The sequence below is a fragment of the Salvelinus alpinus genome, chromosome 16, assembly GCF_045679555.1.
Source record: "Salvelinus alpinus chromosome 16, SLU_Salpinus.1, whole genome shotgun sequence".
NCBI classification, from domain to species: Eukaryota; Metazoa; Chordata; class Actinopteri; order Salmoniformes; family Salmonidae; genus Salvelinus; species Salvelinus alpinus.
Window position 1 is genome coordinate 19,598,322 of NC_092101.1, and position 238,620 is coordinate 19,836,941.

General features: G+C 44.9%; 3 protein-coding genes across 13 annotated transcripts; 2 read left to right on the forward strand and 1 right to left on the reverse strand.

The window, feature by feature from the left end:
* Positions 1-41,395: 41,395 nt before the first annotated feature.
* Positions 41,396-182,727, reverse strand: sema6bb (sema domain, transmembrane domain (TM), and cytoplasmic domain, (semaphorin) 6Bb). Of its 4 annotated transcripts, none has more exons than XM_071345263.1 (17): positions 181,744-182,727; positions 114,480-114,606; positions 113,242-113,356; positions 109,555-109,615; positions 109,396-109,458; positions 96,325-96,423; positions 94,086-94,176; positions 93,623-93,742; positions 93,104-93,192; positions 91,954-92,165; positions 86,234-86,365; positions 85,038-85,187; positions 84,027-84,206; positions 81,426-81,566; positions 80,105-80,182; positions 77,358-77,416; positions 41,396-46,808 (listed from the first exon to the last, which is right to left on the reverse strand). In XM_071345263.1, the coding sequence occupies exons 2-17, from the start codon at positions 114,583-114,585 to the stop codon at positions 45,940-45,942; spliced, it is 2,565 nt and encodes an 854-aa protein (XP_071201364.1). In that variant the 5' UTR covers positions 114,586-114,606; positions 181,744-182,727; the 3' UTR covers positions 41,396-45,939. The 4 variants fall into 4 exon arrangements, with proteins under 4 accessions (XP_071201364.1, XP_071201363.1, XP_071201362.1 ...); XM_071345262.1 differs by having other exon boundaries at positions 91,954-92,171; XM_071345261.1 differs by having other exon boundaries at positions 93,089-93,192.
* Positions 182,728-204,340: 21,613 nt separating this feature from the next.
* plin3 (perilipin 3) lies at positions 204,341-215,209 on the forward strand. Of its 6 annotated transcripts, XM_071345267.1 has the most exons (9): positions 205,208-205,319; positions 205,823-205,896; positions 210,497-210,598; positions 210,895-211,090; positions 211,197-211,276; positions 211,415-211,691; positions 213,540-213,886; positions 214,003-214,221; positions 214,407-215,209. In XM_071345267.1, exons 3-9 carry the CDS (start codon positions 210,533-210,535, stop codon positions 214,530-214,532), a joined length of 1,311 nt encoding a protein of 436 aa, XP_071201368.1. In that variant the 5' UTR covers positions 205,208-205,319; positions 205,823-205,896; positions 210,497-210,532; the 3' UTR covers positions 214,533-215,209. The 6 variants fall into 6 exon arrangements, 5 of the variants coding, with proteins under 5 accessions (XP_071201366.1, XP_071201367.1, XP_071201365.1 ...); XM_071345265.1 differs by lacking the exons at positions 205,208-205,319; positions 205,823-205,896 and adding an exon at positions 204,341-204,557; XM_071345266.1 differs by lacking the exons at positions 205,208-205,319; positions 205,823-205,896 and adding an exon at positions 204,401-204,635.
* A 294-nt stretch (positions 215,210-215,503) lies between these two features.
* On the forward strand, positions 215,504-226,143 carry LOC139541071 (AN1-type zinc finger protein 5-like). 3 transcript variants are annotated; one of them, XM_071345270.1, is made up of 6 exons: positions 215,504-215,662; positions 221,100-221,301; positions 221,495-221,609; positions 221,819-221,937; positions 222,126-222,230; positions 224,894-226,143. In XM_071345270.1, the coding sequence occupies exons 2-6, from the start codon at positions 221,142-221,144 to the stop codon at positions 225,040-225,042; spliced, it is 648 nt and encodes a 215-aa protein (XP_071201371.1). In that variant the 5' UTR covers positions 215,504-215,662; positions 221,100-221,141; the 3' UTR covers positions 225,043-226,143. The 3 variants fall into 3 exon arrangements, with proteins under 3 accessions (XP_071201371.1, XP_071201372.1, XP_071201373.1); XM_071345271.1 differs by having other exon boundaries at positions 215,547-215,662; positions 221,100-221,292; XM_071345272.1 differs by lacking the exon at positions 222,126-222,230 and having other exon boundaries at positions 215,547-215,662; positions 224,894-225,905.
* Positions 226,144-238,620: the final 12,477 nt, after the last annotated feature.

The window sequence follows — 238,620 nt, forward strand, 5'->3', positions numbered from 1 at the left end:
GTATCAACCCCTACAAAAATGTTCATTAATTATAATCCACATAATAATTCACATTTCCTGTTCCTGGAGAATTCTTTTCTTAAACTGGCTCAAATTAAGATCGTACATCTGTACAAGGAATACATGCACTCTTTGTAACGCCACCCTGGAACACACTCTATTGTATGACACCAGGGTCATTCAGCTCACATATGTTATGGTGAGAAGGGGATGATTGCTTCTAATTCAACACCTTTACAACTTGAGTCATGTTCATTTGTACAAGTCCCAGAAAAGGGGCCAGGCTAGCATCATTCTGACTTCTAGTGATCACCTTAAACGAACACAGTGGATCATGAGCAGGCATTCCCACCCCTCTGACCTTGAGAGTAGCTTTTAATGAAATGACAGCTACAGTGCTACAGTAGGCCAGCTCATAACACTACCTTGGAGGAGAGCCAAGGCTAGTCGCCCCGTCTTCAGCAGCATGTGGGTAGAATGACCCTGATTCACACCTCAACAAGATGGGAGCGTTAACCTGCTGGCTGGCTGCCATCCCATTCTGCTGACTCTCCACCGGTGGTCTTCAATCATTCATGATGTTTCTCTCCACAGGCCAGACTGAACGTATGGTGTAGGGGAGCCCAGCCCCAGAAGTGACTCTTCTTATCAACTGTATGCAAGAATTTGCTTTGTGTTGTCTTAGGAATTCAACATTCTCCGTGTTGGTCTTGTCAACCCCCATTGTCACACCTCTGAGAAGCAGAGGTTACATCATGGAGGTCTGATAACTGATTGGAGGTTAACTTTACAGTGATACTATTGGTCAACAACTCAGGTTTTGAATCCAAACAACTCAGGTGCTTATAAAAGGGTCTAAGATGCATTGTTCTTTCTCTTATTTGTTCCTGACCTGCTGTGCTGAGATACTCTTTCTTTCTCTCTCCACCCCAACTTTTGGGGCATGGCCTTTCAGGCTATGGTTTCTCTCTCTCTCTCTGACCATGCTTAGAATAATGCCTTGTAATACTTGTTAATGCTTTGTACCTTAATTTGTGCCTTGTATGTGAATCCATTAATTTTACGAAGTAACTATATACAGACACGCTCAGACATTTCTCCATTGCCTATTACTCTAACTCAACCATAGTCTCCTTGCATATTCCTATAAATCCTGTGGATAAAATTAATTCATTGAATCAGCTAATTGTTTCGTCTTAATACAAGTCACATGTGAGGTATTTCTACTTGCAACACGACTTTGACACCAATGACTCGTGACTTGACCTGGACTTGAGCCTTTTGACTCGACCTGACTTGATACCCTCCCCGAGCCCAAATGTTAAAAATGATGCAATAAAAAAATGTGTGCAGCGCATCAACTCTTCATTTAACGGATTACAATTTGAATCGGACAGCAGCCAATCAAATTGTGCCAGCTGAGAAAAAGTTGTGCGTGGCAGTGCAGAAGAACGTTGGCGGGTGAATTCAGATGGAGCCCTTGGAAAGATGATACCCAAAATTATTATTTTCGGATATAAAGATGATGCTGTATCAACACATTTTTTTTTATTACTTTACTTTACTTTAAAATTTTTATTACTTTACTAGTGTATCATGTAGGCTAACGTAACGTTAAATCAATGAGCCTCCACACAGTCAGTCAGTGCGGGAACGTGATCCTTACACCAGTTGGTAGCCTAAATCCTGGCGGATGTTACTGTTGTTCCAAAACCCATTGACATACTTTAGCCTACTGTAACCACAGGGAGAGAGAGAGAGAGAGAGAGAGAGAGTGTATGTGTGTGTGTGTGTGTGTGTGTGTGTGTGTGTGTGTGTGTGTGTGTGTGTGTGTGTGTGTGTGTGTGTGTGTGTGTGTGTGTGTGTGTGTGTGTGTGTGTGTGTGTGTTAAGGTTGGGCGATTGTGTACAAGCCTACATTGCGCCCCATAGAGATCCTCGATAGTCGATCACTATTGGGGGGGTCTTTCTCATGGCTACCCATGTATTTCCATGGAAATATAAAGTTTATTTGTTAAGTAATAAATATATAGATATTTTTAAAAGCATTCATAATTTGTGTAAATGTAATTTACTAACTATTACTCTTGTTAAAAATATGAAATGGTATTACATTTGGTGAAGAGCACATTATGACTTGTTTCGGACTTGAAACTCAAAGTTGACTTGAGACTTGACTCGGACTTGCCTGTCTTGACTTGGGACTTGAGTGCTAAGACTTGAGACTTACTTGTGACTTGTAAAACAATGACTTGGTCCCCCCTCTGGTATTTAGAGTACACTGTGTTTTTGAACCATTATAAAGAATTGCTTGAAGTACATTGAAAAACATTTTATTCATATTTAACTCATACTTACTAAACTGCATGATTTTTGGTTCAACTTCTAGCAGTTGTCTAAGAGAGTGGCTCATCGGCTCAACAGTACATGAACATTGATCATGCTAAGTGCTTGTCAGTGAGACAGGGTAGGGCTGTGGTTGTGTGTTGTTGTGGTATTATCTATCCAAGTGGAGCACTGGCAGGGGGATTCATTCCCTTTTCTCGTTGGGGTTTCTTGTGTCACCTCATCACGGTAAATGTCAACAAGAAAACCTAGAGGCAGAAACCCAGTTTCCTGTTCTATTTTATGTCTAAATGTCAGACAGGACATAAGAAAAACAATCACTTTTATTTCTCAACGAAAAGATGCTTTACAACAGCAGACACCAGATCAACAGGACGTTGAGTTCTGAGAAAAAAAGGATGAAGTGTTTCTCAAGATAGGTTTTCCCCACTCAAACTCTGTGGCCTCTGAATGTTCTTTCCTGCGTCCTATGTTGAGACGGAGGAAAGGTGCACCACATCTCATGATCCCTGATGAATCAGAGGGGATTGCTTTTCAATTACTCTAACCCTCATTAGATTACAACGCAACAGCACTCAGTGCTAATCAGCAAGCCAAGCCTTGACACACATTTACAGCAGCCTCAACAACACTGCTCTTTAATTAACTATATTGTGAGTGAGAGAGTCGTTATATGGTGTGTCTGTGTGTGTGTGTGTGTGTGTGTGTGTGTGTGTGTGTGTGTGTGTGTGTCTGCTCATTCATTGTACTTCTCTTTAACTGCCATTTCCCAAAAGTCAAACTCTTCCCACATGCCAACAAGGACCTGCATTCACCAAATTTTATGTGGTTATCCTTAGATGAATAACCATGTCTTTCATAGATAATTTGTAAAAATCCAAATAACTTCACAGATCTTCATTGTAAAGGTTTAAAACACTGTTTCCCATGCTTGTTCAATGAACCATAAGCAATTAATGAACATGAACCTGTGGAACAGTCGTTAAGACACTAACAGCTTACAGACGGTAGGTAATTAAGGTCACAGTTATGAAAACTTAGGACACTAAAGAGGCCTTTCTACTGACTCTGAAAAAACACCAAAAGAAAGATGCCGAGGGTCCCTGCTCATCTGTGTGAACGTGCTTAGGCATGCTGCAAGGAGGCAGGAGGACTGCAGATGTGGCCAGGGCAATAAATTGCAATGTCCGTACTGAGACGCCTAAGACAGCGCTACAGGGAGACAGGACGGACATCTGATCGTCCTCGCAGTGGCAGACCACGTGTAACAACACCTGCACAGGATCGGTACATCCGAACATCCACCTGAGGGACAGGCACAGGATGGCAACAACAACTGCCCGAGTTACACCAGGAACGCACAATCCCTCCATCAGTGCTCAGACTGTCCGCAATAGGCTGAGAGAGGCTGGACTGAGGGCTTGTAGGCCTGTTGTAAGGCAGGTCCTCACCAGACATCACCGGCAACAACATCGCCTATGGGCACAAACCCACTGTCGCTGGACCAGACAGGACTGGCAAAAGGTGCTCTTCACTGACGAGTCGCGGTTTTGTCTCACCAGGGGTGATGGTCGGATTCGCGTTTATCATCGAAGGAATGAGCATTACACCGAGGCCTGTACAATGGAGCGGGATCGATTTGGAGGTGGAGGGTTCGTCATGGTCTGGAACGGTGTGTCAAATCAAATTTTATTGGTCACATACACATGGTTAGCAGATGTTAATGCGAGTGTAGCGAAATGCTTGTGCTTCTAGTTCCGACTGTGCAGTAATATCTAACAAGTAATCTAACAATTTCACAACAACTACCTTATGCAAGTGTAAAGGTATGAATAAGAATATGTACATATAAATATATGGATGAGCGATGGCCGAACGGCATAGGCAAGATGCAGTAGATGGTATACAGTACAGTATATACATATGAGATGAGTAATGTAGGGTATGTAAACATTATATAAAGTGACATTGTTTAAAGTGACGAGTGATACATTTATTACATCCAATTTGTAATTATTAAAGGGGCTAGAGATTGAGTCAGTATGTTGGCAGCAGCCACTCAATGTTAGTGATGTCTGTTTAACAGTCTGATGGCATTGAGATAGAAGCTGTTTTTCAGTTTCTCGGTCCCAGCTTTGATGCACCTGTACTGACCTCGCCTTCTGGATGATAGCGGAGTGAACAGGCAGTGGCTCGGGTGGTTGTTGTCCTTGATCTTTTTGGCTTTCCTGTGACATCGGGTGGTGTAGGTGTCCTGGAGGGCAGGTAGTTTGCCCCCGGTGATGTGTTGTGCAGACTTCACTACCCTCTGGAGAGCCTTACAGTTGTGAGCGGAGCAGTTGCTGTACCAGGCGGGGGTACAGCCCTACAGGATGCTCTCGATTGTGCATCTGTAAAAGTTTGTGAATGTTTTTGGTGACAAGCCAAATTTCTTCAGCCTCCTGAGGTTGAAGAGGCGCTGTTGCACCTTCTTCACCACGCTGTCTGTGTGGGTGGACCATTTCAGTTTGTCCATGATGTGTACACCACAGCATCATCGGACTGAGCTTGGATCTCAATATCATTGAGCACGCCTGGGACCTGTTGGATCGGAGGGTGAGGGCTAGGGCCATCCCCCCCAGAAATGTCCGGGAACTTGCAGGTGCCTTGGTGGAAGAGTGGGGTAACATCTCACAGCAAGAACTGGCAAATCTGGTGCAGTCCATGAGGAGGATATGCACAGCAGTACTTAATGCAGCTGGTGGCCACACCAGATACTGACTGTTACTTTTGATTTTGACCTCCCTTTTGTTCAGGGACACATTATTCCATTTCTGTTTAGTCACATGTCTGTGGAACTTGTTCAGTTTATGTCTCAGTTGTTGAATCTTATGTTCATACAAATATTTACACATGTTAAGTTTGCTGAAAATAAACGCAGTTGACAGTGAGAGGACGTTTCCTTTTTTGCTGAGTTTATATTGTCCAGACTTGTATGGAGGGAATTGTTGATATGTTGTCAAATGTTGATTCTGGATAACATTTTGTTTGGAAATATATGCCCAAAATGCTGTTTACATACATGTCTTTAGTATTTAGAGATAGAAAGATGAAAATCTCCTCTATACAAGTCCGGTCCTGAAGTGTTTTAATAAAACTAAACCAAAATATTTAGCTGACCTTTTCCATTGTCCAGAAAAATTGATTTGCTGTTGTCACGTTCCTGACCTGTTTTCTGTTAGTTTTTGTATGTGTTAGTTGGTTCAGGACGTGAGTTTGGGTGGGCAGTCTATGTTTTCTGTTTCTATGTTGGTTTATGGGTACCTAATATGGTTCTCAATTAGAGGCAGGTGGTTTTCATCTCCTCTGATTGAGAATCATATTGTAATGACCTGACTAGATCATAAATGAACAATTGTCCAGACAGAGGCTTGAGTTTGCGAATTGACGGTTTATTAAACCAACTTTACACAGGCTACTGTTTGGGCCGTAGCACACGCCAAAGAGATGACAGATAACCCACAAGCCAATCGTGACCTTCTCTTGTGAAGCCCAGACGTAAGAGAGAGAGAACAAAGGCTGAACCTGGTCTTAACTTCCAATGCTCCACCCCCCTGCCCAACCCCCCTCCACGCCACTCCGCCAACCACCAGGATGCCCGGCATCAGAACATTCCAGGCATTCCCGTGATTGGCAGATAGCAGGTTGATTGACATGTCGGACCCCGCGAACACCGGGTACTGGTCAGTACAACACAACCACCTCCTAGCCTAACACATAACACACAGCTGTCTGTGCGGGTCGCTACACAGCCCCCCCACCACAAAGTCCCTCGTCCCCGAGGGAACAAACAAAGTCTCTGAAGCGACCCGGAGGTCTCCTTTGCCTGCGTGGCCGTGATGGTCGCAGAGTGCCCCTCTGGGAACCAGGGGATGAAGGCAGGGATATGGGGGACAAGGAAGCGGGAACGGGTAATACAGTCCGTGGCTCTGGGGAACCACGCGGTGACACAGGGGGGGAGACAGGGGGAGTGGGCTGTCTGGAGCCTTGTCTGCGGCACCTGAGGGTGGGTGCCTGGAGAATGTCATTGCCAGAGAGGGGAATTGTGGGGGTTCCTGGGGTTTGGGGAGAAGAGGCCCCTCTGTATGGGGCTAACCTGTCCCGGTGCAGTGCCACCTTTCTCCCCCTGGGAGGAAGCTGCACCCGGTACACAACCTCCCCTACCCTCTCCAGGACACTGCAGGGTCCCACCCAGTGACTGTCCAACTTGGGGCATCTGCCTTTTTTCCTTAGGGGGCTGTAGACCCAGACCAGCTCCCCAGCCACAAAGTGCCTTCCCCGGGTGTGCACGTCATAGTTCCTTTTCTGCCTCACACCTGCATTCACCAGCTGCTCTCTGGCGAAGGTGTGGGCTGTCTCCAGGCGGTCCTGGAGTCTCCGGGCATACTCCGGCCCCGGAGGAACATGAGGGCTATCCAGGGGCCGACCAAACGCCATCTCCGCAGGGGTGCGGATCTCTCTCCCCAGCATGAGGAGGGCAGGCGTGCAGGAGGTGGAGTCTTGGACAGCGGAGCGGCATGCCATGAGGACCATAGGCAGGTGCTTGTCCCAGTCACGCTGGTGTTTGGAAGAGACGATGGCCAGCTGCTGTCCAAGCGTTTTGTTGAAGCGCTCCACAAGGCCATCACTTTGAGGATGGAGAGGAGTAGTGCGGGTCTTGTGCATACCCAGCCTCTCACACATGGTGGCGAACACACGGGACTCAAAGTTTCTGCCTTGGTCGCTGTGGATGGACTCTGCAGCTCCAAACCTGCTGAACATCCCCGCTGTCAGGGCGTCGACGATGGTCTCTGCCTCCTGGTCAGGCAGAGCATAGGCCTCGGGCCATTTTGTGAAATAGTCCATGGCCGTGAGCACCCAGCGGTTTCCACTGTCTGTGGTGGGGAACGGCCCAACTACATCCACTCCCACCCTCTCCATGGGAGCCCCCACTGGGAACTGTTGGAGCTGAGCATGAGAGCGGCCTGGGGGGCCCTTTCTCGCTGTGCAGTTGTCACAGCGGCGACAAAAGTCCTCCACATCCCTCTTGTGCTGCCCCCAGTAGAAGCCCTGACGGAGACGGCGCAGTGTTTTTGTGACCCCAAAGTGTCCAGTCCCCACCCCCCCATGAGTACTCTGGAGCACAGCCTCCCGCAATGCTTTTGGGACCACCACCTGCCACCTCTCCTCTCCCGTAGCTGACTCCTTCCATGCCCGCTGTAGCACGCCATCAGCCAGCCGCAGTCTCTCAAACTTCGACCACAACCCTTTGGTCGCGAGTGAGAGCGCTGTCACCTCTTCCCATGGTGGCCTCACCTGCGCCTCTACCCACTGTAGCACTGGCTGTAGGTCTGTGTCCCGTCCCTGCTGCTGCCGCCATTCAGCCACGTCGACAGTCTGCAGCTCACAGCAGACAGGCCCGCTCGCCCGACACACTGTGGCACAGACACCCTCCTCTGCCCGCAGCTCTCTCTCCCGTCCCTCTCTCCGTTCACAGTGGCGGCAGCCGTCTGCAGTACAGGGCCGACGGGACATGGCGTCGGCGTTGGAGTGGCGTGCCCCTGCCCTGTGCACCACCGTGAAGTCATACGGCTGAAGCTCCTCCAACCAGCGTGCCACCTGCCCCTCTGGCTCTCTGAAAGACATGAGCCACTGGAGAGCAGAGTGGTCAGTCCTTACAGTAAAGGGCAGACCACCCAGGTAGTACTTGAAGTGTTTGACGGAAGCCACAACAGCCAAGAGCTCCCGCCGGGTGACACAGTAGCGGCGCTCATGTTTGTCAAATGTTTTGCTGAAGTACGCCACCACTCTCTCCCCCTCTGGCCCCACCTGGGCCAGCACCCCACCCATGCCCACATTGCTCGCGTCTGTGTCCAGGATAAAGGGCAAGGTGAGGTCAGGGGGGGCGAGCACGGGGGCCTCGATCAGTGCACGTTTGAGGGTGTTGAACGCCTCCTCACACTCCACTGTCCAAGTGAAAGCCTTGTCCTTCGGCAGCAGGCGGTTCAGTGGAGCAGCAACGCTTGAGAAGCCCCGTACAAACCTCCTGTAGTACGAGGCCAGGCCCAGGAAGCTCTTCAGCTGACGCTGGTCGGTGGGGGTGGGCCAGTCTCTGACAGCCCCTACCTTGTCCTCCATGGTGCTGATCCCCTCCTTCCCCACTCGGTGGCCCAAGAAGGACACCTCTCTCCTCATGAAGTGGCACTTCTCGGGGTGGAGCTTCAGACCTGCGGCAGCCACCCTCTCCAGCACACGCCGTAGCGCCCCCAGGGCTGACTGGAAGGAGCTGCCATGGGCCAGGATGTCATCGAGGTATACCAGACACTGCTGTCGGGGGATGCCATCCAGCACCCTGTCCATCAAACGCTCAAAAGTAGCTGGAGCGTTGCACAGGCCAAAGCACAGGACCTTGAACTGCCAGTGTCCTCTGTTAGTGGAGAACGCAGTTTTGGCTCTGGCCTCTGGGGAGAGGGGCACCTGCCAGTAGCCACTGCGGAGGTCTAGTGAGGAGAACCAGGAGGACCCCCTAATCAGGTCCAGCGACTCATCGATACGTGGTATGGGGTATGAGTCCTTCCTGGTTACCTCATTCAGCCGCCTGTAGTCCGCACAGAACCTCAGCTTGCCCCCCTTCTTTGGAACCATGACGACTGGCGCCGCCCAGGGGCTGTCTGAGGGCTCAATGAAGTCTGCCCGCTGCATCTCCAACACAGCCTTGTCTGCCGCCTCCTGGCGTGCCAGCGGGATACGGCGGGGACGCATCTTGATGGGTCGAGCATCACCTGTGTCGATCTCATGCTGCACCAGATGAGTCTGACCCACCTCTTCCTCACTCAACGCAAAGCTGTCTCTGAATTCAAACAGCAACTGCCACAACCGTTCCTGCTGCTCGGGGTCAAGACCAACACAGTTCCTCCCCCATATCTCCCTCACTGCAGACAGTGTCCTCTCCTCTCCCATCTGGGGTAGCTGGGCTGGGGGGGTGCGGCCCGGGCTCACAGAGGGCTGTGTCATGGAGGTAGCTGGGGGAATGTAACACACCGCCGTAGGTGACAGGGGGACTGGGGAAAAGTCACACACAGCTGTGGGGGAGGGGGCGCAGCCATGAGTCTCTGCTGCTTTAACTGTTGGAGTAAAGGGTTTGTTGGGTTGAGTGAATGTGACATTAGGGGGGGCCATGGTGACTTCCGTCCCTCCCTGGAAGCTCAGTGTGCCCCTATTTAGGTCTAACTGGCAGCCTGTGCTCCTAAGAAAGTCCAACCCCAGGATACAAGGGTCCTGCACAGCCGCCACCCACACAGGATGACGCACAGTCCTGCCCCCTACTGTCAGAGTCATTATTCCCTTCCCTTTCATGGGTGCCAGCTCACCTGTGACTGTGCGGAGCTGCACAGTTGTAGGCTCACACTGAGTCCAACCTGGCACAATATCTGGCCTCACCAGGGTTACTGTGGACCCAGTGTCCACCAGGGCGGAGCAGGGCACCCCCTCCACAGTGACAGGGACATGACAAAAGTCCCCAACACAGGTCCGGCCCACCACAACAACAGGCTCCATCCGCTTGCCCTCGTCTGCTTCTGGGGGAAGTGGAGCCTTGCTTCCCCGTCTGTGCCGGTGGGCTCCTCCTGAAGATGATGGTGGTTGGGATAGAAAGCCAGGGGTCCGCACTACCCGGTCTATGCGGACCCCGAGCCGTTTCCCTGAGCTCTGGGGGACATGGGGCAATCTCGGCGCAGATGGCCTGGCTGGCCACAACCCCAGCAGACCCTGGGACCAGGGCGTGTGTTTCGTGCCGCCTGTAGCGACACAGCACGAATGAGTTTTGTCATTTCGGCCACCCAAGCAGGCTTTTCCGGCTCCGGGCTGCTCTGCCCCCCAGCTCGCACAGAGGGTGTGTCTCCCTGCACCCCCACCAAAGCCCCAGCTGAAGCCCCAGCCCACACCAGCTCCCTCTCCAAAGCCATCTCCAAGGCTGTCTGCAATGACTCAGGATGAGCCAGCTGGGTCTGTATGCGCAGCTCCGTAGGAGAGAGCGCCTGTATGAACTGGTCCCGTGCTAGCTCGCTCTGCACGGAAGGGGGCATGTGAGCATATGCCCGCCGAGAGAGGCTCTCAATGTCATTAGCTAGCACCCGTAGAGGCTCTCCAGGCTGCCTGCGTCTATTACTCAGTTCGGAGCGCAGTAGCGCCTCCTCAGTGCTCCCACTAAAGCACCATAATCATGCCTGTCCTCGGGGCTAATCAATATCAAACAGGCCAGAGCTTCATCCGTGAGGCATAAAGCCAACTGCAGTGCCCTTTCTTCATCCGACCACCCCCTAAAATGAGCTAACAGTTCAAACTGAGCATGAAAAGCTTCCCAATCCGCCTTACCGGAATACTTCGGGGTCTTAACAGATACGGACGCAGCCGGGAACTGGGCGCCGCCATGTTTGTTTACATCCTGAGCCCCAGATTCCTTGTCACGCCGCATCGACGTCACCACTTCGGTCCGCCCACCAGAATCCGCGCGAAATACAGTCGACGAAGCACTCATGCCCGCTTCAGCCGCCATCGCTCTAACGTCCTCCCTCAAGCGGCCTCTGCGCTCCGACGCCCTGGCGATCTCCTCAGACAGAACCCCCGACGTCCATTCACACGCACCTCCTTGGCCATAATCGTCCCCTACCTCCACCTTCACTTTCGGATTCCCTCGAAGCATTTTCAATCCCCGTTCTCACCTACGGTAGCTAGCCACATAAGTCAGCTAGCTAGCTGGCTAACTTGTATCAACGTTTTTACTTCTGACACCAATGTAATGACCTGACTAGATCATAAATGAACAATTGTCCAGACAGAGGCTTGAGTTTGCGAATTGACGGTTTATTAAACCAACTTTACACAGGCTACTGTTTGGGCCGTAGCACACGCCAAAGAGATGACAGATAACCCACAAGCCAATCGTGACCTTCTCTTGTGAAGCCCAGACGTAAGAGAGAGAGAACAAAGGCTGAACCTGGTCTTAACTTCCAATGCTCCACCCCCCTGCCCAACCCCCCTCCACGCCACTCCGCCAACCACCAGGATGCCCGGCATCAGAACATTCCAGGCATTCCCGTGATTGGCAGATAGCAGGTTGATTGACATGTCGGACCCCGCGAACACCGGGTACTGGTCAGTACAACACAACCACCTCCTAGCCTAACACATAACACACAGCTGTCTGTGCGGGTCGCTACAATATTAAGGTAGGTAGTTTCACAGTGTTTGTTTGTGGGTGGTTGTCTTCCATGTCTGTGTTTGTTTGCACCATACGGGACTGTTTCGTTCGTTCATCGTTTTATGTAGTCATTTTTCCTGTTCGTGCGTTCTTCGTGTTATATGTAAGTTCGTATGTTCAGGTTTGTCTACATTCGTTTTGTTGTTTTGTAAGTATTCAAGTGAAGTTAGTGTTTTTCGTCTACACTTAAATAAATTCATTATGTCTAAATACAACGCTGCAGTTTGGTTCAATCCCTGCTCCTCTTCGGATGAAGAGGAGGAGGAACGCCGTTACAGCTGTACATGCAAATATGTGCATATTTAATGACACACCGCCTAATTTGCATATTTTTATACATTAATTCAGAAAAGTTGCAACACAAAAAAGTATTATATTGGTGTGTATTTTCAACTGGTAAAAAAAGTTTGTGATATGATTAATGGGGGAAAAATACCCTATTAGGGTGTGGTGCCTGGGCCCAAGAACACTAAGGCAGTCCCTCTCAAATAGTGAGGGGCGCGCGTGACCCCGGGGAACATGCTTTTTTTTGCCGCAGGGAGTAGGTTTTTTTTGCACCGAACAAGAGCACACAGCACAGAGCAGGAGATATGAAGTGCAGATAACAAACCCTTAAGAGACACCATGGAAAAATATTTAACAGGGATGAAAAGAAAGGCGGAGAGAGACGGGGATAATGAGACAAACGTAAGTCTCCCGAAAGCTAAGACGAGGAAATATGACGACGCGTATGTAGCGCTTGGCTTCCATGTGACTACGGTGGGAGACGAGGAAAGACCGGTATGTTTACTGTGTCTAAACATGTTGGCAGCGGACAGCATTAAGCCAAATAAATTAAGGCGTCACTTAAAGACATTACACCCCAATCACGCTGATAAGCCGCTTGAGTTTTTTCAGCGAAAACGTGCCGAATATTGCCAACAATCAACCCGCTTTGTGAATGCTACTTCAGTAAACCAGCGAGCACTGTTAGCATCATATAAGGTGGCGTACCAAATTGCTCAGTGCAAAAAAAAACACTCCATAGCAGAGGAGCTGATACTGCCTGCAGCAGTAGACATGGTCTCTGTCATGCTGGATGACGCAAGTACTGCAAAAATAAAAACTATCTCTCTGTCCAATGACACTGTCGCCAGACGTATAAATGACATTGCTAACGATCTTAATAAAGAACAGCTGGTAGATAAACTCAAAGACAAACGTTTTGCCTTACAGTTCGATGAAGCAACTGACAGCAACAAAGACTGTTTGTTTATCGCTTATGTACGTTTTGACATGACAAACTCCCTGTGTGAGGATCTACTTTTTTGTAAATATGTCAGAGACAGAGCCACAGCTGAAGAGCTATTCAAAATGCTGGACTGCTTCCTGACTGAGAATGGGCTAAAGTGGGAGAACTGAATTGGTGTTTGCAGTGATGGTGCACAGACCATGGCAGGGATGAGAAAAGGACTTCGGGCACTCATCAAGAAGGCCTCACCTAATGCTGAGTGGACACACTGTGCTATACACAGAGAAGCACTGGCATCAAGGCACCTTTCCTCTGAATTAAGTGAGGTTATGACTGACATTGTAGGTGTAGTCAATTTTATAAAGACCAGACCACTAAAAACAAGAGTCTTCTCTGCTAACTGTGAGGAGATGGGAGCTGAACATCAAGCTGTGCTGTTTCACAGTGAAGCAAGGTGGCTGTCATGAGGAAAAGTCTTGTCCTGAGTTTTTGAGCTCAGAGAGCAGATAAGAATGTTTTCGGAGCAGGAGCACAAGTATGATCTCGCAGAAAAATTTAGTGATGAGAACTTCCTGGCAAAACTGGCCTACCTGAGTATCATATTTGGAAAGCTAAATTAACTAAATCTACAGCTTCAAGGGAAAGATAAACACCTCCCTCAGGTCACAGGCAAGATCAGCTCTTTCACTCGAAAGCTTGCAATGTGGGGCAGGCGACTTGATGAAGGAAATACTGATTCATTCGAGAACCTGCATGAATTTGTTGACACTACTGACTATGATGCCACCTCAGTGATTCCATATATTAAGGAGCATATTTCATCATTGATGGGATTCTTTAAAAAGTACTTCCCTGAAAACAGTTCCCAATATGACTGGGTGAGAGATCCTTTCAATGCACCAGCTCCAACTGGTTTCAGCTCTGCAGAGGAGGACCAGTTCATTGATATGACGTCTGACTCCACATTGAGACTGAGGTTCACATCACAGGCACTGAGTGAATTCTGGCTGAGTGTAGAGAGGCAGTATCCACTCTTAGGGCAGAGGGCCATGGGCATTCTTCCTTTTGCAACATCTTATCTTTGTGAGACTGGCTTCTCTGCTGTTGCTGCACTGAAGACCAAGTACAGGTCCCAGCTAAACATTGAGCAGGAGCTGAGAGTTGCAGTATCATGCTTCAAACCCCGCTTCGAAAAGCTGTGCTCTGCAAAACGTGCTCATTGTAGCCATTAATCCTGACTTCCTCATTTTGATAAAAAAAAATCAGGACAAATTGTTTTATTAATTTTTGTTTTATAGGTCAAAGTGTTTCATATATTGTGCTCCTGAGTTAATGTTGCTGATCAATTGGAATTTATTATTATTTATTGATTATATTTAATTTTATTTTTCATTATCAAATGGTCAAAAGAAATTTACAGTTTAAATAAGACTTGATTTTTTTTTAAATTTCAGGCAAATTGATGCACTTTAAGTCTTTTCTGTTACAGACTAAAAAACAATGTTAATAAAGTTATTCTTTGTTGTAAGTTGATCTATATTTAAAAAAAAAAAAATTGTTGTTGTTTTCTTTAATGTTAATAAGGATACAATGTTATGCAGAGGTGTACTTATAACAATTTTATAGACAAATGATACTATTTACAGTCGCGGTGGAGAGTTGGGGGACGCGAAATGTTTACTTCTTCCTAGGGGGGGCGTAACAGAAAATAATTGAGAAGCACTGCACTAAGGTAACCTGCCTAAATGACTACAGACCCGTAGTACTCACGTCTGTAGCCATTAAGTGCTTTGAAAGGCTAGTCATGGCTCACATCAACACCATTATCTCAGAAACCCTAGACCCACTCCAATTTCCATACCGCCCCAACAGATCCACAGATGATGCAATCTCTATTGCACTCCACCCTGCCCTTTCCCACCTGGACAAAAGTAACACCTATGTGAGAATGCTATTCATTGACTACAGCTCACCGTTCAACACCATAGTGCCCTCAAAGCTCATCAATAAGCTAAGGACCCTGGGACTAAACATCCTCCCCTGCAACTGGATCCTGGACTTCCTGACGGGTTGCCCCAGGTGGTAAGGGTAGGTAACAACACATCTGCCACGCTGATCCTCAACACAGGAGCCCCTCAAGAGTGCGTGCTCAGTCCCCTCCTGTGCTCCCTGTTCACTCATGACTGCACGGCCAGCCACGACTCCAACACCATCATTAAGTTTGCCAATGACACAACAGTGGTAGGCTTGATCACCGACAACAATGAGACAGCCTATAGGGAGGAGGTCAAAGACCTGGCCGTGTGGTCCCAGGACAACAACCTCTCCCTCATCATGATCAAGACAAAGGAGATGATTGTGGACTACAGGAAAAGGAGGGCCGAGCATGCCCCCATTCTCATCGGAAGGGCTGTAGTGGAGCAGGTTGAGACCTTCAATTTCCTTGGTGTCCACATCAACAACAAACTATCATGGTCCAAACACACCAAGATAGTTGTGAAGAGGGCACGACAAAGCCTATTCCCCCTCATGAGACTGAAAAGATTTGGCATGGGTCCTGTTGTGGGAATTCAGTACTGAGAGAGATTTGGTCATTTCTTCAAACAATCATCTTTATTTAATATCGATTAATTATTGCAATAATGAGACTGGTCGACCCCCCACCCTTGAGTGTTGGACCGAGTAACCTAACCTTTACACAAATGCAGAGTACTATACATAGCTGACACTAACAATGCTCAGTCATGGTTGGTTCAACCCCCCTCATGCAGACCAAGGAGCATCATAAGCCACTCTGGCTTCATCCTGTTGTTATCTGCACGTGGGTTGTTGTCTTAACCCCACCCTGACTTAGTTTCCCAGATGCAAGGATGATTTTGAGACAAGGAGGGATTGTTCTACTCCTAAGCTATCTCTAGTAAAACACATTCTTGTCTATGTAATACAGTCTTTAACTCATTTGTCAGCTCAAGTCATCTCCAGGGACCATACGCCCAGATTAGCTGCAGGGACATGATGATGCAGGACAGAAATGTCTCACTATTAGTTAAATATTAATTGTTAACCATTAATATCAAATAAACCAGGTAAATATGTCATTTTTCTATCACAGTTATCAGATCCTCAAAAAGTTCTACAGCTGCATCATCGAGAGCATCCTGACTGGTTGTATCACTGCCTGGTATGGCAATTGCTCGGCCTCCGACTGCAAGGCACTACAGAGGTCACTGGGGCCAAACTTCCTGCCATCCAGGACCTCTATACCAGGCGGTGTCAGAGGAAGGCCCTAAAAATTGTCAAAGACTTCAGCCACCCTAGTCATAGACTGTTCTCTCTGCTACCGCACGGCAAGCGGTAACGGAGCGCCAAGACTAGGTCCAAAAGACTTCTTAACAGCTTCTACTCCCAAGCCATAAGACTCCTGACCAGCTAATCAAATGACTACCCAGTCTATTTGCATTGCCCCCCCACCCTCTTTTACACTGCTGCTACTCTCTGTTTATTATCTATGCATAGTCACTTTAACTATACCTACATGTACATATTACCTCAATTAGCCCGACTAACCGGTGCCTCCGCACATTGACTCTGTACCAGTACCCCCTGTATATAGCCTCACTATTGTTATTTTACTGCTGCTCTTTAATGATTTGTTTTTTGTTTATTTTACTTAACACTTATTTTTCTCAAAACTGCATTGTTGATTAATGGCTTGTAAGTAAGCATTTCACTGTAAGGTCTACACCTGTTGTATTCGGTACATGTGACAAATAACATTTGATTTGATTTGACTTAACCAACAGTGCAGTTCAAGAAAATGTATTGTGTATGTGTGCCATTCAGAGGGTGAATGGGCAAGACAAAAGATTTTAGTGCCTTTGAACAGGGTATAGTAGTAGGTGCCAGGCGCACCGGTTTCTGTCAAGAACTGCAATGCTGCTGGGTGTTTCACGCTCAACATCTTCCTGTGTGTGTGTCAAACTGAATCAAAGAATCAAACTGTTGGGGAAGCTACTCTGAAAATATACGGAGTTCACCAAGCTACCAGTTACTTCACACTGGAAGAAGTTATAAACTTAAACTAAAGCTTAGAAAATATATATAGTTTACTTAACTGAGCTTACTTTGAAAAATGTTACTTCACACTTTTTTCCCCAAAATAAAATAAAATATGTCTGAAATAGGCAATACTTTACTTTCTTTTTCGGTATCAGACCTGCCTAATTCTCACTAGATTTAATGGCGAGAAGGCAGAAAAAAAGGGGACAATATGCGTACTTTCTTATTGAAACACACTTTTCCACCACCATGCTAAAGTGGCTAATGCCTAGAAACGCTAGTCTCGGATGTTGCGTATTGCGTTCAGACAATCAGGTTGCAGCAGTCTGTTGTTTACCCCTGGCTGAACGCAGGGCCCAACATCAGGAAGTAGCAACTAGCAAGCTGGTGGAAAATGGTGTTTCATAAAGGAAGTATGCATATCTTGCCTGTTTTTTTCCACCTTCTCGCCATTAAATCTAGTTAAGGAGGAAATCCAATGCAGTCTGAATGGAGAATGTTTTAGGTACGAACCTGTCCACGGGTGTCACGACTTCCGCCGAAGTTGGTGCCTCTCCTTGTTCGGGCGGCATTCGGCGGTCGTCGTCACCGGCTTTCTAGCTGCCACCGATCTACATTTCTTTTTCCATTTGTTTTGTCTTGATTGTACACACCTGGTTCCCATTATGTTATATTATTTTCCCTATTTAACTCTCTGGTTCCCATGATGTTTTGTGCGTGATTGTTTCTTGTTTAGTGTTAGTCTTCTGTGTTATGGTGTGTTTTCCCTGCGTGGAATTTATGGTTGTTTATTTTTTGAGTAAAGTATGTTATTTTACTCAGTTCTGTGTCCTGCGCCTGACTCCGTCCTCACCTCTGCACACTGACACTTGATAACGGGGGATATGAGTGTATTGCCGGCTGCCATCAATACCAGATCAATATCATCATCTGCCAACCTTTGGTCTAGGGCTAATGGTAACTACTTCTAAACTTCCAAAGATCTAATCAACCATGGATGAATGATAGTATACCTAGCTAAAGTTGAAATTATGGTGTCCTTTGTTGGGCAAATCAGATGTCAATGTAACCTTCATAAACCCAACCTCCAGTGGCGACCCATTTTGAGCCCCACATTTTTAGCAAAATATTTGGCTTAGGTAGGAGGGCTTTCCTGTTTTGCATGTTATTTTGGTATTCATTCGTGCCACATATCAGTTTGCAAACAATGCAAACAATATATCATTGAGTTAATAAAGCCGCATACAAACATAGTCTCTTTTATATTTTCTTGAGTAAGGAAGCTCCCAAATGCGGGTGTTTCAGCCTAGCTCAGTGCTTTCTGTGGTGGTGGGGCAAGCCAACAGAAAATACGAAGCGTTGCGCTGTGTTTGGCTCAGTATTTTGTCACTCATGGGGACACTAAGTCACCTCCAAGTCTAAGGGTAGAGCTAGAAAATTCAAGCCCCTTGGATGCTGCCATAGAGTTACATTAGAAGTGCCCATCCAAGAATGCTCAAGGTCAATGGCCACAAATAAAATGATCTACAGCAGCTTTGATTGGACTGATCATGTCAACATCATACTTTCAAATCTTAGATAGCATCATCAAATCAAATGTATTTATATAGCCTTTCGTACATCAGCTGATATCTCAAAGTGCTGTACAGAAACCCAGCCTAAAACCCCAAACAGCAAGCAATACAGGTGGAGAAGCACGGTGGCTAGGAAAAACTCCCTAGAAAGGCCAAAACCTAGGAAGAAACCTAGAGAGGAACCAGGCTATGAGGGGTGGCCAGTCCTCTTCTGGCTGTGCCGGGTGGAGATTATAACAGAACATGGCCAAGATGTTCAAATGTTCATAAATGACCAGCATGGTCAAATAATAATAATCACAGTAGTTATCGAGGGTGCAGCAAGTCAGCACCTCAGGAGTAAATGTCAGTTGGCTTTTTTAGCGCGTCCGGTGAACAGGTCAGGGTTCCATAGCCGCAGGCAGAACAGTTGAAACTGGAGCAGCAGCAAGGCCAGGTGGACTGGGGACAGCAAGGAGTCATCATGCCAGGTAGTCCTGACGCATGGTCCTAGGGCCCAGGTCCTCCGAGAGAGAGAAAGAAAGAGAGAAGGAGAAAATTAGAGAGAGCATACTTAAATTCACACAGGACACCGGATAAGACAGGAGAAGTCCTCCAGATATAACAAACTGACCCTAGCCCCCCGACACATTAACTACTGCAGCATAAATACTGGAGGGTGAGACAGGAGGGGTCAGGAGACACTGTGGCCCCATCCGACGATACCCCCGGACAGGGCCAAACAGGAAGGATATAACCCCACCCTTTGCCAAAGCACAGCCACCACACCACTAGAGGGAAATCTTCAACCACCAACTTACCATCCTGAGACAAGGCCGAGTATAGCCCACAAAGATCTCCGCCACGGCACAAACCAAGGGGGGGCACCAACCCAGACAGGAAAATCACGTCAGTGACTCAACCCACTCAAGTGACGCACCCCTCCTAGGGACGGCATGAAAGAGCACCAGTAAGCCAGTGACTCAGCCCCTGTAATAGGGTTAGAGGCAGAGAATCCCAGTGGAGAGAGGGGAACCGGCCAGGCAGAGACAGCAAGGGCGGTTCGTTGCTCCAGAGCCTTTCCGTTCACCTTCACGCTCCAGAGCCTTTCCGTTCACCTTCACACTCCTGGGCCAGACTACACTCAATCATATGACCTACTGAAGAGATAAGTCTTCAGTAAAGACTTAAAGGTTGAGACCGAGTCTGCGTCTCTCACATGGGTAGGCAGACCATTCCATAAAAATGGAGATCTATAGGAGAAAGCCCTGCCTCCAGCTGTTTGCTTAGAAATTCTAGGGACAATTAGGAGGCCTGCGTCTTGTGACCGTAGCGTACGTGTAGGTATGTACGGCAGGACCAACTCGGAAAGATAGGTAGGAGCAAGCCCATGTAACGCTTTGTAGGTTAACAGTAAAACCTTGAAATCAGCCCTTGCCTTAACAGGAAGCCAGTGTAGGGATGCTAGCACGGGAGTAATATGATCAATTTTTTGGGTTCTAGTCAGGATTCTAGCAGCCGTATTTAGCACTAACTGAAGTTTATTTAGTGCTTTATCCAGGTAGCCGGAAAGTAGAGCATTGCAGTAGTCTAACCTAGAAGTAACAAAAGCATGGATTAATTTTTCTGCATAATTTTTGGACAGAAGATTTCTGATTTTTGCAATGTTACGTAGATGGAAAAAAGCTGTCCTTGAAACAGTCTTGATATGTTCGTCAAAAGAGAGATCAGGGTCCAGAGTAACGCCGAGGTCCTTCACAGTTTTATTTGAGACGACTTTACTGTCACGTTTCTGACCTTATTTCCTTTGTTTAGTCTTTATTTAGTTGGTCAGGACGTGAGCTGGGTGGGTATTATCTATGTTGTCTGTTTCTATGTGGGGTTTCTTGTTTGGCCTGATATGGTTCTCAATCAGAGGCAGGTGTTAGTCATTGTCTCTGATTGGGAACCATATTTAGGTAGCCTGTTTTTGTAGTGTGTTTTGTGGGTGATTGTTCCTGTTCGTGTGTTCATCTGGTCTGTGTTCACTAGTTCGGGACTGTAGCGTCTTCGGTTCTTTCTGTCAGTTTGTTGTTTTTGTTCGTTGTTTAAGTAGCCTATTAAAATATGGATTATCATCATGCTGCAGTTTGGTCCTCCTCTCTTTCACCCGAAGACAGCCGTTACAGAATCACCCACCAAAACCGGACCAAGCAGCGTGGTAACGGACAGCGGCAGCAGCAGCAGCAGCAGCAGCGATGTCAGGAATGGACATGGGAGGACGAGTTGGACGGTAAAGGACCCTGGGCAGAGCCAGGGGAATTCGCCGCCCCAAAGCTGAGCTGGAGGCAGCGAAAGCGGAGAGGCGGCGTTATGAGGAGGCTGCACGAAAGCGTGATCTGGACTGTGTTAATACTTGGGAAGAGATAGACAGGTGGGCGGTCGACCCAGGGAGAGTGCCGGAGCCCGCCTGGGATTCTATGGAGCAATGTCAGGAGGGATACCGGCGAATGGAGGCAGCACGGCGACGCGGTAGGAAGCCCGAGAGACAGCCCCAAAAATTTCTTGGGGGGGTGGCACACGGGGAGTGTAGCTGGGTCAAGTAGGAGACTTGAGCCAGCTCCCCGTGCTTACCGTGAGGAGCGAGGATGGAACCGGAGCCAGTCGGGGTGGAGTTGGAGGTGAGCAGGGTGAGTGAAGCAGAGACTGTGAAGGATTTAATGGGGAAATTGGAGGAGAGAGAAATTAGGGATTTGCTGGTTTGGTGCATGAGGCACGACATCCGCACGACGGAGCGTGTCGGGGATTTGATGTCACCTGAGTCAGCTCTCCATACTCGTCCTGAGGTGCGTGCTAGCCGTCTGGTGAAGACTGTGCCAGCCCCACGCACCAGGCCTCCTGTGCGCCTCCCTAGCCCTGCACGTCCTGTGCCAGCTCAGCGCACCAGCTCTCCTGTGGCAGCCCCACGTACTAGCTCTCCTGTGGCAGCCCCACGCACCAGCTCTCCGGTGCCGGCGTCATGTACCAGGCCTCCTGTTCCTCCTTCCCGCACTCGCCCAGTGGTGCGTGTCCCCAGTCCGGTACCACCAGTTCCGGCACCACGCACCAAGCCTCCTGTGCATCTCCAGAGCCCTGTACGCCCTGTTCCTGCTCCCCGCACTCGCCCAGTGGTGCGTGTCCCCAGTCCGGTACCACCAGTTCCGGCACCACGCACCAGGCCTACTGTGCGCCTCCAGGGTCCAGTATGCCCTGTTCCTGCTCCCCGCACTAGCCTTGAGGTGCGTGTCCCCAGCCCGGTACCACCAGTTCCGGCACCACGCACCAGGCCTACTGTGCGCCTCCAGGGTCCAGTATGTCCTGTTCCTGCTCCCCGCACTAGCCTTGAGGTGCGTGTCCCCAGCCCGGTACCACCAGTTCCGGCACCACGCACCAGGCCTACAGTGCGCCTCAGCAAGCCTGAGCTGCCCGTCTGTCCAGCGCCGCCTGAGCCGCCTGTCTGTCCAGCGCCGCCTGAGCCGCCCGTCTGTCCAGCGCCGCCTGAGCCGCCCGTCTGTCCTGAGCCGTCAGAGCCGCCCGTCTGTCCTGAGTCGCTAGAGCCGCCCGTCAGTCAGGAGCCGCCAGAGCCGTCCGCCAGTCAGGAGCCGCCAAAGCCGCCCGCCAGTCAGGAGCCGCCAGAGCCGCCCGCCAGTCAGGAGCCGCCAGAGCCGCCCGCCAGTCATGAGCTGCCCTTCAGTCATGAGCTGCCCTTCAGTCATGAGCTGCCCTTCGGTCATGAGCTACCTCTCAGTCATGAGCTGCCCTTCAGTCATGAGCTGCCCTTCAGTCATGAGCTACCCCTCAGTCCGGAGCTGCCCCTCAGTCCGGAGCTGCCCCTCAGTCCGGAGCTGCCCCTCAGTCCGGAGCTGCCCCTCAGTCCGGAGCTGCCCCTCAGTCCAGAGGCGCCCCTCAGTCCAGTGGGGTCATTTAGGATGGTCGCCGTTCCGAGGAGGCCACGGAAGCGGGGATTAACTATGGTGGAGTAGGGGCCACGTCCAGCGCCAGAGCCGCCATCGTGGACAGATGCCCACCCAGACCCTCCCCTATAGGTTCAGGTTTTGCGGCCGTTGTTTAAGTAGCCTATTAAAATATGGATTATCATCTCGGTTTGGTCCTCCTCTCTTTCACCCGAAGACAGCCGTTACATTTACAACCATCAAGATTAATTGTCAGATTCAACAGAAGATCTCTTTGTTTCTTGGGACCTCGAACAAGCATCTCTGTTTTGTCCGAGTTTAAAAGTAGAACGTTTTCAGCCATCCACTTCCTTATGTCTGAAACACAGGCTTCTAGCGAGGGCAATTTTGGGGCTTCACCATGTTTCATTGAAATTTACAGCTGTGTGTCATCCGCATAGCAGTGAAAGTTAACATTATGTTTTCGAATGACATCCCCAAGAGGTAAAATATATAGTGAAAACAATAGTGGTCCTAAAACGGAACCTTGAGGAACACCGAAATGTACAGTTGATTTGTCAGAAGACAAACCATTCACAGAGACAAACTGATATCTTTCCAACAGATAAGATCTAAACCAGACCAGAACTTGTCCGTGTAGACCAATTTGGGTTTCCAATCTCTCCAAAAGAATGTGGTGATCGATGGTATCAAAGGCAGCACTAAGGTCTAGTAGCACGAGGACAGATGCAGAGCCTCGGTCTGACGCCATTAAAAGGTCATTTACCACCTTCACAAGTGCAGTCTCAGTGCTATGATGGGGTCTAAAACCAGACTGAAGCATTTTGTATACATTGTTTGTCTTCAGGAAGGCAGTGAGTTGCTGCGCAACAGCTTTTTCTAAAAATTTTGAGAGGAATGGAAGATTCGATATAGGCCGATAGTTTTTTATATTTTCTGGGTCAAGGTTTGGCTTTTTCAAGAGAGGCTTTATTACTGCCACTTTTAGTGAGTTTGGTACACATCTGGTGGATAGAGATCCGTTTATTATGTTCAACATAGGAGGGCCGAGCACAGGAAGCAGCTCTTTCAGTAGTTTAGTTGGAATAGGGTCCAGTATGCAGCTTGAAGGTTTAGAGGCCATGATTATTTTCATCATTGTGTCAAGAGATATAGTACTAAAACACTTAAGTGTCTCTCTTGATCCTAGGTCCTGGCAGAGTTGTGCAGACTCAGGACAGCTGAGCTTTGGAGGAATATGCAGATTTAAAGAGGAGTCCATAATTTGCTTTCTAAAGATCATGATCTTTTCCTCAAAGAAGTTCATGAATTTATTACTGCTGAAGTGAAAGCCATCCTCACTTGGGGAATGTTGCTTTTTAGTTAGCTTTGCGACAGTATCAAAAATACATTTTGGATTGTTCTTATTTTCCTCAATTAAGTTGGAAAAATAGGATGATCGAGCAGCAGTGAGGGCTCTACGATACTGCACGGTACTGTCTCTCCAAGCTAGTCGGAAGACTTCCATTTCCGTTCCAATTTTCTGGAAGCTTGCTTCAGAGCTCGGGTATTTTCTGTATACCAGGGAGCTAGTTTCTTATGACAAATATTTTTTGTTTTTATGGGTGCGACTGCATCTAGGGTATTGCGCAAGGTTAAATTGGGTTCCTCAGTTAGGTGGTTAACTGATTTTTGTCCTCTGACGTCCTTGGGTAGGCAGAAGGAGTCTGGAAGGGCATCAAGGAATCTTTGTGTTGTCTGAGAATTTATAGCATGACTTTTGATGCTCCTTGGTTGGGGTCTGAGCAGATTATTTGTTGCGATTGCAAACGTAATAAAATGGTGGTCCGATAGTCCAGGATTATGAGGAAAAACATTAAGATCTACAACATTTATTCCATGGGACAAAACTAGGTCCAGAGTATGATTGTGGCAGTGAGTAGGTCCAGAGACATGTTGGACAAAACTCACTGAGTCGATGATGGCTCCGGAAGCCTTTTGGAGTGGGTCTGTGGACTTTTCCATGTGAATATTGAAATCACCAAAAATTAGAATATTATCTGCTATGACTACAAGGTCCGATAAGAATTCAGGGAACTCAGTGAGGAACGCTGTATATGGCCCAGGAGGCCTGTAAACAGTAGCTATAAAAAGTAATTGAGTAGGCTGCATAGATTTCATGACTAGAAGCTCAAAAGACGAAAATGTCATTTTTTTTTTTGTAAATTGAAATTTGCTATCGTAAATGTTAGCAACACCTCCGCCTTTGCGGGATGCACGGGGGATATGGTCACTAGTGTAACCAGGAGGTGAGGCCTCATTTAACACAGTAAATTCATCAGGCTTAAGCCATGTTTCAGTCAGGCCAATCACATCAAGATTATGATCAGTGATTAGTTAATTGACTATAACTGCCTTTGAAGTGAGGGATCTAACATTAAGTATCCCTATTTTGAGATGTGAGGTATCACGATCTCTTTCAATAATGGCAGGAATGGAGGAGGTCTTTATCCTAGTGAGATTGCTAAGGCGAACACCGCCATGTTTAGTTTTGCCCAACCTAGTTCGAGGCACAGACACAGTCTCAATGGGGATAGCTGAGCTGACTACACTGACTATGCTAGAGGCAGACTCCACTAAGCTGGCAGGCTGGCTAACAGCCTGCTGCCTGGCCTGCACCCTATTTCATTGTGGAGCTAGAGGAGTTAGAGCCCTGTCTATGTTGGTAGATAAGATGAGAGCACCCCTCATCATGAATCAAGTCGACAATCTACTGGCAAATCCTTTTTAATCCTTGTCATAGGATGAGAAATAATGAAGAGATATTATAGATAAAACGTATTGGTGCTCATCAACCATTGGACATAAACATAAGTTGGAAATTCAACAATGAGTGGTTTGGAAGGAATCAGTGGCTAACTGCAAGCATTGGAAAGCAATAATTAGCCTACGATACAGTGGAGTGGTGGTGTGATCTCAAGTCTAAGATTAAGGGTCTCTTTTCCTGGTTTAAAATTATAAAAATTCAACATTGGACATGCTGTCAATGAAGCATGACATGTGCCGCACTCAAAACAACTGTTAACTCTGAACTGCAAAATCTGACTTTAGTGAGTTCAAGACAACTGGGAACTCTGGAAAAACGAGCCAAGACTGGGAAAATACGTTTTGAACTTTCATCCAACTCGGAATTGTACATTTGGAACTCGGGCCTCTTTCTAGAGTTACGACCTGAAGATCACTGACGTCATCATGATTCAACCTTTTTTCCCCCAGAGTTCCCAGTTTTCTTGAAAGCACCATAAATCCAGAGAATGCCAGACTTTGATGACAAAGTTTGATGACAAAAGTTGCCCACAAAGGACCGCTGCGCCACCTTCCTGTTCAAGTGAGTACAACACAACAAGGTGAGTCCAAAAATGTATTGTATGCTGCTGCATAAATGATGTAATATGCCAGGGAGATATGTACACTGTAGCTAAGAAAGTAATACTAAGTGTGTGTTGTGTAGTAAGCTGTTAGTAGCCCATGTGCCTCACCCTAATAATTTAGCCTATTTTCACCTCTTAATTTCACCTCCTGTTCTGACTTGGTGGTGCACATGTAGCCTGTAATCTGTTTTTGAGAAATGTAATCATCGAATATTGTACGAGTTTTCATTGTCTGCTTATATGCCCTCTTTATCCTATGCTTCTGTCACGTATGCTCCCTCTCCAGGCCTCTAGGTCACCAGGCTGCTCGTTATGGCGCACACCTGTCACCATCATTACACGCGTAATGTGTCATCAGACTCACCTGGACTCCATTACTTCCCTGATTACCTTCCCTATACATGTCAATCCCTTTGGTTCCTTTCCCAGGCGTTATTGTTTCTGTTTCTGTTTCTTGTCTGTGTGCTGTTAGTGTTTCTTGTTTTTTATTTTTTATTATGTTCTATTAAAACACTCACTCCTTGAACTTGCTTCCCGACTCCCAGCGCACATCGTTGCAGCTTCTGACTTGGTGTACAGGGAGAATACTGTAAGAACGGCCCATGTTCTGAATTCTGTCGCTGTACATTTCAAAAGTGCAGAACAAATAGTTATATTGACTACGTCCGTCCTAGCTCGCTCATGAATGTCTTAATCGAAATTACGGATTGCCTCTTATCTGCTTGTCGTCCCCTTATGCCATAGTTTGTACATCTCAATTGTCAGTAGAAACCACATTTGTTTAAGCAAGTCTTCCATATCAGCTATGTTTTTTAAAAGGCAGTAAACAGTATGAACTGTTTCGCTGCCAGACAAGGCTCCACTGATAGCCAGGAGTAGCAGTGGTAAGGTGCTGGGACTGCTGTTGGGACAGCTTTCTGTAGGCCCTAACAGTTTGTGGGCACCGTTTGTCACCGTTATAGTGCAATTAATGTATTCTTAAGTGTTGTGTTGTGTAGTGGCTTTGCTGGCATGCATCCCACATCTTATTTTTTTTGCCCCACAAGGATTTACATGCTAAAATCGTCACTGCCAACCTCACTCCGAATTTACTTTTACATACAGCTTGTGTAAGTTAGAGGAGTTACTTTCAACTATTCAATGCTAAATAGCATTTAGGTTGTCTATGGAAATGAGTATGGAAGCTGATCAATATCTACATTTTGTATTTATTTAACCTTTAATTAACAACGCAAGTCAGTTAAGAACAAATTCTTATTTAAAATGACGGCCTACCAAAAGACAAAAGGCCTCCTAGGGGGACAGGGGCCTGGGTTTAAAAAATTAAAAAATACAATATAAATGCCTTGACATGATAGCTCAGCTGAAACGAACACAACTCGTTTCCAAAATAAGCAGCGTACATAGAGGCAATGGCGCAGGAGAAGAAGGCTGACGTCTTACGTGTCCCAGACCGATTGTGGTTTTATGGTCGTTTATTTGCGTTTTTTGTAACTTATTTTTTTACTTATTTTGTACAGTCATGGCCAAAAGTTCTGAGAATGACACTAATATTAATTTTCACAAAGTTTGCTGCCTCAGTTTGTATGATGGCAATTTGCATATACTCCAGAATGTTATGAAGAGTGATCAGATGAATTGCAATTAATTGCAAAGTCCCTCTTTGCCATGCAAATGAACTGAATCCCCAAAAAACCTTTCCACTGCATTTCAGCCCTGCCACAAAAGGACCAGCTGACATCATGTCAGGGATTCTCTCGTTAACACAGGTGTAAGTGTTGACGAGGACAAGGCTGGAGATCACTCTGTCATGCTGATTGAGTTTGAATAACAGACTGGAAGCTTCAAAAGGAGGCTGGTTTTGTTCTTCCTCTGTCAGCCATGGTTACCTGCAAGGAAACACGTACCGTCATCATTGCTTTGCACAAAAAGTGCTTCACAGGCAAGGATATTGCTGCCAGTAAGATTGCACCTAAATCAACCATTTATCGGATCATCAAGAACTTCAAGGAGTGCGGTTCAATTGTTGTGAAGAAGGCTTCAGGGCGCCCAAGAAAGTCCAGCAAGCGCCAGGACCGTCTCCTAAAGTTGATTCAGCTGCAGGATCGGGGCACCACCAGTACAGAGCTTGCTCAGGAATGGCAGCAGGCAGGTGTGAGTGCATCTGCACACAGTGAGGCGAATACTTTTGGAGGATGGCCTGGTGTCAAGAAGGGCAGCAAAGAAGCCACTTCTCTCCAGGAAAAACATCAGGGACAGACTGATATTCTGCAAAAGGTACAGGGATTGGACTGCTGAGGACTGGGGTGAAGTCATTTTCTCTGATGAATCCCCTTTCCGATTGTTTGAGGCATCCGGAAAAAAGCTTGTCCGGAGAAGACAAGGTGAGCACTACCATCAGTTCTGTGTCATGCCAACAGTAAAGCATCCTGAGACCATTCACGTGTGGGGTGAATCAGCCAAGGGAGTGGGCTCACTCACAATTTTGCCTAAGAACACAGCCATGAATAAAGAATGGTACCAACACATCCTCCGAGAGCAACTTCTCCCAACCATCCAGGAACAGTTTGGTGACGAACAATGCCTTTTCCAGCATGATGACGCACCTTGCCATAAGGCAAAAGTGATAACTAAGTGGCTCGGGGAACAAAGCATCAATATTTTGGGTCCATGGCCAGGAAACTCCCCAGACCTTAATCCCATTGAGAACTTGTGGTCAACCCTCAAGAGGCAGGTGGACAAACAAAATCCCACAAATTCTGACAAACTCCAAGCATTGATTATGCAAGAATGGGCTGCCATCAGTCAGGATGTGGCCCAGAATTAATTGACAGCATGCCAGGGCAGATTGCAGAGGTCTTGAAAAAGAAGGGTCAACACTGCAAATATTGACTCTTTGCATCAACTTCATGTAATCGTCAATAAAATCCTTTGACACTTATGAAATGCTTGTAATTATACTTCAGTATTCCATAGTAACATCTGACAAAAATATCTAAAGACACTGAGGCAGCAGACTTTGTGAAAATTAATATTTGTGTCATTCTCAAAACTTTTGGCCACGACTGTACATAATGTTGCCGCTACCATCTCTTATGACCGAAAATAACTTCTGGACATCAGGACTGCGATTACTCCCCACGGGCTGGCAGAATCCTTTTTGTCCTTTAATGAGTCTGACACAAATGATATACTGCTTTCTCGGGAACAGTCCCAGATCCCCGTGATATGCGTGAAGAGGAGGCGGAGATAACGGGGCCAGACGGCGGGCTGCCTTCTGAGAATTCGTAGGCGATCGAATAAACGGCCACTTCCTTCCATTCTTCGAGCAAATGTACAATCTTTGGAGAAAAAAATCGATGACCTATGCAGAAGATTAAACTGTCAATGGGACATTCAAAACTGTAATATCTTATGCTTCACGGAGTCGTGGCTGAACGACGACACTATCAACATACAGCTGGCTGGTTATACGCTGTACCGGCAGGATAGAACAGCAGCGTCTGGTAAGACAAGGGGCGGTAAATAACAGCTGGTGCACAATATCTAAGGAAGTCGAGTATCTCATGAAGCTGTAGACCACACTATCTACCAAGATAGTTTTCATCTGTATTTTTCGTAGTACATACCACCACAGACTGAGGCTGGCACAAAGACAGCATTGAATAAGCTGTATTCCGCCATAAGCTAACAAGAAAACGCTCACCCAGAGGCGGTGCTCCAAGTAGCCGGGAACTTTAATGCAGGGAAACTTAAATCCGTTTTACCTAATTTCTATCAGCATGTTAAATGTGCAACCAGAGGGGGAAAAACTCTGGACCACCTTTACTCCACACACAGAGACGCATACAAAGCTCTCTCTTGCTCTCCATTTGGAAAATCTGACCATAATTCTATCCTCCTGATTCCTGTTCACAAGCAAAAAGCACCAGTGACTAGATCAATTAAAAAGTGGTCAGATGAAGCAGATGCTAAGCTACAGGACTGTTTTCCTTGCACAGACTGGAATATGTTCCGAGATTCGTCCGATGGCAATGATTGATGAAGTCATTGGCTTCATCAATAAGTGCATCGATGATGTCGTCCTCACAGTGATCGTACATACATACCCCAACCAGAAGCCATGGATTACAGGCAACATCTGCACTGAGCTAAAGGCTAGAGCTGACGCTTTCAAGGAGCGGGACTCTAACCCGGAAGCTTACAATAAATCCCGCTATGCCCTCTGATGAAACATCAAACAGGCAAAGCTTCAATACAGGACTAAGATCGAATCGTACTACACCGGCTCTGACGCTAGTCGGATGTGGCAGGGCTTGCAAACCATTACAGACTACAAAGGGAAGCACAGCCGAGAGCTGCCCAGTGACACGAGCCTACCAGACGGGTCTATGCTCGTTTCTTAGGCAAATAGCACTGAAACATGCATGAGAGCACCAGCTGTTCCAGAAGACTGTGTGATCACGCTCTCCGCAGCCAATGTGAGTAAGACCTTTAAACAGGTCAACATTCACAAGGCTGCAGGGCCATATGGATTACCAGGATGTGTACTTTACTATATATTTGACCTCTTGGGGATGTCATTCAATATTCACTGCTATGCGGACAACACACAGCTGTACATTTCCATGAAACATGGTGAAGCCCCAGAATTTCCCTCCCTGAAAGCCTGTGTTTCAGACATAAGAAAGTGGATGGCGGCAAATGTTCTACTGTTGATGGCGGCAAATGTTCTAGCCCTAGGACCATGCCTCAGGACTACCTGGCCTGATGAGTCCTTGCTGTCCCCAGTCCACCTGGTCGTGCTGCTGCTCCAGTTTCAACTGTTCTGCCTGTGGCTATGGAACCCTGACCTGTTCACCGGACATGCTACCTGTCCCAGACCTGCTTTTTTCAACTCTCTAGAGACAGCAGGAGAAGTAGAGATACTCTGAATGATCGGCTATGAAAAGCCAACTGACATTTACTCCTGGGTTGTTGACCTGTTGCACCCTCTACAACCACTGTGATTATTATTATTTGACCCTGCTGGTCATCTGTGAACATTTGAACATCTTGGCCATGTTCTATTATAATCTCCACCCGGCACAGCCAGAAGAGGACTGGCCACCCCTCATAGCCTGGTTCCTATCTAGGTTTCTTCCTAGGTTCTGGCCTTTCTAGGGAGTTTTTCCTAGCCACCGTGCTTCTACACCTGCATTGCTTGCTGTTTGAGGTTTTAGGCTGGTTTTCTGTATAGCACTTTGTGACATCAGCTGATGTAAGAAGGGCTTTATAAATAAATGTGATTGATTGATTGATTGTACTGCAAGCATGCGCTGACCAACTGGCAAGTGTCTTCACTGACATTTTCAACCTCTCCCTGTCCGAGTCTGTAACACCAACGTGTTTTAAGCAGATCACCATAGTACCTGTGCCCAAGAACACTAAGGTAACCTGCCTAAATGACTACCGCCCCGTAGCACTCACATCTGTAGCCATGAAGTGCTTTGAAAGGTTGGTCATGCTCACATCAACACCATTATCGCAGAAACCCTAGACCTACTCCAATTTGCATACCACCCCAACAGATCCACAAATGATGTAATCTCTATTGCACTCCACACTACCTTTTCCCACCTGGACAAAAGGGACACCTTTGTGAGAATGCTATTCATTGACTACAACTCAGCGTTCAACACCATAGCTTCAAGTTCTTTGGTGTCCACATCACTAACAAACTAACATGGTCCAAACACACCAAGACAGTCGTGAACAGGGCACGACAAAACCTATTCTCCCTCAGGAGACTAAAAAGATTTGGCAAGGGTCCTCAGATCCTCAAAAGGTTCTACAGCTGCACCATTGAGAGCATCCTAACTGGTTGCATCACTGCCTGGTATGGCAACTGCTCGGCCTCCAACCGCAAGGCACTACAGAGGGTAGTGCGAACGGCCCAGTACATCACTGGGGCCAAGCTTCCTGCCATCTAGGACCTCTATAGCAGGCGGTGTCAGAGAAAGGCCCTAAAATTTTTCAAAGTCTCCAGCCACCCTAGTCATAGACTGTTCTCTCTGCTACCGCACAACAAGCGGTACCGGAGCGCCAAGTCTAGGTCCAAGAGGCTTCTAAACAGCTTCTACCCGCAAGCCATAAGACTCCTTCCTGAACACCTAATCAAATGGGTTCCCAGACTATTTGCATTGCCCCCCCCACCCTCTCCCCCTCTTTTACACCGCTGCTACTCTGTTGTTATCATCGATGCATAGTCACTTTAATAACTCTACCTTCATGTACATATTACCTCAACTAACCGGTGCCCCCGCACATTGACTCTGTACCGATACCCCCTGTATATAGTCTCGTTATTGTTATTTTACTGCTGCTCTTTAATTACTTGTTACTTTTATTTCTTATTCTTATCCGTATTTTTTAAAACTACATTGTTGGTTAGGGGCTCGTAAGTAAGCATTTCACTGTAAGGTCTACACCTGTTGTATTCGGCACATGTGACTAATAACATTTGATTTGATTTAGTCATGCCTGGCCATGCAGTCATGAGTGAACAGGAAGTACAGGAGGGGACTGAGCACACACCCTTGAGGGCCCCCTGTGTTGAGGATCAGTGTGGCAGATGTGTTGTTACCTACCCTTACCACTAGCTTAGTGATGAGCTTTGAGGGCACTATGGTGTCGAACGCTGAGCTGTAGTCAATGAGATTGCATCATCTGTGGATCTGTTGGGGCGATATGCTAATTGAAATTGGTCTTTGGTTTCTGCGATAATGGTGTTGATGTGAGCCATGACCAGCCTTTCAAAGCACTTCCTGGCTACAGACATGAGTGCTACGGGTCAGTAGTCATTTTGGCAGGTTACCTTAGTGTTCTTGGGCACAGGGACTATGGTGGTCTGCTTGAAACATGTTGGTATTACAGACTCAGTCAAGGACAGGTTGAAAATGTCAGTGAAGACACTTGCCAGTTGGTCAGCGCATGCTCGGAGTACACGGCCTGGTAATCCGTATGGCCCTGTGGCCTTGTGAATGTTGACCTTTTTAAAGGTCTTGCTCACATCGGCTATGGAGATCGTGATCACACAGTCATCTGGAACAGCTGATCCTCTCATGCATGTTTCAGTGTTACTTGCCTCGAAGCAAGCATAGAAGTAATTTAGCTCGTCTGATAGGCTCGTGTCGCTGGGCAGCTCGCTGCTGTGCTTCCCTTTGTAGTCCGTAATAGTTTGCAAGCCCTGCCACATCCGACGAGCGGTCTTAGTCCTGTATTGACGCTTTGCCTGTTTGATGGTTCGTCGGAAGGCATATCGGGATTTATTATAAGCTTCCGGGTTAGAGTCCCGCACCTTGAAAACGGCAGCTCTACCCTTTAGCTCAGTGCGGATGTTGCCTGTAATCCATGGCTTCTGGTTGGGGTATGTATGTACAGTCACTGTGGGGAGGACGTCATCGATGCACTTATTGATGAAGCCAGTGACTGATGTGGTGTACTCCTCATTGGAACATATTACAGTCTGTGCTAACAAAACAGTCTTGTAGCTTAGCATCTGCTTCATCTGACCACTTTTTTATTGACAGAGTCACTGGTGCTCCCTGCTTTAGTTTTTGCTTGTAAGCAGGAATCAGGAGGATATAATTATGGTCAGATTTGCCAAATGGAGGGCGAGGGAAAGCTTTGTATGCGTCTCTGTGTGTGGAGTGAAGGTGGTCTAGAGTTTTCTTCCCCCTCTGGTTGCACATTTAACATGCTGGTAGAAATTAGGTAAAACAGTTTTAAGTTTCTAGGGCAGTAAAGTACCTGGCCACTTGGAGCGACGCCTCTGGATGAGCGTTTTCTTGTTTACTGATGGCCGTATACAGCTCATTGAGTGCGGTCTTAGTGCCAGCATCTGTTTGCGGTGGTAAATAGACAGCTACGAAGAATATAGATGAAAACTCTCTTGATAAATAGTGTGGTCTACAGCTTATCATGAGATACTCTATCTCAGTCGAGCAAAACCTCGACGCTTCCTTAAATTTCGTGCACCAGCTGTTGTTTACCAATATACATAGACCGCCACCCCTTGTCTTACCAGAGGCTGCTGTTCTATGCTGCCGAAAAAGCATAAAACCCACCAGCTGTATGTTATTCATGTTATCATTCAGCCACGACTTGGTGAAACAAGTTATTACAGTTTTTAATGTCCCGTTTGTAGTATATACGTGCTCGTACTTCGTCTATTTTATTATCCAATGATTGTACGTTGGCTAATAGGACCGATGGTGAAGGTAGATTACCCACTCGCCGTCAGATCCTTACAAGGCACCCAGACCTACATCCCCGATATCTCAGTCTCTTTCTCCTGCCAATGACGGGGATAAGGGTCTTGTTGGGTGTCTGGAGTAAATCCTTTGCGTTCGACTCGTTAAAGAAAAAATCTTCTTCCAGTACAAGGTGAGTAATCGCTGTCCTGATATCTAGAATCTCTTTTCAGTCATAAGAGACAGTGGCAGAAACATTATGTACAAAATAAGTTACAAATAACGTGAAAAAACACACACAATAGCACAATTGCTTAAGGGACCGTAAAACGGCAGCCATCTCCTCCGGCGCCATCTCTTGTAAGTAAGTATTTCATGGTAAGGTCTCCACCTGTTGTATTTGGTGTATGTGACAAATAAAATGAATGTCAAAATGTGTTGACATGATAGCTCAGCTGAATCGAACACAGTTTGTTTGCTAAGCAACATGTAGGTAGGCATCTGGATGGTATACTTGTTCTCACTGAAGTGCATTATCCCTCATATACCAGTCGGAGTCACTGTTCAGTAAGGAATTGTTGGACTGCGGCTTCACATGTTATTTAAATGTTTCTCTTTATTTAGATTGATGGCATGACGTTAAAACGATGTTGATTCAAACATACCAGGTAGTAGTTAATAACTTTTTTTCCATGTAGTGGTGTACCTAACTACTGGAACTACACATTACTCTTTTTTTATATAAAATAAAATATGGGTGAAATAGGCAATGCTTTCCTTTCTTTTTCGGCATCAGACCTGCCTAATTCTCACTTGAAACATAGTTTTTGTGTTTAATAGGTTAAATTACACATTCTGTTAACATACGACCCCAAAGTGATCTGCTCTTGCAATTTATCGCCTATGACATTTCAGATTTACACATGATAATTTTTCACGAAGTTGTTTTCATGTAGTGAATAACTTTTTCAAAGTAACTTTAGTTAAGAAACCTATATATTTTCTTCAGGGTAGCTTTAGTGTAGCTTAACTTCTTCCAGTGTAAAGTAATTGGTAGCTTGGTAAACTATATTTTCAGAGTAGCTTCCCCAACACCGGATTTTAGAACGTGTAAATAGACATGTACATGCATAATGTAGCATATACTGTATTTATAAATCATGGACCACAGTTGTTTTGGAAACACGTTTTTCTCCAGTTGACTTCGATAGATCATGCATCTTGTCATGTGTCTTTGAACATTCAACATTCAACACAAACAAAAATACATTAGAAGTGAATCTCCAAACCACGATGAGACACAAATATTACAGTCTAAATTTCCCAAACATTTACACTACAGACCATATAAAGGAAATAACATTGTCTTGAAGTAAAAAGTACTTCTCATATTGTGACTGTGTATAGTGAGGAGGTAATATAAAACAGAAAAATATCAAGGCAATTTCAGAGCTTTTGGCTCTTTCCTTATTGTTGAAATATTCTTAGGCTTTAATGTATTTCTGTCAAATTGTTCATCTCTGGTGATAGTATACCTACGCAGTTCTATACTTTGAAATGCAAATAGACTGCAGTCTATCAAACGCAACTTCCTTTTTCTGTTGTCAAGGGGAAACTGCTTGAAAGAAACGTCTATCTTCTCACACAGCTTCAAGAAGGAGACAGTAAAAGTGGACTCTTAACTTACAGGTGAAAAACATCTGTATGCTTGGTGGCTGTCAATCACATTAAAAAACTGCCTTTGTCAGAGTTCCTCTCATTTTAAGGTAGGACATTTATTAACAGTCAGAACCAACAGAAAGAATGATGTGTTTTTAATTGAAGTGGGAGGTACAGACCAAGTGAGAACTGTTATAGTAGTGTATGTCACGATTCTTAACCTCTGAACCATAAAACAGCAGTCAGCTCACTGATGTTGATTGCAACTTTGACTTTTAGTAATACACGCTTGAAATAGTAACACATTACTAACTTCATAAGAATGTAAAGACCACAATTTTAGCCTTCATCAGTAAAACATCATAATGTCATCCTAACTGACCATGCTCTTCACCATAGTGAGAATGATGTCCAACCATTCATATGGACCACACCTCTGTAAGACCAACATGTTGGAGGAGGTGAGGCTGTTCCAGAGGGTAGTGTACAGCCCTGTGTTTCTGCTGGGTCTGGCCCTGAACCTCTCTGCTCTGAGGGTGTTCTACCGTAAGAGAGCCAGCTTTACAGACACACACATCTACATGTTCAACCTGGCTGTGGCCGACTGTGCCCTCATCACCTTCCTGCCCTTCAGGATCTACCACACCTTATTCAGCATTACCTCTCCTGGCCTCTGTGCTGTTCTGGTTCTCATTCATTTCACCTACATGTACGCTAGTATTTTCACTGTTACGGCTATTAGTGTTTAGAGATTCATCGCCATTCAGTTTCCCTTCCACTCCAGGAGAATGGGCTCCAAGAAACAAGTGGCTGTTGTAGTGTGTGTGATGATATGGGTGACTATTGTGTTCCTATGTGTGATATTCAGGGAGCACAATAGACCTGAGCACAATCTGGCCTGCTTTGAGAAGGAATTCCATTTGTTTCCACTGGGCTACATTCTGACTCTGGAGATACTGGGATATGTAGTTCCTCTTCTCACAATGCTGCTTTGTTCATGTCAGACGATCTGCACTCTGCTGGCCTACAAGGACATGCACTCATATAAGGACAAGAGGAAAAGTATTAGAATAATATCAGCCAATTTGGTAGTCTTTTTCATCTGTTACACTCCTATCCATATAGCATTTTTCATGAAATTCTATGTTGCCTACAAAGTCCCAACTGACTGCCAACAGTATAATTTGATGCATAACTTTTATCATGTCTCAGAAGGGATTGCCACAACAAACTGCTGTTTAGATGCTATTGAATATTTCTTCTTGGTAAAGGAGTTCCGCAAGGAACTGATCCCAGGGAAGTCAGTGCAAAGAGAGAACCGAGACTCTCCAGAGAGAATTGCTCTCTCTAGAACCGGATAGGAATTGAGAGGGATTATCAGCTACTGTATATTCTGTTTTGGCCTAGTGAATGCTGTAACTTGAAAAATCATAAAAAATCTGATAGTTATACCAATATATTAATTATATACATATTTTCCAGCTGTGTCGTCTTTTTTGAACAACTGAAGGGTAGCTTATGTTAAAAACTGTTCTGTTTTTCTGGACTTAACTTTTGGCAGGCTATTGTCTCCCCCCTTGTGTTCAGGCTGGTCATCACACACTGCTTTATGCTAAAATACATTCACATTTATATTGAACGATAGATATTTACATGGTTTATATTGAATAATCAATATTGACATTGTTTATATTGGATAATGGATATTGACATGGCTTCTAAAATCTGAAAAAAATTGTTGAGGCAATATAAGTGAGAATTGTACAAATTATATACAGTTGAAGTCAGAAGTTTACATACACTTAGGTTGGAGTCATTAAAACTCGTTTTTCAACCAAACTATAGTTTTTGCAAGTCGGTTAGGACATCTACTTTGTGCATGACACAAAGCTTGGAAACAGTTTGGAGAATTCCAGAAAATGATGTTGTGGCTTTAGAAGCTTCTATAAATAACTGACATAATTTGAGTCAATTGGAGGTGTACCTGTGAATGTATTTCAAGGCCTACCTTCAAACTCACTGCCTCTTTGCTTGACATCAGGAATGGGCTAAAATTTACCCAACTTATTGTGGGAAGCTTGTGGAGGGCTACCTGAAACGTTTGACCCAAGTTAAACAATTTAAAGGCAATGCTACCAAATACTAATTGAGTGTATGTAAACTTCTGACCCACTGGGAATGTGATGAAAGAAATAAAAGCTGAAATAAATCATTCTCTCTACTATTATTCTGACATTTCATATTCTTAAAATGAAGTTGTGATCCTAACTGACCTAAGACAGGAATGTCAGGAATTGTGAAAAACTGAGTTTAAATGTATTTGGCTAAGGTGTATGTAAACTTCCGACTTCAACTGTACACTCAACATTGAGAGTCATGTACACTGAGTGTACAAAATGTTAATAACGCCTTCCTAATATTGAGTTGCACTGCCGAAAGCGCTCCACAGGGATGCTGGCCCATGTTAATTCTAATGCTTCCCACAGTTGTGTCAAGTTGGCTGGATGGACCATTTTTGATACACACAGGAAACTGTTGAGTGTGAAAAACCCAGTGAAAAACCCAGCAGCGTTGCAGTTCTTGACACAAACCGGTGCGCCTGGCTAGGGCGTCACGAAATGTCGTCAGCCAGTGATTGTCAAGTAAATACCTGTCCGTCTCACGGTAATTGACCGTTAATTAACAAACATATTTAGCAGCTCCTGGCTTCCACACATGACGTTAGCCTACAAGCCACTGATGCAGACCTTTGGAACATTTACATTTTAAAAAGTCTAATAAATCTATGTAATATAGCCTGCACCTTCACAATAAATCCATTATTTATTTTAGACAGGTCTAATGACACATGATATGAAGAAAATGTTGTCTATTTCTGAAGAACAGAATAGCATACTCTGAGTTGTCCTTATGTCAGGTCCTGATCTGGCTATACCATATGGCTGTGGGCTACACTAGTTCATTAAGCAGACAAGATTTGTTTAGAATTCCATGGCATTAAAAAAAATATATATATATATATATATATATACTGTATTATTTTATAGTATGAAGAACACAATTGAACAAAGCTGAATAAAATAGAAAGGATATTTTCTCCAAACGATTTGAGGGAGAGCGCACATGCGGCTATTCTGTGTTGAGTGGTTAACAAAGAAATAGGAACTCCTATATGCTAAATTTAGATTTATTAATGTAACTTTAGTTGTTCTACGTTGGGCAAATGTTGGGCTATATGTTTTGATTTTTAATACATTGTAAGGCTGCATGATGCGACTCTAATGATGATTTGAAAAAGGTTGCTTGAAAGACATGAGCTCTGCTTTGTTTTTTTGCGCAGGCTGTACACACTTCATCAGTCTCTCACTCACAATTTGACAAGCACTTGATAATGCCTCGAATTTCCTGGCGGCATCCCCTTTGTGTGGCCATGATGCACCCTAAAGAAATCCATGCCTTTTGCAGCCAGTGGCCGTTGTGCCCATCTCCCTGAGTGCTGCGTACTCCGAAGCACCTCTCACTCACATGGCTCTCCATCAGGTGATCGGGTCTTTCTCACAGGCTACAAGTGAAGACAGACACTTCAGGGATGCAACTCGGCACGTCCTTATCCAATTCTGAGGTGCATATTGAAGATATTGGAAGAACTGTCCGCATTTACTTTTCATCAGCCAACAAGATGAGTAGGCCTAACAAAAGCACTAGCCTCTATCAATCTACTATCCCTCATAGTACAAAAGTGGACCTATTCTATTCACCTATTCTATTCTGTGCGAGAAATAAATATTCCAACAAGTAGTCTGGGACAGTTGTGGGATGCAATAGATCCCAAATTAATACAACAACTAGCTTAAAAAAAAACGTTTTTACGCATTGAGGCTGAAGCAACAGATCAGAACATTTAGTTTAAAATGTTGATCAACTATTTGGCTATTTCTTCACATTATAAGCGCAGCAATGCGCACACTGCAGTAGGCTATAAGCACAAATGTTCCATCACGGGGAAAACACTATTAACAAAAGTGACCACAAATGAGATTATGTATGTAATGCTTTTATTATAAAGGTGCATTTTTTGGTGAAAATTATCTTCCCCAAACTTGAAACTCACCCGCTGCTTGTATGCCAGTTAGGCTCTACACCCCTTGTAGAGCGAATTGTGCTTAATTTTAATAATTTATTTGGCATGTAGACCAATGTCCACACTTATATTGATTGTGTAATTCTATAGTCCTTTACTGGATGTGTTGTTGTCAAGCTTACTGTACATCTGTCCGGCCCTCTGTGCTTGATTGTCTGTGTTGGTGCCTGAAAGCAAACAGATAGAGCATTAAACAGAATGACCTTTTCCTTCTCTCTCTCAGAGGTGCCTGATAAATATGTCAGATAAATGGGCCTCAAATTACACACTGTGTCTTGTATCATGTTCATGATGTTAACACCATTCAGCCCTGTAATGAATGCAAAAAGACAAGGTGTGGCTGGAATCTGAATACACAGAACAGGGCTGTGAAGCTGTGAGTTAGCCTGCAGTGAGCTCAGCTGTGGGTCAACCTGACAGTGTCTGCTGGGCTGGCATTGGTCCAATCCATTAATGAATCAGATTCATCACATGAATGTGCCCCTGGCTCAGCTGATTGATTTTGAGATTTATGATTACGTGATGGCCAGCAAGGGCTGCGGTGGCGGAGGGAGGGAGGACTGCGGGGCAGGCAGGGCTCCAGCTCCATACTGCAGCACCAGGGGCTGAGGACCCATAAAGCAGCACCAGGGAATGGGTGGCTCTGACAGGCCTCACAGCCCCTTTACTTGTCAACAGATGTGTTACTGTCTCATACACTCCCCTGAGAGAGAGGTGTGCTCATATCATTAATACTGACAAAGCTATTTGAGTTCATTTCTATTATTCATTCTGATGCTTTTCGATGGTAATCCTCAGAATTGTCAACAGTGGTATTACTCATGTTGGCAAAGTGGAGGACCACACTGGACTGCCATGGCATACGAAGAGGCATGGTTCAGGTCTTATTTTATGGCTGTCAAAGGCCGTTGATGGACCAACAGCACCATCTGCTGGACAGTGGGGGTATTTTCAAACTACGCCATAGCTACAAAGAGAAGTGTACTAATGTATTTGACACAAGTGATAGCAAAGTATTCATTTTTGTGTTTTATTTAACCTTAATTTAACTAGGCAAGTCAGTTAAGAACTCATTCTTATTTACAATGGCGGCCTACCCCGGCCAAACCCTAACCTGGACGACGCTGGGACAATTGTGCGTCGTCTTATGGCCAGTTATGATACAGCCTGGAATCTAACCAGTGTCTGTAGTGACACCTCTAGCACTAATATGCAGTGCCTTAGTCCGCTGCTCCACTTGGGAGTTAAGAGAATGCCAAGAGTGTGCAAAGCTGTAATCAACGCAAAGGATGGCTACTTTGAAGAATCTGAAATCTGAAGTATATTTAGATTTGTTTAACAGTTTTTGGTTACTACATGATTCAATATGTGTTATTTCATAGTTTTGATGTCTTCAGTATTATTCTACAATGTAGAAAATAGTAAAAATAAAGAAAAAACCCTTGAATGAGTCGGTGTCCAAACTTTTGACGGGTACTGTATATATACATATATCCTTGAGGAGGAGAATAAATAGTCAAAATAACTGGAGTAAAAGAAGATACAAGAAGATAGTTAATGTCTGAGTGGTTTATTAGAATAAGAAAGTTGACAGAGAGCAAAGTCTCCATGCTAAGTGACAGGCAGAGCTGAGGACAATGTTGAAATGGTGTTCAACTGCTGAAGGGTGTGTGTGTGTGTGTGTGTGTGTGTGTGTGTGTGTGTGTGTGTGTGTGTGTGTGTGTGTGTGTGTGTGTGTGTGTGTGTGTGTGTGTGTGTGTGTGTGTGTGTGTGTGTGTGTGTGTGCAGTTGTTTGAGGGTGCATGCATGTGTTTGTGTGATGGACAGATTTGCAGACACAAGCACACACACTTGCATGTACTGTATAAATTCACACGTTGCTACTTCTGTACACACAGAGGCTGTGTCATGCAGCTACTGCACTTAAATTACATTTAAGCATTGAGATTATGTACACACAGGGACACGTTGTGTCATTTAATGACAGTGTCCCTGGTCACAGGCAGGGACAGACAGCCTCTGGTGAGAGCCACAGGACTGCAGGAGTCTGTCACTGTAGCAGGAGACTCGACTCTGGAGGAGTGGAAAAGTGGGAAAGTTCTCTTTGTTGTGATTCCAGTCTGTATCCCCTCCTCCTCTCCTCCTCTCCTCTCCTCCTCTCCTCTCCTCCTCCCAGACACAACTCAGACACAGCACAGGCATCAGAGTGGGAGCAAATACTGAGATGCTGTTCACAGTACAGAATCTTCATCATCATCTTCGTCAACTTCATCATCAAACTCACACACCAAAGAGGAAATAGAAAATCCAATACAACAAATCCCAAAAACTCAAACCAAATATTACCACAGAAACAAACAAAAAAAACATGACAAGAATGATCAGTGCGGACTAAATAGAATGCTCTCTACAACTTTACAAAAATGCTAACATTTTTTTGTGCTTATCTTTCGATGATAAATATGTCTGCTGCCCGTGTTTATTCCTTAACAGATTCGGTTACATGTCTTCTTATTTGGTTTGGGTCTTTCTAGGGCATCCCATCCTGGCATTGGCAGTTTCTGGCTGGGGGGCATTAGCTAAATCACTGGGTTACTCAGGAAAACAAGCCAACAACAAACAATGGCATGGTCTCAGGGACACACACAGTCCATGATATTTATACACACAGATCAGGTCATGTGGGTTGGGGGTGGGTGGTGGGGGTGGGGGGAGAGAGAGGAACACTCTGTGAGCTACATATCATGTCCAGCAGAAAGTAATGGCTGCCAAAGAAAGCAATTTACTGCATCAGCGGATTGCAAATGTAGATAAAGGGTTAAAACATTTAAAAACTGATTTCAAAAGAACAAAGATTTTTGAGCGCTTCACAGTAAATTACCCAGATTTCTCATTCTGGTGTTGACACATTTAAAACTACCTCTGTTTGATTGTAGCTGCTAATACAACATATAGAGAGGGAAAGGCTGATTGTGTGTATGTGTCTGTTTGTCTGTCTGTGTGTAAACCTGAAGGGTTGTATTATGGGGAACCACAGATTCCTTAACTGTTTAGTCATGGTGGACTAAGATAATCATGTGTGTCTCTTCCAACGAGCAAATCCCTGGGTCTGAGCCACAAGTTTGGCCTCCCTCCTCCCTGGCCTGGGGATAACAGCGGATCGTAATTCAATTGCATCCTGAATTTGATTAGGGAGCAGTGTGTGTGTCTGAGTGTATGTATGTTTATGTGTGTTTAACTGTGTGATTGTGTGTGTATGGGGGGATAGCTGCAGAGGAGAGTGGGTGCTCGTCACCCTCTTGATGTGTCTGTGCTAATCTTCTCAGGGGCTCATCACGCCATTAGGGGCTGGGATGTACTTTGCCTAATCAAGCATGTTTAGTGAAACAGTGTAAGAGAGGGAGCTGGAGCACGCCTGGCTGGGCAGGCAGAGTAGGCCTCATTCACTCACTGCACTTAGGGGACACCACTGGCTGGGAGAAAGAGAGGAGACAAGAGGGGGCACCAGGGGGCCACTACTGCTTCAAGGCCCCATGTTCTCAACCAATACTCCTCTCAGGGCTATAATGGAGATAGGAGGAGGAGGACGACGACAACGTGGAGGAGTGGTTTTGTCTACTACAGTATGGAATGTGCTATTTCAATATACTCCCCAACCCACCCGACTACTTTACTCATTCATGGCAACACTCACTACTAATATACTTCAAGTACACAAAAACCAACACACTCACATGAACGCACACATGCATACACACTCATTCAGTTGTTGCTTTGTCTCCCTGGACTCAGCCATGAGTGGGCATTTTTACCCAGCTAGATCATGTGTTTACACTCCATGAATCTCTTTTAGTATTCTACCTCAGTGGTTTAGCCCTTTACACATTAAGACAAACAAATCCACCGTCCAACCTGGCTCCTCTCCTCAGCCCACCACACAGCTGGCTTTCTATACAAGGCCAGGCCTCCCCTCTATCTGCTCCCCCTGTTTCAGAGCAGCTCTGAATGTAGCCATAGCTTTGTATTGAAGCCCTGCTAAGATTTATGTTTGTGCTCTCTGGCTCTGTTGTGTGTTTCTCTAACACCACTCTCTGCCAGTCCTACCCAGATCAGCCCAGCCTCTGCTCCTCCCATGCCCCTCCAGCTCCATCCCTCTCTAGCTCTCCTTCTCTGCTCCTCCCAGCCCACAGACCCACTAATGAAGCCAGTCTATGCGCTCCCATGCGTGTTGCCGACGAGCGCTCAGGGTGAGGGTGCAGTTAACACTGATTTGTGAATGTTGGGGGATTGCGGCAGAAATCACTCAGATAATGGCTACCAGGCCAGAGAACTAGAGGGAGAACAAGGAGATTATGGACAACTTCCGCTGTAGCCTGAAACAGAGCAGCATCCACACACACAAGTCATGACACGGATGAAAAAACACGAGCCACCGGATCTACAGACAGGGGAGTGAGCAGAGAGGCGGACAAAAGGAGAACATCAAACAGAGAGAGAGAGAGTGGAGGGAGACAATCCACGCCCAAACAGTTCTACTTTGCTTTGTTGAGCCAGTGTCCCTTGTGTATAGATGCTGAAAGGCAGGGATATAGAAGTGATAGCAGTCTGAATGATGCCAGTCTCCTAGCCCCAGCCCTATCGGCCCATCCCTGGCCTACCACCCTGACTGGTCCCAGCCCCAGTCCCAAACGGTGCCAGTGTCTGTGAGGGGGGCCGGAGGGATGGGCAGGGGGGCACTGCTGTCCTCATTGATATTCCGCTGGGCTGGGGCACTGGGTTCGCCCCCCCGGCCCTGACTCTTAACGGCTATTTGTTGCAGCCATCTCCTCCTGCTCCGGGGCACAAAGAGGCTCAGTGTCAGGGAGAGGAGCCTGAATGGAGCTCCCCAGTGGCAGGGCCCTGGGCCCGCTAACTCCCACAGCCAGGCTCACATTCCCCTAAATGGGCTATGTGCTCTTCTCTCCTGTCCGCTGGCCTGCCGGGTAGCCCAGGCCTCAGGTCAGGTCACATAGATCCAGGGAGAGACAGACAGAGAAGGAGGAAGGGAGTGGGAGGGACAAGGTTGTCTTATACCACTGTGCCCTCTGACTGTCTTTCGCTGTTCCCTCAACTTCTCCAAGGAAACACAGAGATATTAAGGTACCATCCTCTCTTATCTCCTCCCTGCTGGTTTTTGTCCCCTCCACCTTAACATGTTCAAGTCCAGTGCTGTTGTTGCTAGGTCTGGGCTGCAGACAGGGGGAGGAAACCGTTACAAGGTCTGATTATAAACACATAATAGAGCTTTAGAAACACACTAGAAATGTGTGGTTTTTCCATGATTGTTAACACAATGGGATGGATCGTTGACATCATTATCAAGCATATTCCAATAAAGATCCAGTGTGTTGTATGCCCACATTAAGACAGGAACCCTTTCCCATACTGCATGATCCAGTGCCACCTGGCATTGCTAATATCTATCAAACACAAGCTGACTGATAGAGCTGACTGATAGAGCTCACTGATAGAGCTGACTGATAGAGGTGGCCAGAAAAAAAACAAGGAAAAGCACATGGTTGTCTGCTGGATGCTGGCACAAAAGCAAAGCAGAAATAAAAATGTCACACCCAAAGACTTGCAGAGCACAAGATAGTAGAATGAGACCTTTCACAACTGGAACTGAACTAAATTATCAGTGAAGCGGTTCTCATTTCTTTTTGTTTTTCCTTTTTCACAAAATGTCCTTTCCCTTGCACCCCTTCCTAGTCCTTGAGGTTGGTTTTATGGTGTCCAGTCCATGCTCTGTGGGTTAAACCACGTACGGAGCAGAGGGGTGCACCTCTCAGGGTGATAGCAGAGCTGCAGCCATGAGGAGAATAACCTCATCTCTTTAACTCTCTCTCTCTCTTTCTCTCTCTAAACTGCTGGCTTCTGGAGACCCAGTCTCTTCAGTCAGTTAGTCAGTCAGGCTTCACGCCGGGGGATGTCAGAACATTGAATGACAGTGAGAGAGGACAGACAGGGCAGGATTCGGGAAGGGAGAGTGAGTCTGAGGGGTATTCCAGTTGCTGAGGGGAAATGGGTTTCAGAGAGGGGGGTTCATTGCGCTCTTCTCCTCACTGGCCACTAGGGGTGGGCTCGCCCACGCTCTTTCCCATTAGGTGACTGAAGTCGGCAAGGCCGTGGTGGTTGGCCCGGATCAGGCCAGGGCGCTGGGAGGGGTAGGGCGCTCCGTTATTGCTGTTATAGTTGAGTCCCTCGTGAGTCCAGCGGGGAGGCTCCCCAAAGTCCATCTGGGTGCTGGGGGCTGAGACCACCCTCCTGCGGTCTGGGGAGTCCTGTGGCGTGGCTGGGTAGTTGTATTCACCTGCAGAGTTCCTCAGGGTGGTCCTGGGTTGTCCCCCATGGGGCTCCCGGTTGCTGGCCAGGACCAGGTAACGTGTTCGCTCCGTGTTGGGGGGCCCCACATCCCCTGGGCCCTCGTGCCTGCCACCTCTCTCCTGCAGGAACTTGGAGCTCAGGTAGATGACGGAGTTGGCTGGGCAGGGCATGCCCACTGAAGTGAGGAAGGTCTGACTCTGGTCCCAGTCTACATCTCTCATGCTGGGTGGAGGCCGTTTCTGCTGCAGGGGGGTCTGTTCTGGAGTAGGTAGGCCTGGATCCATCTCTCCTTTAGGCCAGCCGTTGGGCATTACAAACGGGTTGTCTGCCTGAGAATGTGACCGGGGTCTCTCGCTGCCGCTGGTACGTGTCACGCTCATCACTGAGCCGCTCCGGCCCTGACCCAGCATGTTCTGCTCCTTGTCCCCTTTACGGCTCCTGTTGGCTCCTGCCCCTCGTGTGCGGTGGCGATGACTCATGATCCAGCAGACAGCCAAGCCCGACAGCACCGCCCCCGTGGCGAAAGCTGAAACTGCAGACACAACCAGCAGGTTGACTGACACCAGACCATCTGGCTCGTCAATGAAAGACTCCTGCAGGAGACCTACAGACAAAGAGAAAGACAGACAGATGAACAGAAAAGGCTGTCAATGAGTCAGTGGATACGGTGGATATGTGAAAGAGGGTTCAGACACTCCTGGGGAACAATGATGTTGAAGAGAAAAATACATTATAAAACAACAATACATTTCTGCATTTAGCCTTCATCAGGGTTCTAAAGTCTGTAGACAGAGCACAGTTAACATCATCTCAGCTCTGGCCTTAGTAAAGTGGGAGATTACAGCTTGAGAAAGTGGCCTATTTCCCTGTGCCTCAGTGGGTGGGGAGGAATGCTCTTCTGCGAAGATATGCTATTGGTGTAACGGCTAATTGTGTTCATTACCTAAAGTGGATGGTGATTTTAATGGCTGTAATAACTGTCTTCCTGATTGAGAATATCTCCCAACCCCGAAGCGTTGCAGAACATTTACTTTGCAGCGGAAGATGCCTGTACATTCCGGAATTAAAGGGATAGTCCTGGACTCTGAGAAGTGGATAAAGGGCTTCATTGAACCATCCCTTTAATAGTGAGTAATTTTTTATTTTATTTATTTTTTATTTCACCTTTATTTAACCAGGTAGGCTAGTTGAGAACAAGTTCTCATTTACGACTGCGACCTGGCCAAGATAAAGCATAGCAGTGTGAACAGACAACAACACAGAGTTACATATGGAGTAAACAATAAACAAGTCAATAACACAGTAGGAAAAAAATCTAAATAAAAAATGAGTCTATATACATTGTGTGCAAAAGGCATGAGGAGGTAGGCAATAAATAGGCCATAGGAGCGAATAATTACAATTTAGCAGATTAACACTGGAGTGATAAATCATCAGATGATCATGTGCAAGTAGAGATACTGGTGTATAAAAGAGCAGAAAAGTAAATAAATAAAAACAGTAAGGGGATGAGGTAGGTAAATTGGGTGGGCTGTTTACAGATGGACTATGTACAGCTGCAGCGACCGGTTAGAGTGAGAATTGATTTAAGTTGCATACTGTATTAACACATGAACTTCACAAAGTTATTTTCTTCTAACGGCATGAGAAATGGTTTTAAAAAATACAATCACATCTGAAAGAGGACTACGACAATATGCTTATTTTCCCTGCAAAGAACTTGAGAGAAGCTCCTCTGGAGAACAGAATATATGAATTACTAAAGCAGTGGAAAAACAGCAGAGCACAAAGCTGCTGCCATGGATCAATTAAGAAAATGTCAGGAGAAAACTTGTTCTTTGCAGTGCAAGCACCAGGGACAATACCAATAGAAAACAAAGAGCTTACTCCCAGCCAGAGGAGGAAATGAGGGAAAAACTATGAAAGCGTGAGCGAGAGAAAGACAGAGAGGGAGAGCAAGAGAGACAGAGTGAGAGTGAGTGAGTGAGTGAGTGAGTGAGTGAGTGAGAGAGAGAGAGAGAGAGAGAGAGAGAGAGAGAGAGAGAGTGGAAGAGTGAGAAAGACAGAGGGAGAGAGAGAGAGACAGAGAGGAAGAACAAGAGCGAGAGAGAGGGAGAGGGATAGAGAGAGAGGAGAGAGGGATGAAGAAAGAGAAAAGAGGCCTTCAGCAAACTACTGCAATAGAGGCCCCAGACAAACAGTAAATGTTTCTTAAATTACTAGAACAGCAAAGGGATGGTGATGGGTGTGTCAGGGAGATAAGATAAGGCCCCACAGGAAATAGATGGATGTCATTAATGGATGTTGGGAGCCACTTATTCACCCCGCAAAGAAAGCAGAGAAAGAACATGCCAGAATGCAGGGAGCAGAGGTCTGCTTTAAACAAACATACCTTTATCATCTGATACATTTATTGTAATGGAGACAAATGGCAATAATTAGGAGCAGGTAGGAGAAACTAGCTAGTAGCTAATTAGTGGGTTTTGGGGCTTGGCGAGACACAGTATTGTTCTCCATGCGTTGACAGGCAGAGAATGGGGACGGCCTACATTAAAAACCATAACAATAGAAGGTGCGAATTGAAAGGCCACAGTGAAAAGGATTTAGTGCTAATCAAGTTGCCATCTTGGTCAATCTAGGTCCTTTTATACTCTTATTAGTGTTTGATCACTTATTTAATAGACCTCGGAAATACATGGCGGATCGCTGGGTACCATAGTTACAGTGAGTGAAATATGTGTTGTGTGTCTATTGCATCTTCAACTATAGAGTGGATATCCACAAAGTACCTGTATGGGTTTTTGGTTTCATATTAACGTGACTGATTTTCCCTTTTCTTTCTTTCCCTTTTACTTCCCTCTATCTGTCACATAGAGAGCTCATCATTCTGCTGGCTAAGCATAGTCCTTCTCATTGTGCTTGTGTTTTCTGCTAAACACTCATTTATCTCTCTCTCTCTCTAAACATATCCCTGATCCATCATCACCAGGCCAGCCTAAAAATATCCCTGATTCATACACTATTTATTTTCTCTTTTCGGACCAATATTCAACTTGGATTCACTGCCAGTATCTATTACATTACTCTGGAAAGTACTGTGCTCCTAAATGATGATGTTCAGTGGCAGCCAGGCAGCAGAGAGCGACAGTGGAAATAATGACAGGATATGGCACTGCTGTCATATTTATTTACTGCGGCCTGTTTTATTCCTAAACCAATGAGGTAATGAATTGGTTCATGGGTTTGGTAATTCCTAAAAACCACAAGCCTTGATGGCTCTCTAACAACTTTGGACCATAATTTCATCCACATCTGGAAATGTTCATACTTCACTTACACTGAGGAGTTCCCATTCCCTTTTCCCTTTCACATTTCTCCCTGAAAATGCACGTCCGGGGTTCACTATGGAACATCAGATTCAATTCTGTACGGTGCAATAATACGCTGTCGTTTCGGTGTGGGGAGAGGTTGTGATGAGCGTCTGTGTTCCCACACCTCAACTAGAGAATACGGCGAGGAGGGTTGCCCTTTCCTGGTAATGATACTGAACCACCATTGAAATGCATCCGCCCTATCTGGAGCAGCATCATTCTCCTCCCATTCAGACCCAATGTGTCTCCTTTTTTCCCCTCACAGTGAGACGATGCACATCGCACTCTGAAAGGCCTAGGCCATTAGTGATTGTCGCCTTTGGAGCCACTCTGCTTTGTGTCAATGGCTGGGGGAGACAAAGCAGCTGGAGCAGGGAGGGGTGAAGAGGGAGGAGAGGGGAGGGGGACAGGTCTCTCTCTCTGTCCCACCGGGCTGACAGCAACCCTCTCCTCGCCGACTCACTTATTAAACCTTAATGGAAGCCGCCCTGACTGTCAGCCTGACGAACACTGAGCACGTCTTGGGCTTGCAGCTCCAATTACAGGAGAACAACACTGAGGCAGGAGCAGCCTAGTTAGTGGAGGAGATGGGGAGGAATGGGCCAGGCGGAGGGATATGGCACTATGAAGGCAGACTAACTAACTGCCATGTGTTTGTGTTTCTTTCAGGGGGTAGTCACCAAGCTACGGAGCTCACACTCTTTCACAGTCTTTCATTTCTATGTTGCGGTTAATCTTCCCCATCTCTCTTTCCATTTGTCTGCAGCCACCGTCTTCTGTTCCCTCGCTTCCCTGATCTTCTCCTCCTCTCTCCTCCATTCCAGTGGCATGTCCTTTAATCTTCTTCTCTCTCTCTCGCTCCATCTCCAGGGATATCCCTCTGATTCCTTCCCTCCATTCCTCCACCCTCCATCTCAACCTCAGCCCTCCTGCCCTCTCTCCCTCTCCTTCTCCCCCATGGACCCTGGCTCGGAGTAGCCCAGCCTAATGAAAAGCCACAGTGGCCCTGGCTCTTGGTTAAGATTCCCTTCATTAAAACACTGGCAGCGTATGGATTTGCTCTGCCCATGCTTGCAAATTGTCTGGCCTTTTAGCGGTGGGGTTATTGATTTTCAAACCCAACATGGTGTCAGTGAGGCCGGGTATGTTGTGACTGGAAACATGCAGTTATTAACTGTGATGCTGCCTGCTGCAGTGTAGGGGGATAGAAACTACTGTACCAGCAAGTGGGTTGGCTCACACAATGAAACACATCCTGCTTTCAAACTACAGCACAAAAGCAGCAACACACTCCCGATGGACATGCATATGACACAAACTGACCGAATACAAACAGTGTAGCTATTCCCTCCGCAAGGCAATCAAACAAGCTAAGCGTCAGTATAGAGACAAAGTAGAGTTGCAATTCAACGGCTCAGACACAAGAGGTATGTGGCAGGGTCTACAGTCAATCACAGACTACAAAAAGAAAACCAGCCCCGTCACGGACTAGGATGTCTTGCTCCCAGACAGACTAAATAACTTCTTTGCTCGCTTTGAGGACAATACAGTGCCACTGACACAGCCCGCTACCAAAACCTGCGGACTCTCCTTCACTGCAGCCGACATGAGTAAAACATTTAAACGTGTTAACCCTCACAAGGCTGCAGGCCCAGACGGCATCCCCAGCCGCGTCCTCAGAGCATGTGCAGACCAGCTGGCTGGTGTGTTTACGGACATATTCAATCAATCCTTATCCCAGTCTGCTGTTCCCACATGCTTCAAGAGGGCCACCATTGTTCCTGTTCCCAAGAAAGCTAACGTAACTGAGCTAAACGACTACCGCCCCGTAGCACTCACTTCCGTCATCATGAAGTGCTTTGAGAGACTAGTCAAGGACCATATCACCTCCACCCTACCTGACACCCTAGACCCACTCCAATTTGCTTACCGCCCCAATAGGTCCACAGACGACGCAATCGCAACCACACTGCCCTAACCCATCTGGACAAGAGGAATGCCTATGTGAGAATGCTGTTCATCGACTACAGCTCAGCATTTAACACCATAGTACCCTCCAAACTCGTCATCAAGCTCGAGAACCTGGGTCTCGACCCCGCCCTGTGCAACTGGGTACTGGACTTCCTGACGGGCCACCCCCCAGGTGGTGAGGGTAGGTAACAACATCTCCACCCCGCTGATCCTCAACACTGGGGCCCCACAAGGGTGCGTTCTGAGCCCTCTCCTGTACTCCCTGTTCACCCACGACTGCGTGGCCATGCACGCCTCCAACTCAATCATCAAGTTTGCGGACGACACAACAGTGGTAGGCTTGATTACCAACAACGACGAGACGGCCTACAGGGAGGAGGTGAGGGCCCTCGGAGTGTGGTGTCAGGAAAATAACCTCACACTCAACGTCAACAAAACAAAGGAGATGATTGTGGAAAGTTTTAAGTTCCTCGGCGTACACATCACGGACAAACTGAATTGGTCCACCCACACAGACAGCGTTGTGAAGAAGGCGCAGCAGCGCCTCTTCAACCTCAGTAGGCTGAAGAAATTCGGCTTGTCACCAAAAGCACTCACAAACTTCTACAGATGCACAATCGAGAGCATCCTGTCGGGCTGTATCACCGCCTGGTACGGCAACTGCTCCGCCCACAACCGTAAGGCTCTCCAGAGGGTAGTGAGGTCTGCACAACGCATCACTGGGGGCAAACTACCTGCCCTCCAGGACACCTACACCACCCGATGTCACAGGAAGGCCAAAAATATCATCAAGGACAACAACCACCCGAGCCACTGCCTGTTCACTCCGCTATCATCCAGAAGGCGAGGTCAGTACAGGTGCATCAAAGCTGGGACCGAGAGACTGAAAAACAGCTTCTATCTCAAGGCCATCAGACTGTTAAACAGCCACCACTAACATTGAGTGGCTGCTGCCAACATACTGACTCAACTCCAGCCCACTTTAATAATGGAAATTGATGGAAATTTATCAAAAATGTATCACTAGCCACTTTAAACAATGCCACTTAATATAATGTATATGCATATACTGTACTCTATATCATCTACTGCATCTTGCCATCTTTATGTAATACATGTATCACTAGCCACTTTAAACTATGCCACTTTTATGTTTATATACCCTACATTACTCATCTCATATGTATATACTGTACTCGATACCATCTACTGCATCTTGCCTATGCCGTTCTGTACCATCACTCATTCATATATCTTTATGTACATATTCTTTATCCCTTTACACTTGTGTGTATAAGGTAGTAGTTGTGGAATTGATAGGTTAGATTACTCGTTGGTTATTACTGCATTGTCGGAACTAGAAGCACAAGCATTTCGCTACACTGGCATTAACATCTGCTAACCATGTGTATGTGACAAATAAAATTTGAACATATCGGAGGTTGAGTGGGACTGACATTATCGGTGTTATAGAATGATCTGAGGGACTTTGATCTAGGAACCTACTGTTTCTCTGCATGGCAACGTATTTTATATGTACCCTGTGCATGCACGTGTCAGTGCATGTGTGTACTGTATATATGGACGTGATTGTGTGTGTGTGTGTGTGTGTGTGTGTGTGTGTGTGTGTGTGTGTGTGTGTGTGTGTGTAATAGATGAGAATAAGGGACTGCACTCATGGTTCAGTGATTTAGCTCATTATCCTCTCTCTCTTTATCTTGCTACCATTCTTTCTCTCTCTGTTAAAAGACAGACTGCAGGCTCTATCTTGCTACTTTCTCTCGTTGTCTCTATTTTTCTTTCTCTGTCTTTCTCTCGCTCCCTCTTACTCTGTTGGAAGTCTGCAGGCTCTTTCTGGGCCGCTCTCTCTCCCTCTTAACCTCTTCCTCTCTCGCTCTCCTGCTGTAATCTGGGTCCCCCTCCTCCACTGCTCTTCGGTCAGACAAATTGGAGTTTCAGAGTCTAAGCCTTGCTACACCATAAACACTGTGTTTACTCATAGGGCTGGTGGTCATGGCATTTATAGTTCCTCTGACTACATTACCAAGGTAGAGTAGTGACTGAGTGAGATTTCTGGAGGTTGTGTAGAACCTTATAAGGTCTGGTCTGAGGTGCCTTTACTGATCAATATAGTAAAACATTTATGAACCCCAGCATGTGTTTTCAATTAAAATTCCATAGCATTTCCACAAAAATCTGCTATTGGAATCAGGCTTTCACATTTCTATTAGACATATTAAAGTTTTACTTAAGGTAGCTAATTCTGTTCTAATTGCATCCACTCAGTAGTCCACTGTGCAGCTACAATGCCCGCTCTGCTGCTTGGGGTAAATGATAGAGTACAGTTGATTTAAATAAGGGTGTGTTAAATTCATATCCATTGCAGGAAGTTAGCGCCCTCCCATGCTGTGGACAATTTGTTGAGCGGGAAACCGTCAGTCAGTTAAGTGGTTCGTTTGTGATATACAAAGCATGATTTTTTTTATTTTAATACATTCTAACCTTGCTTTTCATATCATGCCAGCCTTTTGCAACAACTTAACAAGGCGGATGCTGTTAGCACTTTCAGCTGTATTCAATCCAAATAAAACAGCTGGGCTGTGGATTGTTTTTCAGAAAAGTGTGTCTCGGAGGGATACCGTTTTCAATAACACCCTGTAGCCTACAGTTATGGTTTTGGCTGGCGTTGGGTAGTAATTTATATCCTCAATTTAGGTGTAAAGGAAAAGAACACCGTGTAAACTATTAATAAATATTCAGGAGATACGTCACAGGCAATAAATTATAAACTTGGGCCGTGTTATTAGTCTAACGATCCACCGGGAGTTTCAATCTCTCATTCCCCAATCACGTACATCGCAATTTCAACTTAATCTTTCTCACATGCTAAAGACATACATCTAGTGTGCCATGGCTGTATGCACCATGATATATGACCGCAGGGGAAAACACACTACTATTTGTTGAGGTTAACACCTCAGTGTTGAAGTGTTGGATTTGTTCCCATCAACATTGCTGAAGGTTTATTAGGTGGATGATTAAACCATCCAGCCTTGGTTGAGACTCCAGCCCATCTGGTTGACTGATTTAATCTTTTCCTCTGCCCTGCTCCTCTGATTTAAGACACACGTTTTATAAAATGTCTCCTGCACCATACCTCCTACGCTGATCCTCAAAATGGGGGTCCCCCAGGGGTGTGTGCTCAGCCCCTTCCTGTACTTCCTGTTCATCCATGACTGAGTGGCCACGCACGACTCCAAATCAATCATCAAGTTGTAGAGGCGCAACAGCACCTCTACAACTTCAGGTGGCTAAAGAAATTTGTCATGGCCCCTAAGACCCTCTATTACCAGGCCATCAACCTGTTTAACAGCCATCACTAGCGGTCTACTAGGTGATGCACACTCTCTCACACAAAACACACAAGCTAGCACACACACCTCATACTCACAAACAATGTTTCCTCTAATATTTTTCAGGCACTGAGCAAATTTCAAGTCTGCTGAGCACAAATTTGAACATTGTGAAAATGCTGTGCAACTTCCAGCGTGCGTTTACTGTGAACACTGAGGTTGTGTTTAAGTTACAGTTTTAACAGTGGCCATGTAGGCTACCGTGGCTATTTGATCATAATGTAGGTCTACCAGAGTTGCCTACCATCAAAAACAATGGAGCTAATGTATCCCATTACATTTTAACACGGAAATAGCTGTTCTTTCATTCAATCTACAGTAGCAGCCAATGTGTGGTGTTCAATGTAGGCCTACATTACATAAGGGGCGGCAGGTAGCCTAGTGGTTGGAGCGTTGGGCCAGACACCGAAAGGTTGCTAGCTCGAATCCCCGAGCTGACAAGGTAAAAATCTGTCATTCTACCCCTGAACAATGCAGTTAGCCCACTGTTCCTAGGCCGTTATTGTAAATAAGGATTTGTTCTTAACTGACTTGCCTAGTTAAATAAAAAATAAAAACATGCAAGGCTTGACATTAACCTGTTTATCCACTTGTCCTTCAGACAAGGAGGTGACTGAAAATGTTGTGTTGTCTGATGCAAGAAACCCCTTTACAAAATAAAATGCATTATTATTCCTATACCATTATTACAGAAAATCTGACAAATTATGCTATCCTCTGCCTTTTGGCTAATTAGTTTCTTCAAAATACAACACTGCCCCTTAATTTTTTTTTAACCTGACTGGCTTTTCAAAGATGTCTAAAAATGTACCCATTTTGTGCTCTTGTAGGAAGCAATCACTCCCCTATTGCTGACTACAAATTATCTATAACTGTGCTAATAATTTAATTTGCTAGTTAGTGAGTTAACAAAATATGCACACGTGGCTACATGCAGCTCTCGCTTTGATCTCAAAACGAGCGCATCTACTCATAAAATGGCACAGATCCATACAGTATGTGGCAATGGTCTATTTGCATGTAGGCCTACTGCAGCTCTGATTGTTTATGCCACACTGGTCTGTGTAGAGTACTGGCTGAGTGGTGCATGTCAATGCAATACAACCCTACTCCGATAATTTCTGCCTACAAAAAAATCTCTTGCATAGTTAGTTTTGCATACTAAGTCTTGCATAGTTCATTTTGTTTCGGTATGTTGCATTGGAAGTGGCTAGTATTGCGTTGATTCGATTAAAATTCCCACAGTAAAGGGAAACGTTAATAGTGTTAACAGGGAAAACTCTAGAAAATTGAGTGAAGTTCAATCTCGTGCTTCTCTGTGGGTTGATACTATATTTCTTCTGCGGGGCAGTCGCACATACACTTACACACACTCCCAGCCAACGCTGCTATCCCATGTTATAGAGACATTGAACCACTGGTCAATTCCTGTTTCACACTGTGTATTTAAATACTGTATCCCCGACATAGCTTATTCTAATATTTATTCTACTGTACAATGTATTTTAGTTACACTGTTTATACACATCGGATATTTATTTATATACTGGATTCTTGACATAGCTCACTCTATATTCTATGTACTGCTGTACATTCTTGACATTCGACTGCATGCTTAGGAGGAAGCAACATAAGCATTTCGCTACACCGCTATAACACCTGCTAAACACGACCAATAAACTTTGATTTGATTTGTTACCTGCGAACAGAGTGCTGGATTAGGGACAGTGCTAATCCCATGGGTCTCAAAAGGATGTCACTCTGTGGGGGTTAAGAATGAGGCATTATGGGGGCTCTGGGACCCAACCAACTGCTGTTAAGAACACTATTTCTCAGCCATGCAGCATAAAGATGTCGGATCTTAACTTGATCACTCTTTTGCCGGGACTCATGAGTCCCTGAAAAAGAGCAGTTCTCTTTCTCTCCATGTGGGGGCAGTCGAGTCATTGGGATCAGGGCTTGCGATCAAAATCATTTTCTCTCAATGTGTAATTACATGAGTCTGACATGCACAAATTTGGTATATTTGGATTAAGCCATCTGGGAGATTATGAGGAAATGATCAGAAGATAGATAATAGTTACATAGTTCAGAATACACAAGATCAAGCACACACAAAATCACCGTTTAACATTTTTCATTGACAAGCTATAAGTGAATTATTGATGGCTGGAGCTGGAAACATATCAGATGGCTTCCACAACATGTGAACAATATCAGAAAAAAATGGGATTGATAGACCTAACAACTAGAAATGGGCATATGTGTTAATAAGTGGTGTCAGGTGTGGTCACGGGACGTTTCCAAGTGTCCTTAAACCTCTCCAAAGTGGCATATGTCTGTAAATTAGATAATTCCAGCGCTATTACATATTTGCAATCCCTAAATGCCATTTGTTCAGTATAAAAACACAATTTCTACCATATCAACCTCACTCAAACATTGTGGTGTTATGGGGTATCCAGGATACATTCAAGTGTCCTCTCAACCTCTCCAAAGTGTCCGAATGTGGTAATTGCACTGTTTTTACACACTGGATGTGCCTAAAAGGGACACTTTACTATAAAAACTAAATTTCTACAACACCAACCTCTCTCAAACATTGTGGTGGTGTTGGGGGACATACAGGGGATATGGATACCTACAGCGCGTAAGCAGGCAACATCATATTTTTGATGCACAAAGATAGTCACTCGGTGGACATTCAATGTTGCAATTAAGTCATACATCCCTACCAACCTAAAGATGAATTTGATACCCCCCATGTAGCTAGAGCTCAAACACAGAACGTATCAAAGCTTACCTTGAATGTTTGCTGATCAATAACAGTAGGTCACAGGCAGACAAATAAGATATCCTCATGATCTGTGGCGTCTTGGCTTTCGGTGTGTATCAACGGATTCTGTGTTTATTTCGTTTATGCTTCACAACACTGACCGGAATGTAGATAGCAGCCATCTTGAAATGAGGTCATCGGCTCGGCCTGCCCTTATAAATGTGTTTGCCCATATATGGTAGTAAGTCATTCCAAAGATTTGAAGGTACCGATCAATAACCAATATACTCAGCTTTCCACAGACACCCTGCTTTTGCAGATAGGGGCTACCGTTCTCATACCAGACTGAATAAAAAAATAAAAAAATAAAATAGGGTCCCCAAATATGGGGACTTTACATTTAAGAACATAACATTAATAGGAAAATAATAAAATAATAACAAATAGGCTACACCAACATTAGTTTCCATTCATACAGTAGATTTGACATGGTAAACGTTGAAATACTTTATTTCTATTGTAAATCGCCCTTAGTCTGTTTGAAAAAGTTGTTCCAATACCAACTAGAGGGTGAATGTACAGTACCAGTCATAAGTTTGGACACATCTACTCATTCATGGGTTTTTCTTTATTGTTTACTATTTTCTACATTGTAGAATAATAGTGAATACATAAAAAATATGAAGTAACCAAAAAAGTGTGAAATGTCTTTCCTTCTTAATGCGTTTGAGCCAATCAGTTGTGTTGTGACAAGGTAGGTGTTGTATACAGAAGATAGCCCTATTTGGTAAAGACAAAGTCCATATGGCAAGAACAGCTCAAATAAGCAAAGAGAAACGACAGTCCATCATTACATTAAGACATCAAGGTCAGTCAATCTGGAACATTTCAAGAACTTTGAAAGTTTCTTCAAGTACAGTTGCGAAAACCACCAAGCACTATGCAGTGGTGTAAAGTACTTAAGTAAAAATACTTTAAAGTACTACTTATGTCGTTTTTTGGGGATATCTGTACTTTACTTTACTATTTCTATTTTTGAAAACTTTTACTTTTACTCCACTACATTCCTAAAGAAAATAATGTACTTTTTACTCTTTACATTTTCCCTGACACCCAAAGGTACTTGTTACATTTTGAATGCTTAGCAGGACAGGAAAATTGTCTAACTCACGCACTTATAATAACCTCCCTGGTTATCCCTACTGCCTCTGATCTGGCAGACTCACTCAACACAAATGCTTGGTTTGTAAATTACATCTGACTGTTGAAGTGTGCCCCTGGCTTTCCGTAAATGTTTTTTTTTTTAAGTGCCGTCTGGGTTGCTTAATATAAGGAATTTGAAATGATTTATACTTTTACTTTTGATACTTAATTATATTTAAAGCCAAATACTTTTAGACTTTTACTCAAGTAGTATTTTACTGGGTGACTTTCACTTTTACTTGAGTATTTTTTTTTAAAGGTATCTTTACTTTTACTCAAGTATGACAATTGGGTACTTTTCCACCACTGGCGCAATGATGAAACTGGCTCTCATGAGGACTGCCACAGGAAAGGAAGACCCAGAGCATTAGAATTACCAGCATCAGAAATTGCAGCCCAAATAAATGCTTCACAGAGTTCAAGTAACAGACACATCTCAACATCAACTGTTCAGAGGAGATTGCGTGAATCAGGCCTTCAGGGTCGAATTGCTGCAAAGAAACCACTACTAAATGACACCAATAATAAGAAGAGACTTGCTTGGGCCAAGAAACATGAGCAATGGACATTAGACCGGTGGAAATCTGTCCTTAGGTCTGATGAGTCCAAATTTTAGATTTTTGGTTCCAACCTCGGTGTCTTTGTGAGACGCAGAGTAGGTGAACGGATTATCTCCGCATGTGTGGTTCCCACCGTGAAGCATGGAGGAGGTGTGGTGGTGCTTTGCTTGTGACACTGTCAGTGATTTATTTAGAATTCAAGGCACACTCAAGGCAGCATGGCTACCACAGCATTCTGCAACAATACGCTATCCCATCTGGTTTGCGCTTAGTGGGACTATCATTTCTTTTTTCATCAGGACAATGACCCAACACACCTCCAGGCTGTGTAAGGGCTATTTGACTAAGAAGGAGAGTGATGGAGTGCTGCATCAGATGACCTGGCCGCCACAATCACCCAACCTCAACCCAATTGAGATGGTTTGGGATGAGTTGGACCGCAGAGTGAAGGAAAAGCACCCAACAAGTCCTCAGCATATGTGGGAACTCCTTCAAGACTGTTGGGAAAGCATTCCAGGTGAAGCTGGTTGAGAGAATGCCAAGAGTGTGCAAAGCTGTCATCAAGGCAAAGGGTGGCTAGAATAATCTAAAATCTAAAATATATTTTGATTTGTTTAACACTTTTTTAGTTACTAAATTATTCCATATGTGTTATTTCATAGTTTTGAGGTCTTCACTATTATTCTACAATGTAGAAAATAGTAAAAATAAAGAAAAATCCTTGAATGAGTAGGTGTGTCCAAACTTTCGACTGGTATTGTATCTTGAAAGACTTTGTTTGCAAGCAGGACTAATGTAACACTGACATCATCTTTTAGGGAGCGGTAATGGTGACCAATAATGGTTGCAATTGAGATCAGCTGTGCGGGTGAATTTAGCGTGTATTGATGGTTTAACGAGACATCAGCTTGTGATAATCTTAGTGCGATCGATGGTTGCAATAGGCCCCTTGTTATTTGGTTTATTTTCCATTAGGCTACATTCTGTAGGCTAACCGTTAGCCTACCCATTGTTACACAATGAAAGGTGTGAAAACTAATAATAGGCTGCTATGTTTCCCTGGCTGAGTTGATGAGCTGATTTGGGCCATCAGTTGATTGACAGATGTAGGCCTACTGTAGAACGATACATTTTCCTCCAGTGTGGATGCTCATCCACGTTTTATAGTTAGGCAGCAGGCTATGTATAATGTATCAATATAGTTCTGGTCTTTGGTGTAGATTGAAAGCCTGTATTGTGTGGCTTTAATATTTCATTTCATAAAGCTGTCAAGTTGTTTATGCATTTGAGTCTATCCAAAGACAATTTTGGTGAGCTGAGACACTTTATTTAAATATTTTTAAGAAGTAAAATGAATAGTCTGATCATTTACACATCAAAGAAACCACAATTAACTTTTTTTTCATCTATGAGTCAAAGGGCAGTAGGCCGGATTCAAACCCATGTTGACTCTGGCATATGTGTGCCGGGTCAGTGGCTGTAACCGCTGGAACACACAGGCATTGTGGAAAACCAATAATTGACTCTGCCTATTGCTTGCCTTCAACATATAATAAAACAATCGATCTAAAACAATTGCTTTTCCCTAACATAAAATACATCTACCCCCTACAAATATGTCCATTTATTATAATCCACATTAGAATTCACACGAGATGCACTGTAGCCTGCATGTACCCTAAATAAGGTATAATGGAGGTATGGTGGGCATTGTATATACAAACCCCGCTTCCAGCTGCCCCCTGGCAGGGGTTATAAATATTTCTTCAGCTATTCAAATCTTCCTGCTGCAGGATTATTTTCCTCCTGCACAAAAGGGATCAAATTAAGATCTGACATCTGTAGAACGCAGTTAACCATCACCAGATCAGCACTCTGCAGTTCGACATGAATGTGTATCGTTGGGGTTCTTTATTTCCTGTTGACATGCAGCAGCCCAATGGTGGTGTGTTAGCCAGCGGTAGGGCCCCTCACGACCACTGTTTGCTCTCTCTGATACCAGCTGACGGATAAGAGCTGCTAGCCTATCAGTTTTCACCCTGCTATCTGGTCTCTCTCTGCTCTCCCTGCTCTCTCTCTCCTGCAGGTGGCTGACACACGACTACCCATCTCTCCTGCCTCTCTCTCCTCACCACACTCCTCACAGGAGAGACCCACGTGAAAGAGCAGAAGCCATCCAGGAGTCCTCACATCTCTCCAGATATTCAGGATTGATGCTGCACTCTTTGAAACGAACTGCACCCACCCCCTTCCCACCACCCGCTCATCCTCTGCAGAGGAACGTAGGCCCTCACATTTCACAAACCCGCACCTCTTGTGTAGCGATGGGCGTCAGTCAGAGCTGCAGTTCAAGCATCTCAGATCTTTGCTCCATGGCTGAGATGTGTGTGAGTGCAATGGTAGGCTGGCGTCTGCTGTGTGTGGGTCGCGTCACCCTCCCTCTCGTTGTGTGAGGAGCGGAGCGAAGACAGCCAAGCAGGGATGACTTCCGCGTAGTCCAGGTCACCAAACCCTCCCATAGCAGACTTCTGCAGTGTCTCAGCCGGGTTCAGCGTCAGGGAACACATTTGTCATCTGGAGGTTTAAATGCTGTACTTACTACTCCCACAATGTAAATATAAAGCACTAATCTTTATCCCGATGTAAATATATAGCACTAGTCTTTACTGGCTCCTTTCAGGCCTCAAAGAGGAACACTCCCTAACCCACACCAACCCGCACCAATTAGAATGACCCGATGTCGTAAATTTGCCAACTAATTTTCTCTCCCTCCCGCTTCCACTCCCCCGGAGTCCTTGCTCTGCAGTTGTCACCCGCTAACATCACGCAACTGCTTCGGTTCACTCATGCTCTCGCTTCATTGATGTGCTGTGGACCTCAATTAAACTGATTGCAACCCGCTGTTCTCCAAGTCAAAACACCGGCTTACTTCGGAAAATATTTTCACAGTGCCATAATTGCTTCCATCTGTAACTGCTCGGCTCGCTGGTGAAGGCATGTCATTATGCCTGAGTGCTTTCACGGCGGCGGGGAAGGAGCGAGTGGCGAGAGAGTGACAAAGGAGCGTAAGAGTTGACTATTGCCTTTTGTCTTTGTTCACACCAGTAGTGGTACGTGGGTAAAATCGCTGGGGAAGCCAAGCCAGAAAATAATCCATATTACAACCTATGTGTTGTGATAAGTGTGTTGTTTGCTCTGTAACCTGTTAGTTCATATGCCTTGACACCGTGATATACAGTATAGGCCTAAGGCCGAGACAATAAGAAGACACAGTGGCAGAATAAATTCAACCACACATTTGTTTCATTAAAAAACTGGAGAGCAACCTTTGTCCGGTGAAGTCCACAAAGCATATTGCATGTAACAAACAGTTACATCATCTACAGCATGGTCAAGCAAGTTGATGTTTCTGACATTTTTTGACTACTAAACAACTATTAATTTAGAACGACGTAGAGTTACCGCAAGTCGCAAAGAAAACAGAAGCTGCCTCCACTATTCCAGCACCATTTCAACATCATCAAATAATCTATGCTTAGTCTAATAAAGTGACAAGTCAAAGATACCAAAAACTATTTAGTCCAATAAACGAAGCGAAATATGATGCTGCTGTCCATGGATCTGATTTCTGTGTGTGTGTGTCTGTGCAAGTAGAAAAAGGTTGACTCCCCCAACTTGTAGAGAAACGCCAGTGCCATACTTCTCTCTTTCATGTTGACGAAACGGTCTATCACTCTGCCATACAGTACACAAATTTATTTGTTGTTGTCCTGCTACCTGGCTGAAATGCTTTCTCGCTAGCCTAACTTAATTTGATGGACAACGTTAGCTAGTTAATATTAGCATTCTACATCTATCCACATAATGAACTTCCATCCTCTCAAGCCAGGGGCACAACAATGTATGAATTAATGGTTAGATCAGAATCACAAGTTATAATCATTGGCCAGTATGGAGAATTAAGTAAAACCACAAGTCCAAATCCCTATCTCCATCAAATAAAATCGCATTCTCACATAGGTGTTCCTCTTGTCCAGGTGGGAAAGGGTAGTGTGGAGTGCAATAGAGATTGCATCGTCTGTGGATCTGTTGGGGCGGTATGCAAATTAGGGGGTCTAGGGTTTCTGGGATAATGGTGTTGATGTGAGCAATGACCAGCCTTTCAAAGCACTTCATGGCTACAGACGTGAGTGCTACAGGTCGGTAGTCATTTAGGCAGATTACCTTAATGTTCTTGCGCACAGGCACTATGGTGCTCTGCCTAAAACATGTTGGTATTACAGACTTGGACAGGGAGAGGTTGAAAATGTCAGTGAAGACATGCTCGCAGTACACGTCCCGGTAATCCGTCTGGCCCTGCGGCCTTGGGAATGTTGACCTGTTTAAAGGTCTTACTCAAATTGGCTGCGGAGAGCGTGATCACACAGTCTTCCGGAACAGCTGGTGCTCTCATGCATGTTTCAGTGTTATTTGCCTCAAAGAGAGCATAGAAGTAGTTTAGCTCGTCTGGTAGGCTCGTGTCACTGGGCAGCTCTCGGCTGTGCTTCCCTTTGTAGTCTGTATTTGTATTTGTATTTTGTATTTATTATGGATCCCCATTAGCTGCTGCCAAAGCATCAGCTACTCTTCCTGGGGTCCAGCAAAATTAAGGCAGCTTATACAATTTTAAAACATTACAATACATTCACAGATTTCACAACACACTGTGTGCCCTCAGGCCCCTACTCCACCACTACCACCTATCTACAATACTAAATCCATGTGTATGTATAGTGCGTTTGTTATTGTGTGTGTATGTGTATGTGTATGTGTGTGTGTGTGTGTGCCAATGTTTGTGTTGCTTCACAGTCCCCGCTGTTCCATAAGCAGTTTTTTTATCTGTTTTTTAAATGTAATTTTACTGTTTGCATCAGTTACTTGATGTGGAATAGAGTTCCATGTAGTCATGGCTCTATGTAGTACTGTGTGCCTCCCATAGTCTGTTCTGGACTTGGAGACTGTGAGGAGACCTCTTGTGGCATGTTTTGTGGGGTATGCATGGGTGTCCGAGCTGTGTGCCAGTAGTTTAGACAGAAATAAAAGTAGTGATGAAGTCAATCTCTCCTCCACTTTCAGCCAGGAGAGATTGACATGCATATTATTAATATTAGCTCTCTGTGTACATCCAAGGTCCAGCCGTGCTGCCCTGTTCTGAGCAAATTGCAATCTTCCACTTTTTTGTGGCACCGGACCACACGACTGAACAGTAGTCAAGGTGGGGCCTGTAGGTCCTGCCTTGTTGATTGTGTTGTTAAGAAGGCAGAGCATCGCTTTGTTATAGACAGACTTCTCCCCATCTTAGCTACTACTCCATCAATATGTTTTGACCATGACAGTTTAAATTCTAGTGTTACTCCAAGCAGTTTAGTCATCTCAACTTGCTCAATTTCCACATTATTACAAGATTTAGTTGAGGTTTAGGGTTTAGTGAGTGTTTTGTTCCAAATACAATGCTTTTAGTTGTAGAAATATTTAGGGCTAACTTAATCCTTGCCACCCACTCTGAAACTGTAGTAGCTGGCTTGTATAGTGTTGAGTCATCCGCATACATAAAAACTCTGGCTTTACTCAAAGTCAGTGGCATGTCGTTAGTAAAAATTGAAAATAGCAAGGGGCCTAAACATCTACCCTGGGGAATTCCTGATTCTAACTGGATTATATTTGATAGGCTTCCCTTAAAGATCACCCTCTGTGTTCTGTTAGACAAGTAACTCTTTATCCACATTATAGCAGGGGGTGTAAAGCCATAACATATCAGTTTCTCCAGCAGCAGACTATGATCAATAATGCCAAAAGCTGCACTGAGGTCTAACAAGACAGCCCCCACAATAATTTTATCATCAATTTCTCTCAGCCATCAGTCATTTGTGTAAGTGCTGTGCTTGTTGAGTGTCTTTCCCTATAAGCATGCTGAAATTCTGTTGTTGATTTGTTTACTGTAAAATAGCATTGTATCTGGTCAAACATTTTTTTCCCCCAGAAGTTTACTAAGGGTTGGTAACAGGCTGATTGGTCAGCTATTTGAGCCGGGGGCTTTACTATTCTTGGGTAGCGAAATGACTTTAGCTCCTTCCAGGCCTGAGGGCACACGCTCTCCAGTAGGCTTACATTGAAGATGTGGCAAATAGGACTGGCAATATCATCTGCTATTATCCTCAGTAATCCAGATTGTCAGACCCCGGTGGCTTGTCATTTTTGACAGACAACAATAATTTTTTCACCTCTTCCACACTGACTTTACGGAATTGAAACGTACAATTCTTGTCTTTCATAATTTGGTCTGATATACTTGGATGTATAGTGTCAACGTTTGTTGCTGGCATGTCATCCCTAAGTTTGCTTATCTTGCCAATGAAAAAGTCATTATAGTAGTTTGCAATATCAGTGGGCTTTGTGATTCAATGAATGAAGGAGCTGGCTTTTTTCCCAAAAATTTCATTTAAGGTTTTTACTATCATTCTTTATTTAATTTATCTTTGTTTCATAGTGTAGTTGATTTTTATTTAGTTTAGTCACATGATTTCTTATTTTGCAGTACGTTTGCCAATTATTTGGGCTTCCAGACTTAATGCCATACCTTTTGCCTCATCCCTCTCAACCATACAACCATTTCAATTCATCATCAATCCAAGGGGATTTAACAGTTTTTACAGTAATTTTCTTAATGAGTGCGTGCTTATTAGTAACTGGAATAAGTAGTTTCATAAATGCATCAAGTGCAGCGCCTGGTTGCTCCTCATTACACACCGCAGACCAGCAAACATTCTTTACATCATCAACATATGTCTGTAATAGTTTGCAAGCCCTGCCACATCCGACGAGCATCAGAGTCGGTGTAGTACGATATGATCTTAGTCCTGTATTGACGCTTTGCCTGTTTGATGGTTTGTCGGAGGGCATAGCGGGATTTCTTAAAAGCTTCTGGGTTAGAGTCCCACTCCTTGAAAGCGGCAGCTCTAGCCTTTAGCTCAGTGCGGATGTTGCTTGTAATCCATGGCTTCTGGTTGTGGTATGTACGTACGGTCACTGTGGGGATGATGTCATCAATGCACTTATTGATGAAGCCAATCACTGATGTGGTGTACTTCTCAATGCTATCGGAGGCATCCCGGAAAATATTCCAGTCTGTGCTAGCAAAACAGTCCTGTAGCTTAGCATCTGCTTCATCTGACCACTTTTTTATTGATCTAGTCACTGGTGCTTCCCCGCTTTAATTTTTGTTTGTAAGCAGGAATCAGGAGGATAGAATTATGGTTAGATTTGCCAAATGGAGGATGAGCGAGAACTTTGTATGTGTCTCTGTGTGTGAAGTAAAGATGGTCCAGTGTTTTTTTCCCTCTGGTTGCACATTTAACATGCTGATAGAAATTTGGTAAAACGGATTTAAGTTTCCCTGCATTAAAGTCCCCGGCAACTAGGAGCGGCGCCTCTGGGTGAGCGTTTTCTTGTTTGCTTATGGTGAAATACAGCTCATTCAATGCTGTCTTAGTGCCAGCTTTTGACTGTGGTGGTATGTAAACAGCTACGAAAAATACAGATGAAAACTCTCTAGGTAGATAGTGTGGTCTACAGCTTATCATGAGATACTCTACATCTGGTGAGCAATAGCTCGAAACTTCCTTAGATATTGTGCACCAGCTGTTATTAACAAAAATACATAGTCCGCCGCCCCTTGTCTTACCAGATGCCGCTGTTCTATCCTGCCGGTACAGCGTATAACCAGCCAGCTGTATGTTAATAGTGTCGTCGTTCGTCGTTCAAGTATTACAGTTTTAAAAGTCCCGTTGGCAGTTTAATCTTCCGCGTAAATCATCGATTTTATTCTCCAAAGATTGCATGTTTGCTAACAGAATGGAAGGAAGTGAGGGTGGATTCGATCGCCTACAAATTCTCAGAAGGCAGCCCGCCGTCTGGCCCCTTATTCTCTGCCTCCTCTTCACGCAAATCACGGGGATCTGGGCCTGTTCCCGAGAAAGCAGTATATCCTTTGCGTCGGGCTCGTCGGACTCGTGAAAGGAAAAAAAGGATTCTGCTGGTCCATGGTGAGTAATCGCAGTCCTGATGTCTAGAAGTTATTTTCGGTTATAAGAGATGGTAGCGGCAACATTATGTACAAAATAAGTAAAAAAAATTTTTTTTACAAACAACGCAAATAAACGAACAAGAAACAATAGATTGGGGACGTCTGCCTTCCTCTCCGGAGCCATTTTACAGCTAGCTCCATTTGACAGCTCCATCCATGTATAATTTAGGAAAAGGACAGTTTTAGCTAGCTAGCTAGCCACTGGAGGGCAGAAACACAAAGAGATGCAACAATTCAAGTTGTTTCTGTCAATGACGTATGCTCTCGATGCGATGTGATTGGAGAGAAGCCAAATCCAAACTGGCTTCCCTTGACACTTTTTTTTGGTGCACCAGCACCATTCACAGTTGAGGTGACAACAATGTCATACTCTTTTGCACCAGACAGCATCAGATAGATGGTCTACACATACAGAGACAGAGGGGCACTGTTTTGCTCGCTCGGATGCTTTCTCCGGTGAGATACATTCAGCCTCTTGTGAATTGAAGGAAAATTATGAAACACAGAGAGCCAAAAGAAAAATAATTGTATATGTTTCTTTTTGTTCTTTTTTTGTAATTTTGAATACATGCCACTGGTTCACACAGACGGAAACACACTCGGCTTCCCGGTGTCGTCTTTCTGTAAAAAGGCAGATTTGAAATGTGCTGACTTGGAACAACAAGGGATTGTGCCAGTGGGACTCGGTGTTAATTGCGTCTATGAAAATACTGACAAAAATATTTGTCAAACTGTAACAAGTGCGCTGACAGTCGGAAAGCAAGTTCAGGGAGTGAGTGTTTTAATAAATAAAAGAAACAATGACCACGAAACACAAACAACGCAAAGATATGAAAACAGAGTCAATAACACCTCAGGAAAGAACCAAGGGGAGTGACAGATATAGGGAAGATAATCAAGGAGGTGATGGAGTCCAGGTGAGTGTCATGAGGTGCAGGTGTGCGAGACGATGGTGACAGGTGTGCAGGATAATTAGCAGCATGACGACCTAGAGGCCGGAGAGGGAGTATATGTGACACAAACACCTATTTCTCAGTGGCAACTGACGAGACAATAACTGACTAAATAGACTCAGAACAAACTATAACTAAAATAATTGTTCATTTCAGTAGACAAAAACGAGACAAGACAAAATCATCTCTGTGACTAAACTATGACTAGTAAGTGGACTGGACAAGAGTTTTTGGAGCGATTGAGAGCTTTTCAGTGTTATTTGTTTGGTCTAATCAAAAGCGTGCATGACATTAGCAGAATTGTAAGGCTTCTCATTGCAATGTTGCAATTCTGTTATTATTGGAAAACAAATATCATGACCAGGTAATTCACAAGTCACCTCTCTGCCCGGCAACCGTACTCCAATCTGGCAGCAAAAAATCATTGATGCAAATAATGCACACGCCATAGCTACTCTCCCGGTGGTACAAGCTCCACGTAGAAAAGTGGAGCCACTTTACTTATCGAGCCAATTCAAACAAGATCGAATGCAACATTTCTACACCCAGAGGGTTGACTCAAGAGACATCTGAAAGTACATCATTCCAATATATAAACTCAGGTAGTAACCGATTGATAATTCTAGCTAGTTAGTTTGTTGCAACCTATCAGACCACTACTTATGACAGAACTTTGATTACAATATATCTACAGTATAACTAAATGGTCAAGACTGCGACCATTTAGTCACATTTTGCAACCCTTTGACTTGGCTGTGCGAGTAAAACATTTAATTAGTCGCATCAGTGCGAGCTGAACATTCATTACAAGGTCACCTCAATCAAATGTCTCAAAACGTTGTTTTTTTTGGCGGATAAAACCATTATTTGGTCCAACAGTAAAGTGCATTATCCTCATTATTCCTGTAATGAAAGTGTCAGCTCAGCCCCTAGGGCCTGTTTCCCTAGGGCCTGTTTCCCTAGGGCCTGTTTCACTAGGGCCTGTTTCCCTAGGGAATGTTTCCATAGGGCCTGTTTCCATAGGGCCTGCTGCTGTGATGAGTGAGCCTCTCCCTCTCCCCCGACAATCACTGGATGATGTTGCACATCAAAATATCTTGTATCATGGATTCCTGCTTAGACATGTTAGATGAAATGACGTACTTATTGAATAGCCATCGCAGTAGTCTATTACACAGTCTAAAGCACTGAATGACTTTATAAGGTGATTACAAAATTTTTCGACAACATTCATGTGTCCAGTTTTCTGAGGGTGAGGAGAATATTTCATCAATGTCCCACCAAACATACATGGTTCCCACGTTCTCAGAACATAAGATAATGTTCTAGCCATGTTTCATGGGAACGTTGCAAGAACATTCGTGTCCAATATATTTTTTTAAATCATTACACAACATGTCTTGTTACTGTTGCCAAGCCAATCAAGGCCCTGATTGGTGAACTATTGATCCATTCATAGCTCTTTGTCTGTTGGCAAGGTTAGGGATACTCAGATACACAGTGCTTTTAAGATACTGTGTTTTCAATGTATATATTTGACATTAATGATTACATTGTGCATGTTCAATTAATCTCCATCATCTTCTTGAAATCCACATCACATACTATGTACAGTGGGGAGAACAAGTATTTGATACACTGCCGATTTTGCAGGTTTTCCTACTTACAAAGCATTTAGAGGTCTGTAATTTTTATCATAGGTACACTTCAACTGTGAGAGACATAATCTAAAACAAAAATCCAGAAAATCACATTGTATGATTTTTAAGTAATTAATTTGCATTTTATTGCATGACATAAGTATTCGATACATCAGAAAAGCAGAACTTAATATTTGGTACAGAAACCTTTGTTTGCAATTACAGAGATCATATGTTTCCTGTAGTTCTTGACCAGGTTTGCACACACTGCAGCAGGGATTTTGGCCCACTCCTCCATACAGACCTTCTCCAGATCCTTCAGGTTTCGGGGCTGTCGCTGGGCAATACGGACTTTCAGCTCCCTTCAAATATTTTCTATTGGGTTCAGGTCTGGAGACTGGCTAGGCCACTCCAGGACCTTGAGATGCTTCTTAAGGAGCCACTCCTTAGTTGCCCTGGCTGTGTGTTTCGGGTCGTTGTCATGCTGGAAGACCCAGCCACGACCCATCTTCAATGCTCTTACTGAGGGAAGGAGGTTGTTGGCCAAGATCTCGCGATACATGGCCCCATCCATCCTCCCCTCAATACGGTGCAGTCGTCCTGTCCCCTTTGCAGAAAAGCATCCCCAAAGAATAATGTTTCCACCTCCATGCTTGGGATGGTGTTCTTGGGGTTGTACTCATGCTTCTTCTTCCTCCAAACACGGCGAGTGGAGTTTAGACCAAAAAGCTCTATTTTTGTTTCATCAGACCACATGACCTTCTCCCATTCCTCCTCTGGATCATCCAGATGGTCATTGGCAAACTTCAGACAGGCCTGGACATGCGCTGGCTTGAGCAGGGGGACCTTGCGTGCGCTGCAGGATTTTAATCCATGACGGAGTAGTGTGTTACTAATGGTTTTCTTTGAGACTGTGGTCCCAGCTCTCTTCAGGTCATTGACCAGGTCCTGCCGTGTAGTTCTGGGCTGATCCCTCACATTCCTCATGATCATTGATGCCCCACGAGGTGAGATATTGCATGGAGCCCCAGACCGAGGGTGATTGACCGTCATCTTGAACTTCTTCCATTTTCTAATAATTGCGCCAACAGTTGTTGCCTTCTTACCAAGCTGCTTGCCTATTGTCCTGTAGCCCATCCCAGCCTTGTGCAGGTCTACAATTTTATCCCTGATGTCCTTACACAGCTCTCTGGTCTTGGCCATGGAGAGGTTGGAGTCTGTTTGATTGAGTGTGTGGACAGGTGTCTTTTATACAGGTAACGAGTTCAAACAGGTGCAGTTAATACAGGTAATGAGTAGAGAACAGGAGGGCTTCTTAAAGAAAAACTAACAGGTCTGTGAGAGACGGAATTCTTACTGGTTGGTAGGTGATCAAATACTTATGTCATGCAATAAAATGCTAATTAATTACTTAAAAATCATACAATGTGATTTTCTGGACTTTACAGACCTCTACATGCTTTGTAAGTAGGAAAACCTGCAAAATCGGCAGTGTATCAAATACTTGTTCTCCCCACTGTATATCATAAATTGAAAAGTAACAAAAATGGATGTAGCATGGATGTTTATACTTGGTGGGATGTTGATGGAATATTCTCCCGAACGTCAGAAAACTGAACACAGGAATGTTCTTGCAACGTTCTCATAAAACATGTCTAGAACATTAATATCTTATATTCTGAGAACATGGTAATCATGTTCTGTGTATTTGTGGTGGAACATTGATGGAATATTCTCATAACATAATGCTCACATTGTATATAGACTTATTTTTCTACTGTATTATTGACTGTATGTTTGTTTTACTCCATGTGTAACTCTGTGTTGTTGTATGTGTCGAACTACTTTGCTTTATCTTGGCCAGGTCGCAATTGTAAATGAGAACTTGTTCTCAACTTGCCTACCTGGTTAAATAAAGGTGAAATAAAATATATAAAAATAACCTTCAGAGAACTTGACACATGAATGTTCTTGCAACGTCTCATGAAACGAGTCATCAATACTGTATATTCTGAGAACATTAACCACATTCTAGATGAGTTCTGTTTGACATTAAGGGAATGTTCTCCTAACTTTAACACGAAAACATGCTTAAAATGTTCTCAGAAGGTTTTTGCTGACATACAGTTGAAGTCGGAAGTTTACATACACTTAGGTTGGAGTCATTAAAACTTGTTTTTCAACCACTCCACAAATTTCTTGTTAAAACAAACTATAGTTTTGGCAAGTCGGTTAGGACATCTACTTTGTGCAAGACAAGTAATTTTTCCAACAATTGTTTACAGACAGATTATTTCACTTATAATTCACTGTATCACAATTCCAGTGGGTCAGAAGTTTACATGAAGTTGACTGTGCCTTTAAACAGCTTGTTAAATTCCCCAAAATTATGTCATGGCTTTAGAAGCTTCTGATAGGCTAATTGACATCATTTGAGTCAATTGGAGGTGTACCTGTGGATGTATTTCAAGGCCTACCTTCAAACTCAGTGCCTCTTTGCTTGACATCATGGGAAATAAAAATAAAAATCAGTCAAGACCTCAGAAAATAATTGTAGACCTCCACAAGTCTGGTTCATCGTTGGGAGCAATTTCCAACGCATGAAGGACCACGTTCATCTGTACAAACAATAGTACGCAAGTATAAACACCATGGGACCACGCAGCCATCATACCGCTCAGGAAGGACACGCGTTCTGTCTCCTAGAGATTAACGTACTTGGGTGCAAATCAATTCCAGAACAACAGCAAAGGACCTTGTGAAGATGCTGGAGGAAACAGGTACAAAAGTATCTATATCCACAGTAAAACGAGTCCTATATCGACATAACCTGAAAGGCTGCTCAGCAAGGAAGAAGCCACTGCTCCAAAACCACCATAAATAAGCCAGACTACGGTTTGCAACTGCACATGGGGACAAAGATCGTACTTCTTGGAGAAATGTCCTCTAGCCTGATGAAACAATAATAGAACTGTTTGGCCATAATGATCATCGTTATGTTTGGAGGAAAAAGGGGGAGACTTGCAAGCCGAAGAACACCATCCCAACCGTGAAGCACGCAGCATCATGTTGTGGGGTTGCTTTGCTGCAGGAGGGACTGGTGCACTTCACAAAATAGATGGCATCATGAGGCAAGAAAATTATGTGGATATATTGAAGCAACATCTCAAGACATCAGTCAGGAAGTTAAAGCTTGGTCGCAAATGGGTCTTCCAAATGGACAATGACCCCAAGCATACTTCCAAAGTTCTGGCAAAATGGCGTAAGGACAACTAAGTCAAGGTATTGGAGTGGCCATCACAAAGCCCTGACCTCAATCCTATAAGAACATTTGTGGGCAGAACTGAAAAAGCGTGTGCAAGCAAGGAGGTTTACAAACCTGACTCAGTTACACCAGCTCTTTTAGGAGGAATGGGCCAAAAGTCACCCAACTTATTGTGGGAAGCTTGTGGTAGACTACCCGAAACGTTTGACCCAAGTTAAACAATTTAAAAGCAATGCTACCAAATACTAATTCAGTATATGTAAACTTCTGACCCACTGGGAATGTGATGAAAGAAATAAAAGCTGAAATAAATCATTTTCTCAACTATTATTCTGACATTTCACATTCTTAAAATAAAGTGGTGATCCTAACTGACCTAAGACAGGGAATTTTTACTAGGATTAAATGTCAGGAAAAGTGAAAGACTGAGTTTAAATGTATTTGGCTAAGGTGTATGTAAACTTCCGACTTCAACTGTAGATAGAATGTTCCCATAACTAACGGAAAACTGGACACTCAAACATTAGGGATTACATTACAAAAACATTCTCTCTCCCTTGAATTGTTAGCTGGTACATCACTTTAGGGTTCTAGCCTTTTCTTATTGACTTTGTTTCACATTTTGCGAGAGCTAAAGGTCCCTTACAACAAATGAAATAGTAGATGGTTGAAGTCTAGCCCGACACTTAGCCGAGCTTACCCTGCTGAAACCAATACTCCTGCCAGGCAGGTCACGACCTGGAAAACCTGAACTCTGCGGCCGCGTGGGGCAATAACCGCTGGTAAGTGGAGCTGACATGTTAGATCATCCGTTGACACCAGGGATAAATCCTGCTCATTATTGTTTTTACACCTCTGGAATTTATTACCTGACATGTTTAGAGGAGGTTTCAGAACTGACTGGGCTCAATGTAAACATGATTAGAAGTATACATCCAGCATTAGGCTTAGGAAGCTCTGGGGACAGAGTGATTGAGTTGTAGGCTGTGGGTCTGATGCGAGGTAGGATAGGCCCAGGCCCTAAGCATGCAGAGCCACGCGCATGCAAAAGCACACACACACACACACACACACACACACACACACACACACACACACACACACACACACACACACACACACACACACACACACACACACACACACACACACACACACACACACACACACACACACACACACACACACAAACACACACACAGCTCTGATTGGACTCAACTGACTGAGCAGCCATTCACCACAGGTCAGCTCAATTAAAAGCTGTGTTGTCTACATCTGCTTTGATCAGGCCTGATTTAGAGGAGACAAGCATAACAAGCTCCTGTCCTGATCTCTGAAGAAGATCTCTGTGTTGATGTGTAAAGGAAGAGAGACAGCGACCGCTGCCCTCTTATCTTGGACTGGGCTGAGGTAGACCACCATGGGATATACTGTACATGCACTGAACCTTTGATACCACAGAGGGAGAAGTTGAGGTAGAGGGAGAGGGCGAGAGAGTGTGAGAGTGAGAAAGAGAGCGAAAGAGGTGGGAGCAAAAGCGAGGTGAGAGAGTAGGAGCAGGCAGCCTCCATGTGTCACCTGGCAGAGTTACTGCCTCATCACGCTGTCGGTAACGGGAGCATTGACAACTTGGTGACACCAGAGATGGCGGTAGCCTCCTCACTCCATCTGTTGCGCCCCTGTCCAGGACCCCAAGCTCTGCCATGCCTCCGTCCTCACCCCCCTCATCACCTTCTTCCCTCACCCTCTCCCCTCATCACCTTCTTCCCTCACCCTCTCCCTCAGCTCCTCATCACCATCTTCCCTCACCCTCTCCCTCAGCCCTCATGGCTGCAGACTGCTTTATAGATTCACTCCTGATATTTATTTGACTCAAATCGAGCCAAAGAGCAGATGAAAATCGATTCCCCCTCCTTTCCTTCGTGCGGCTACTTTTCTCTGACTAAGCAGCGGGAGAGGCAGTTAAAGGCAAGTTATCAGAGCTGTCCATCCATCTCCCTCTGTGGGCCGCCAACAGGCCTGGACTGGGGGGAGGGAGTGTGGTCTGGTTTGCGCTTGGCTGTGGCTTCGGCTGTGTGCAGTGTCACCACTGAGGAGCTGCAGAGCCCAGCTATGCTCCCTCACTCAGGGAGAGTGAGGAGGAGGGAGGGAGAGGGTGATGAATGTTGCATTATCCCATAGAGAGATGGATGGAGCATGGCAGGCTCTCTTCTATCTGCCTGCTGGAGATTCAGACAGGTGGGATATGTCAGATAGAGGTACAGTATATGGACTCAGCTGAGATTCTTCTGTCTAATCTACCTCAGAGCTTTGCAGACTCACACCTGTGTGTGTGTGTGTGTGTGTGTGTGTGTGTGTGTGTGTGTGTGTGTGTGTGTGTGTGTGTGTGTGTGTGTGTGTGTGTGTGTGTGTGTGTGTGTGTGTGTGTGTGTGTGTGTGTGTGTGATGGACTGATGTGACAATTCACAGGTTTCAAATAGTAACACTGAATGATGAAAGTCATAACTGGTTTCCTTTCTACTTGCAGCTTTTTGTCTTCTTCAGACTGTCTATTGAGTCTGTTGATGGCTACAGAGATCTGTTTAGACCATCTGAGTGTTGTACACTGGGGAAGCTATGTACTGTAAAAAACTAAAATAGCATCAATATCAGACAGAGGAAGAAATTGAAGCACAAGTTCATCACTTTCTAAGACACAGAGCTTAATGATTCTGGCAGCCGATATGATGCTAGCGCATCCTTTTGGCAAGCGTACACAGGGCTATTCAGCACCATTCATCTTGTGACAACCAACAGCACCTTTGTCAGCAGAAGTCAGGACCGCCACGCGTTTGTCATGTCAGTATCAGAACCATTATCTAAGACAGATCAGATGGGAGAATCCTGGCAACATCCTCAAAGAGACGCTGGGTGCTGAGGCTAATGCACCTTTATGTATACTGGCCGACACAGGGTCAAGCAAGCTTAGAGGAAGAGTCACAAGCCACCGGACCAGCACCCCCAGACAGACAGGGACCAGGGTCCAGGGGGGTGCAGAGGGCTCCAGGGGTGAGGGAGCATCTTCAAACAGCCCCTCTGAAGACTTATGTAATATTGATCTGTGTGGCTCTCCAGGTGCATGGCAGATGAACTTGGAGAACTTGAAGAGGCGGAGGATTCATTTGCACGAATGCCTCATCAGAAGTAGCGGTGGGATCAAAAGAGCCAGGGAGTCGAGGAGATTTCTGTCTGAGGGATCGCTTTGCTTTGCTGTGCCGCCGTCATTTTCATATCAGAAAACAACTAGGAAAACATCAAGGCGAGGCTATCCAGAGACGCATAATAATTAACCAGAAGTATAAACAACTACAAAGCAAAGCTACGGAAGAGCAAAAAGAGAGCTTCGGAACATTCCCAAAAGAAAGAGTAAACAGAGGAGAAAGCAAATATGGGTAAAACATACATGGGGATTTCTACATCTGCATTGCTTGCTCTTTGGGGTTTTAGGCTGGGTCTGTATAGAATTTTGTGACAACTGCTGATGTAATAAGGGATTTATAAAATACATTTGATTGATTGATTAATGATGATATGGAGCTAGACAGCAGTAGTAGCAGCAGGTAGCATAGAGGTTAAGAGCGCTGGGCTGAAAGGTCACTAGTTCAAATCCCAGCGACGACTAGGTGAGAAATATGTTGATGTGCCCTTGAGCAAGGCAGTCAACCCTAATTGTGCCGGTAAATCGCTCTGGATAAGAGCGTCTGCTAAATTACTTAAATGTAAAAGGTAGTGTATGATGTTCTACCCTAGAGTAGGCAGTTATGCAAGAAACACTGAATCAACACAAATACAGCTTAACATTAGAGGATGGCAATAAACAGAAAGAAACACTTCTCTTACCATCACAGTCGCCCAAGTGGGACACGTTCCCATGTTCTATGTCCTGCTCGAACGGCAGTCTGGAAGAGGGGAAAGACGATCATATATCAATCCACACATAAACAATACATAGGCCTACTGCAAGCTTTGGTCACTGACAGAAACCTCTGCTTTTCTCTGGTAAACAAAACATTGTACCAGCAAAGGACAGGAATACTTTTTTTGTGTGGAGTTGAGAGAAATAATACTGTATTGTATATCCCCAACTCTGAAAGCAGGTCTGGATCTTTCAATTCGTATTTAAAAAATAATTTACCATTTCTACTTTTTTAATAGGAGACCTTGGAAAATCAAAAGGGGCTTTGACATTATATGATGAAGCGACAAAATTAAAATTAAATTAAAATGGGTGTGTTCCAACGGCAGTGAGACCAGACCAAGTGCATTGACCTCCCCTGGAGACAGCCACCCTTAGTCATGGCCCATATCCACAGAAACATCAGCTAGTTAGACTGTGAATGTATACCATAAAGGTCATCTAAAGAGAAGAAATAACAGCAGTTTGTGCTTCAAAATGGCCCCTGTCCAATGAGGTAATTTAAACATGGGAAGTGCTCAAGGCTAGAGGGAAGGCTGTATCGCCACAGCCACAGCCACAGCCACAGCCACAGCCACAGCCACAGCCAGCTCACTGGGATGTGTCTCCTGCTCTACAATTAGTTGAAAAGGCCCAAACAACAAGCAGGCCAACAGAGTGTTTCACTGCCTGAGAATAAGTTTACACTGGAAGTAAGTTTACACTGGAGTGGTTGGAGGGTTATTGTGGATATATTGCTCACCCTGATAGGGTATATTGTGTTGGGTAAATGAAGGCTGCAGGCTGTAATCTTTAGTGTAAGAAGGCAATGTTTTGTCACAATACCCTCAATGGTGAGAATGTGAATAAGTTTAGGGATTTATTGTCCCCGAGTCTAAAGGAGACCAGATTACAGGTACATTTATAATTGAAAGAAATATGAAGGCTAATAAACAGACGCAAAACACCTACAGTAATAAAACAATATCAACAGATAGACTAATCAGTAAGGAGCCTAATTATCTTTGTTCCAATATAGTCCATGTTACAGTCTTACATTGCAAACAACGGGGAGTTTTTTCATCACCCAGCATCGTCTTCACTTTTCCAAATGGAATTTATCCTCAAACTGGAGCATCACTTGATACAGGATCAATGGACAGGTTGACCGCCCTTGCTAAATCAAATCACAACACAGGGCCCTTAATTGTATAACGGTGAGGCTGTAAGGTGCTCTTTAAGGCTCTGTTGTCTGTAACTGCTGGCACTGTACCTGTGTTTGCACACATAATTCAATAAGCAGCCTCTCTAAAAAGAGATTTGATTTCACTGGGCTGGGCGGACGTGAGGCAGAGCGGGAGGGAGTGGGAGGGTTTACAGCCCAGAACAAGAGGTGAGCTGCCAAGACAGCCAGGAATCGTTCTGTGGCAGGCGTACAAGAGCAACGCAACCCTGACAAAGATGTACACCCAGCTCTGGAAATCAAGCTGTGTTGAAGAATGCAGCATTGTTGTGAACACACAATGGCAATAGCAGATATCCTGGATGAATAAATGTACACAGCTCGCTCTGACAGGATAACTAAATGAGGACATGTTTGCCTAGCCACAGCTTGTGTTGCAGGCTTATAACTGTAGGCTCTGTCAGAGCTTAGGCCTAACACTCAGTATAAATAGAGAGTGTCACAGCAACCCAGGTGGTCCAGGCATCGACTAGACAGAGAACCGGACAGAGAACCAGACAGAGAACCAGACAGAGAACCAGACAGAGAACCAGACAGAGAACCAGACAGAGAACCAGACAGAGAACCAGACAGAGAACCGGACAGAGAACCAGACAGAGAACCAGACAGAGAACCAGACAGAGAACCAGACAGAGAACCAGACAGAGAACCGGACAGAGAACCAGACAGAGAACCAGACAGAGAACCAGACAGAGAACCGGACAGAGAACCAGACAGAGAACCAGACAGAGAACCAGACAGAGAACCAGACAGAGAACCAGACAGAGAACCAGACAGAGAACCAGACAGAGAACCAGACAGAGAACCAGACAGAGTACCAGACAGAGTACCAGACAGAGAACCAGACAGAGAACCAGACAGAGACCCAGACAGAGAACCAGACAGAGAACCAGACAGAGAACCAGACAGAGAACCAGACAGAGAACCAGACAGAGAACCAGACAGAGAACCAGACAGAGAACCGGACAGAGAACCAGACAGAGAACCAGACAGAGAACCAGACAGAGAACCAGACAGAGAACCAGACAGAGAACCGGACAGAGAACCAGACAGAGAACCAGACAGAGAACCGGACAGAGAACCAGACAGAGAACCAGACAGAGAACCGGACAGAGAACCAGACAGAGAACCAGACAGAGAACCAGACAGAGAACCGGACAGAGAACCAGACAGAGACCCAGACAGAGAACCAGACAGAGACCCAGACAGAGACCCAGACAGAGACCCAGACAGAGAACCAGACAGAGACCCAGACAGAGACCCAGACAGAGACCCAGACAGAGACCCAGACAGAGACCAGGTATAGATATGACAGAGGTCAAACGGATGCCAGACAGAAACAAGACAAAGGTACAGGCCAGACACGGGGCAGGTCGATAGCAGACAGGGACCAGGCATAGAACCAGACAGAGGACAGTGCTGTGCCCTCGTTCCCCCCCAGCACCTCACCTGGTCCCGGGCCTGAGGAAGGAGCAGGTGCTTCCTCTGGTCCAGCCACAGTAGGGGTCCCTGGAGGAGATACAGTTCCTGGAGATAAACAGAGTAAACACAGTCTTTAGTGATGCACCACCCAGGGCAGACAGACACCATGGATTCATTGAACACATTACACGTTTGACATATAGGTTACTGTATGTCACGCCTCACTAGGTTTAGAGTCTGCTGGCATCAAGGCAATACGACTCAGTGGTGAGTCGTCAGCAAGGCCAAAGAGCAAGAGAGTAAGACGTGTGTGTGTACGTGTGTATGTGCGTGTGTATATGCGTGTGTGTGTTGAACTACTGTGCCGAATAGATTTACTGATCTGTCGAAGAGCACTTGGGGATGTGGTAAAGTAGTTTGTGCCACCGAGGGTAGGCTGTATAAGTTGGCAGATGGTTTAGGGCCTGACTAAAGGTGTGATTGTAATGATTGGTGGTGGGCGGGGCTTAGGATGTGTTACAGATATACTGTATGTGGCTGAGAGGTGTGTGGGGGCTACAGAGGTGTGGGTGAGAGGTGTGTGGGGGCTACAGAGGTGTGGGTGAGGGGTGTGTGGGGGCTACAGAGGTGTGGGTGAGAGGTGTGTGTGGGCTACAGAGGTGTGGGCGAGAGGTGTGTGTGGGCTACAGAGGTGTGGGTGAGAGGTGTGTGTGGGCTACAGAGGAGTGGGTGAGAGGTGTGTGTGGGCTACAGAGGAGTGGGTGAGAGGTGTGTGGGGGCTACAGAGGTGTGGGTGAGGGGTGTGTGGGGGCTACAGAGGTGTGGGTGAGAGGTGTGTGTGGGCTACAGAGGTGTGGGCGAGAGGTGTGTGTGGGCTACAGAGGTGTGGGTGAGAGGTGTGTGTGGGCTACAGAGGGGTGGGTGAGAGGTGTGTGTGGGCTACAGAGGTGTGGGTGAGAGGTGTGTGGGGGCTACAGAGGAGTGGGTGAGAGGTGTGTGTGGGCTACAGAGGAGTGGGTGAGAGGTGTGTGTGGGCTACAGAGGAGTGGGTGAGAGGTGTGTGTGGGCTACAGAGGAGTGGGTGAGAGGTGTGTGTGGGCTACAGAGGAGTGGGTGAGAGGTGTGTGGGGGCTACAGAGGTGTGGGTGAGAGGTGTGTGTGGGCTACAGAGGAGTGGGTGAGAGGTGTGTGTGGGCTACAGAGGTGTGGGTGAGGGGTGTGTGTGATGTGTGTGTGTGTATGTGTGTGGAGCTGAAAGGTGTGTGTGATGTGTGTGTGTGTGGAGCTGAAAGGTGTGTGTGATGTTTGTGTGTGGAGCTGAAAGGTGTGTGTGATGTGTGTGACTTACTTCATGCAGCGTGAGTAGAGCTGGCATCGTGCCACAGGGACCCTGACCACACAAGAGGGGAAGGCCAGCAGCAGAGACTGGCTCACCCAGTCCAGAGTCAGGGACAACAACTGCCTCGCCTGCGGAGAGTCCTCCCCACACCTAAAAACACATACACACACAGAGAGACAGTGAGAGTGTTGCCTTATTGCACCTGCACAACACACAGTCGGCTAAGGCGCACCACACCATGATGAGGTCAAGCTGACCTCATCATATCACACACTAACTGAACACAACACTACTCTACATGATCTCACTGCACATCATATCAACACAACACATCACTGCTTCATTAAGTATAACTCAAACCAGTTTATGACTAAAAGCACAACAATAAAAGGGAATGCAGTAAAAGGCCTTCGGAAGCATGGAAATGCCTGTTTGTCACAGTGTCATCTTTAGTATGCAGTGTGTTGATGGCTGATGACTGAGGCCTGGGGTTGGATGGGCATCAAAGCCACCAGCTACATCCTGCATTAGCTCTAATTGGTACTTAGCACTTCCATATTATCCAAACACCTGCCTTTGTAGGCTGGATATATATATATATATTTATATACATATGTGCACTCCTGCATGGGCTTATTTGGATGGTTTATGGTAATAAACATGGCTGACAGCTGAGGAGTCATTAGGGGAAATTTATCACACACTACAGTACCAAGTTGTTAGTCATACCTCACAGCAAACAAACTATGTGAGAAACCAGACTGACGGAAGGAGAGCGCGAGCGATGGGAAGGGAGAAGAGCGCGAGAGATGGGGAGGGAGAAGAGAGCGAGAGATGGGGAGGGAGAAGAGAGCGAGAGATGGGGAGGGAGAAGAGCGTGAGCGATGGGAAGGGAGAAGAGAGCGAGCGATGGGAAGGGAGAAGAGAGCGAGCGATGGGAAGGGAGAAGAGAGCGAGAGATGGGGAGGGAGAAGAGAGCGAGAGATGGGGAGGGAGAAGAGAGCGAGAGATGGGGAGGGAGAAGAGAGCGAGAGATGGGGAGGGAGAAGAGAGCGAGAGATGGGGAGGGAGAAGAGAGCGAGAGATGGGGAGGGAGAAGAGAGCGAGAGATGGGGAGGGAGAAGAGCGTGAGCGATGGGGAGGGAGAAGAGAGCGAGAGATGGGGAGGGAGAAGAGAGCGAGAGATGGGGAGGGAGAAGAGAGCGAGAGATGGGGAGGGAGAAGAGAGCGAGAGATGGGGAGGGAGAAGAGAGCGAGAGATGGGGAGGGAGAAGAGCGTGAGCGATGGGGAGGGAGAAGAGAGCGAGAGATGGGGAGGGAGAAGAGAGCGAGAGATGGGGAGGGAGAAGAGAGCGAGAGATGGGGAGGGAGAAGAGAGCGAGAGATGGGGAGGGAGAAGAGAGCGAGAGATGGGGAGGGAGAAGAGCGTGAGCGATGGGGAGGGAGAAGAGAGCGAGAGATGGGGAGGGAGAAGAGAGCGAGAGATGGGGAGGGAGAAGAGAGCGAGAGATGGGGAGGGAGAAGAGAGCGAGAGATGGGGAGGGAGAAGAGAGCGAGAGATGGGGAGGGAGAAGAGCGTGAGCGATGGGGAGGGAGAAGAGAGCGAGAGATGGGGAGGGAGAAGAGAGCGAGAGATGGGGAGGGAGAAGAGAGCGAGAGATGGGGAGGGAGAAGAGAGCGAGAGATGGGGAGGGAGAAAGAACAACTAAACAAGTAAACAAAATAAGTAAAATGGAGACAGGTTGAGAAATAATGAAAGTGTGGCCCATTAATCTCTCTGTTTCCCCCGGGTCATTTCATGGTTCATTACCAGGTCGAAAATATAAAATATAATCATTATGTCAGACAGCCAATCAAAAAACAATTTGGGCTTTGAGGATCTCTATCTGTGATGTGTTCCCGTTGCCCCTGCGATGGTGGCGGGTGCCGTCTATCTACCCTGGGCCCATTAAGGGAGTTAGTCTGGGGTTAAGGAAGGGCAGGCTGGGAGAAGGCTGATCTGATTACTCCAGTCCCTCTCTCCTGATTAGCTGGCTCCTTGCGTTGAGGGAGAATGCCAGCCCTGTCACACACCCCTATACCAGGCTCACAGCCACACCACTATCACAGCACAGCAAATCACCCCCAAACACACTCACACACCGGCAACACCGCCGCTATTGCTGCAGCCTTAACTCATCTGCCCTCTGATCTGATTCCTCTGCTCCCCATTTAGTTGTTTGTGGAATGGAACCTCACATTGACGCCTACATGAATGCGTTGTTTTGAAGGGTGGGAAGTAACGGTTTTAACCTCCTTTCACCTGCCAACGAGGTTTGTGCTACAGTGTTTCTTACTACAGTAAATGAGCCCCGTTTTCCCCTCAGTCTGAGCAGAGAATAGATCAGGGGGCACAATTAGCAGCCCCGCCGCCATAGCTCTAGTTAGGAGACTCTTGCTTAAACATTTCTAATTGGGCTCATTGAAAGATAACCAAGTAATACCCCATCTGTTTGCTTCCTATCCCCCCCGCGGTCCCATGCATGTGTTACAGTGAAACACTTAGAGATAATTAATAAGACCATCACAACAACACCCATTAGAGACTGTCTGTAACCCGTTAACTCTTACTTGTCAGGGATGAAGCCCTCCAGCTCCTCCAGGAAGACATTGCTGCTGGACACGGTGTTGTCCCGGTTGGGGATGATCAGGAACTTGAGGATGGTCCCCCGGCTGGAGCCCAGGAAGAGCACTGTGCGGTTTCTGTAGGGGCCAGCCTCCGTGTCCATCGCCATCTTATTCAGCTGGTACCTAAGGGGAAGAAGACAAGATGATGATATAGAGACACTGTGTTTTTCACCCAATCCTCTCTTGACCCCTTGTCCTGATTAACCAATAGGCTATTGCGTTGATCTGACAGGATTTGAGTTAGCAATATAGAGATAATTCCATCTAGCCTATCAAACAGCATTGTGGAGCTTCTGTTACAATAACTAAGCTTACATGATCCTATCAAATAGGGTAGGGTCTAGGGCTCAATTTGGGACACAACCAATCTGCATACCTCTTACTGTCATTCACTAAATGAAATTCACACAGTAAAATATTCATCCAATTTACATACAGAACTAATTACCAAGAGCAGTCATTAATATCATTCAGATGAATGGACTTGTCTTGAAACAATAGCACCGTAGCTGAACTACACACGTCCTGTGTGTATGAGTCAATGTTCTAAAATAGAAGAAGTCGTTCCACTGGGTAATTCATATTCCACATACAACTTGTCACAGTAATAGTCTCCTCCCTCTGGCTCGGCTGGTGGCCATTGTAGTTTGATGCATCCCAGCTGCTTGCCTCCTGCAGCAAACTCTCACAGCGAGCGGAACAACCGACCGGCATAAACAGAAGGAGAACCAGCCCAGAGGCTAATTTGTGTCCATGCAAATATGTGTGTGTATGTGTATGAGTTTGCCCTGAGACATGGCTGTAGACTCCTATGGTGTCTAATGGTATGAAGCCATACAAGTGTACATGTCTCAGCGAAACAGCACAGGATGCAGGGAAACAGCACAGGATGTGTGCGAAAGGTTTCCTAGTTCTGAGTCTGTGATGTCCCCTGATGCGGTCACAGAGCCTCACCTGACCATGGTTCTGACGATCCAGGGCCTCTGTCCCAGTGAGGGCACCGCCTCGTCCATTAGGGGGTGGGTCTTCACAAAGTTCAGCATCTCATCAGGGAAACCATTGGATGAGTTGAACCTGGAGCCCTGAACAGCACAGCCCCCTGGCCTGTTGGAGGAGGGTGAAACACAGGGTTTAGCACAGGCTCCCCCTTACTGAGGCACAGGCTCCCCCTTACTGAGGCACAGGCTCCCCCTTACTGAGGCACAGGTTCCCCCTTACTGAGGCACAGGCTCCCCTTTACTGAGGCACAGGCTGACCCTTACTGAGGCACAGGCTGACCCTTACTGAGGCACAGGCTCCCCCTTACTGAGGCACAGGCTCCCCCTTACTGAGGCACAGGCTCCCCCTTACTGAGGCACAGGCTCCCCCTTACTGAGGCACAGGCTCCCCTTTACTGAGGCACAGGATCCCCCTTACTGAGGCACAGGCTCCCCCTTACTGAGGCACAGGCTCCCCCTTACTGAGGCACAGGCTCCCCTTTACTGAGGCACAGGCTCCCCTTTACTGAGGCACAGGCTCCCCCTTACTGAGGCACAGGCTCCACCTTACTGAGGCACAGGCTCTCCTTTACTAAGGCACAGGCTCCACCTTACTGAGGCACAGGCTGACCCTTACTGAGGCACAGGCTTCCCCTTACTGAGGCACAGGATCCCCCTTACTGAGGCACAGGCTCCACCTTACTGAGGCACAGGCTGACCCTTAGAGAGCACAGGACCCCCTTACTGAGGCACAGGCTGACCCTTACTGAGGCACAGGCTGACCCTTACTGAGGCACAGGCTCCCCCTTACTGAGGCACAGGCTGACCCTTACTGAGGCACAGGCTGACCCTTACTGAGGCACAGGATCCCCCTTACTGAGGCACAGGCTCACCCTTACTGAGGCACAGTATCCCCCTTACTGAGGCACAGGCTGACCCTTACTGAGGCACAGGATCCCCCTTACTGAGGCACAGGCTCACCCTTACTGAGGCACAGGATCCCCCTTACTGAGGAACAGGCTCCCCCTTATGGAGGCACAGGCTCCCCCATACTGACCAATTTCAGTGTTATCTGTGGTCAGTTAATGGTGTCTTACACTCTTACACTTTAGACTCACATAAAGTACATCAATATGAGCCAGGAGATGATTGCCAGGTAAGGCAATACTGTACCTTGGTTTGGGAATGAGCTCGTCAGGAACAGGGGTCCATATAGACTCAGGTGACTTCTGCTCCTTGAATCTCCCATCAAACACCCCAGCCAGCTGCTCCATGTCGAAGGCACACACAGCCGAACCAGGGATACTACAGAGAGAGAACCAGATACAATGGATAAGGCAGGGGTGGATAGAGTGGCGCAGCGGTCTAAGTCACTGCATCTCAGTGCTAGAGGTGCCACTACAGACCCTGGTTCGATTCCAGGCTGTATCACAACCGGCAGTGATTGGGAGTCCCATAGGGCGGCGCACAATTGGCCCAGCGTCGTCCGGGTTTGGCCGGGGTAGGCCATCATTGTAAATAAGAATTTGTTCTTAACTGACTTGCCTAGTTAAATAAAGGTTAAATAAAAATATATATATAAATGGACAATTAAGGTTATATCCTGAATGACATTGAAGTTGGCATACAAAATTGAAGTTTTGTGTTAGAATCCGGGAATACACAGGAAATAAGTAGTCAACAAATGAGGAATTACTCAGAGGAAATACTGTAGAGACCACACAACATGTTCCAGTAAAATGCTTGCACACCTTGGCTGTTGCTAAGCTCCTATTGAACTCACTGACCCAGAATGGAACATCTGCTGTGAAAAGAAGCTAAGTCCCCCCACACTGAACGAAGCGCTACAATACTGTTACTGTAGTGTCGAGTGTGGTAGTTAATGGAGGTGTACACAAGAGAGATGGAGAGAGAGAGCAATGTCAGGACAACAGGGGGTGAATACTAGCGCCTCTCTTTCTCTCGTCTCCTGCTCCGAGAGCTTCTCTTCCCTTTGAGACATCATGTTTTTGCTAAGAAGTTGTGTGAGTCTGTGGAGTGACTAGGACTTCTCTGGTACAGCACAAAGTGAACCTTAGGGAGTGACTCAGTGCCTGCCGAGCACTTCACGCCTACTCTCTTTTCCCTTTCCTAACTCTGACACTACGTCCTGAGAGAGAGAGGGAGAGAGAGAGTGAGAGAGAGGGTGTGAGAGGGTGAGAGAGAGTGAGAGAACTCCAGAGAGGGAGAGAAAGAGAGAAAGTGAGAGAGCACTGCAGAGAGAGGGGGAGAAAGAGAGAAAGTGAGAGAGCACTGCAGAGAGAGGGGGAGAAAGAGAGAAAGTGAGAGAGCACTGCAGAGAGAGGGGGAGAAAGAGAGAAAGTGAGAGAGCACTGCAGAGAGAGGGGGAGAAAGAGAGAAAGTGAGAGAGCACTGCAGAGAGAGGGGGAGAAAGAGAGAAAGTGAGAGAGCACTGCAGAGAGAGGGGGAGAAAGAGAGAAAGTGAGAGAGCACTGCAGAGAGAGGGGGAGAAAGAGAGAAAGTGAGAGAGCACTGCAGAGAGAGGGAGAGAAAGAGAGAAAGTGAGAGAGCACTGCAGAGAGAGGGGGAGAAAGAGAGAAAGTGAGAGAGCACTGCAGAGAGAGGGGGAGAAAGAGAGAAAGTGAGAGAGCACTGCAGAGAGAGGGGGAGAAAGAGAGAAAGTGAGAGAGCACTGCAGAGAGAGGGGGAGAAAGAGAGAAAGTGAGAGAGCACTGCAGAGAGAGGGGGAGAAAGAGAGAGAAAGCAGCAGAGAGAAAGGCTCTCTCACTCTCACTTTGCTGCTCACTCCAACACTCCATTACTCCAGTGTTAAGGTCAAGTAGTGCCTGTGCTCAGGTCTTGACACAAACAGACAGATGGGCTTATGGGCTCTCTCCCTGCGCTGCCCCTGTGCCCCTAGGCCTGCTGGAGTAGGTATCCAGGGATCCTCTGAGAACTGTTTGTTTGGGTAAGCTGTCTGAGTTTTGCCTCTCTCTGCTGCGAAACCAGAGGCTTTTTCCAGCAGGGTGACATGCTAACCTAATACATCATTTGACCAGGTCAACCTCTCTCCAACTGTCTGGCAGCCTACCCTGCCTTTGCCTCTATATTTCTGTATTCTGTATTCTCTTCTCCTTCTTCTCTACCTGTATAATTTCTCTGTCCTCTCTGCTCTTTCTTGCTCTCCCTCTCTCTCGCTCTCATCCCTTTCATCCTCTGTTTCTCTTCTGATCTCTCTTTCCTAATTTTTTTGAAATAAATTGGCATCAGTTTGGCTATGTACAGCTGTTGAATTGTGGCCGTTCAAATTTGATGTACAGTGAGAAGGGTTGACTGACAGTCAGTACAGGCTGGGGAGGCTGGTGGAGGGGTCAGACTTCGTGCCAGACCACACCCTCACAGTTTAACCAGCTCTCTGACAGCTCTCTATAGCCCAGCTCCGGTGACAGCATGACAGCTGATGGAGGCTAGTGGAGGGGAATTAGTTCTTCAGTCTAGGCTAAGGTTCAAGGAAAGGTGAGAGGATTGTTTATTTTATTTTATCCACCTGGGTCTTTACATCTTTTACGTCTCTTCCACCTCTCTGTCTCTTCCCCCTCTCTGCACACACATTTACCTTCTTCAACCTTTCTGCTTTGTCTTTCTATACTTCTCTCATCTGCTTTCTCTCCACCTCTCTCTGTCTCTCTGTCTCTCCGCCTCTCTCTGTCTCTCCACCTCTTTCTGTCTCTCCACCTCTTTCTGTCTCTCCACCTGGTAAGGACCAAGTATGTATTCAGCTCCTGCCTCAACCCAGGGCCCAGAGGAGGTATCCAGCTGTGACTGCCACCGCATCTCCCTGGTGGCACAGCCTCAGTGCTCTCCTGTCAACTGGAGACGCCTCCCTCTGACACCATGTCATCTTAATGGCTCCTATGAGGCTGGGTCTCCAGAGGGCCCCCTGCTCTGACTAACTCCGAAGCGCCGCCGCAAAGCGTTATATTTTACAGTGAATGCTGCAGAAGAAGCGGAACTCCTTCGTAGGCGACTCTTTCGTCCACGTGCACACGGCTGGCTGGTGGGGCGGACTGAAAACAGGCTATACTATATCTTTATCTATAAAAATGTATCTGAGCTGCATGTGATTGAACAGGAAGCATATGCAATCCTTTCATTTCCTTCCTTGTAGACAGAATAAAACATGGTTGTGAGGAATACTTGAAAAATGTACTAGCCTAATCCGTAAATTAACTAATACATTAATTAACTAATACAGAAAAAAATGCACATATTCAATAGTCTAGAAGAAACAAAGAAAAGTTATTTTAACCTGGTAGTGATTTATTTTCTTACAATTTGCAATATAATATTATTATCAATAATAAAACTAGGCCTAGGGTATTTCATTGAAAACTAGACTCAGACAGCATATGTTGGATAGGAGGTGCCTTCAGCAAGGCACTGAGGCTTGTTCTGGCCGATCCCCTCAAAGTTGTCAGCAGCACACCGAATCGCTCCATCCATTGGAGGAGTATTAGGCTACTAGTGATTGGCACCAATATGTCAAGTCTCACTGTAGCCTATTAATAGACTACCAGTTGCATTTTTTTTCGATTCGAAAAGAAGACAGAATGTGACTGACCTGGACAGATAGGAAAGTGTCCAGACAACTGTGTGCTGATTGACCATAGGCTAGGTGTGTGTGTTCTGAAAGATTATTCTAACCAATCATCTGAATACTTTAAGAGCCCCAATCGACACCTGATGGGCCATCAGCGGGACAATTAGTCAATATCCCTAAATTGCTGTTGGTCATATGCTATTGCCTGTTTGATTTAAAACAGCATCTAGTAAGATTTAACAGAGAAAGCAAGGATGTTTCGAATGGGATTTGCTTCTTCAAACAGCCCCCTGTAATTCATACGCAACATTGTTTCACATCCTTTAATAACAGACTCATAAACACGCAATAGGCTACAGCTCGCTTCACAGCTGTTCCCCGACGAAATGGAGGGAAAGTCGAGGTAGGCTATTGTAGCCTACGGTGCGCTGAGGGCTTTGTACGCAGCGTTGGAGCCTCGGTGCCACGTTTTGAAAAACAAAAAAGCAGCGTAAGTGACTAACTCACCCCAGAGCCCTGCACTTCCCTGGAGGAACTTCTCCAGCCGAGGCCCAGGCACCATCTTTTCAGGCCATGTCTAATACTGCTAAGCCCACCTTGCCCAGTAGCCAAGTAGCCTAGCCCCAGGCTAGTGTATAGCATAGCCTAGCCAGGCTTGGCTCACCTCCATGTTATCTTCTCAAATAGTCTGTCTCTCTATCCTGCTGCTATAAAAAGCACCCTTCCCCTTTATCTGCAGGCTCAGAGGCTCTCTCATATCCTCCTCTCATAGCCTCCACTGCTCCTATAGATCCCAGACCTCCTGCAGCTCCGGGAGGTTTGGCTGGGCTGTGCAGTGAGAAGGATCAGGTGCTCAGAAGAAACCCAAGCCTACTGTTCATCCCCTCAGACAGGAATGACCAGAGGTAGGAGAGGTGGACACACTGAACTGTCAACCAGTCAACCAAGGAGGATTTGGTGTTGCTAGGCTAGCTAGCTAACGCCACAGACCAGGAAGCTTCATGGGGCTGTAAACTCTATCCTGGTTTTATAGGCATGATAAAATAATTAATAACAAGCAAACATTGAGGGATGCTGGTGGGAAACTATTAAACCAGAGCTCTTTTTCCACAATTCCCACAGTGGTAGCAAATGTGCACATGCGGGAGATGATACACTATCTCAAAATGGCCACTCCAGATTTCCCAAAACCTCTCCCCTGCTGTGCTCACCACACGCAACCGGCAAAAGCAATATGTCTGGTAAGAGCTTTAAAAGTATGCTGCAGCGGACCACACAGTGTTGGGGAGGTTTACAGCGTACCTCTCTCGCTCTCTCTCTGATTTATAATGGAGCACAGCGGCGGCGCGGTGCCTAGGCAGGTAGTGTGTGTTCAGCTGGGCCTCTCCCTGACACGCTGGTCACAGTGTTATCTGTAAGCCGTTGTTGGCCCTGTATAAACCATCCATCTCTCTCTGCAGGTGCACCGCTCCCATCGAGCCCCCATCCCTCTCCCAGCCCTCCCAGCCCTCCCAGCCCAAAGATAAGATGCAGCTGATGAAACAGTTTTAACTCTTAAAGGGTGGCGGGGGGTAGCGCTGCAGATGTTTCCCATTATTGACTTCCTTGTCCTTGAACGGGTTTGAGAGGGTCTTCCTCCTCTCTCTCGCTTCCTCTCCTGGCTGCCACAACAGCAGCCATTATGAGTAGAGGATGTTATTAGAGCTGGCATTAGTTGAGGTTTGCGCTCTGCTGATAGGCATCCTGCTGACTCATCTGCATGGGAGACCTGTGTCGAATCCCTTTTAGAGTCTGCTCTGTATTCAACACACACACACACACACACACACACACACACACACACACACACACACACACACACACACACACACACACACACACACACACACACACACACACACACACACACACGATAGCCTGAAACTTCTGCATGATATATGGTATATAACACAGGAGGCACATATGCATGCGTGTGTATAGGCGTCCGATCACACACCACCCTCATCTTTCCTCTACTCCCTTGTGCTGTTCCGTCTGTTTATTGTGCTCTCTCATGCTTTCTCTGCAACCATCTTCAGCCTCATCTAATCCTCCTCTTACCCAGCAGCATCCCTCATTCCTTTTCTTTCTATTTCATCACTCCAATCTGTTAACATAACTGTCTTCCTCTCTAAAAGTAAACCCATGAAGCAAATAAATGTGTTCCGCCTAATCGAGAACTGTATCTCCCCCCATAAGCCCTAACCATCTCCCTCTCTTCAGGGACCTCCTCTGTCTGTCGGTGTGTGTGTACCTGTTGGCGGGGGTGGAGAAGACTCCCAGGATGATGTCCCTGCCATGCATCCTGATGACAGGGCTGGTGGAGTGGAGCACATTGAAGTAGAAGTGGGAGTCTCCAGGGACGGAGCAGTTCAGTCTGGCCTTCAGGAACGACGTCCACTGCTTCTCCAACACCCTCTGAGAACCACCCAGGTCCCCCTTACACACCCGAGCCACCCGAGACACCTGTACCTGAACACACGTGCACGCAAGCACGTGGAACAGATAGAACAGTCAATGAACTTGCACCATACTACACATCAATGACTATGCACAGAGTTTTCCGCGCTGGGACAGTTGGAAGCACACATATTTCACACAGTAGATTTAGTGGTTGCAATATTCATGGAATCATATTCATGGAGAATGTATAATAAAGTTTGGCAGATTTAAGTCAGAACAATCGTTCAAAATGATGATAAAAACCTTTGGGTGAACTCATAAAAATGTTAAGTATTTGCAATGCATGATACCACATTTGACAGATCATTGTTTTACAATGGTAAATTAAGATCTAGTATTCATGAAAACGTCAGTGCATCTGAAAACTGCTTCTTTGGACAATCTCATCACAAACTACCGTGGTACAGTGTAAGTATCCACTTACTGGGAGCCCTACAAACATGCAGCACGAAATGCCTGCGCTAGCACATTTACACCAAATGTGAATTGCTAATTTATTAGATAAAAAGGATTCTTGTTATGATCATATTTTTTGCATGAGCACGTATTTCCACTCTGATATGACTGATGCCATTTGGAGCGGTTATGAAAAAGCTTTTCCCCGTCTAGATATGTAACAGCACAGATACACAGAAACACAGATACACAGAAACACAGAAACACAGAAACACAGAAACACAGATACACAGAAACACAGATACACAGATACACAGAAACACAGAAACACAGAAACACAGAAACACAGATACACAGATACACAGATACACAGAAACACAGAAACACAGAAACACAGAAACACAGATACACAGAAACACAGATACAGGGAAAAAGATCATCAGAAGTACTAGGCTGGTATTGACATTTGAATAATAACATGAGATGGAACATCAGACACACGACACAGAGGGGCGTGTCCAAAGCTTTACCATTTTGTCTCGTACCTTCTCCAGGTAGTTAAACTCCACGGCCATCTCTCTGAAGAAGAAGTAGATGTGAGGACCCCATTCCACTGAACTGACAAAGTAGGGCTCTGGAAAGGACGGGAGAGGACCATGTTACACAGCAAGAGTAGCTTGAACAAACACATCTCCATAGAGCTGTAAGAGACAGAGTAAGATACCTCCCTAATCCCAGACACAAACACAAGCATTGCTAAGCAGGCATACACTTTGAGCATTTATTTTTTTTAATTGAGGAGGCTCATTTTTGTTGTCAGTTTCAAAACCTGTTATTGTTTGGTTTCAGCCCTGGATCCTCTGACCTCAGCAGGGATGCTGCTGACTAAGGCAATGCAGTGAGTCTGACACAGATATTGATCCTGATAGTAAGTGATGTAGACATAAACAGAGCCTTCTAACAACAGAGGCAACACACACACAAACAAATACACACACGCAGGCGGATACATACACACACAGATGCACACACACGCACACACAAATAAATACACGTGGAAGTACCTCTGAACCATTTGGAGTCGTGTTTGACTGTGCGGAGTGCAGGACTGTCCCCCAGGCTACGGTAGATCACAGCGTCTATCGCCAGGAAGTCCGTCACAGTGGCCGTAAACAGATTCCCCTCTGGCAAAAAACACACAGTCAGATACAATGGGAACAGCTCATATCACAGCATAATAACAGCTCATATCATAGCATAGAACATCGCAGAAGGTAGTTTGACATTACATTACACAACTCAATGCATTCGACTGTTGATCAATGAACAATGTATAAGTACATTAGAGATAATTACAGTGGTGCAACAGAGCCTCTAGTGCCGAGTGGACAAATCACTCTATTTCTACTGCTCAGTAATGTGCAATAAAGGCTTCCTATTGTTTCAATCACGGCCAAAGATTATGTGATGACGGGGAACTACTGCAGCTACACCACGAGGTGTTTAAAGCAATGAGTGTTTCCAAACCTGCGAACAGAGCCACGTTGGCGTGTTTAGGATCATAGGGACAGCGGGCCATCCCACTGACTGTCTCTCCCACCATCTCCAGAGTGTCTCCCTGGAAACAAACACACACAGTTCACTATACTGTATAATGTTGCTGGAAAACAGAGTGAGGTTCACCTTCACATACAGTAAACATTCATGCAACTGCCAAAATGAAGAAAACTCCAACATAAAGTGTCTTAATTGGGCGTTGGGCCACCACAAACCAGAACAGCTTCAATGCTGTTTCTGGAACTCTATGGTGGAAAACGCTGTCTGAGGTACCACTCCAGAATCTCCCATACTGTAGGTGTTCAATTGGTTTGAGATCGGGTGACTGAGATGACCATGGCATATGGTTTACATAATTTTCATGCTCATTAAACCATTCAGTGACCACACGTGCCTTGTTGATGAGGGCATTGTCATCCTATGGGGGCATAGCCATTGTAGCCAAAATAATCGCCAAAATAATGGCCTGCCCAAAATTGTTATACATAACCCTAAGCAAGATGGGATGTTAATTGCTTAATTAAGTCATGAGCCACATCTGTGTGGAAACACCTGCTTTCAATATACTTTCTATCCCTCATTTACTCAAGTGTTTCCATTATTTTGGCAGTTACCTGTACATGCCCACAGAGTATGGCAATTAGCATATATTATAAAATATTCACTATTATTATTATTCACCCTCTGCAATTATGCAAATGGGACAAATACACACAAACACAACCTTTTGAAACGCATGCAGCTAAACAACCACAGGAGAAATCGTCACACAGACACACCATCACCGATTGAAAATTAATTAAATTAATTAAATACTGCGGTTGTCATTAAAACTAGCTGTAAATAAACCCTAGGTTCTCTAACTAGTCCCAGGAGAAGCCCTAAGCACGTCAGCCCAGCGCAGGTTGCACTGCTTAGTGTCATTAACAGCCAGAGATAATGGGTCAGGTATAGAGGAGGGAGTCAGTGTGCTGGTATGTTGGAGACGTGACAGACTGAACATATCACTTATCTGAAAGCCTTTGATGGTGAAACTGGACCCCCCCTCCATCCACCTCCTCCTTTCTCCCTCCCCGTTTCCCTCTGCTAATAGATATTCTGGAGGAACGTTGAGAAACCGACTGAGCAAATGATTCATATTTATGCACACTTTTTTGTTGTTGTCTGATTGGCAGAGCAAGGATGTGGTTGTGATATGGAGCAGGTAAATGGGGTACGTCTGAAGAGGGCTCTTTCAGGAAAGAGTGGGTCGGGTGGTGAGCAGCTCCAGGTACATGAGCAGTGCAACCACTTAGCATTTTCCTTCCAACTGGCCTGGCTGGGTTTCACCAGAGGGGAAGAAACTAACCATCCAGATACATCATAAGCACAGCCTCCTCCTCAGTTCTGGCTCACACTCTCCCAGCCCTCATCTCTGTACTCGGATCATCTTGTTAGGTTATAAATGAACCTTATAAAATTTCACGGACGCTTAATAAAGCTCAAACCATGTTTATTCCCCGATTGGGTCATACAGCTGCATAAGACAAAAAACACATTCACACAAGCACTGATATTTAACCCTACTTCCTATGCTGAGTCTCCTCCTACACATCTGAACAGCCAATGCATCTCTGTTGCTAGACAGAACCTTAGAGATATCTGTTCTTCCTCACTTCATCTGACCTGACTTCTGCTCACTCCTCCCCAACTCACGGCTGGCATGTTGACTCGTACCAGACTGTGTCTCTTTTCCTCCCATAGGATCCCTGAAGGCTAACAGTAACATATCCGGACAGAATGTAAACGTTATACAATCCCCTCTCTCCCTCAGTGACATGAATAAGAACATTTCATATTTTCAGAACCCAACAATCTGCAAGCTCCACATACAAGTGTAAGCATTGTACAACAGCAACTGATATCTGAGGAAAGCGGGCCTTTGTTGCCTTGCTAAGGGCCTCTGTCTCTCTCTGCCTTAGGTATCGAACAAATGAGGCAAATAAGATGTAAATGTGCAAGTAAGCAATATGCCTAATGGTGTTTCTGATTGAGCTCTGGGTTCCAGGAAAAACCATAGTCCATTAATCAGTGACGCACCAATCATTCAACTCTGATGCATGACTGACCTGCTGACAGGCAGAGATGTGCTCAGCTTCCCCAAGCAGTAATGACTGCTGTTTGAGTAAGAGAGATAGTGTGTGTGTGCGTGCGTTCTATAGGTACTCACAGTATAGTTGGCACACAGCGGATTGAAGGCGTTGGTCCCACATACAAACAGACCTCCTTGTCGACTCAACAAAACCTTCATGAAGTTCCGACACTCGTCCTGATAGGAGACAGAGAGGGAGAAGAAAGGGGGGTAGAAATCAGTATGGATCGTCTGTGACTTATTATCCTACTGCTAGGTGAAATTAGGCTTCTAAATGCATGATGGGAGGAATTATCACATCATTAACACTGTCAATCACCTCATTATTCAGCCCTATGGAGGCTCCCTGTCTGCATGCCTGCCGCATCAAAGAGTTTCCATTGGCTCACACCAGCTATTGATTGACAGATGGTAATCCCAGCTAACCTTGAGTTTTCAACCAGCACTCGTTTAACTGCAGTAGTACGACCCTTATTACCATGTCATGTTAATAAGCAGCATGCCAATCCCTAGCAGATACAACATGTCATTGATAGTTGAACAGGGACCATGTATATTATTCCTGTCACCTGTGTGAGTGTGTCTGCAGTGAGTACTATCCCTATACAAGTAAATCCCTAGTGACCCGCTCCCCCCTCCCTCCCCTCTCCTGTCCCAGTGAGCGTGGCTCCAGCTCCTGGCCCTGCACCTGGTGCCTCAGCCTCTGACCCTCCACCACGGGGGTCCACTCACCGAGCAGAGCCTCTGATGTCATTGGAGGGAGAGGGGGAGCGGGGATGGGAGGAGGAGGGGCTGATACTCCAGATGCTCCAGTCCCCAACAGGGTTCTCGTTTTTCCACGGCCGGGGGGGCCGGGGGGGGGTGGGGGTTACGTGAGGGGGCGGCAAAATGTGTAGAGTGAGGCGTGGTGAGAATTCCTCACACTGCGGTGGTACTAGACAGGGAGACGAGTGACATACGAGGAGCCACTACTCAATGCATACTAAATCATGACTGTGTGTGTGTGTGTTTGTGTGTGTGTGCGTATATCTGTATCTGTGTGTCTCGGTCTGTGTGTTTGTGTGTGTCACTCCACAGATTCAGTGTTCGTGTCAGTATGATTTGCATGTTTGTTTTTCAGTGGGACTGCAGTCTGAGCGGAAAGCTTAAAGCCAGATGTAACACACTGCACGTATGCTTAATGACAAACGAGACGCAGTGCCAAAATCAATAAATACTTATAAGAGCACATAAGCCTAACTAACACACAAAGTGTGGGCTTTTGGCATGGCCCTGCAGCGTAAATTGAAATACAGGATGTCTGCAGTATAAACAACAGGGATTTATACTGTTTGGAAGCCTCTCATCTCTTACATCATTGTGATCCATGGTGTATCGCTTTATTTGCTTGACTTTTTATTATTTTATTGTCATAATCCTCCTTCATATACAGAATTTATTTGGCTCCTATTTTAAACCATACAGCCTGAAGTCTACAGTACTATATATAGTGCCACATTCAGCTCTCCTTCCCCCTGTTTCCCTACTCCTCTCCCCTCTCACCCCTCCCTCTCCATGGGCACACTCCAGACAAAGCGCCACCTGTGCTGGCTGGCAGTTCTTTCACTTGACCCAGACCCAGATGATCGCAGCTCCACTTCTCACTGTTTGTGTTACACCACTGCATTATTAATACAGAGCAGTCCGGATGAATTATGCAGTGTGCTGCACATATGAATACAAACACGTTGGTGTTTGTGGTATTGTGAGTGCATGTGTGTGTGCTTCCACAGGGTTCAACAGAGTACATAGGCAGCAGGGCTACAGTACAGTATGACTCTGAGCTTTGAGCCAGATGTGTGTGTGGGACTAAACACACTGAGGGTTCGTTCCTCTACAGATGTTGACCTGAACAAGTGCATTCATCTCCCTGCTGATTTCCAGCATGTAACCCATCCCTGTGTCTTTACCTTCAGTCAGACCCAGGCCTTGCTCAGAGGAACAACAACCCTCTGTTACCACAACACATCTGCTCACAACCCACCACAGTCAGAGAGCATTACTACTGAAGACTCCCTCCAACAACCCACCACAGTCAGAGAGCATTACTACTGAAGACTCCCTCCAACAACCCACCACAGTCAGAGAGCATTACTACTGAAGACTCCCTCCAACAACCCACCACAGTCAGAGAGCATTACTACTGAAGACTCCCTCCAACAACCCACCACAGTCAGAGAGCATTACTACTGAAGACTCCCTCCAACAACCCACCACAGTCAGAGAGCATTACTACTGAAGACTCCCTCCAACAACCCACCACAGTCAGAGAGCATTACTACTGAAGACTCCCTCCCAACAACCCACCACAGTCAGAGAGCATTACTACTGAAGACTCCCTCCAACAACCCACCACAGTTAGAGAGCATTACTACTGAAGACTCCCTCCAACAACCCACCACAGTCAGAGAGCATTACTACTGAAGACTCCCTCCACCTAGTGCATCTGGTTTCCACTGATCTAATCCTCCTGATGTTGAACTGGTTGAAATCGTACACGTCCCCAGTGTGTCTTCCCTTTGTTTCATAAACCTACAGTATGCTATTCACTAAGCATAGAGACTTAATTAAGAAACTCCACTAAATGAAACGTACTTCCTTGGACCATGATGTTTTCACTAAACTGAGGATGAGCTAATTACCATAGCCAAGTTTAGAAATGCTCGAACAACACTGGGCAGAGATACATTTTGTACATTTTTAAAGCTAGTTTCCTGCAATTCTACACATTTTGTCATGGCTTATGCAGTGTTCTTATGCTATCAGCGACTCAAACATTAAAACCAAATCATGGCATTTTTGGAATTTTAGATTCTTCCTGACCGTCTAGTTTTTATTTTGGTGATTGTTAGTTCTCAAAAATATATACTTAAATTATATTTTCTACATACTTTATCAATGTTTTACCATCCCAAAAAGTATTTAAAATAAAAATATATACAGTACCAGTCAAAAGTTTGGACAATAAAGAAAAACCCTTGAATGAGTAGGTGTGTCCAAACTTTTGTCTGGTACTGTATATTTTTTAATCATATTTTTGAGACCGCCGCAGCTAAATTAATATAGGGGAAACATCGTACCATCACAGCTTCTCACTAAAGCCTCAAAAGTTTCCCTAGCATGCTCGAATGGCCCCATCACTGCTGGGACCTGCCAAGAGCTCAGAGAGAGACAGAACTCTTTCCACGCTCCAGCAGGCTACTTTCCTTTTCTCCTCTCCTCTCACTTCCCTCTCCTTGGGTGATTCACGCTTGACTCTGATCATCAGAAGCAGATCTGTCATTTCAAGGCAACATTCTGACTTAGACTTTGATGTAAGGCAGAGTGACTGGGGCACGAGAGGGTGGGGGGTGGAGGGCGAATACGGAGGACAAATTAACAGCAGTGCTAAATTAGCACAAATTTGCCCGTAAAAAGGCGCTTCCTGCCCACGTCCTCTCTTACTCAGCATGTTAGTACTAATCCTCTCCCAAGCTCCTCTTGTATCTCACAGAGGCTGTTTGATGCTAATCCTGTGTGAATGCACTACAGGCCAGCATCAACATCTCCCCTGAAGAGGAGGAGGAAGGGGGAGTGAGATTCAGAGACTATCTAAGGCAGCTATGTGGCAGAAATGGTTAGGACACCTGACGGCTGACCCAGAGTTGCAGGGTCAGCTCCCTGTCGGGTACACTGTGATCTCTCCTTGACCAAAACACTTAACCCAAATTACTGCAGTATGTGGCCTGCTAAGGAAATGAGAAGCATGTTCATGTTCGGCTGGAGAGTTGGTATATTTAGGGCATCTGCAGAAACACAATACAACAAACATACAATAAGATGTGAAACCATATCATGGTGAGACTGGTCTTGTCTTGTTCAGAGGACTGAAATGCAGACCCCCTCTGAGAGTTGGTATTAACAACATATTGATCAAACAATCTTACTAAGTGCTGCACATAAGAATGCAAAACTGCTCTTTAAAAAGCCTACATGGAGTTTCCTTTGTTTGCATACTGGCTGACCATGCCCTTCAGCCAGCTGAGGCCAGGGATTGCTTGATATTCTCTCTCTCTCTCTCTGAATCTGAATTCAGCTGGACAATATAATGGCTCCTTTAAGGTCCACCAGGAGGAGAAAAGGCAAAGGATCAGGATATTGAATTTACCGCACTTTCTGATCAACCAACCCGGAAACATTTAATTACAAAACCAATTACTTTGGTGGCGAATGTATCACATTGGCCAAAACCATCCCGGGAGCAGGACAGGACATTTGCAGGAGGTGAAGTGGATGAGTGGAGGTTTGGGGTGGAGGGTGTGAGTGGAGGGAGGATTAGGAGAGCAGAGGGTGAGTGGGTGACAGGGGCCTAGAGGATAGAGGCTTGAGGGAGTGTGTGCAGGGCTGGATTAATGCAGGGGTTTACCGGGGATGAAGCCCCTGGGCCCAGACCTGTGGGGCACCCGAGAGGAAGCAAAACAAATATATATATATGCATATACACACACACACACACACACATACATGTACTGTATATAGTATTTTTTTTACTGCAACCGCCAACCACAAGAGGACTCAGGTGTAGACAACCTGATGCTGCCTGCTGTCACACTGCTAATCATAAGATGGGGAGAGGAGAGGGGGTGGTGCCCTCATTGTGACTGGTTAGTTGGGTGTCAGGGGCTGAACCCAATCCCATAAGGGGCCCAAGAGACAAAATATTAAGAAATAATGTTATTTAAAAAATAATATCCAACAATAGGAGTGTGCTCTCAATGTTCAAAATACACCAGATAGCATAATTTAGAAACAGAGGAGCAATCATTTATTAAATAATAACTAGGGATTAAGCTTTATCACAAATGCAAACAGGTATCTGCCAAAATAAAGGATGCGCCTTAATGCGCATTGGAATAGATTCTACAAGTGGACGTAAACCGTACCAGGAAAATACACCCCACAACATACAGTAACATATACTTAGTATCCCTTGTTTACTCAAGTGTTTCCTTTATTTTGGCAGTTACCGGTTTGCCAGTTGGGAAGGCCACAGTTTGGGCAGCATGGTTGTCAAATATACAGCTTGTTGCGTTGTGGCCATAGACATATAATACATAGAAGGGTTTTGTAACCTCTTAACCTGGGAATTTGACAGTTAAACTCATGGGTACACGAGCAAAGGATGCCAGTCCTTACTTGAATGGGAACTGGTTGGTTGTGTGAAAAACGCGTGAAATTGCATTTAGAACGTACAATTGGGAAAGCAACTGCTGAAAAGAGAAGACTAATCTGTCCGTAGAACCAATATACTTTTTTTCTCAACAACTCTTAGCTAACATAGGCACTGATTTTCAAGTAGCTCATCTTGAGATAAGCTATTTCCACAACAAGCGCATCGGCCATCACCGTGAGTAGCCTAAGGCTTCATCTTCATCATTAGGTGAGTCAGTGTGCCATTGGAAATTGTACAGTACCAGTCAACAAAAGGGGGTTTCTTTATTTGTACTATTTTCTACAAAACCAGCCAACAAGTGCTCAGCATTTGTGGGAACTCCTTCAAGACTGTTGGAAAAGCATTCCAGATGAAGCTGGTTGAGAGAATGCCAAGAGTGTGCAAAGCTGTCAAGGCAAAAGGGTGGCTACTTTGAAGAATATCAAACATACAATTATTTGTTGAACACATTTCTGGTTACTACATGATTCCATATGTGTTATTTCATAGTTTTGAGGTCTTCACTATTTTTCTACAATGTAGAAAATAGTAAAAACAAATAAAAACCCTGGAAGGAGTAAGTGTGTCCAAACTTTTGACTGGTACTGTGTTAAGTATCCTACTGTAGCCTATGCTATATATACTGTATATATATTTCCTGCTAATATTCTACAATCAGTGCGTCACTTCATTAGCCTGGGCTATTGTTGGTTTGAATTCAAGACCAGATTGATCTCAGTTTTTCAGTGAGAGCAGCCACTCATTTTGGTGGTATTAAAAAGATTCAGCTGATGTTTTTTTGTCATGTAAATTACGTAGAATCACATGAAATGCGTTTTCAAAAGGGGGGCTATAAAATAAAATCAAAGCGCTGGGGCCTATGATTTCTTAATCCAGCCCTGAGTGTGTGTATGTATAGTGGGGTCCGAAATTATTGACAACCTTGATAAAGATGACTGTATAAGACATTACTGTAGAAAATACTGTACAAGATAAATTATTAAAATACTGAGCTATATTGTATGCCACCCCAAAATGGGAAATTATATTATTTTACACTGATAGAATTGCTCAGAGAAAGAGATTTTGTTTTACAAGTAATATATATTTTTTAGAAGGTAGGGGAAACATTACTGACACCACTGTTTTCAATATGTTTCAATACCTCACCTTGAGACAATAACATCACTGAGCCATTTTCTTAAATGTTTTATGAGATTGGAGAACATATTGGGAGGGATCATAGATCATTCCTCCATACAGAATCTTTCAAGATCCTTGATATCCTTTGTCTGTGCTTATGGACTGCCCTCTTCAATTTAAACCACAGGTTGTAAATGGGTTTCAAGTCGGAGACTGAGATGGCCATTCCCAAATGTTGATTTTGTGGCCAATTAACCACTTCTTTTTGGATTTTGATGTGTGCTTAGGGTTATTGTCTTGCTGGAAGATTCACTTGCACTCACAGCCTCCAGGCAGAGGCAACCAGGTTTTTGGCTAAAATATCCTGGTACTGGGTTAAGTTCATGATGCAGTTGAACATAACAAGGGCCCCGGGACCAGTGGACGCAACATATCCCCATCCAATCAAAAATCCACCACCCTATTTTACAGTAGGTATGCGTGGGGTTATTTTCTGCTCATGCATTCTCATTTCGACACCAAACCCACCACTGGTATGCATGGCCAAAGAGCTCTATTTTCAACAAAGCACCAGTTCCAATCCAGTGCCAATGTTGTTTAGCAAACTCCAAGCATTAACATTGTTGGGTGACATTAAAATAAAGCTCTGGTGGGTTTGGTGTTTAAATGAGAATGCACAAGTAGAAAATAACCCCCCAAAAACAAAGATGTCTTGATTGCGTATGTCTTCATACCCCAGAGTTAATACTTGGTGGATGCACCTTTGGCAGCCATTACAGCTGTGAATGAATTCACATTAGTGACGGGAATGTCATGAACCGAAAGACATGTTTGCGTTGCAGCTCAAAAGTAAATGTAAATGTCACAGTAGCCACTAGCCAGGAGGCTAAGCATGGAAAACTATTCTAACTAGCTAGCTACTAGCTAATGTTAAGAAAACAACTCTTAATTTATCTACCATATAGACTCGTAATTATTGCAACAAAACCCTATTACAATCTTGAATAATGCAACAATTCACAAGAATGTGCAGACAATTAGAGGGTTTATTTTCTTGTCTGTAGCTCCAAGACAAAAGCACAGTTACTGCTAGCTAAAGCTAACAACATATCTTCATCAAGTAACATTATCCTATCAAAAACGAACAATTAACTCTCTTATACAAATATTAAAGTGCAGTAGGCCTACCTAATTTTTATAAATATCATGCAAATCATTAGGCTACATGTGGCAAAATCAAATTGCCACTGAAAACGTGGCTAGGCTATAATTGACCGGGGAGTTGAGATGTTGAGCTGTTATATGTGGAAGCCCATTCCCCCCACCCAAAAATAAATACATATACACTGTAGATACATATAAATCACACATATAGGTTATGTTTCTTCATTTGTAGCATTGTGTGGCTATTTCCATCAATCCATGTTGCAGAGTTCAGCACAGCAGTGCCACCGGCAAACGTGTGGCGAGTTGGCATTTTCCCCAGCCCTTTTGATTTGGTTTAATAAAAAATATTGGCACAAAAGCGTTGGGAAGATGGACAAAGTACTGTTGTTTAAAAGAGTTTTTTAAAACAACATATGACCTGATTAGAAAAAATCTGGTTCGATCATAGCCCATATAAACTGTTTTTTACTGCTGATTTATTACTATGTCACACCCAGAGTTTTACCTGGTTAGGAAATCAACTACCCCACCCACAACTCTGGGACCTGTGGTGGCACCTCTGAAATCACCACACAATGTTAGAAATGAAAAAAATATATACTTTTATTTGTACAATCTACTATCTCAAAATGTTCACGTAGTGTGACTTGCATATCTCAAAATGTTGACTTACATATGTCAACATTTTGAGATAGTATCGACATAAAAAAAATTGAGGCGGAAATGGCCTTCCGTAGTTGTCTGTAGCACAACTCAGCAAACAAGTGGCAGCTACAGCGAAAATGTCAAAATGCAATTTCAGCTAAAACTTAAAATATAAGAAAAATGTCTGTACATTTCAGCTGTTTCAAAAACATTGCTCTGCTATTACCATTTATACTGTAGGAGTGTTGCGCTCAATGAGACAATTCTGTTCACACTGCCCTGCTGGGAGTGGCCAACTTTTGAGCGAGATGTGATCATTTCGCAAGTTTACACAACAGTACTGTCTCTCGAGATTCGATGCCTCTCGAGAACCTCCCGAAAATGTCCCCCAATGTGAAAACGGGCTAAGATTGTACAAACTTAGCACAACTCTTTGGCCAACATACTGTATATCCATTGTTTGTCAAAACTGCTCAAGCTCAGTCATTGATCGATAGCAATATTCAAACCTTCAGGACTGAGACTGGACCACTCAGGAACACTTAACACCTCTTGGAAAGCCATTCTGTTGTGTCTTTGTTATTAAAATGTGTGTAATTGTCTCACTGAAAAATAAAACTCTATCCCAGGGTTAGGTTTCCAGAAGACATAGGCAGGTTTTACATTAATGTTTTACCTGGGTTTGATCCTTTCATATTTATTTTGATCCTGACAAACTCCCCAGTCCCTGTTGGTGAGACGCATACCGATAACATAATGCTGCCACTACAATACAGTATTACTTAAAATACTTGTTGCAAACAGAATGCATGATTTGGAGCGGATTTTTTTATTTTTTTACACAGGCTTCCTTCTTTTCATTTTGTCATACAGGCCAGTGATGTGGAGTGAATGCAATGTTGTTGATTCTCTGTATTTTCAGGTATAGCATCATGTTATGGGCATGCTTGTCACCGGCAGGGACTGGGGAGTTTATCATGATTAAAATAAATATGAAAGGAGCACGGCCCAGGTAAAAAGTTAGAGGAAAACCCACCGCAGTCTTCTAAAAACCTAACCCTGGGATAGTGGGACAATTACACACATTTAAATGCCAAAAACACACCAGCGGCTTTCCTGAATAGTCCAGTCTCAGTCTGACTTAAATCTGCTTGTCACGACTTCTGCCGAAGTCGGTTCCTCTCCTTGTTCGGGCGGTGTTCGGCGGTCCACGTCACCGGTCTTCTAGCCATCGCCGATCCATTTTTCATTTTCCATTTGTTTTGTCTGGTTTTCATTCCCTCATTACGTGTTGTGTATTTAACCCTCTGTTCCCACCATGTCTTTGTGTGGTATTGTTTGTTGTAAGTGCTTGTGCACATTGTTGTCTGGTGCGCGACGGGTTTTGTACCCATTCTTTATTATTCTGGATGCCGGTGGTTATACATATGTATATTAAACTGCTCCGGTTATTACCCAGTTCTGCTCTCCTGCGTCTGACTTCGCTGCCACCAGTTACGCACCCCTTACAGAATACCACACCCAAATATGGAGTCAGCAGGAGCAGGTCCCCCTGGTAGGTGGTCGAGGAGCGCGTCCAGGAACACACAGCGATGCTCCACCATCTCGGCGCCGCCATGGACCGCGTCATCGAAGCTATGGACCGCTGGGAGAGACGGAGAGTTCCTCCAGCACCTCCACCACCACAACAGGGGCCTCCACTACTCGCTCCCCCTGCACCCGGTTCCAGTGGGATTCGCCTCGCCCTCCCCGGGGAGTACGATGGGACGGCTGCCCGCTGCCAGGGTTTCCTGCTGCAGTTGGAGTTATACCTGGCAACCGTCCACCCGGCTCCTTCAGGCCATGAAAGGGTGTCCGCCCTCGTCTCACGCCTCTCGGGGAAAGCCCTGGAGTGGGCCAACGCAGTGTGGGTGAAGGAGATGCGGTGCTGGACCACTTTGAGGAACGTCTTTTCCACCTGCGGCAGGGGATGAGCAGCGCACAGGAGTTCACTTTGGACTTTCGGACCCTAGCCACCGGAGCGGGATGGAACGACAGGGCCCTGATCGACCACTATCGCTGCAGTTTGCTCGAGGACGTCCGTCGAGAGTTGGCCTGCAGGGACACCACCCTCACCTTCGACCAGCTGGTGGACCTGTCCATTCGGCTGGATAACCTGCTGGCTACCCGCGGACGTCCAGAGCGAGGTCTGTCGGTTCCATCCCCCAGCACCACCGCTCCGATGCCCATGGCACTGGGAGGTGCTGCGCCCAGGGAGACCGGAGGAGGTTCTGTCTCATGCACCATCTGTGGCCGCAGAGGTCACACTGCCGGTCGGTGCCGGGTTGGTTCCTCTTGGGTTCGAGGCAGCAGGCAGGGCACTCTGGCATCACCCCAGGTGAGAAGGCACCATTCTCACCCAGAGCCCTCTGTTGCACACATGTTTTTGTTCGTTACTTTTCCTGAGTTTTCCCCGCATTCCCAGCATAAGGCGCTCGTCGATTCAGGCGCGGCTGGGAATTTTATAGACAGATCATTTGCCCATAGTTTAAGGATCCCCATCGTTCCTGTGACTATGCCCTTCCCAGTTCAAACCTTAGATAGTCGACCATTAGGGTCAGGGTTAATTAGGGAGGCCACCGCTCCTCTGGGCATGGTGACGCAGGGGGGTCACACGGAGAGAATCAGTCTCTTTCTCATTGACTCTCCTGCGTTTCCAGTGGTGCTAGGCCTACCCTGGTTAGCTTGTCATGACCCCACTGTTTCATGGCAACGGAGGGCTCTCATGGGGTGGTAACGAGAGTGCTCGGGGAGGTGTTTAGGGGTTTCCGTAGGTGCTACTACGGTGGAAAGTCCAGACCAGGTCTCCACCGTGTGCATTCGCCCCGAATATGCCGATTTGGCTCTCAACCCCCATACCAGGGGCACTGCGGGATGTTCCTCCGCCCCCAGCGTAATCCGTTCGTTCCATACTGGATTCGAGGCGTCGGGCGAGGGGCCTTCAGTACCTCGTGGACTGGGAGGGGTATGGTCCGGAGGAGAGATGCTGGGTTCCGGTGGAGGACGTGTTGGACCCTTCAATGCTGCGGGAGTTCCACCGTCTCCGTCCGGATCGCCCTGCACCTTGCCCTCCGGGTCGTCCCCGAGGCCGCGCTGCTGAAGCCGCGCGTCAAGGGGGAGGGGGGGTACTGTCACGACTTCTGCCGAAGTCGGTTCCTCTCCTTGTTCAGGCGGTGTTTGGCGGTCGGCGTCACCGGTCTTCTAGCCATCGCCGATCCATTTTTCATTTTCCATTTGTTTTGTCTTGTTTTCCAACATACCTGGTTTTCATTCCCTCATTACGTGTTGTGTATTTAACCCTCTGTTCCCACCATGTCTTTGTGTGGTATTGTTTGTTGTAAGTGCTTGTGCACATTGTTGTCTGGTGCGCGATGGGTTTTGTACCCATTCTTTATTATTCTGGATGCCGGTGGTTATACATATGTATATTAAACTGCTCCGGTTATTACCCAGTTCTGCTCTCCTGCGTCTGACTTCGCTGCCACCAGTTACGCACCCCTTACACTGCTTGAAAACCAGAGACAAGATTTGAGTATTAGTGTCCATCAAAGATTCCCAACCAAATTTACTGAGGTTGAGCAATTTTGACATAAATAATGGATATATGTTGCCCTAAGAGATGTGGAAGGTTGGTAGAATCTTATTAAAAAAGATTCACAGATGCTAATAGCTTTTAAAGGTGCTTCCACCAAGTGTTAACTCAGGGTGTGAAGACATACGCAATCAACACATCTTCAATTAAAATATATATATAATATATAGGTTGTGTAGATTGGTAGAAAAAAAATCGGATGTAATCCCTTTTAAGATTTATTTTTAAGGCGTCAAAATGTGAAGACTGTGTGTTGACTTTCACTAGTGACTTTAGCTCAGTTTGACTTATTTTATACAGTCATTTCTGCTCATCTTTATCAAGGGTGTCAATCATTTTGGACCTCACTGTACAGTACGTGTGTGTGTGTGAAGGCCAGGCCACAGAGAACAGGATGAGGGGCCTGGTGCTCTTATCTCTGCCTCATTTCCGTGTGACTCACTGCATTACCACAGTCATTAGGGCCAGGATGGCCTTTTATTCTTCTCAGTCAGGTCTGTGGTCCCCCTTAGGGGCATGCAGGTGGGACTGACTCCCCCTCTCTCCCCCATACCCGTCTTTGTTTCCTCCACCTCCCTCTCCCTATTCTCCATTGTGCCTTTGTCTCGAGGTGTCTCACACAGATTTGATGTCAGGTGTTATTTTCAGTGTTAAATCAGTCATTTTTTCTGCCTGGTGGGGCTCAACCTGGACTGCCTTCACTCCCCTCACTTTCCCACACAGACACCTTTCAATAATTCTCTGGTCGGTTGGTGTGTGAGCTGGGATAATGTGTTTGAAGTCAGACAGGAAGGCACTGATCCGCTATGTGGTGGCTGGGAGAGAGAAGGGCTGAGGAGAGAGAGTGGGTGTGTGAGAGATAGCTGAGGTAGTCATGCGTGGGTTGGGTTGACTGTGGGGACTGTTTCACTGTTCATTCTTCACCACATCTCAGCTCACCTCCTTGGTTTCACCGCTCCCCTCCATTTTGTGAGGGCACACACCGCAACTGGAATGTTTTGCGGGGCGGCCAGGTTTGTAAAGGGTGGGAGGGCTGGACCTGTGAAGTGTGTAATGATTTAGGTGAGCAGGAACACTGGGGTGACACATGGTCGGTCGTGCCCCCTCCGCTAGGTAGAGCCAGCAGGATGCCAGTCAAACCGTTGGCACCATGAATGCCCTGCTCCAGGTGGCAAAGTGGGGCCTGTGCCATGTTTCAGTGTGTGTTTGTGTGTGTGTGTGTGTGTGTGTGTGTGTGTGTGTGTGTGTGTGTGTGTGTGTGTGTGTGTGTGTGTGTGTGTGTGTGTGTGTGTGTGTGCGTGCGCGATGCACGATGATGCATTCCCCAGCCCACCTCGTGCTTGCCCTTCATTCGGCAGGTCCTGATGTCATTTTTGTTGGACTCCCATGTTCTCTTCTACAACAGACAGACACAGAGAGAACAGAGTAGTTAGCATGGTCAGATAGTACTGTAAGATGTCACTGAGGTGTGAGTGCATGGAGAGGGCCTCACCTTACTGTAGAACATCTCGTCTCCCGCCACATTGTCCAGCTCCACGCGGAAAAGGTCATCTCTGACAGACAAAGAGCACGGCAGTCAGCCAACAGTAAGACAAAGCTAAGTCTTAGACAGGCACTCAACTGCAGTCCACATGCACTTGCACATAATGCCTCTACAAATACTCTACTGTCCTATGGACAATTCTGGACATGCTACAGAATAATGATTGGAGAACATTGAAGATTGAATCCAAAAAATGTAAGAATCCACATCATCTTTGTCTGTTCATACACTGTAGGCTATGACATATGTGGGCTATATCTATGCAACATTTTACAATAAATCTGAATAAAACAGATTTGTATTCAGTTCTGTATAATGTGGTTCTGTAATGTGATGCATTTCAGGCTATGGGTGATGAATAAAAATGTAGAATTGCATAATAATAACTTGTTTTTTCCCCTTGGTTTTGTTTAGTCTCATTTGAGTTGACAAAATGTGGTTTTGCTGGGAGGCCTGAATTCTCCATATCTGTCTCACTTGGGAAGAAATGTAATTAATAGATGATTTAATCAAGCAGTTTGCCCGCGTTCATAACCCACCCCCACACAGCAGCACACAATGCCAATGAGAGGACCCATCATATAATACCATCTCCATGCATTCACGCTACTCACTGCCCCGCACTGCACTCACTGCTAATGCATTAATCATTCTTGTATAACCTTGCCGTGCCTGTGAAAGTGTCTTTGGAATCTGAGTTAGGGTAGGAACCTCAAGGAAGACGCTAACAGCTGATGTTGCATATTGATAAAGGACCTGTATTTAACATGAATAAGATGGAGGCTCATGCTGTGCTGAGCTCCTTCCAGACACCGGGCATTGAATGTTCTAATCTGTAAATCTGCCATAGCTTGTATTGCAGCAGTATCGATCTTATCTCCTAGATCCTGCTCTGCCTGCCATCGGCATTGCTCTGCCTTACTCCTCTCATCAGCAGAAGGCAGGATCTCTCTGAGTGTTTGTGTGTGTGTGTCAGTGTGCGTGCATGTGTGTGTGTGTCTCTGGTGAGGGGAACAGGGTAAGCCTTAGCGCTACTCTAGTGAATTATTCACTGGTGGCTCCTCTAGGTTTGTTAAATGATTCCCTCCCTAGGTTACCTCCCTCACGATGCAGGACATGGCTAAGTAGTGTGGATAGAATTACTATACACTTACTCTGTGCCTCGCTCATTGGGCTGAGTCAAAGTTTAAGCAGGCTACAAACATTCAAGGAGAGCAGTTTGTGTGGCATAATCACATCTAGAGCACTTCAGCCCTGTCCAGTATTAACATATGAAAATGTGAACAGGCCTCCTAGTCGGTGTGGTGAGCCGCCAAGGCTGCTGTGGTTTGAAGAGGTCTGAAGATTGTTCCGCTCTCTCTCCTATCTGACTCTGTCTCTATCAGGTTGTTTGAATGATGCAAAGCATGAGGCCTGCTGTCTCTCTGCCTTACTGTTGCATTTGACATTGTTTATGTTGCAGGATGTTCAGAAGGCAGGCTAGGCCGTCAATCTCCTTGACAACCACTCATTATTCCTCTGACTGGTATTTGAAGACCTGCAAATTGAGTTAACAGGTGTGTGTGGATCGCCGCTCGTATTTATAGGCAAGAACCCTGTGAACTGTCCAAAATTGACAAAAATAATGTTATTTTTGGGCCGTTCAGACACTGAGCTTCTCTGAGCCTTTCTGAGTCGGCAGACACTGACTTTGCAGAGAACGCCACACAAATAAATGAAACTGAAAACAAACTGAGAAACAAACAGAGCCTCGCTTTGTAGAAAACCGCGGGTATCTAGCTCAAAACGTTCAAAACTAAAGACCTATTTTACAGGAGCTACATTTTTTATATTTCTGGCACAGATTGCAGGATGCTCTTAAAGGTGTACACACAAATTAATCATCATGAGTAAGGGACTATGCAAACTATGTAAATAGTTCAAATAAACAGTATTTCATCTATAATTTTCTTTCACAGAAAATCGATGATTTGCAGTATGGATCAGATAAGATTGAGGTCATTACCACTAAATACATTAATAGAGACATTTTAGGTGTGCAACAGAATGTTTTATCCCATCAAGGTGTGCTACACTACAAAAAAGGTTATGAACCACTGCTCTAGATGACCCCCCCGCGGTGACCTCTGAGGTCAGTGACTCTCCACGGCCACGGTCACAGCCAGTGGCTCTGCTCACTCTCACTCTTCAGCCTCTAATGGAGAGATATATTCTACTTCCTCCCTCCTGCTGCATATGGTAAAATCATCTTACGGTTTGCCACAATTGCAAATCAATGAATCATGTATTGGCCACGTTCCTTGGTAACTTCTCTCTTCTCTGGAAGAACACTGCTCAATTGGTTTATTTGTGTGGATTAGTCCAGTGGATCTGGAGCTGTGCGACAGGTTCAGGGAGTCCACACATCTGATTACAGAGAGGAGAATGCTGGAGCGTGGTTAGCTAATACAGTAGAGAGACTAGGTGTGGGTACTCTCTCTCTCTTTCTTTCCCTCCCTCTCTCTCCATCTGTCATCAGCCAGTAAATGGGAGAGGACAGAGTGACAAAGCGGTGGTAGCTTCCCACGAGTACTTGGGGCTCGGGCAGGGCTTTAATAGTCCTTGCAGTATGAACACCTATGCTAATGGTGACAGGATTTGGGCTCACTGGAGCCTCTTATCAGGCTAGCCACTCTGCTACAGCTTTCAACCAATCAGCCGGCCTCCCCACAGGTACTCCCCAAAGGCGCCTTCGCACTTTTAAATCTCTCACTGCTTGGCACTCGGCTGCCCAGCTCAACACACACACGATCACAGAAACAGGTACGCACACACACACACAGTCAGGCAAAATAAATCCCCTGCTTTCCAATCAGATCACTTTCTGTCGGGGACTGCGAAGACCGCCATCAACCACTACTTATGTAGAAATATAGAAATATACACCGTTGTTACAACGGTAGCGTTCTCGTCCCATCAAGCTATTGGATTTCACCATCATCCGGTTCACTGAGACATAGATATTAGTTGACCTTTTCTATCCTGTAACAGCGGTACTAAAAGATGTGTCAAAGTGTCTCCTGGATGTGGTTGCGTTTCATCACTAACCTGCAATCAGACAGGCAGCAGTGACTATAGCCCTCCCGTATTTTGGCTTTAGGTTTTATTATTAGGCTGTGTAGCCAGAGTGTCTGGAGCCAAATGCTGCAGGAATTTACATAATTATTATTAGGCCTCCGGATTTTAGGTTAGAGAAACGCCAAAGGCCATAGATCGGGTCATTTCATGACCCATTATGGGGCTTCTAATTGGGGATGTCTATGGCCTAGCTACCTCCTCTGCTGTAACCACCACCATATGTCTGCCCTACATGGACATATGAGTCTTTTTAATAAGTTCCCAGTAATACGGAGATTGTCTGTGACATTAATTCATCTTTTGGAGAATTAGAAGAAGATTGATTTGTGTTTTCTATTTCTGGTTGGCTCCTGGTTAGAGGGCAGACAACATGACTTCCTCAACCTGTGTGACCTCTGGTCCGACCCCACCCACCACAGATTACTGCATTTACTTGAATATGTGACTGAGGAAACACAGACAATGCAGGGTTATAAAATATGGCTGAATACATTTGGTTGCTTGTGGCTAGAAACATACCTGGCTCCAATGTAGAGGGTCCGGTTCACCTTGAGGACTCTCTGAATATGCAGTGGCTCCTGTCTCAGGGATGAACGATGTGGCCGACCCAGAAACACTGGGTACCGGTGAACCACTGTTTAGAGCGAGAGCGAGAGCGAGAGAAAGAGAGAAAGAGAGAGAGGGGAAGGGAGAGGGATGAGAGAGAGGGATGAGAGAGAAAAGGAAGAGAGAGGGATGAGAAATAAAAAGAGAGAGTTACATCACCTTCCTATCATGATAGTAGTTCTCTGGGGGGTGAGCGGAGAGGGGGGAGAGCAGAGGGAGGACACAGGGGAGGGAGATCCATACATCAGCTGGGTTACCATGGGAGACAGAATCTGCCATCTCTCATTGGCCGCCTCCTTTTTCTGCTGTGTCCTTCCACTATTCTGTCCATCTCTGTTCCTATCTACCCATCCCAGATAAAGGCCTAGACTGCTGCCTCTATATGAGACTGAGTAAAGAAAAACCTCTCCTTCTCCTTCTTCTGTGTCCTGTCCTCCCACTATACTGTCCATATCTATTCTGTCCATATCTGTCCAAATCTATTCTGTCCATATCTCTAATCTACCTATCACAGATGGGTAGATTAGTGGGCCGCATAGACTGAGGATAGACTGGCTGCTGTAGTACGGCTTCATAAGAAAATACCAGCCGTTTACCAACTGCCAAAAATAGACTGATCTGCCCTAATCACGCATATTAGCATTGATAGCCTGAGAATGGTCTGAATTCAGCTGGGAGGTATTTGGAAGACACTATTGAGCTGTGATCAATCATAGTCAGCTCTGTTCTGGTCTGGAGGAGGCTCAGAGTCTGGCCGTCTGTGGGAGCAGTCTGACCTCAATCCCGACTCTGACCTCACACAACTCACTGACTGCCCTACTCCTCACACCATGCATGTCAGCCCTGACCTCACTCTCACTCTTACGACTCTAACCCTACTTCCATAACCTACACCCTTACACTACTCCACACCTTCCGTGTGAGGCCCTGACTCGTTTTGACCTGATTTCGGAGCTGATTTACTGGTGTTTTTACAGTCTTTTATGTCCAACAATGAAAATGCAAAACAAAAAATATATATACACTAATAATATTTTTGGCTCAGAAAACTTTGGGGGCCAAAGAAAACCGCCACCAGTTGGGGAGCCCTGCTGTACACCCTGTGAGTGAGAATAAACCCATACATACTGAGTATGAGAGAGAGGTGTTACCTTCAATGGAGATAAAGTTCAGAGGCCCCGGTTCCTCCGGAAACGCAGTGCTGGCCAATCGTAGGAGCCAGAACAGCAGGAAGAAGGGTGGTGCCAGGGTCGACATGGCGGCACCAGAATACAGCGTCTGTGAAGAGAAAGAGAAAGAGAGCGAGCAGTCAGTCAGATTAAGCCGTAACAGTGACAGAGCAGTACACACACACACCTTGTGTGACAGGCTCACACTACCATGCACTACACACACTGACTGACTGTCCAGACAAAGCAGGTACCCTATCTGCATTCCCACAACATCTCTCCCTACAGCTGGACAGAGAGTCAGCCTGAATAGTCTGATCACTGGGGGAGAGCAGAGATCAGACCACAGGAGCCCAATGACACCAGACACAGTGGAGGAAGGGTGGTTTACAACAAGAGGCCAGTAGATGGAGAGACAGAGAGAGAAAGAGAGAGAGAAGAAGGGGTGGAGAGAGAAAAGGCAGGAGAGGGAGTGAGAGGAGAAAAAAAGGAGAAACAGACACAGACAGGAATAGAAAGAGAGACACATACATAGAGACAGGGAGAAGTGGGAGAGTGAGGAGTGAGGCGTGTCAGGCGACTGTTTACTCAAATTAAGATGAGATCGTACTTTATTACATCTTTGGCAGTTGGTAAACGGCTGGTATTTTCTTATGAAGCCGTACTACAGCAGCCTGAGTAATAAGGAGAGGATGGGAGAGGATGTAATGCACATGAAAATACAAATGATAGCCAAATTAAGTTAACGCACTCAATCCATCGAGAAAACTACTTCTGCACTTAGGAGGAGGAAAGCCTTGGGGATTGCTATTGACTGTTGTCATAAACCTCAAACCCCATCGCAGAGCAGAACAGAGCCACTCTTAGTGCTGGAGGTAAAGTACACTGTGTAGTGACTCTTTATTATGTATAATAGACATAGCACTCTCCATGCTTATCATTGCACCCATCTCTGCCTCTCTTCCTGGATGATTATGCTACTGTTCTTTTCACATAAAAGCTGAGCGTGACGATGTCAGCAACAATGTGTCACCGGAACAAAAATGTGTCACCTGAACAAAACATGAACTATTCAAAAATGAAAAGGATGCCACTTCTTTAGCTTATTACATTATTACTGTTTATACTGACAATAATTTGCTTTGAAAATCTAAACAAAAAGCTGTCAGTCACAGTGTCTGACAGCACAAACAAATTATTGAATGCTTGGGTATATTCAGTGGTGTAGTGCTGTAGCAATTATTACATTTGAATGTTCAAGGTTGGATTTCTTTATTCAAAACCCTTTTCATATTTTACTGTGGTTACAAACACATTGCATGACATACTGTAGATGCAAATAAGGGCACTTTCATACATGGGCGTCATGCACCCATTATTTTAGAAGGGGCACGAAGTACTTGAAGATGGATTTTCCCCCTGCAATCTATAGCCATAATCATTATGCCTAATTATATGTGTTTTCTGCATAGGTTATCAAGCATACCTCTTTACCTGTTCAGTTGTCATTTAATTAATGATTATTTAATAACTTTTGATTATATTATAACTTTTATGCCTTAGGCGTTCAGTACAACTGTCAAACTGGTATATAGTATTATAACCCAATAACTAAACACATTTTGGGCCGTGTTTCCGCTGCAGTCATTTAGTTGTGTTGCTGCACTATTCAGTCCCTCCAGGATTCAGCGATCACATTATTCAATGCAAAATCAACCAATCAGCGCATCATATTCGAGAGCTCGCAATTGTGACCAATCCCTGCACTTTTAGCGCATAAAAGGGTCCAATCAAAAGCAGGTTTGCAATTTTTACCAATTACTGCACTGTTACCGTGGAAAATGGCCCAATCCAACCACAAGTCAACAAAGTTTTTTCCCCCTGGCCTGTCACCGTATTCATGTGCGAAGATGATGGGTGATTGTTGATGGCTGACACAGTGAACAGAAATCAATCTCATTTGCCAGCAAAAATAACAGCTAAGGAGCGTGTCGCAAAATCAAGCAGTTTTGGCTGCAGAAATCACAGAAAAAATTTGCGAAATCCTGGAGGGACTAACTATTAGCAAAGTCTTTGCCGCCACGGCAAAGAAATATGGAACATGAAAATATATTTCTCCCGAGGCACACTTTGAAGATGCAAGAACAGTCCACATTAACTATTCCTCTGCAAACAAAAAGAGTAATGAACAAAAACAGACAACCCCATAGTAGAATAGTTTATCCATTTACCTAGTCGGCTTGTAGTGTGTTCTATGAGAGAGAAATATTTCTCTCAAGTTGTGAGTGCCATAGGGAGGGAAACATGCATTCTGACAAGCAGGCAATGCACAACAATTCATAATCCAATCCTGGGGAAAATAGCCGTTTTAACGGCCTTTGTTAAAAAGAGGTGGTTCCCAGCTTTCCATTCCTACTTTATTTATTTCTCAACTCCTAAATATGTGCGAACTGCACCATTTTAAACCCCGAGTTTTTAACAGAGGCATGGCTAAGTACTTTACCACTCCGCAATTCGGTGTGATTGCATAGGGGACAGTGGGGATGAATGTAACACGTGTCAATTGTAGGGTAGACTCGTCGCAAACCATCTTCCCTAGATGGGAAGCCTGGGGAAGTTCCAATGCAGAAATCAACTAAAGAGGGGTCGGAACCCGGTGTAAATCAGTGATGCCTCGCAACATGTCAAACCAATCAAATGCCTTGCTTAGGCAGAGCTCCAAAGGTGTTCACCAGATTAGTACCGTAGGAGCAACAGTGAGGACTAAACAGGTCAACAAAACAACCACTGGTGACAAAATAAGTTTTCAGCACGCTGGTTCTCAGCATTTCTGTCATTTCAAGATGAGCTAAAGCTGCAGCAAGAGGGGAGAAATGGTCTACAATGCTGGCCATATCTATATTTACACATTTCTGAAGTGATATTTGGTTAAAGGATACTGTAGCATGAGGGACAAGAAGTAGCTAGCCACTATGAAGTTTATTTTTTGAAAAGTCAGCTAACCTTGTAAACTACCTAGGTACAGTATAACTAACTAGCTACTAGCTAGTTAAATGTCTCTCATGATTATAAAGAGAACATTTTCATAAAAACATATTATTGACCTAAAAGGTTAGCTATGTTAGCCCAGTTGCTATCTTATCAAGGGTCAGTGATGCATAGAGAGACAGTAGTTGCTCTATGGGAACAACTGCAATCATTCTGCAAGCAACATTACTAAAATTAATCAAATAAAATGAACCTGCTAAAATGTGAATGCCTGTAATGATCATCTCCCATAGCCTAAATGTTGCCTGTAATGATGATCTCCTGTAGCCTAAATGTTGCCTGTAATGATCATCTCCCATAGCCTAAATGTTGCCTGTAATGATCATCTCCCATAGCCTAAATGTTGCCTGTAATGATCATCTCCTGTAGCCTAAATGTTACCTGTAATGATCATCTCCTGTAGCCTAAATGTTGCCTGTAATGATCATCTCCTGTAGCCTAAATGTTACCTGTAATGATCATCTCCTGTAGCCTAAATGTTACCTGTAATGATCATCTCCTGTAGCCTAAATGTTACCTGTAATGATCATCTCCTGTAGCCTAAATGTTACCTGTAATGATCATCTCCTGTAGCCTAAATGTTACCTGTAATGATCATCTCCTGTAGCCTAAATGTTACCTGTGATGATCATCTCCTGTAGCCTAAATGTTACCTGTAATGATCATCTCCTGTAGCCTAAGTGTTGCCTGTAATGATGTTACCTGTAATGATCATCTCCTGTAGCCTAAATGTTACCTGTAATGATCATCTCCTGTAGCCTAAGTGTTACCTGTAATGATCACCTCCTGTAGCCTAAATGTTACCTGTAATGATCATCTCCTGTAGCCTAAATGTTACCTGTAATGATGATCTCCTGTAGCCTAAATGTTACCTGTAATGATCAACTCCTGTAGCCTAAATGTTACCTGTAATGATCATCTCCTGTAGCCTAAGTGTTACCTGTAATGATCACCTCCTGTAGCCTATGTGTTACCTGTAATGATCACCTCCTGTAGCCTAAATGTTACCTGTAATGATCATCTCCTGTAGCCTAAATGTTACCTGTAATGATGATCTCCTGTAGCCTAAATGTTACCTGTAATGATGATCTCCTGTAGCCTAAATGTTACCTGTAATGATCATCTCCTGTAGCCTAAATGTTACCTGTAATGATCATCTCCTGTAGCCTAAATGTTCCCTGTAATGATCATCTCCTGTAGCCTAAATGTTACCTGTAATGATCATCTCCTGTAGCCTAAATGTTACCTGTAATGATCATCTCCTGTAGCCTAAGTGTTACCTGTAATGATCACCTCCTGTAGCCTAAATGTTACCTCCTTATTTTCATACTGTAAATTACAAGGGTTGGATTTGCACTAAACAATTTTATATGTCAGCACTTAAAAGGCATGTACAAAATCTGGTATACGGTTTGCCTCATATATATTGTCTACTGGTATCATTTTAAATTGAGAACATGTAAACAATGTGTGGATTATCTGCTATTATCTGCTTCAGATGGCAGATGCCCATAAGGCCAGTAATGCAATCATACTGTAGGCCTATGGCGGCATTGGTGATGTATGCCATTTGATAAGCTGCTAAATGGATTCACATAGCTCATATACTGAGTCACAATCAAATAAAACACATTGGAGATCTTACAACTAGACAAAAAGGAAATGTTGATTAGAGAAAACACAGCAACACAGACACATTACAGACAGAACCCCTTCCCTTCTTTACTGCAGGATTGTGATATGTGATTAATCAACATTGACACTAGTTCATTTTGAATAGGAGTTAAAACAAGTTTAAACACTTCACTTCAAATAATCAACCCTTCATCACATCACTGTTGATGTGCCCTTGAGCAAGGCACTTAACCCTAATTGTTCCTGTAAGTCACTCTGGATAATAGCGTCTGCTAAAATGCACAAAATTTAAACTCAAATGTAGATAATTGAGTAGTAACAAGTAGGCTATTATTACTAAAGCATCCTTTCATGTGAACAAAAACAACTTTGCTCCACTGATCCCTGATCTACTGGGTGAGCAGACTTTTATTCCATCCCAGTAGTAGCACACTTTATGAGCACACAACTCATTAGATTGATAAGTTGAATCAGGTTTGTTATTGCTGGGCTGAAACAGAACCCTGCACACCCAGACGACCACCAGCAGGGTTGGCCTGCTCCAATTGTAATAGGTTTATACATTGTGTATGATGTTTAACTATATTTTTGTAAACAACATTTTCTAACATAGGTAGGCCTACACATATAACCAATGGCACATAGGATATGCCCTTAGTCTCTTGGGACATTCATTGGGACCTCTCTCTTCATCTGCAAACAGGCTTTCACAGCGTTCCATATCTGAGGACAGAAAACATCAAAGAAACAGGCTTCATTTTGCTCAAATTAGACAGCACTGAATATTATGTTGCTATTATATCTCTGTCCTCAAAGTTTTCCCTTCTAGGGACTGGAACTCGATAATATTTTAATAATGTCATCCCACAAAATGACCTGCCGAGGCTATCCAGTAGCCTAGACTCTCTCTTTACTGACAGCTGGAGCTGCCATTTCACCCTCTTCCATGGCTGTTATCTACAAATACATTTGGAGACTGTGTGACATTTAATTCACTTAGCTAAACAGCTAAACTAGCTAGCAGCTCAGTTGAGTTAGCCTACAAAGTGGCATACTGTAGCCAGCTATCTAGCTAATAATACATCGTTTAAAGAAAATAATAGATGAATGTATTTACTTGAATAGGTTCTCCCACTGCCTCCATTTCGTGGGTCCTAACAAAAAGAAAATACTAGGCAATCTTCACGATATTTGCGGTGGTAGCAAAGCGCAGCCAGCTGCCATGTGGACGAATGGGGACAAGGGGAAAAGTCTGTTTGTCACCAGAGCGGTTTAGAACGTGTTGTGACATTTGACTTTACCAGCGTAATCCCCTTTCAATTTCAGTAAATATTAAATCGCAGACTGTCTGCACACTTGATCATTTGAAAACTAGCACTTGAAACTAGCATAGGCAACAACTACTGGAGGGAAAACAGTGACGCACATAACATACAGCACCCCTTCTATGGGAGGGTTCTTGAAATGTAACATCCAATCAAAATATTGCTGCTGGGAGGCATCTGACCATTTCAATCGTTTTTGCAATACAAAATTCTCCAGACCTCTAAGGGATGTGTGATAGTGACATGATTTTGTAGGTATGGCAACACAAGACTAATTGTAGGGTAACTTGGGGTAAATCGCCTGTGACTTAAATTTTGATGAAACAGATTACATTTTTTAGTTGAGCAAGAGTAGTGGCAACCAGGGAAAGTTGGAGGGGATGAAGTGGTTTCTGTGAGAAGTACAGGCAGGGGCGTTTTACCCCAAGTTACCCTAACACATAGGCCTACATTATATTCACTTAGTTTATGCAAGTTTTTTTTAGACATAAAATTCATCAATATGATGCTAACTAGTTAATTAACCAGCTAATGAATCAGCTCAATAGGGTAAAAACAGATAGGCAACCCCATGCTTCAGTCTATTTATTTATAGCCACTGTGCTATTATCAGTTGGGCTACAGGTGATAATGCTTTTTGCTAATAGCATACCTGATAATATTGACCATGCATAGGCTATATAATTTAACCAAATCATTTGACCAATATGTTATTTGGGCTCCTTCTAGAGGTGGATATGCTATTTTAGATGGTGTCAGCATCATTTTTTTTCATTCATTTTGGAGTACAATGTAATTTTTTGGGGAAGTAACCAGAACTGAGCTTCTCAGTACTTCTACATAAAAATTATCCCTAACCCCTGCTACAACACTGCTCTCCTCAACATTTTCCCCAACCGCTACAAATCTTTCCAGAGGAAACACTGGTGTAGTCATAATTTAACATCTGAAACATTTTAAACAGGAGCAATCTGAGGGAGCACAAAGGTGGTGTAGTCATTCATTTAACATCTGAAACATTTTAAACAGGAGCAATCTGAGGGAGCACAAAGATGGTGTAGTCATTCATTTAACATCTGAACATTTTAAAAACAGGAGCAATCTGAGGGGGCACATGCCTTTGTGCCCCCCATGGGCATGACGCCACTGATTTCATACACTTCCCACACTCTAACTGTCTCTCCTCAGCATAGCCACACAAGCAGCCATTGTAGATCCATCTAGCCATCATTATAATGAGGTGGTGACTCACACACAACTTTATCAGGAGATCTCATCTTAACAAGGAATTGCTCAAATTCCCCTCATTGATGTCAGAACAAGAGAAGGCCCATAACACTAATTGCTCAACACCCAAACCACAAAATTAGAGGATGAGAGAGGAGAGAGTCACAAGCTGAAGAAAGGAGGTCAGAGGAGAGAGGGAATGAGAGAGGAGGAGGAGAGAGAAATAAATGTGGAGGAGAATAAAGAGTAGAAATGGTAAGTCGGTATTACCAGAGATTTCATTGTGTCTATTTATTAATAATGTATGACTAAATGTCAGGTTTCACGCATTTGATTAGCATAATTAGAAACTGAGGGCTATAGGATTTTATGGGACAACAAGCTAAGCAGATACAGAAGACTCCCAGGGCCAAACGAAGCATACAGCTCCAGAGCAAAGTCTTTTCATAATTATGACAAATAGCTGCAGTGGAGTCAATTCAGTAAACAGGGCTAGCCTTTATATTATAGTCTGTGGCCCTTACTTTAACTGTAGCCCCAGTCTACTGTAAAGGATTCCTCAGCATCCTGTAGTTGTAGGCTATACTGTATTTACTACAATCCACCCCCACTCCACCAGGATTTACACATTCATTCGTCCACTCCCACAGACCCAGATCAATGTAATTACAGACATTTAGCCAGGTAATTTCCCGAAATAAGTAATTAAGACAGATCATTGAGGGTCTGAGACGGAGGGGTGGCGGCAGGCGATATCTTCAGAATGACCAACGAGGGGCCGCCACTGGCTTAGATATCAAATCACTGCGAGAATCAATGACGCCTCAAGTCTTTAGAAATTCTTAATGAGGAGTGATATTGTGCTGATAGAGCGGATAACAGAGGTCTGACAGACAGACGAAAGGAGGCAGGAAACAGGGACCAGGCATGCAGGGAGGGAGTCAGGGAGGCAGAGGGTCGAATGTGTGCAATGCAGCATCAGGCTCTGGGTAAACAAAGAGAGTAACCCTATACTCTGGGTTGAGATGCTTAGCATGCATATGGCACAGCTCATACTTGAATGCTTTTGTTCCTTATTATGGTTGCCATGGATTCCTCTCTCTTCTCTCTGCCTTACAGCCTTGGCGCTAATATGTGCACTCCTGAGAAAGTGCCTCCAATACATAGCCCTAAGACACTTGTACTATAAATCACACCTTGGATTGGACAGGAAACCCAGATTATACATGTCCTTGAAAAATAAATGATAATTAAATATTTTGTGGTGTGTTACAGTACTCAGCTGCAGGAGATCGTGTCTTATTATACAGTGGCATCACACGACAAGAGAAGCACTATCTCCACTAGTAGTAAATAGCTGAGCTCTGGTACAAAAAGACAAGCACTAATGACCAGAGTGCCTTTATCTGTGATTTTTACAACCCAGCGATCTAAACTCAATACCATGGGTCAATATTTAAAATACTTAAAATAGGTCCGTGTGGCTCAGTTGTTGGAGCATGAGGCTTGTAACGCTGCGGTTGTGAGTTTGATTCCCACGGGGGACCAGTACGACCCAAGTATGAAAATGAATTAATTCACTACTGTAAGTCAATCTGGATAACAGCATCTGCTAAATGACTAAATTGTAAATGTAAAAATGTATCCAGCAGACCTACATGGGAAAAGGGAACAGAAAAGCCTGAGCCAGTGGAAAAACTGTGCTCTGCTTTACCCCACTACGAATGATTCCCTATATTGTGTGCTACAAGCCCCACTTCATAGATCTTATAGCGGCTCATTGTCAAATCAGAGAGGGGAGGGTGTGCTTTATGGAGTGTGTAGAATCAATGAGACAGCCTCATCCAGTTTGGATCGCTTTTCAAGTAGCACTAAAAGTGAGAGGAGACTGATAATGAGAAGGAAGAGACGGGATGAGGAGAAAATGAGAAAAAGAGAGAAAGCGAATGTGAAAAGGTAAGGGCAGAGAGTAAAGCAGAGAGCAGTCAACGAATCACGTTGGACATATGGAAAGTGAAGCCAAAGTATGTGAGGAATGCTTTCATAGGTTGGAGGCTGGGAAAGTTGCTGAGAGCGGAAGAGCACAGAGCCAAGACTGGACTGATTCTTTCCTGAACACACCCTAAATCTGCTCCAGTGACCCGGGACGCTTAACCTCCCCTCCTTCTCTCCCTCCCTCCTTCTCCTACCAAGGGACAAGCCAGTCAGCTCAACTCTAAACACTAAACCACCAGGACACACTCCGCTCACTTACGCCTTCATGTAAAAACACTGCAGGAATCCAGTCCACTCAACCAAAACATGGCTGTTTGCATGAAGACTGATGTGACTACAGGGTCGTTCACTAGACTTTGGGTCTATGGCAGGGCTTCCCAAAACTTTTTGGGCCCATGACCCCATGTTTATCAACAACATAAAATGTGCGACCCCACCATGTAAAAAAGTGATGTAATCAACGGCCTATGTTGACTTTTGTTTAAAATTGGGGCTATAACAGACTATTACAAATCAGTCTGACAGTATGCTCTTCTGTGTAGAAAATAACATCATTGTTGATGTTATTTTCCCCAAGTCTGATTTAGTGCCTGGTCTTGTCCAATCTTTTAATGTACATTGTAGAGGGCTTGTGGCCATTGTAGAGAGAAACAGAAGACACATACATCTTATCCTTCAGAGATGGGGTCATAATATGTTGTTAGCTTAAACGGTTGAAAAGAAAGATCCACATTTGTAGCGAAATGCTTGTGCTTCTAGTTCCGACAGTGCAGTAATATCTAACAAGTAATCTAACAATTCCACAACAACTACCTAATACACACAAATCTAAGTTAACCCTAGTTTGGGAAATGTTGGTCTGTGGGGTGGAACCGTGGAGAAGATAGCATAACACCAACAGATATACTGGGTGCTTTGAACGCATTCTTAGTGTGTGTCATCTTTGGACGCAGCCATTTCCCATGCATGAGTGACAGAATATAGCTATGTTTATTTATGGGGTGGGAACTATGGGGCCGTGCATTATCATGCTGAAACATGAGGTGATGGCGGCAGATAAATGGGACGACAACGGGCCTCAAGATCTCGTCGTGGCATTCAAATTGCCATCGATAAAATGCAATTGTGTTCGTTATGCCTGTCCATACTATAACCCCACCGCCACCATGGGGCACTCTGTTCACAACGTTGGCATCAGCAAACCACTCGTCCACCTGACGCCATACCTGCACAGTACAGATGAAATCGGGATTCATCCGTGAAGAACACAGTTCTCTAGCGTGCCAGCGGCCATCGAATGTGAGCATTGGCCACTGAAGTCAGTTACGACGCTGAACTGCAGTCGGGTCAAGACCCTGGTGAGGACGACGAACACACAGATGAGACGGTTTCTGACAGTTTGTGCAGAAATTCTTTGGTTGTGCAAACCTACAGTTTAAATGGTTCAGACCATCCTGCAGCTGAAGAAGCCAGATGTGGAGGTCCTGTGCTGGCATGGTTACACGTGGTCTGCGGTTGTGAGGCTGGTTGGACGTACTGCCAAGTTCTCTAAAAGGACGTTGGCAACAGCTATAGTGGACATTCCTGCAGACAGCATGCCAATTGTACGCTCCCTCAAAACTTGAGACATCTGTGGCATTGTGTTGTGGACCACACTGCACATTCTATAGTGGCCTTTTATTGTCCCCAGCACAACGTGCACCTGTGTAATGATCATGCTGTTTAATCAGATTCTTGATAAGCCACACCTGTCAGGTGGATGGATTATCTTGGCAAAGGAGAAATGCTCACTAACAGGGATGTAAACAATATACTTTTTGTGCGTATGGACATTTTCTGGGATCTTTTATTTTTGCTCAGGAACCAACACTTCATATTTTTGTTCAGTATACATGGCCTCTTACAGCACGGCTACATCATTTTTTATCTCAGCAGCAGACCCTGGGAACTTTAGTTTCTACTAATTGTAGTTACAAGCCATCATTCTTCAGCATTTATCTGGTTAAGAGCAGAGCAAGAATTGAAGGTCATAGCTGGATTAACATCATCTTCAACTATTTATCTTAGTAGAATATACAGTATCTCACTGTTGAGGGTATGTGGTTAGCACTGAGCAGACAGAATTGCAGAGCCGTGCCTGGCGGAGTACAAAAGTAATACCTGGGCTTATTGTTGCTGAATGGAGTTATATCTCCAGGTATTACTGTAGCGGTATCTCCAGCCCTATGTCACTCCCATTAACCTTCTCACTCATCATCATTACAACTACTGAGGGGCTGGAAGGAATGAGGAGGGTGTGGGGCAGAGATAGCCAGGAAGAATATGCCAACGTCTGAGAATGCCTGGAGTAGTCTGCAGCTTAATTGTGGGTCTCTGTTTCTAAGTCGTATCCTCTTTCCGGGAGTGGTAATGACCATCGGTAAAAGCTCATCAGATAAAAATAGTGTTTATTATGACATTTCAACCTTTAGGTTGTTATCGGTTCTATCCGTCCATTATGAACACATGTTCTGTCACAGAGACATAAACGCATCACAACGCAGGACATTAGAGTGACCTTTAACCCCCGGCCCAGTTTATAGCCCTCATTAGCAGGTCAGGGATCAGCATTGTAAATTACACATCAATCAGGAAATACAAGGGGGACTACTTCACGCAGTAAAAGTAAAAGAAAAACATGTTGGAGAGTGACAGGAGAGTACAGCCATACCGTAGCATCCATCACTATGAGCATCTAAAAACCCAGGCAAGAGGCTAACAGAGGGGAGATCATCTCCAGCCTGTCATAAATAATAGAGAAACCTGCTTAAGGGATGTGAGGTTTGCAGCATCACACACAATAAACCTTGATGTGATTATTCTCCTAAAATTCCCCCACACCATGTATTGTCTTACATACGTCAATATACAGGGAAACTTAATATCTCAACTTGTTCTCATCCAGCTGCCATTTGCTCTTTCGCTCTGGGAATCACGAGGGGAGATGGATTTATTATGGAAACAACGGTCTGGGTCTCAGCCTGTCAGAGGGATAGGGGAGGGAGAGTGGAAGGGAGCCTCGAAGCTGTCAAGGTAAGCAATTCCTCCTCCCCTTCTTTTCAGAGGGGGAGGAGATGTCAGAAGGGGGAGAGATACAGAGGGGGAAGTAAGAGAGACAGGGAGGGAGGAGAAGGGAATGAGAGAGGGGGAAAGATAGGAAGGGCTGTATAAATTATGCTATTCAGAATGACACCTCAGTATACTAATTGTGTTTTTCTAGTTCTACAAAATGTCCTCATGCTTCCGTTTTTCCTTCCTCTCCTTTCCTCACTGTAGAGCTGGCTGAATCTGCTGACTCCAGTACTGTTTGGCCATCAGCACCAAATGAACATGATAAGAAGAAGCCTGCCTAATGGACGGGAAAGAAGAACACAACAGCAAGGCTAGCAGAACATGCAAAGATAACTTGAATGTGGTCAGTATCTCAACAGAGTCGATGGGAAAACCGCAGCAATCCTCTCTTTCTCTTTCTGTCTTCCACATCTAGTTCAGACGGTAACAGCATATTCCTGGAGGAAATCAGCTCAGGAGAAATCTCACTCTCACGGTTCATCAAAAACAATATCTAAAAGCAATTCCCAGTTTAGACAGTCTGGTTGGAGACACTAAATGTAATAGAAATGCAGGATATCCTGTTCCCTCATCGGTTGAGATCGTCACAACGCAATGGTAAAGCAGAGATTGATAGAGGAGAGTACGGGTATAGAGGAGAGGTGTATAGATTCTACAGCCATCATATCCCACACCACAGCCCCTTGCTGCAGGCAGTCTAACTACTCTACACATGCAATCAGACACCATCCTGGACATATTTATTCAGCAGATCATTTGTCCATCTGCTCCCCCCATCCCCTCCTCCCCTACTCGCTCTGTCTCTATCCATTTCCCTCTATCTTTCTCTCTTTCTCTCCCCTCTCTCTTTTCTTCTCTCTCCTCACTCCCGCTCTCTCTATCCAGAAATCAGCCACCTGCTCATCCAATTTAGTGAGATAAATTCCCCAGTATCTATTTTAATAGAGGAGTGTGCAGTCCTGTCTGCCTCCCTTCCTTTCTGTATCCTGCCTGGTTTCTCTCTCTCTGGTTGAATTAATGTCAGGTTTCAGACAGTGCACACGTATAGTACATACAGTATACAAGTACAATGGTAACACCCACACATTGTGTCAATCAAGTAACATGGTAATTGTCAATTATGCAAAGACAACAGAAATGCAGACGATCACACACTCACACACAATTATACACACACTCACACACAAATCTTTCTATGAGTAGCATGCAGGCATAACTCCCAGCTCTGACTGTGGCTGGTTTGATTCTCCGCACCAGGAATGAGAGGCATGTTAATCAGGGTGGAGGGCTGCCAGCTCAGCCATACACATCTCTCTCCCCTGTTATCGCTCTCTCCCTATCTCTCGCTCTCTTTATCCCCCTCTCTCGCTCTCTCCCCCTTTATCCCTCTCTCTCTCTCCCCCTTTATCCCTCTCTCTCTCCGTCAGTCTCTTTCTCTCCCTTATCTCTCATGTTAACACCTTTCTATCTCACTGCATCTCCCTCTGTCTACCATACCGTTCCATATATTTTTCTCTTCTCTCCCTTGTCTCCCATTTCCCTGTCTAATAATGCATGTTTCTCTGTGTTAGTGTGATGAGATTTGTGCTGGGAGGGGTGGTGGCAGTGGTAAATAGTTTATTTAGCAGGACTTCGTTAAGATCCCTCATTCCTCTTTCTCTCCCTCTAGCTGACAGTTTTATTGCCCTCCTCTCCTCTTGTCTCTCTGACACCGCTCCGTACAGCCCCTCTGTGCTGTTTACTACAGCGTTAATAGAGACTGGGTTATGCTGAGCAAATCTGGGTGGGTGGGAAGTAGGTTGCTGTAAAGATTTCAAGAGGTGTGTGTGTGTATATATATATATGTAGAGGGTTATAGATTGAACCATGTCAGTCTTGACAGGAAGGTTGTGGGGGCTGGATGGGCAGGGAATGTTATATGACAAAGAGAAAAGGTTGATCCAGTTTTAGTGTTTACCGAGCCAGTTGCTAGGGAGATGCGAACCAAGGGACAGTTTTAGTCAGAACAGAATCATAGACTGATAAAAGTGCAGCAGCAGCCATTCACAGTTAGAAATAATCATACACATGTTCAGACAGACAGAGAGGGAGGGGAAGAGAAGGAGGGATGGGGGGGAGAAAAGAAATGAGTGCAAAGAGGAAGAGAAGGGTGGGAGACAGAAAATAAATAAAGGGGGACTATGGGTGAGAAAGAGAGGGGGGAGGAGAGTGTAAAAGAGCGGTGCAGTCAGAGAAAAAAGCATGCCCATTCAATGCCCACATATGCGTGGAGGAGAGAGTTCACAAGAGTCACTCACACAATAATAAACAATAGACTGAGCTGAGTGATGGATTAAAGGAGACGCTTCTACGACCTGAATGATCCTGTCAGACCCTCCACAATGATATTATGGTTAACAGCTCCTTTTATTTATTTTAGTTTGCTGGCTTTTCTGCTCCGTCCGCACAATAAATAGGTTGAAAATGACATCCTCAGACCCTTCAAAATAATATCAGCAGGAGTTCCTGAGTTCCTTTATCAAAACATCCAATAATATCCCTGATTTACATAAGCCCCTATACTCACGCTCCTTGCCAGTTGGAGGGTTATTTGACAGGGTCATTTACTACCTGGCATCTCAAGGAGCGAATCAAATCAATAAAGCCATTTCACTCCAAATGCATTGGCCTCCGTTCCGTTTGGCAATTCAATTCTATGAAGAAGAAGAAAAAGTGCTGTAGAAAAGTCTCTGTGGGGTCCAGGCAGGCTAGGTGAGGCTGAAACTAGAGGAGAACAATTTATAACAACAGCACTTCAACATGTACAGCTCCATGTTGTAGTCAGACAGAGAAGAGACAAACAGGTATGTCCTTCATACTTCACAGGAATGTATTGAAGCCTATGCTGGTTAAGGCTAGAGGTCGACCGATTAATCGGAATGGCCGATTAATTAGGGACGATTTCAAGTTTTCTTAACAATCGGAAATCAGTATTTTTGGACAGCGATTTGGCCGATTAAAAATGTTTAATAATAATTACACCTTTATTTAACTAGGCAAGTCAGTTGAGAACACATTCTTATTTTCAATGACGGCCTAGGAACGGTGGGTTAACTGCCTTGTTCAGGGGCAGAACAAGAGATTTTTACCTTGTCAGCTCGGGGATTCAATCTTGCATCTTTACGGTTAACTAGTCCAACGCTCTAACCACCTGCCTTACATTGCACTCCACGAGGAGTCTGCCTGTTACGCGAATGCAGTAAGAACCCAAGGTAAGTTGCTAGCTACCATTAAACTTATCTTATAAAAAACAATCAATATATCATAATCACTAGTTAACTACACTAGTTAACTACACAAACTACACTAGTTTATCTAACGTGTCCTGCGTTGCATATAATCGATGCGGTGCAGGACACGTTAGACGTTCTTGCAAAAAAACGTTCTTGCAAAAAAAAAGGACTGTCGTTGCTCCAACGTGTACCTCACCATAAACATCAATGCCTTTCTTAAAATCAATACACAAGTATATATTTTTAAACTTGCATATTTAGTTAATATTGCCTGCTAACATGAATTTATTTTAACCAGGGAAATTGTGTCACTTCTCTTGCAACAGAGTCAGGGTATATGCAGCAGTTTGGGCCTCCTGGCTCGTTGCGAACTGTGTGAAGAATATTTCTTCCTAACAAAGACAGCCAACTTCGCCAAACGGGGGATGATTTAACAAAAGCGCATTTGCGAAAAAAGCACAATCATGGGCACGACTGTACCTAACCATAAACATCAATGCCTTTCTTAAAATCAATACACAGAAGTATATATTTTTAAACCTGCATATTTAGCTAAAAGAAATCCAGGTTAGCAGGCAATACTAACCAGATGAAATTGTGTCACTTCTCTTGCGTTCATTGCACGCAGAGTCAGGGTATATGCAACAGTTTGGGCAGCCTGGCTCATTGCGAACTAATTTGCCAGAATTCTACGTAATTATGACATAACATTGAAGGTTGTGCAATGTAACAGGAATATTTAGACGTATGGATGCCACCCGTTAGATAAAATACGGAACGGTTCCGTATTTCACTGAAAGAATAAACGTTTTGTTTTTTAAATGATAGTTTCCGGATTCGACCATATTAATGACCAAAGGCTCGTATTTCTGTGTGTTGTTATGTTATAATTAAGTCTATGATTTGATATTTGATAGAGCAGTCTGACTGAACGATGGTAGGCAGCAGCAGGCTCGTAAGCATTCATTCAAACAGCACTTTCATGCATTATGCCAGCAGCTCTTCGCAATGCTTCAAGCATTGAGCTGTTTATGACTTCAAGCCTATCAACTCCCGAGATTAGGCTGGTGTAACCGATGTGAAATGGCTAGCTAGTTAGCGGGGTGCGCGCTAATAGCGTTTCAAATCGGTGACGTCACTTGCTCTGAGACTTGGAGTAGTTGTTCCCCTTTCCCTGCAAGGGCCGCGGCTTTTGTGGAGCGATGGGTAACGATGCTTCGAGGGTGGCTGTTGTCGATGTGTTCCTGGTTCGAGCCCAGGTAGGGGCGAGGAGAGGGACGGAAGCTATACTGTTACACTGGCAATACTAAAGTGCCTATAAGAACATCCAATAGTCAAAGGTATATGAAATACAAATGGTATAGAGAGAAATAGTCCTATAATTACTATAATAACTATAATAACAACCTAAAACGTCTTACCTGGGAATATTGAAGACTCATGTTAAAAGGAACCACCAGCTTTCATATGTTCTCATGTTCTGAGCAAGGAACTTAAACGTTAGCTTTCTTACATGGCACATATTGCACTTTTACTTTCTTCTCCAACACTTTGTTTTTGCATTATTTAAACCAAATTGAACATGTTTCATTATTTATTTGAGGCTAAATTGATTTTATTGATGTATTATATTCAGTTAAAATAAGTGTTCATTCAGTATTGTTGTAATTGTCATTATTACAATTAATAAATAAATAAATATCGTCCGATTAATCGGCAGTGGCTTTTTTTGGTCCTCCAATAAATCGGTATCGGTATCGGCGTTGAAAAATCATAATCGGTTGACCTCTAGTTAAGGCACAACACAAGGCTGGGTGAGTGGCCTTCTGTCTATACAGTGTACAGTCGTGGCCAAAAGTTTTGAGAATGACACAAATATTAATTTTCAACGTTTGCTGCTTCAGTGCCTTTAGATATTTTTGTCAGATGTTACTATGGAATACTGAAGTAAAATTACAAACATTTCATAAGTGTCAAAGCCTTTTATTGACAATTACATGAAGTTGATGCAAAGAGTCAATATTTGCAGTGTTGACCCTTCTTTTTCAAGACCTCTGCAATCCGCCCTGGCATGCTGTCAATTAACTTCTGGGCCACATCCTGACTGATGGCAGCCCATTCTTGCAGTTTGTCAGAATTTGTGGGTTTTTGTTTGTCCACCCGCCTCTTGAGGATTGACCACAAGTTCTCAATGGGATTATGGTCTGGGGAGTTTCCTGGCCATGGACCCAAAATATCGATGTTTTGTTCCGCGAGTCACTTAGTTATCACTTTTGCCTTATGGCAAGGTGCGTCATCATGCTGGAAAGTTCGTCACCAAACTGTTCCTGGATGGTTGGGAGAAGTTGCTCTCGGAGGATGTGTTGGTACCATTCTTTATTCATGGCTGTGTTCTTAGGCAAAATTGTGAGTGAGCCCACTCCCTTGGCTGAGAAGCAACCCCACACATGAATGGTCTCAGGATGCTTTACTGTTGGCATGACACAGGACTGATGGTAGCGCTCACCTTGTCTTCTCCGGACAAGCTTTTTTCCGGATGCCCCAAACAATCGGAAAGGGGATTCATCAGAGAAAATGACTTTACCCCTGTCCTCAGCAGTCCAATCCCTGTACCTTTTGCAGAATATCAGTCTGTCCCTGATGTTTTTCCTGGAGAGAAGTGGCTTCTTTGCTGCCCTTCTTGACACCAGGCCATCCTCCAAAAGCCTTTGCCTCACTGTGCGTGCAGATGCACTCACACCTGCCTGCTGCCATTCCTGAGCAAGCTCTGTACTGGTGGTGCCCCGATCCCGCAGCTGAATCAACTTTAGGAGATGGCCCTGGCACTTGCTGGACTTTCTTGGGCGCCCTGAAGCCTTCTTCACAACAATTGAACCGCTCTCCTTGAAGTTCTTGATGATCCGATAAATGGTTGATTTAGGTGCAATCTTACTGGCAGCAATATCCTTGCCTGTGAAGCCCTTTTTGTGCAAAGCAATGATGACGGAACGTGTTTTCTTGCAGGTAACCATGTTTGACAGAGGAAGAACAATGATTCCAAGCACCACCCTCCTTTTGAAGCTTCCAGTCTGTTATACGAACTCAATCAGCATGACAGAGTGATCTCCAGCCTTGTCCTCGTCAACACTCACACCTGTGTTAACGAGAGAATCCCTGACATGATGTCAGCTGGTCCTTTTGTGGCAGGGCTGAAATGCAGTGGAAATGTTTTTGGGGATTCAGTTCATTTGCATGGCAAAGAGGGACTTTGCAATTAATTGCAATTCATCTGATCACTCTTCATAACATTCTGGAGTATATGCAAATTGCCATCATACAAACTGAGGCAGCAGACTTTGTGAAAATTAATATTTGTGTCATTCTCAAAAGTTTTGGCCACGACTGTACAGCACTAATTTATAACTAAAACAATCCCACACAGTCTCATTGATCACCTCTCATCAAGCCTCGAAAGACCTATGCTTTACAACACACATCCATTCTTCTCCCTGTCTGCTCCTGGAGATTTAAGAGTATAAAACCTATTTATTGTCCAAATCACAGAGTAAGTGATGTGCCATTGATTGGTGTTTTCCCAGGGCCTTCTGACCGGAGATTCCCTGCTGCTTCTGTTGACAGATGCACCAATTTATGTACACAGAAATTAGAGGGTCAAACAAAACCCAGACAACACACATCCTGCACAGCTCTCTCAAGACACCCACATTCCCACAAGTTCTTCAATAGAGACGTAGAATAGATTTCCATTCATCTTGTGTTACTCATTGTAGTAGCTAAAAATGATCATTTCTGAAGATTCTGGTACCGCACTATTGATAAACAGAACATGAATAGTGACAGAACAGTACCATCCACAGTGTGCTACTGGTACACATCCTAGCTGGTGGAAAGCATGTACAGCTCAAATGCCAATTAAAGTTGAAGTATTGCACAAGACCTAGTAAACACGATTGATTAAACAACTTCGGCAGGCTGTTTATTGATTATCTCCAAGGTTCAACTTGAGCAGAGCGCCCAGGGCCATACAGACATACTGTGTATTGAGCTACAGACTGGGTCTCTGTCTGTGTGAAACAGGCCCCTACTATTCAATATCCCCTAGTAATGGTTTCTTCATTTTCTATCAGTCCACTGGTTCGGGTTCTATCCCATCCATCATTCCCAGGACTATTGTCTTACCCGCACAGATAGAGGAGATAGATAGAATAAAGGCACTGCTCTGGTTAGATCTGACTAAAATCCAACTTTGCCCAACATTAACCATTCACCACCGAACATTCACCACCCAACATTCACCATTTACCATTCTGCAACATGCCTCACTTGGAGATCTGATGCAACAGAAGGACAGAAGGGCGCCTGTCAAGCAAGGAAAGTCTGATTTGAATTGGTTACAGAGATTTGATATTAATCCAGAGGTGAGAATAGGAAAGATGGAGAGCACAAGAGAGAGGGAGAGAGAGAGAAAGAGGGAGACAGAGACGATAGGGAAGGGAAGGGGAGAGAGAGAGGGCCGATATGGAAGGGGAGAGAGAGAGGGAGAGAGAGAGAGATGATAGGGAAGGGGAGAGAGAGAGAGCCGATAGGGAAGGGGAGAAAGAGGGAGAGAGAGGTGATAGGGAAGGGGAGAGAGAGGGGGAGGGAGAGAGAGAGGGGGGGAGAGAGAGAGGGAGGGAGAGAGAGAGGGGGGAGAGGGAGAGAGAGAGAGCCGATAGGGAAGGGGAGAGAGAGAGAACCGATAGGGAAGGGGAGAGAGAGAGAGCCGATAGGGAAGGGGAGAGAGAGAGAGCCGATAGGGAAGGGGAGAGAGAGAGAGCCGATAGGGAAGGGGAGAGAGAGAGAGCCGATAGGGAAGGGGAGAGAGAGAGAGCCGATAGGGAAGGGGAGAGAGAGAGAGCCGATAGGGAAGGGGAGGGAGAGAGAGCCGATAGGGAAGGGGAGGGGGAGAGAGCCGATAGGGAAGGGGAGGGGGAGAGAGCCGATAGGGAAGGGGAGGGAGAGAGAGCCGATAGGGAAGGGGAGGGAGAGAGAGCCGATAGGGAAGGGGAGGGAGAGAGAGCCGATAGGGAAGGGGAGGGAGAGAGAGCCGATAGGGAAGGGGAGGGAGAGAGAGCCGATAGGGAAGGGGAGGGAGAGAGAGCCGATAGGGAAGGGGAGGGAGAGAGAGCCGATAGGGAAGGGGAGAGAGCCGATAGGGAAGGGGAGAGAGAGAGAGCCGATAGGGAAGGGGAGAGAGCCGATAGGGAAGGGGAGAGAGAGAGAGCCGATAGGGAAGGGGAGAGAGAGAGCCGATAGGGAAGGGGAGAGAGAGAGAGCCGATAGGGAAGGGGAGAGAGAGAGAGCCGATAGGGAAGGGGAGAGAGAGAGAGCCGATAGGGAAGGGGAGAGAGAGAGAGCCGATAGGGAAGGGGAGAGAGAGAGAGAGCCGATAGGGAAGGGGAGAGAGAGCCGATAGGGAAAGGGAGAGAGAGCCGATAGGGAAAGGGAGAGAGAGCCGATAGGGATGGGGAGAGAGAGAGAGCCGATAGGGAAGGGGAGAGAGAGAGAGCCGATAGGGAAGGGGAGAGAGAGAGAGCCGATAGGGATGGGGAGAGAGAGAGAGCCGATAGGGAAGGGGAGAGAGAGAGAGCCGATAGGGAAGGGGAGAGAGAGAGAGCCGATAGGGAAGGGGAGGGAGAGCCGATAGGGAAGGGGAGAGAGAGAGGGAGAGAGAGCCGATAGGGAAGGGGAGGGAGAGAGCGGGGGCATAAAATAAATTTTGAGTCAGAGAGATGACAGAGGGAGATAAAACCAAAATAGAGAGAGCTTGATGGAAAGTGGTGGAGACAAATGGAAAGATAGGAGAAGGCAGCCTCTCCAGCGCTGTGGTAAAATTTGATATTAATCCAGAGGTGAGAATAGGAAAGATGGAGAGCACAAGAGAGAGGGAGAGAGAGAGAAAGAGGGAGACAGAGACGATAGGGAAGGGAAGGGGAGAGAGAGAGGGCCGATATGGAAGGGGGGAGAGAGAGAGAGGTGATAGGGAAGGGGAGAGAGAGAGAGCCGATAGGGAAGGGGAGAAAGAGGGAGAGAGAGGTGATAGGGAAGGGGAGAGAGAGGGGGAGGGAGAGAGAGAGAGGGGGGGAGAGGGGGAGAGAGAGGGAGAGAGCCGAGAGGGGGGGGAGGGAGAGAGAGAGAGCCGATAGGGATGGGGAGAAAGAGGGAGAGAGAGGTGATAGGGAAGGGGAGAGAGAGGGGGAGGGAGAGAGAGAGGGGGGGAGAGAGAGAGGGAGGGAGAGAGAGAGGGGGGGAGAGAGAGAGAGAGCCGATAGGGAAGGGGAGAGAGAGAGAGCCGATAGGGAAGGGGAGAGAGAGAGAGCCGATAGGGAAGGGGAGAGAGAGAGAGCCGATAGGGAAGGGGAGAGAGAGAGAGCCGATAGGGAAGGGGAGGGAGAGAGAGCCGATAGGGAAGGGGAGGGAGAGAGAGCCGATAGGGAAGGGGAGGGAGAGAGAGCCGATAGGGAAGGGGAGGGAGAGAGAGCCGATAGGGAAGGGGAGGGGGAGAGAGCCGATAGGGAAGGGGAGGGAGAGAGAGCCGATAGGGAAGGGGAGGGAGAGAGAGCCGATAGGGAAGGGAGAGAGAGCCGATAGGGAAGGGAGAGAGAGCCGATAGGGAAGGGAGAGAGAGCCGATAGGGAAGGGAGAGAGAGCCGATAGGGAAGGGGAGAGAGAGAGAGCCGATAGGGAAGGGGAGAGAGCCGATAGGGAAGGGGAGAGAGCCGATAGGGAAGGGGAGAGAGAGAGAGCCGATAGGGAAGGGGAGAGAGACAGAGCCGATAGGGAAGGGGAGAGAGCCGATAGGGAAAGGGAGAGAGAGCCGATAGGGATGGGGAGAGAGAGAGAGCCGATAGGGAAGGGGAGAGAGAGAGAGCCGATAGGGAAGGGGAGAGAGAGAGAGCCGATAGGGAAGGGGAGAGAGAGAGAGCCGATAGGGATGGGGAGAGAGAGAGAGCCGATAGGGAAGGGGAGAGAGAGAGAGCCGATAGGGAAGGGGAGAGAGAGAGAGCCGATAGGGAAGGGGAGAGAGAGAGAGCCGATAGGGAAGGGGAGGGAGAGAGAGCCGATAGGGAAGGGGAGAGAGAGAGAGCCGATAGGGAAGGGGAGAGAGAGAGAGCCGATAGGGAAGGGGAGAGAGAGAGAGCCGATAGGGAAGGGGAGAGAGAGAGAGCCGATAGGGAAGGGGAGAGAGAGAGAGCCGATAGGGAAGGGGAGAGAGAGAGAGCCGATAGGGAAGGGGAGGGAGAGAGAGCCGATAGGGAAGGGGAGGGAGAGAGAGCCGATAGGGAAGGGGAGGGAGAGAGAGCCGATAGGGAAGGGGAGGGGGAGAGAGCCGATAGGGAAGGGGAGGGAGAGAGAGCCGATAGGGAAGGGGAGGGAGAGAGAGCCGATAGGGAAGGGGAGGGAGAGAGAGCCGATAGGGAAGGGGAGGGAGAGAGAGCCGATAGGGAAGGGGAGGGAGAGAGAGCCGATAGGGAAGGGGAGGGAGAGAGAGCCGATAGGGAAGGGGAGAGAGAGAGCGCCGATAGGGAATGGGAGAGAGCCGATAGGGAAGGGGAGAGAGAGAGAGCCGATAGGGAAGGGGAGAGAGCCGATAGGGAAGGGGAGAGAGCCGATAGGGAAGGGGAGAGAGAGAGAGCCGATAGGGAAGGGGAGAGAGAGAGAGCCGATAGGGAAGGGGAGAGAGAGAGAGCCGATAGGAAAGGGGAGAGAGAGCCGATAGGGAAGGGGAGAGAGAGAGAGCCGATAGGGAAGGGGAGAGAGAGAGAGCCGATAGGGAAGGGGAGAGAGAGCCGATAGGGAAAGGGAGAGAGAGCCGATAGGGAAAGGGAGAGAGAGAGAGCCGATAGGGAAGGGGAGAGAGAGAGAGCCGATAGGGAAGGGGAGAGAGAGAGAGCCGATAGGGATGGGGAGAGAGAGAGAGCCGATAGGGAAGGGGAGAGAGAGAGAGCCGATAGGGAAGGGGAGAGAGAGAGAGCCGATAGGGAAGGGGAGGGAGAGCCGATAGGGAAGGGGAGAGAGAGAGGGAGAGAGAGCCGATAGGGAAGGGGAGGGAGAGAGCGGGGGCATAAAATAAATTTCGAGTCAGAGAGATGACAGAGGGAGATAAAACCAAAATAGAGAGAGCTTGATGGAAAGTGGTGGAGACAAATGGAAAGATAGGAGAAGGCAGCCTCCCCAGCGCTGTGGTAATACCGCTCTCTCTCTGAAACAATTCTGCTCATGACAAGATAAGGACAGCCATCACAACCTGAGCCTCCATTTTTTAACTCCTCCCGAGTGGCAGCTAAATAACACTGCCAAAATTCCTCTCTCGTCTCGTTTGCTAGCTATCAAATTCTGCTATTGTTCAAGCTAAAGTAAGAAGGAGAAAAACAGACGGAGAGGGGGCGACTGAGAAGCAACACTGGCTTTAAATGGAATTTAATGGCATTTGCTGTAGAACAGACACAGGACATCAGTTTACATTGTGTTGTATTAAAGACAGGGTTTATGACAGCCTTAAGTCCTTAATGATGCAGCCTCGGACCATTTCTCTCAGAGCGGATGGCCAGAGCTGTAGACAAGGGATCAGACCGGTGAAATGTATGGGCTATGCGCTTTGAAATGGCTGCCCACCACAGCCAAAGAGATCAGAATAATTTATTCTCCAAGAGACATGTTAGAGAGAGAGGAGTGAGGGTAGGGGTGGAGGATGTTTAACGGCTGCAGTTTACAAATCAAACACAGAGTCATGGCGCCTAATTCCCAGAGTCAATCAGAGGAAGAACCTCCCTCTCTCTCTTTCTCCCGCAGTCTCTCTTCGCCACCCCCTACTCCCCTGGCCTATCTCGCCCCCATTTCTCTGCCGTTCAGTCAGGATTGCTGCGTCCACACTGCCAATGGGCGCTATGGCAACAAGACATTCCCTCTAAGTGTCTCGGCATATGTGAGTGTCAGTGTGAGACGTGTGTGTCTGCCTGCACGTTTGTCTAATCCTCTGCCTATTATTTTACTGGTCTGATATGATAGGGAATAAATGCTAAATGTATTACGGCTGAGTATATAGGCTAAATATGCTTACATCACCAAAATAAAACATCAAGGGAAGCAAACGTATTCCATATCCTATGGGACAAGCCATTTCAGTACATCTGCTTTGAAAAGAAAACAGAAAAAAATCATCTAAATTACATTTTTTTTGTCTGTTTTTATATCTGCAACAGTTTCCCTGACTGCTTTTGAACCATTATCCTGCCCTGTCAGCCAGGGCTGATTTCTGCCTTGGGCCTAGATTAAATGAGAATGTGTTATCCTCTGCTCACGGTAGTGTACAAGTTACCTCTAATGATCCCAAACTTCCCAGACCATCGCTGAGGATTCGCACCCATTAATTTAAACCCTTTACAGATGATGTGAAAGTTGCTAAGTATTTTCTTCGGGTGAAAAAGCGCACGGTCAGAATGTTTTGATTTGGATCAGAGTTCTTGCTTACTGGAAAAACAAACCCAGTAACTAGTGAGCTCCAACTTGTCTTCCAAGGATGTGAAAAACTGAGGGCGGAAGGCAGCGCTCCCATTGAAGTGTCCTGCTCCAGCTCCAGGTCTTATCTCAGGGCCCTGCAGGACAATCCCTAGCCCAGGGAGAGACAGCCGCTCAGTGGTGGAGGCAGCAAAGTAATGAGGCTGCTCCTACGGAGCTTTGGAAAGATGTTACGCACAGAAGTCAAGCCCAGAGAGCTACTTTCAAGTGATCCCAAGAAGAGCCTGGCTCTGCCTTGCAGACTGCGATGGGGATGCAAGTATGATGCATGTATTGGGGTGACCAGATGTTGAGATTTACATCCCATTAATATGCCCTCTTACATTGGGAAGGAGGAGGCTTGTCAGAGATGACACGGTTTTCTGATCTGATGCAGCCACGGTGTATTAGAGAATAGAGGTGCTTTGATAACAGGGAATTTCTTCTCCAAGCTTTGATTGCATGAATATCAAAGGCACCAAACAGAAATAAGTGACCGTTGAGTATCAGATGAAACGTCTACAAAATGTACAGTTTACGCATTACTCACAATTAACACTGAAATATAGCCTGCAGTTTAAGGCTAGTTATATGGAAATATAATTATGTTGGAAAAAATAGCATTACTGTAATGACAAGTAGGAGTTGTTTAGAATGCGACCTGCAGAGTTGAGGATGACAAACAAGGTTGAGGTCTCTCTCTCTTCTCTTACTCAGTCCACAGCAGCACTTACTGAAAACACATTTGAGGTCTGATCACGCTCTCCGGTAGCACATGTATCCTTGACTAAAGATGCAAATTACTGTTAAATCTATGGAAATGGGGAGTATTAGGGAGGCGGTACGGCCTGGTCTCTCCAGGGCATGTTCTCTGCACTCCTGTACCTGCGGATAGAGAGGGGGCAGAGATTTCTCCCTGTGATCCACACTACAGTATGACAGCTTCCCTCCCACTGCCAAACACTTATTGGACGGCATCCTTCGCAATCCTCCACAGCATCATTATAATCAGACCCACCATCAATTAACAACCTCATCTGAGTCAATCAGAAGATGATTCAGTGTCAGCTCTTTCCCATCATCCTCCTCCTACTCAGAAAGAGTGAGGCCACGTGCTGTGTCATGATGTTCTGTTATACGTCAACTGGAATGTGCGGGGATGAAACTCCTATCTCTTATTCAGTCGGTCAGATGGTCCAATGGTCAGTTGGTCAGAGGGTTGAGTGGCTGTTGTGGGCTGGGGCGTGACCCCTGTGTCTGTCTGTCAGAGTGTTGGTACAGTGTTGATCGCCCCTCCTGCTCCAGCCCGGCTGTGTGAGCTAACCCTGTCACTCAGACTCCAGCCCCGGCTAGTCTGTCAGTGCTGCGGGGGGGGGGGGGGGGGGTGGATTGAATGGCTAGAGCCCTGGAGGCTTGAGGAGAGGAGGAGGGGGTATTCTGCCACTCTAGCAGCCTGGCATCAGCCCAACCCTGGGCCTGTGTGGAGGCGGAGTGACAACATCTGATCCAACCAATCATGGTGTACCGGCTCCTTCTACCCAAGCTGTCGATGTCACGTGAAGTGCGAACACGCAGAACCTGCTGCCCTCCTAAAATGGCACGGTGAGTGTCATCCAGCTTGCCCCGGTGAGCTGTCCGCGCAGGCTCTAACGGATCTCTATTGATCATCCCATTTCCTCTTTATCTTTAATCAAAAGCTTGAGAAACTCTGATGTTTAATTAATGAGGCGCTGAGAGAGGCCCACTCACAGGCTCCAAGAGCCCGCTTTAATTCATTATTAATGAACGCACGATAATTATCCAAGTGCCGCGTCGTGCGCCATGGCGTTCGGACGGGAGAGCGAGAAAAAGAGAGACGGAGAGAGAGAATCAGAGTGAGAGAGGGGGAGGAGGCTTGTCACCTGTCCCCTTCATCCACATCCAATCCATCTCCATTTCATCACCACTCATCTCCATTGCAACAAACTTTCTCTCTCCTTTTTATCCGCTTATTAAAGCACTTTTATATGCTCGGGGAGGGACAGAGTGAAGAAGGGAAGATGGGATGGAAATAAAGAAGAATAATGCATCAGGGCTCATGCTCTGTGTGTGAATATATATATATATGTGGGCTCAACTTCTCCTTTAATATCCACTCATGAAATCATCAGAAAGTTCTTCAGAGAGCTGCTGCTGTGGATCCCCGAACTTAATAAGAAATGGGCCTGGGACGGGTCGTTTGCTGCAGATGGATGGGCTGCTCCTCTCTAACATGGGCCCATCTGTAGGTGTAGTGACCCGCATGCCACTGGCTAATGCCCATTGATTCATCACTAGGCTGTGTGACGGTGCTGCTGGGGAGGACTGCAGGGAAACTAGGACGGCTGATCAGATCCACAGCTCCAGCACCTGACTCACTGTTACTGGCTCCTGCTGCTGCTGATGCGGAGACTCTCTCAGTAACAAGGTGTGTTCAGTGTCTATGGAGCACAGAGCATTTGACAGCATTGGCCCCATGATCTCACATCCAGATTATGAATTGTATTTCTACTGAATTTATTCAACATAGAATCCTACGAAATTGTATTAGAATAAAGTTATACGATAGTTATGGGAGAAGTTACTTTTTCTTCACATGCTCACTGTGCCTCACGTCTCTGGTGCCTGTTCTGCCTTTCCCTCACCTCCTCCCTCTCTCCTATTCCCTCTCTCCTATTCCCTTCTTTCCCCACACTGTGCAGAAATGAGATGGAGGAGAGGAGTTGTGACTGCAGCACGTTGCCCTCTGAGTTGGATCCTCCTATACCACACTGATCTCCTTGCCTAACACTCCAAAGTTCCCTCCATCATCCTGTCCTTCAATAATAAACACTGTAACCTCTCCTCTTCCTCCTCTCCGTCCTGCTCCTCGTCACCTTGGGCAAGCTGAGTCTCCTCTGGCCATGCTATCCTCAATCTCCTCTGCACATCTCCCTGGCTGCTGTCCTTTCTTCCTCTCCCTCTCTCATTCCCTCTCTCTCTCTCCCTCCCTCTCTCTTCGCCCTGGGCCTCCATTCACCCCATCAACTCAACGCACCCTCTGTTCTCTACCCAGGATGCATTGTGCCTCCTCCCCCTAACCTCTCAACTGACTGTGACCTTGGCTTCTTAGCTGAAATGGAATCCAGTCAGATAAAAATCAGAAACTCACATGATCTCAAATTACCCTCTAATGGTGCTGATGAAGGGATCTGTGTGGGACCGGAGCAGGCTGGGGCCAGAGTGAACGACCAAGTTGAACATTTACGAGTTAGTTAAAGATCTACGGTTAATCCGATCCCTGCCTATAACTCTGGTCCTATAGCATCAATAAACATAACACAACGCATGCAAAACGTTAATCAAATTCTCCCATATACTAAACGTTTTGCTAAAACTTTCAAAATAACAAATTCTGTTATTGCGGGTTCGAAAATCCTTCATGAATATTACACACGGAGATACAGTTGCACCAATCTACAGGGAACAGGAAGTGGTTGGTAGATAAAGTGGTATCTCTGATGACACCATCCTAACTGACTCATTCTTCTCCGTGTGGCACAACACTGAAATAAAAAATTAACAAATCAACTAAGCATGTGTTTGAAAAACACATTTCCCCCCCAAAAGCTATAAAACAGTGCCCATTTTCTGTGAAATCGAAACAGACGTTTGCCCCCCCCCCCTGTACAGTACTATTTCATTACAGCGTGGCCAATATGTTAGAGTAATCAGGAGCTTTCCCTGCTTGTATTGCCATGGTGAGCTGTACTGTACCAGCCACTATGAAGACCTCATATCCTGCCTGGTGTCACAGTGCATCTTTCCCATCTCAGCAGTGGCCTGCCCATTAGGGTGTTGGGGGCGGTGCCCCAATTGTGATTGGTCAACAAAAAAACATGTATTTTTTTTTTTAAAGAAGAGTCGAAGGACAGAGGGATACACTAGCTAGAACCTTCTCATCGCGGATCTGGTAGGACAAAAAAGCATGGCCAATTTTGTTTCCCCCATTTTGTTCATCAGGTTCTACTGTAGGTGACAGGGCGACATGTTGAGTGGACTAAAACAGCATAAAACCGGGTGTATCACAAAGCATCATCATATTAATTAGCCAGCAACAGTAATTGTGAGAAACATTGACAAATGGTTTGGTCTATTTCTTTTGTCAAATTAACCAGTTATCTACCTTTGATAGTTGGTAGCTTGCTAGTTAGTTAGCTCCCATGCCAATTTCAAGTCTGTCTAAACTAATATCTGACTAACTAAGAAATATGAAGTTATGAAAGTTAACTGGCTAGTGCATCATGCTTTGTGACATTATGTTAGCTAGTTATCCACAGAAAGATACAACTGTGGCAATGAACGCCACAAAATCCACCTTTTTAACACACAGGGTATCTTATGACTGGAAGAAAACATTTACTACAGGCTGTGGTGCTTCCACTACCATATCTTCACTAGCATCACTTTCTCAATTATTTTAATCGCCTCCGCATAGGAGATTTGATTGAACTTTTGCCACTTCAATCTCCTTCACCCTCACAGGGCACTCCAGGAACTCGGGATCATGATTCCCACCACAATTGTAACACGGTCGTCTTTCTACATACCGTTCTTCTGCACACACCTGAAACATGGCCAGATCCTTTACAATTCTTACACTGCAGTGGGTTTGGGGACGAAAGCTCTTACAGGGTATCTTACATTACCAAGCTTCACATGAGTAAGTATTTGCTCTTTATCAAAAAACAACAGGACCGACAGACTTTCTTCTATATCTCCATTCACCCAGCGGGTCAGACTCTGGGCACCAACCACACCAGGAATTCTCTTCAGGTATTCAACCTGAACATCCGTCGTCGCCCCTGAGATGACTCCTTTGTCAGGTGCTCTACTCTGAAGTTCAAAACACAAAACTTCTGTTGTCCGGATTATTTTGAGGCTCACTGCAATCTTCCTCTGTTCTTCAGAAATACAATGAATCAAAATAAGACCACTCCTGGTCACTCTAACAGACTCCACTTTTCCCAGCGCATACCATTTGACCCCGCAAACGGGTCTCCCACATATGCATGCGTACTCAACAAGAAGCGATTCATTATCATTCATACAGATATCCTCCACTCCAATTTTAGACAATGTCCTTTTTTTCCAGTTATCGATACTAGTGTTGTCCATTCAGAACATCCGTCTTCCCCAATCTTGGGGATAGTGAAGACAGCCAAAGAGACATAGATTGTTCAAGATATTTTGGGTGACCAATAGACCTCTTGTGCTCTAAGACAGGGAGGTAAGCTATAGCCATAAGATAATGTCTACTGCGGAGTGTAAAGGCATGCTGTATGGCTCGTAGTACAGTCTCCATAGTGCACAGCCTCTAGTCTAGTGCATAGGGAAGTAGAGTAGAAGGCCCAGTGTATAGTGCCCTGGCCACTGAGTGTGTTGTCTTAGTTCATAGTGAAGTACCTGGGCCTGCTGGCCATGTCCAAGATACTGAAGACTCATCCCAAGTCTGTCCAGTCCCACAAGGACCTCATCCTGCAGTGTCTGGATGACAAGGACGAGTCCATCCGCCTGAGGGCTCTAGACCTGCTCTACGGCATGGTGCGGATAAGGGAAAGGGGGATTTTAACTCATCATCCATTTCCGACATCTTTCTCCCAGGCCCGTAGTTTAGGGTTCAGTTTAAAATCACATTTTAACTCCCGAGTGGTGCAGCGTTCTAAGGCACTGCATCGCAGTGCTTGAGGCATCACTACAGACCCGGGTTCGATCCCAGGCTGTGTCACAACCGGCCGTGAACGGGAGTCCCATAGGGCGGTGCACAATTGGTAAAGCGTAGTTCGGGTTAGAGGAGAGAATGGCCGGGGGAGCTTTACTTGGCTCATTGTGCCCTAGCAATTCCTTGTGGCGGGTCGGGTGCCTGCAGGCTGACTTTGGTGTTTCCTCCGACACATTGGTGCAGCTGGCTTCCGTGTTAAGTGAGCGTGTTAAGAAGCGTGGTTTGGTGGGTCATATTTCAGAGGTCGCATGACTCGTTGGGGAGTTGCAGCGATGAGACAAGATCGTAATTGGATTGCAATTGGATATCATGAAAAAGGGGGTAAAATACAACAAAAACATTTAAAGAGCAATTGTAGAAATAGGCAGGCTTTATGACTCTGTAGCTGTGGTAACTAGTGAGGACCGTTCTCCATGGTGCACTCCTTTGTTCATGAGCTAGCTGCTTGTTCTAAATAGTATGCTAAAGTGAAATAGGTGCATTGATGCTGTTGTTCAAATGCACAAATTGCTTTATATATCTTCTCAAAGAAACTACCGGTAGTTCGAAAAGTTGGCATCATATTTCTGTCATGCTGCTTTGTTGACAACTCCAGCCACCTTGCGCCCCGGGTATTCAGCCAATCAGCGGCCGCCGCTGTCCCCTCTCAAACAACCAGGCTGATACCGCTGATGGCTCTCCCTGTCGTTACTGTCACTCAGCCGCAGGCCGCACTGCCAGTGTCCACACCAGACAGGAGATACAGGCATATAATAGGCCGCTCTGTGCTAGAGATAGACAGTAAACATATTTGTTTTCAGTTGAGACTACTTCTGGGTAAAAAACACTCACAGGGCTCAGCCTGAGCAAACACAGTAACACGCACACTGAGTCTGAGAAACGCTGGAGACTCAGTCTAACAGTGGAACAGTCTCCAGCCAGCTCCCTCTTTTTACTGCAGCCCCCCAGCCCGGCTCCACGACCCTGCCCCCATCCACCCCCTCCCTGACCATGGACTAAATATAGTGGTGGGCTGGGGCCAGGGCTGTCTGATGGGCTCCATTATCTGCCTGTGGGGCTCTTGTGTTCTTCCATGATGACTGATCTGCACCTGTCTCCCGCCTGGCTTCCCTATGCCACTCAGGTCAGCATAAATATAGCCGCACTCCTAATCCAAGTACCTCTTTCAAACCTCACTTGGAGCAACACTACATGACCAAAGGTATGTGGACACCTGCTTGTCCAACATCTCTTTCCAAAATCCTGGGTATTAATATGGAGTTGGTCCCCCAGTCAAGTTCTTCCACACCGATCTCAATAAACCATTTCTGTATGGACCTCCCTTTGTGCATCGGGGCATTGTCATGCTGAAACAGGAAAGGACCTTCCCTAAACTGTTGCCACAAAGTTGGAAGCACAGAATCATCTAGAATGTCATTGTATGCTGTAGTGTTAAGATTTCCCTTCACTGGAACTAAGGGGCCTAGCCCAAACCATGAAAAACAGCCCCAGACCATTATTCCTCCTCCACCAAACATTACAGTTGGCACTATGCATCGGGGCAGGTAGCGGTCTCCTGGCATCCGCCAAACCCAGATTCATCCTTCAGACAGAGATTGTGAAGCGTGATTCATCACTATAGAGAACGCGTTTCAACTGCTACAGAGTCCAATGGTGGTGAACTTTACACCACTCCAGCCAATGCTCGGCATTGCGCATGGTGATCTTAGGCCTATGTGCAGTTCTTGTGCTGCCGTTGCTCCAGAGGCAGTTTGGAACTCGGTAATGAGTGTTGCATCCGAGGACAGACGATTTTTATGCGCTTCGCGCTTCAGCACTAGGCGGTCCCATACTGTGAGCTTGTGTGGCCTACCACTTCGCGGCTGAGCCGTTGTTGCTCCTAGACATTTCTACTTCACAATTACAGTACTTACAGTTGACCGGGGCAGCTCTAGCAGAGCAGACATTTGAGAAACTGACTTGTTGGAAAGGTGGCATCCTATGACAGTGCCACATTGAAAATCCCTGAGCTCTTCATTAAGGCCATTCTACTGCCAATGTTTGTCTATGGAGATTGCATGGCGGTGTCCTCAATTTTATACACCTGTCAGCAACGGGTGTGGCTGAAATAGCCGAATCCACTAATTTGAAGGGGTGTCCACATACTTAAGTATATATAGTGTAGGTAGAAGTGTAATAGCCAGCTTCGGGTTAAACTTTCCCTAACCCGATAACTTTTATAGAGACACTATGACATTATACTGGCCAGAAATAACAAATGCTCCTCCATTAGCACCGGTGAGATGCAAATCAGAAGTTATCCCCCCCACCCATGATTTCATTCACAGTGGCTAAAATGTGTCTATCTTTAGAAAATCACACAAGCTAACATGAATATTTGTATTGGTTGGAAAACTCTTGTTATCAAAACCTCTGACTGGCTGAATGAGAGGTGATGTGTCTTTCTTAGCTTTATGCAAATCCTTATTGACAGGAGGCACAAGAGATTAGCAGCCTGACAGACAGTATTATATTATGGTCTGTCTCCTTTGCTCTGTCTGGTGGTGACAAAATGTCCAATACTGCAGGCAGAGAAAACCTTTGCAGCGCTGGCTGCAGCCCGAGCCCCCACGGGAGAATGACTTGCTGAGGTAATAAAAAGGGAATGAGATGGAGTGATTAGGAAAATGTCATGGAGTCCCTGCAAGGCATCTCAGCCTCACTTGTTGCAAATGCCAATCAGGGTTATCTCCTACAATGGCCAATCGCTCTTACCTGCAGCCCAGAGAAAACGAGCCGATTCCCCATAACTGGGTCGCTCCACCAATTCGGTGCTTTTTGAGAATTGTAACACTGTCCAAAAAAAATAATGGATTTCACTTCATTTTAATATTCTGTCACAAAGACCACATGTTCAACTTCATTAAAAAAGGCCAAATCAGCAGTAAACTGACAAATAGTGTAAAAGCAGGTGATCTGGTTCTCTATCATTTGACTATTAGATGTTCAATGTTTCTTTTGAAAGAAAAAATATTTAAAACGAGAGTTCCGTTCACGTAACAAAGTTGACCTTAAAATGAGGGACAATTAAATCACTAATCACATTAAATAAATAATCTTCAGAAATGACCAAATAAACAAAATAACTAAGGCTTTACAATGACGTTGAAAATGTTGGGTTAATATCTTCCTAGAAGTCGCAGAGGGTGCACTGAGGAACATGTCAAAATGCTGAATTTTAGCACATTAGATGTATTGAATTGTCTATGGGGTCTGTATTAAAAAGGAACTTCATTTAATATAACAGGCTTTTAAAAATCAATATTGGTGCACAATTAAAATATCAAAGGGACCCAAAAGGCCCTCTTTCCATGGAACAACTGTTCTTAACAGATAGCATATGCCTATAAAAAAGGCTATTACATAAATGGAAACAGGTCATTATGATTGCAGAAGTTACATTTACAGACCTCTATGGTTATGTTACGCTGTATCGGGCCCAAAACATCCCAATGATAAAACTGTCTCCATCACACCACTGCACTCACAGCATATTCTCCCCCGTCTCTGTTACCGTGGAAACTGTTAGCCCTGTTGGAAAAGCAATTCTATTATAGTAAGAGGAGGATAGGCAACCAGTTCCAGTTCCCTCAGTCAGCAAACAGAACTATAAAACATGACTTAAAACAGTCACAGAGAGAGAGAGAGAGACAGCGAGCGAGAGAGAGAGAGACAGTGACAGCGAGCGAGAGAGAGACAGCGAGCGAGAGAGAGAGAGAGAGACAGCGAGCGAGAGAGAGAGAGAGAGAGACAGCGAGCGAGAGAGAGAGAGAGACAGCGAGCAAGAGAGAGAGAGAGACAGCGAGCGAGAGAGAGAGCGAGAGAAACAGCGAGAGAGAGAGCGAGAGAAAGAGCGAGAGAGAGAGCGAGAGAAAGAGCGAGAGAAAGAGCGAGAGAGCGAGAGAAAGAGCGAGAGAAAGAGCGAGAGAGCGAGAGAAAGAGCGAGAGAAAGAGCGAGAGAGCGAGAGACAGCGAGCGAGAGAAAGAGCGAGAGAGCGAGAGACAGCGAGCGAGAGAGAGAGCGAGAGAGCGAGAGAGAGAGACAGCGAGAGAGCGAGAGAGACAGCGAGAGAGCGAGAGAGCGAGAGAGAGAGAGCGAGAGAAAGAGCGAGAGAAAGAGCGAGAGAAAGAGCGAGAGAAAGAGCGAGAGAAAGAGCGAGAGAGAGAGCGAGAGAGAGAGCGAGAGAGAGAGCGAGAGAGAGAGCGAGAGCGAGAGCGAGAGAGAGAGAGATGTGGAAGATAAATTGAATCATACCTGGTCAGTGTGACCATGAGAGAGAGATGAGGTGTGGAAACATAAAGAACAGGATGTGTTAAACAGCAAATGGCATAAGATAGAGACCACCATTGCATATAAATGACTCCTACTACACGTGATTATAGACAGTACTGCAGGTCTGAGCATGGAGACAATGGAGAGTCAGGAGCCCTAAATTGGTTAAGCAGATTGTCAGATGTAACTATGCCTCCCTCTTATATACATTCATTCAATGCCTCATCTTCACAAATGATAATGGACCTAATGAGTCACTCCATTTGTCTTCCGTCTTATGCCCAAAGCAAAATCCCCTTTCCTTCTCCCTCTCTTCCTTTCTTTTTTCCATTTCTTTTTTCTTCTCATTCTACTTAACACCCCCCACCCCCTCTTAACACAACTCCCATCACTCCTAAGTAGTTGTGTTACTAACAGAGAGGAGAGTGCCAGGCGTCCTCCATACTGGGTCTATACAGGTTGAGGAAAATAGGGGACAGGGTGGTAGGCAGACAGCCAGTGAAGGTCACAGTGGTGCCTGGGGGACAGTGGAGAAAGGCACGAGTGGAGCGAGAGGAGCTACAGATGTAGGAACTTAATGTGTTCACCCTGTTGCAGAAGAACTTTCCTGCAATGCAGGAAATGTAAAACTTGTAGTGTATTTGGGGTTTAAAAAGGCTTCTGAAGTTTGTCATTTCCATTTAGAAATTTCAGACTCGATTTTCCCTTACGCAAAATCTATCAACCCCTACATAAATGTCTGTTAACTATAATCCACATTTCCTGTTGCTACAGGACTATTTTCCTGCTATTGCAAACTGGCTCAAATTAAGATCCTACACCTGTAGTGGCTAGGATCAAATACTAATCAATACCAAGCACATGCTCTCCGAGGGCTTGGGCTCAGCCATGTCCTCTTCACACTATTCCTGCGATGAGCACCATGGATCAGGTTACTCTCCTTTGGCCCATAGCGGGGGAGAAAACAGCTGTCTCAACGACATCGCCTTTCAAATAGACGTTCCTCCCAGTAATGCTGCTGGATGCATTGTTCCTGAGTTGGCAATTATGTGTTATGGGGATGAGGCCAAATAGTCTGTTTATGAGCGCATGTATAGGCGTGTGCCAAGTAGAGAGAAAAAGAGAAGGAAAGAAAGGGAGAGCGAGAGAGTGAGGAATGAGCTGTGTTTAGAAAGAGAGAGAATGAGAGAGAGAGAGAGAGAGAGAGAGAGAGAGAGAGAGAGAGAGAGAGAGAGAGAGAGAGGAATGAGCGGTGGAGAGAGAGAGAGAGAGAGGAATGAGCGGTGGAGAGAGAGAGAGAGGAATGAGCGGTGGAGAGAGAGAGAGAGGAATGAGCGGTGTGGAGAGAGAGAGAGAGAGAGAGAGAGAGAGAGAGAGAGAGAGAGAGAGAGAGAGAGAGAGAGAGAGATGGTTAGAAAGAGGGAGGAAAGGCTTCTTTTGAGAAAAGGTGAAACTAGATTGTGGTATATCAGCTCTCCACCACTCGAGGGCTTCCTCTCCAGAGATGTTTCACCCTCTTCTTTCCATTTATATTCCTTAAAATTTAAGATAGTGGTGTGTGTGAGAGTTTGAGTTTGTGTGCGTCTGTGAGAGTGTGTTCCTGCATGTGTGCATGTGCGTCAGAAAGAGAATAGTGGGATACTGGGTTAGTGTGTGTGTGTGTGATTATAGGCATGTGTGTAAAGCCCAGGCAGGCTCTGTTCTTTCATCCCCTCAGCCAGAGGAGTCTCATTGATCCCTGTATCTAGCAGGCACAGAGTGCCAGAGTGAGAAACCCTGATCCCCACAGCTTCATGACCCAGCCCTCCATCCAGTCTCTCAGAGATCTGCCTTCATTCTTACTCATAGCACAATCACTCTCTCAGCCCCAGATGTCTCTGCATATCCCCAACCCCCAGTCCCTCTGACCACCCTTCCTGCCCCCATTCCAGCTCCTATCCTTCTGCCCACCATTCTAGCCATGAGTCCCTCTACTCTCCCTGCCTGTCTCCAGCCCAATTATTACTCTGCCAATCCCTTTGTCTCCAGGAGGTAGAGGTGTCTATATCTCTCTCCCAAAACCAGCCCCATGCAGCCACAACCCCAGTCTGTCTCTCCCCAAGCCAGGCAGCCCCAGTCCCATGCAGCCTCAGCCTGTCTCTCCCCAAGCCAGGCAGCCCCAGTCCCATGCAGCCTCATCCCCAGTCTGTCTCTCCCCAAGCCAGGCAGCCCCAGTCCCATGCAGCCTCAGCCCCAGTCTGTCTCTCTTCAAGCCAGGCAGCCCCAGTCTCTCACTTTGTCTCCCCAGGGAGGTAGAGGGGGAGGAGAGGTAGAGGCAGGGAGAGTAATCTGCCGCTCCACAATACAGCCCTATAATCAGGGGCTTTGCAGGGGTTTCACCTCAAAGTTCACACCACATACAAGAGAGAGATACCACCTGGAGAAATAACAACGCCATCTGCCCATCCCCTTTCTTTCACAGTCCGAGCAGAAAGTACTAACCTGTTCATACGGCTGGGAGTGTGAGAGGAATACAAATGTGCAAGTAGCCTACGTTACAGGGCTCCATCAGTCCCTCCCTTCACTTGACCTTCCATTATGCAGTCTTAGTCGCATCTCCACTCTCAGACTCCTCAACACAGTGTCCACATTGGGAGAATAAATCCTAGATTTGATCTTCATCTTGCCCTGTGATCTTCACATCACGCCATAAAGGGTTTACCCAGGAACTTGTCTATTGGTGGAGATTGAGACATTGCTGTAATTCATCTGTTGACTATTTTCCAAATTACAATGTAAATTCAACTGTTTTAGGCTGATATACCAGAGTCTGGCTCAGTGGTAAACAGGCCAATTAAATGCTTACTTTCACTTGATTAGTACAGTAAATGTATTATCTAGTAACACGACTCCAGGGGTTGACTGGATTTAAGGAGAATAAACGGCAATTGAATCAATAGTATAAATAAGAGTTCATTAAATAAATGCCGCAATCATTTAAATGACCATCATAATGGTCATTGAAGCATGTAACTTAGCGATGGTTCAGGAGGTACCACAACGCAATTATTTGGCTCAAATATAAAATCAAATATAGTCTGATCTAATTACATGCAGAACAGTTGGTGTGTTTTTCTACAACATAACATTTCCACAGTAAAACTATTTCATACTCAGTCAGTCTAAAAGTAGTTTGGGATTTGATCCTCTATAATAATCCAGTGAGTTTGTGCACAACCTATTTGAAATGCCAATTTAATTCAATTGCAAACATGCCAAATGGCTATTTGCTCCATGTGTTACAATAGACTTTGTGGTGGCTTAACTTAACATTTTCACAGTAAAAATGCTTTATACTCAGTGTTTGTGTAGTCTCACTGGCAGCCGTCAAAAGAGACTAGTGTATGAGTAGCATGGGATTTGGTCTTCAACAATCCAGTGATTTTGTGAGCAAACTAATTAATTCAATATCAAATATGTGCCAATATGCGCTTTTGGGTTATAATTACATTTTTTATGTCATAATTTAAATATATGCAATACCAGCATCCATTGCAAATGTATAACCATACTTTAACAGTGATGTTCAGCAATGATTTTTGAACAGAAAGTAGAAAGTGATGCTACCATTCAATATCGTTTGAATCCATCTCAGATAGTGAATTTTTTACATGACATTTGTCCCTGAGTGACAAAGACCAACCATTGAAGACAAACGCCCCATTTAGTGTCCATGATTCCTCCTGCCACCCCCAGACCCAGATCTAGAACCAGATCCAGACCTAGAACCAGCCCCAGATCTAGAACCAGCCCCAGAACTAGCCCCAGCCCCAGATCTAGAACCAGCCCCAGCCCCAGATCCAGACCTAGAACCAGCCCCAGATCTAGAACCATCCCCAGCCCCAGATCTAGAACCAGACCCAGACCTAGAACCAGCCCCAGATCTAGAACCAGCCCCAGACCCAGACCTAGAACCAGCCCCAGACCTAGAACCAGCCCCAGATCTAGAACCAGCCCCAGACCCAGACCTAGAACCAACCCCAGACCCAGATCCAGACCTAGAACCAACCTCAGCCTCAGACCCAGACCTAGAACCAGCCCCAGACCCAGACCTAGAACCAGCCCCAGACCCAGACCTAGAACCAGCCCCAGATCCAGACCTAGAACCAGCCCCAGATCCAGACCTAGAAACAGCCCCAGATCCAGACCTAGAACCAGCCCCAGATCCAGACCTAGAACCAGAACCAGCCCTAGAACCAGACCTAGAACCAGCCCCAGATCTAGAACTAGCCCCAGAACCAGCCCCAGAACAAGACCTAGAACCAGCCCCAGATCTAGAACTAGCCCCAGAACCAGACCTAGAACCAGCCCCAGAACCAGACCTAGAACCAGAACCAGACCCGTCCCCAGAAACAGACCCAGAACCAGCCCCAGAACCAGCCCCAGAACCAGCCCCAGAACCAGCCCCAGAACCAGACCTAGAACCAGCCCCAGAACCAGACCCAGAACCAGCCCCAGAACCAGCCCCAGAACCAGCCCCAGAACCAGACCTAGAACCAGCCCCAGAACCAGCCCCAGAACCAGCCAGAACCAGCCCCAGAACCAGACCTAGAACCAGACCCAGAACCAGACCCGTCCCCAGAAACAGACCCAGAACCAGACCTAGAACCAGCCCCAGAACCAGACCTAGAACCAGAACCAGACCCGTCCCCAGAAACAGACCCAGAACCAGCCCCAGAACCAGCCCCAGAACCAGCCCCAGAACCAGACCTAGAACCAGCCCCAGAACCAGCCCCAGATCTAGAACTAGCCCCAGAACCAGCCCCAGAACCAGACCTAGAACCAGCCCCAGAACCAGACCCGTCCCCAGAAACAGACCCAGAACCAGACCTAGAACCAGCCCCAGCACCAGATCCAGCACCAGATCCAGACCTGGGTGGTTGTTCTCACTGTGTAGTGCACCTGCATTATTTCAGCAGCGTAAACATGACATGAGTTGGGTAGTGTGGCAACTCCTGTTTTCGCCACTTACAATCACAGGGTGACAAGTGAGAGATGGAGGAGAAGGAGCGAGAGTCCGAGGTGAGATGGAGGGAGAGAGGCACGGAAAACACATTAACCCACTGCAGCCTCCCAAAAGCAGTATGCCTGCCTGACTGCCTTCCTCTGCTGGGCTGGATCTGTAAACAGGATGCAGTGATTAGGAGTGTGGCAGAACGTGTTTTGGGTTCAGATAAAATGGGCGGCTGGGACCGTGGAGGAGGATTGGGGGCTGTAACAGTGGAGGAGAGGAGGATTGGAGGCTGAGACTGTGGAGGAGAGGAGGATTGGGGGCTGGGGACTGTGGAGGAGAGGAGGATTGGGGGCTGGGGACTGTGGAGGAGAGGAGGATTGGGGGCTGGGGACTGTGGAGGAGAGGAGGATTGGGGGCTGGGGACCGTGGAGGAGAGGAGGATTGGGGGCTGGGGACCGTGGAGGAGAGGAGGATTGGGGGCTGGGGACCGTGGAGGAGAGGAGGATTGGGGGCTGGGGACCGTGGAGGAGAGGAGGATTGGGGGCTGGGGACCGTGGAGGAGAGGAGGATTGGGGGCTGGGGACCGTGGAGGAGAGGAGGATTGGGGGCTGGGGACCGTGGAGGAGAGGAGGATTGGGGGCTGGGGACCGTGGAGGAGAGGAGGATTGGGGGCTGGGGACCGTGGAGGAGAGGAGGATTGGGGGCTGGGGACCGTGGAGGAGAGGAGGATTGCGGGCTGGGGACCGTGGAGGAGAGGAGGATTGCGGGCTGGGGACCGTGGAGGAGAGGAGGATTGGGGGCTGGGGACCGTGGAGGAGAGGAGGATTGGGGGCTGGGGACCGTGGAGGAGAGGAGGATTGGGGGCTGGGGACCGCGGAGGAGAGGAGGGTTGGGGGCTGGGACCGCGGAGGAGAGGAGGATTGGGGTCTGGGACCGCGGAGGAGAGGAGGATTGGGGGCTGGGACCGCGGAGGAGAGGAGGATTGGGGGCTGGGACCGCGGAGGAGAGGAGGATTGGGGGCTGGGACCGCGGAGGAGAGGAGGATTGGGGGCTGGGACCGGGGAGGAGAGGAAGATTGGGGGCTGGGACCGGGGAGCCATAGTGGAGGAGGATTGGGATCCATCATGGTGAAGATCAAAGGCCTGTCTGCTCTCTGCCTCAGGTAGAAAACCTCTCACTTCTTCCTCTCTCTCTCACACACACACACATTGATAAAAAACACACGCATACACACACACAAACACAGCTGAGACGCAGTAGGGGTGGGGTTAAAGAATGAATAAAACAGAAGCCCCCACAGGCAGTGGGGATCAGCAGGCTGACCTTGATCCTGACAGCCCTCTCACTGGACACCTGTGCCTCTGAGCCAATCACACTCAGCTCTCTGTGAAGCAGCTCAAAGAGTTCCTGCCCAGAGCACACTGGGAGACACAGATAAAACCCCACTCTACATTGATTTTGGGTGCCCTGAGTACAAACATTTCCTCACAACAGGAAGAACAATTTACATTACAATTAAAACAAGAAGAATAAAAATAACCACAAGGCACAACCTCAACCCCACAATGTCAACAAATAAACCACTACAATCAATCAAAACATCTGCAATCCTCAATGAATTCATTCAACAAGAAAGTTCTAAACTGCCCTAGTAGCACCAGTGAATCAAGATGTAAGGAATTGTGTAGGTTATTCCAACAATGGGAGGCACTAAAACTAAAGGAGGATTTACCTGAATTAGTTGAGACCATAAAACTAATGGTGCAATGGTAGACGGCATCCAAAGGTTTAAAAGTAGTGGCTGCTGCAATCTGGTAAAGGTGTCACCATAATCAAGAACTTGCATGAAAGCTGACTGTACAATCTACTTCCTGCTATTCAGGGAGAGGAAACATCTATTTCTATAAAAGAAGCCCACTTTAAATCTCAGCCTTTTAACTAGCTCATCCGTATATGTTTTTGAAACATGAGGTCTTTGTCAATTCAAATACCCAGATATTTGTAGGCGGGAACCCGATCAATGGGAGAAGCATCCGATGAATAAATATCTAGTCCATCTGGAACATTCTGGATGTATTTACATGTATTTAGTCTTCCCCGAATGAAGTAGAAGTTTTAAACCAACCAGGGCTTTCTGTAAGGCAACAAGGTCAGATTGCAGCTCTAACAGCCTGGCTAACAGTTGGGGCAATGGCATACATAAGTGTTGTCTGCATGCAGATGAATATTACAAGTTAACAGATAGACCAATATTATTTATATAAACAGTAAAGAGAACAGGTCTCCGTACTGACCCAGGCCTATTTCAGTCAACCTTTGAATGACAATGTGATGGTCAACAGTGTCAAAGGCCATGGAAAGGTCTAGAAATAAGGCAGCAGAATGATTTTTATGATCCAAGCAATTTAACACATCTTCTAAAAGAAGTGTAGCATCTGAAACAGTGCTGTGTCCAGGTCTGAAACAGGACTGGTGCTCATTAAGAATAGAGTGAGAAGTTTAAAAAGTTCATAGCTGAAAGTTGGTCAGGGATTCTAAAACTTTGGAAAGGCAAGATCATTTGAAGATTGGACGGTAGTTATCTAAGTCAGAAGGATCTCCTCCTTTATGTAGGGGGAGGACGTGCTGCTTTCCAGATCTTAGGGACAACACCAGAAACAACTGTCAAGTTAAAAATATACTGTAGGTCAGTGGTTCTGCAATAAGTGGGGCAGAGAGCTGCGTTAAGGGATCAATTGAAAGACCCTATTTTTTTTACATCAATCCTTAGCAAAGCACTTAGTACATCATAGACATCAAAGGGTTGAAATGAAAATAAAGTATGTGAGTCTGTTTGTGAATCATTCTCTATAATCTGATCTGAGATGATTAAAGGACTCCCTCTAATGCAGTGGTCACCAACCCGGTCGATCGCAATCGATTGGTCAATCTCCAAGCCATTCCTAGTCGATCACCAAACATTTCTGGGGAAAAAACAACGATAAAAAGACTTGCATTGCTATTTTTTTATTTGTTTCATTCTGTTGGCAGTAGGTGCACTTGATTCAGCAGCCCTAGTGCCATGAAGGTATGACAGTAGAACATCAAGTGCACCTACAGGCCTATGCTGGCTAATCAGAAAGCTCAGATCATCGTTTCTGCACAGCTTCCTCGAGCCATAGACTGTCAAAAGAAGCATTGAGTGCACAGCAAAGTTGATACTGTGAGATTTCAAAAAGTTTAAAACCATGACCAGAAAGAGACTCAACGAATACAGCAAAGCGCTGCTGTTTTTCTAAGTAAGTTCATGTTTAAGCTGTTATTCAGCAGTCAACACATTGTTCAACACTTTCATAAGCCATAAAATGTTCTACAATGAATATAGCAAAGTATTTCAATAAGCTTGCACTGTTATTATTAGCTGTGATATTTCACTTTATCTGGACATTGGATTAACAACATGAATTGGTGCATGAGGCAGAAATAATGCAGTGTGACTTGAGTTTCACCATCAGGTAGAAGACTGTGTCCCCTTTTCCCAGCGAGGGAGGGAGATCGGAGGGACGGTGAATCGGGTGAGAGGCAGCCTCACCGCTGCTCTAATCATCAGAGCAGCAGCCTCACCCTCAATCTGACCATCATATGCAGGCCATTAGTCCAGTAAAATAATTTTTAAAAACAAATGATTATGCTCACTCAGCTGTGCCTCAAAGGTAAAACAACAAATGATCTGTTACTAGTGTGATCATATACCTAAAATGTTTAAATATAATAAAACAATGGTCTGAGAAGAACAACATTGGCAGGGCAATATAAGCATAGCCAATATGCAGTGATAATGTATTGGGCATATATCCTACTACAAACCGCATTGCTACAGACCTGTTTTTAATAGGTTAATGTTGCATTGGTTTACGTTTTTTTTCTTTTTTTTCTGAGCACTAGATCTCGGCTTGCATTTTTACTCAGTGATCTTGGCTCAGAAAAGGTTGGTGACCACTGCTCTAGTGGGATGAGATTCATTTTCAGAGATTATCCTTTCAAACAGGTGGCCAGCTAAACGGTTATTAAAAGCATCACACATTTCCATTTTGTCTAGAATGGGACCAGAGGCTGTGGGGGTGGAGTTTTGTTTCAAAGATTTGACCACTTTCCAGAAGTTGGCTGGATTTCCACCACTCTCAGATACACAATTCAAGAAGTAGGTTGACTTTGCTTTTTTAACCAGGGATAGGCATCTATTTCTCAAATGTCTGAAGGACTGCCAATCAGATGTAGAATCAGTGCGTCTAGCCGTAGCCAAAGCTAAATTTAGTTCCTGTAATTTCTTAGACAATTCATAAGTAAACCAAGGATTACATCAGTCTTTTACCCTTAGTTTTTTGTACAGCACGATTATGCATGTTTATGTGAGAGTTAAACAGGGAAATTTAACTGATCTCATTGGTAAATATCCCATTGGCTGTAAACTTATGAGTGGCATTTGTCAGAATAATATCTAATAGAATATATATATATAAATAGTTTTTTTTCAGAGTATTGCAGCATCAAAATGGAGATGGAAAGTTGGACTAGTGCTGCCAACTTTTGTACTACTTTGCAAGATTTTTACAAAGTCTTGTGGTGAAATCTGTTCCGTTTTATTTATTTATTTTATGTTAATGTAGCTAGAGTTGCTGTTGCTGTTCAAATTCAATTCAGAACATTTGGAAACCCAAACATCTGTTATGCCAGAATACCTTTGGTCCACAGACAGTAGCCAAATGCATTTAGGTTTTTAAACAGGGATGGGGGCCAAACGTGGACTGTGATGGTGCGGAGACAAGATGAATCAAAAATGATTCTGCTGAGACAAAGCAGCACACACAGCAGCATGGAAATAAATCAGGACAGTTCTTTATCTTATCAAGAAACAGGCATTATTGGGTAATATACCCTTTTCTTGCTTCTAACCGAAAGGTCTTGGAGAGGGAAAAGGAGAAACCAAGTTTTTGTTAAATATCTTAATGCTCAATTCAATTGCCAGGCAATTTAAATGCTAATTTGCAGGTTAGCCTATATCTACATGGACTCGTGGGTTATCAAGTGACAAATTGAAGAGATCTCCCTATGCTTCGTCAATCTGGGCTGTTTGTCCAATTAGACTGAGTGTCTATGGGTTTGGCAGTGTGATGATGGAGCACAGCTCTCTCACCTCTCCTCCCCCTATAAACCATACATCTCCTCCCAGACGTGACATGAGGGAAATGGGGAATCTGCAGAGTAAACAGAACCTCTGACCCTGTTTATCCACAACTCCAGTATAGGATGACAGTTCAGCATCCCCCCTTCAACCGGCCTATCAGAAGACAACATTCCATTAGAACTTTCAGTCTGGAGCCAGAGGAGGTCACGATATGCTTGAGTGTTGTGAGATAGAGGTCTCCTCTGCCTTAAAGCATGATACACATGGAAATAAAATGTTTCTGATGTCTGGAGGAGAAGAAACCAATCTGGTGGGATCAAGTCCCGTGATGGGAACTGGAGCCGCAGCAGGGGGAGGAACAAGGAACGTTGAGTTGTGTTCTTGCTGCTGCAACAGGAAACAAACGTCTTCTTAGTCATGAGATTTCAGTCATGACCCCATTAAAACACAGCTTTAGATAGCTGATACAGTGCATGGACAGGAAAACTAGCAGCAGGAAAAGGTGGTCCACCAGCCTGTACGCTAGTAATATCATTCACGCTCAGTTGTGCCAAGGCACTTTCAGGTCAACTCTGTTTCCTTAATCAGAGCTTTTGACCCCCAGGACGCAATACTCAGGAACAAAACCATGAGCAGAGAGAACAAGAGGGGATCTTAAGTTAACAGGACAAATGGGAGCCAACCATAACAGCTGTTTATGGAGAATGTTCCTGAACGCTGTGTAGTACCCTGGCCTGGGCTTGCGGACCCCTGGCGTATCTACCCACACCTTGGACCCTGGAAGCCACAGACCCCATACATACCACCGCCACCCACATACCATGCTGCCTGCTCCCAGCATAAAACATGTTTAACTGCACTGCACCCCCAGGGCAGTGATTGGGTACATTGCCCTGTGTAGGGTGCCGTCTTTTGGATGGGTGTCCTGACTCTGTGGTCACTAAAGATCCCATGGCCCTTATTGTAAGAGTAGGGGTGTTAACCCTGGTGTCCTGGCTAAATTACCAATCTACCCCTCATACCATCATTGCCAACTAATCCTCCCCAGCTTCCAATTGGCTCATTCATCCCCTGTAACTATTCCCCAGGTCTGAGAATGTGTTCTCAGTCAACTTACCTGGTAAAATAAGGCTTAAATAAATAAATCAAAACTCTATTATATGTATTTACATGTATATTCTTCCACCATAACAAGAGACCAGGAGGGAGAGTGGAGGGAAAGAATGATCTGAGTGAAGGGAAACATACTCAGCAAACAGAGGAATAGCGTGATAGAGGGATGGAGACGCCTCTCCGCCCAAAACTCTTGGGGCTTTATCCTGTCTCTCACATTGCTCAGTCCTTCCACAGCACAACATGTTCATTTACATTCAGCAAAGTCCACATAATTGTCAGGGAACAAATGCACTTTTCTGCAGGGAGGCAGCGCAACATGCTGTCTGGTAAGTGAAGAGATTTGGGCCAGAGGAACCATCTGATAGGTTGATTAGGACTGCTGAGGCCTCAAAGTACAAGCAGGCCTAGGAGGGCCATATTTGCCTACAAGAATAACATTGCAATCCTTGATAGCGTTCTTATCATGCATTTCTCCGTCAACCTTATTTACTCACTCTCTGTATTTTCACAAATTCATTGAACTGATGCACATCTTGGCACACTGAGCACACAATCTATGCCTGGAGCGAGGACATCAGTAATAGCCCGATAGCCGGATCTGACCGTGCTTTAGTTCCATGAAACGACAGTTGGCTAAAGCACTGCCAGATCTGGTGGCTGGCTACCAGGCCACATCAGTATAGTAGTAAAGACACAATCCGTCCATAAGCCGTGGCCTCCTCCCTGAGCACTGTTACTGCTCAGTGATGTCTCTTGCCTAAGGAAACACTTCATGTGGGGGGGCATGTAAGTGGTCTGTCAGGAGATGGCAGACGCTCCTCTGCGTTTACAGTGTTTACAGGGGGACAGAAGTTAAATGAAAAAGCTCAGAGAGGCTGCAGCTTTGCAGTCTGCAGTACGCTTCTCCTCCAGTGATGAATATGGCGTTGGTTAATGCTGTGAGAGAAAAGGCTATAAACTAATTCACCCCGGCTCTCTGCAGTAAGCAGCTATGTGTCTCAGAGGGAAGACACAATGTGTTTTTAAAGAGCTGGACTGGGAGCCCAGAGACAGAGGTGAGCTGTAAAGACCTGAATAGAATGTAAGCTCAATAGATCTCATTATCCAACCACACAATTTACAGTACATTTCATTTGAGGGGTGGTTTGGTTGGCTGGGACACTTGGCAGTGCAGTACAAGGTATTCCTCAAGCAGTATTGAAATCAGGCCATTCAACTGCCATGACATTAAAGTTCTGCTTTGTGTTCTTTTTCACTCAATGTATGCCTACAGTGAGTGCCATTACGTGCATAGTATGTGCAGAGCCAGCCAGACGCCAGTCCTACTACTCACTTCTGATTGCATGAGGAAAATAAATCTCTGATTAGTTTTCTGTGTGTAAAGCGTCTCAGCTAATGCGTTCTGCTCGCTGTCAGGGCTCATTGAAGTGGCCGGCCCTGGCTGGCCCTGCTCAGTGCATGAGGAAGTGCGTGAGCAGGAACAGTGCAGCCCTGCTGTGACAGAATGGGTTGAGGACCAGGGTAAATACTGTAACCCACTGTTGTCCAGTATCCCACACATTCACAGGAACACTCTCACAAGCAATCCTCTCACAGTGACTGCCATGCCAGGTACAAAATGTTGGAACAGCCCTCTGATGTCTATCAGTACTTCTAATAATGTTGTAGGTCAGCACTAAAAATAAACAACAGGTTTATGACATGGTGATGTATTAATTATGAATACTGATATGCACGGTTTTGAGCTCTGGAATAAGTGCTTTGAAGATTTCCTGTATGATAATGCCACATTTAATCACCAGGAACCCCGGACATACGCAGGATGGGACATCCATATCATCATCTCATTAGCTAATCCATGTATCATTAACTTTAGCTCCACTCAGAGCACAGGTAGGTGCCAGCCAGCTATTATGTTCCATCATTGCAGCTCTATGAACAACAATATAGATGTTTTTATATAAGGACACTTTGCAGAGCAGACTCTAATAAAGGAAATATTTAGATAGGCAGAGCACAGTCACGCATGCAGGCACTGAGCATTTCAGCATGAAGGCAATGGGCCAGACAGAGCAAAGGCTGAGGAGAGAGAGTATAAGGTAGCAGAAATGGGCTGAACAGAGCAGCTCGGGTGAGGGAGCCAGTGGGCAAGGAGTGCATAGGGTCATCCTCTCTCTGTTCACTTGGATAGTTGTCAGCCAGCGTCATCATCAGGACGTTTCTCACCACTCCATGTGGACTCACTGTGCACTTTGTCTCCCAGACACCCCAGTCTGCGCTGAGGGAGAGAGCCAGACAGCCATGGGAGAGGAGTGAGGGAGTTGTCATCAAACAACACCCCCCTACCTCCTCTTCCCAAATTATCCTCCCTACCAACACCCTTACAAACGTGGATTCACAGCAAATGAGGCACAGTAAAGCAGGCAGGGGTTCTTTTGGGACGGCGAGAACGTTAATCATTTCCACCAGCACTTTACAAGATCCCAGCATGCTCTGTCTGTTCAGTCCCCCGTGACGCTTATTTACCTACAGTCATCAACATCCTCCTGCCACGCTGCACATACACAGCACATGGAGTGGCGCACACACACAGAGCCAGCCTAAATCCACAGTCAGTCGACATTGAATTCACGGTATGCACAAATGCCCACAAATGATAGAAAATGTGCTATATCAGATGAAAAGAGGACATGTATCACGGACAGAGGTTACATAAATGGAGTAATTTATCGGCTGATGTATCATAATTATCATACTTCAGAAACAAAGGAAGATGTAATACTGAAATCAGCATCACCTCCTCACACTAGATAAGATGCCTACTTTTAACATCCTTTGTTGCTGATGGAAGAGCAAATAGCCTGAACTAACTTGGAGTCCCTCTCTCTGGTGGAGGAGAGGAGTGGGCGTGAGAGTTTCCCCTATTCCTGTTTATCACTCTGGTGAATCAGTGTAATTTTTTGGGTTAATTAACTAACTGGTGTCTCCAGGGCTTGTCTGTGCTCCACTTGATGCCAAACTGTATCAAGCCACCCAAGCGTCTCGGAACTTTGGAGACTGCTGCTGGTCTCAAAATGACTTTGTAAAAGCAACAGCGAGGGGGTAAGTACACACACATTCAAATACACACACGAGCATGAACAAAAACAAACACAGATGCATGTGCGCACACACACACACCCCAGTAAAAAAAAAACTCTCTCTCTCGTCTTCTTTCCCTACTTCCTGGAACACTCGTTCATGTTGTGCTGATGGTGTTTGCTCCTCAGGGTAACGGTTCATCTGAACTCAGGCCAGCATTGTCTCTTCCTCCTCCTACTCTGCACTCCAAACTCCTCCATTTCCCCTCCTCCTCCTCGGTCTTGGAAAACAGACTTCTTCGGCACTCCAACCAACTTCCACTGGCCCACTTCAAACCCTCACTCTAGGCTCGTTTATTTCTTTACTTTCCTGGCGTGCAGTACACAGCATCCTTCCAAACTCACTTACACCGCAGTGGAAATAACTCTGGAGATATCCCAGGCTCCCCCTGCCTGCCCTGGCCTACCCAGTAGAGGCCCACAGGCAGAACACTACAGAGGAACTGGATCTCTGGCTTGGCCACAGGCCAAACCCCCAGGCCCAGGTCAGTCTCAGACCGCTGGACTGGAAACACACACGTACTCTCTTACACACTCCACTCAAAAAGCCACTCAGCGCAGCGCCGTCCCCAGGTCCCCATGGAGAAACTTTGAGACGCTCGCTCGGCCACTCTCCTTCCGAGTGAACGCACACTGTACCAGGGTCGAAGGCCATTACCCCTCTCATTCACAGATATTGACCTGGGTACTCCTCTTGGATATTGATGCTCAGCGCAGCATGGCTGAGTTTGTTGATGCAATCTATATAATTGGCAGTGATAGTAGGACTGGTTTGGGGGGGGGGGGGGGGTCCTCTGGTTGTCAGGGCTAATCTGGCCAGGCTAACTGTCTATCTAAGTCTTGCCATGGGCACTGAGCCTTCCAGAGGAGTGGTTCTATTATATCCCAGTAAAAGAGCCTGGCTGTATGTCACACACTGACACCCACCATTACATTAAGAGGGATGGTGGATGGGGGTTTCTGGACTGGTTGAAAGGATGCGTTTGGATCTCTATATTAAGCAGCCCTGCTAATGGATGGGGGATCGGGTTGTGCGCTATATTAAGGGGCTCTTATTAAATATACACTGAAACATGTGACACAATAGACAGTCCCAGACCAATTTCCAAAGCTATTCTGAGTGGAACAAACGAAAACACTTCCTGAAATAACAGGCTATTTACGCTGTGTTCCGGTTGTAATGAAATACATAACCCCTGTAGCTCGGCGACGGGATTGCTCTCGGGTTTTTCTGTTGTCCTCCTCTCTCCACGCTCTCTGAAGTCTGCATTTTAAACAAACACGCTTCTCACTGGGATAATTATCCTAAAATTGCTTAGGCCTTCTTAAAGTGTTATGTTTATGACGTTCCCTCTTTTCTTCAGTGACATCACTTAACAGAATTAATTAAGTAGAGAGAAGACCAGGAAAATATTTCCTTATTTGTTTTTCTGGGTTAAACACCTCTGTTGACAGCCTAGTGTTGCACCGTCCTCCTCCCTAAGGCACAAAACCCACAAAAACAATGAACGCAACAAACACAACACTCATATTAATTCTTAAATATACTGTCACTCAACTTCTAGAGCTACAACCCCACTGCGGCACATCCTGATTGGCACATTGTCACATACAGGATGTATGCTAAGAGATAGTGGGCTAGAAAACTCATTTATAGACTTCTTTGTACGCATGTTTTACATCGAGGTCAGGAGAAGGGTTAATTACACCATATCACAAGAACTTTCAGAATAACAGCATGCCAATCTACTTTTAACTTCTCTGATAACCATAGAAACAAAGCGCTAAAGCAGATGCACTATTCTACCAAACCGCTAATTGAGGTGGCAAAGTATCTCTGTCAGAATAGGAGATGTATATTCCAATGCAGTATATATTACTGACTGAGAGATAGCTATATTGACACAGGTCACTCAACCTTGATTGGGCATTCTCATTTTCCAGACTATTTGGCCAGTAACGCTGCGTTGGTTGGTGGGCCTACCTGCCTCTCTGTCAGCTGGCTCCTGACTGGGTTTGAGTGTATAATCATTCACATTAATGAGTATGGTAATGGAATGCAGAGGAATTACTGTCTTGCTGGCAACTCTGCAAGCCTTACAATAATCATGCCATGGGTTTTCCTTCCCCACGACACCTCACAACAATAACAAATGATCTGTATACAGAGAGATGTACAGACAGACAAACAAAAAAATAATATCCGCCTGTGAAACTAGTTTGACACATCCAATATCAGCCTAATGTTAACCATCCTCTCCACTACGGCTGGGCTGGAGCTCAGACTGAGACTCTGTTTACCAACCATAGACTCCAGGGCAGGATCACCCAGAGTATGCCCTACTCTCATAGGGTTTAGTCAGGGAGAGTTAATGTCAGCAGTTCAACAAAGTGCACCAAGTAGCAGAGCACGCATGGCTTTAAGATGTATTTCCACTGCAGGAGTTTAAGCTTACAGCAACACTCTCCCGCAGGACAAAAATATCCACAATATCACACAAACACCATAAAGGCCTTTTCTGTGGCAGAATCAGTTTTGTTGCTGGGCTGTGTGTGTGTCTGGGCCCAGGGTCTCCTTGGCAGTAGTAATGGGCTCTAGTTGGGCTCCCTGCCTTGCTGCTGTGAATGGAGGCAAGGATAAAGTGGGTCAGGGGGGGTTCTGTCGGGAGGTAATAAGCCACACACTGTGACAGTGGGTGGGGGGGCATGGTAACTCATTAATGCACCTTAGCACCAGTGGCGGGAAGGCCCTGCTGGGCACAGTGCCACGGAGCAGCGAGGGGAAGTGTCCTGGTGTCCCCCTTGCCCATGCCAGGCAAGGTAGAGGGCAGAGCTGACTGAGGCCCTGGCTGGAATGCGGGAACAGACATGCTGCACTGGTCAGAGGTGTGACTTATTAACATACACACACTAATGAAGAGCCTGGAGTGAAACAGTAGGGCCCAGATGAGGCTCTGGGGAGACACACACGCACACAGAGACACACGCCCAGCCTGTTTGGTTGAGCACTGCTGTTGGAAATCTGACACTCCTTCGCAGACTGAGAAGAGGAAACACTCTCTCATTCGAGGTGAAAAAATAGAAAGGGATTATCCGATGGGAAAACCTCCAGCAACAGTGGAGCAGACAAAGACTCATATTTAGACTCATCGTTTGAACAAAAAGCATCTCAGAGGCTGCTTGAGCCTGGATACTGCGTGAACTCTCGATGAAGAGCCCAGCACAGCCACACCAGCAATTACTCCTTATCAGCAGCAGGGAACAAGCGTAACAATGCAGCCAATGCACAGCCCAGTAAAATACAAACCGATTAGATTGCAGCCAGTATAATCAGCTTTTCCACATTCCTTGCAGTGAATATATAGTATATAAATATATAAAGGTGTTTTTCGGGAGGACGGCGATCCCCAGCCAGCAAGGCAGCCAGCCATTAGGAGTATGTGAAAACGGTGCTGGACCTGGTATGAAGCTGGGGCTGCGCTGGAATAATGGAGGAGTGTTAGTATATTAATGAAGGGCTCTACACAGCTGCCGACACAGGGATTTGCATGTCCTTTTCTGCTCAGTGCTGGGCTGATGGATGATTCAGCCCACACATTTACCCCCCCCACCATAGACCCCCGGACAGCTCTGTTAGCACGAGTAGACTCCCAAAACAAAACGGCGCTTGTGGAAACCATAGAGACATCCTTGGGAGACAAGGAGGCAGAGATAAAAAGATAGGATCAACCTGCTTTCCATACTGCCAGCTGGTAAATGTCCCCAAGATAGTAAATTAACCATCTGATTAGGATTTGAAACACAATCAAGTATATGCACACGAGGCATCCACTTAACACTAAAAAAGCCAGGCCTTGAGGGAGCCAATGAGCAGTAATTTTCACTCTAACAGTCTAATAAATACATTTCATATATCCTATCGAAAAAATAATTATTAGGTTGTGTTTATACATGTCTTGGATAACATCAGAATACTTGATTTTCTTTTAAATAACACAATAGCATTTTCATGAGTATCTGTTGCTGCTTGCTCACCTGTGGAGCGCACGGAACAGTGGTTATTCTTGGAAAAAGTGTTATTTTGAAATAGAGGTCATCCATTTAGTAATGGTAAGGGGTTTGGAAACATCAGAAAGAGCTATTTCTGATATTATATAAAAATCTAAATATCTTAACTGTATGTGACTCTGTAGGAGGATTTGAGAAAATGGACATGGACAAACATAAAACTGTTTATAACACAAATGATGTTTGTGATATAAAGATTCTTACAACATACATGTGTTAAATAGACCTATTTAGGAAAAGTCAAGGACAGAGGAGGGCATGTCTTTAAAAATGGCAGAGATATTTAACTAGAAATATGCCGATAAAAAGTTAATATGCCAACAGCCGCTACATCCGTTTAGAAAACTGATCCATGTCTGTGTTAGTGAGTGTGTCATTTTAAAGCATGACTTCAGGGCCTATTTTGGTTTTAGCTTCCGTCTTTAACATTGATATACTGTATGTTACTATCAAAGCATGTTACTGTATCAACTGTAAAGTATTCCATTTCAAAGTGCGGAATGTTTCACCTGGTCACACACACGCCGTGAGAGAGGGAGAGGGAGAAAGAGAGAGAGTACAGGGGGAGAGTAATTGGCCCAGCTGTCCTGAGGGCCTTATCGTATAAGAGGTGACAGAAATCTGAACTAAGGAGCAACACTGGAGCCTCCGAGCTGTCCCTCTATAAGGCCCTGAGCCCTGCGGAGCTTCAAAGCCACTTTGTTGAGACCGTTAATGGTGCCGATGACAACAGCAGCGAGAAGCACCAAGCGGGTGAAATGCCCAGGCCAAAAGAAAAGTAGCAGAGGGAGGAACACCCCTGTCCAATGGCTATAAAAAAAAACATTCTAAAATAACTGCCATCTTTAACAATTGGCAGTAACAGCACTCTCCAGTGTTACTTAAACTAAGCACTCAACCCCAGGGCAGCACAATTATATACACTCACTGAGATTCATCAACACAGAAAAAGTGCCAAAAAACTGTTTAATTCCCTAAAAGCCACGAGCATGCGGTGTAAAGGGGGCACTTGAGAATGTTTACAGCTACATATTTCTAGGATGATTGGGCCATTATTTGTGTCAACATGTGCTTACAATTTCCACACCAACATAATATTTGATTATTTTCGTTGCTATTCTTCTTGAGTTGCGTGAACATGGAAAAACTCTGTCATTGCCATGCCCTTGTTACCCCACCCTTAGCATTTCATGGAACTGGCAGTTATGACAGGTTACAGGCCTGTGAGAGCTGGGTTCTCAGGCATTTCAGCCTCTACTGATTATTTCTTTAGTTTAGACTCAGGGATTGAGTTTCCTTGGCTACTGCAATGACTAAGAGAGATAGAGCAGGCCGGAATTGAAACAAAACAGAGGGGACAAGCTATGCTATTTATATGAAGCAAGCATATAATTGTTTAAAAGGTTAGACTACAAGCAAGGGATAAACAACAGAGAAATCTGGGCAGTGCAGCAGTGTCACTGCAGGCTACTGAGAAAGGCCCTTTTCCAGGCCTGTCACATGGCAGAGGAGCTGTCTGCCTAGGAGACACACAGCTCCAGCCAACGGTCTCCTAGTTAGCTGGGCATGCTCCAGAACTCACAGACCAATCACACAATCACCAGCAGGAATGGGGCAATCACTGAAGTATTATCGTAACACATACATTACATACAGACAGTCGTGGCCAAAAGTTTTCAGAAAGACACAAATATTAATTTTCACAAAGTCTGCTGCCTCACTTTGTATGATGGCAATTTGCATATACTCCAGAATGTTATAAAGAGTGATCAGATGAATTTAAATTAATTGTAAAGATCCTCTTTGCCATGCAAATGAACTGAATCCCCAAAAAACATTTCCACTGCATTTCAGCCCTGCCACAAAAGGACCAGCTGACATCATGTCAGTGATTCTCTCGTTAAAACAGGTGTGAGTGTTGACGAGGACAAGGCTGGAGATCACTCTGTCATGCTGATTGAGTTCGAATAACAGAATGGAAGCTTCAAAAGGAGGGTGGTGCTTGGAATCATTGTTCTTCCTCTGTCAGCCATGGTTACCTGCAAGGAAACGCGTACCGTCATCATTGCTTTGCACAAAAAGGGCTTCACAGGCAAGGATATTGCTGCCAGTAAGATTGCACCTAAATCAACCATTTATCGGATCATCAAGAACTTCAAGGAGAGCGGTTCAATTGTTGTGAAGAAGGCTTCAGGGCGCCCAAGAAAGCCCAGCAAGCGCCAGGACCGTCTCCAAAAGTTGATTCAGCTGCGGGATCGGGGCACCACCAGTACAGAGCTTGCTCAGAAATGGCAGCAGGCAGGTGTGAGTGCATCCGCACGCACAGTGAGGCAAAGACATTGAGGATGGCCTGGTGTGAAGAAGGGCAGCAAAGATCCCCCTTCTCTCCAGGAAAAATATCAGGGACAGACTGATATTCTGAAAAAGATACAGGGATTGGACTGCTGAAGACTGGGGTAAAGTCATTTTCTCTGATGAATCCCCTTTCCGATTGTTTGAGGCATCCGGAAAAAACCTTGTCCGGAGAAGACAAGGTGAGCACTACCATCAGTCCGGTGTCATGCCAACAGTAAAGCATCCTGAGACCGGGATTGGACTGCTGAAGACAGTCGTGGCCAAAAGTTTTGAGAATGACACAAATATTAAAGTTTGCTGCTTCAGTGTCTTTAGATATTTTTGTCAGATGTTACTATGGAATACAATCTTGGTTTCATCAGCTCACTCACAAATTTGCCTAAGAACACAGCCATGAATCAAGAATGGTACCAACACATCCTCCGAGAGCAACTTTTCCCAACCATCCAGGAACAGTTTGGTGACGAACAATGCCTTTTCAGCACGATGGAGCACCTTGCCAAAAGGCAAAAGTGATAACTAAGTGGCTCGCGGAACAAAACATCGATATTTTGGGTCCATGGCCAGGAAACTCCCCAGACCATAATCCCATTGAGAACTTGTGGTCAATCCTCAAGAGGCGGGTGGACAAACAAAACCCCACAAATTCTGACAAACTCCAAGCATTGATTATGCAAGAATTGGCTGCCATCAATCAGGATGTGGCCCAGAAGTGAATTGACAGCATGCCAGGGCGGATTGCAGAGGTCTTGAAAAAGAAGGGTCAACACTGCAAATATTGACTCTTTGCATCAACTTCATGTAATTGTCAATAAAAGCCTTTGACACTTATGAAATGCTTGTAATTATACTTCAGTATTCCATAGTAACATCTGACAAAAATATCTAAAGACACTGAAGCAGCAAACTTTGTGAAAATTAATATTTGTGTCATTCTCAAAACTTTTGGCCACGACTGTATACACACATATGCCTATACAGGCACGCACACACACGCCAACAAACAAAAACACAAATACACACACACACTAGTGATGGCAAAACATCAAGGCTATCGACACACACAGGGGGGCGACAGGTAGCCTAGTGGTTAGAGCATTGGACTAGTAACCGAAAGGTTTCTAGATTGAATCCCTGAGCTGACAAGGTAAAAAAATCTGTTGTTCTGCCCCTGAACAAGGCAGTTAACCCACTGTTCCTAGGCCGTCATTGAAAATAAACATTTGTTCTTAAGGCCGTCATTGAAAATAAACATTTGTTCTTAACTGACTTGCCTAGTTAAATAAAGGTAAAAAAACACACAAAAAACCAATCGAAATGAAGTGATGACTAAAGCAAATCACCACTAAACTACCTCATAGAGAAATGTCCAAAGCAGAGATCATTCCATGGCATTGTACGACCAGCTTTGAAATAAAGTGAATACTGTCATAGCTAACTGAACTCACTCCCCATGCTGCAAAGTCAAACTTTTCAAGCTGAGGTGTAGATGTACCATTCTGACGATAAGGACTGTTAGAGCTGAACTGCCGAGCTTCAAACGGCCATCCCTGACATGTGAATGAGTCAGACGGGCACTCTGAAAAATAAAAAACATTTACTGGAAGAACTGTGCAGATGTAAAGTTGGTTAACAGAATTACGGAAAAATCTCCTTCAAGTTTCCCAAAAACATTTCCAAAAATATCTGCTCCAAATTAAGATTCAAAGATGTCTGCAAAAAGAAGGGGGTGTCAGCAATGACATGACACATTGAGTTTGAAAAAATATAAGTGAAGTGGATTTACACCTGGTAACAGAATTGCAGTAACGGAATTACATCATGGGTCCCTGATCTGTACTAAGCAGAAATGCATAATTATCAGTATGAACTATTCAGACCCCTTGACTTTTTCCACATTTTGTTACGTTAAAGCCTTGTTCTAAAATCTATGAAATTATTTTTTCCCCCTCATCAATCTACACACAATACCCCATAATGACAAAGGTTTCAATAAATCTTTGCAAATGTATTTTAAAAAATTAAAACATATCCCATTTACATAAGTATTCAGGCCCTTTACTCAGTACTTTGTTGAAGCACCTTCGGCAGTGATTACAGCCTCGAGTCTTCTTGTGTATGACACTACAAGTTTGTCACACCTGTATTTGGGGAGTTTCTCCCTTTCTTCTCTGCAGATCCTCTCAAGCTCTGTCAGGTTGGATGGGGAGTGTCACAGCACAGCTATTTTCAGTTCTCTCCAGAGATGTTCGATCGGGTTCAAGTCCGGGCCCTGGCTGGGCCACTCAAGAACATTCAGAGACTTGCCCCGAAGCCACTCCTGCGTTGTCTTACCTGTGTGCTTAGGGTCGTTGTCCTGTTGGAAGGTGATTATTTTCCCCATTCAGAGGTCCTGAGCGCTCTGGAGCAGGTTTTCATCAAGGATCACAATGTGCTTTCCTCTATTCATCTTTCCCTCGATACTGATTAGTCTCCCTACCGCTAAAAAATATCCCCACTGCTGCCACGATGCTTCACTATAGGGATGGTATTGGCCAGGTGATGAGCGGTGCCAGGGATCCTCCAGACGTGACGCTTGGCATTCAGGCCAAAGAGTTCAATCTTGGTTTCATCAGACCAGAGAATTTTGTTTCTCATGGTCTGAGCATCCTTTAGTTGTCCTTTGGCAAACTCCAAGTGGGCTCTCATGTGCCATTTACTGAGAAGGGACTTCCGTCTGGCCACTGTACCATAAAGGCCCGATTGCTGGAGTGCTGCGCAGAGATGGCTGTCCTTCTGGAAGGTTCTCCCATCTCCACAGAGGAACTCTGGAGCTCTGTCAGAGTGACCATCGGGTTCTTGTTCACCTCCCTGACCAAAGCCCTTCTCCTCCGATTGCTCAGTTTGGCCGGGCGGCCAGTTCTAGGAAGAGTCTTGGTGTGTTCTGGTGGACATTAAATGCTGCAGAGATTTTTTGGGACCCTTCTCCCGATCTGTGCCTCGACACAATCCTGTTCCGGAGCTCTGACGTGCACTGTCAACCTTGGGACCTTATAAAGACAGGTGTGTGCCTTTCCAAATCATGTCCAATCAATTGAATTTACCACAGGTGGACTCCAACCAAGTTGTAGAAATATCAAGGATGATCAATGGAAATAGGATGCATCTGAGCTCAATTTAGATTCTCATTGCAAAGGGTCTGAATAATATGTAAATAAGGTTGTTTTTTTATATACATTTGCAAAGATCTCTAAAAACTTGTTTTCGCTTTGTCATTATTTCGCTTTGTCATTATACTGTAAAGTCCATGGAGAATAAGAGCACCTCATCCCAGCTGCCCACTGCACTGAGGCTAGGAAACACTGTCACCACTGATAGATCCACGATAATCGAGAATTTCAATAAGCATTTCTCTACGGCTGGCCATGCTTTCCTCCTGGCTACCCCAACCAACAGCTCCGCACCCCCAGCAGCTACTTGCCCAAGCCTCCCCAGCTTCTCCTTCACCCAAATCCAGATATCAGATGTTCTGAAAGAGCTGCAAAACCTGGACCCGTACAAATCAGCTGGGCTAGACAATCTGGACCCTCTCGTTCTAAAATTATCCGCCGGCATTGTTGCAACCCCTATTACTAGTCTGTTCAACCTCTCTTTCGTCCCAGATCCCTAAAGATTGGAAAGTTGCCGCGGTCATCCCCTGACACTCTAGACCCAAACTGTTACAGACCAATATCCATCCTGCCCTGCCTTTCTAAAAGTCTTCGAAAGCCAAGTTAACAAACAGATCACTAACCATTTCGAATCCCACCGTACCTTCTCCGCTGTGCAATCCGGTTTCCGAGCGTGTCACGGGTGCACGTCAGCCACGCTCAAGGTACCAAATGATTTCATAACCGCCATCGATAAAAGACAGTACTGTGCAGCCGTCTTCATCGACCTGGCTAAGGCTTTCGACTCTGTCAATCACCATATTCTTATCGGCAGACTCAACAGCCTTGGTTTCTCAAATGACTGCCTCGCCTGGTTCACCAACTACTTCTCAGATAGAGTTCATTGTGTCAATCGGAGGGCCTGTTGTCCGGACCTCTGGCAGTCTCTATGGGGGTACCACAGGGTTCAATTCTCGGGCCGACTCTTTTCTCTGTATATATCAACGATGTCGCTCTTGTTGCGGGTGATTCCCTGATCCACCTCTACGCAGACGACACCATTCTGTATACATCTGGCCCTTCTTTGGACACTGTGTTAACAAACCTCCAAAACGAGCTTCAATGACATACAACACTCCTTCTGTGGCCTCCAACTGCTCTTAAACGCTAGTAAAACTAAATGCATGCTTTTCAACCGATCGCTGCCCGCACCCGCACGCCCGACTAGCATCACTACTCTGGACAGTTCTGACTTAGGTATTTGTAGTTGTCCACATATTCTAGGTGTCTGGCTAGACTGTAAACTCTCCTTCCAGACTCATATTAAACATCTCCAATCCAAAATTAAATCTAGAATCGGCTTCCTATTTCGCAACAAAGCCTCCTCCACTCATGCTGCCAAACATACCCTCGTAAAACTGACTATCCTACCAATCCTTGACTTTGGCGATGTCATTTACAAAGTAGCCTCCAACACTCTACTCAGCAAACTGGATGCAGTCTATCACAGTGCCATCCGTTTTGTCACCAAAGCCCCATATACCACCCACCACTGCAACCTGTATGCTCTCATCAGCTGGCCCTTGCTACATATTCGTCGCCAGACCCACTGGCTCCAGGTCATCAATAAGTCTTTGCTAGGTAAAGCTCCGCCTTATCTCAGCTAACTGGTCACCATAACAACACCAACCCGTAGCACACGTTCCAGCAGGTATATCTCACTGGTCATCCCCAAAGCCAACACCTCTGTTGGCCGCCTTTCCTTCCAGTTCTCTGCTGCCAATGACTGGAACAAATTGCAAAAATCACTGAAGTTGGAGACTTTTATATCTCCCTCACTAACTTTAAGCATCAGCTATCTGAGCAGCTTACCGATCGCTGCACACAGCCCATCTGTAAATAGCCCATCCAATCTACCTACCTCATCCCCATATTGTTTTTATTTAGTTTTTTGCACACCAGTAGTTCTACTTGCATATCATCATCTGCACATCTATCACTCCAGTGTTAATTTGCTAAATTGTAATTACTTCGCTACTATGGCCTATTTATTGCCTTACCTCCTCACGCCATTTGCACACACTGTATATAGACTTTTTCTATTGTGTTATTGACTGTACGTTTGTTTATTCCATGTGTAACTCTGTTGTTGTTTGTGTCGCACTGCTTTGCTTTATCATGACCAGGTCGCATTTGTAAATGAGAACTGGTTCTCAACTGGCTTACCTGGTTAAATAAAGGTGAAATAAAATAATAAATTGAGTATTGTGTGTAGATTGATGAGGAAAAACATTTATTTAATACATTTTAGAATAAGGCTGTAACGTAACAAAATGTGAAAACTTGCAGGGGTCTATATACTTTCCAAATGCACTGGACAGCATATAGAAATAGATGGGGCTCATGGGTAGGTGTCAGTAAGAGAGAGAGAGGTGAAATTAACTGGAGAGAGAGAAGAGAGGCAGAGAGAGAAAGAGGGAGTGGTTGTCCAGACTGTTTTCACACTCTTGCTTTGACCACCAGACGACAGAAAGAGAGAAAAAAAAGTTATGAGCTGAACAGAATGAGTTTTAATCACATCATAATTCATAAACAAAAAAGTATTTCAGTAAAAATACTGTAAATCATTGGTGGGTCTACCTTTACTTGTTACTTCTGTGAACTTTCAATATCCTCTCTCCTCGTGAGGGAGAGAAATTCAAAAATATCTTTAAAATATGTGGGTTTTTGGTAAAGGAATTACAAGGCAATGTTTCTTAAACTTACAGAACTCAAATAATTGATCCAAAACTAAATATGTGTTGATATTAGTTGGCAGGGGTCTTTACTTCAACAATAGTGTTTTTATGTATTTCTAATAACGTTTAAGACTTTTTCTGGTAGATGTTTTCTCAGACCCCTTTTCCATCGATTTGACCAGAAATCAAGGGCATTATTTATGCCTCATTTTTAAGATGGAGAATTGCTGAAAAAGGTATCTCTGCCTTCATGTCCCCAAAAAATAGACTCCTAGCTTTTATTTGACATGCTCCTATGAACTTAACATGTTGGTTCTCATGGGTTCTTTCAGATGGAAATTACCAGCCATATTCCTCTCAATCACATATAAATTGCTCTTTGAGCATGCAGAACACTCACAGATTGATTTTCTACCTATAACCCAAACCACTCATCTGGAAAGATTGTGTTAATGCCATTTAATAATCAAACACCCACAGTCAATTTCCACAATTATCATGTCCCGTCGACCACCAGCTCTTCGATCAATAACGCTTAACTGCACAACTTGAGCTGATAGAGGATTTCAGGTGACAGATTGTGGCCTGTTAGAAGAGAGGATCAGACAGGGGGTATTGGATGGGGGAGACCCTGGCTCAGACTCTGGCACAAACCCAGGCCATGAGATGCTCTGATTGGAGACCGCCTGCTGTCCTGAGACCTGTTGCCTCCAGATGGCCCCTGGGCCCCTCTTCTCTTCCCTCCATCACATGTTCCCTATCCTCCTCTCATCATCCCCTCATCTCTGACTCACAGGCCCTGGCTCTCTGACTAGCTCCACAGAGAGGGGGCAGAGCAGACGCTCAGCACAGCCAGACCCCTTTGATTCCTCACACAAGAGATGTCGGCTCCATACATTAATTGGTGCTTGTGAACCGTTGATTTAGTGCTTTCGAGGGCCCATTTCATCTGAGTAAGCGGTCTCCAGAGTCTATTCTGCCTCTGCCCACCCAGTGGAATCCTGCAGGTCTTCCACCCATGCTGTATCTCTGCTCCCTGACTCTGACCGTCATCCCCCTCCCATCCATCCCCCTTCCTGGGTCTTTGAGAATATTAGCTCACACTCATAGCTAGCCTTAACCCATCACATAGTATAGCCAGGCCTTGGCACTAGTCCCTCCTCGTGCCTCATCCCCTCACCCTGCCCTCCCCTCAGTACAGAGTCTCTTCAACATGACTGCCTCACGCATGACTAGATCCCCTGGTTCACAGAATGCAGTAAGCCATTAATTACTTCAAAACAGAAAACAAGTGGCACTGTGCATGAGAAAAGTAAATACAGCAATACAGGCAAGCAGGCAGAGAGAAACAGAACAGCCCGGTAATGACGAGAACCACAGTACACTGACAACAGCAAGATGAGTCTCTAGGTAAAGAACGATAAACAAGCACAATCTCACAGTTTCTCAGCAAACATAAAACTATCGGAGAGAGCAATCTGAGTATATAGTCCCTAAAACCCAAAGCTGACATAAATGAGGAGCATCCTATCCGTGGGCCTACAGGGCATACTTCCACAGCTTAACACTGTGCTGGTCATGTTTGAAGTGTGACTCAGGATGTCCGTGTCATTGTTTCTCTGTACAATTACTTCCACATCCAACAACAAGGACCTGTTAGTCAACACCAACACAATGAGAAAGAGCCAGGCTCCTTGCAAGCCCCCTCATTGTGTGTGTGTGTGTGTGTGTGTGTGTGTGTGTGTGTATGTGTAGAGAGTATAGGGGGGACCAAACTGTCCACATCTCTCCTTGCGGTGGCCCCTCACTAGTCCCTCCCCTCATTAACAAACCTCTATATGCTACAACGGCGATGTCAGCGGTCTCATGCATTGAGGGGAGAGAGCCATGTGAAAACGCCTCAATGACAAGCAAACAGGCTGTGAAAATCATTCCGCCAAAGGCATGGAATGATTTTCATGGTGAAGTTATATATTAACCATATAGGAGGATCTTTATTCAACAGCTAGCCTAGTCAGTCCTCAGTGAGACTGTAGCATTGTGCTCCTCCATCATCCCAGGCTTATGTAACAGATACCCTTCACCTTCTCAGAGACTTTTCAGAGTCCACAGACAGCAAATTAAAACATAGAAGACAAATGACTCAAAACGAGAGAGAGCAGCAATGTGAAAGCTGTTGAGGGAAAATGAAAGAGCTCTCATTATTGACTATTTCAGGGGACGTTCTCTTTGAACTTCACTCATTTATCCTCCTGCCTTGCTTTAGTATTGCACTAGATATACAAATTATTAGAGGAAGGAGAGATGGAAGATAAAAGGGAGAGTGCGGATGACGAGAGAGCGGGAGAGTGTGATTAAACGACAGAGCCGGTCCCTGTGGGATAGAGGGCTTATTGCATTTTAATGGGTGGATTGGTGGCCCCTGGACAGCTCCAGCCGCACCTCTCCACAGGTCAGGGGCAGCCACCACCCTGCAAGCCCATTGGACCCTGGGAATAAAAGCTCCAGAGGTCACCGGCTAACCTGTTTATCCTGCAGCCATAGCAACCCCAGTACTAGTCTTGGGCAAACATAAACAGCGGGAGCAGCGGTGGGCTGCTGTGTGCTGGGTGTAAATGGCGAGGTCAGATGGATATAATACAAGGCACTGCTGATTCATGCAACAGGAGCCCTGTCTGTCCACTCCTCACGCTGCTCTCTGCAGCACGGCCTGCCACTCACCAAGCCTCTCTTTCACCTTCCCTTTCTCCCCACTCCACATGCTAAGTGGTAACATTGTTACGGTCAATTTGTCCCATTCAGTCCCAGTGTCCTTCTCGTGACAACCCACAGAGAGACCACACTGCTTGGGAGGGCCTGACACCAAGGTCCAGCGGAGGGAGAGGGGGAGAAAGGGAGTGGGAGGGGCGGCAGAGCAGGTTAGCCTTGGGGCCCCCAGGCAGGCAGCTCAATTGTATTGGTGTTAGGCAATCAGTCAGAGGGTGGTGGAGATGTCGCCAGCTCTCTCACAGAGCCTGTGATCGGGCTCCTCTGGCCAGGTGACGTAACCCCCTGGAGGGGGTGGCGGGGACAGGATTAAGTCCTCCTGCAACAGGACAGGGGCACCTGTTATTTTAGCACAGTAGGCACAACACTTGCTTTGGGGGGTGCTGGCCTGCACAACTGTTAGAGAATGGAGAGGGTGCTAACAGGGCCCCCATTCAACAAATCCTGGACGGCACTGAATCACACACACACAGGAAAACTAACAGACTGTGACAAACATATTCTCCCTTTCTTTTTATTTCTTCCTTGGTCCCCCTCTCTCTCACATACACACTCAGACAGATCCTGCAAATTAGTTGAGAATTCCACAATGAGAGCAGTAGGGGTTCTTTGGCCCAGAGTGCAGGGAGGGAAGTAGGGAGGGAAGTTGTGGATCTTTCCAAATTAAGTAACTTTATAATAAATCACTGTGCTCTGCTTGCTGGGGATTAGCTGAGCTTCACTGGGCAGTTTGTTAAGCTGTGAGGAGCACTGGAGAATAGGAAAGCGTCGCACAAAAAACAGTGAAATCAGCACCACCTTGGAGCAGTGAGAGAGTATAAAGTTACCGTAGGCCTACTGATAGGGGTCTGTTTGCTCTTATACATCCTCCTCGGCTCGAGGAAATTAAAAAGGAAAGTACAATGAGGAGATCACAGCATTTATCAGACAGGTGTTTCCTCTGTTCTTATCACCTAATGTATTCCTTATGATATTTACTCTGTAACGAGTGCTAGTGGGATGATGAGTGTACAAGAGGAGGTTGAAGGCATTAGCCGGGAGAGCGGTGTGGGAGAGAAACTCCCTAGCCAGGAGAACACACAGCACCAACAGATGAATCATTAGCCAGATGCAGCCAGCAGCCCTCCACTCTCTCTCTCTCTTTTCTCCATTTAGCTCTCTCTCTCCCTCTTCACACAGGCAAAGAAAACAATGGCACGAAGCTGGGACTAGAACAACAGCCCAGCATCTGGGCATTAGAAGAGTATAGGTTAGAGAAGGTAGGTAGGTATGCAACCTGTGGCAGAGTCCAGGGAGAGAGAGAGGGCTTTCAGGGGATATTAAAGAGCCCCTTGTCCTTCGAGCCTGATTGACACATGAGAGTGAGGGGAGGGCTTGTGCTATTCCCTTGGCTATATCTTAGCTTTCACAAAACTGTCTCCACTCCCTAGCCCCCTTTTCTCTCCCGCTCTGCTCTCCTCTCTCACACTTGGGCTCATTATTGGAATGCTCTGACACTTGGGGACTTCACTTACTTTTCTCCCTTTCCAGTCACAAACCTCAGCGCCCAACAAAAGGCAGCTCAAAGGCAATTTGAATTTGAAACCGGGAGCACAACAAAAACCTGCACCTTTCTTCCAAAATAAGAAACTTTGGGGAGCTCAGTGTCATCAATTCAGAAAAACGCGAATTTGATTTTGACACTAGCCAGCCGGGTTAACTCAGTGTACTGTAAAGACAGCAGCAGCTGCTGTAAAAAGAGAAGGACAGAGGGAAAGGGTGAGAGAAGAGCCCGAGGGGAGGACGGGTGTAGGGACACCCGGGCCTTGGACAGGATCACAGCGCAGCATACACAACCACTAGCAGCGCCACTAGACAGACACACACCAGTCACAGAGGGCTGCTGCTCTCATAGCTACTGCTCTCTTCGTGTGAAAGAAAAGTAAAGGGAGTCATTTTGTGCATTTACATTTTTTGCTTACATTTAATCAATAATAATAATACAGTTTTAGTGTTCAATTCATTGTAACGGTAGGCTAGTTGGGAAAATACATTATCATAGCCTACTATTGCACATTCTTTTGAATATAGCAAAAAACGTCAGTCTCGGTTACTTTCCTAATATATAGGGAAGTCATAGACATTAGCATACCTTCTTATAGTCGTCAACAATAAATCGTGCTGTGTCTGTTACAACAACAAAAAATGTATGTAGCTTGGACATGGAGCTACGCACTATGAAATCGAGAAACTACACAATGCTAGAAAATCCAGGTAATATTAGCCTATTGAACAAATTTGTAGACTATAATTATGTCACAATTATGTGTGTCGACGTGTGTGGCTGGCTGGTAACACTCCCTCAGAGGGCAAATGCCATAAAATGTCAAGTAAGTTCCCCACATTCGTTTGAGACGTTTTCAAACCCATCACATTTCATTATGTTCGGAACACCATTATACCCAAACATCGGCATGGCGCTGCGCGAGCTTGTCCCATAGCGCGCACCACCACCCCCAACCACCGGACCCCAACGTTGGACAGCTCTGCCCACTTACCGCTGATTGTCGAGTAAAAGGTGCGCCCGGAACGCGACGATTACACAGTTCTTGCCTCCACAGTATGATGTCCCCTGGATTAATATCCAGTATGTAAGAAGAGAATAGACAGGTCCGAGGTTTTCGTCAACACCAATTCCAACGTCGTTTGTAAACTACTACTCCTCTCTGTCGCACCTGTCTCTGGCAAAAACTGATCCCGTACGGCGGCGTGACATCCCTAAAACAACTGTCTCTCGGGTTGTGTATTCATATACCCCCACCAACCCCCAGCACACACAACACCACCTGTCCCGGTGGACCAGACACCACAAAGCGGTTCTTATGTCGCGCCACGACACATGGCATTCCCGTTGAGCTCTGCAGCAATATTGCTCCTCAGACAGCCGTCCGGAATTCCTAAATCATTTGGGATTGCTGGTAGCAGTGGCTGATGTAGAAGGACTGATTGCAATAACAATCCATGCAGCACCCAGTGGCAATGAACCAGCTGTAGCGTAAGAAAATTACATCTGTTTCGCTCTCCCGGCCTGCACTATAGCAGTTGCGTTATCAATCATCTATCCCCACAATAGTTATTTTGTGCTCGATGTAGCTGCGCACGGCTGCTGCTCTTGCCAGTATACTGTCATTCATTACTGCGTCTTTTCACTTCGGGTCTCATTGAGAGAAAGGGCTGTTCATCAGTCTGGTATGCGCCCCTTTTCCAGTATGCTTCTGCTTCAGGATTCCGCGGGTAGAAAACTCCCATTCATCAGCTTATGAAAAATGTGTATTTTTTCTGTAGTTTACCCATCAGGGGCTTTGTGAAGATAGGAAGATCACAGGGTGTTTCTTTACTAGCGGTGGAATACAGATTATTCACTGCTCCCTCCTGTCACCCACAGCGACAGAAAACGAGGCGATACCAAAACCTGAAGCAGAATTACGCAGTGACTGGAATGGAATTGATTACTAGATAATCATATTTAATTAGGCAAATTATTTTATTCTTAAATAAAACAGTAAACATCATATCAATAGACTTGCCAAGTTAAATAAAGGTAAGAAATGAACAGATTACTTTGTGTCCTAGGTCAATCTATTGATGGTGTTTATGCAGCACACATGTTTTGTAAAACAAATCTGATAGACATTAGCCAAATATACACTATTAAACAGCTGATGTTAGCTTATAGTACCGAACTACACTGTTATGATACAAACTATTGTTTAGATCAGCTGATTGAGTATAAGCATACAGTGCCTTCAGAAAGTAGTCACACCCTTGACTTTTCCCACATTTGGTTATATTATAGTCGGAATTTAAAGTATATTACATTTAGAATTTTTGTCATTGGCCTATACACAATACCTCATAATGTCAAAGTGGAATTATGTTGTTTGACAATTTTACAAATTATTAAAAAATGAAAATCTTAAATGTCTTGAGTCAATCAGTAAAAATGTGCTTAACAAGTCACATAATAAGTTGCATGGACTCACACCGTTGTCAATAATAATGTTTAACGTGATTTTTGAATGACTACCTCATCTCTGTACCCCACACATACAATTATCTTTAAGGTCCCTCAGTCGAACAGTGAATTTCAAACACAGATTCAACCACAAAGATCATGAGGTTTTCCAATGCCTCACAAAGGGCACATATTGGTAGATGGGTTTAAAAAAAACGCAGACATTGAATATCTCTTTGAGGATGGAGAAGATTTACCATTGGCGATTTAAGATTTATTAATTACACTTTGGGTGGTGTATCAATACATCCAGTCACTACAAAGTTATAGGCATCCTTCCTAACTCAGTTGCCGGAGAGGATTGAAACCACTCAGGGATTTCACCATGAGGCCAATGGTGACTTTAAAACAGTTACAGTTTAATGGCTGTGATAGGAGAAAAGTAAGGACGGATCAACAACATTGTAGTTACTCCACAATACTAACCTAATTGACAGAGTGAAAAGAAGGAAGCCTGTACAGAATAAAAATATTCCAAACATGCATCCTGTTTGCAACAAGGCACTAAAGTAATACCGCCAAAAATGTGGCAAAGAAATTACCTTTATGTCCTGAATACAATGTGTTATGTTTGGGGCAAATCCAATACAGCACATTACTGAGTACCACTCTCCATATTTTCAAGCATAGTGGTGGGTGCATCATGTTATGGGTATGCTTGTAATCGTTAAGGACTGGAGTGTTTTTCAGGATAAAAAATAAACTTAATAGAGCTAAGCACAGGTAAAATCCTAGAGGAAAACTTGGTTCACTCTGCTTTCCACCAGACACTGGGAGATAAATTCACCTTTCAGCAGGACAATAACCTAAAACACAAGGTCAAATCTACATTGGAGTTGCTTACCAAGAAGACAGTGAATAGTTACAGTTTTGACTTAAATCTACTTGTAAATCTATGACAAGACCTGAAAATGGTTGTCTAGCAATGATCAACAATCAATTTGACAGAGCTTGAAGCATTTTGAAAATAATAATGGGCAAATGTTGAACAATCCAGGTGTGGAAAGCTCTTAAAGACTTACACAGAAAGTCTCACAGCTGTAATCGCTGCCAAAGGTGCTTCAGTAAATTTGCAAAAATGTCTAAAGACATGTTTTCTGTCACACCCTGATCTGTTTCACCTGTCTTTGTGATTGTCTCCACCCTCCTCCAGGTGTCACCCATCTTCCCCATTATCCCCTGTGTATTTACACCTGTGTTCTCTGTTCGTCTGTTGCCAGTTCGTCTTGTTTGTCAAGTCAACCAGTGTTTTTGCTTCAGCGCTTGCTTTTCCCAGTCTTTCTTTTTCTCGCCCTCCTGGTTTTGACCCTTGCCTGTCCTGAATCTGAGCCTGCCTGCCGACCTGTACCTTTGCTCACCTCTGGATTATTGACCTCTGCTGACCCTGAGCCTGCTTGCCGTTCGGTACCGTTGCCCCACCTCCGGTTTACTGACCCCTGCCTGCCTTGACCTGTCTATTGCCTGCCCCTGTTGGATTATTAAACCATTGTTAATTCGATGCTGTCTGCATCTGGGTCTTACCTTCATACCGGATAGTACAAACTGGCTAGTACGGATAGTATTAGTACGAACTCCACCTTCCCGGCAGCCCCGTTTACCTCCCCCGGAATGCTTTAATCGAGAGCCAAGCTACTGAGGGGCGTTTTTAGCTCAGTGTGCCCTCATTTGACCTTCAGCAATCCTCCTTCCCCTCGAATTGCTCCAAGATAGCCTACCTCATCCTGCTGATGTCTGGGAGAGCTTTCACCTGGGCTGCCGCCGTATGGGAACAGCCGGCCGTGTGCGTGAGTCTGCAGGGGTTCGGGGGAGAGGTGAAGGTTTTTGATGCCCCGTTCTCCGGGAGAGAAGCTGTCCGGAAGCTAATCCAGCTCCGTCAGGACGCCCACAGGGTGGCCGACTATGCGGTGGATTTCCACACGTTGGCAGCGGAGAGTGTGTGGAACCAGGAAGCACTGTTCGACATGTTCCTGCACGGTGTCTCGGAGGAGGTTAAGGACGAGATTGCTGCTCGGGAGTTACCCACGGATCTTGACTCCCTCATCGCTTTGACCATCCGCATCGATGGGCGATTGTGGGAACGACAGATGGAGAGGAAATTCGATTTTGCTCGCACGTCCAGGAATTCCTCAGACATCCCCGAAGTCCTCGATGGTCCCGTTGCTGAGAGCACCCGAGGTTTCCCAACCTTCCTTGAGAGTCACCGACGACGGCCGAGGCATTGTTTCCCGAGCCTATGCAACAAGGCAGAGCTGGGCTATCGCCAGCGGAACGCCAACACAGAATCAACACAAGGAGCTGTCTGTGTTGCGGGACTTTTGGTAATTTTGTGTCCTCTTGCCCGGTAAAAGACCAGGCTCAACGGTAGGAGCGAGTACTCTGGTGGGACATATGGAAAACTTTTCTGCTTCCCTTACTCGCACCCCTTCATGTCATTCTGCTGTGGGGAAACGAGCCCAAATCTCTCCGGGTCCTCATTGACTCTGGGGCCGATGAGAGCTTTTGGACGCCACACTGGCTTCCGAGCTGAACATCCCCACTCAGCCCCTCTCCATTCCCATGGATGTTAGTGCGCTGGATGGGCGCTCTATAAGTCGGGTCACTCATAACACCACTCCCATCAACCTACGTGTGTCAGGGAATCACAGCGAGACCATTCAATTCCTGCTCATCAAGTCCCCCCAGATTCCAGTGGTTTTGGGATTCTCCTGGCTCCAGCAACACAATCTCCTCATCAACTGGTCTATGGGTGCTATCATGGGCTGGAGTCCGTTCTGCCCCGCCCATTGTCTGAAGTCAGCGCAACCTGCCCCGGGATGTCTTCCTGGGGGCTCGGACCTCTCCACCATTCCCGCGGAGTACCAGGACCTCTGGGAGGTGTTCAGAAAGTCCCGGGCAACATCCCTTCCGCCGCACTGCCCCTATGACTGCGGGATTGACCTTCTCCTTGGCACCACGACACCAGGGGGAATTCTGTACTCTCTGTTGGGACCAGAGACCAAGGCTATGGAGACCTACATTGGGGACGCTGTCCGCTCCGCGGTCCTGGAGTGGGCCCATTCCCCCAGGCTTGCCTGACACCCGGGCTCTCGTCGGACCCTGGCCTTCATGCGACAACGCTTTTGGTGGCCTACTATGATTCCGGATGTTGCCGTGTTTGTTGCCGTCTGCGCACAGAACAAGACTCTTCGTCAAGCTCCGGCTGGTCTTCTCCAACCACTGCCTTTCCCTCACCGTCCCTGGTCCCACATATCCCTGGATTTCATCACGGGTCTCCCCCTGTCTGAGGGCAACACTGCCATCCTGACTGTGGTCGACCGGTTTTCCAAAGCCGCCCACTTCATTCCTCTCCCCAAACTACACTCGGCTAAGGAAACGACCCAGTTTATGGTGCAGCACGTCTTCCGGATCCACGGACTCCCGGTGGACATGGTCTTTCAACCGGGGTCGGCAGTTCTCGTCCCGGTTCTGAAAGGCGTTCTGCACGCTCATTGTTTCGTCGGCCAGCCTGTCCTCCGGATTCCAAACCCAGTCCAATGGCCAGTCGGAGCAAGCCAACCAGGACTTAGAGACAACTCTTTGCTGCCTAGTCTCCGACAACCCTACCACCTGGAGTCAGCAACTGGTATGAGTTGAGTACACCCGCAACACCCTTCCTTGCTCTGCCACGGGTCTTTCGCCCTTCGAGTGTTCCTTGGGATATCAGCCTCTGCTCTTCCCTGAGCAAGAGGAGGAAGTCAGCAATCCCTCTGCCCAGATGTTCATCCGTCGTTGTCACCATACCTGGAAGAGAGCCCGGGCCGCTCTGTTGAAGACCACTTCCAGGTATAGGCGGCAAGCGGATCACCACCAGGCTCCTGCTATCGTGCTATCGGCTCAGGCAGAGGGTATAGCTCTCCACCCGGGACCTGCCCCCCCCCCCCCCCCCATTTAATCGGCCTGTTCCATCAATCAATCAATCAAGTTTATTTTATATAGCCCTTCGTACATCAGCTAATATCTCGAAGTGCTGTACAGAAACCCAGCCTAAAACCCCAAACAGCAAGCAATGCAGGTGTAGAAGCACGGTGGCTAGGAAAAACTCCCTAGAAAGGCCAAAACCTAGGAAGAAACCTAGAGAGGAAACAGGCTATGAGGGGTGGCCAGTCCTCTTCTGGCTGTGCCGGGTGAAGATTATAACAGAACATGGCCAAGATGTTCAAAATGTTCATAAATGACAAGCATGGTCAAATAATAATCAGGAATAAATGTCAGTTGGCTTTTCATAGCCGATAATTAAGAGTTGAAAACAGCAGGTCTGGGACAGGTAGGGGTTCCATAACCGCAGGCAGAACAGTTGAAACTGGGACAGCAGCAAGGCCAGGTGGACTGGGGACAGCAAGGAGTCATCATACCCGGTAGTCCTGACGTATGGTCCTAGTGCTCAGTTCCTCCGAGAGAGAGAAAGAAAGAGAGAAGGAGAGAATTAGAGAGAGCCAAGATGTTCAAAATGTTCATAAATGACAAGCATGGTCAAATAATAATCAGGAATAAATGTCAGTTGGCTTTTCATAGCCGATCATTAAGAGTTGAAAACAGCAGGTCTGGGACAGGTAGGGGTTCCATAACTGCAGGCAGAACAGTTGAAACTGGAACAGCAGCAAGGCCAGGTGGATTGGGGACAGCAAGGAGTCATCATGCCCAGTAGTCCTGACGTATGGTCCTAGGGCCCAGGTCCTCCGAGAGAGAGAAAGAAAGAGAGAAGGAGAGAATTAGAGAGAGCATACTTCAATTCACACAGGACACTGGATAAGACAGGAGAAGTACTCCAGATATAACCAACTGGCCCTAGCCCCCCGACACAAACTACTGCAGCATAAATACTGGAGGCTGAGACAGGAGGGGTCAGGAGACACTGTGGCCCCATCCGATGATACCCCCGGACAGGGCCAAACAGGAAGGATATAACCCCACCCACTTTGCCAAAGCACAGCCCCCGCACCACTAGAGGGATATCTTCAACCACCAACTTACAATCCTGAGACAAGGCCGAGTATAGCCCACAAAGATCTCCACCACAGCACAAACCAAGGGTGGGGCGCCAACCCAGACAGGAAGATCACGTCAGTAACTCAACCCACTCAAGTGACGCACCCCTCCTAGGGACGGCATGAAAGAGCACCAGTAAGCCAGTGACTCAGCCCCTGTAATATGGTTAGAGGTAGAGAATCCCAGTGGAGGGGAACCGGCCAGGCAGAGACAGCAAGGGCGGTTCGTTGCTCCAGAGCCTTTCCGTTTACCTTCACACTCCTGGGCCAGACTACACTCAATCATATGACCTACTGAAGAGATAAGTCTTCAGTAAAGACTTAAAGGTTGAGTCTGCTGTTACCCATCTCTAGAGTTATTAGCCCCACCGCTGTTTGTCTTTTGTTACTTCGTACCCTCCGTATTCACCCTACTTTCCATGTGTCTAGGATTAAGCCTGTGTCTCACAGCCCTTTGTCTTCTGTTTCCAGGCCCACCCCTCATCCCCGTGTCATCGATGGCCATCTGGCGTACACGGTGAGAAGCGTCCTGAGTGTTCGACCACGGGGCAGGGGTGGGAGGGTTATGGCCCAGAGGAGAGGTGCTGGGTCCCTGCTAGAGACATCCTATACCCAGCCCTCATCACGACTTTCACCGCCGGCACACCGATTAACCAGGTATGCGCCCAGGTAGGACGCCAGGTGGTCTGCCGTCCGGTACCGTTGCCCCACCTCCGGTTTACTGACCCCTGCCTGCCTTGACCTGTCTATTGCCTGCCCCTTTTGGATTATTAAACCATTGTTAGTTCGACGTTGTCTGCATCTGGGTCGTACCTTCATACCTGATAGTTTTCACTTTGTCATTATGGGGTATTGTGTGTAGATGGGTGAGACCTTTTTTGTAATCAATTTTGAATTCAGGCTGTAACACAACAAAATGTGGAATAAGTCAAGGGGTATGAATACAGTCAGAAAGCACAGTATACCATTAGTCAACCAGTTTTTCTGATTAACAACTTGTGTCATGACCATGTAAAGGCAGATGCCAAAGTACCACACAAAGTACAGGCTACATTTCCTCTAAGAGTATATTTCCTGGTAGGACTATAGAAAACGGCCCAGTGGATCACTGCACCCACACACCAGAGGACAGGGCAAGCAGCAGCATCATTATTCAAGCAGTGCAATGCTGGGGCCAGGGCCTGAATAGTAATGAGTTCTCCTCTCACAGACACACAGCACACCTGAGAAGAGCAGGTTCAATGGGAGGATAGGATCGCAGCCTAAACTAAGGTCTCCACAAGGTAATATCCCATTAAACTGGAATGACGGCCAGTCACTTTAAATGTTACAGTGACTCGAGGACACTTAAATCAATTAAAATGTAAAGTATGGCTGTAAGGATATGCTCTGGTGTGCCAGCCTTTCATGGAAACTTTTTACTAAGTGTGTGCACGTGTATTTTATTTCCTAACATTCTGAAAAGGGGCAAGTACACTTGCAATTTCAGTCTATTGTGGTATTCTCTGGACTGGACTTAAGCTTTTTTCAAAGTAATAAATTAGGACAAAGAAACTTTGCGCCAAATTCAGCAGAAAAATTGAGCTTCTGTTAATTTGGTCTATTTGCTTTCTTGTCAAGGATGGAGGAGGATGGGGAACGGACAATAAATAAATAAACCAAAAACATGTTTTGTTCTTCCTCCCTTTCATCCCACACAGTGTCTCTCTGTAGACCTGCGCTAGATAAGACAAGAGCTGAGTGGGATGGGAAAATGAAATGGCTTAGCAAAAATCGTGACCTTCGAAGAGAACACTGTGCTTTTTAATCTTTAAACAACGTGGGGAGAAGGGGCAGTGCAGGATTCCTCTAAGAGGAGATGCTCAAACTAGATCAGTACTGAATACAGCAGTAATTATTGTTCTTCTGCTGCAGAATGTGCCTGATATGAATGAACCCATAGGGCAGGTGTCATGGCGAAGGGTATAATGTTAATGATGCCTAGTCCATTGGCTATTGTTGATGTAGATCTGCCTACTCAATATTGTAGTATGAGCACTAACAGCACGTTGTCCTCAGAGATGTAAAAACATACAGTAGTTCAACTATGGGCAAAGATACTGAAATATAATAAGCTCATGTGATCAGGTTAAATTGGATTATATGGTGTAACAAATCTCAAGTCTCCATCTGCCTGTCTCCACCTCTCCTTGTGAACTGATGTCATGTTTGATAAAGGAAGAGCCAATCGAAACCACTCAGACATTGGTGAAGTTATGTATCACGTAGGGTGTAACTTTGTGTTGGATATTGTGGGGGTCAGTAGCAATGGGTTCTCTAGAGTGGTTTGGGGCATTCCCCCGTAATAAATACTGTATATATATTTTTTATAGCTTTGAAATGGTTGTTTCTGGTACATTTTGAATGGAAAATGCATCCAAAAATGTCCTACTAATTTGGTCAATATACCCCAATCACAACTGAAATACCAATATCTGTCTATATTACTTTAAACTGTGTTCTTCTTAACAGTTCAGAAAGTCACCACCACATCCCTTTAAGTGCATTTAAATGTCAGAACACATTTTTCTATCTTTTATCTTTGTACCCTTGGCTCATACATAGTCTTGAATAACTAATTTCTTATTCCCAATAGTGTAGGTGCATAAAGATGGCGGCACCCATGCACTTACCACAAATTCCTCGTTTTGCTCACCGTATTGTACATTGCTCTCTGTTGCTCTTTTTTTGTATGGTCATTAGCAGAGTATAAATGATCCCAATTTTAGATTCAAGATGCCGGCAATTTGAAAAGCAGAAAAAGTAGACTGTGCTGATTTATTGGCACATTGAACCATATCGTGGACCGTAGTTTAAAAACTCAGTGGATGGTGCTAAAACAATGACGCCATATCTGAATTCTGCCATCTTTATGCACTTTTGCAGTTTAACTTAACAGGAGTCGAGGCAATCGGAGATCAGAAAATTCTTACTTGGTTACACAATTTAATTGGAGTATTAATTCATAAATGTATTGCAACCTTATACAAAGATGGGCATATAGTGGTACAGAGAGGGGTCAGATCTTTAGTCTCAATTCACTTAAATGCACCAAATACCTGTTTACGCCTGTCACTGCCAGCAATGACATTCTGACATATTGTTTTCCTATCTATGGTATTCCACTTCTCCTGGTGGATATGACAGACGGCAACATGGTTCAATCTGCTTTTTGTCATAGAGCGCAACCACGTCTTCAACCTACATGACAACCAAATGAAATCAGAATGTAGGCAACAACATTTGTTACAGCATTTGGGCTACAGTCAGCAAAGATGAGGAGCTGAAACGATAGATCCAATCTGTGTGCGATGTAAATAGCTGTGCAACGTACCCTATCAGACTGCCTTATAACTCAAATTCTCACCTGATGACCTTTTCATCCTCTCCCTACTTCAATATGGCAGTGCCCTTTCTCTCTTTACTGTCTCTGACCCCTGCGGTGACAATCAATTAAATCAGAATGTAGGCAACAACATTTGTTATAGCACTTGGGCTACAGTCAGCAAAGAAGAGGAGCTGAACTGATAGTGCCTTTATAAATCAAATTCTCAACTGATGACCTGTTCATCCTCTCCCTGCCTCTACATGGGCGGACTGGGACCAGAAATTGGCCCTGGCATTTCAAAAATACGGGCCCATTTTTTTCTTGAGCCCCCCATTATTAGCTAGATAATGATCATTTTGTGCAACATTTTGTGCAACATCAAAAAAAAATAGTTAGACAGGACCACTGGGCTAAAAATGGACCAGCCCATCCACCCCTGATGCTCTCTCTCACTCTCTCTATTGCCTGTCTTTGATCCCTGCCATAATCATACTAATTTTCCCCCAACTTCGGACACAATTTTCATGGACTGGAAAATAATGGTAAGTTTTAAATACACCCGTCAGGCTAGCTGACCACCAATTTTCATTACAATTTAAGTTAGGTTCTGAGAAGTTTTTTAAAAGTTATGTATTGACATTTTGTGGGACACGCTGCAAATCATAAAATTCGACTTGCGCGACAGACCACAAATCATTTAATATCAAGCTTTTAACCTCTAAAATATAGCTAACGGTTTTACTAAAGGTGATAGCTTATTTGCTCAATGTTGATAGGACTGCTTAGTAATGAGAAATAAATAGTAAGTGTTAGATAATACATAGAGTGAGGGAAAAAAGTATTTGATCCCCTGCTGATTTTGTACGTTTGCCCACTGACAAAGAAATGATCAGTCTATAATTTTAGTGGTAGGTTTATTTGAACAGTGAGAGACAGAATAACAAAAAAATCCAGAAAAACGCATGTCAAAAATGTTATAAATTAATTTGCACTTTAATGAGGGAAATAAGTATTTTACCCCTCTGCAAAACATGACTTAGTACTTGGTGGCAAAACCCTTGTTGGCAATCACAGAGGTCAGACGTTTCTTGTAGTTGGCCACCAGGTTTGCACACATCTCAGGAGGGATTTTGTCCCACTCCTCTTTGCAGATCTTCTCCAAGTCATTAAGGTTTCGAGGCTGACGTTTGGCAACTCGAACCTTCAGCTCCCTCCACAGATTTTCTATGGGATTAAGGTCTGGAGACTGGCTAGGCCACTCCAGGACCTTAATGTGCTTCTTCTTGAGCCACTCCTTTGTTGCCTTGGCCGTGTGTTTTGGGTCATTGTCATGCTGGAATACCCATCCACGACCCATTTTCAATGCCCTGGCTGAGGGAAGGAGGTTCTCACCCAAGATTTGATGGTACATGGCCCCGTCCATCGTCCCTTTGATGCGGTGAAGTCGTCCTGTCCCCTTAGCAGAAAAACACCCCCAAAGCATAATGTTTCCACCTCCATGTTTGACGGTGGGGATGGTGTTCTTGGGGTCATAGGCAGCATTCCTCCTCCTCCAAACACAGCGAGTTGAGTTGATGCCAAAGAGCTCCATTTTGGTCTCATCTGACCACAACACTTTCACCCAGTTGTCCTCTGAATCATTCAGATGTTCATTGGCAAACTTCAGACGGGCATTTGCTTTCTTGAACAGGGGGACCTTGCGGGCACTGCAGGATTTCAGTCCTTCACGGCGTAGTGTGTCACCAATTGTTTTCTTGGCGACTATGGTCCCAGCTGCCTTGAGATCATTGACAAGATCCTCCCGTGTAGTTCTGGGCTGATTCCTCACCGTTCTCATGATCATTGCAACTCCACGAGGTGAGAGCTTGCATGGAGCCCCAAGCCGAGGGAGATTGACAGTTCTTTTGTGTTTCTTCCATTTGCGAATAATCACACCAACGGTTGTCACCTTCTCACCAAGCTGCTTGGCGATGGTCTTGTAGCCCATTCCAGCCTTGTGTAGGTCTACAATCTTGTCCCTGACATCCTTGGAGAGCTCTTTGGTCTTGGCCATGGTGGAGAGTTTGGAATCTGATTGATTGATTGCTTCTGTGGACAGGTGTCTTTTATACCTTTAAGAGTGTGCTCCTAATCTCAGCTCGTTACCTGTATAAAAGACACCTGGGAGCCAGAAATCTTTCTGATTGAGAGGGGGTCAAATACTTATTTCCCTCATTAAAATGCAAATCAATTTATAAATTTTTTGACATGCGTTTTTCTGGATTTTTTTGTTGTTATTCTGTCTCTCACTCTTCAAATAAACCTACCATTAAAATTATAGACTGATAATTTCTTTGTCAGTGGGCAAACGTACAAAATCAGCAGGGGATCAAATACTTTTTTCCCTCACTGTATCATATCATGAAAACAGCTGAATGTTGTCAAGCTTTACCGTTTCAAATTGGAAGCGTTTTGCACAATCTGCAAGAATGAACTTTGAACCATTAACTTTTTTGACACCTTTCACTGTGTCGGTTATGTTTCATCTTACAACAGCTACATTATCTGCAGTATTTAGTCAAATGTTAGCTACAATGTGTGCATCAATATTAAACTATTTGTGACTGCAATTGTAATTACAGATAACAACATCAAACAAAAAACGTGAGTATACTTTCAGTTTATTGTGAAACCTTTCATCTTCAAATTTCAATACCTTAGATTTTAATTGTAAATGTTTATACATATTGAAATTATCTTTCTAAAATTAGTATATTATGCCAAGTTATTCAGCAAAATGTATTTCCCACCGGAGCATGGAGAAAGTAAAAAGGCAGCAGCCATGGAGGATTGCGGTGCAGGGATGGCTATCCCCCGGGCTGCCAAGGTTAGTCTTCTTTTGTTTTGATGAGATTAACACGGGAATGTGAATTTCATCTGCAAATAACAGTTTTTATTTTTTTATCTGCCGAGGTGCAGACCCTGGCAGGCTGAGCGGCCGGGTGACCCATGGTTGTCGTAGTGGACTATCCACATTGCTTGCACCAGAGGATAAAAATTCTCTGGTGCAGTACTGTATCTTCCCCTTCACCAGACAGAGGCTGACGAATTACGCAGACAAAATATGCAGGCATTTGGTGTTTTATGTGCTAGTGTATGCAGAATACTGGATTGACTGTTCTCAATGTGTGTGACCTTAAATGTGTATTTTTTTTATTTATTTATTTTATTTATTTCACCTTTATTTATCCAGGTAGGCTAGTTGAGAACAAGTTCTCATTTGCAACTGCGACCTGGCCAAGATAAAGCATAGCAGTGTGAACAGACAACACAGAGTTACACATGGAGTAAACAATAAACAAGTCAATAACATGGTAGAAAAAAAGAGAATCTATATACAATGTGTGCAAAAGGCATGAGGTAGGCAATAAATCGAATAATTACAATTTAGCAGATTAACACTGGAGTGATAAATCATCAGATGATCATGTGCAAGAAGAGATATTGGTACTGGTGTGCAAAAGAGCAGAAAAGTAAATAAATAAAAGCAGTATGGGGGGTGAGGTAGGTAAATTGGGTGGGTAGTTTACAGATGGACTATGTACAGCTGCAGCGATCGGTTAGCTGCTCAGATAGCAGATTTTTAAAGTTGTTGAGGGAGATAAAAGTCTCCAACTTCAGAGATTTTTGCAATTCGTTCCAGTCGCAGGCAGCAGAGAACTGGAAGGAAAGGCGTCCAAATGAGGTTTTAGCTTTAGGGATGATCAGTGAGATACACCTGCTGGAGCGCGTGCTGCGGGTGGGTGTAGCCATCGTGACCAGTGAACTGAGATAAGGCGGCACTTTACCTAGCATAGCCTTGTAGATGACCTGGAGCCAGTGGGTCTGACGACGAACATGTAGCGAGGGCCAGCCGACTAGGGCATACAGGTCGCAGTGGTGGGTCGTATAAGGTGCTTTAGTAACAAAACGAATGTATGTGTATAATGATGCCAAAAGACACATTTCCATTCTGGATGGACAATTAAGTTTTATTCTATTCTAGGTTTCGGTAACCAGGGGAGACAATTTCACCAGTGGCGAAGAGGTGTTGGAAAATGTTCAGGAGGAGGCACAAGAGCCTGAGCATGAGGAGGCCGGACACTCTGGACAGGCCGAGAGCTGAGTGTGCCACAGTAGTTCTTGCAAGCGGGAGCGAAGGGCACTGTGTCCCGTTGTTGTTGCCATTCATGCCCTCCCCATTGAGTAGTAGGCAATGTATGTATCAAGGTCACACCTAGATGGTTATCAATATTAGTTATTTCTTGTGTAGGCTCCTATCCTACTTGAAATAAAATCATGGGAGGGAAAAAAATGGCAACATTAGCCATCGCTCATTAGCCCCCATGATACAGCTGCCCAATATGAAGCACCTCAGGTCAGCAGGCATGTCTATACACCAGTGCACTGGTCGTCGGCTTATCGACTCGTCATGCGGCCCAGTCAGCCACGCAAAACAGTCTTGAGTGGCAACAAATCCACCCAATTAGCTGATTCTCTTTCCATGCACCCACTCCTTTCGACACACCCACTCACCGATACAAATTATATTTTATTAGTCATATGCTTCATAAACAAACCTGTGAAGTGAGTAGTTCCATGTCATTGGCTAGATGTCATTGCCATGTTTCTTTACACACAGCATAGAGAAACAGAAAAGAGAATTGTCCACTACTCTCATACATCATTTCTATTGCACAGCCTTGACTTATCCTGACTGTTGCCCATAGCACATGCACAAACTGAATCAACAAGTATAATGACCCACTTTCCAATGGATATATTCTCCATTGGGTATTAACTTGAACTTTACTAATGCTAACGCAATTACTGGTGATTTTCTCTTGGTAGACATCCAGAGCTGATAAAAGTGCTCTGCTTCTGATGTCTGACCACTTGTTTCTCTGAGAGGGGCATTGTCATGGTAGCCAGAGGTGTCATGCACCCCAAAAATCTGAGGGTGCACAAAGTACGTGAGGATCATTATCGTTACTTTCCCCAGTTTCTGTTGTGGTTTTGTTTGTTTGTTTGTATGTGTGTGTGTTTCAGGATGGCTTCCTGAAATTCCCCAAGCAGCTGATTGGTTGGCCCATTGATGATTGGAGCTGACCCCGCCCTCTCGTCAGGAAACAGCTGTCTTCAATTACCAACTCCTTCTCCAGCTATATAAGCCAGTGTTCTGTTGCGCAGAAGACAGATGATTGCTGAGAGAAGAGGGCAGATTCGTAGTATAGTCTGTATTTTGGTTAGTGTTGTTGAGAGATGTCCTGTGTGTGAAGTAGTTTGTATTGTTCTGTGTTGTTTGTTCCCAGTGGGAAAGGGGAAGGCACCTAGGGAGTGCTTAGGCAAGAGGCCGCGGGCATACATAACCCGTAGTATTCACTGTCTATGCACACTAGGTAAGACCTGGGCGGACCACCCCCTGTATTTTGGTTAGTGCGCCAGGTGGTGCTAGTTAGGTAAGTTGTGGGTAGGCAGGTAAGGTAGGAGAGGGGGCTTTGACATTTACTTTCTTTGCTTTGGTTCCGTTCAGCCCCTTTTCCCCAAAATTACCGTGTGACGGAATAAGTTCCTAGTAAACGGTAAATTCTCTGCCTTTTGTCATCCTTACTCGCACCTACAATCCCATACCTCTTTCACTCCACGGGGAGTTGAGTTGTAGCAGGGTGTTGCGTTCCCTCTTCCTAGAGGGAATGTAACATCAAATCAAAATCAAATTTTATTTGTCACATATACATGGTTAGCAGATGTTAATGCGAGTGTAGCGAAATGCTTGTTTTTCTAGTTCCGACAATGCAGTAATAACCAACGAGTAATCTAACCTCACAATTCCACAACTACTACCTTATACACATAAGTGTAAAGGGATAAAGAATATGTACATAAAGATATATGAATGAGTGATGGTACAGAATGGCATAGGCAAGATGCAGTAGATGGTATCGAGTACAGTATATACATATGAGATGAGTAATGTAGAGTATGTAAATATAAAAGTGCATAGTTTAAAGTGGCTAGTGATACATGTATTACATAAAGATGGCAAGATGCAGTAGATGATATAGAGTACAGTATATACATATACATGGGGCACACAGGCTCTGGACTTTTGTTGTTGTCATTGTGTTGGAGTCACCCTGATAGAATTAGGAATTAGAATAATAGAATGGACATGAACCTCCTATGATGGGTTAAAGGTTGGATATATTTGTCAGGGAGTTGGTCAACCATGGTTTGCCAGTGCTGTGATAAGATATTGTGTAAAATAAATTAAGAATGTATCTGGACTGTATGTTTGTTAGCTAGCTAGCCCTCCAGTTTTAAAGGAATGATTCCATAACATTTTCAAATTAACTGCCAATATGACAACATTACATTCAAACAATGCAGTCAATCCACTGCCATACACTGGCTGAAGTCAGTAGATAAGACTTTAGAGAAGTTGTAAATGCAACAAGTACTGATATTGTATCATATAATAGCACTCTCAGCTTTCCAAGAACACTAAATTGAGACATTTATGGTCTGTTTACATATATTTTAGAGGCTATTTATACAGAATGTTTATAAAACCCGAATAAACTGTATTTATGATTATATGACACTATTTTAGGTTGACAATTATATTCCACAATTCCTGATATATCACAAGCCTTTGTTTTATTTGCCTGCATAAGTAAAACCAGGATTATCCCAACTGCCATTCATTCCAATTAGACTGGTTTGGATTTCTTCCTGACCAATATAGCTGCCATTTTAACCCCATTCTGGACATAGCCCCACCATTTATTTTACAGTACGTCACCTTGCTATAGTCACTCAGCGTACTGCAACACATCCGTCCTTTGTTTGGGGATAGCACAGTTGTAGGCCATCACTGTCAGGACAGATCCAGTCATATCCCAGCCAGACAATTAATATTTCAGGGCTAGTCATCTCCCCCGTGTTCCCAGCACCTCTGCTGTTCCCTCTGTGCCGTTGGCAACCCCCTCTGCCCAAATAATCCCACTAGAATAAACAGAGGCACACCAGTCGCCTGTGTTTCAGACATGATGAAAAGTCATTAATTAGGAGGCTATTGTTTCCCAGGGAGGAAACTGTGGCTTATTTGTTACTTTTCATTTTGTATGTTGTTTTGGGGGCTTTTCTAGTTTGTTGTTTTAAAGAGCCAACAGAGACTCAGTAGAATCATATTGTCAATATCGTACAACCTGGAAAAGATGTATCTTATTTAAAGTCTCAGGCTGTTCCAACTTCCTCAACAGAGGCCTTTGTGATTATAACTGAAAAGATTCAAGAGACGTACACTCACACAGAGCCAAATACAGTTAATGACTATGATGAGTATTCATTTTAAAAGAATAAGGATGAGTTCATGCTTCTTGAAAATGTAACATTAATTTGAATGCCCCCTGATGCACATAATTAGGACAGTTTTTTCATCCACTATTTCTAAGACATGATTTTTAATCTGAACACATTGTACAAAAGTAGAATAGGGAAAAAAGCATTTAGAAAGAGCAAGAGAGTATTAGACACACTAACCTCCAAGCTGTTTCAGTTTTCATTGTGCATTGACAAGCCACATCATTAAACCCACAAAAAACATTGAATCATTGGTGAGAAGTAATCAATATGTTTATTCATTCATTGGAACAGGAGATATAAAAATATAAAATATAAAAAAGACCTTGTACTCTCTTAGAGGATATGGGTAGATGGAGGCAGGCAGGGTTACAGTATACTAACAGTATAGTACGCGTGTGGTTGACTTGACCACCTCTGATGCATGGTCAACTTCTGCTCTCTATATCCCTTCCACATGAGCTATGTTCCTGTTCATGTCTAAGACCTACGTCAGCTCAGCCAAGGTTACGCCTTATTAATGTGTTATTACACCATAAATTGCCAGGGCAAAAGCTCATATCAAGTTTCAACCTTGAGATGATTTATAATGGTGTGGTCCATGTTACTGATACCTGATGTTGCAGCCAGGATGCCCAAAATATGTTGCAGTGCATTGAAAATAGGACTTCTGCTGATGGTGTGTAGAGGGTCGATCTTACTTAAACAGACTTGAATTGAAATGGGCATAAAATGGACAGATGGTAAATAATTCAAATAGATTTAAGATGCAGCTCTTTTGACCTTAGAATCAACATTCAGGTGTTGCATTTGCAAAAAATTTTACACACTTGTACCATCTGTTTTTTATGTAAACATGAATCATTACTTTAGAATTGTACTGCATTTTTGTTTTGCAGAGTGATCACACTAACATTAGATCACAAAGCCTCCCTTGGACCAATTCATCTTCCAATGCGAAGAAGTTTATCAATTCTACCTGTTTGGGCCTCCTTGAAACCTTTATGGTTGATGTGTCCTCATCACTAGTCAGTTTATTGGGTTTGGGTAAAATAAATAGAATCCTAATCAGATTTTTTAAACCCTGGGCTTGGTTAATTTGACCCAGACATTTTCAGTAATGCTAAAGTAAATGGCTGATAAAACTAACAGCAGCTGCACCATACAACCCTAGCAACCTGGCTATGTTGCCAATTTAGTCTGCTCATCTAGAATGGTATGTTCTCAGACACAGGGAAAGTTGTAATTGTCCTAAGGGATCAGTCATTTTCTTATCTCCTAATCTTCAATTACTCAATATCCAGAACAATTTGGGCCACAATCAATTGATCCAGTGGAGCAGAGTCAGAGTTAAACAGAAACAGATGACACTACCGGCCTCCAGGGCACATGCTGGTAACCCCAGTCTGGGGAAATTGAAGGAGGAGGAAGTAGAGGGACACTGGGGAACATTAAATCCCCACACTCTCCAAAAACACACAAACTAATAACTGAAAAATATATGATAGAGGAGTAGGAACACAGACACCCCACTGTTCTCCAGTTACCAGACTTGTTTAATTTCTCATTCGTTAATATGTCTGCATGCTGTGTGAATATGTTTACTTTCAAAAGGGTTGGTGATTATAAATGTAACCACAGAATTAATTTCACTTCAAACATGAACCAAAATGTAACCGCGATAGCCATTCAGATTATCTCTGATAGCAATATTAAAGTAATCTCTCTCTGCATTTTGGCCTAATAGCTGTGAAAATATAAAAGGGCAGATAATGAAAATTATAATGGGTCATATTTTATCGTGATTAGAATCTCCTAATGAAATGGAGGAGTTTGTGGAAATGGAATCCTGCATAACAAATAATGGTAATGGAAATGATTGTGCCTGGCATGCTGGGATAACATATTACCAGTAGCCGTTCGTGGGTAAAATCACTGGGGAAGCCAAGCCAGAAAAATAACATATTACAACCTATGTGTTGTGATAATTGCATTGTTTGCTCTAAAACCTGTTAGTTCATATGCCTTGCAACCGTGATATATAGGCCTAAGGCCGAGACATGAGAAGACAGAGTGGCAGAATAAATTCAACCACACATTTGTTTCATCACAAATTGTCCATTTGGAAGAGCCATTTGCGACCAAGCTTTAACTTCCTGACTGAGGTCTTGAGATGTTGCTTCAACATATCCACATAATTTTCCATCCTCATGATGCCATCGGTTTTGTGAAGTGCAACCAGTCCCTCCTGCAGCAAAACACCTCCACAACATGATGCTGCCACCCCCGTGCTTCACGGTTGGGATGGTGTTCTTCGGCTTGCAAGCCTCCCCCTTTTTCCTCCAAACATAACGATGGTCATCATGGCCAAACAGTTCCAGTTTTGTTTCATCAGACCAGAGGTCATTTCTCCAAAAAGTACAATCTTTGTCCCCATGTGCAGTTGCAAACCGTAGTCTGGCTTTTTTATGGCGGGTTTGGAGCAGTGGCTTCTTCCTTGCTGAGCGGCCTTTTAAGTTATGTCGATATAAGACTCGTTTAACTGTGGATATAGATACTTTTGTACCTGTTTCCTCCAGCATCTTCACAAGGTCCTTTGCTGTTGTTCTGGGATTGATTTGCACTTTTCGCACCAAAGTACGTTCATCTCTAGGAGACAGAACACATCTCCTTCCTGAGCAGTATGACGGCTGCATGGTCCCATGGTATTTATACTTGCCTACTATTGTTTGTACAGATGAATGTGGTACCTTCAGGCGTTTGGAAATTGCTCCCAAGGATGAACCAGACTTGTGGAGGTCCAATTTTTTTTTCGGAGGTCTTGGCTGATTTCTTTTGATTTTCCCATATGTCAAGCAAAGCGGCACCAAGTTTGAAGGTAGGGCTTGAAATACATCCACAGGTACACCTCCAATTGACTCAAATTATGTCAATTAGCCTATCAGAAGCTTCTAAAGCCATGACATCATTTTCTGGAATTTAACAAGCTGTTTAAAGGCACAGTCAACTTAGTGTATGTAAACTTCTGACCCACTGGAATTGTGATACAGTGTAATATAAGTGAAATAATCTGTCTGTAAACAATTGTTGGAAAAATTACTTGTGTCATGCACAAAGTAGATGTCCTAACCGACTTGCCAAAACTATAGTTTGTTAACAAGAAATTTGTGGAGTGGTTGAAAAACAAGTTTTAAAGACTCCAACCTAAGTGTATGTAAACTTCCAACTTCAACTGTACATATTAAACGTCCATCCTCTCAGTCCAGGGGCACATTGTATGAATTTATGGTTTGATCAGAATCGCTGTTATAATCATTGGCCAGTAAGGAGAATTAAGTAAATCCACAAGTCCAAATCCCTATCTCCACCCATGGCTAATTTAGAAAAGGGACAATTTTAGCTAGCTAGCCACAGGAGGACAACAACACAACGAGGTGCAACAATTCAAGTTGTTTCTGTCAATTACATATTTATCTTGATGCGATGTGATAGGAGTGAAGCCAAATCCAAACTGGCTTCCCTTGACACATTTTGTTGGTGAGCCAGGACTATTCACGGTGGAGCTCACTCAGTTTAGCTCAACTCTGATTGGCTATTATTTTATATATTTTTTCTTATTAAGAGAGGCCAAATGCTCGCTGGCTTCCCTTGCATTCAACGCTACAGACGGCAACAATGTCATACTCTTTTTGACCAGACAGCATCAGATAGATGGCCTACAAACACAGAAACAGAGGGGTGCTGTTTCTCTTGCTCGGACGCTTTCTCCGGTGAGTTATATTAAGCCTCTTGCGAATTGAAGAAAATTCTGAAAACACAGAGAGACGAAAGCTTTAAAAAAAAATGGGAAGCCTGGCTTCCCTTGGCATCCATGGATACACTCCACTGCCAGCCAAACAGAGTGACACATTGTTCTAGCATTTAAAACAATAGGAAGAGCTTATATCATATGAACTCCACATGTCAGGGAATCATGAATATTATTTTTATCTTCCTATGGACAATCCTCACTAGATTTATTTTATAGAGATAGTCTACATATGTACCCCATACATTTTCTGTAAACCTCACACTTGCATTTATAAATGCATTTTCTGTAAACCTCACACATGCCCTTCTCTTTCATCGGCTTCATAGTGGATTTACTCTCTGTTCTAAAATATAAAAATAAACTTGTAGTTATAATTTGTTTAAAAGGATCCTCTCAACATGTCTTCAATATGGGTGCCAAGCAGACTTGAAAGACCTTGCAGAGGTTCAGCCACATACAGTGAGTGAGGCTGCAGCACAATGGCCTCTCTTTGTGGGTAAAGAATGCCCTCTTCAGGTGTAGCTACCCATTGCAGTTACACTGCATTACACAGAAATACAAAGCCACTCTTGTTGCTGTAGTAATTATTAATTGCGTCACAGATAGAACAATGAGACAGATATATCACCAGATGTATAAATGTGAAGCATCCGCTTGGTGTTTCAACTCACTACCAAATTTGGTAGGAAAATTATGAAAGGAGATGGATTTTGGCCGACATTCTGCAATTTTTCACATCAATGAAACATTTGATCTCAATACAGTTTTCTGTTCCCATAACTAGAATCTGTTTTGAACAGAGTGGACTGAGTATTGTAGACTTTGGCTTTTGCCAACGTTTTATAAAATCGCGTTGTTTAGAAGTGCAAAGGCGAATTGAGTTATTGCACACGCGCATTTCACAGAGTAGGCGTTCCCTAACGGAAATATGCAAATGTTTACTAGAACAGGAAAATAGGATCTCGCTATTTCGTGCTTGGCTCTGCCCACCTCCTTACTTGTTCTGCCCACTATGACTCATTTGTTCCCATTGGAAACGACATGCTGTGGTCTATCTTGGTTTAGTTATACAAATCTTTGCTTGAATTTTAATCACGGCAACCCAGAAGCAAAATATCACTTTAGCTACTAGATTAGGTTCTAGGCAGGGAAGAGGTGAGAAATACGAAACGTTGTCTACCACGTCAGACTTTCCAGGAGAGATTGTATTTATTTAGATTTTCATTACCCTTTATTTTATCAGGGAGTCATATTAAGATCACTGTCTTTTTTTCTTTTTTTTTACAGATGAGTGCTGAATTACATACAATACTAAAAATACACACATCAACATATAAATACAAAATATAAGCAGAAAGAAAAACACGGTCATAAAAACAAATACTTAAGTTACTTACTTAATTACTGAGATTACATGCTAGTCAGAACTAGGAAAATCGCACGTTTCCGATTTACTAACTGGTTGTAGTTATACACGTGCCGCGTTCAACGATTCAGGAAGTCCGAGATTCCTTGTTCCGACTAGTATTTGAACGAGGCACTTAGCCTACCTGCAATGGCGATTTCCGTCATTGGTGCAGGTTGAAAGTTTCTCATGAGGAGTCAACATTAACCTAAATGTAGCAGGCGTAAAATTAACCGTCCCCATAGGCAATTGGCTTTCAAGACATAGGGTAACATATTTGGTTGGCCGATGTTCCTATTTATTGCAGGTAGGCTATAAAACATAAATTATATAACGTTATACAGCTACTTTGCATAGAACAAAATACCATACAACGTGAATTGAGGTAAGAACCACAACTGCAACTTTTGTAAACGTTGTAGGGTAACAGTTTATGGGTCTTCAAGATGTAAATGATTAAATATTGCCAGATCTAAATCATTGATTGACCCTTAAACCAGATCTCATTGAAGATGTGAGGCACCTGATTGCATTTAAGGGTAGGCCTAATAATCCCAACAGATGTTCTGTGATTTTACCTGGCTTTATGAAATCAGTAAAACTCACGTTTGTGTGACATTTTTCAACACCTGATGATGCAATGTGAAGTTGTGTTCCCCATCTATTTATAATCTAAATGTATTAGCCTATACCAATAATCAGTCTCATCATCAATTATGACATGAACACAATACTAACATAAATAGAAATCCACAGACATTATAGATAACGCTTGATATTCCAAAATATATAATCATACAGGCACAACTATTGATATCATAATTGTTAGGCTACATGGTTTCATGTAACCTAACTACATTCATTGGCTACTGTTGCGTATAGCTAGTTTCAGTTTACAGTGATTGGTTAACTTTCAGGAACAATTTGACAACCCCGCCTTTGCTCTGCCCATGTTTTGCCAAGTGTGCTGCCATGGCTTGGTCGGGACACGGCTATCTGGGTTAAACTTCGCAGCAGGGTCAACGGAGGACAGGAGCATGCCAAATATATTATGTTTATTATCAGCGAGGTCAGTGACTAAATTGACAACCTGTCTGGAAACTAATATTTTGAAAAGCATGCAGAGCTGTATCATGCGGTAACATTAGGATAACAACTTGTAACCTTCTAGCTTCGTCTTTGACCAGGCTTGCTAACAAACTATACTGTTATTTTAGATGTCTGCCTAAGTGCCTGTTTAATGTCTATTTAGATAGAAGTTAATCAAACTACTGTAGGCTAGTTGCTCACGTTCTCTACCAGAGAAGTTATTCATTTTACGGTACTGGGAAAATCCCTTTTGTGGGGTAAAGTTCAGCAGAACTATGGCCCAATTTTTCAAAACACTTTTAAATATGGCTTATTTTCAAATTGTAATTTGGGCCCTCATACCTCTTATTTGCTTCTTTGTGAAGTAGTATTTTTCATACTTTCACCTGTCATAACTGTAAATGATTTGACTGGAATTGGAACGTTGTAGGCTGCTGGGACCATTAATTTATATGGCTGTGACCCACATCTTTCTTCATACAGTCAGTCATTGCTTGCATACCAACCTACTGCCATCTAGGCCTGCTCTACTGGCTTCAGGGGTCACACACAGAGGGGTAAATCCATTTGAATTCAATCACTTTTTGACAGAATTCGTTTTGATTTGAATGAAACCTCCCATACATATTTGTCCCTTGTAGAAGTGTTCAGAATTTGTATATGTGTATTTATTTTTACCTGAATGGAAAAACATACAAGACACAAAGGTGTTCAAGGTTGACCCATTTTTGGTGGGGTGTATGCATTTTTGCATACCCCACCATCCATGTTGAGTTTACTATAATTTAAAGTGGTGTTACCACGCTGCTTGCTGGTAGAAGGCTCCGCTACGCTATCCTCAGCATGGCCAAGTGCAGGCAGCTGCATCAGTATGCACATGTAGAACTCCCTAGTGGGGAGCTCTGCTCATGTCCATGTAGTAGCATATCTGTTTCCACCTCCTCTGGTCAGACAGCTGCTGGTAGTACTGCATGCACCTCTGCCAGTACTCCTGGCTATAGCACCCTGTGTGACTGAATGAAGGGGCCTGCCATGGACTAGGAGAGGGGCCTGCTGAGGTCATGAGCTGGGCATGTCCAACTGCTTCCTTCCCCTACGTCAGAAACGGCCTCGAGTGGGCTCAGCAGAGGGCTGTTCTTGGACTGCTGTGGAGGTGAGGCCTGGTCAGGAGCCTGAGGGAGGTTTACGGTTTCCAGGTAGGTCAGTGTCAGAGGCTCATCCAGCTGGACCTTCAGACCCTTTAGAGAGCTCAGACAACTGATGAGAGAGAGGAGGCATGTGGAAGATCCTTCATGATGACCACATATCGAATATGGGTGTCTGGATGGGTCTCCTTTACCTTTGGGGCCTGCTCTGAGGTGGGGGGCAGTTTGCCTGTCCCACGTAGGTCAGGGGATCCACCAGTGAGGCCTGGTGAACAGGGCCAGTACCAGAGCCACAGGGCTGGTTGCTGCCACAGTATTGGTTTGACCTGAAAATGACACATCCATATTGCTGTTGCAATAAAATAAAAAACACTTATCTAGACAGTAGAGATTTCAAATTGCTTTGAAGATCTAAGATTTTGGTGACATCAGAATATGGTTTTCAACTGTCTTTGGCAATTGGCTATAGTGACATCCAAAGATTTTGTCATCAATAGCTAGGTTTCCATCCAATTGGTGACAGATTTCCATGCGAATATGAACATTTTTAGAATTTTTCCACCAAATGGATTTGTTGTTGTAAGCCCCTCTATTTATTGTACAGGAGCATCAAGATTACCGTGCACTTTCACCACTTTGTGAAGTCATAGTTTAATCTGTAGCCTCAAAATGCGTGGTTTCCCAAGTCGCAGTAGAAGGACCACGCACCATATCATCACGTAACTCCAAGTTTACTTCCATATGATGGTTATTATACACATATATATATATACATATACAAAAAAGTATGTGGACACCTGTTCAAATTAGTGGATTTGGCAATTTTAGCAACACTGTTGCTGATAGGCGTATAAAATCAAACACACAGCCATGCAATCTTCATTGACAAACATTGGCAGTAGAATGGCTTTACTGAAGAACTCAGTGACTTTCAACGTGGCACTGTCATAGGATGCCACCTTTCCAATAAGTCAGTTTGTCAAACCCTGCTAGAGCTGCCCTGGTCAACTGTAAGTGATGTTACTGTGAAGTGGAAAAGTCTAGGAGCATAAATGGCTCAGCCGCGAAGTGGTAGGCCACACAAGCTCACAGAACGGGACCGCCGAGTGCTGTAGCGCGTAACAATTGTCTGTTCTTGGTTGCAACACTCACTACCGAGTTCCAAACTGCCTCTGGAAGCAACATCGGCACAAGAACTGTTCGTCGGGAGCTTCATGAAATGGTTTTCCATGGCTGAGCAGCCGCACATAAGCCTAAGATCACCATGCGCAATGCCAAGCGTCGGCTGGAGTGGTGTAAAGGTTGCCGCCATTGAACTCTGGAGCAGTGGAAACAAGTTCTCTGGAGTGATGAATCATGCTTCATCATCTGGCAGTCCAATGGACAAAGCTACCTTCCCAAATGCCTAGTGCCAACTGTAAAGTTTGATGGAGGAGGAATAATGGTTTGGAGCTGTTTTTCATGTTTCGGGCTAGGCCCTTTAGGTCCAGTGAATGGAAGTCGTCACGCTACAGCATACAATGACATTCTAGATCATTCTGTGCTTCCAACTTTGTGGCAACAGTTTGTGGAAGGCCCTTTCCTGTTTCAGCATGACAATGCCCCGTGCACAACCAGGTCCATACAGAAATAGTTTGTTGAGATCAGTTTGGAAGAACTTGACTGGCCTGCACTGAACCCTGACCGTAACCCCATCTAACAACTTTGGGATTAGTTGACACCAACTGCGAGCTAGGCCTAATCGCCCAACATCACTGGCCAACCTCACTAATGCGCTTGTCCCTGCAGCAATGTTCCAACATCTAGTGGAAAGCCTTCCCAGAAGAGTAGAGGCTGTTATAGCAGCATAGGGGGGACCAACTCCATATTTATGCCCATGATTTTGGAATGAGATGTTCGATGAGCAGGTGTCCACATACTTTTGGTTATGTAGTGTATCAATATTTGCGCATAAAGGCATTTCCACTGCCATTTCTCGCATAATAAATTTTACTGACACAAAAAGATGCCAACACGTCAAACAAACTAATTATCTGTCAGCATTTATAAAATTGTACCGAAACTTCCAGTTTCCATCATAGCAGTTTTTTTTACAGTATGACTTTACTCGCATAAAAACTGTCGATGGAAACGTGGTAATTGTGGTAATTGTATACCAATTACGTGTCAATGACACATCAATGACTTCTGCCATTCCACAATCCTAAGACTAGACAAAGCAACAGCATCACCATACCAATGTTTTTTTCCCATGGAATATTGAGCAGTACACAAAAATGAGCTATGGCCCTGCCCTCCGGAGGAATAAAATGTTCTTAGCATTATGGATGAAAGTAGATGGTCTTGCTGGAAGATCTCCCTGTCCCATCAATGGTACAGACTGATCATCTCCCTGAATATATATATATATATATATATATATATATAACTAATTTTTGAAAATCGGTAATCTGTGTACCAGCAAGTTTTTAGTTTCAAATTTGTTACCACCAAAACTGAGTTCAGAATCAAACAATCAGCGCATTGCACTTGCTGGTACACAGATTACCGATTTTCAAAAATTAGTTATATATATATATTCAGGGAGATGATCAGTTGGCCCAAACATTCAATTGTTATGTCATCCAATTTTACATCTGAATAACGATCACATTCAGAATTACCATGATATTAAGTTCTACAGGATTTAAATGTTCAATTGTGATGTCATCCAATTTAAATTTTTGCCAACATTTTTCAAAAATCTTCATAATAAAATACAATTTTGCCAAGCATTTAGTTTAAGGTACTGAAAAATCACATGATCAAAATGCCACATCATTATTATAAAGACAAACATCAAATTGATGGCCTACATGAGTAACTTTGGTCTGCAGTGACCAGAGCCAGGGCCCAGACAAATGTGTAGTGGAGGAGCTCCTAGTGCTACTGTTTGGAATATTAGCAATTATTGTATCTGCCTCCATCATAATGATATATTTTGGCTATATCTTTTTGGCCTTCCAATGGCATCAGGTGCTGTAGGTGTCCAGGATGGTGGGAGGTTTGCCCCTGGTAATGCGTTGGGCAGACCGCACCACCCTCTGGAGAGCTTTGTGGTTGTGGGCGGTGCAGTTGCCATACCAGGCGGTGATACAGCCCGACAGGATGCTCTCAATTGTGCATCTGTAAAAGTTTTAGGTGTTAAGCCGAATTTCTTTAGCCTACTGAGGTTCAAGAGGTGCTGTTGTGCTTTCTTCACCACACTGTATGTGTGGGTGGACCATTTCAGTTTGTCAGTGATGTGTACGCCAAGGAACTTGAAGCTTTCCACCTTCTCCACTACGGTCCCATCAATGTGGATAGGGTGCTCCCTGTGCTGTTTCCTGAAGTCTCCGATCATCTCCTTAGTTTTGTTGACGTTGAATGAGAGGTTATTTTCCTGGCACCACACTCCCAGAGCCCTCACCTCCTCTCTTTTAGGCTGTCTCATCATTGTTGGTAATCAAGCCTACTACTGTTGTGTTGTCTGCAAACTTGATGATTGAGTTGGAGACGTGCTTGGCCATGCGGTCATGGGCCCCAGTGTTGAGGATCAGTGAAGAGGTGTTGTTTCCTACCTTCACCACCTGGGGGCGACCCGTCAGGAAGTCCAGTACCCAGTTGCACAGGGTGGGGTTCAGACCCAGGGCCTCAAGCTTGATGATGAGCTATAGTCAATGAACAGCATTCTTACATAGGTATGCCTCTTGTCCAGATGGGACAGGGCATCCTTGTTCAGTCCAACTTCTGTCCAGTGACGTGAATCATTCTATAATTCAGCCCTATCCAGTTCCATCCTGGCTGTATCCTGTTGCTTGACAAATGAAGCAGACATGACTGGGTTGTCTACAAATGGATAGATGGAGGGACAGCACAATAAATCCCCTCACTGCTGTTCAGCTGCATAATGAATATCTGTATTATGAAGCAAGTAAAAGTTCTGTCTCATAAACCATGTAATTTGAGGTGAATCTCCTCTTTTTCATGTCAGAAATTTAAAGAGACATCCTTAAACACATCCTGCACAATGGCCGACAGCGGGAAGACTGTGCCCAGTACAGCCACAACCCAGCCAACTAATGGAGACCTGCAGGTGAGGAGCACCATCACTATGACATTAGTTTACCCTACAACACAGCTCTGAAGGGTCTGATACACAAATAACATTGAAACCAGCATTCAGTATTTCACTCAAGTGGATAAATTGGAAATATGCAAGCACTCCTCAAGGATAATATGTGCATGTACACAAAAAAACTCCAGGTGCCGATTGAGTGATCAGTACAAATCAAACAAAATATGCAACATGCAATTGTTGAAATTGGCAACACAAAGGCTGTTTCCCCTCTACTAACCCAGGCTAAATAATAACCATTGTTTTGTTTCCAGAGTGTTGTGTCCCGCGTGGGCAGCATACCCCTGGTGAGCTCTGCGTGTGGTGTAGTGTCCAACGCCTACAGCAGCACCAAGGACAGCGTGCCCCTGCTGAAGGGGGTCATGGAGGCTGTCGAGAGCGGGGTGCGCACTCTTGGGGCAGCCACCACAACCGGCTCCAAGCCACTCCTGGACAGACTGGAGCCACAGAGTGAGTTCTGCTGCGTAGTGACCACAGACAGACATCACAAAAAAAACGATATATTTATTTTAGTGGATAACTTTTTTGTTCTGAGTTAATGAATGATTTGTTGCAGTTTCTGTGGTGAATCATTATGCTATGATGGGACTGGACAAGGTGGAAAAACTGCAAATCCTCCAGCAGCCAGCTGATAAGGTGAGTCTCCAAATCTAGTGTTGACTAGTCAACAATGCTTCCTCATGCATCCAATTCAACTCAAGTCCCCAAGAAAACACTTTACTTGATGTTATACCTTGTATATTCATAACAGCTTTTTAATTGTTTCTCCCTCAGCTAGTTTCAGATACAATAGGCATGATGTACCAGTCGATGAGTGGGACAAAGGAGGCTATGACTGGGGCTGTAACCGGGGCCAAAGAAACCATGACTGGGGCTGTAATGTCGGCAGTGTTCGGGGGTGTGGAGATGACCCAAGCAGCAGCCAGTGGATTGTTCAGCTCATTCATGGTGACCGGTGTGGGCCAGATGGTCAGCAGTGGGGTGGGCCTGGCCCTCAGCCACTCTGAGAACTGGGTGGACCATAACCTGCCTCTCAGCGACAGAGAGCTGGGTCAGTATGAATGAAAAAATGAACTAATAACCTCTGAATTGACTGTACTTAAATGGAATTGAACCCATTCCTGGTGTGGGTGCTGCTGAGTCAGGTCTAGAGCTGCAAGATGGTTAATATATTTGTAGCTATGTACAGTTGAAGTTGGAAGTTTACGTACACTTAGGTTGGTGTTATTAAAACTCGTTTTTCAACCACTCCACAAATTTCTTGTTAACAAACTATAGTTCTGGGAAGTCGGTTAGGACATCTACTTTGTGCATGACGCAAGTAATTTTTCCAACAATTGTTTACAGACAGATTATTTCACTTATAATTCACTGTATCACAATTCTAGTGGGTCAGAAGTTTACATATACACTAAGTTGACTGCCTTTAAACAGCTTGGGAAATTCCAGAAAATTATGTCATGGCTTTAGAAGGTTCTGATAGGCTAATTGACATAATTTGAGTCAATTGGAGGTGTACCTGTGGATGTATTTCAAGCCCTACCTTCAAACTTGGTGCCTCTTTGCTTGACATCATGGGAAAATCAAAAGAAATCAGCCAAGACCACAGAAAAAAAATTGTAGACCTCCACAAGTCTGGTTCAATTTCCAAACGCCTGAAGGGACCACGTTCATCTGTACAAACAATAGTACGGATAATTAGTATAAACACCATGGGACCACGCAGCCGTCATACCGCTCAGGAAGGAGACGCGTTCTGTCTCCTAGAGATGAACATACTTTGGTGCGAAAAGTGCAAATCAATCCTAGAACAGCAGCAAAGGACCTTGTGAAGATGCTAGAGAAAACGGGTACAAAAGTATCTATAGCCACAGTTAAACGAGTCCTATATCGACATAACCTGAAAGGCCGCTCAGCAAGGAAGAAGCCATTGCTCCAAACCCGCCATTAAAAAAGCCAGACTACGGTTTGCAACTGCACATGGGGACAAAGATTGTACTTTTTGGAGAAATGTCCTCTGGTCTGATGCAACAAAAATAGAACTGTTTGGCCATGATGACCCTCGTTATGCTTGGAGGAAAAAGGGGGATGCTTGCAAGCCGAAGAACACCATCCCAACCGTGAAGCATGGGGTGGCAGCATCATGTTGTGGGGGTGCGTTGCTGCAGGAAGGACTGGTGCACTTCACAAAATAGATGGCATGTTGAGGAAGGAAAATGATGTGGATATATTGAAACAACATCTCAAGACATCAGTCAGGAAGTTAAAGCTTGGTCCGAAATGGGTCTTCCAAATGGACAATGACCCCAAGCATACTTCCAAAGTTGTGGCAAAATGGCATAAGGACAACAAAGTCAAGGTATTGGAGTGGCCATTACAAAGCCCTGACCTCAATCCTATAGAAAATGTGTGGGCATAACTGAAAAAGCGTGTGCGAGCAAGGAGGCCTACAAACCTGACTCAGTTACACCAGCTCTGTCAGGAGGAATGGGACAAAATTCACCCAACTCATTGTGGGAAGCTTGTGGAAGGCTACCCAAAACCGTTTGACCCAAGTTAAACAATTTAAAGGCAATGCTACCAAATACTAATTGAGTGTATGTAAACTTCTGACCCACTGGGAATGTGATGAAGGAAATAAAAACTGAAATCATTCTCTATACTATTATTCTGACATTTCACATTCTTGAAATAAAGTGGTGATCCTAAGACAGGGAATTTTTACTAGGATTAAATGTCAGGAATTGTGAAAAACTGAGTTTAAATGTATTTGTCTAAGGTGTATGTAAACTTCCGACTTCAACTGTATATGTAGACAAGGCGACACTAAAATCAATAGCTCTGATCTCAGACCGTGAATTATCGTTTATAGATTATCGTTATTTTTTTCCGCATACAGCTGCTTTGGCGGAGCCTGCAACAGGTGAGGTGACTACTGCACCAGTGGTGGGCTCTAGCTACTTTGTCCGTCTGGGAAAGCTGTCCTCCAAGGTGCAGGAGCGGGCCCTGGAGCAGTCCCTGGTAAGAGCCCGGCACGCCAGAGATGCCACATACGCAACTTTGACACAGATCACCAGCACCTTGGACCTGCTGGAGAAAGCCCGCTCCACCCTGGCCACTGCCAACCACCAGCTGGGAGGGGCACCAGAGCAGCTGCTGCAGCGCTGGAAGGAGTGGCAGGAGAAACAGCCTAAAGATGGAGGGGTAGAGATGGGGGAGGTGGATGTTCCCAAAGACCAGACTGAGGTAGGAAGTCCTGAGTTAGTATTTTCTGTCCAAGTAGCCATGTGAATGAATGTACTTGAGGAACTTTATAAACACTGTATTGTAGTTTCCACAGATACCTGTAAATGTTTGTGTAGCAGTTGGAGTGGCGAACCCTCTCGATGGTGCGTGGTCTCAGTGACCAGTTGCGGTCTGCATGCTCTGGGGTGGTGTCCAGCGCCCAGGGCTTACCCGGTGCTGTCCAGGACCAGCTGGCAAACGCACGGAAAGCGGCTGAAGAACTGCACTCCTCCCTGGGCAACACTAGCACCCTCACACCCCCCCTCCTGGAGCAGACCCGTCACCATCTAACACAGGTATACCAAACTCTGTTGCTCCATTTCGCCTGTGTGCATTCATTATGAATACACCAGCTGCTGGTTTCTCATTATTTATTCAGTTTCAATATTTCAACAAACACATTGTATGTACATCATCACCTCAGAGTGATTTCATAATTATCTGTTATTTGTGTTGATTGACACATTTTAAATGTTCACAGGTGCGACAGTCTCTGGATGGTGTCGTAGAGTATCTGCTCAATAACACTCCTCTCAACTGGCTGGTGGGACCCTTTGCACCCCAGATCACAGAGAAGGGGGAGGGCGGGCGGGCTGGCTGCGAATAAGAGGGCCTCTCAGAACTAGGATTAGAGGAGGACCGAGAGGTTGTAGATTACTCCAAAAAGGCTTGTGCTTTTCATCTCTGAGGCCTGGCATCTTTTTGTACAGTGCAGTAAATGTGCTTTCTAAGAACTTACTGCCCGCATCCATAAGCTATGGTAAAAAAAAAATAATGTTTTTTTGTTTTGTTAACTTTATTTAACTAGGCAAGTCAGTTAAGAACAATTTCTTATTTATAATGATGGCCTAGGAACAGTGGGTTAACTGCCTTGTTCAGGGGCAGAACGACAGATTTTTATTTTTTTACCTTGTCAGCTCAGGGATTCGATCTAGCAACCTTTCAGTTACTGGCCCAACGCTCTAAGCACTAGGCTACCTGATGGTAACATATGGAAATCACAATACTGTGTTATAAGGGGAATCTACAACATAAAACTGCCATATTTGGCATCTAGATCACACTCCAATCTGTGAATGTTGAGAAACGATTTAAAAACAGTAATTTTGTTTCTGTAACTGTATAAAATGCAGTCTAAACCTCACATGCAACTGATCTTTATTCTTCTGAAATGTACAAATTGGTGTGTGACATTTGTCTGTCCTCTCTGCTGTATGTGTAAGCTCCAGCAGGGTCTTGCTGAGTACTGATACAGTAGGCTAAATAAAGTCATTTTGGCTCTGGTCCTGGGCTTTCATTCCATTATTTGTTATACAGGATAATTTACCTGCATCTTTCACTCATAGTTCATACTGCCTAGTGAATATTTAGAATGAATTATGTTGTACTTTGCGGTCATTTTTCGTTATTCCTATATTTTTCTTGGAAACATGTTTCCAAGAACCTGTAACTTATTATAACCCTGTTCTCGTTGCTGATATTGACAGCAATGTTCAATGTCACAAGACTCATTAACTAGCATTTTGGTTATATCACACTTATTTCTATGTTATTGTATTTGGCAGATGTGAAAGGGCCATTCCTGTGAGAAAAATAACGCTTAGAATGACGTCAAAGTCGTTGTCTCGAATGTCGGGAGCTAGCGCTTGTTAACAGGCCGCGCGCACAGAAGGGTAACGATTATTACTACATTCTGGAGAGCAAGGTCGTCGACATCTGCAGCACTTCGTATTTCAGGTACTGCTTTTCCGGCGTAAAAAAATGGACGGTTTCGTTAATATAACCCGATTCGATGCATTCTCTGACTAGCTTAGAGCTTCATGATAGCTAACGCAACGTTCGTTTTTATCCACGTGATTTATGCGAAAGTCGTGTTGTATTTGAAAGGTAATCCGTCTAATTCATTTCAGACATTACCCAGGTAAACTAGGACATGCATTACTTCGCTTGTCCTTGTTTTCAATCAGCTAACGTTAGCAGGTCTCTAGGGCAGGCTAAAGTTATTTGTTGGCCGACGTCGTTATGAGCGGAGAGGAAGGAATTGTTTTGAGCCAAATCCGACATGGGTTAATGACAGTCAGCTGTAGTTACTAATTTAGCTAGCTAGTTAATTTTACTAGCCAGAGCTATTTTTTATTATTGTCAGTATATGGCAAGAAGTCTAGCTAACTAGTTGGCAAGATAATGCAGACATTTTGTGTTTTCAATTTTGCTTGTCCAGACCTAGTTATGGACCGCTCAACTCCGTTCTATGGAGGAAGTGTTGAGTTTTGATAACTGGTCGCCGGAAGTCACCATCAGTCGATTCTTGTAAAAATGTCAATTCTGAAGAAGCTTACCTATGTTTGTTCTGTAGAACTGCAGTCTTTCCGCGGTGTGCTGAAATTCATGTTTTTAATAAACGTAGCGAATACAACCACCGACTTTTTCCTCATTTGTGTTCATACAATGTAAACAGATTAAATTGGCGCATTCCAGTATGGAACGTCGTTTGGGTCTTTGCGTGTCAAAGATACACGTCAAATAACAAAATTTGACACGTTAAATAACACCGTTTAATTGTAGAATGTTGTGTTGGACCGCAACTTCTGGGGTAGAGGGTTAGTTTTAGCTTGGTACCTAGCTAGCACCAATACAACCAGCCTGAAAACAATGACCAGTAGAAACTGCAGTCATCTTCATTATTCTTAGCAATGATTTCGGAATCCTAAGTATTAGCTAGGTAGCCACTTGTTGTTCGCTTATTGAAATTGAACTTCAGTTCATGAAAATAAATAGCTAGACAGCTACTAAACCGTGTTGCCCAAAGCTAACCTTATAAAAGCAGTCAGTTAGCTTCATGAGGCTCGACCAGACTGGGTTAATGGTTGTGAAGGTAGCCACAATAAGGATTAGGCACCATAGTGGAATTTTCGGTTTCGCTTAAAAATAAAAGTACCTCTTTGAAAGTGATGAAGGTTAGAATTGGTTTACTCATGCCATATTTAGAATAATGTTGAACAAGGTTGGAATGTGAATCAATGAAATGGGGTATCAGTCTACTCGGTAACACCCACAGAACACAACTGTTTAGAGTTTACGCAAATATAAGCGCTACAACAGGGACTGAAATCACCTCCCCAGTCAGCCTATTGTGTGTTCACATTCATATTGCACTGTACAGCTTTACCTAAGGATTGGGTATCAGTCTACTCAATAACCAGTGTATCCCCCCCCCCCCCCCCCTGTAATTTTCATCATAGGTACACTTCAACTATGACAGACAAAATGAGGGAAAAAATCCAGAAAATCACATTGTAGGATTTTTAATGAATTTATTTGCAAATTATGGTGGAAAATAAGTATTTGGTCAATAACAAAAGTTTATCTCAATACTTTGTTATATACCCTGTTGGCAATGACAGAGGTCAAACGTTTTCTGTAAGTCTTCACAAGGTTTTCACACACTGTTGCTGGTATTTTGGCCCATTCCTCCATGCAGATCTCCTCTAGAGCAGTGATGTTTTGGGGCTGTTGCTGGGCAACACGGACTTTCAACTCCCTCCAAAGATTTTCTATGGGGTTGAGATCTGGAGACTGGCTAGGCCACTCCAGGACCTTGAAATGCTTCTTACGAAGCCACTCCTTCGTTGCCCGGGCGGTGTGTTTGGGATCATTGTCATGCTGAAAGACCCAGCCACGTTTCATCTTCAATGCCCTTGCTGATGGAAGGAGGTTTTCACTCAGAATCTCACGATACATGGCCCCATTCATTCTTTCCTTTACACGGATCAGTCGTCCTGGTCCCTTTGCAGAAAAACAGCCCCAAAGCATGATGTTTTTACCCCCATGCTTCACAGTAGGTATGGTGTTCTTTGGATGCAACTCAGCATTCTTTGTCCTCCAAACACGACGAGTTGAGTTTTTACCAAAAAGTTCTATTTTGGTTTCATCTGACCATATGACATTCTCCCAATCTTCTTCTGGATCATCCAAATGCTCTCTAGCAAACTTCAGACGGGCCTGGACATGTACTGGCTTAAGCAGGGGGACACGTCTGGCACTGCAGGATTTGAGTCCCTGGCAGCGTAGTGTGTTACTGATGGTAGGCTTTGTTACTTTGGTCCCAGCTCTCTGCAGGTCATTTACTAGGTCCCCCCGTGTGGTTCTGGGATTTTTGCTCCCCGTTCTTGTGATCATTTTGACCCCACGGGGTGAGATCTTGCGTGGAGCCCCAGATCGAGGGAGATTATCAGTGGTCTTGTATGTCTTCCATTTCCTAATAATTGCTCCCACAGTTGATTTCTTCAAACCAAGCTGCTTACCTATTGCAGATTCAGTCTTCCCAGCCTGGTGCAGGTCTACAATTTTGTTTCTGGTGTCCTTTGACAGCTCTTTGGTCTTGGCCATAGTGGAGTTTGGAGTGTGACTGTTTGAGTTTGTGGACAGGTGTCTTTTATACTGATAACAAGTTCAAACAGGTGCCATTAATACAGGTAACGAGTGGAGGACAGATGAGCCTCTTAAAGAAGAAGTTGCAGGTCTGTGAGAGCCAGAAATCTTGCTTGTTTGTAGGTGACCAAATACTTATTTTCCACCATAATTTGCAAATAAATTCATTAAAAATCCTACAATGTGATTTTCTGGATTTCTTCCCTCATTTTGTCTGTCATAGTTGAAGTGTACCTATGATGAAAATTACAGGCCTCTCTCATCTTTTTAAGTGGGAGAACTTGCACAATTGCTAACAATAGCTACTGAAACAGATTGTCGTTTTTTGGAAAGAACATTGTTTGCATCCATGAGCTAGCTAGCTTTTTTTTTTATTACCAGCACTGTAGGTGCCCGAGACAACTTTACAAGCATCATAGCAATGAATCTTTGTGTCATATGAAATTCAAGTGGTATTGTAATCAATGTGTAATATCTACGTAAAAAATGTATTAACTTGTTAAATTGTGTATTCAGGTCCTGATTGGTCAACAAGCTTATGTGACACGTCAAATAGTGTTAATTGACATGTCAAATAGTTTTAATTGATATGCATCTTTTTTGACACGCAAAAACACAAATGAGGAAAAAGTCAGTTGTATTCAATACAAGATGAATAGGGGTATTATGATATGTACAGTGCATTCGGAAAGTATTCAGACCCCTTTTCCACATTTTGTTACGTTACAGCCTTATTCTCAAATTTATGAAATTAAAATGTTCCTCATCAATCTACATAAAATATACCATAATGACGAAGCGAAAACAGGTGCTTATATTTTTTTGCAAATGTCTTAAATACAAAAACCATATTTACATAAGTATTCAGACCCTTGGATATGATTTGGAAAGGCACACACCTGTCTATATAATGTCCCACAGTTAACGGTGCATGTCAGAGCAAAAACCAAGCCATGAGGTCGAAGGTATTGTCCATAGAGCACCGAGACAGGATTGTGTCGGGGCACAGATCTGGGGAAGGGTACAAAAATATTTCTGCAGCTTTGAAGGTCCCCAAGAACACAGTGGCCTCCATCATTCTTAAATGGAAGAAGTTTGGAACCACCAGGACTCTTCCTAGAGCTGGCCACCCAGCCAAACTGAGCAATCAGAGAAGGGCCTTGGTCAGGCAGGTGACCAAGAACCCAATGGTCACTCTGACAGCTCCAGAGTTCCTCTGTGGAGATGAGAGAACCTTCCAAAAGGACAACCATCTTTGCAGCACTCCAGCAATTAGGTCTTTATGGTAGAGTGGCCAGACGGAAGCCACTCCTCAGTAAAAGTCACATAACAGCCCGCTTGGAGTTTGCCAAATGGCACCTAAAGGAGACTCAGACCATGAGAAACAAGATTCTCTGATCTGATGAAACCAAGATTTAACTATTTGTCCTGAATGCCAAGCGTCATGTCTTTGGGAACCATGACACCATCCCTACAGTGAAGCATGGTGGTGGCAGCATCATGCTGTGGGGATGTTTTTCAGCGGCAGGGACTGGGAGACTAGTCAGGATCAAGGGGAAAGATGAACAGAGCAAAGTACAGAGAGATCCTTGATGAAAACCAGCTCCAGTGCTCAGGACCTCAGACAGGGGGCGAAGGTTCACCTTCCAACAGGACAACGACTCTTAAGCACACAGCCAGACCAAGCAGGAGTGGCTTCGGGACACGTCTCAATGACCTTGAGTGGCCTGGACTTGAACCCGATTAAACATCTCTGGAGAGATCTGACAGAGCTTGAGAGGATCTGCAGATAAGAATGGGAGAAACTCCCCAAATACAGGCATGCCAAGCTTGTAGCGTCATACCCAAGAAGACTCAAGGCTGTAATCACTGCCAAAGTTGCTTCAACAAAGTACTGAGTAAAGGGTCTGAATACTTTTGTAAATGTGATATTTCTGGGGGGGTTATACATTTGCAAAAAAAAAAAAAAGGCTTTTTTTTTTCTTTTTTTTTGTCATTTAGCAGACGCTCTTATCCAGAGCGACTTACAGTAGAGTGCATGCATTTTATTACATTTTACATACTGAGACAAGGATATCCCTGCCGGCCAAACCCTCCCTAACCCGTACGACGCTATGCCAATTGTGCGTCGCCCCACGGACCTCCCGGTTGCGGCCGGCTGCGACAGAGCCTGGGCGTGAACCCAGAGACTCTAGACCACTGCGCCACCCGGGAGACCACCCGTTTTTGCTTTGTCATTATGGGGTATTGTGTGTAGATTGTTTTTCTTATAAATGTAATACATTTTAGAATAAGGCTGTAATGTAACAAAGTGGAAAAGGTTATTGAATGCGCTGTAGCTACTGGTTTTCCCACGGTCAATGATATGAGACCATTCAAGTGAAGTGAATAAGTTGATTTTGTGTTTTGAAAGCGACTGTATGTTATGGGTGTCAAATTCTAAACCTAATTTAACAGAATAAGTACAGCCTCTGAATTGGGTAGCCTCCCTGCTAGTAACAAGAAACCGTATTTGTATTGTATCTAACAAATTGATCACTCATCACCAATACTGTCAAGATCATCTCTAATAAACTAAACCATTTATCAATCATTCGTACCTACTCCTAGCAGAACCACTAACTCTTAGCAGAACCACTCAACTGCTCTCCTGCTGGTCTCCAAGCTCTTTTAGCCCGTTTGTTAAGAATGTTCATGTAAACAAATGGCCACTAGTTTGACTAACTCTTCAACCTCATTTCAGGAATTTCCTGTCCCCCCCCCCCCCCTCCCTTTGTCAGAGAGCATGGCTCAGGAGACCAATCGGACGCAAGTGCCAATGCTTTGCACTATGGGCTGCGGTTTCTATGGTAATCCCCGCACCAACGGCATGTGCTCAGTCTGCTACAAGGAACACCTGCAGAGACAACAGGGCGTGAGCCGTTCCAGCCCCCCAGGTGAGAAAGGTAGGAAGATGGGAGAGGGACATAAAATGGGGGGGCTGGAGGAGGTAGCAATCGCTACCAAAACCTTGGCATTATAAAGCAATAGTGATTTATCAGTTTGTGAAACACTTTTTTTTTTGTTCATTGAAGCCATGATTCAACATAAGTAAAAGGTCATTCATAGTCACAAACAATAAACGTGGTTTGTCTACAGGCTCGGTTGCTTCATCGCCAGTGGGGTCCCCGGGAGCAGCTGGTGTGTCGGTGAAGCGCAAGACAGCGGAACCCAGCGCGGAAGGGATCACTCCGCCCGAGGAAAGGACATCCAGGTATGCTGACAGAGAATCAGCTTGTCTCTGCAAACAAACACCCAGACTGCTAAATGGAATCCGTTCAATTGACAGTAAGCTGTTGCTCAAGAGACTTTGGTTTATCATCGTGTTTTGGAGTTCCCTAGTCTTTCTCCTGGGCTTAATATTGGATTATGGTTTCAGTTGATCAACTCATTATTGGTCTGAGTGTGTATGTGTGTCTTTAGTCCCAGCTCCCCCAGCCCAGTAACCCAGCAAATGACAGCCATGAGTATCTCCCAGGATACTGGAGCCACTGACTCAGACCAGGCTAATGGGGAAGAGGAGGGGACATCCAAAAACACAGGTTAGAACAACTGCAGGGGGGGGGAGCTCAATACTTTCTTGGTTTCCAAACTGTTTTCCATGTCTATATCATCAGTAACGTTATATGGTATGCCTCCTGCCTTGTCTTGTAATACATAACTACACTGCAGCAACAGTCCTATATGGGTATCTATGTTTGAAGTTCAGTCAGATGTTGTATTTTAACAGAGCCAGTGGGTGAGGTAGCCCAGACCTTGTCTGATGGTGATCAGACCCCTGACAAAAATAAGAAGAACCGATGCTTCACTTGCCGGAAGAAAGTGGGCCTCACGGGTAAGACTGAAGAGGGTTTTAAGCCAGGTGGACACTACACCTTTTTAGTCTGATCTACAGGCTCCTGATCAGCTACTGGCACATTTTTCCCAAATTGGAGTAAAACTTAGAGCTGCAGCCTGTAGAAGTGTAAGCAAATACTTGATTTGCGGTTGATTGCTGTAATAGGCTCCCGGTTGAATATATTCTACCTCAAATCGACCATTGTCGCCAAGTGTGAACAATGCACAGAGCAGATGCGAGGCATTTCCTACCATCAGCCAATGGCAGCTACTCGGGACAATAAATTGTTTTCTTCACCTACATTACAAGTTCATCTCTAACCATGTTTTGTCCAACCTTTTTATGCAAGTAAAGTACATGTCGGATAAAAATAATGCTATGACAGCCCTGATGGAAACGGAAAATTTTTCGCAGAACTTTGCAAATGTCAACAAAACAAAATACCGACAAAAAGGTGGGATCTTTTTGTCGGTAAAATGAATTCTGCGAGAAATGCCGGAGGAAACGCTTTTATGAGCAATTATTGATATAACCATCATATCGAAGTAAAGGTGGAGTCACGCAATGTCATGTTGTGTGGTCCCCCACTACGACTCACCAGGAAAGCATGCAGTTTATTAGGAGGCTACAAATGAAATAAGTCATAAACTTCACAGGGTGGTGGAAGTGCAAGGTGATGAGCTTGATGTTCCTTTTCAATAAATATCAAGGGTCTTATTCTGATGACATGATCATCGATGCTTGGCTGCTGTTTGACAAATAAAAATCTTGCTCTTTTGTCCATAATAATCTCATGTAGGCTATACGTGCGCTCTAGCCAATAGCACGCAGATACAACTAGAGTGCACGTGCCAAGACCAGAGTGGGAACACGCTATATAAAGGACATTTTTGGGGGGACAAAACCATTAGTAGAATTAAATGTGATGGAAACCCATTTAACTTGTATTTTTTATTCGGTACATGAGAATTTAACTGCGAAAGGTATTTTGTGTGCACTACGTCATCACGCACAGCCTTTTATGTACCACAAGTAACTTCGATGGAAATACATCTCTGGTGGGAAATTACGTGTTGTTTTTATGCAAATGTTTTAATATTTGCATGAAAATCTGTCGCCAATGGGTGTAAACCTAGCTACTCACACACACACAAGCTAGCTGGTCTCCTGGGTTATGTTACAAGTCTTATTTAATACTGTTCTTACCTCAAGCTCTTTCTGCAAAATCGACAATCCATATTGGCCTCTTTTCCGTAACCCAAATTTGCTTCTTTCTTGCTTAGTTTTTTCGGAGCATGACAATCGGTGATGTAGTGTTATTTTTTGGGGGGGCGTACCAGAACTCTTTTTTAAAAAAGTATTATTACGTCAATGAAAGTTAGTACCCAAATGTAGCCTATTGTTTGATATAATTTTACAATGTACAGTACCATTCAAAAGTTTGGACATACTTATACATTCCAGGGTTTTTCTTTATATTTACTATTTTCTACATTTGTAGAATAATAGTGACGACATCAACTATGAAATAACACATATGGAATCAAGTATCAAAATATATTTTGAGATTCTTCGAAGTAGCCACCCTTTGCCTTGATGACAACTTTGCACACTCTTGGCATTCTCTCAACCAGCTTCATACCTCACCTGCATAACAGGTGTGCCTTGTTCATTTGTGTAATTTCTTTCCTTAATGCATTTGAGCCAATCAGTTGTGTTGAGACAAGGTAGGTGTGGTATACAGAAAATGGCCCTATTTGGTAAAAGACCAAGTAATGGCAAGAACAGCTCAAATAAGCAAAGAGAAACGACAGTCCATTACTTTAAGACATGAAGGTCAGTTAGTCCGGAACGTTTCAATAACTTTTAAAGTTTCTTCATGTGCAGTCGCAAAAACCATAAAGTGCTATGATGAAATTGGCTCTCACGAGGCCCGCCACAGCAAAGGAAGACCCAGAGTTACCTCTGCTGCAGAGGTTAAGTTCATTAGCGTTAACTGCACCTCAGATTGCAGCCCAAATAAATGCTTAACAGGGAAAAGCAGCCAACAAGTGCTCAGCATATGTGGGAACTCCTTCAAGACTGTTGGAAAAGCATTCTTCATGAAGCTGGTTGAGAGAATGCCAAGAGTGCAAAGCTGTCAAGGCAAAGGGTAGCTACTTTGAAGAATCTAAATAGAAAACATTATTTTGATTTGTTAAAAAAAAGAGGTTTCTACACGTATGTGTTATTTCATAGATTTGATGTCCTCACTATTTTAGAATGTAGAAAATGAAGAAAAAAATAAGAACCCTTGAATGAGTAGGTGTGTCCAAACCTTTGATTGGTACTGTATTTCCACACTGAGGTTTGAATAATACTGTGAAAATTGTTATAATGCCCTTTTTAGTGTAAGAGCTGATTGAAAAGACCGCCTGAAGTTTCAGCCTGTTTTGGTGGGAGCGAGTTTTGGCCTTCCATGTTGACATCCTCATGTGGTAAATTAGTCAATGGCCCAATAAAGAATTCCAAACCGCTCTACCAGTAACAGCTCATGTTCAGTTTTCCCCTTTCTACTCAAACCACTCCCAGACAGTCCTAGCAAAATACTTGCTTGAGAAATTGCTCTTTGCTAAGAAGCCATTTTAATTTAAAACTTTGTCCATCTCCTCACTCACTAGGCTTCGCTTGTCGCTGTGGTAACCTGTTCTGCGCCATTCACCGCTACTCTGACAAACATGACTGTCCCTACGACTATCGAGGTGCTGCCGCAGCACGCATACGCAAGGAGAACCCTATCGTGGTGGCTGAGAAGATCCAGAAGTTATGAGGACTGAGTAGAAAAGTCTCTGACGTGCAAATTGTGGAACAATGGCGGCATGGAATAAAATTGTTTCATGGTAGGATAAGGTGGGTGGGGTGGCGGTGTCACAGCCCCTGCCCAGCCACTTCCTTTATTAACATCTCCCTCTCTCTCCTAGAGTGACCGCTTGAGTGTGAATGCCTGTGGTGAGATGGTCTGTGTGTGTGCAGTAGGGTTTGGTGGGCATTAGAAGTCTACTGTGGGGAGGGAAGACATTTCATTTTTACCATTTTTATTGTTTCTTAACTTGGGGGGACTTGAGTTAATTTTTATATTACCCCTGTGTGGTGGTTAAAATGAGCCAGAAGTAACATGTTTAAGAGCATGCTACATCTCCGATAAGGACATCGGGAGGTCACGTTAAGATCCATGCTGGGAGTTTCTGTGTATCAGCAATATCTTTTGAGGGCTTCAGATTAATTTACTCCCAGAAAAGAAACCTTGTCCATTTTCTGTCAAATGGGCTTTTTGTTGTAACTTTTCTTTCCCTTCTGACCCTTAGATGAATAGTTCACAACATGGCAATATTTTTTCAAGAAATGTTCTTTGACTTACTGATATTGGGTGCATGAAAGAGCCTCGACATGAGTGATTGAAATTGTTTTTATGAGTGTATGACATCAGAAGATCTATATTAATATATTGTCGTTAGCTTGAATTTTTTTAACATTTTGAATATATATATTTTTTATATATAATTTGGTTGGTTTGTACTGGAGGATTGGCAGCATGTCAGAAAATCATTTGATTTGTACTTAACCTTTCAATTATATTTGAGCATTTCCATGTGATTTATGTAACCATTTGAAAATACAACTTCTGATATGTGATGGAGTAGAGTCCTGTTAATATGTTCAGATTAGGACCGTGCAGAAAATTCCATTATTATGGAATCAAAGTACAACAATTAAAGTTTCAACTGCAGAGCATAAGACATTGAATGTGCAAGTTAACCTACTCAGTTTTCTTCAGCATCCGGGTCTTTATAGTTTAGCTTGATCTCTCTGCAGGTTTGCTACTGAGAATAAAGCATGTTCTGCCAGTCCAGGCAGGACATAATGTAGTGTTCTCCTTGAACGCCCTCTTCTGTTCCATAAAGCCAACACAGTGAACCACCTTGTTCCCTAACCACCAGCAGACCACTGATAAATGCTGAATGATAACAGAACTGGTTGGCAATTAGTCCAAATATTAGTTTGTGTGTGTATTAATGTTTTCATAACTACCCTAAAGAAAGAACTGCCGTGGCACTGCTTTCTTTTCCTTGTATTTTCTTTCACCCACAGGTAATTCCTGTGTCTTCAAACGGGGGGGGGGGGAATTTAGTAAAAGAGCTAAAATCACCCTGGATGACATTTATTCTCAACCTTGTCATTCTAGGTTGCTTTCCTGTTCCTCCTGACTGCCCACATTTGGTGAATCAATAGACAGCCAAACACAACCCTTATGTCCAAAGTACTGGTACTGTCTCAATCCTCGACAAGGGCCTTCGTGTCCCTGTGGTTGTTTTCAGGATTGGTCACACTAGTTTGGTTCCAAATAATTAGTGGCAGTTTTGCATTTTTATGTGAATCAAACATTGATTTCTGATTCCTCATGCTTTTTTTTGTTTCATAACATAGCGAATGTCATTGATGTCATGAAAAACATCAAGTGTGACACCTGGCAAAACAACGAGGCCCTTTTGAGAGAAAGTCTGAACTGAATGAGCTCTCTTATATGAACAGGAAATAATCGGGACTTGACGCCAGGCACCACAGGTTGAAATTACATTTTTGCATCTACTGATTGAGATTTGTTGGTATTTTTGGTCCATTTTTATTATTTGTATTTTCACAAAGTAAACAATTTCAAACTTGCTGAAAATTTATAATTTCTTTAGTTTGTCATACTACTGTCATCAAAATTGTTATTCATTTTAACCACTAAAATGGACATGCATCATTCATTTCAAAGCCCATTTCATAGAGATTTACAAACTGGACTACATTTAATAACTTACTTTCAAGAGCTGGTGATTGGGTCTAAATAGACTTTTGGCATTTGGTAGTCTTAATTCAGTGTATTTGCCTTTAACTGTCATTTCCCAAAAATCAGACTCTTCCCACACGGCAATTTTTTTTCTCGGCTTCAGGAGCATCTGCATTCACCAAATGTTGTGTGGTTATCCTTAGATACATTACATGACCAAAAATATGTGGATACCTGCTCTGCGAATATCTCATTCCAAAATCATGGGCATTAATATGGAGTTGGTCCCCCTTTGCTGCTATAACAGCCTCCACTCGTCTGGGAAGACGACTAGATGTTGGAACATTGCTGCGAGTCTTGCTTCCATTAGCGTTAGTGAGGTCAGGCGATTAGGCCTGGCTCGCAGTTGGCATTCCAATTCATCCCAAAGGTGTTGGATGGGGTCAGGGCTCTTTGCAGTGAAGTTCTTACACCCTGATCTTGACAAACGATTTCTTTATGGACCTCGCATTGTGCACGGGGGTATTGTCATGCTGAAACAGGAAAGGGTCTTCCCCAAACTGTTGCCACAAAGTTGGAAGCACAGAATTGTCTAGAATGTAATTGTATGCTGTAGCATTAAAATTTCCCTTCACTGGGGCCTAGCCTGAAACATGAGAAACAGCCCCAGACCATCATTCATCCACCAACCATTCCTGTTGGCACTATACATTGGGGGCAAGTAGTGTTCTCCTGGCATCTGCCAAACCTAGATTCGTCCATCGGACTGCCAGATGGTGAAGCGTGATTCATCACGCCAGAGAACGCGTTTCCAATAGCGGCGAGCTTTACACCACTCCAGCCGACGCTTGGGATTGCGCATGGTGATCTTAGGCTTGTGTTTGGTTGCTCGCCCATGGAAACCCATTTCATGAAGCCCCCGACTAACAGTTGTGCTGAAGTTGCTTCCAGAGGCAGTTTAGAATTCAGTATTGAGTTTCGCAACTGAGGACAGACGATTTTTATGAGCTTCAGCACTCGGCGGTCCTGTTCTGTGAGCTTGTGTGGCCTACCACTTCACGGCTGAGCCGTTGTTGCTCCTAGACGTTTCCACTTCACAATGACAGCACTTACAGTTGACCAGGGCAGAAATTTGACGAACTGACTTGTTGGAAAGGTGGCATCCTATGACGGTGCCACGTTGAAAGTCACCGAGCTCTTCAGTACAGATTATTCTACTGCCAATGTTTGTCTATGGAGATTGCATGGCTATGTGCTTGATTTTATACGCCTGTCTGCAACAGGTGTGGCTGAAATAGCCGGATCCACTAATTTGAAGTGGTGTCCACGTACTTTTGTGTAAATAGTGTATATTCTCCAGACATGCCCAGAGGGAATTGTTTATATGCTCTCTTTAATGAAAAAAAAATCTAGTTAACATTTTAATTTGGAAGAATTATAAATACATTTATCTACATGTCTTTATTATTTTACAGATAGAAAGATGGATAAAGTTTTTATCCACAATCTTCTCTGGCCAAGTCCGGTCGTGGGTATCTTTAACAAAAATATTTTTCCGGACTTCGTCCATTGTCCAGAAAAATGTATTTGTGTCTTATGCAAATATGAGCATATTTAATGATATCACCTTTATTTGCATATATACAGTGGGGAGAACAAGTATTTGATACACTGCCGATTTTGCAGGTTTTCCTACTTACAAAGCATGTAGAGGTCTGTAATTTTTATCATAGGTACACTTCAACTGTGAGAGACGGAATCTAAAACAAAAATCCAGAAAATCACATTGTATGATTTTTAAATAATTAATTAGCATTTTATTGCATGACATAAGTATTTGATCACCTACCAACCAGTAAGAATTCCGGCTCTCACAGACCTGTTAGTTTTTCTTTAAGAAGCCCTCCTGTTCTCCACTCATTACCTGTATTAACTGCACCTGTTTGAACTCGTTACCTGTATAAAAGACACCTGTCCACACACTCAATCAAACAGATTCCAACCTCTCCACAATGGCCAAGACCAGAGAGCTGTGTAAGGACATCAGGGATAAAATTGTAGACCTGCACAAGGCTGGGATGGGCTACAGGACAATAGGCAAGCAGCTTGGTGAGAAGGAAACAACTGTTGGCACAATTATTAGAAAATGGAAGAAGTTCAAGATGACGGTCAATCACCCTCGGTCTGGGGCTCCATGCAAGATTTCACCTCGTGGGGCATCAATGATCATGAGGAAGGTGAGGGATCAGCCCAGAACTACACGGCAGGACCTGGTCAATGACCTGAAGAGAGCTGGGACCACAGTCTCAAAGAAAACCATTAGTAACACACTACGCCGTCATGGATTAAAATCCTGCAGCGCACGCAAGGTCCCCCTGCTTAAGCCAGTGCATGTCCAGGCCTGTCTGAAGTTTGCCAATGACCATCTGGATGATCCAGAGGAGGAATGGGAGAAGGTCATGTGGTCTGATGAGACAAAAATAGAGCTTTTTGGTCTAACTCCACTCGCCATGTTTGGAGGAAGAAGAAGTATGAGTACAACCCCAAGAACACCATCCCAACCGTGAAGCATGGAGGTGGAAACATCATTCTTTGGGGATGCTTTTCTGCAAAGGGGACAGGACGACTGCACCGTATTGAGGGGAGGATGGATGGGGCCATGTATCGCGAGATCTTGGCCAACAACCTCCTTCCCTCAGTAAGAGCATTGAAGATGGGTCGTGGCTGGGTCTTCCAGCATGACAACGACACGAAGCACACAGCCATGGCAACTAAGGAGTGGCTCCGTAAGAAGCATCTCAAGGTCCTGGAGTGGCCTAGCCAGTCTCCAGACCTGAACCCAATAGAAAATCTTTGGAGGGAGCTGAAAGTCCGTATTGCCCAGCGACAGCCCCGAAACCTGAAGGATCTGGAGAAGATCTGTAGGGAGGAGTGGGCCAAAATCCCTGCTGCAGTGTGTGCAAACCTAGTCAAGAACTACAGGAAACGTATGATCTCTGTAATTGCAAACAAAGGTTTCTGTACCAAATATTAAGTTCTGCTTTTCTGATGTATCAAATACTTATGTCATGCAATAAAATGCAAATTAATTATTTAAAAATCATACAATGTGATTTTCTGGATTTTTGTTTTAGATTCCGTCTCTCACAGTTGAAGTGTACCTATGATAAAAATTACAGACCTCTACATGCTTTGTAAGTAGGAAAACCTGCAAAATCGGCAGTGTATCAAATACTTGTTCTCCCCACTGTATATATATCACTTTTTTTTTTACTTAAAATGTAATGCAAAAGTATTTTATGTGTGTCTACATTCAACTGGTAAGTTGATTTGTGATATGATTGAGAGAGAAAAATCCCTATTGGGATGTGGTGCCTGGTCTGGATTTAGATGGGCCTGTGATTGGAGCATTAGCCTGGGTAGTGTTGCCAGTTAAAGAACGTCTTAGTGAAGGAAAGGTCTAAAATGGCTCAAAGTCTTGGCATGCAAACACCAAGGTTGCCTGTTGCTGAGCCAAGCCAGGAGCTCAAAGCCCCTGTGGCAAGAGATGAGTCCTCTGGGTTCTCATTTGGAATTTAGGCACTTGGATCTTTAGGTTCCCACTATATAAAGTATCTGAGTGGAGATGTGATACCATGTAAGAAGGGCACCTGAGAAGAGGTATGCGTATGATGGACTAGACTCTTGTCTGTGAGATAAAAAACTTACTTTGCTGTAGGTTTTATTCCCTATTGTGATGTTACTGTTTTAAGGACATGCAGTAAACTGGCTTTAAAGTGGGCAGAGATGTGGCCTCGAGTTTACCTGATGAGTATATCCTGTTTTAGGCCAAGGGAACAGAGTTGGCTTGTTCTTCAGTTTGACTGATTTGTTTTCTTTGCAATTGTGATGTTTCGCAGGTTGATAGTTCCCTTGACTACTCAAACTACCCCAGCATTTAAAAAGGTGAGCAGTTTGAATGTTACCAACAGGGTTACCAAGCTATTTTTAGCTCTGGAATTGACCAAACAAAGCCTTCCTTGTGGGGTCCACTGGGCTTATTTTAGGCTTAATAAGATTTCTTTAAATTAAAATAAACCTTTATTTAACTAGGCAAGCCAGTTAAGAACAAATTCTTATTTACAATGATGACCAAACCCGGATGACACTGGGCTAATTGTGCGCCACCCTATGGGACTCCCAATCATGGCCGGTTGTGATACAGCCTGGAATGGAACCAGGGTGTCTAGTGACGCCTCTAGCACTGAGATGCAGTGCCTTAGACGTGCTGCGCCACTCAGGAGCCCCTGTTGGATCGTTGCAATTGTATGTAAATTAATCAGATCAGAATCAGCGCTTGATGTTACGAAAACATCCACTACAATTTCAATCTGGTCTACTTTAATTAACCTCTACAGGATCGGTGTCCCCCCGCAGGACTGTTAGGAAATTTCCTTGTTACTTACAACGTCATGCTCAAGACATAGACATGTCTTATATGGACAGAGAGCTTCAATTCTTGTTAATCTAACTGCACTGTCCAATTTACAGTAGCTAATTCAGTGAAAAAATACCATGCTATTGTTTGAGCAGAGTGCACAACAAAACTTATCACGGCAACTGATTTGATACATTCACCTCTGAAGGTAAATAATGTACTTACATTCAGTAATCTTCCTCTGATTTGTCATCCCGATGGTCCCAGATATAAAATATAGCATAGTTTTGTTTGATCAAAACTATTTTTATATTAAAATGTAGGAACTGGGTTCTACAGTTTGAACCCTAAAGTGTTTCCATTCAAATGGTATCAAGAATATGCATATCCTTGCTTCAGGTCCTGAGCTACCCAAATCTAACTGCCTGTATGTCATTTTAGGTGAAAATTGGGGAAAAGGGTCCGATCCTTTTAACAATGATGTCATTAAGCTTGTTTGTTGCACAACATAATCATTGTCTGCATTTTGAGGCCGTTACTACAAAGCTTTTGATCCGTGACCAAATCTGGCAATATCTTCTCAATGTGTCACTGCAGAACTGATTTACCATAAATGACAGTGAAGTACTTTACTCATTTCACTGATGAATGAGAAATGATAGTGTGGACAATAATTGTGTTCCAGAATGTTCCAAGTAGTAGACTGTCCTGCAGGAAATTGCAGAGTGCAGTCAAGTCCTTTGGCTCACCAGTCACCCAGAAACACCACCAGATATATTTTTTGTTTTTAAAATGTAGGACTGTATGATCTGTAAGAGTAAGTATAAAAAAATAAAATCACAAAGTTTATTTTAAATTGACACCTGACTTTTGTATTTATTTGTACAACTGAGGTTAAGCAGTACAAATCTGGTAAAGTAGAGGCAGCCCTGGGATGCCAAAAGCATTTTTCTCGCATGGGTTCAGACTTTCCTCTCGAGACAGGTTCATCCTATAAAAAGTCAAACATTACATCACTACCTCCCAATGTACTGCAGTACATTTAATGGACAACACTTAAAGCCTGTTGTTTTACAGCTGTACCTTAACACAATACTTTGTTCTGCTGTGTTTCTGACTCAGCAAAATGCTTAAACTGCTTAGATGTAAAGTCTCCAGCTGCGTGGTTCTGGCACCGGTTCTGACCGACATGTTCTTATAAATTGATCTGTGGATACCGTACATCGGAATGGCTTGAATTGAGCGACAGCCCTGGTTCTTACAGAAACAGTATTCTTTTTCTGAGCCTGTGTGATGTAGGACGTTAGACCTGAAACCACTTCATGCTGGGATGTCCCTCCTACTACTTAATTCGCTCTTCCTACTGTCCATAAACACCTGGCTGAACCCTACATCACCCGCAAATCATATGCCTGCAATCCTTATATCGTAGCACAGCAGTAGAGAGTGGTTTCATCATGGTAGCACATTCAGAGGTCGATTTATAGTCATTAACCTAAAATAGATCATATTTTAAACAAAACACTTTCCGTTTGTCATAGATGAACAAGGTTAATATGAGGGCTCCTGAGTGGCGCAGCGGTGTAAGGCACTACATCTCAGTGCTAGAGGCGTCACTAAAGACACCCTGGTTCGAATCCAGGCTGTATCGCAACCGGTCGTGATTGGGAGTCCCATAGTGCGGCGCACAATTGGCCCAGCATTTTCCGGGTTTGGCCGGTGTAGAGGTAATATACAATATACTCACACACACACACTTTGAACAACAGGCAAATTGTTTTTACCTAAATTGAGCTAAAGGTCAAATCTGGGATAATTTCTATTCCTTAATGATAAGCAGTTCTCTCAATCTTAAACTTGATTAACATGCAACTGTCTTACCTGCCACATATTTCGTCTCCAATATTTATTGAAAACATACATTTGCACAATGACCACTTGTATTTGAAACAACATTGTTCGTTTTTGGTTAGCTACCTAGCGAATTTTAGCAATAGTGACATTGACATGAAATCAATCAAAACACCTCAAAACAAGACATGGTATCAATAACATGATGAAACAAGCCATTTATGATTCCACACATGGCAGTGTCATTCTTGCTAGCAATCTGGCCATCCAGAATCACAACAGGCTGACCTATGCCCCATAGAACAGCGTACATCGTTTTCGTGACGTCAGCCAACCATCTATGTTAGCTAGATGCTAAATAATTGTATTGTAAACACACACATACAATTTATTCACGTAAAAAAAAAATATTGAACCTTTATTTAACAAAGAAAGTCAGTTAAGAACAAATTCTTATTTACAATGACTGCCTACCAAGGAGACAAAATATCTCCTGCGGGAACGGGGGCTGAGATTAAAAATACAAAAATGTTATAAAATATATAGGACAAAACACATCACGATAAGAGAAACAACACAACACAAAGAGAGACCTAAGACAACATAGCAAGGCAGCAACACAACAACATGGTAGCAACATTATTGGGCACAGACAACAGCACAAAGCGCAAGGCAGAGACAATATATCAGGCAAAGCAGCCACAACTGTCAGTAAGAGTGTCCACGATTGAGTCTTTGAATGAAGAGATTGAGATAAAACTGTCCAGTTTGAGTGTTTGTTGCAGCTCGTTCCAGTCGCTAGCTACAGCGGACAGAAAAGACGAGCGACACATGGATGTGTGTGCTTTGGGGACCTTTAACAGAAGGTGACTGGCAGAACGGGTGTTGTATGTGGAGGATGAGGGCTGCAGTAGATATCTCAGTTAGGGGGGAATGAGGCCTAAGAGGGTTTTATAAATAAGCATCAACCAGTGGGTCTTGCGACGGGTATAGAGATGACCAGCTTACAGAAGTGTATAGAGTGCAGTGATGTGATCTATAAGGAGCATTGGTGGCAAATATGATGGCCGAATGGTAAAGCACATCTAGCTGCTCGAGAGCACCCTTACTTGCCGATCTATAAATTATGTGTCCGTAATCTAGCATTGGTAGGATGGTCATCTGAATCAGGCTTAGTTTGGCAGCTGGGGTGAAAGAGAGTGATTACAATAGAGGAAACCAAGTCTAGATTTAACTTTAGCCTGCAGCTTTGATATGTGCTGAGAGAAGGACAGTGTACCATCTAGCCATACTCCCAAGTACTTGTATGAGGTGATTACCTCAAGCTCTAAACCTTCAGAGGTAGTAATCACACTTCTGGGCTTCAAAGACTCCTGCCACTTGTTGGACCCAAAGGCCTCGACACCTGTCACTTTACACCTCAGTGCTAATTGAAGTTGTTTCTGGTCTATCCTAGCAAGCCTGGCAGCCTTAACTCAGCATTCAGTCCCCATACATTAAAATATATAATTGTACTTTCTCTGCTGTTTGTTTGCTTGAGCACCCTCCGTATAGCTTGGAAAAAGGCATCCTTGGTAGCAGTAATCTCTCCAGGTAATTTTGGGCAAAATTAAGTTGTAGGTTTAGAGTTTTGATCTGGAATAAAGGCCATGCTATAGCATCCTGCATATGTCCCTGCCGAAAAAATGCAAGTTTATCTAACTCCAAATCTATAATTTACTAAAAAACATGTTGAATAATGTGAAAGCTCACATGCATCTGTGTCTCTCTCTCTCTCCAGTTTGCTATATTTTAATGTGTGGTCATGAACACACATGTTTCCATAGTTGTCAGTCACCCAACATTGATCCCTCAGCAGCATTTCACACCACACACAGAGTTAGCAAATACACAGAGGCCAAAGAAAAATATTGCAGTCCAAAGACAATATCTTGCGCTGAGAGCCGTCTCACAGCATCAGTTCCCCAAAAAATTATCCTGAAAAAAAATGTATTCTGTGCCAGGAATATTTCATTATGGAATTCTCCTAGAACAACAGTTTGCTGTTCCCCTGTTAGTGTGTGTGAGGTTGAAGAGACAGGTTTTGGGCGAGTTACGCCTCTCGCTTCTCCTCTTCCTCCACTCCTGCAAATACAACAACCGTCTGTGTTTGAGAGCTACATCTCTCGCCCTCTTTCTCAAGAAATTCCATATGTCCATCTTCTATAAATTAATTTGAGGAAAAAATGAACTCAGCTATCCAGCTTTGTTTTTTCAACAGATAGCTAGCTAATTGAGCTGCCTTTACCAAAAGTAGCTAACGTCATGTTAGCCTTAAGTTAACTAGATAGTTTATTAGTCATTTTTAGCATATTTGGACAGTATTTCATTAGACAATAATTGGTAAGTTAATGATACTTTGTCGGGTGGTGAACAGAGTTCCAGCAGTTGGTTTCAGTGTCCAGATATCTCATCAATAACTGTACTGTCAAACCCTGCTCATAAAATGTGCTAGGTTGCTAATGATGCACCACTGCTAATGTTAGCTAGACTGGGTAGTCCTTCACGTAAGTTAGTTAGCTTATCATTATCTGTCAGTGCAGCTTTTGAGTCAACATCTTGAAATGTAAATGACAAATCTTGCTTACTGTGAGGTCAATAACACTGAATAACATCCTCATGGGCTATAATAATAGCTAGCTAACAAAGTTTAGCTCCGGTTCTCCTTCTCATCTTTGTCTCTCTCCCCCAGAGAATGAACAGTCGCCCTCGTGCGCCAAAATATAATTTATTTGGACCAATCAATATTCACTTTGGAAAATCACTTTGACCCCACCTCCTAAAGTACACAGTAAAACTGGCTTCAGGCAGCACTAAAAGGGCATGGCAGGCCGGCGCTTATGTTTGGAGTGTAGCCTAGCTTGTTTTACACCATCCCAGCAGGGCAAAAGACTCAGGGCTGAGACCAAAGCCCGGGTCTGGTGGCTTCAATGCTTGCCACTGTCGTGGTAATTTCCTGTATTACTAAATGGAAAGAGTTTACAAACCACACACAAGTCAGAGTTATATTTTAAACTCCATCTTTAATTATATGAGCTTCACCATAGCCCTTTGACTCTCAGATCAATTCAGTGTCTATAAATGAATTCTCTGAGAGTGCTTACAAAACAATTCTTAGTTTCTTTTATAGCCAAGATACACCCCTCTCAACTTACATGACGAACCACAGATCTTAGGAACTTCACAAAGGGCCTTTTACTTGAAAGAGGAGCATCCCATAGCCAGATAGCGTTAGCTATAAATTATCGTTCAGTTTGGTCTCTTAGACGAGGTTCTACTTCTCGTTCTTGGTACTTCATAGTACCAAAACATTACCTCATCCAATGGCATATATCAATTGTCAATTCTAGATACGCCCATCTCAAATACAACCCCTCTTCTCCCCACTCCTGGAGAAGCTCACTAAGGGGAGTGAACCTCTAGGTCATATACTATGAAAGATAAGTTCAACCTCAGAGGGGTAATACAATGTTTCCAGACACTGCCATACTCCTCCTCCCCAATGGGAAAATGAGGGAGTGACTGGAGTACAGACATAGTGGAGCCCTTCACATGGTTTCACAGATATATTCATTATGAAGACAATGTTCAAACCTGACTTCTCCCTTTCTGATATTCTGCATATTACCAGACATGTAAAATACAAGCCTGACCTCTCCCCTCTCTGGGCCCCAAGTGACTTTTCCCTAGAGAGAAAGGAAAATGCAACTGCCAACAGTATAGTCCAAAAGAAGACATTCTAATGACAAGTATAAAGTAAATAAAACATCTTATTTATCTATGTTACCTAACTAATTCTGATTCAGCTACGACACCACTACTGTCATTTACCTCATAGATGTGACTTCTGTTTTGGAGATGGAACACTCAACCATTAATGGTGATTGTATACCTTGCCTTTCATCTGTTTTATGTGTTGAGTTGCATTTACTATACATATATCACCTATGAGACATAGCTTCTAACTTCTATGTGCTGGAAGAGGTCCATGTAACAACAAAATATAGTGAAAATATGCTGACAACTATTGAAAGCTGACAACTAACTAACTAAAATCACCTGATTCTACTTTCAAAATAACATTTTCAGACAACTGTCTTAATTTTAGATTTTTGCTGACAGGAAAACTTTCATGTTTTGTTTTGGAGAGTAGGGGTTGGCTTTGGATCAATGGTTGATTTTTGCATGTGTTATAGTTCATTTTTTTGCAAATAATATCCTCTCACAGGTAGGTGGAACTTTTTTATTCTTTAACATAAGATCTGTTAGTTAGAATTGACGATAACTACATATAGTATTTCTGAACAATTTTAACAGTAGTGTAATTGTAAATACAACTTTGAATATCAAATTTTGTTGTACTCCTTTGTTTTGAAATCAGATCAACATACAATGTCGTCTTTGCCCCCACAGTAGAAAATGAATGGCCTATCTGTCAGTGAGCTATGCTGCCTGTTCTGCTGCCCTCCCTGTCCGAGCCGTATTGCCGCCAAGCTTGCATTCCTGCCTCCTGAGCCTACATATTCCCTCTTGCCGGACCTCGATGGGTCTGCGGCCCCAGGGACAGCAGGGTCAGTAAAACTGGCTTCAGGCAGCACTAAAAGGGCATGGCAGGCCAGGTGCTTATGTTTGCAGTGTAGCCTAGCTTGTTTTACACCATCCCAGCAGGGCAAAATACTCGGGGCTGAGACCAAAGCGCGGGTCTGGTGACTTCAATGCTTGCCACTCCTGTCATTTACCTCATAGATGTGACTTTGGTTTTGGAGATGGAACACGCAACCATTAATGGTGATTGTATACCTTGCCTTTCATCTGTTTTATGTGTTGAGTTGCATTTACTATACATATATCACCTATGAGACATAGCTTCTAACTTCTATGTGCTGGAAGAGGTCCATGCAACAACAAAAGATAGTGAAAATATGCTGACAACTATTTTCCAGAGAAGTAGTAAACCCCCCCCCCCCCTTCCCTTAGTACCTCACTACAGGAAATCTTTTCTCACCAGAAGAATGCCAGAGCTGCTAGTCAGTCTCCTCCTTCAACCTTTCCCAAGCCCTCTTGCTTCCTTCATTCCTTCAAGTGTGGTTACTGTTTTCAAGAGTAGACCTTGATTCATGGCAGTTCCTTATGAAGTCCTAAGAATGATTCAATGGATCTTTACAAGCAAGCCCACACAAACCAGTAACTGTATCTTACAAAGATAACATTGTCACTCCACACAGAATACTTTTTCATTTAAATCAACAAGAGGATTAATTTGAGAT

What these genes read in the sequence shown, in the direction of transcription:
- sema6bb (XM_071345260.1), bottom strand. Translation starts at nt 114,585, where the DNA reads ATGTCGACCCTGGCACCACCCTTCTTCCTGCTGTTCTGGCTCCTACGA. An exon ending in GAATGAAGGGCAAGCACGAG is followed by an intron (nt 96,424 to 109,395) that starts GTGGGCTGGGGA and finishes GTCTCCTATCAG; the next exon opens with GACGAGTGTCGGAACTTCAT. An exon ending in CTCTACTCACGCTGCATGAA is followed by an intron (nt 80,183 to 81,425) that starts GTAAGTCACACA and finishes GTTTATCTCCAG; the next exon opens with GAACTGTATCTCCTCCAGGG.
- plin3 (XM_071345264.1), top strand. An exon ending in GGACAGACTGGAGCCACAGA is followed by an intron (nt 211,091 to 211,196) that starts GTGAGTTCTGCT and finishes GATTTGTTGCAG; the next exon opens with TTTCTGTGGTGAATCATTAT. An exon ending in TTCCCAAAGACCAGACTGAG is followed by an intron (nt 213,887 to 214,002) that starts GTAGGAAGTCCT and finishes ATGTTTGTGTAG; the next exon opens with CAGTTGGAGTGGCGAACCCT.
- LOC139541071 (XM_071345270.1), top strand. Translation starts at nt 221,142, where the DNA reads ATGGCTCAGGAGACCAATCGGACGCAAGTGCCAATGCTTTGCACTATG. An exon ending in CAGCCCCCCAGGTGAGAAAG is followed by an intron (nt 221,302 to 221,494) that starts GTAGGAAGATGG and finishes GTTTGTCTACAG; the next exon opens with GCTCGGTTGCTTCATCGCCA. An exon ending in CCCGAGGAAAGGACATCCAG is followed by an intron (nt 221,610 to 221,818) that starts GTATGCTGACAG and finishes GTGTGTCTTTAG; the next exon opens with TCCCAGCTCCCCCAGCCCAG.